Genomic DNA, 225,916 nt, shown 5'->3' on the forward strand with positions numbered 1-225,916 from the left:
AAGTAAAATCGGTGTGTACAATTTAAATTGTATTTAATTTTATCAAAGTGAAATGATCGCCAGAATTAAAAAATGGGTCCTTGTAACAACAATCACAATTACCTTTTCAGAATGTATGTGTGCCGTTTGATTTCTGTCCTTACATATTTCAAAAATATCATATCAATAATGAATATATAAATGATTACATTATTCATTTATTACATTTTTAATAAATGTAGCATATTCTAAATACCGACATACTGTATATCTGTAACCCTGTATAAGGCAAAAATTACAGCATGAGCGATTTGACGTTATCATCAAGTGTATTGCATAAATGCATATTGCGGACTGAAAAAAATGTATTAATAACCTTAATAAAAAATAAATAACATGTGAAATGTTTCATCTTGACATCTCTTATTAAAATGAATGACCACCGTAAATCATCAAATGGGCCCGTATGTTAGAAATATCGTTATTTTAGTGCACCCGTGAAAAAGTGTTAGCTGATTTTTAGCAATTATTGTTACATAAAATAAACTAGAACTGTCCCAATGGGACTAATACCCCCGCAAGGCTAATTTCAAATGGGTCAAATAATTGAACAATAAAGGTTTGGAGCACATACAAATTAAAAAAAACATTCTAGAATTGTAAAAAAAAAAATTAATTAACAAAGAAAAATTAAAATCAAAATTGTCAGAATTTCACTGTAAATACAGATGTATAACAGTAATACATTTACAAATTCATGTATCTGATTTAAAGAAAAACCAACAAAATGACAATTGTCCCCTCCCTTTAAATTGCAGTAAATGGAAATACCGGTAGCCAAGCAACGCATGCTCTTCTGTTGATAAAACTTTGAGTATATCTTTCTGAAAAGAGTCTTGACAGATGCAGTTAGTTGTTTGAAATTTTCCTCACTTTCTCCTATGATTTTCTTTGATGAGCTTGTTAAATTTAATAAACTCCCAAAACATTACCATAATTACTATACTATACCATAGCGGAAAAAAGAAACTGTGAAATATTTAATATATGAAAAAACATTTAAAAATTACAATGAACAAATTTTAATTTTTGTAATACTGTTAACACATGTATACGTAACAACATCTCATAACACATTAATGTCAACGTCGAATAACGTCAATTTCAGCACACTCGAAAGTCACTGTTATTTGAAATTGAATTAACAAAATCAATAACGCGTGTGACCACCATTTGCGTTCACGCATGCTTGACAGCGACGCCTCATTGATGCCACTAAAGTGTTCAGAAATGCTTGAAGGATGTTGTTCCAGATGTTGGTTAAAGCCTGGCCTAAATCAGCCAATGTCACTGGCTGATTTGGTAAACGGCGTAAACTTCTTTCCATTTCATCCCAGACGTGCTCGAAATTGCGTGCTCGACGTGCTCGATCGGCGACAAATCGGGGGAAACAGCTGGCCAAGGCAAGACATCGACATTCTGTTGAACAAACAAGTCCCTTACTACACGTGCAACGTGTGGCCTTGCGTTGTCTTGCTGCAGAGTGATGTGATTTTGATGCCGCTGTATGAAGGGTATCACATGACGCTGAATAATTTCATCTCGATAGCGTACGCCGGTGAGATGTCCATTTACAATTTGTAGAGGGGTCCTTCCACGTGCTGATATTCCACCCCACATCATAACGCTACCTCCACCAAATTGTCGACGTTGCACAACACAAGCGTCCTGGTAACGCTCCCCAACGCGACGATACACCCCACAACGGCCGTCACTGCTATCCAAATAAAATCTGGATTTTTCAGTGAACAGAACATTGGCCCAGTCCTGTATTCTGAATCGCAGATGTAGTGTGCACCATGCTAGTCTGGCGATACGATGACGTTGAAGAAGTACTGGGCGCACCGATGGACGTCTTGGTCTGATGTTTTGCTCGTGCAGAAGATTACGCACAGTTCTTGGACTGCATGTAATTGGTCGAAGCCCTGGAATGCTACGGGCAGTCAAACTTGCTGCCTGGAAACAATTTCTCAGATGCACAATTCTATTGTGGTTGTCCTGTTGACGTGACGTCACACGAGGTCGCCCAGAGCGCGGTCGATCCTGAGTGCTGCCAGATAGCTGAAAACATCTCCATAATGACTGGATGGTGTTCCGATGAACTTCAAAGTGTCTTGCTACAGTATTTTGTGCTATTCCAGCTTGCAGCATCCCAACAGCACGATTACGTTGGTTTTCGTTGAGTCGTGGCATGCCATAGGGGTAAATTTTGTTGAAATTAAAGTGTCAGATTTCCTGAACAAAAAAAGTTTAAACAAATCCTTTACAGTTCTTATTCCAAACAGTATTGGCCCGTATAACTCGTGCGTACAAATTCTTCAGTAAACAACAGGTGCTCACTAACCATGAAAAAGTCCGTGCACCCGGACGGTTACCATCCGATATTGTCAAAAACATTACCATTATCGATTGTTTAAATTTTATAAATACAAACAATAGATATAGAGAAATTATACTAAATTTTATAATGCACATTTTCTTTTTTCCGCTAGTATATTATTTAATTAATAAAATCTGTAAGGATAACCTCCCTTACTTTTCAACATCAGTGTACAATATATACGATGAGAAAAATGAAAACTGTCATAAAATCATTAAATCTTGTCTGATCTTAAAAAAAAGTGCAGGTGCACATCTTCAGATGGTGATCAACCTATGTACAAATTTTCAGACTGCGTCTACAGACAGACGGACAGACAGATAGACGGACAGGGTGAAACCAATATACCACCCCTAAGCTTCGTTTGCGGGAGTATAACAAGGTGTAATTTTGTTACGTTTGAACACATTCTTAAATTTAATCGTTGTAAATTGTTGACATTTGATTGAAGTTTTTTGACATGCAAAAAATGACATCATAATCGCACTTGATTTCAAACGGCGAGGAGTTTCCCAAAAGTGACGGAGTTAAGGTAGTAACGGAGTTAAGGGGCTATGCGATACTCCTGGTACATGTATATGTAATAAAGATTTTTTTAAGTTGAGTATAGTTATAATACAGTAGGTTGTACAGGTTTGTTTTAAGGAAGAGCAGACTTTAAAATTTGTTAAATTAATTTGTACAGTGCATTTGTTTTTTTAATCATATCAAGTTTTCGTCAAGATGTCGTGTACAATAATTAAGATTCTTTAAACATATAGCAATTGTATATAATTTGCGTTTCTTTGATTATAAATATTATAACTGACTTATAATTCCTTATTCCTTAATAACACTCAATGATAACGGTATTCTAACGGCCACCAGTCTCGTCAATCCATTGGATAACAAGAGGGTGATATAAACATATACGTATACATATACAATGTTGGATGCACTTTGGAATCATTCATGTCAATTATTTATTAAGTTTTATTACATATTCAAAGGGATTTTGTTGTTTTATTTTCATAAAATATTGAATATTTTCGTCTATTTTGTAAGTGTATTAATTCAGGTTTGAAAGTGATCTATTGGACCGGCAACGTATTTTAGAAAAAGGTTAATTGCTACAACATTAAAAGATAACTAGGCCTATATTGTGTTTGTTTTACTATGTTCTTAAAAATTATCTTTTAGGTCATCTTGGTATTGATTAACAATGACCCGAATGCATTATGGTATGAAAACCTTCTTTAATACGTATATACGTCCCTGTTTATAATTGTGAACACAAGTACTTTAAACGGAATTAGGTAATAAAACAATTATTTAATGCCTGAACAGTCAATAGACCCGAATATTTTTCCCGAGGTGCAGCGAACAACTCATTATGATGTTGGCCTCGGGCAATGGATCATACTGAGCTGTTCCCAGGAATTCTCTCATATTCAGGAGGAATCTGTGTCTTACAAGTACATTCAGTGGGGATGTGGTTGGTTTGTCGTATTCTATTTTTGGGTCACCCGAGCTGACAGTTAAAGATAAAAAAAAATTAGCAATAACATAAAACAATTTATCATGAAATTAATTCTTAGGTAACAGTGGGTAAAGGGCTTTCACGTTAATCCATCAGCTGATTACTATCGTTCAAGGGGAGATAATGATGAAATTTATTCTCTATTAAAACAAGATAGCCAGCAATATCAATTTAACAAAAGCTCTCTTGTAATTATAATGTCCATCAGAAACGTCACAGATGACCTTGGAGGAACCTAATATTCCTACTCATCGGTTTTTGACCAAGTATAGAACTAAATTGTCCTAATGGGACTAATACCCCCCACAAGGCTAATTTCAAATGGTTCAAATATTAATATGAATTTAATTAATCAAAGGTTTATGACACATTTAAAAAATATATTCTAAATTTGTTAATTATCTCAAGAGAAGAGTGGACCGAAAACGCTTGGCTAGCGAAGGTGGGGGTTTCCGACAATGTCATTAGGGGTGCCTTTTTTGACAGCAGCCCGCCTGCCACTTTCACCATTTCAATAACAGGATTTTTCCTTTGGAAAAGACGTTAAAAATTTGCAGGTGCACATCTTCTGATAGCGTTCAACATGCGTACAAATTTTCTTACTATTCTATGCAGAAGCAAGAAATTCTCTAGAGGGACAAAAGTGTGTCTTTTGACAGAGGGACAGGGTGATTCCAATACACTGTATACCTCCCTAACTTGGTTTGTGGGGGGTATAAAAACCCGGACAGACTGATGGACAGAGGACAGATTACAGGGCAATGGACATAAATAATGCAGAACTAAAACAAGACAGAGAATTTTAACATATTTAATATTAATATATGTATACATCTTTGCCAACGATGCAAATTACCGTAAGTGAATTTGCTTAAAAATCTGATTTCAATTAAAACATGTAATTACTATAACAGCACTAAAACATATATTTATAAAAAGCCATTCAAACAATAGTTCATCTGTTATTTTTAAATCAGAAAAAAATTTCATTAAAATGCAATTCTTTCTTCATAAAGCAGGTATCATGCACTCTTTAAAAATCTTCTTTTTTCTCCTTTCATTATTTCCTCTTGGCCAGACTGAAAGAAACAAAATAGTGTGGCTACAGTAACTGCCATTAGATAAGCAAATAAAGTAACATCCTCATTAGTATGTTTTGATAATTTGTCTGCACCCCTGACATCATGTCATGGAGAGGAGAACATAAAATGTTGCTTTTTACATTCATTTTGGTAGAAGGTTTATATGGGCTTTCCCTATTGCCTAATCCCATTGAGATCATCAATAACATAGATGTGTCTGATCAACAATTTTTGATGTTAGTATAGCATTGAATGATTTATTTTTGACGTCTTCATGTCAATAACTGCCGTCAGGTAATTGAATAAAGCGTGTTAGCCCATTATGATAATTTGTCTGCTCAACTGACGGCAGTTATTGACACGACGACGTCAAAAATAAATCATTTAATGCTTATATATACATTCCCTTACTGAAGAAATCCATTGTTTACTCAAATAAATCGATATAAAGTGCAGATCACGGAGGGAGTGAATTAGTAACAGCAAGAACAGCTGTTTTGTAAAACCGGTTTAAACTGGTTTTTACATAGACTGTTGAGATGAGATCCACGAGCATGAAAATATAATCCATGAAAAACAACTCTTCAAATGTTGCTTTTAACAATAAAGTCAACTTTTTTGTTGAATAATTATAAAACATGGTGTTTTGACATTTCATTTATTATTATTATTACTCTCCGCGTATTGAACACCAATGAAACATTGTATTAAATTTTTATATGATGATATATATATTTTTTTTTTTTTTTCCTACCACTTTTTGTATTATTACTATTTTTTTTTTCTCTTACTTACTTATGCTTACTAACACATGTAATACTATGTTGTATTATAATTTATATATAATTTATTAGACCCTTGACATCACAATTTAATGTAAATATGTTATTGTACCTCATGTACCATTGTATGATAATGGTTTGAGAGAATAAATTGAATTGAATTGAAATTGACAACTTTCATAAAAAAAATTTTTTAACCAATAACATAGAAATCACTGTTTGAGAACTACTTATGTAAATTACTCGTAAATTCATAAGCAGTGAATAGGTGTTGCATTTAGAGGCTTTTAAACATCACAGAATTTAATGGAAAAACACATTAGAATGTAAATATTTCTTTTTAAAAATCCCTTCTTCTCAATTATTCACCTAGGGCTGCATGATCAATGTTTCAACAAAGGACTATGTGCGGTATTATGCATTTTTCGCCCCCAAAATTAAAGTTTAACAAGAGGCCCAGGGGCCACATCGCTCACCTGAGCAACAATTGCCTTAATTCTGATCAAATTAGCATTACAGTATCAAAATATCTTGACAACTGAGTACAGTAGATTTTGCTAAAAAAAAATTGAAAATCTGCCAATTTTTATCCACCTCTTATTTTTAAGTAAAGCCCCTTTTGTTGTTGTACCTGTAAGAAGATTTTTCTCTATTCCTATAAACCCCCCCCCCCCTCCGCATTTCGTGGCCCCACTATTCTCTAGGGAATCATGGTTTCATCAAACTAAAATCTACCTTTAATCTCATAACCTGTGCTTTCACACCAAATACTGAGTTTTGGACCGAAAACTTTCCCAGAATATTTTTAAGGATTGTAAAACTTGATCCCCCAATTGTGGCCCCACCCTACCCCGGGGACCATGATTTGAACAAACTTGAATCAACACTTCCTGATGATGCCTCCACTCAAAGTTGAGCTTTCCTGGCCTAATAGTTTTTGAGAAGAAAATTTTGAAAGATTTTCTCTATATATTCCTATGTAAAACTTGATCCCCCAATTGTGGCCCCACCCTACCCCCAGGAACCATGATTTGAACAAACTTGAATCTACCTTACCTGATGATGCCTCCACTCAAAGTTGAGCTTTCCTGGCCTAATAGTTTTTGACAAGAAAATTTTTAAAGATTTTCTCTATATATTCCTATGTAAAACTTGATCCCCCAATTGTGGCCCCACCCTACCCCCGGGAACCATGATTTGAACAAACTTGAATCAACACTTCCTGAGGATGCTTCCATTTTAATTTGAGCTTTTCTGGCCTAATAGTTTTTAAAAGAAATTTTTAAAAGATTTTCTCTATATATTCCTATGTAAAACTTGACCCCCCAATTGTGGCCCCACCCTACCCCGGGGGACCATGATTTGAACAAACTTGAATCAACACTTCCTGAGGATGCTTCCATTTTAATTTGAGCTTTTCTGGCCAAACAGTTTTTGAGAAGAAGATTTTTAAAGATTTTCTCTATATATTCCTATGAAAAACTTGATCCCCCAATTGTGGCCCCACCCTACCCCGGGGACCATGATTTGAACAAACTTGAATCTACACTACCTGATGATGCCTCCACTCAAAGTTGAGCTTTCCTGGCCTAATAGTTTTTGAGAAGAAAATTTTGAAAGATTTTCTCTATATATTCCTATGTAAAACTTGATCCCCCAATTGTGGCCCCACCCTACCCCGGTGGACCATGATTTGAACAAACTTGAATCAACACTTCCTGAGGATGCTTCCATTTTAATTTGAGCTTTTCTGGCCAAACAGTTTTTGAGAAGAAGATTTTTAAAGATTTTCTCTATATATTCCTATGAAAAACTTGATCCCCCAATTGTGGCCCCACCCTACCCCGGGGACCATGATTTGAACAAACTTGAATCAACACTACCTGATGATGCCTCCACTCAAAGTTGAGCTTTCCTGGCCTAATAGATTTTGAGAAGAAAATTTTGAAAGATTTTCTCTATATATTCCTATGTAAAACTTGATCCCCCAATTGTGGCCCCACCCTACCCCCGGGGACCATGATTTGAACAAATTTGAATCAACACTACTTGATGATGCCTCCACTCAAGGTTGAGCTTTTCTGGCCTAATAGTTTTTGAGAAGAAAATTTTTAAAGATTTTCTCTATATATTCCTATGTGAAACTTGATCCCCCAATTGTGGCCCCACCCTACCCACGGGGACCATGATTTGAACAAACTTGAATCTACACTACATGAGGATGCTTCCACTCAAATTTGAGCTTTTCTGGCCTAATAGTTTTTGAGAAGCAGATTTTTAAAGATTTCCTCTATATATTCATATGTAAAACTTGATCCCCCAATTGTGGCCCCACCCTACCCCGGGGGACCATGATTTGAACAAACTTGAATCTACACTACCTGATGATGCCTCCACTCAAAGTTGAGCTTTCCTGGCCTAATAGTTTTTGAGAAGAAAATTTTTAAAGATTTTCTCTATATATTCCTATGTAAAACTTGATCCCCCAATTGTGGCCCCACCCTACCCCCGGGAACCATGATTTGAACAAACTTGAATCAACACTTCCTGAGGATGCTTCCATTTTAATTTGAGCTTTTCTGGCCTAATAGTTTTTAAAAGAAATGTTTTAAAAGATTTACTCTATATATTCCTATGTAAAACCCGATCCCCCAATTGTGGCCCCACCCTACCCCCGGGGACCATGATTCGAACAAACTTGAATCAACACTTCCGGAGGATGCTTCCATTTTAATTCGAGCTTTTCTGGCCAAATAGTTTTTGAGAAGAAGATTTTTAAAGATTTTCTCTATATATTCCTATGTAAAACTTGATCCCCCAATTGTGGCCCCACCCTACCCCCGGGGACCATGATTTGAAGAAACTTGAATCTACACTACATGAGGATGCTCCCATTTGAATTTGAATCTTTCTGGCCTGATAGTTTTTGAGAAGAAGATTTTTAAAGATTTTCTCTATATATTCCTATGTAAAACTTGATCCCCCAATTGTGGCCCCACCCTACCCCCGGGGACCATGATTTGAACAAACTTGAATCTACCCTACCTGATAATGCCTCCACACAAGTTTAAGCTTTACCGGCCTAATAGTTTTTGAGAAGAAGATTTTTGAAAAATACCAACAAATTTTCATTAATTCTCAATTATCTCCCCTTTAAAAAGGGCGTGGCCCTTCATTTGAACAAACTTGAATCCCCTTCACCTAGTGGTGCTTTGTGCCAAATTTGGTTGAAATCTGCCCAGTGGTTCTTGAGAAGAAGATGAAAATGTGAAAAGTTTACGACGACGACAAAGACAACGACGACAGACAACGGACAAATTGTGATCAGAAAAGCTCACTTGAGCCTTTGGCTCAGGTGAGCTAATAAAAAGCTTTCAAAAATAAGGTGGTGGCAGATAGTTGAAATCATATTGAAAATAAGTATGTAAAAGGTTATCACCATAGTGACGTCATGATGTAGAAACGACGTCATGAAGATTGTCTTGTTTTGAAAAATTGATGATTTGTAGCAAAGTATGGGTGTTTTTTGACTGGGAAACATTGAGCGAAGGCTTGCTCAAGTACCTTTTTTTAATATAATGTGTAGGGATGGGACGATCCATCGATGCACCGGTGCATCACGGTATTTATTTTGACGATATTTGGATCGATACATTTACCATTAATACAACGATACCTAAGCCAACTTTTTTTTTATTTTCCAAAAATATCCGAGCTTCATATATTGGCTATTTTTAGTCTGCGCGCCTAATTTGAAAGTACAAAGAGGGAAGAAAACCTCGTAAAGTTGTCAAAACTGTTAGGAAGCTAACTTTTGGATTACCTGTTTATGAAAAAGTAGTGTATATGAGACTAAAGTAATTTGTAAATTGTGCAACGCTCATTTTAAATATATCAAAATAACTTTGGACATGCGGTAATACATCGACAGATTGAATAAATTTTTAACCCTTATTCATGTTTTCATTTAGTTGCTGCAATATATCGTGATATGTATCATATCGCATCTCATGTATCGTGATGTGTACCGAATCGGCTATGTACAGAATCATCCCAGCCCTAATAATGTGTAAAATTTTATGAAGAAAATCGTACTTGAGCAGACCTACGCTCTGTACTTCCAAATGCAAAATTTAAAGAAAAAATGAGAATATTTTCATTTGTTTGCAAAATTGCAGGAATTTGGTTACTATTAAAGGTGACGTCATAGATAAACAGCAAATGAGCATTGGTGACTAAAATCAAGATTAAAGTGATAGGCATCCTCTATACAATGATTTATGAAGATTTGATATTTATGTGATACTATTTGAAAATTGATTTAATTTGGGGGCAGATATTTGACCATACCAAATACAGTCCTTTGAATCAACATAATATCAGGATTTCTGAAATTTACAAAATATGTGATCCGAAAAGCAGACTTGAGCTTTCAGCCCAGCTAATATGAGGAATGCAAATATTCTATTCTGTATCGATAATTTAACCACAATTATCATTTACTCATCTTAATATAATTAAAACCATAAGATAGTCATATTTGCCAAAATTCACCTCTGGAGATAATCCTTAACACTGTCAAATCCATGAAAACGTGCCATATGGATCATGATCCCGGTGCAGGATTTCCCCTGCTTTTTACGACAGAAACTGCAATTACATATTCCTCTGCATGGTGGACAATGCCAGTTCTACAAAACAAAAGAGGGATTATATGAATGAAGTATACAATGGAACATGTACATCATGTTCGGTAGGATATAGTGCTGTTGAATTCAAAGAGAATATACCACCTTCCTTGTTGTAAGCTGTTAGTTCCATACGTAAAAAAGAGAGGCAAATTTACTTTACATATATTTCCAGGAATTTCATCATTTTTCCCAAACTCACGGATTATACATGTACTTAATACATCAAATTTTATATTTCAGGTTTTTCTATTATCAAATACATGCCTCATCCTTCAGAGCTTCTTTAGCCTCTTCTCCATATCTGTTCCTTAAGCATGGTCCACAAAACTGCAAAATTTTTATAGATAAATAAAAGTAGTATAATACAGTTTGATTTTATTGAAATGACCTTAATGATGAAGATCATGACTAAAGCTTATTCCCACTATCTTCATACACACAGGTGCCATTGAAAGTGTAGAAATGATAATGAAATCATACCTGTTAACCTTTCGAAGCTGCTATGTGGGAGAATCTCCCCCTTACCAACTTGGCTAAGGGGGAGATTTTGCGTAAACGACGTTTTTTCACCTGAAATACTGTTAGATACCTTATTTCACCATTGTAATTAATGCATTTGCAATCATTTTAAATTTTATTATTTCTATGAACACCAGTGTGCAATTACAACTTGTGTTGTGTTCAGAAAACTATTAATTTGTTTGCATAGTACAATACAAGAAGTGCACTTTTTATATTAAGTCTTCTTATTGTTGAGTATTGAACCATCACTGCATGCTGACATCTAGGGTAAACACAGAAAATTTATTTTGCGTATTTTGAATATGCAGTGAAACCCAGTTAAGAAAATACCAGTAAATAATATTCATTAAAATTATTTTTTGCCTTATATATAGGAAAGATTTTTAATTTACAAAACAACATGTATTTCTCCAGTATCATTTTAAAAATGATCTCTGTTGTAATGTCTATAGCATCCCTGTAATTCATAGTTCCGGTACTATAAACTTTAAAAACTGTTGTGAATCGCTTTTACACTTTTTCCTCGAGCTTCACTTTTATCGGTAGCTTGTATAAACACTCAGTGTTCCAAACTCATTTTGATTTTTTACCAACGTGCTGTCCAGACAGAATTAGTCACGACTCACTGCACGTGGCTTGCAGGGTGCTTTACCTGTGCACCTGTTAAGTGACACCTCTGGCTGTGTATTGTTTTCTTTGGTGTTACAGAGTAAAATCAAGATGTTTTAAGCTTTCACTTATTTGTATGCATAACTAAATATGTAACTGATTTAAGTCAAAACCAGAAGTAATCGTAAAAAGTAAACTGGACTATAACATGTCATACTATGATCACGGTAGACAGTACTTGGGTGGATTTTGATATATTCAAGCTACACAGCAGCTTTTTTAACTCAAAATCAGAGAAAAACCCGCAGTGGTTGTTGAAATTTGCATGTAAAGATTCAGAATTGGGAGGGGGGGGGGGGGGGGTATGGGGAAGACAAATACGATTGCGGGAGAAAATTGTCTCCCGCGCGGGAGATAGGTTGGATGCGAAGATCTTAGATTTTTAAGCTGTTTTGCGGGAGTCTCCCGCGCAATGTGGGAGGGTTAACAGGTATGTGAAATAACAGTTAAGGATCTACGCAAGGCATACTGTATCTAACTGTACTCTTTAGACATGATATTCATTCAAGTTAAATATTAAAGAAAATAAACACCAATCTCTGTAAATATGGATCTGACATTCTACCATGCACCATAATTCTGACACTTTATTCTCATCGTGATAAAACATGCGACTACAGTCATATCTTGTTGCACGACTACCCCCAAACAAGGAACTGGCATCACAGCCCAACACATTGTAATGTACATGTATCACTATGAATAACCTTGAATAATTCCAGAGAGTTTTCACTGCAAATGGTCAATTATGGCCCTCTTAATGTATTCACAAATTGTAAGAACTTGGCACTTACCTGCCCTCTGACACCAAAACAGGCACCAGACCGACAAATGGTCTTCATGTCATTCGTTTTCTGCCTGCATTGGTGACAAGATGTTCCCTGTAAACATTCATTAGCATTATAATTAAAACAAAGATATTATGTGACAATATATCCATTGTTAATATGCAGCAGCAATACTTTTACTTTGGTTCCAGTTTAAAGACTTACATAAATGCTATCATAACGTTTGTCGCTCACACTGTCGGCTACTAGAGCCAAATCATCATCTGTTATCTCATCAGCAGACCTTGTGTCAATTTGAAAGGATTTTGTGTGATTCGAAATCCTTGGCTTCACCTAAAATTTCAAGAAGTGGAACAACGGTGTGACAGTGTCATATATTATAATGTATACTATCAATATAACATTAAAACTATATTCATTTGGGAAGAGGTTGTATATCTCAATTTCAGAACTTTCCGAAATGTTCTTTGATCAAAATCAGGGCCAAACCAGATAATTCATGAACATAGTTTATTTTGTACAATTTGAAGACAGCAGGAACAGATGTATTTTAGCAGTCTTGATGCTATATGTAATTAAGTTCTTCATGCCAATCATGCGCTATGACATCTCTTACAAATTCTTCCTCATCATATGGTTCATCTCTCTCGTCTTCACTATCTCTCTCAGTTTCCAATGAAGAAGACTTTTTGAAAAATCCGAAGCGAACTTGCAGTCTCTGGAAAAATATTTATACTTGATATTACTACTAATATGTATTACTTGGAAAAACTATACTGGTAGTATATAGCTTCATGATTTCTTTCAATAAGCAATAATAAATTACTATAAAAGTGAAAAAATTCAAGTTTGTATCACAATTGTAGAATGTCATTTTAACACATTATGATTTATTGGTCTGAAGACTGTGCTGGATAAAAAAAAAGTGCTGCAAATTTTGAAGTCAGGTGGGAAAACAAACTTATAGTCATACTGGGGCCTTACATTGGTGGGTGATGAATCCAAGTCCATCACAGGGTCGCTGTATCTACGCGGATTCCTCGGGTCAGTTTTATCTCCCACGCGGGCTCTCCTCGAGGGATTCCTTCTGATTGGTCCAAGCGTTTCTGATTTCCTATGTTTGTATTTAGGCATCTGCAACAATCAGATATGTTCACGAAATACACTGGTATGTGTTTCAGTAAATTCCTTATTTTACGCGAGTACTTAATTCTGTGATTCCCGATATAAAATCGCAATCACTGGTATTTTGTTATAATTTCCTATAGTATAAAACTGTCTGAAAAGTATAAAAAGCGACATTTTAAAATATGCTAGGATTGCTCCTCGCATTTTACGTGGAAATTAATTCCTCATGTTTAATCAGAAATTTACGGTATCTAAATTAGTTTACAATAGAGCAAAAATACTTTTTGAGAGAGTAGTTAAAATCAACCGACTTTTCATCACAAGAAATATGCATGATATTTGAGATGTTACTTCGAATCGCTGCTGTTTTTTATAGGAACCACTACAAGTCATCACATACACTTCTCTATTAACATATATCGAAGCTTCAATTTGTTGTTCAAACATGTCAATGATTTACTGCTACTTCCCATTAAAAGTTGGATTAAAGTTTAAAAGCTGTCAAAAGTTTTCTTTTAAATACACTAAATAATTTGCTCAACAATTAAATGCAAACTTAACTGGCCTGCAAGAAAATGAAGTTTCAAAACAAAATTACTGCTTATAAACATAGTATAGTTTGCATTTTACAAGTCTTTTAATGTATAAGGCATTAATTATCTAATATACTAAAACTCATATCCAAGAATACATGAATACTTTTTTTTCAATGTTTTCAACAAGTCCTTTCATATTTTTTCTCCCATTTGTTGTTGAAGATTTTACATACAAACCTTGGTTCTTGGAATAATTTTCTTCAGTTCTGGATGCCACTTCACGTCTGCCATCAATTTCTCAAGCTTAATATATAATAAAAATACTTATAACCATACTGACTACTGGTATACTTTAATGTTTTCAAATTGAGTCAAAAAGTCTTCATGATAATACATATAAATCTTTTATGTATTTACAAATGCTTTCTCAATTTAAAGTAAAAAGAAAACTTACAATGACTTGATTATCTTCCAAATTTTTTGCTCGAACATCCATGATTGTTAAATATGGTCAAAAAACCTGATCTGAATTCTGAAATCAAAACTGAATTATGACAAATGAATTAAAATTGGATATCCTATACCTGTACACAATTTTTGGAGTTTTTTTTTTTGTGTCTGGGCTTGGGAGATTCTAAAAATTTGGATGAAGACTTTGTTTTACATATTTTAGTAAATGGAATCAACCAGTTATAAGAGCTATTGGTAAGACAACAATTGAATCTCACACCTGTATATATATGTCAGAGATTTCCTGTGTTTATCTTAAGATAATGAAGATTTGGCCTGAAGAAAATTTCTTCTTTAAATCCTGTTATCAATTAGTTTTCCACCCTTGTCAATTTCTGTTTCCTGTTTACTTTTAATCCTTGTTATCTAAGTTGAAAGAGTCTCCACACAAATGACAAATATTCTCTGCAGTCATTTTTAAGTGTTATAAGTAACTATATATGAAGTAAACGCATAGTGACTCTACAAGCCTTAATTCTATTTTAACCTTTTTACCACAAACACTTATAAAATTTTACAAATGAACACTCACTCATTTAAATACAATGTCTATATTATATATACACTGGACAAAATTGCTAAAGCACCATTTGAAATAAAAATAATATTTACATCCTAGAATTTTTTAAAGATATATTTAATGTTTAAATAAATCACCTAAATTATAAGTAAGACATTTAAATGTCCAAACGGATAAATGGATGCAATGTTAACCGAAGCGTGACTCTTCTTTAAAAATGCTCAAATTGTGCTCACACTTCTTTTGGAAAGATAAATCTTTACTTTCTGTTTTGTGATCTTATTATTGATGCATGCATAACTAAAACCTCACAAAAAACCTGACGGGGTATGGCGTGTTTGATCGCAGATGAGCGTGGCAGGACAGTTGGTATGGTCTCTGCAGAATGCTCCTTTAGTGAGGTTAGAAAATATGTTAATAATTGTACGATTACCGATGATATTTGCTAAAACATGACACAGCATGCTTATCAAATAAAAAAAATGTCGTTTAAGGTAGCCAAAGTGTTTAAAAGGCACCACATGTCAATTGCAAGGTTGTACCGGAAATTTGCGCAAACCGGAAGTGTGAGGGACCGAGCAAGAATTCCAAAGCGTCGCGTAAATACTAGGCGAAAAGACAGACAGATCCCATTTATACGAGCAAATGGAGCCCATACCTGATAATTGATATGTGAATCACATAATGGGGGGTACCAATGTTTCATAAACAGTACTCAAAGCAACTGGTCAATAAGATAACAACTGTTACAAATGATGTTTCATTTTCTGTATTATTATAAACTGTTTAAATAACATACTAATCAATCTTTGTTGCGTTCAGATCTAAAACAATCAAAGAAGTAGTAGGTGGTGCGTTAGCAATTTTGCCTAGTGTACATATATATACTTAATCTTATGATGCAAAAACGTTTTAAAAATTTTGATTTCGAGTTGCTCTTAATCGTTTGATAAATCTAAATCCCGGAGGCATTATACTATATATACTACAAGTAAATTCAGAACATACATTTGTAGCTTATATAGAAACAAGGGTCTGCCTCGGGTGTTACCTTCGTTACCCCTGTTTCCGTGTTTTACAGAAGACATGGGTTTTTATACAGAATTTGAAGCATGGTTGAAGTTTAAATTAGGAACGGTAATTTTTATATTAGTCTGGTTTCGTTTGAAACTGGGTTACAGAATTGCTGCATTGGGAAACTGTAGTGTATTCTTGCCATATATATGAATCTCACATTCAAGAAACATATAATTGACTCATTTTATTTAATCAACATTTGTCAAATCTTAACTTCTATAAATACCCTAAATAAGTTCCCAGTAAATATATTCACTCTTAACGAAATAATTCAATGTTATTTTATTGCAAGCACATATTTTGACACCTATACATTGTATATCCCAATGGCTTAACCCGCTTTGATCCACCAAATATGTCCACCACCTTACTCTCATATATGCTATTTCGGACTAAATATAGGGAATCATGATCTTAACAATTTAGGTTTTTAATACTCTAGAGGGATAATCTTGTATCCTATAATTCGGAACTGCTAAAACGACCCGTGTGTAATGCTGCGATCCAACGGTCGCATCGTAAGCATAGTGCACGTGTTTATCCAGTAGTTCATATTTGCATATGGAAAGTCAGACAGAGCTTTGCAGCTGTTGTTTGGAACTTAATTTAACGCACTGAAATGCACACAGTATGTGTGGTGATGCGACAAACACTTACGCTGTCTCTTTATTCAAAGAAATGTGCAAGGCTGAGATTGTTGTCCAATTTTCCCGCCACCAACAGAGGGCGCTCGAAACTTTTTTTTCTACATTTGTCTCGGTGCTATTAAAAAGAAAACTGCATGAATATAACTTTATAACTAATTAAGTTATTTTATGTACTTTTGTTACACTTGTAACAAAGTGTATGTTGGGGGAGGGGGGGGGGGGTCTTTACGGAGACAGCCGAGCCATTCGAGAGCAATCGTAAGTACTCGGCCATTTCCGTCACCGCAAATTTCTTTTTATCGGTTACGAATGGTTCGAGAGACATCCGAGTAGTTCCGAGTGGGTGGTTTGTTTGACTGGTTCTCCTTAGGGCACAGTTTCTAAACAAATCGGGTTCGACATTGAGAATGTCCATTCAAAACAAACGCAATGATCCGTAAACTGACCAGCAGGGAAATGTCTTCAATATCGTCTGCATTGAGGTGTGTATTGGATAAAGTAGAAGCTGCCACTGAAAAGAGGAAGAAGGTGAGATATTACTTGGTTTTCGTGTTTTTACTATTTTTACTTGCTTTGAGAATGCAGCTCAGTTATCTGGTTATGAATGAGTTTGTGTATAACAAGGCACGTTACACTCCTTGCTTGTTTCATGTGTCGCCACACGTGCATTTGAATATGCATGAGCAATGCAACACAACTAGAGGCGTGAAATTGTGTAAATTGTGTTGTATAATGGTATTTCACGTTTGACCTTTATAAAAATTTTAAAAAATCATATAATTGATTTATCAATCACAATTATGTCCTAAACAACAAATCCGCTCTTGTTTGAAACCGCCTTAAACCACTATAAACTGCTTTACAATATTTTAATGGTCAACTAATTGAAAAAAAATTAATAATTCATCAAGTCATGTGATAAACTTGTGCTCCATTTTTTTTTCTCTGCTATCTTGATTCATTATAATAAAGATTCCTGATGACCTGCAAAGAAACAGGAGATGATAATAGTGAAATCAAAACTGTAAATATATTTGGATACATGCATTAATGTTAGATGTGTTTCATATTCGTAGCAATGATCATGCATGTTGAGGTATACTGGTAGTTTATAAAAGTATTCAAACTGTGTAGTTCATTATACATATAATTATGGCCCATAGATAACACCTTGAATGTTATCCTGTTGGCAAATGTCCATTGTTATAAATTAAACTCTTCACATACATGTATTTATTTCTAGTTTATTTTTATTTCTATACTCTGTCCCAATTTAAGTTACTACATGCGTCCACCACATTTGCTTGATATTTTGAAAATCTTGAATAACTTTGTGCCCAAACTATGTTCATCCACTAAGTGTATAATTTTGTTTTTATGAAACTGTACCTATACCTGTGGAAAAGCTAGCTAGAATTACAACAACTTTCAGGGACATTTCTGGTATTTTTAAGTGATTTTTTATAATTATAAGCTTATATTTCTGCCAAACAGACAAAATTATCTGACCTAGATTGCAGCTGGTGTATTGCCAATTAACTGTCACTTTCTGATGCTGTCTTAAATTACTCTTAGGCATTTGTAAAAACAAATGTTTTTGTTAATCACTCTGTATACATAAGGAAATGGATGCATAAGCATATGATAATCTGAAGGTTTTTTGAAATCATCATGTGATTGTCTGAATTTGAATGTTTTGGTTTTCTGCTGTATGTACTTTTTATAGCTCCACAAGACAAGTAGGATAAAAATAGCTAACCCTGACTGACTTTCTAGAAAGTAAGTCTGTCTACTGTGTTACGGGGTGACTGGAACAGCTGGGGCAGATTGCATTAGTGTAAGGGTTCTAGCGAATGATAACATTTATGAAACAACAGCAACAGTATAATTAATATTTTTTTAAAAGGCTGAAATGGACAATTAATTATGAATAACATAGTTCAATAGTGTAATTAACAGTTAAGAAAAAAAACACTAAAAATTTGCAAAAGAAAATGCCTATTTTGCTTTATTTGGATGAATGCCAAGTAAAGTTGATTAAAAATCAATTGTAGTTGTATATTTGTAATGCAAAAATAGAGCTTTATCAATTAATTTATAAAGTTTAAGTTAAAATGAAAGATTAAATGGAAGAAAACATGAAATGTAAAAAGTTTTTTTTTTAAATATATAGTAATTTAAAAAGACACAATTTGACATTGTATCCAATTTTAGTATTCAGAAGTCTTTGAAGACTACAATATTGTTCTTTTCGATATTTTATTTGTCACTGCACAACTGCATTTTCTGATATGTTTATGAAGTTTAGCTTTTCTTGATTGATGTTAGACAGGTGATGAGTTGAGCAGTTTGCCCACCAGGCTTGTTGCAGTATCAAAGACAAAGCCCCCTAGCAGTATTGTGGAGGCCTACAGAAATGGACAGAGGCACTTCGGGGAAAACTATGTAATGACCATTTTGAAATAGATGTAGAATATCAGTATGATATAGCAATGTTTTAAATTTTCATACTATAAATATTTTTTCTTATTTATTTCTAGATATTGATGATTAATAAAGTACATTTTAAGTAAATATTAAAGTGGTCATTTAAAAAATGTGTATAAAACATTTGGTTTGATTTTGAAAAAAATTACATTTTATGACTGTGGTACATTTCAGCAGCATATATACATAAATATAAACACCATTTTTTTTTTTTGGGGGGGGGGGGGGGGGGAGGGATTTTTTCATGGAGTCAATCAATACATGTATTAGCAAATACATGTATCCATTTCGGTATATAGGATAACATAAATGTATTAAAAGGACTATTGTAAATGAAATAGTCCATAAAACTGTATATTTCACAAAATCCACAAAAATTAATTCTTGAATATTATCAATTTTAGATGTCAGTGAAATAAGCTCATTGTTCTTTTAAATTTGAATAATCAGATTATTGTGCTTGTATGTGAACAGGTCAACGAAATTGCCAAGAAGGCCATTGACCCTGAGGTAAGTGCTCTGTTCTACTTTTCCATTAACGTAAGGGAATTGACAGCTAGGTAAATGACCTTGTTCGTCTGTGCCATTAATGGAACATGGTAAAAATCTGAGTTGAAACTATTTTTCTACTCTTGATGTTAACAATGCTTCACTAGAGTATTTAGTCATATGCCTAGCTTGGCAACCAATTTAAAAATTGTGACCTGGTTCCTTAAAGATGGTATTAGTGCAAGGGACAATATGCAACACCTTGAGATATTGATGTTCAGTACACCATATTCAGAATAGAACCATTTTAAGAAGAGCTTGGACTTTCGGTAGTTGTGTCAAACAGCAATGTGGTGTAGGCCTCTCTATTTCATCGCTGGCCACTCAGCCATGGCTATTTGAAATCAACAAGATTTGTCTGGCTTTTGAGCTAAGACTACGCAATCGGTGCATATTTCGCTTGAAACAGCTTCATTTTTAACATGTTTTGACGTAACCGAAAGTCCAAGGTCTTGTTAAAATGGTTCTTTATAAGAGGTTTTAAATTTTTCAGTTATTCAGTATTTGACTATAGAGGTTTATTGGCCGAGCTTACTTTGCTAAACTGTTAATTAAGATTATAGGTAATTTCATTGTTTATTCTTAAAGAAAATATTTCCCTTCGTGTAGATGTCCCATACCTTTAGCTTTAAATTTATTGAAATGTGAATGTATCTCGTAGCTAGCTTATACTTTTATTGAAATGTGTACCGGTACATGTATCAAAATAATTTTGTGTAATGTTTTTAAGTTTTATATGATATTATACAATAATTTTTTGCATGAATTTTATATCTCTATACTGAGGAAATAAAGTATGAATGAATTGATGATTTGAAATACATGTATAATTTTTGTATGAAAACATGATTTATTTAAGTACATGTATTTTTATTCACCAAAAAGTATCTGACACATTTGACAATGTGTGACAGTTAAGAAAAAGTTAAAAGTTGAATCACTAACATGGAAACATTTATTATCTTTCAGATTCTATCAGAGTGCAAAGACATTCACTGGCATTTTATTGGACATCTACAAAAAAACAAAACTGGCTCCTTAGTCTGTAAGTACATGAGCACTGGGTACACTTGGTCACGGAAAAACAGAATGTATCATTTTTTGTAATGGATGCAAGCACAAAGCCAGACACATTGCAATGACCTGGGCCCTCCTTATACTTTTATAGCTGCATGTTGACTGAACAACATAAAAAAAAATACATTAAAAGATAAAGTTGTATCAGTATGGTGTGACTAAATACCGATATGTTGTGTACATGTACATATGAGAAAGAATTTGTTGATTTTAAACATATTTTTATTAAGCACAAGTTTCATAACTAATAGACTGCCCTCTCCCAAAGAATGTGTTGTTATCATTTGATTAGAAAGATTTGTAGAAGTATAAAAGAGGGTTTTAAGAAAAATGATGAGAGAAGTGCCATTCTCAACCAAGGATATGCCCTTGTCCACAGCCTTTGTCCAGTATGCATTACTCATTTATCCAAATAAACCGTTAAATACAAAGCCAAGCAATCTGTATTTTAATGCTAGCAGACTATCTGTTTGTGATGGGCGATTAGGAGCCAGAATCCCCAACTGTAATGTCAATGTTTTGTAATTGTGTTGTTAAAGGATGAGAAGAACAAAATTGACATTTAAAAAAAAGGGAGAGAAAAACAATGTTCTTGTTGGTAAATAATAGTGGTAATTATAATATCAGTTTTTAAAAGCTGCATGTTAATTGTAAAATCAAATGCTGATTTAAATGAATTTTTTTTTGTTATAGGAATCGCATTAGAAGAACTTGATTGAATGTTGTGGTCTATTTATATTTTCTCCTACTTGTACCAAGGTAATACTTGCATTTAGAGAACACTCAATTGATTGTTTCAACATTTGTAGCCTGTCCCAATCTTTACATGGTGGAGACGGTGGATTCAAACAAAATTGCAGAAACATTGAACAAACAATGGGAGACAAGAAAAAAAGCAGGAAAGCTGAAAGTGATGATCCAGATCAATACAAGCATGGAAGAAAGTAGGTCCAGAAACTTCCATTAATTATTCAGAATATTACTTTTATTTTCTATTAGAAGATTTCTTATTTGTTACAAATAATCTTGAATTATAATTATGAATTTACCTTGAATGACTGAATTGCAAATTTATTGTCATTGATATAAAATCCACCCTCGACTGCAATTTATTTATTGGTTAAAAGATTCAAATAAAATTAAAGGTTAAAGTTTTTGGAGCAGGTGCTCTTTAATAGACAACTCTTAGTTATTAGATTGGTTTAATATTTACCAAACTTGAATAGATTATGCATCTTTTGATACTGATGCACTCCACAGGCTTGGTTGCTGAATCTAAGCCATAGGTTTTGGATAGAGGAGGAGGTTTTTGAAGCAGGGCACATGTTAATGGAAGTAATAATACTTATTCAAACTTGCAGAAGTAATCGTACTTATTCAAACTTGCATCAATGATTTAACTATGTAAATGAATCACAGGCCGCTGCAGATATGGAGTGATCTTGATTATCTAGTTGTTTAGGCAGGTTTAAGATTTTAGAACGCCTCAAACTGTGTTAGGCTCTTTGAGCTGGTTATGAAATGAAGAAAATTCTGTTCATACCTAGTCACAGTTAAACAGTTAATAAAGCTATGGATGTGCAAATAAAGGTAGCTTCAGATACTGAACTTGATCTTGATTATCTTAATGCTGGAGCTACATGTAATGTAAATGCAGGTTTGAATGTTGGAAAAAATGCTGTCCTGACCATTTTTTTTTTATTAGGTAGACTTGCAAATAAATCCTATATGTTTTTGATGCAGAAAAAAATTTAATTTCAATTTTTGATCTGATGTTTTTAGACAAATCGGGATGTAAGGAGGAAGATATGGTGAATTTGGTCAAAAACATCCTGGAAAACTGTCCTAATCTGGAATTTATTGGTCTGATGACTATTGGGTCCTTCGATCACGACCTCTCTAAGGGACCTAACCCAGATTTCTTGGTAATCTTATTCAATTTATTGGTATGATGCTGCATATTGTTGCCATTTCAAATCTGCAAAAATTCCTCCCGAGAATGATATCATATAGAAATGTACTGTCCATTTTCTGAATAATTTTTTTAAAAACCTTAACATTTTATTTTTATGTGTACAGAAACTGCTAAAATGCAGAGAAAGACTGTGTGAAGAATTGAAGCTAGACAAGAAAAATGTAGAAATCAGCATGGGGATGTCAGCAGATTTTGAACATGCAGTAAGTTCTCAAACCAGGCAAATAGCTCAAGTTATGCAACCTTTCCCCACTGTATCAAGTTTAATTTGTCAGTGTTGGATTCTCTTAGGTTAACTCATTATCCAACCATGTAAAGGGTCCCTGATATGCTGTGGAAGAGGGGGGGGGTCAGAGACCATGGACTTAGTAAAATAAGTTTGGTTTTATTACTACAGTGAAGTTCTCATCAAAATCATGTGGTAATAGGGTTACCTTGTGCAGTGTTAGTTTAACCTAATCATGCACGATGTTTGTGACAGCTGATTTCACCCCTGCTTTTAATTTCATTCATGTTTTTAGTGAGATACATGTATAAATTCACCATTTTGAATTGGCCCCACTTTATTTATTTTCAGGCAGCTAGGACAAAACAAGATAGGGATGTATATTATTCTGTAGATGCCAACAAATTATTAATAATAAGAATAATATTGATAACATATTACACAATAGTAATCGACAAATGTATATACTCTACTATCATTTCTTATTTCAAGTTCTTATCGCTTCTTTTTGCAGATTGAACTGGGATCTACCAATGTTCGCGTTGGGTCCACAATATTTGGAGCAAGGGAGCCTAAAGCCCCAAACAAATCTGATGGAAATCCAACCCCATCTGGTGAGGTCAAGGACAGTTCAGGGTCAGGGAACAAAATGACAGACTCCAAGACTGATATACTACAGGAGAATGCTACCGGTGTGATAGAACTAAATAAAGGACTAAGTCATATGTCCATGGCCACTTAAATAAAACCCAGTCACAATCCAGGTGCTTCACAATTCAGCAATGTACACGAGACTGGCGGAAGTGAATGGGATGCATGTAATCTCTTAATCAGTATCATGTTGATACTTGTGTTTTGTGTTGTAAGAAGAAGTGTTTGTGCAATTGAGATTGAGAGAAGGACAAATATTGATAATCCATTCTCTGTTCTTCCTTAGTGTGTGTTTACTCATTATTTAATTATATTTTGAGCATCTCGATGAGAAGAATACTAAACGGGCATGGTCACGATTTTGGTAGAAAAATATTTTTCCAATTTTTTAAAATACAGTACTTCAGTCAGACATTTTTAATAGACAACCAAAATTTGAGTGTCATTCGTTGAGTTATAAGCAAGTTACAGCGCTAACAATTCTTTGCTATGTAAAAAAAAGAAGCTTTTGTTTACATTTTGAATGTTGAAGTGAAAATTCCAGTTTAACGTTAGGAACTGTTTATTTATGCTTAAAAGGAATAAGAAAATAGACAAATTAGCTTAAAATAGATTTCTTACTGGTATATTGAACCTATGTAAACAAAAACAGGACACAGCTTTGTTTACATGACAAAGAATTATGAGCTCTGTATCTTGCTTATAACTCTACGACTGACTCTTGAATTTCGTTTGATCATTAGAAATGCATTCCTTAATCATTGTAAATAACAAAAAACAGAAATATAGAATTTGACCAAAATCGTGACCATGCCCCTTTAAGATATATGTATGATTTCTGGTAGCTATTTCACTTCACCATATTTGATATGGTATAAAGTTTACAAACTGGGAATATCTGTCTGTGAATCTAGATACATGATATACATTTAGTTGTTGTACAACTTACACTAGAATTTTGTGATTGTTTCTAGATTTTATCTGAGTATCTTGGTTAGTGTACTTCATTTAAAAAACTCATGGAACAAAACATATCTTGTCAAAACTTGCTTGATATTTATGCATACCAGTAGAAACAAATAAACACTTTTTCTTGGATGAAAAAATTATCAGGTATTATCACATAGTACATGCATGGCTTTATGCATGTACACAAACCAACAAAAATTATAAAGGAAATGAAAAAGAACTCGAAAGGAAACCTACTGGCAATTTAAAACTGGCAGTAATTTTCAATCAAAATAAACAATGATACAAGATAGTGACTTAATAGAGATGAAAAACTTTAGTTTTAAGTATTAGTACATGTATTTACAGTTGTCTGTAATGAGTCTTGCATTTAACTGATTGTTATTATTTACTGATGAATTTTAATAAAAAGTAACTGTGACTCTAATGCCTAATTTATTGAAACTACATGTACATATTTTTGCAACACACTTTGAAGGCTGATAATCTTTTGTAGTCACCTCCCTTTACTCAAGGATGGTAAATTGCTTTCATTTATTTAGTGTTAACAAATCATCGTAGTATGAACTAATTGAAAATTGAATCTCAGAAGTTGTGATTTATACATATTTCTTCAAAGTGCAAATTAAATGTCTCAATTCTAAGAAAAAAAAGGGGGGAGGGAGGAATCTCCCTTCACAACGCGCTGTAAAGTTTTATAATTTAAAGGACAGGTGACACAAAATCATTTTCTTCTAAAAACATTTTCTTTGATACATATAAATCAGTTTATAACAATTTTTCCATTTGACAAGCATCAGATAAGAACACACAGCTCAATTAAGTGTGCTGAAAATCCCATCTGCAGCAGATATCCGAGTTTTGCCGATCTTTAATGAGATAAGAAACCCCTGTGCGTTATTCGTCAAAGATGACATAGTCAGCTATCGGCTACATAGTAAATAGAGCAATGGACGAGGATTTATTAACACGTACAGGATAGTGTATTTGTGTTGCAAATGATGATTTTGAAATGAAGCAGTATCAGATTAAAGTGAATTTATTAAAAGCATATTTTTTTCGAAAAGTTTAGTGTATGAACCCTCTCCTGAAAAAAGTAAAAAGATTATAGAATGTACAAGATTACAGGTTGTATTATTGGTTAATGGAGTTTTTGAGAAATTTTGTGTACATAAGATAGTGGTAATAGGAGTTGAAAAAGTAATTAGATTAGAATAAATCTGAAGATTCTGTGATTGATAATCATTTATTGCAGATTATCATCCTGTCAGCCAGACAGGCAACCACTTGTTCAGATTGTCAGTATTCAGTAAAGTTTGAAATATATTGATTGAATATGCATATTAATCCAATCTTGCAGATCCAAAACATTGATTTGAATAAGTTGATATTAATCTAAATATTTTTTTTCTTTAAAAAAAACTCAACTGGGAGCACGATGAGTTAGATTTTTATTTTATCACATACAAATCCTTTTTTGTGTACTATTTGTTACAGTTGGTGTTGCTGTAAAAAAATAATTCATTGTCCATCTGAATCTAATGTCAGTATATAAGAAGTAATCAGTGTGCATAACAGCTCGTTTTTGGGCTTTTTTTTTTTTAGGTTTGATCAATAGAGAATAAATTATACACAACTCAGAAGTACTACCAAAAAATGATCTTCATAAACTATTAAAAGAAAGATCAAATTACATTTGGATAATATTCAAGGAGTCTGAGATTAATACGTTTTTAAAACCTGAATACTATGTTAAAAAACTACTGTTTCAGTATTTACTGATTATGAAAATTGGTATATATATATAGTTCTTTTATTTAAATTTCAATAAACAAACATGATCAAATACCATTCTAAAAAATGAAATTAAAAGATGTTCCGGTTATTAGTATTAATATTAAGGTAGACCCCTGATTTTGTGGAACTAAAGAAATTAACAAGCAAATTTGCTTACAGGTACCAGAATTTCTGGTAATACTTCTTAAATCAAAAAATCCTTTATGAAGTCCAATTTACTTAATTAGGGTTTATTTAGGGTTTAAGATGCAGCGAAATTCCTGGTTACGAAAAGTCTCTATACATTATCACTTACTATGTGTTGACAAAACAAAATTCTTTCTTCAGAAACAATGATTCCAATGTTTTGATGATTTTTATCTTTTACAAATCCAACATCTGACATATTTTTTCAAGCATGAAGTATATAGATCAATGAAAAGTTAACAGTACAGGTCACAATTTTCACTCCTATTCATAATTGCTGAGGAAACAGAAATGGGGTTTCTAAGCTTAGAATATTTCTGTTTATGTACTGGGTTCTCAAACTTTTAATAGCAATGAGCAAAAGTTAATGACTTCAGATTTTAGATAAGAGCAATTCAGAAATCCCTATGGCTGAAAGATACAGCGAATGGGCAGTGTATCGGCTATTACGTCGCACCGAAGGTTTCCGATCTCAGAGGCTTCAGATATGCATATTGAGGTCACGCGTCTTATCAGCTCAGTAATTCAGCAATAGCTGTGAAACAGATGGGAGTAGTAAGGAAAATTTTGCAGAAATTGTATCCCACTCACAATTCAACTTGTTGGTCAATGTTTTTGTGATTGTGTCACCTGTCCTTTAACGCTCTTCGAAAACTTTTTTCAAAGTGCTGTCCTTTCTGACATATATTATTTTCCAAATAATATCTGCAATATGACCTAAGTCTTATTAAGGTCTTCCGTTTCCAACGGAAGACCTTTCTATTATTGTGCTGGTTAAGATTATTAGGGTCTTCCGTTTCCAACGGAAGACCCTCTTGTTATTCTATTGTTTCTTTTTATTAGGGTCTTCCGTCTTCAGCGGAAGACCCTACTATTATTCTATTGTTTCTTTTTCAATTTTCGTATTATTATTATCATTCTTTTTTTCCTTACACATTTTGTGCAGGCGATTTCTCGGAAATGGCTGATTTGATTTCCTTCAAATTTTCACTGATTATGCCTCGCCATCTGAAGTTTGTACCCCCGTGATATTTTTTCAAAATTCACTTCCGGTCGGAAGTTATCGTCAATAAACGATTTTAAAAAGTCAATTTTGTCTGTCAGGTTTCTCAAAAACGAGTAAAGATATAGGGCTGAAATTTTCAGAGATGATAGATCTAGCGTTTTCCTAGTGCACCTCGGTCATGAGAATGTCCACCGTCACTTCCGGTCGTCACCGGAAGGAATTTTGAAAAAATGAATTTTTCGACTTTTTTATTTTCTAATATTTATCTTTGAAATTTTTACACCTTATAGTGACCCTCTTACTGATTCAGAATATGTATTTTGTTTGAAAATCGATCAAGGCATTCTCGAGAAATTAAGCGTCAAAGTCCTGAAGCGATAGTCCGAGTAGCTCAGTCGATATAGTCGTGGACATGGCCCAGGCGACCCGGGTTCAAGCCCCGAGTGCCGCAAATTTTTTTTCTCTATTTTTCGCTTATATCTACGATTTTATCTTTGAATTGATAAGTTTAATCTAATCTATTCAAAAATCGAACGGAAGACCCACTCGTTGCTCGCAACGAGATCGAATCTAGTTATTATTAGGGTCTTCCGTCTTCAGCGGAAGAGCCTTCTATTATTCTTCGGTTTCTTTTTCACTTTTCTTATTAGGGTCTTCCGTTTCCAACGGAAGACCCTCTTGTTATTCTACGGTTTCTTTTTCTTTATTCTTATTATTCTTTTTTTTCTTTTTCTGACTTTTTTGGAGCGTCATTTCTCAAAAACTACCCAACTGATTTGCACGAAATTTGCAGGAGTGATAGAACAATGTCGTCGCTACATATTATTAAATTTTCAAATGATGACGTCACTTCCGGTTTCAGATATAGACGATTTTGTAAATTTTTAAGGGTCATTTTGTCCACGCATCTTCTCCTAAACTAATCAAGATAGAAGCTTGAACTTTTCAGGGATAGTAGACGAGTGTCTGTAGATGTACCCCCATGCTTCCAATTATGAAAATTGCTCATGGCCTTGAAGCTCGCCTGAACCTGAAAATTAGCACCAAATTTTTTCACGAAATTTTTACACATTTTCTGTAATACCTTTCGATGTGTACATATTTTGTTAAAACATGTAATGCAAAAGTTGTTTCAATTTACAAGGGCTTTCATTTGATATGAGGAAAAAGGGGCTGACCCCTCAAATTAGGGGCCAAGAGGGCTCTAAAGTCTTCTTACAATAACTCTCTACTGAACAATAATTTGTTATTAGTTATAGAAGCAAAATTGTTCATTGTACAGCTGTTAATCTATACAGTACAATATTCAAGCCATATGTTACGTAATTAGGGGCTTCAAGGGGCCAGAAGTTCAAAACTTTGATAATTAATATCTGAAAAAGGAGAAATATTTTTAGACGCAATGTAGAACAAAAGTTGCTCAAAATAATATTCTGTACAATATGCAACCTTAAATGTTTTTGTTTATGACCCCATTAAGGAGTTAAAGGGTCGGCCCCTAAAACACATTTGTACAGATATCTCAAGAACCGTTAACATTATGTGAACACTTGTAAAACAAAATATGTTTATATTTTCGAGACCTTTCATTTGATATCAAGAAAAAGGGGCTGGCCCCTCATATTAGGGACCAAGAGGGCTCTAATGTCTTCTTACAATAACTCTTTACTGAACAATAATTTGTTATCAATTATAGAAGCAAAAATGTTCATTGTGCAGCTGTTTCTCTAAACAGTACCATACTTAAGTCATATATTACGTAATTAGGGGTTTCAAGGGGCCAGAATTCAAAACTTTGATCATTAATATCTGAAAAAGGATAAATATTTTGTAAAGCAATGTAGAACAAAAATTGTTCAAAATAATGTTCTGCACAATATGATACCAAAAATTTTGTTGTTAGTGGCCCCGGTAAGGGGTTAAAGGGTCGGCCCCTAAAACACAGTTGTTTAGATATCTCAAGAACGGTTTACAATTCGTGAACACTTGTAGAACAAAATTTGTTTATATTAACGAGTACTTTTATTTGATATCAAGAAAAAGGGGCTGAACCCTCAAATTAGGGGTCAGGAGGGCTACTTAGTCTATTTATAATAACTCTTTTCTGACCAATAATTTGATATTAATCATGAAGCAGCAAAGAAGCTTTTATTCAGCTTAATTTAAAACTGAAATCCGTTTTAAAATCGGACGATGTACTACAGAGAAATTGGGGTTTAAAAATTAAGTTTTCCGGAAATTTTGATTCCGCGTCCTTAGTTTAAATAAATAGCGTAATGTTCAAAGTAAAATTAACTCATACCAAAAATAATTGCTTAGTCGTACTTGATCACATTCGGATTTTTTTTGTTAAGTCGTTCTTGAAATTGGAAAGGTTTTTGTTAAGTCGTACTTAAAATCATTCGTATTTTGTTAAGTCGTACCAGGAATAATTCGATTTTTTTCATCTTTTTATTTTAGTTACTCTTGTAATTGGTTAAAGAGCTCTGCTTCGTACAGGAACTTCCAGCTTTACTTCCGACATTTACGGAAGACCCACTCGTTGCTTTGCAACGAGCTTTGCTCTAGTTCTTATTATTATTCTTTTTTTTTCTTACCGATTTTGTGCAGACGATTTCTCAGAGATGGTTTGATAGATTTCATTCAAATTTTCAAGATTAACGTGTTTTTATCTGAAGTTTATCGTTTTTTATTTATTTCTGAAAATACACTTCCGGTCGGAAGTTATCGTCCGTTTACGATTTTAAAAAGTCAATTTTGTCGGCGACGTTTCTCAAAAATGAGAAAAGATATAGGTCTGAAATTTTCAGAGAAGATAGATCTACCGTTTTTCTGGTGCAACACACTCACCAAAATGTCCGCCGTCACTTTTTGTCGTTTTTGGAAAAAAAATTCAAAAATTGATTTTTTCGACTTTTTTATTTTTTAATATTTTTCTTTGAAATTTTAACACCTGATAGTGAATCTTTTACTGATTAAGAATATGTAATTAGTTTTAAAATCGATCAAGGCATTCTCGAGAAATTAAGCGTCAAAGTCCTGAAGCGAGAGTCCGAGTAGCTCAGTCGATATAGTCGTGGACATGGCCCAGGCGACCCGGGTTCAAGCCTCGAGTGCCGCAAAAATTTTTTCTCTTTTTTTCGCTTAGATCTACGATTTTATCTTTGAATTGATAGGTTTAATCTAATCTATTCAAAAATCAGACGGAAGACCCACTCGTTGCTCGCAACGAGATCGAATCTAGTTATTATTCTTTTTCTTTTCTTCTGACTCCTTTTTTGCTTCATAACTCAAAAGGTTTTTAACCGATTTTGATGAAATTTTCAGAGATTTTTGCAAGTTGGCGTCCCTCAAAAATGTAAAAGTTCTAAAGAGAACGTCACTTCCGTTTTGACGTGACGTCATTTTTAAAAATTTTAAAAAGTCATTTTGTCCCGGACTTTTCTCAAAAATGCTTTAAGATAGAGGCTTGAAATTTTCAATGGTTATGATTTGGTCGATTTACCTCTGTAATAAGGCTCGAAATGAAAATCTGTCACTTCCGGTCGAAACCGGAAGTGAAACAAATTTTTCGAAAAAATGAATTTTCTGATCAAATCAAAAAAGAATATTTGTTTTGTAGAGCTTATTAAGCTGAATCTAACACTGAAAGCCGTTTTAAAATCGGACGATGCATTACAGAGATATCGGGGTTTAAAAATTGATTTTTCCGGAAATTTTGATTCCGCGTCCTTGGTTTAAAAAATAGCATAATGTTTATCGTAAAGTTAACTCGTACCAAAAATAATTGTTAAGTCGTACTTAAACACATTCGGATTTTTTTTGTTAAGTCGTTCTTAAAATCAAAAAGGTTTTTGTTAATTCGAACTTAAAATCATTCGGATTTTGTTAAGTCGTACCAGAAAATAATTCGATTTTTTTCATCTTTTTCTTTTTATTACTCTTGTTATTGGTTTAAGAGCTCTGCTTCTTACAGGAACTTCCAGCTTTACTTCTGACATTAACGGAAGACCCACTCGTTGCTTTGCAACGAGCTTTGCTCTAGTTATTATTATACTTTTTCTTTTTTTTCTGACTCCTTCTCGGCTTAATAACTCAAAAAGTTTCCAACCGATTTTTATGAAACTTTCAGAGATAATGTGAAACTAATATCCCTTAAAGATGTTAAAGTTTTCTCGACCACGTCACTTCCGTTTTGACGTAACGTCATTTTTAAAAATTTCAAAAAGTCATTTTGTCCGCGGCGTTTCTCATTCTTATTTTTAGGGTCTTCCGTTTCCAACGGAAGACCCTCTTGTTATTCTTCGGTTTCTTTTTCTTTATTATTCTTTTTTTTCTTTTTCTGACTTTTTTGGAGCGCTATTTCTCAAAAACTATCCAACCGATTCGCACAAAATTTTCAGGACGGATAAAACATGATCAGCGCTACATTTTATAAAATTTTTAAATGATGACGTCACTTCCGGTTTTAGATATTGACGATTTTGTAAATTTTTAAAGGTCATTTTGTCCACGCATCTCCTCCGAAATAAATCAAGATAGAAGCTTGAAATTTTCAGGGATTGTAGATGAATGTATGTAGATGTACCCCCATGCTTCCAATGATGAAAATTGCTAAAGGCCTCGAAGCTCGCCGGAACCTGAAAATTGGCACCAAATTTTTTCACGACATTTTTGCACATTTTCTGTGATATCTTTTGATGTATAAATATTTTGTTAAAATATGTAATGCAAAAGTTGTTTAAAATTACACGGGCTTTTGTTTAATATCAAGAAAAAGGGGCTGGCCCCTCAAATTAGGGGCCAAGAGGGCTCTAAAGTCTTCTTACAATAACTCTTTACTGAATAATAATTTGTTATTAATTATGAAGCAAAAATGTTTATTGTTATGCTGTTTATCTATACAGTACCATACTTAAGTCATATGTTACGTAATTAAGGGTTTCAAGGGGCCAGAAATTCAAAACTTCGATCAATAATATCTGAAAAAGGAAAAATATTTTGAAAAGCATTGTAGAACAAAAGTTGCTTAAAATGGTGTTCTCTACAATATGCCACCTTAAATTTCTATGTTCATGACCCCATTTAGGAGATAAAGGGCCGGCCCCTAAAACACATTTGTAAAGATATCCTAAGAACGGTTAACATTTCGTGAACACTTGCTGAACAAAATATGTTTATATTTGCAAGACCTTTCATCTGATATCAAGAAAAAGGGGCTGGCCCCTCCAATTAGGGGTCAAGAGGGGTCTTAAATCTTCTTACAAGAACTCTTTACTGAACAATAATTTGTTATTAATTATAGAAGCAAAAATGTTCATTGTACAGCTGATTATCTATACAGTATCATACCTAAGTCAAATATTACGTAATTAAGGGTTTCAAGGGGCCAGAATTCAAAACTTTGATCATTAATATCTGAAAAAGGAGAAATATTTTGAAAAGCAATGTATAACAAAAGTTGTTCAAATAAATGTTCTTAAGAATATGATACCAAACATTTTGTTGTTAGTGGCCCCGGTAAGGGGTTAAAGGGTTGGCCCCTAAAACACAGTTGTTTAAATATCTAGAGAACGATTTACAATTCGTGGACACTTGTAGAACAAAATATGTATATATTAGCGGGACCTTTTATTTGATATCAAGAAAAAGGGGCTGACCCCTCAAATTAGGGGCCAGAAGGGCTACTAAGTGTTTTAATAATAACTCTTTTCTGACCAAAAATTTGATATTAATCATCAAGCAACAAAGGAGCTTTTATTAAGCTTAATTTAAAACTGAAATCCGTTTTAAATTTGGACGATGCATTACAGAGATATCGGGGTTTAAAAATCGATTTTTCCGGAAATTTTGATTCCGCGTCCTTGGCTTAAAAAATAGCGTAATGTTCAAAGGAAAATTAACTCGTACCAAAAATATTTGTTAAGTCGTACATGAACACATTCTGTTTTTTTTGGTTAAGTCGTTCTTGAAATCGGAAAGGTTTTTGTTAATTCGTACTTTATATCATTCGGATTTTGTTAAGTCGTACCAGGAATAATTCGATTTTTTCATCTTTTTATTTTAATTACTCTTGTTATTGGTTTAAGAGCTCTGCTTCTTACAGGAACTTCCAGCTTTACTTCCGACATTAAAGGAAGACCCACTTGTTGCTTTGCAACGAGCTTTGCTCTAGTTCTTATTATTCTTTTTTTTCTTTTTCTGACTTTTTTGGAGCGTCATTTCTCAAAAACTACCAAACCGATTTGCACGAAATTTGCAGGAGTGATAGAACAATGTCGTCGCTACATATAATAAAATTTTCAAATGATGACGTCACTTCCGGTTTCAGATATAGACGATTTTGTAAATTTTTAAGGGTCATTTTGTCCACGCATCTTCTCCGAAACTAATCAAGATAGAAGCTTGAACTTTTCAGGGATTGTAGATGAGTGTCTGTAGATGAACCCCCATGCTTCCAATTATGAAAATTGCTCATGGCCTTGAAGCTCGCCTGAACCTGAAAATTAGCACCAAATTTTTTCACGAAATTTTTGCACATTTTCTGTAATACCTTTCGATGTGTACATATTTTGTTAAAACATGTAATGCAAAAGTTGTTTCAATTTACAAGGGCTTTCATTTGATATGAAGAAAAAGGGGCTGATTCCTCAAATTAGGGGCCAAGAGGGCTCTAAAGTCTTCTTACAATAACTCTTTACTGAACAATAATTTGTTATTAGTTATAGAAGCAAAAATGTTCATTGTACAGCTGTTAATCTATACAGTTCAATATTTAAGCCATATGTTACGTAATTAGGGGCTTCAAGGGGCCAGAAGTTCAAAACTTTGATCATTAATATCTGAAAAAGGAGAAATATTTTAAACGCAATGTAGAACAAAAGTTGCTCAAAATAATATTCTGTACAATATGCAACCTTAAATGTTTTTGTTTATGACCCCATTAAGGAGTTAAAGGGTCGGCCCCTAAAACACATTTGTACAGATATCTCAAGAACCGTTAACATTATGTGAACACTTGTAAAACAAAATATGTTTATATTTTCGAGACCTTTCATTTGATATCAAGAAAAAGGGGCTGGCCCCTCACATTAGGGACCAAGAGGGCTCTAATGTCTTCTTACAATAACTCTTTACTGAACAATAATTTGTTATCAATTATAGAAGCAAAAATGTTCATTGTGCAGCTGTTTCTCTAAACAGTACCATACTTAAGTCATATATTACGTAATTAGGGGTTTCAAGGGGCCAGAATTCAAAACTTTGATCATTAATATCTGAAAAAGGATAGATATTTTGTAAAGCAATGTAGAACAAAAATTGTTCAAAATAATGTTCTGCACAATATGATACCAAACATTTTGTTGTTAGTGGCCCCGGTAAGGGGTTAAAGGGTCGGCCCCTAAAACACAGTTGTTTAGATATCTCAAGAACGGTTTACAATTCGTGAACACTTGTAGAACAAAATTTGTTTATATTAACGAGTACTTTTATTTGATATCAAGAAAAAGGGGCTGAACCCTCAAATTAGGGGTCAGGAGGGCTACTAAGTCTTTTTATAATAACTCTTTTCTGACCAATAATTTGATATTAATCATGAAGCAACAAAGAAGCTTTTATTAAGCTTAATTTAAAACTGAAATCCGTTTTAAAATCGGACGATGTACTACAGAGAAATTGGGGTTCAAAAATTGAGTTTTCCGGAAATTTAGATTCCGCGTCCTTGGTTTAAATAAATAGCGTAATGTTCAAAGTAAAATTAACTCATACCAAAAATAATTGCTAAGTCGTACTTGATCACATTCGGATTTTTTTTGTTAAGTCGTTCTTGAAATTGGAAAGGTTTTTGTTAAGTCATACTTAAAATCATTCGTATTTTATTAAGTCGTACCAGGAATAATTCGAATTTTTTCATCTTTTTATTTTAGTTACTCTTGTAATTGGTTAAAGAGCTCTGCTTCGTACAGGAACTTCCAGCTTTACTTCCGGCATTTACGGTATTTGCTTTGCAACGAGCTTTGCTTTAGTTATTATTATTTTTTTTCTTTTTCTTTTTTTTCTGACTCCTTTTCGGCTTCATAACTCAAAAAGTTTTCAGCGTATTTAAAGGAAACTTTCAGGGATTATGTGCAATAAAAATGCCTCAAAGATGTTAAAGTTTCCATAACAACATCACTTCCGTTTTGACGTTACGTCATTTTTAAACTTTAAAAAAAGTCATTTTGTCCGCGATATTTCTCAAAAAACTTTTTAAGATAGAGTCTTGAAATTTTCTGTGGTTATGAATTTGGCAATTTACATGTGCAATAAGGCTGGAAATAAAAATCCGTCACTTCCGGTCGAAACCGGAAGTGAAACAAATTTTTCGAAAAAATGAATTTTCTGATCAAATCAAAAATGAATATGTGATTTATAGAGCCTATCAAGCTGAATCTAACACTGAAATCCGTTTTAAAATCGGACAATGCATTAAAGAGATATTGGGGTTTAAAAATTGATTTTTCCGGAAATTTTGTTTCCGCGTCCTTGGTTTAAAAAATAGCGTAATGTTCAAAGTAAAGTTAACTCGTACCAAAAATAATTGTTAAGTCGTACTTGAACACATTCGGATTTTTTTTGTTAAGTCGTTCTTGAAATCAGGAAGGTATTTTTTAAGTCGTACTTAAAATCATTCGGATTTTGTTAAGTCGTACCAGGAATAATTCGATTTTTTCATCTTTTTATTTTAGTTACTCTTGTTATTGGTTCAAGAGCACTGCTTCTTACAGGAACTCCCAGCTTTACTTCCGACATTAACGGAAGACCCACTCGTTGCTTTGCAACGAGCTTTGCTCTAGTTAGGGTCTTCCGTTTCCAACGGAAGACCCTCTTGTTATTCTACGGTTTCTTTTTCTTTATTATTCTTTTTTTTCTTTTTCTGACTTTTTTGGAGCGCTTTTTCTCAAAAACTATCCAACCGATTCGTACAAAATTTTCAGGACGGATAAAGCAAGATCGGCGCTACATATTATAAAATTTTCAAATGATGACGTCACTTCCGGTTTCAGATATTGACGATTTCGTAAATTTTTAAGGGTCATTTTGTCCACGCATCTCCTCCGAAACTAATCAAGATAAAAGCTTGAAATTTTCAGGGATTGTAGACGAATGTATGTAGATGTACCCCCATGCTTCCAATGATGAAAATTGCTAAAGGCCTCAAAGCTCGCCTGAACCTGAAAATTGGCACCAAATTTTTTCACGAAATTTTTGCACATTTTCTATGATATCTTTTTGATGTATAAATGTTTTGTTAAAACATATAATGCAAAAGTTGTTTCAAATTACACGGGCTTTCGTTTAATATCAAGAAAAAGGGGCTGGCCCCTCAAATTAGGGGTCAAGAGGGCTGTAAAGTCTTCTTACAATAACTCTTTACTGAATAATAATTTGTAATTAATTATAGAAGCAAAAATGTTCATTGTTGGGCTGTTTATTAATACAGTACCATACTTAAGTCATATGTTACGTAATTAGGGGTTTCAAGGGGCCAGAAATTCAAAACTTTGATCATTAATATCTGAAAAAGGAGAAATATTTTTAAAAGCAGTATAGAACAAAAGTTGCTCAAAATAATGTTTTGTACAGTATGCTACCTTAAATGTTTTTGTTGATGACACCATTTAGGAGTTAAAGGGTCGGCCCCTAAAACATATTTGTACATATCTCTCAAGAACCGTTGACATTTCTTGAACACTTGTAGAACAAAATATGTTTGTATTTGCAAGACCTTTCATTTGATATCAAGAAAAAGGGGCTGGCCCCTTAAATTAGGGGCCAAGAGGGCTCTAATGTCTTTTTACAATAACTCTTTACTGAACAATAATTTGTTATTAAATATAGAAGCAAAAATGTTGTTTGTACATCTGTTCATCTATACAGTACCATACCTAAGTCATAAATTATGTAATTAGGGGGTTCAAGGGGCCATAATTCAATATTTTGATCGTTAATATCTGAAAAAGGATAAATATTTTGAAAAGCAATGTAGAACAAAAATGATTAAAAATAATGTTTTTAACAATATGATACCAAACATTTTGTTGTTAATGGCCCCGGTAAGGGGTTAAAGGGTCGGCCCCTAAAATACAGTTGTTTAGATATCTCGAAAACGGTTGACAATTCATGAACACTTTTAGAACAAAATATGTTTATATTAGCGAGACCTTTTATTTGAAATCAAGAAAAAGGGGCTGACCCTTCAAATTAAGGGCCTGAAGGGCTACTAAGTCTTTTTATAATAACTTTTTTCTGATCAATAATTTGATATAAATCATAAAGCAACAAAGGAGCTTTTATTAAGCTTAATTTGAACTGAAATCCGTTTTAAAATCGGACGATGCCTTACAGAGATATTGGGATTTAAAAATTGAGTTTTCCGGAAATTTTGATTCCACGTTCTTGGTTAAAGAAATAGTGTTGTGTTCAAAGATAAATTAACTCGTACCTAAAATAATTCGGAAATTGATAATTCGTACTTAAACACAATCGATTTTTTTTTGTTCAGTCGTTCTTGAAATCGGAAAGGTTTTTGTTTAGTCGTACTTAAAATAATTTGTATTTTGTTAAGTCGTACCAGGACTAATTCGATTTTTTTCATCTTTTTATTTTAGTTTTTCTTGCTATTGGTATAAGAGCTCTGCTTCTTACAAGAACTTACAGCTTTACTTCCAACATTAACGGAAGACCCACTCGTTGCTTTGCAACGAGCTTTGCTCTAGTTATTCTTATTAGGGTCTTCCGTTTCCAACGGAAGACCATCTTGTTATTCTACGGTTTCTTTTTCTTTATTAGGGTTTTCCGTTTTCAACGGAAAACCCTTCTGTTATTCTACGGTTTCTTTTTCTTTATTATTATACTTTTTTTTCTTTTTCTGACTTTTTTGGAGCGTTATTTCTCAAAAACTATTCAACCGATTTACACCAAATTTTTTGGAGGTATAAAGCATCAATGTCGCTACTGATTATTAAAATTTCAAATGATTACGTCACTTCCGGTTTCAGATATGGACGATTTGGTAAATTTTTAAGGGTCATTTTGTCCACGCATCTCCTCTGAAACTAATCATGATAAAAGCTTGAAATTTGCAGGGATTGTAGATGAATGTCTGTTGATTTCCCTCCATGCTTCCAATTGCGAAAAATGCGCAAGGCCTAGAAGCTCGCCTGAACCTGAAAATTAGCACCAAATTTTTTCACAAAATTTTCGCACATTTTCCGTAATATCTTTTGACGTAAAAATATTTTGTTAAAACATGTAATGCAAAAGTTGTTTCAATTTGCACGGGCTTTTATTTGATATCAAGAAAAAGGGGCTGGCCCCTCAAATTAGGGACCAAGAGGGCTCTAAAGTCTATTTGCAATAACGTTTTAGTGAACAATAATTTGTTATCAATTATAGAAGCAAAAATGTTCATTGTACAGCTGTTTATCTATACAATACCATACTTAAGTCATATATTACGTAATTAGGGGTTTCAAGGGGCCAGAAGTTCAAAACTTTGATCATTTATATCTGAAAAAAGGAGAAATATTTTGAAAAGCAATGTAGAACAAAAGTTGTTCAAAATAATGTTTTGTACAATATGCTACCTTAAATGTTTTTGTTTATGACCCCATTTAGGAGTTAAAGGGTCGGCCCCTAAAACACATTTGTACAGATATCTCAAGAACGGTAAACATTTTGTGAACACTTGTTCAACAAAATATGTTTATATTTACAAGACCTTTCATTTGATGTCAAGAAAAAGGGGCTGGCCCCTCAAATTAGGGGTCAAGAGGGCTCTAATGTCTTCTTACAATAACTCTTTACTGAACAATATTTTGTTTTAAATTATAGAAGCAAAAATGTTCATTGTACAGCTGTTCATCTATACATTACCATACCTAGGTCATATATTACGTAATTAGGGGTTTCAAGGGGCCAGAACTCAAAACTCTGATCATTAATATCTGAAAAAGGAGAAATATTTTTAAAAGCAATGTAGAACAAAAGTTCTTCAAAATAATGTTCTTAACAATATGATACCAAAAATGTTGTTTTTAGTGGCCCCGGTAAGGGGTTAAAGGGTCGGCCCCTAAAACGCATTTGTACAGATATCACGAGAACGGTTTACAATTCATGAACACTTGTATAACAAAATATGTTTATATTAGCAAGACCTTTTATTTGATATCAAGAAAAAGGGGCTGACCCCTCAAATTAGGGACCAGAAGGGCTACTAAGTCTTTTCATAATAACTCTTTTCTGACCAATAATTTGATATTAATCATAAAGCAGCAACAAAGCTTTTATTAAGCTTAAATTAAAACCGAAACCCGTTTTAAAATCGAACGATGCATTACAGAGATATCGGGGTTTAAAAATTGATTTTTCCGGAAATTTTGATTCCGCGTCCTTGGTTTAAAAAATAGCGTAATGTTTAAAGTAAAATTAACTCGTACCAAAAATGATTGTTAAGTCGTACTTTAACCGATTCGATTTTTTTTGTTTAGTCGTTCTTGAAATCGGAAAGGTGTTTGTTAAGTCGTACTTAAAATCATTCGTATTTTGTGAAGTCGTACCAGGAATAATTCGATTTTTTTCATCTTTTATATTTTAGTTACTCTTGTTATTGGTTTAAGAGCTCTGCTTCTTTCAGGAACTTCCAGGTTTACTTCCGACATTAACGGAAGACCCACTCGTTGCTTTGCAACGAGCTTTGCTCTAGTTATTCTTTTTTTTCTTTTTCTGACTTTTTTGGAGCGCTATTTCTCAAAAACTATCCAAATGATTCGCACAAAATTTTCAGGATGGATAAAGCATGATCGGCGCTACATTTTATAAAATTTTTAAATGATGACGTCACTTCCGGTTTCAGATATTGACGATTTTGTAAATTTTTTAGGGTCATTTTGTCCACGCATCTTCTCCGAAACTAATCAAGATAGAAGCTTGAAATTTTCAGGGATTGTAGATGAATGTATGTAGATGTACCCCCATGCTTCCAATGATGAAAATTGCTAAAGGCCTCCAAGCTCGCCTGAACCTGAAAATTGGCACCAAATTTTTTCACGAAATTTTTGCACATTTTCTGTGATATCTTTTGATGTATAAATATTTTGTTATAAGATGTAATGCAAAAGTTGTTTCAAATTACACGGGCTTTCGTTTGGTATCAAGAAATAGGGACTGGCCCCTCAAATTAGGGGCCAAGAGGGCTGTAAAGTCTTCTTACAATAACTCTTTACTGAATAATAATTTGTTATTAATTATAGAAGCAAAAATGTTCATTGTTCGGCTGTTTATCTATACAGTACCATACCTAAGTCATATGTTACGTAATAAGGGGTTCCAAGGGGCCAGAATTTCAAAATTTCGATCATTAATATCTGAAAAAGGAGAAATATTTTGAAAAGCATTGTAGAACAAAAGTTGCTTAAAATAATGTTCTGAACAATATGCTTCCTTAAATTTTTTTGTTCATGACCCCATTTAGGAGATAAAGGGCCGGCCCCTAAAACACATTTGTAAAGATATCCTAAGAAGGGTTAACATTTCGTGAACACTTGTTGAACAAAATATGTTTATATTTGCAAGACCTTTCATTTGATATCAAGAAAAAGGGGCTGGCCCCTCCAATTAGGGGTCAAGAGGGGTCTTAAATCTTCTTACAAGAACTGTTTACTGAACAATAATTTGTTATTAATTATAGAAGAAAAAATTTTCATTGTACAATTGTTTATCTATACAGTATCATAACTTAGTCATATATTACGTAATTAGGGGTTTCAAGGGGCCAGAAGTTCAAAACTTTGATCATTTTGAAATATCTGAAAAAGCAGAAATATTTTTTAAAAGCAATGTAGAACAAAATAATGTTCTGAACAATATGATACCATAAATGTTGTTATTAGTGGCCCCGGTAAAGAGTTAAAGGGTCGGCCCCTAAAATACAGTTGTTTAGATATCTCGATAACGGTTAACCATTCATTAACATTTGTAGAACAAAATATGTTTATATTAGCGAGACCTTTTATTTGATATTAAAAAAAAAGGGCTGACCCCTCAAATTTGGAACCAGAAGGGCTATTAAGTCTTTTTATAATAACTCTTTTCTGACCAACAATTTGATAAAAATCATAAAGCAACAAAGGAGCTTTTATTAAGATTAATTTAAAAACTGAAATCCGTTTTAAAATCGGACGATGCATTACAAAAATATTGGGATTTAAAAATTGAGTTTTCCGGAAATTTTGTTTCCACGTTCTTGGTTAAGAAAATAGTGTTATTTTAAAAGTTAAATTAACTCATACCTAAAATAATTCGGAAATTGTTAATTCGTACTTGAAGACATTCGGGACTTTTTTTATTAAGTCGTTCTAGAAATTGTAGAGGTTTTTGTTAATTCGTTCTTGAAATCATTCAGACATTGTAAAGTCGTACTAAGAATTATTCGATTTTTTTTTTTTGATTTTTTTTTAAATTTTCTTTGTAGTTGGTTTTAGAACTCTGCTTCTTACAGGAGCTTCTATCTTTACTCTCGACACCACCGGAAGACCCACTCGTTGCTTTGCAACGAGCTTTGCTCTAGTTATTCTTTTTTTTCTTTTTCTGACTATTTTGGAGCGCTATTTCTCAAAAACTGCCCAACCGATTTGCACGAAATTTTCAGGACTGATAGAACAAGGTCGTCGCTACATATTATTAAATTTTCAAATGATGACGTCACTTCCGGTTTCAGATATAGACGATTTTGTAAATTTTTAAGGGTCATTTTGTCCACGCATCTCCTTCGAAACTAATCAAGGTAGAAGCTTAAAATTTTCAGGGATTGTAGATGCATGTCTGTAGATGTACCCCCATGCTTCCAATGATGAAAATTGCTCAAGGCCTTGAAGCTCGCCTGAACCTGAAAATTAGCACCAAATTTTTTGACGAAATTTTTGCACATTTTCTGTAATACCTTTCGATGTGTACATATTTTGTTATAACATGTAATGCAAAAGTTGTTCCAATTTACAAGGGCTTTCATTTGATATCAAGAAAAAGGGGCTGGCCCCTCAAATTAGGGGCCAAGAGGGCTCTGAATACTTCTTACAACAACTCTTAACTGAACAATAATTTGTTAATAGTTAAAGAAGCAAAAATGTTTATTGTACAGCTGTTTATATATTCAGTACCATATTTAAGCCATATGTTACGTAATTAGGGGCTTCAAGGGGCCAGAAGTTCAAAACTTTGATCATTAATATCTGAAAAAGGATAAATATTTTGAAAAGCAATGTAGAACAAAAGTTGCTCAAAATAATGTTCTGTACAATATGCCACCTTAAATTTTTTTGTTTATGACCCCATTTAGGAGTTAAAGGGTAGGCCCCTTAAACACATTTGTACAAATATCCCAAGAACCTTTAACATTTCGTGAACACTTGTAAAACAAAATATGTTTATATTTTCGAGACCTTTCATTTGATATTAAGAAAAAGGGACTGGTCCCTCAAATTAGGGGCCAAGAGGGCTCAAATGTCTTCTTACAATAACTCTTTACTGAACAATAATTTGTTATTAATTATAGAAACAAGATGTTCATTGTGCAGCTGTTTATCCATACAGTACCATACTTAAGTCATATATTACGTAACTGGGGGTTTCAAGGGGCCAGAATTCAAAACTTTGATCATTTTTATCTGAAAAAGGAGAAATATTTTGAAAAGCAATGTAGAACAAAAATTGTTCAAAATAATATTTTTAACAATATGATACCAAAAATGTTGTTGTTAGTGGCCTCGGTAAGGGGTTAAAGGGTCGGCCCCTAAAACACAACTGCTCAGATATCTCGACAACATTTAACAATTCATGAATACATGTTGAACAAAATAAGTTTATATTTGCGAGACCTTTTATTTGATATAAAGAAAAAAGGGCTGGCCCCTCAAGTTAGGGGCTATAAGGGCTACTATGTATTTTTATAATAACTCTTTCCTTAGCGATAATTTGATATAATTCATAAAGCAGAAACAAAGAACTTTTTAAGCTTAATCTAACGCTGAAATTTGTTTTAAAATCGGACCATGCACTACAGAGAAATTGGGGTTCAAAATTGATTTATCCGGAAAATTTGATTCCGCGTCCTTGGTTTAGAAAATAGCGTAAAGTTAAAAGTTAAATTAGCTCGTACCAAATATAATTGTTAAGTCGTACTTGAACACATTCGGATTTTTTTTGTTAAGTCGTTCTTGAAATCGAAAAGGTTTTTGTTAATTCGTACTCAAAATCATTCGGATTTTGTAAAGTCGTACCAAGAATTATTCGATTTTTGTTCTGTTCGTTTTAGTTGTTCTTGTTATTGGTTTAAGAACTCTGCTTCTTACAGGAACATATAGCTTTACTTTCGATATTAACGGAAGACCCACTCGTTGCTTTGCAACGAGCTTTGCTCTAGTTCTTTTTTTTTTTTTTTTTTTTTCTTCCTAGACGCGAACTTTGAGGCTTCATATCGTGCTCATTTGTGAACGGTTTTTGCTCAAATTTTCAGGGCTAATGGACTTTACAAAACACTATCTTCCTCAATTCATAAAAGTTAGAATTCCCTTTCCGGTAACGAGTTATTCCCCTTTTAAAATTTTTTAGGGCCTTTGGTTTCCAGACAAAGGCTCCGAGACTATGATAGCAGGGAATGGGAATCCAACGAATTTGAATAGCAGAGACATTGTAGTGGTGCACATTAGTTTTTGTTTTTAGATTACGTTTTTTATTTAGGAAAAGGTAGGGGGTCAAAAAACAGGATTCCAAAAAGTGCAAAAATTTAGACATATTTTCCTTTATATCTTTTTAACGAAAAATATTTTGTTAAGACATGTTGAATAAAAGTTGTGCAGAATATCAAGGGCTTTCATTTAACACCAATAAAAAAGGGCTGGCCCCTTAAATTAAGGGCCAATAGCCCCTAAAAGTTTTTGCTTAATAACTCAAAAACGGTTAGGATTTTGATATGGCTGTCGCTGGAAAAGTTGTTTGTTGGGATCTCATAAAGGTCGTAACAATGTTATTTTATAAGTGATTTGTGTAGTATGAGTGTAAAAAGCTTTACATGTTGACATGTACCTGTTGTCATTTGACAAGTTAACGAAAGTCTTTGTGCGTACAACTGGCATAAAGTTGCCGCAGAAAGTATGCTGGTTTATACAGGAGGCATTAATTCATAAGAATTTTTTTGTTGTTGGAGTATAAGCTTTTCCTTTAGGAGTTAAAGTCATTGTTGTTAAGTTCTTATAGTGCACAATCATTAAAAACGGCAATTGGAAAACAAAACATTCTTTTTCTTTTCTAGTAAACCACAAAATATGGAATTAAAAAACTCTATGCATTATATTTTAGTTATTAACTCCATGCATTTAAAATCTACTTTGAATCAGAGCTGCATGTGTGTGTACCATTATGTAAGCTCTCCCTTGCCCTCGGCCGAGAAAATCGGTTACCATGCTCGCGGCTGGACTACCTAGCGGTCAGCGGTTATCTAATACACGAGAATTGCGTCTCTCATATATGAGTTTATTTACCCGCGAACTCAAGAATTGTTTTAGTTTTGATTACACAAAATCTTTTGTGGATTAAACGATTGGATGTCAAGTAAGAAATAGTTCATTTAATTAATAAAAGCAATGTCATTCTCTAAAGCAATAATAGACATAGATCAATTGTGGGGTTTAAGTTTAAAATATATAACTTCTATTTGATAGAGTAAGGTCATTATACTGCAAACTTTTCAAATCTTCCTTGGTTCTGAGCTGTGCGTTTCTGTGCGTTGTACCTTTACGTAATCTATTCTTCGCCCACGGCCGAGGAGATCAGCCACGGCTGCATTACTTAGCGGTAAGCGGTTATTTAATACACAAGATTCGCACACCGCGACTTACACTTACATGCATATGAACGTGTTTGAGTTAATATAGCCGTATATACAAGAACTGTTTTAATTTTATGTTATAAAAGTTTGTCCTACTTGTATATATATTTAATTAAATATTTGAGTGTAAATGAATATTATCGAACGATATTACTCCAAATTGGAAAAATCGTTAGACAACTAATGGTTGGTTTATTTAGGTAAAGTACTTTAAAAACTGTACAATTAATGCTTTAAATCAACAACCCCCCCTCAAATATTAAACCTTTAAATGACGATCATCCCTCGCACATGACTGAGGAGATCCGGCGCGAGTGGATAAGTGATCCGCGGTCGGTTCGTGTTTTTGTACATGTTCCTTATGACGCGTTTATGTTTCATATTTTGCACGGACACAACTATATTTTATTATGTTTTCAACTATTATATTAGTTTAAGATGAAAAGATAAATTTATTTTACTTGTACAGTTGATTAAGCATTGATTTATACGATAGCGTACAAGATAGTTTAAAAATGAAATCAAATTATAATCAAAGTTCCATGTTTGCGGTAGGTGCTAGCACGATAAAGGAATGCCCTGAATTGAGGCATTCGATGATTATTTAAAAAAATATTCACATGAGTTTAAACAACTTTAGATTAGGTTGTATCGGTCACATATTAATCACTTCTGTAGTTTCATTGTGGAAACGAACTCATTGCTGCCCCCCCCCCCCCCCCCCCCAGCTCCACCCGCCCCGCTGACAGGTGCTCGCGTTGAATTTTTTTTTTTTTTGAATTGGAGAAAAGATAGCAAGATCTGTCGAAAATCATTTTTGGTGGTTCCTTCTTATGTGTAACATTTTGTTTCACTTTCCCACCCCTTTGTTTATTCGGCCAGTCTGTGTTAATTTAATTGCCGCATGCGACCGAGAATCTTGTGTCGCTTCAGCGCACACAGCTCAGAACATTTATAGCCCCAGGTCATCAATTGTTATGTAATTGAGTAACAGTTGGAAGGGTGATTTTACTACATAAAATAATAAAATCATAATATAATCTATTTGAATTGAGTATCATGCGTATAGATTCCCATAATAATTAATTTTTTTATTTCCTTTCTATGTTTACATTTAATTTTCTTCAAATAATTAATAAATTTTCTATCATTTAAATTGTGTGCTTCATCAAATACTGATTCCGATTACCTTGAAGTCATTAATTTTCCATTGGCTTTTGACAAAAGAGAGACGCCTGACCATCCAATGAAAACAAATACACAGAGTTTGATTGACAGGTTCAGCCAGGTGCAGGTCTCACCCGATGTCCGAGGTTATGTGTGCTGCTTGTACACAGCCGAATGGTCTCAGTAAGAGTTATCAGTAAGAGTTATCGATGTAAATAAATAATAAAAATACATGCCTATCAAAACATGATCGTGCAAGTTAAAGTTGATTTAGGTTTGTTCCAATAGAAATCATGTTTCACTAACTGTATTTAATATTTTTTATGTATAGCGAATTTTAATATTGTTTCAGTACTGAAACATCGCATGAAAACGTTAAATATACATGTACTCTGTAACTAGTCGTATTTTAATAAATATACCTTTCTTTTGTTTGTTAAAAATTCGTTCAATTTTGTTAAAGTAATGTAAAACACGGGCGCCATTTTGAAACAATTAACTTGTCAGGGAGTTCCGAATGAAATCTGATGAACGTTTCACACGGTTCTCGCACGCTTTGCCCGAAACGCTAAACGGTTTACACGAAACTCTGAAAGGTTTACACGAAACGTTTCTCGCACGTAGGTCGCACGCTTTTTGGTGTAGTAGTACGTTTTAGGGTCTGTAAATTTTGTCAGCACGCAATTCTAAACTTGCACATAGTCTTCAAAAATTTAGAAATATTTTAATATAGAAGTTATCTTTGTGAAAAGTTTACGTGTTTTGTAGGCACGTTTAGTTTAAAAAAGAAATACAATTCCTGACATGAATCACAAGTACATACTGTTTATAACAATGCTTGCTACCCTTTGAAAATTTAACTAGCCATTAAACATCTCATTTTTTAAAGAATGTTTGAAACGATTACATAAACTCTGCTCGACAAATAGTTTTCCTAAAATATTTTCTTCCTTTCTTTTTTCAAAACACGTTTTATATACAGGCTTTCAATCACAACACGTTTTTATAACAAAAGCAGAACAGAAAATATAGTCATTATAATCGTTTGACACCATATAACATATATTTTCAACTCGCAGCAACAACGGAAGACCTACTCGGGGCTTTGCCACGAGCTCTGCTCTAGTTGCAGGTATTATTTGAAAAATAATATGTCAGAGAGGACAATACAATTATTTCTTTATTTTGTTCCAAATTTAACGTGCTTTGAAAAAAAAAATCATTAGATTTGTTCAATCTAAAATCATGTTTAGGCTACTAAATACAAAATACAATCAAAACTTCAACTCTGTACGTGTAAAATATACTACTTATCAAAAGATGAAAAAAATAATAAAATTCGCTTGTGATGCAGATCTACAGATGACACAGTTTTACAATAAAAGAAATAGAATAAATGTAAATTGGGCCATTTTTAAATTTCTTGTGTTATCTTTTCATCTACTTACAATTGTAGCGAATACATTAAAGCAATTTGACATTATAATGGCGTTTCTGGACCATACAGTATACCTGTCGATCTCAAACCAGAGCTTGGACGATGAATACTTCGTTTTTAAAGAGCATTGTATTTACACTGTAGATATTTTTTCTGGCTCTATAAACATTGAGATTTTGAAGAACAAAAAAGATCAAATATAACTTGCATTACAAATTATTTTGTATGATTTGTACATTGCTAGCATTTTATAATGGTAAAAATTAAAGATTCTGCTATGTATCACTTTGATAAGTTGGAAATAAATAGAACGCTCGTCACTCGCTACGCTTCCACACATCAATACTATAATGTCATTTTAGTAATTCCATATAATCACAAAGAAAATAAGACAGAAGTTTGGAATTTATCATTTTGATTATAGTTATTTGTCATTATCAAATTATGTTATTTACCGATATATTTGCAAGAAATATACATAATTTTTATCAGAACGCTGCTTAACAAATAACAGACAAGAAATTATACGTAACCTGTTTAATGTTTATGAACTCTCATTCTCATTTTTAGTAATTGATAGAAGCTGTGTGTCTTATCTTTAAACATTGTGTAGTTACAATATATTTGCCCCGAAATTGTAAATAATAAATTAACCTAGAACGTAGATCTGAAAAGCAGACGACACAATGACTCAGGAGAGAAAAATGATGTGCAGTTCTTGTTTGCTGATTTAGTATTTTTTTTCCCTATGGCGAGTTTATTTAGCAAAATGGTGTTTTTTGTACCGTATTATATCTGAAATCAGCTTACTTGGACGGTCACATTTCTTGTGTGCATTTGTCTATTGATTAATTAACGTTGCAGTCTCTGATCTGTAATTTTTTACGCGGTAAATTTATAGTTTCTTTTATGCATCAATATTTGATAAAAAGTTCAGGAGGGGTGTCCGTCATTCGTTGTCACACATTCACAAATAAAAATGACAGCATTTAAGTCATTTCAGATTATCATAAAGAAGTCAAGCATTTCGAAATTATCATTTTTTATTAACTGTCTTATTCATGATATACTTTTTTATTAGCAAGTTGCTTAATAAATAACATCCATGAATATTGTTTCACTAATCTAAATAATGCAGTATGATTTATGGAAACAGTTAAAATCTCGAACACAGTAAATATTCTGCATATTTGGTTCATGGCCACAAATGTCGTGACCAATAATTTACCAGCCAGAGCCAAACTACGTCTTACAACCTAGACGTCACTCAGAAGTTCTTGGAGACATTGAAAAATTCATTTATCTGAAAGAGGAAAGCAAATAATTCAGAATTAGAATACCTAGGTAGATAATGCGTATATGATGCCTGATACAAACGTATCCAAACAGTGCATTTTTCCCAACCATTTCCTTGTATATATTTGCTCTTATATTATATATATTACATATTTTTCAAAATTGATGACATATATCTTTTGTTCTCTTAATTTTCTTCTCTCGATGCCTTCAATGCTATAAAAACTGACCTAATGTGAGCATCTAGACTTAACTAGGCATCGTTACAAAATCACTATTTCTGCTGCAAAACTCGAAAAAAAAATTGAAATTACTGTAATGAAAGCATTCAGACGTGAGAGTAAAAGATACGTCGATCTGCGGATTTGTTTTAACCGAATTTGAATATTTTGAAATCCCCAACCCCAACCCAAAAAAAAAATGATATTGCTTAAAGTGTAGTGCTGCAGAAAACATTGGGTTTAATTAATAAGGAAACACACAATTTTACATAAAAATAAAGACGACCCTAAACTTTTGATTTAACACTTCCAGATCATTTGCAATAAAGTCTTTTGATCGACTATTAAAGAACGGTGCGTCCTGACTTATATCGTTACGGTAAACACAGTTCTCTCTTACAGCAGTGGCTACATGTAACAAGTGATTGCATAATTTGAAAAATCAACTCGTCGTGCGACCAGAATTCATTTAGATACCAAGTTATCTATATGTTTAATTGGTATCTAAGGATTGTTATGACTTTTTACATGCTATAAATATTGAGAAAGCTGTTACCTTAATAGGTCTTTTTACTCCATGATGATTTAGAGGTTTCTTCTCGGCGTCCTCAACATGTTGTAGTGCTTTAAATGCCTAAATAAAAAAAATTCTTTCTTCACAAGCGACAAAGTGATTCAAGCATCCTATGTTGTATACAGTTAACCAGATTTGGGAAGATACCTTGCAGTCTAAATGTTTCTTCAACCCCCGCCCAAGACAAGAGTCATCTTCAAAAAGAAAGATTACTTAAAACTTACAGGTCAAACAAAAAACATTGTTCACCCACCTTGCGGGACACTTTGATTGGACATTTGTACACTATCCACTGGACGCTTTCATAACAAGGGGGCGTGGTCAGAGATCCTGGGTAGGTGTAGAACCTTTGATCGAGCGGAAGGACATCTACCGGGGATATCCCACAATGTACGTCATACGTTTCTTCTGGGTGTCCACCACCTCGTGTGCACTCACTTTGAATAGTTTTATCAGAGGGCTTCTCACCACACTGCAAATCTACAATGTTCCATCAACAACGATTTGTTTTATGTTGTTTAACGTCATCTTCAGGATGTTTTAATCATGTGTTCATTAGTAACGGAGAAAAAACGATTATGCTAGCACCTACGAGGCAATGTGGGTTACTGGGCTGATTTTAAGGTTTATCACACACCTGAATGTTACAGAGAAAAATCTCGTTTTAAAAAAATGCATGCTTCAACAGACACTGCATGGAAAATTTGGGAGGAAAAGCCTTTTGACCAGACGACAACTAGCTTGAAAAAACATCTTTTTATCCAAATGATATCTATCTCTCCTATCGGAGAACCATGATAACTTAGTACCTTCATTTAAAACTTGAAATTATGCTCTGTGTCATGGACGAGACTTAATGAACATTGAACATACTCATACTGCACAGCGCAGCCACTGCCGAAATAAACTTTTGGTGATTTAGGAGGGATAAATTCCATATAATGACGAGATCCATACTGTCTCAAATTACTTTTCAACGAGAGATTGCACATGTTTGATGCAACTTAATTATACAATAGATGGAGATTTTGGTGATTTTAGAATCAACAGTTAACGGAACACCAGCACACAACAGTGTTTCACTAACTTTCAGGGTCTTTTGTTTCCTTTGGTTCTTCTTCATTGTGGTGGTATTCTTTTATCTTTTCGTAGTATTTTTCCATTATATGGCTGAGTGTTCTAGCAAATCGGACTTTGCATTTTCTATTCTATGAAAATTACCAAAACAATATATAAAATCAAAGTAATTTCACAATATTCGACCCATGTTTAATAAATGACGAGACATGGAGAGATTAAACAAACCATGTGTCATTATATATATTGCATTTATATATGGGTAGATTAAAAACTTTTCTGGAGTAAAATGCAATTAATCGTATTGTATGACTGCAAAGGTGTTACTATTATGTCAGGAAACATATATTTCTTACCCCTTTATAGCACTTCTTGCTGAAATAATCCTCGCCATCTCCATTGTGTTTATAGGCCCCATAGTTCCTGTGACAACAGACTCTAGTATACGTATATTTGTGTCCCCACGCAGACTAAATAAAGAAACAAATTAATGAATCAATAACACTAATCATCGTAGATATCGAAATATTTATCTGAAGACGTAATTCTCTCCCCTACCTCCCATTCCGATCTTTCTTTGTCGTCGCCTTTTTCATATCCATCATCCTCCTCTTCATCATCGTCATTATCATTATTATCATCATCATCATCATCATCATGCCCCCTTTTTGCCTGGAATGTTAAATTCTACACATAAACCTTAAATATTAGATGAACAAACAAAAAATATGAATTTTCTGAAAAAAGAAAGTTTTGTTTTTTCTTTCAGATGGATGGTTTATACAATTGATTAATGACATTATTTTATATTTGATACAAAGTGTAATTCCTATGAACCTTTATCATGACTCCGATGACAACTAGACCATCGTCTTTTGGTTTGGCCTGCGAAATGTCCCCATATTTACTGTTGTAGAACACCATATGAGCCTACAAAAAACGTAAACAGGCACCGAGTTATTTTATTCCAATGTATTCTCTCAGTAGATAAGTACATGAATTTAAGAAATTAAAGGGGGGAGCTCTATCGATCCTCTTTTGGGAATGAACTAGAACCAGCCATTGCAATGCACAATTTAAAAAAAAATAAAACTATTCTAATGTATGTATTCAAATATCTGTATAAACATGTATATATTTACCTCCATAGGATAGAACTTTCCATCTATAGAGTGTTCCGAACCAACATCCTTCTCCTTGCCGAGATGAATGTGTAGATCTGCGAGGATGTAATCTTCATTCGGATTTCTTCCACTTACACTCTTTAGCTTCAGAGTAATGTTTCTCTTGGTTTCGTTAAGTTTAACGCTAAAGTGGGGCGCGTGTCCTATAAAGAGTGGTTTTGATGCTTAAAATTGCTCCATTGTGGTAATGTTTACATAAACCTTTTTCAGATTGTTTAGATGGATATAAGATATAGATGATAATGCAGTCTTAAATCTGAGAAAAGAATCGTTTAAATCAGTTCTGGGCAATTAAAATGCCCTTTGTTAGTATTTTAACAGTATTTAGTATATGTACAATGTATGCATAATAGTTTCTCTTTGTATTTGATTGGGATGACACGACAACTTGTGCATATTATTTCTTCCGCATGGCGTAATGGCATATTCAGGCATCTAGTGTGTACATTTTTAGTGCATATTTTATTTACATTTTCATTACATGTATAACTTTGTACATAAGCTTCCAACGATCAGTTCTTAGTAGATATCTTCTCTTTTTTTATTGAAAATATTTAGAAACAGATATGTTGGGAGGAACAGGCCTCTCTTGGCATACTCTTACCATTGTTGTATGTAAAAGCAGGTACCCGTTTATCCTTGTTATATAGCTGAAAGCTTGCTTTGGTCCTTCTGGCCTCTGACGTGTCGAGGTTAATCGGTGATTGGCGCCTGGTGGATCCACATGTTGTCCAACATTTGTGTAGATAACACCATTCTTGTGGTCCTAAAATACATGTATGGAGTTCATTTTTTCCCTTTTCAACGTGTCTTGGTGGTCAATGCTTTGTCGATAGGGAGAGGGCTAAAATAGGTTGTGCCTGCTGCCCAATCCCATTCAACATATTATAATGAATAAAATATTGTTGAAATAAATAATGCTTTTTCCATAAAATCATCTATAAACTAACTTTTATAACTATTAAAAATTGACATCACGTGCATTATATTTAATTTGACTTGATTCCAAACTTTTATTCGAAATCAAAAGCCTTCATGTTTGGAGGTAGAAGAATACTATAGAATAGCTATGACCCCTGTATCAAATTCAAGTTTTCTATGAATATATGCAGACAAAAGACTTTTTGGCTTCATAGATTACAGTGAAAAATATTGCGTTAGTGTATTCAATTTTGCATTTTATTTCATTTGATTTGTAATATGATATTATTCCTATCAATCCATCATATGAAAGGAAATTAAACAAACTATTATTCCGAAAAAGGATATTAGCATCTCATACTCAAATTAGTTTACATGGGAGATTTGTTAAATAATACGTATAATTCTTTTGCATTTATAGAACCAACATTTAAAGTTAGTAATTCGACTTTTTCGGACATATCTTTAGTTCCCTATTTCTACATATCCAGAACAATTAAAGAACAATTATCGCCAAACTTTAATTTTAATATCAATTTATGTTTAATTTAAACAAAGCAATTGTGCTATAGGTTCAAAACAATAACCATGTGGAATGAATGAAACACCCTGCACTTTTTAATTTTTTTCTAAATTCGTTTAAAAAAAAGAATGTTTTGAATTGTAGAAAGATATTCAGTAAAGAATAATTTATGAATCAATGTTGATTGTTTAATATTTCGTTGCATTTGATATTTTCAATCTTATTCTTAGTTTTTTTTTTATTTTCATGAAAAATACCCACTTTAAAATACTAGTGCTACAGGAATACCGTACTACCGTGTTGAACAAAAGACTTACTTCTACAAGTCTCCTCGTCATAACTGAAGTGGGCATTTTTGAGATCTTCGTAATAACAAACGTCTCCATGATGTGGCATTCTGTATAGATAGCCAGCGCTTTCCACTGTTCCAATGCAGAGGGAACCTAGAAACACCAACCAGTATAAAGCTGCCATTTTCATCCAATGAGGAGGTTCCCAAATCCTTGCCGTTTATATAACACTATTTAACTTGTGATTATGCAAGACACGTGTTTTCCCTACATTTTCGGCAAAAATCTTTACATAAGTTTCCTTTTTAATTTTGACATGCAACGCACTAAGCTCCCTAAAGACACAGATCAGGATATAAAACAATCACTCATACAGTTCAAATCACTTTATAAAGAATAATATAAATAGTTAAGTCACAAGACACATCCTCTGTACATTAGTTTAGTAATGAATTATGAATAAGAGCCAGATCTTGCGCACTCTAGTTAAGAGAAGGGGGCTAAGAGCAACAAAGGATAAAATTATTCTACATCCGTCGATGATTATTTCACATTCAAACGTGTAATTAGCATTTACATTGGTAGTCATTGAAATGATTCCATTTTCAATTTTTAAAAAAGTTTGTGGTATAATTAAAAAAAAAAACAACTTTAGATTCATGCAAAATTAAAGAAAACTTAAAAAGAAATTAAAATGATTTTTTTTTCTTTGCAACTATTGAGGTTTCTAGCATTGTTTGCGTCCTTTGTCATGTTTCAGCGCTTGCATTCATGATAGAGGATTCTGGAGGAAGCGCACTCGTGTCAATTCTCAGCTTTTTGTATGTTTATTAACATGTTTCACCTTTTCCTACCTTTTGTGAATATTCTGCAAAATACAACGGCATCATGTTTTTATTTATCAAATTTCTTTTAATCATTTAAGCACTTACCTTTTGTCAAATTATGATAAATTTATTTTCTTTTTTTGTAATAAAATGTAAGAAAATTGTGAAAAAAGTTTTAAAAACATAATTATAAGATTTGTCATTTAAAAAAGTTAATCAGAAAAAGAAAACACATAAATTATCTTTTTAAACACACACATATATATATATATATATATATATATATATATATATATATATATATATATATATATATATATATATATATAATTGAATTCGTTCTGTAGCTGCTTACCTGATTTCCCTATTTTTGTCTCAGTCATGGTTGATTGAATGAGTAATTTATCAATTATTTTACGCCAAAGTAAGGAAATACTCTTTATATATATATATATATATATATATATATATATATATATATATATATATATATATATATATATATATATATATTGGACACACATGGCAGATGAAACAAATTAATCTTTTTCATGTTTATTATTTCCCAAAAAAGATTGTGAAACTCGTGTTAACCAAACCATGCACGTGGCTATATATTATAATCCACGCGTAGTGCGAGAGTTATAACCTATTTAATTAAATTTGAATTTCCCGTAAAAGTGAAAAGCATTTTGCAATGTAAATTTTAGGTGTATAATTGATCATTTTATCTTATCGTAACTTTTCATTAATTTTATGCCGTTGTAAGTTTTACGTTGAATGAATTTATTCTTAATCTTATATTATCTTCAAAAATTATCAGGACAAAGACCACAAAAACCACCAATTAACGAATGTGTACGTGTACATTAACTGAACTGATTAAAAGGACAGTTTTGTACTTCCTGAAACTTGTATTTCATTTTGTTTTGGTTGGACACACATGGCAGATGAAACAAATTAATCTTTTTCATGTTTATTATTTCCCAAAAAAGATTGTGAAACTCGTGTTAACCAAACCATGCACGTGGCTATATATTATAATCCACGCGTAGTGCGAGAGTTATAACCTATTTAATTAAATTTGAATTTCCCGTAAAAGTGAAAAGCATTTTGCAATGTAAATTTTAGGTGTATAATTGATCATTTTATCTTATCGTAACTTTTCATTAATTTTATGCCGTTGTAAGTTTTACGTTGCTTTAAAACGACAATTTTCATACATTCTTAACTTTATACTTTTTTCCCAATGCAAGTTTAAAGTGACTTTCCAGAAAAAAAAAATAAATCAGAATGACGGAACAGAATTGAAAAAAGCTCAACCTTAGCCTTTCACTTATTAAATTTGTGATATCGTTAATATGACTCAGAATAATGATTAATGTTAATATTTAACATATCAATGTTAAAGCTTTTATGTAATATATCTTTACAGAAACATTCTGTTTTAATGAACTTGTTAAATACTTGTAGCTCTCTAATTAAAACCATGTTTGTTCAATACTTATATTTCGATGAAAAATAAACCCATTAATTTTTTTTTTAATTTTTGATATGTTTTCCGTTAATTTTTTTATTCTGTTTTACGAGTGTTAAGAGTAAAACGCTTTCTTTTTCAAAAACAAACTTGCAAATCTTCGTTATTTAAAAAAAAAAAATGTTTTCTGTCGATTTCTTCTGCTCCCTTTTACAAGTGTTATGTCTTTCACAGCAATCCAATGATTTTCAATATGAAAGATAAACTCAACCGTATTCTAAAGAGCCCTTTTGTTACTTTAAAGAAAGATTTATTTTGCAATACTCATCATTTTAACCAGTGTAAGGAATTACAATTGCTCTTCAAAAGGTTTTGAATTATTTGATATTTCCTGTACAACTTTTCTTCTTTTAACATAGAATTAAGAAGCTTTTTTTTTTTACCCATTTTTCATTTTTTTAATTGATAGTATGTTTTTTTTTTTGTTCTTTCTGACTATGAATTACAAATCAAAACCAATCATACTTATTCACTTCCATTAAGATAAACAAGGTATTGGTTGTAATATTTTTTCAATAATATTTACATTCTACTGTGTTTTTCCATTAAATTCCGTGATGTTTAAATGCCTCTAAATGCAACTCCTATTCACTGCGTATGAATTTACTAGTAATTTACATAAGTAGTTCTCAAACAGTGATTTCTATGTTATCGGTTAAAAAATGTATTTCATGAATGTTGTCAAAACACCATGTTTATAATTATTCAACAAAAAATTGATTTTGTTGTTAAAAGCAACATTTCAAGAGTTATTTATCATGGATTATATTTTCATGCTCGTCGATCTCATCTCAACAGTCTATGTGAAAACCAGTTTTACAAAACAGCTGTTCTTGCTGTTACTTATTCACTCCCTCCATGATCTGCACTTTATATAGATTTATTTAAGTAAACAATTGATTTCTTCAGTAAGGGAATGTAAATATAAGCATTGAATGATTTATTTTTGACGTCGTCGTGTCAATAACTGCCGTCAGGTGAGCAGACAAATTATCATAACGCGCTAACGCGCGTTATTCAATTTGTCTGCTCACCTGACGGCAGTTATTGACACGACGACGTCAAAATTGAATCATTCAATGCTATATTATCGTTTGACCTTGTTTCTGTTGAAGTCAAATCATATTTTGAGTATTGTCTCAAGTTTTTTATTTAAAAGAAAATACGTTACAAAAACTTCTGTGAAAATCGAACCGTCCTCCTTTTAGATTGCAACCAAGTAACATAACTATCAGAAAGTGTGGATTCAGCTTATAAACATTGCATACCTCAGTTATTGATGAATAATACCCTGAATCACGACAGGAATCATGTCTTTTTTGTATAATTGACAAAGAAAAATTGTAATTTTGAACTGTAATTAGAAATGCTAGGGAAATGCTTTTGTTTGTTATATACGTCATTCTTAAAATAATGATGCTTTTTATGTCTGTGTCTCTAAAACTTCAATGATATATCTGTACATTTCACCTATTTAACTGATCTATATCTGAAACGTTATTATTCTGTTGTCAAAATTGATATTTAAGGGAACTTGATTATTGCTTGATTATTAATGAACAAATATAGTGCTAGTTTGTGAAAATCTTGTGACTATTTCCTTCTTTTTTTTTAGAAACAACGGAGAAGGGTTACATAAAAACAAAATTAATCAAGCGGTTGACAATGTTAGGTCAATTCCCCCTTTTCATTTACATATGGGAAGAGTTATTTAAAAGCACACGCTTTATCTTATGAATTACACAGAATATTTACATACTCAAAAGGTCTGGGGTTTTATTTATATTAAGTTTTCAAAAAATGGTACCGGTACATGTGTATTATTAATCAATTTGTTTAAAGGTAGGTGAAATTAATATGGTTGCTAAGACATTCCGTGTGTTGCTTGTCTAATTCACGTTATCACTACCATCTTCATAGTAATGTGACAGAAAGTATTGCTATTTTCGTTATATTAAGAAATATATTTACTGGAACAAACCATCATGATCTATAAATGATTACACTTTTAAAACTTTACAAAAAAGTATAGGATTTCAAGCGTATATCACGATTAAATAGTTAATCGCAGCCTATTTCCGCCCATTTTATTGTTTTATATGTTCATCTTATAAATCAAATTTTAGAAGTCCAGCTTAAACAGTTAATCAACATTATGGAGGACAAATATCATTTATTCTATTTAAAAAAAACGGTTAAATGGTTTTTAAGTTGCTTTCATAAAATATTTGTTTGAATGTTGGATCTTATAATTTAATTTTGTTTCATATTTTTAAAAAAAATTCTCAACATATATTTTGTGCTAAAACTGATGCATGAGTGAGAATTTTGGTAAACGGTGTATAGTGTTTTCCAAAAAATAAAATTAAAGCCAGGCCATGTCTGTAAAAGTCGAAGGAGGTTTACCAACATTGTTTCTTTGAAGGAATTTTAAAGTAGGAATCAAGAGGCCATTGTCTCATTCAGGAACAAAAAATTTAAAGACAAACTGATTTACATGATCTGTACGCAATTCTACTTCATAATTAAACAAGGTGATATATGTTGTTTGACACATTCTCTGTATCAATATTTACATTTTCCAGTGTATTTGTCCGTGATAACACTACAAATCGATTTTGTAATGTATCATCCAATACATTCCATCAATAATCATTTCAATATTTAATCATACAATCGCTGAAAATTATGTTAATATAAGTAATAGGGTATCATTCTTTTAATATTATGAGGTGATCATTACGGTTGGGGCGTGATCAAATCTATCATAAACCCTTCGGGCGTTATTGGATTTGATCACATTAGACCGTAATTGATCACCTCATAATACTTAAAGAAGGATTCCTTATTCCTTACATAAACAAATTGCTTAATAAAGATAACAAGAACATTTTTTTTTTTTTGCTTTTTGTAATAATGTATTGTACGAAAAGTAGCCACAATTCAGATCTCAGTAATATCAATTATAATAATTGTATAAATATTCAGCATGAACTTTTTCTTCGAGTGTACCGAAGACGCTGTAGCAGGTTATATTCTAAAATTCGGTACATCCATCCAACTTCACTCAGAAGTTCTTCGAAACAGAAACCTTATATCTATTGAACTGTAAAAGAAAATGAATCAAAACATTTGAATACCATTGTATTTGACAATAATGTGCATAATACAAAACAAAACAAGAAATGTTCTGCAATCATTTTACTAAGAATTTGAACTCTGCCTCTCTTTTTGGATTATTTTAAATATTTATGTCATTGCAATATTATATATATTACAGCCGAACACACAAAGGTTATGTTAGGTACAAATTTTACTTCCTATGGTCTCATAACTTATGGTGGAACTTGATTTAAGCTCCCATAAACTTTGCTTTTCTTTTATCTGTAGAATATATTACAATATCCAATTCAACTTTGAATCATTCTTAATCAATATCAGTAAGATTAGTGAACGTGAACCCTGACTAATCTTACTCCTTACTGTAATTCGCAAACTTTACAAAATCAACACTTTCTGAAGAATAGAAAAGTTAACAAGTGGTTATTTCTTTTTTTCATTTATTGTTTAAAGGTAACTATGATTTTATTATGTTTTAATTTTTCATGTTTTATGTATCACTGAGCTATTTATATATTATATGGCTGGTGTCAATATCATAAGATTTAATTGAGTAAGTTGTTACCTGTAGTGGTCTTCTAACTCCGTGTTCTTTAAGTGGATTATTCTCAGTGTCTTCAACACGCTGCAATGCTTTGAACGCCTAAAAATGAAGATGAAACTCAATGTGATAACCTCGGACCAAAGGACACTGTAAATAGTAGTCAAACTGTCAAACTAAAATACATTTGTTCACCCACCTTGCGGGACACTTTGATTGGACATTTGTACACTATCCACTGGACGCTTTCATAACAAGGGGGCGTGGTCAGAGATCCTGGGTAGGTGTAGAACCTTTGATCAAAAGGAAGGACATCCGCCGGGGATATACCACATACTCTGATCGTGTTATTGTGTTTTACAGGATTTTTTTCACAGACGTTTGTGATGAAGTTATCAGAAGGTTTTTTCCCGCAGTTATCGCCTACAATTTTATTCATGTTGTTTAACGCATATGTTAGCATATTTTCACTGTTTTATGAAAAAAAAATATGATAGTGATAAGTGATAATTTTGTCCTGTTAATAGACTAGTTGTTCAAAGTTTAAGGCATAAATCACATGTAGTAGAACCTACACATCGATACCGAGCCTAGAGGATTTCAGCTTCATCACCTATTCCTACACCCGATTATATCGGTGTTGTTTTAGAAATGAGTAACAATTTTGAAAGAAATTATCTCTCAAATTAATTATTGATAATCATTCATCCTCGTAGAAACGATACATTTTGAGATTACTAGTATTTGGGGGTAAAAAGTCACAAAAGTATTTTTTTGCATTTCTTTGAACTTTAATAAATATTGCATGTTTAGATACTATCAAAACTTGATTGCAAAATCTTTAAAGAACAATTTTCATTGCATTTGAAATTTGTTGATTTGTTTGCTAATTTCCGTATCTTTTCAAATGCATGAGAGCTGTTTTTTAAATGTGGCATTTGGAGAGAAGGGGGTCTTAATTATATTTTTTTTCGAGTGAAGGAGGGAAGACTGGATATAGATAATGTAGTATATTGTTCTTACAACGAGGTCCGTGATACCCATTTGGTGTGTTATCCTGCTTGTGGTATTCTTTGATCTCCTCATAGTATTTTTCCATTAAACAGCTCAGTGTTCTAGCGAACCTTACTTTGCATTTTCCTTTCTGAAACAAATTAAAAAAGGTATGCATCAACAATGACTTTTGATGTTTATTATCTCGCAAAGAAGCATACATGTGTTAAATCTATAAAGTTAGTTGATTTAATCTTAACGAGTAATTTTACCATCATTCTTACTTCCACACATAATCAATTGTATTCTTCGAATACTTTATTTTCTCAATTGAAAGCACTATATATTTTATTTGCCGTTATGCGATCAACTTTCTCTCGCCGTTATTATTTCAACGAAACTGAATCACAAAGTCGAGGAATCATCACAAAATCAAAAGAGATCTGGCGTTCTTTATTACTAGAAAGTTCATTAGAACGCCTAGCTTTTTACTTCTTATTTTTTTGGCAAACCAAAAAAATTAATAAATGTGAATAGTATGATTGCAAAAAAAAAATCGTTTGTTCTCATGTACAGAAGTAATTTCCACTTACTCCCTCGTAGCACTTTTTGCTGAAAGATTCCTCGTCATGCTCTCTGTATTCATAGTTCCAATAGTTGCTACGACAACAGGATTTTGCCTAGAGTTAAATAACAAATGAACCATAGATTTATTCATCACTGATACAAACTATCGTATAACTGAAAAAATACCGAGGTGCAATTGTTTACCCTTATCTCCCTTTTTGATCTTTCGTTGTCTTCACCTTCTTCATATTCTTCATGCTCGTCATCTTTTTCGTCCTCATCATCATACTCATTTTCATTTCCTTTTTTTGCATCATCATCATCATCATCATCATCATCATCATCATCATCATCATCACCATGTTTCTTATTTACCTTGAATGAAAAATTAAAAAAAAAAAAAAAGAATAATCTCTTAGCTTAGATATGTTTTAAGAAATTTACAAAAGACCCAACTTTGATTTTATGGAGCTGTACAATTTAACTGTTTTAAATAAAACAATGCACAATCCAAATAATTTTTTTGTGAAAAAATTTAAAACATAAGATAAGCTTGACTTCGTATTGATTTCATTTATTTCACACCTTATTTTTCAAATCTTCTACTAGGAATTTATAGATTTCCTTGTAAAAGTCTTCACACTTAAATTTGCCCATTTTTTACCCCAACATGTCCTGGCTTTAAAAAAAGAGGTACATGGGCTTTTACCGTCACCGTCGAAATATTATACATTCATATGAAGGGTCCATAGAATTACAATAAGCTCTTGTGCACTGACTTAAAGTTTAATTATGAAGTTAGTCTCATCCTCTTCATCCTTGTAAAAAGATGTTCCATTCTTCAATCTTTTTTCTTGCAATTTTACAAGAGTCGCGACAAATTTGAAACCTATAAATGCTTTTTAAAGTAAATAATCAATACCGAGCAGCAGCCTTTTCATTGGTAATAAGACCAGAACCCTGACCAATTGCAAGGGAATATGGATTCCAGAATATTGAAGGGACTTTTTCTTATTTATTCTATAGACGCTTTTAGTCTGTCTGTTTAATCTTAGAGGAGAACATTTTTAAACAGTGTTTACTGTATGTTCAATATGTCACGTCCCATACACACGAGTCAAGAATTTCACAATTTCGGTAGATTTGATAGCCAAACATATCCATTTTTTTTATCAAATGTCCAAAATGGCCCCACCCTAATATTAATATATTAATATCAAATATTAAACGCCATACTCAATTTCATGAATTTCTTAAATTTGAAATAGTTTTCTTTGCACATTTACATATTTTGTCTGCTGATTGTCAATGTGTTGAATTTTACACACTTATTACGAATAGTTAAAGGTATTTTGAGGTAGGGATTCTTTATTCGGTAATTGTGTTCCCTGTCTCCCCTACATGAAATTATTTTTAAACTTCCACTACAAAACAATCTTTTATTACTAGTAGTATATCAATTATAACAAATCCTACTTTTAACATTGGCGATGTTATGAAGTAACTTGTCAATTTTTTCATGCTCGCATTCATATAGCTTTTCTAAAATGTATGCTAATACATTTTTCAAAAGATACAAATAAAGATAGTCTAAAAAATATAAATGGAGCACACATTGTGACGTATCTTCCTTCTGATACTTAGAAATTCATGCATACATGTATTTTGTAAGAATTATTAATTACATTACAATTTTACTCTTCTTTTTTCCTCTATGATATTTGTTTAGTATGTTTTGTTTCTGTTTACAATATGGAGTTATTGCTAATCTATATACCTGTATCATCACTCCTATGACAGCCAAACCATCGTCCTTTGATTTGGCCTTCGAAATGTCCTCATATTTACTGTTGTAGAACACCATATGAGCCTATAAAAACGCAAACACTTCCGTGTTATTAAAGTATTTTTTTTTCAGATTCTTTCTCCAGCTTTTGGGGAGGTACATTATTATTCTTGGCGCCCGAAATAAATTGGAAATACTTAATTGTGAACGTTAAACTAAAATAATTGATAAACTTTTCTCGTCTTACAAAGTTGTTCATGAAAAGGAAACAAACGAAATAATGCTTGCTCATTGACATTTAAAACGAAAGCATGCTCATTGTAACCTCCATAGGATAGAATTTCCCATCAATTGAGTGTTCCGATCCTTTATTTTCCTTTTTGCCAAGATGTATGTGTATATCGTGGAAAATATACGTGTCTTTAGACCATCTTTTATTTATAATTATGTTCTTTAGCTTTAGAGTTATGTCTTTGTTGTCCTCGGCAACATCAAAATGGGGTGCGTGTCCTTCGAAGAAACAAAGTAAAAACAGATGGTGTTTTTAGTTTTCTACGGAATAGTGCAAAACATTGTCATATTTTTCAGTCAATTTTTTTTATTGCACATTTTGAATTATGTTACTTAACTCTATTTCTTAATATGAATAAGGGGGCATTCATGTTTATAACTAATGTCACAGGGTGACAATAACTTTTTTTTAGAATAATAATTATCTATGTTAATAAGCCTAGGTGAAATATTAATCCAAAAGCGTCATGAGCGATTCTTCATCTACAACTTAAAGCACTTGGCGCTTGGTGATGAAAATGGCATACACTTACCGGTGTTGTGTATAGTAGCGGGTACCCGTTTATCAATATTATATAATTTTAAGTTTGCATTGGTCCTTCTGGCCTCTGACGTGTCGAGGTTAATAGGTGACTGGCGTCTGGTGGATCCACATGTTGCCCAACACTTGTGTAAGCAGCACCATTTATCTGGTCCTGAAATGTTATTTAGTGTATAGATGTACGTTTCTTTATAAATTATATTATGATATCCATTAAATATATGGAACTTTATTGTGCAAGAAAATATCAGCGGACCTTTACCCTGGTTTTATATTAATGGAGGATGTTTCTAAACATATACTTGTAACATTGGTTAAAATGATGATAATGTTCTCTTATACGTAAAAATAATTTAATTAAAATGATTTCTTTTTTTATCCGCATGCATATATCAGTTTCAGTTTCCATTAATTGTTATCATATTTGATAATCTTGGTTGGTGATTGATTTTTCTTGGTTATTAGAGATAAAATGCTATTATATCATTTGTTTCATATTGGTTTCCTATAAATGAATCGTCTGTGCTTTTTTCTTATTTCCAACCCTAGAGGTCAAAATATAGATTCCAAACTATATAATACATAAATATTTAAGCCTTGCATTTTTATTTTATTTCGTTAAACAAATCGCATACAAACTATTAATGAGGGTAAATTATAAGATATGCCATTTACAGTAAAGTTCATTACTTCATATAAAGTTGTTTGCAGGTGATAAATTTTACATCAATTTAGTCATAGTGAATTGTGCATACCCCTCTCCCCTGGCATGCCAATAACTTAATGTACATTTTATCGGTATACTTGATAGTAAATTACAGTATTTTAATTTTTAAAAACTGAATGGTCAAAAGCTTTGCTAGTGTAAAACGATTTTTTTTTCATTCTTGAACAATAAAAAAGGAAAAATAAAGAAATAAAATACATTAGAAACATTAACTGCTATATACCTTATTTTTTTTTTATTTTTTTTTATTCTAAATAAATATTTGCTTTTAAATCCTACCATTACTATTATCAGCTCATAAAAAGTCTTACTTCTACAAGTTTCCTCGTCATAGCTGAAGTGGGCATTTTTGATATCTTCGTAATAACAAGAGCCTCCATGATGGGGCATCCTGCCTAGATAGCCAGCGCCTTCCACTGTCCCAATGCAGAGGGAACCTAGAAACACCAACCAGTATAAAGCTGCCATTGTCACCCAATGAGGAGGTTCCCAAATCCTCGCTGTTTATATAGCACAACGCCATCATCTCATTATGTAACAAATTTTTTATTAATTTCATTACCTACATTTTCTGCAGGAAAATATTTACATAAGTTTCCTTTTTAATTTTGACATACAATACACGAATTTCCCCTCAGAAACACATCAGGATGTGAAGCAATTAAGTATGCAGTTCTAATTAATTTTTAAAGCAGTAATATTTAAAGCCAGCAAATGATCTATCATTATTGTCATCTATTTTTCTTTTCTCTTAAATATTTTGCCCAGATTACTGGTCTATAATATATATTCTAAACATCTAAAGAAAATAAAGCAAGACAGTTACCAGGGCCCTGACTTAACTCATTCTTTAATACATTTTGTCATCAATACATCTTACAGGGTGTTAATGAATCTAACTTTATTATGTAATAGTTATGTTTTTTATGTAGGGGGTCAGATGCTAAATTATATTTTGCCAAATATTTTGAAAATGTAGTAGCAGTGTTTTCTAGCCCCGTCTGACCCCCTCAATATTTACAGGGGATTTTTTCATAAAATTTATCTTTTTTTAAAAAAAGGCATTTTTTTTCAACTTCAGCTATGTTGTGTTTCTTTTTGTTATTTCATTAAAAAAAGCCTAGTACAGTCGTCTTGTCTCTTTATAACAAAGAAACATAAAATTAAATTATTATATAAATGTATACTGTATGATCCCAAGGAATATCACAGAATATTTCTTTTAAGTATTTTAAATATAAGAACTAGATTATTACATAAAGAGCAAGAAATACAGTAAGTTAATTAAACAATTAACACGATGTGAGATCTAATTTCACAACAAGAATTAAAATACCTTTTATAATTTATCATACTTTATTAAACACAGGTCAAAATTTTAAAAGTCTTTGCTGTTAAAATTGGAAGGCACCATCTAACCATTACAGTCATTTTCCCCCTTTTATGTCAGCCCACCTTGAAGACGAGTCTCGTAGTACGGAAGCGTATCGGGGCCTATCAATTATAAACTGTCTTTCTTTCTTTTTTTTAATTCTAAACATACCAGTTATCGACTTTACTAAATATAAAGTTTAAAATGTTGATTTAAGAATTAATCAAATTATATTTGGACTAGGCACAACAAAATAAATGCTTTATAATCATGTCGATATCAATATGTTTTCATTTCTGGGAACATATTGCGAAAATTGTTATCAAATGAACGTGGGAGTTAGATTGGTATATGTACGTCGCTTCACGCAGAATCTAGTTTAAGACGGCACAGGTATATTAAATTGTTAAATTTGATATAAATTAAAAACAAGGAAAGAACACTTATTAGTTCATATTAATTGCAATTCATATTAGTATATATTAGATATTGTAATAAAAGGGCTGCTACATGATCTAAATTTGAGCAGTTCATTGTGATCTTCTATGTTCAGGTCATTCTTTATTAAACCTGTGACCGACGGTAATGCATTTAAACTACATGAACCACTCTACCTAACCCGCAAGAAAAGATTTATTTACCAAAGTGTAAAAACAAAAATATGGAGCAATTATATTTGTTTGATCTCGTTATTATGATTTGATGCGAGTCTTATCACCACGCGAAAAAAGAAAAGGCACTCATTAAGTCATGACAATGAGAAAATGCAACGCTCATGCATTTAGTTCATCCATAATAGCACTTGATATCAAAAATTACATTACATTGTAGATGATAGGCTGGATAATCAATTAATAAAACTATTTCAAGATCGTGTAATATCAATTTGAAGATTGATGGGTGAAACTAATCGGCAATCCTCGGCTGATTCCGCTACGCTCCATACAAACGGTTAATGTCGATTGAGACATCCGAGTAGTTCTGAGTGGGATGAAACAGGCCGCATCGATGGAAGACCATTGTAACAACGTGATAATTAAATTGTGATCATTATTTTGGGGTAGGACTGCTCATCTATACTGTCCAAAAATACGATTACAATCGTATATATTTGGATGTTTGACAATAAAAGAAATATCTGATTTTTAAAGTTTATATTCCTTTATAGCGGAGCCAATATTCGTAGATTGCTGATTTGTTCATTGGTTAACCCATACAACATTTCATGCAATAACTTTTATGATACATATAATGATACTATAACTCATAATTTGTTATGGTTTAAATTCATGGATGATATGATCAACGAAATTCATGAACATTTAGTATACACGAATTCCAATGATTCACAAATGTCATTCTACATGTGTTTCCTACAGCTAGGTTCAGAGTGAGGTGATGCACCATCAGAACTCCCGTCCTGCGAAAATCATTCGATATGTTCTATGTCAAAAAATATTTCTCGATATGACTAAAACTCATTCAACGTAATTAATTTTAACTCCATATTTTGTTTAATTGATATAGTTGATAGAAAGAAAACCAATCAATTACAAAAAGTGATTTAAATTATGTAAACTCGTCTCTATACAATGTAAAATATTTGCATAAATAAAACCACTTATAGTTTATTTCTTGATAAGATGATAAAGTATGATAATGTATAAATTATAACACAACAAGTGTAGGCCCTGAAATGCTTCCTTACGTCTCATCCAAGTAGTTGAACAGTGGAAGAAAAATAGTATATCTTACAATATAATAAAGTACATCACATCTTTTCGAGAGTATTTCAAAAACATTTGCATTTATATAACTTAGGAATCTGAAATGAAAATGCATAGTTTTATACAAATATCTGCAAGTTTATCTGTTTTGTGAAAAAATTATATCAAAAATTTATAAACTTATTTACTGGATTAACCATTAAACTTTTCTTTCAACATATGTATTCGTTTCCTTTTTTTTATATTTTCTGTAGGTAAAACTACTTTTAAAAATTATACACTTTTTGGTTTGATAATCTTCAGTGTCGATTCCTGGTAATCGTTTTGCGTATAAAAATCCCCTTCTTATTCAAACATGTAAGTCTTGTTCGATATCAAGTAATTTATGCTAAAAATTTCTTTTAGAGAAAAGAACTACAAAATAAAAAAATCCAAAATGAGATGTGATTGATTCTCTCCTATTTTCTACAAACACTCAAAATTACCGTGATGTATCGTTAATCTTATGCATTCAAATTAGTCACATCTTTAATGCCGTTACGTTACTTGATTACAGAAACATCCTGTTTGCATGCATAATTTTAATTTAGTTCCAAATTTTAATGATGTTACTTTATTCAAGACATGTAAGAGCATCGACCCTGAAAATCCATATTCATTTTTTCAAATCACTGTTAATTGCTCCAGCAGGTACTATCTTATACAGTTTTTAATCAAAACAAATGTCAAAATATATTCTCATTATCACGTCATTTTTTCTTAGTTTCATCATATTATCATAAACAACAGGTGATAGTGTATCATATGGACTCAGTGTCTGAAAAAAGGTAAACACCAATACTATGTTAAAAGTTAATGGCTAGAAAGGTGCTTTATTTTTAACAACAAAGACTGGAACAAAATATATGAACTTCCATTTAAAGGTCAAAACTCCAATGGCTACAATTTCAAATTTTACATAGAATAATACCAACAAATGATTTTTTTCACAAGATAAAGGATAAAGAATCCCCAGTCTGCTCCTTTTGTAAAAGAGTCAATGAGACTATTGAACACTTATTTGTAGATTGCTATTGTGTAAAAGAACTTCAGGAATTATGCAAGGAGTGGTTGTTAAGGAAATTTGAAATGCAAGTAACTTTTGACAAAAAATTAATTTTATTTGGAAAATATAAAGAGAGAAATTTGTATAAAGTACATAATCGTTTAATTCTAATAATAAAACTATACATATTTGTAAGTAGATATAAAGAAGTTACAAAACTGAATTTTACTGCACTTGAAAATATAATGAAAAAAAGAATATATGTAGAGAAATAAATATTGCTTAAAAACTGTAGATTCTCAGAGTTTGAAAGGCACTGGCAAAGAATATGTGACTTATTATTATGACATACTACCTTTATTTATCAGATTCAGTAGGTAATATAAAGTAACCCCCACCCCCCCCCCACCACCACCCACACACACACACACACACAAACACTTTTCTTTCAAGAATTTCTGTCTTTCATTTTATTTTCACTAACTTCCTTTTTCAAAAAGTATACAGGAACATTTGTAAACGAGTTATATGCAGAATATATAGTATATTCAACTTAGGCCTTGGTCTTATTCTTTAAGAGACAATCTATAACATTGTGAGATGTGTGTACTTGTATCCTATCTTTTCTACTGTCTTTGTCAATATTTTTTTTTCAAAAAAAAAAATACTAAGTTGAAGGCGAAAATAAATATTCAATTCACAGTCATCCCCTTACCCCTTTAAATAACCAACCTCTCTCTCTCTCTCTCTCTCTCTCTCTCTCTCTCTCTCTCTCTCCATTAATTGAGTTGCATTTTTTCCATTATAGTTTGATATGTACATAAACCTCTGACTTATCTGGGGAGTTGTTGGAACAGGTCTGTGTCAAAAGTTTCATCTATCTGTTGAAAATAAAGATTTTTTTACTTCCAGATCTATACATCATTTTCATGTTAAGAGATATCAAAATTCAATTGAGAATAATGCATGACGAAATCTGTATCAAATCCCAGATTGACCCGAGATTCCAAAATCAGGGATGATATTAGTCGAGGGTTGATATGGGATATGATACAATTTTTGACATATATTGTTGTTTTTATTATATATTTGGAATTTAGTAAGCTAGTTTTCATTTTCATGTGGAGAAAACCCTACAAGTATCAATTCCAATATCAACCCGCGACCAATATCAGCCCTCTACCCTTCGGCCCTCGGGCTGATACTGGAGCCTCTCGGCCCTCGGGCTGATACTGGAGCCTCAGATCTTGCTATGTATTATCATGTTATCTATGGCAAATATATTGATAAATACTGATAAATAATTTTTAAAAAATAGAAGTTAAAGATTTTTTTTTAAAAGTTGAAAAGTTACAAAAATTATTTATAGAATTAATTTGTAGTTCTACCAATATAAACATGATTGACATGATTTTATATCGGTTATTGAAGCTGACTTTACATTGATTTAATGAGTGGGTAGTTTTTAAGTAAATCTCATGAAGAATCATATTCATGAGTTTTTATGTACATCTGGGCAAATTTTATGAAACACATTACAAGAAAACCGTCAGAAAATCCGGATTTTTCTTTTTTAAAAGTTTACAAAAAGTCATATCTTTCTATTCAAAAGTAGACGGAGAGAATACTATTAAAATGCGATCGTTGATATGCATAATTAAATATGTTAGAATAATTATATGTTTCTATTATTCTCTACAGGCGAGAAAGAGACGCACGGTAAATCGGATAGATAAATAAATATGTGGGGCTTTTTTCTGCTAACTTTCCCTGCCTTGTTTGGCAACATGAGAAATAACGACATGTATTGCATTTTCGAATAAATTACAGTATTTCTACTGCCAAAATATATATTGTTTAACCGGATTCTTCAATAAAAGTTTTAAAGCCAGTAGCGTTCATATTCTAAAATGCAAAAAACATATAAACATCCGCGAAAACGGACATTCAAATACATGATTCTTTTAAATAATGTTACTAAATATGATACCGATTGCTTATGTTGATTTATTTCTTGCTTCTAAAAAAATAATCCGGAATGAGGATTTTAAGGTTTAATGTTCTTGCATGTCTTTTATACATAATCTTCATACATGTACCAAAACACGATTCAAAATTTTCTCCGCCTCTTTCAAGCATTTTAAACATTGGACATTGGACAATTCAAGGTTATATTGAAAAATGCCGGCTACTGTTTTAGGTAGACTACGTAGATCAGTTCAAGCCTCTTAACACAGCCTGGCTTATAGATCTATATCTGATGTTTATGTTACTAAAGTATTTTTGCTAGTAAGACTTTGTTACACACTGCAAAGAAAAAAATGCTCTTTGATGTCTTAGTAAACAATTGTAGTTTAGTTTTTAGCAAAAAGGAGTATTCAAATTAATTTAATTACTGAAACAATATGGACAGAAGAGGAAAAACTATGGCGTGCCTTTGTTTCTGTAAATACTGGTATGTGTTTTTACAGTAAGATTTATACAAAGGTAAGTCCTAATAAGTTGTGGACTATTACTAAGGAAGATCCTTCTGAAAGGTTGTATATAATTTTTAGTACAAGTTTCATGTATGAAAAAATTTAAAAAAAAACATGCCCGTTTTGTAACAAATCTGTAAAATACTATAATTTGCACACTATTTATGTTGTTCAACATTTGTTTAAGATAAAGACAACATGCTTGAAAACATTTGAAATTTATTAGATGTATATGAAAATGTTCTATTTGATAATCAGGATCCTGGGTTGCAATTTCTATCACTTATGGAATGTATCAATGAAGCAAACTTTAAACAATATCGTTTACAAAATGAAATAAATGTTAAATATTATTTTTATAAATCTAACTATAACTGTTGCATATACACTGTACAAAAAGGGTACCTTGATTTTGACTGTCGTAATATATAACTGGCTATTTTGTTATATAGCTGTCCATTCTTAATGTAAATTTATAAATATGTTCTGTTCTATGTTTGTTATCAACTGTATATAAGTTTGTAATTTGATTTTATAATACTCTCCATTAATTTGGAGGGAAAAACTAACATCTTATCTTATAGACATTTGCGAAAAAGGACATTCAAAGACATAATTATCTTTAATAATAACAGAATACGATAAGGATTGTGTAAGTTATATAGAATTGTACCAAAAAATCATTATTTGCACAAGTTAAAATTAACTGATTCTCCCTTATGTAGCTTTTGTAAGACAAACATTGAAACAATGTAAAAGAACTTTGGTGTGATATTCAAAATTGTTTTAAGATTAATTTAATATTTTCATAGTTTTTGATAAGAAATCAGTTTGATTTGGTAAATTTCTAAAATCAAAAATTTCTCGCACTGATCATGAAAGTACAAAATTACATTTCTCGACCTCAGAGGTTATTCTGCAACATTCATGAGAACTCTTACTTTATTTCTTTAATAATCATGTTTAATTTCCATAGTAATACACTATGATTAATCTGTTGAAACAAAGTAATTGTTGTGCCTGGTTAACAAACCTGCCAAACCAAAAGCAAGAAAGGTCAACAATCAGTTTACTAAACTGACTGAAAGAACTAGATCAATTTATATTTATATTTATTTAAAAGGAAAAACTGTCTTCGACCTCATCTCTAAGGACATATGACATTTGGAAAACCCAAACCGAATTCCCTGGGATTAAATTAACACACAATGTGCTGTAAGTGATTTATAATCAACCTTGGTTTGCTATACACGATGTTAATTACACGCCCTATGCATGACAAATTGAAGTAATAGGTGATTGTATAGCTTATCCATTTCTTTTCTCTATAAGTTAATTGTTCATGTTCATGTTCATATTTTGTATTATACTGTCACAGGATTAATTATTTTGATTAATTATTTTAATTAATTAGTAATCATATTTGCGTTCATTTATTTCAACAGACCAATAACCAGATCGTAAATCTAATTTTGTGAAATACTTACCGCCAATCAAAGTGTCAATCGTTTCTTCAACCCTTGGTAAAGTGTAAGCATCTTTGATAGTTTTGTTGTTAAGTCTTAAAGACCAATCAGATTTCTTAACTAGCACTACATTTGAACAGTAAGAACTCTGTCATTTTCTCATAGCACCAGCTTCCAACATTTCTTTTAGGTGTTGCCTTACCTCTTCATACATTCCTGGTGGAATTCTTATGTAAGGCTCTTTAACAGGAATATTGTCTGTAAGCTTGATTTCATGCTTTAATAAGTCTGTTTTTCCTATATCAGTAAAGGACGTTGAAAAGATATGTTTCGACCTATTCAGTAACTCTGATGTTCTTACCAATTCATCCTCTGTCAGATTCTGCAAAACTTCTGCAAAACTCGATGCCACAGGTCACCGCTGGCTTGCTGCTTTGAGCAATTACAATTTCAAGATATATTACAGATCTGGAAAATCAAATCAAGACGCAGATGGATTGTCCAGGCGTCCATACAATCTACATATATTTTCAGAGGCTGTCAAAGCAGTATGTCAAGCAGCTCAGATTGACCGGGAAATTCCGCCACTTGCTGAGAGTTTGGTCATTACAGATACTGGACAATTAGGTGAAAAGTTACCTGATCTAGAATCACAAGAGTTGTCCACAGTCAACTGGCTACAAGAGTAAGATGCTGATCCAGTTATTGGTAGGCTCAGGATTTTACTTGAATCAGATTACAAGATAGATTTTGATAGTTTTCAGCAAGAAAATTTAGCGATTCAAAAGTTCTGGAGAGAAAAGAAAAATTTAGAATTCAGGAAAGGTATACTTGTCAGAAATACAGTGATGATGGAATCGAGGTACAACAAATAGTCCTACCAGAGAGTATGAAAGCTTTAGTTTTAAAAGGATTACATGCTGATGAAGATCATCAAGGTCGTTAGAAAATCAGTAGGCTTGTGAAACAAAGATTCTACTGGGTAGTTATGGATGCAGATATCAAGGACAAAGTAGGGCAATGTGGTCGTTGTATAAGGAGTAAGACCAGAGAACAGTCTAAATCAGAACTTGTCAACATTGTAACATCCAGACCAATGGAGTTGATTTGTATTGACTTCCTATCACTTGAAAAGTCCAACGGTAACATTGAAGACATACTATTAATTACAGATCATTTTACTAAGTATGCAATAGCTATCCCTACTAGGAACCAGAAAGCATTAACAACAGCGAGAGCATTGTACGAAAAGTATTTGCTACTATGGTTTTCCCGAGAGAATTCACTCAGATCAGGGACGGAATTTTGAGAGTCGACTGATCAAAGAGCTATGTAACATCGCTGGGGTAAGTAAGAGTAGGACGACACCCTACCACCCCATGGGAAATGGCGTAGTGGAGCGATTCAACCAAACACTAATAAAGATGTTGGGAACTTTGGAGTATCACCAAAAAGAGGACTGGAAGTCCTATGTGCCACCTCTTGTTCAAGCATATAATGCTACCAAGCAAGATACCACAGGGTATTCCCCTCATTATCTTATGTTTGGTTGGCACCCTTAGCTTGCCATTGATGCTTATTTTGGAATAGATACAGTTAAGTTTTAGAGTGAGAAATTCAAAATTAGAAATTACTGACAGAGTTTTGATAATACTTTTGCACAAAACCGGTAAAAGCAAAACTATCAGACAAATGGGAAAGAGATCCATATGTTATTGAGGACATACCCAATCCAGACATTCCGTTATACAAGGTACAGAAAGAGTTCAGAAAGGGTGCAGTAAGAACATTGCATAGAAATTTACTTTTACCTTTTATGTCAATTTCAGATGCGGCAGATACAGAATTTCCCAAAGAGTCAGACAAACAACATCAGAGGAGAGACAGACATCAAAAGGTATTAGCAGAATCAGAGTCAACATCATCTGATTCAAGTGAGGATGATGATGATTCAGAGTTTACCTATATGGTAAAGAAAAGGTCAGGTAAGGAAAATTTACCCTAGGGTACGCCTAATACTTCACGTATTTACCATGGGAATGATTCCAGTGAATCTTTCGGTGCAACGGGCAATAATAATTTCGATATATCAGGCGCAGATAATATCGACGTTGGTCGTGGAAACTCGGTAACAACACAGTACGATTCTTCGACTGTAGAATCAGATCATGGATTTCCTATCTATTCTGTTGATTTATCCAGATCTGGTTTGTCACATAATTTTAATTTGTCTTTACCAAATATAGATGATAATGTGTTGCCAGATACTAATGTTTTCATTCCACGGAGGTCTATTAGAGAGAGAAATAAACCTGACAGATACGGAGAATGGGTTATGGGGTCCCAGCCAGTTGAAGTTTGGTATGTCTGCCATAGGGAGAATGTCATAGAAAATGTATAGTTTTATGTTTATTATTTTCAGTTGCTATATTGTTTTCAAAATTGGTGTCCATATTAATCTGAAGCAAAATGTCAGGAGACATTTTTTCTTCAGACAGGAAAGAATGTCACAGGATTAATTATTTTAATTAATTAGTAATCATATTTGCGTTCATTTATTTCAACATTTCATGTTTACATTTCCCATTGTTCATTTGTTTACATTCACACCGCTTTATTCATTCTACATCATTCATAGTATGATAGTAGTACGAGAGGTCACGTGGTTACGTTTGGCGGGTGGATCAGTGAATGAATGGGTGTGTTAGACTGGTTTTCGGGTTTGAGTGAGTGAGTGCGCATGTCCGTTTGCACATTTCGAAAATAAGATATGATTAAAAATAACTTAAAGGAGGGGGGGGGGGTCTTCTCGTTAACAGACCTACTTCTTAAATTAAGAAATTCATAAAAGTTTGACACGGTCATACCGATCATATAACTAAATGATTCTATCAGTTTAATCAGATCAAGGTCACTACCTTTATCCTCAATTTAAAGGATGATAAAAATAAATGTAGTTATCTGCATTTATGTAGACATCTGTTTAAGATATGAAGTTTCTATTCTTCAGTGAAATGATAGAATATCAGAATGTCTATCAGCTTATACTACCAAATGGGAATAAATATTAAAACTAAAATGTATATTGCTTAGCCTGCATTTCCTTAATTTTTTTAAAATTTTGAAGATTACATGTATGTTAAATATTTTTTTAAGCTTCCAAAATTCAAATATTTCTGATGATGACATATTATGAGGACCTTATATTAAACGCTAATACAGTAAAACACGGTTATAGCTAACACGCTTATAATGAATTGACGATAACAGCGAAGTGAATTTCATTCCCCAAGTCTCTATTTCATCTTGTAAACTTGACGGATATAACGAATTACGCTCATAACGAAGTTGAATTGGCTGTCCCTGGGACTTCGTTATAAGCGTGTTTTACTGTATATTGAGCATTTGATTAGAGATTTTAAATGTATTGATTGAACAAGCGCTTAAAAAAGCCCAAAAAAAATTTGATTGGCAAATCAAATAAAAAAATATTCTGAAACCCAAGTATCTTATCATTAGTTCACATTAGTTGTCAAAAAATCAACATTAATGTTATTGTTTTAAATATGCTAAATAGACTCGAGAATCTACAACAATTCTGAATTGCAAAAACGTGATATTTTCATATGCCAATATTCCGCCAAAATAAAGTCCGTGTTAGATTCTCAACTTTGACTACCATTTCTATGCCAAGTTGTTTGATAGTCAAAAAGAAAAAAAAATTATGATAATTTAATTTCCTTTCATCTTGTTTTTATGAGCATTAGATTACTTCTGACAATGCCAAAACCAGAAACGACTCCTTCCTTTATAATAACTAAAATTTACTGAAAATTTCTATGAGTATAAACATGAATGTGGGTTTACAAAATAAACAATGCCATGATTTACTTAAGTTAAACCCATCTAGGATCTGCTGTCTAAAAATATATAAACTTCTATTTGTGGATTCTTTTCTTTATTAAAGCAAACAGGGTTATTATATTTAAAAATAATTGGGTTTCTTGGGAGAAATATGGAAATGCATCCGTTGATATGTATATTTATTGGTTGTATATTCAAAATGATTATCATATAAGCGAGAAATATACACGCGTTGAAATACGATAATTAATCATTTTTTTTAACGTAACATCCTTGTTTTATGTAAAATGAAAACACTCGGTGACAAGTTTTGCAAAATGTAAATAAATTGGTATATTTATACCGGTAAAAGTATGAACGGATTTAATATAAAACATTATTTCAACACAGTTTAAAAAACATTTTTATGGCATGCTATGTTTTAAAAATTGGAACGCCATTGAAGACGTCGGCGAAAAAGGACAATTAAAACTACATTTTTACTCTAAATAAAATATGATAAATATAGTGATTGTCCAATAATGTCATTTTTAAATACAGTTTTACAAATAAGCAAAATTAATATCGTTAAATGTATACGTATCTCTGCTAATGCACCATATTTCTCTAGTAATTAGGGGACAAAAAATTGTAAAAAAGAGATATGATCTGGTTCCAATACAAACATTTTAATAATTAAAGGTTGGTTTATAAATTGATCAAATATGAATACTAATATTTCATGAAGGATATTCAGATCTTCCATCGCTTTATCTGATTTATAACGTTAGATTCTACACTAAAAATTCTGGTTTAAATGGAGTACATGTACAAGTTATACTTCATAGATATATATGAAATAAGCATGCACTGCATCCAAAAAAAACATAACCCTCGCCAGTGAAAGGGGTGCTCAGACACAGATCCTTACATGCAAAAAATGTTCATTTAAAAAATGGACCAAGTGTGGAGAGCCAAAATTTGAAAATATGTAGAAAATAGTGGCCTAAAAGAAGATAAAAGAAGCTGTTTGTTTAGGCTATAAAAACCGAGTCCCAAGTCACGTTTGTAGGAAAATTATTCAACGTATTGTTATATTTATTTATTCATTTATTTTAGCAACGTGTTAAAAATTAAAGAAATATTAAGACATACTACAGGGTAAAAGCTAATTAAGAAAATTTGAATATTATATCTTTATTATGCAAATTGTGTCGTGCATACTGTTAAAGAATAGTTTTCAAGGATTACTAAATAAATTTAATCTCAATGATAAATGTATGCATTAACACTAAATGTTAAGATGTTACAAAATACAATGTTAGTCTTCTAATACCTTTTTAATTGATTTTAGAAGGAGCATAATGAAAAACCGATACATCTTACTTTTGAGCATATAAATGAATGGGTTGAAAATGTTAAAACGGAAATAGCGGGGGGGGAGGTATGTCCAATTCACGATGTTTTATCAATATTGCCGACATCGCAATGTTGGCCGATACCGAGTACACAATGTGTTAATATATCATATTAGTATAATTATTAAATTTGCATTTGCAGCGTACCATATACATCATGTGTACAATTTCGATATCGCAATGTTGACAAACATCGAGTCGACATTGTGTCCACATCGTGTGTCTTGTTTCTTGTTTACATCGTCGACATCGCAATGTTGATCGATATCGGGTCGACATCGTGTCTACATCGTACCTCTTATATCCTGTTTACATCGTCGACATCGTCGATATCGCAATGTTGATCAACATCGAGTCGATATCGTGTATACATCGTGTGCCTTCTTTTCTGTTTACACCGTCGACATTGCGGTGTAAATCAACATCGTGTAGACTTCGTGTCTTCATCGTACCTACCTCCAATAACCTGTTTACACCGTCGATATCGTCGACATCGCAATGTTGATCGACATCGTGTAAGCATTGTGTCTACATCGTACCTCTTATATCCTGTTTACATCGTCGACATTGTCGATATCGCAATGTTGACCAACATCGAGTCGAGTTCGTGTCTACATCGTGTTCCTTCTTTCCTGTTTACATTGTCGACATCGTGTGCCTTCTTTCCTGTTTACATCGTCGACATCGCAATGTTGATCGACATCGAGTCAACATTGTGTCTACATCGTACCTCTTATATCCTGCTTACATCGTCGACATTGTCAATATCGCAATGATGGTGATATTCTATATGTATTACATTGTATATTTCTACTTGCGATGTAGACAGTTTAAATTCGATATTGGTTCAACATCGTCGATATTGCGATGTCGACAATGTCGACGATGTTAACAGCAAAGAAATATCGGCGATGTTGACGATGTAAACTCGATATCGGTTCAACATCGTCAACGTGAGAGAGAGAGAGAGAGAGAAATCGGTTTAATAAAAGTCTTGCGAACAAGAATGTTATGAATGTTATGTCAGTCCTTGTGGTATTAGATAATGATGATAGACCAAACAAATCACAAACTCGACAGCAATCTTCCTTAATAAATGGTCATCTGAAAAATGTGAAAAATAGATTCACTTAATAAAATAAAACATGTTGAGTTACTGCAAAAATCTTTTGTGCAAGAATGGACTTAATTCTATCTTATATGTAAATGCAGACATAGAATATGTAGTCTTCTTGCGCCTTCAATTAACTTTTTCTATAAGAAACAATGAAATCTTATGGTTCCAAATATATCTACTGTGGCATTTGGTTGTTGAAGATAAAACAGAGCTATTCAAAGATTACAGAGCTCACGGATACGAGGGATCACTCTTATCATATAAAATTATATAAACAATATATTGTTTAACAAGATTGTTTTACCAATGTTTTATAGCTATTAGCGTCTAACGATTCTAAAATGGAAGAGCTTTTACACGTTGGCAAAAAACCTCAAATGCAATATTCTCTTTAATGTTAACCGAATATAATAAAGATTGCTTAAGTTAATTAATTCCTTGCTCCAAAAACAAACCCGGAATGCGGATTTTCAGGACTGATGTTCTTGCATGTCTTGAATACAGTATTTTGCTTACATGTCTCTTCGGGAAGCGTGTTACTGCCAATTAAAGTTTTACCTATAACGTATGTACGTGATAATATGTCGAAAGTTGTACGTATGGGATAATAAGTCATCATAGCGACATAAATTAAATCTTACAAACGACATACGAGGGTCAATCAAAAAATACGAAGACAATGTGGCTGTCTATCATATATTTTTCATGAAAGTCATACTTAACAGATTAATCTGTGCACCAACACTTATGTTATTGATATGCGAAGTTTTAGTCCATTTGATGAAACGGTATTTTTGTTACCCCTTTTTAAAAACAACATGTTTTGTCACCACGGCGCACGGTAACGTTCAAAACATGACGTCAAGATAAAGCGCGCACAATTTATAGATATACCCCATCTTTATAACGCGCTTAGTCTCTTGTGCCTTTCTCCTTACAATTTAAAATGGCACTGAACCACTTAACATCTTATTTGCACACATTTATTCAAGAATCATAAGTTAGTTCTTCAAATTTTTCATTTTCTAACCGTGTATCTCTTAGTGTACAGTAGGGATAACCCTGAACGTCTCTTGACGTTACTTATTTTTTTACCAAATATTTACAGATATTTTACTCTCTTTCGGACTGTTTTATATTCAATATACAATTACCACCACCCCCAAAAAATTTATTACAGTTAAACACAAACTTGCAAATAATTGTTGCCTTATCTTTTGCACCATTGAGCATTTTCAAAGCTTGGATCGGCTTTTTTGTGAGTTAAATCTATTTTCTTTGTATTTCTTGTTGCGCCGTGACGTCCGGCGACGTAGATGTTTTTAGTCAATTCTAAAGAGGACTATCTGTCTTTAGTTACTAAAATCTGTTTGACAAAACAATATATCGTGTCATTATTTGGTACATAGAATACCATGACTATACTTAATTTGAGGTTTTAATGTTATTTGGTTTTAAGCCCAATTTATAGAGATATTACTTTTAACATTATATGGTTTATTGTTGACATAACACAAATCTTGACCGTGCGCCGTGACCTTATTTTTGCAGGATTAGATTCTAAATAATTCTTAGAAATAAAGGAATTTATTAATTTTTTTTCTTGCAAATTGTTTGAAACTATTGCTAAATTATGTCTGCAAAATTTAGTAATGATATGACGTTAAGTAACATAGCTATGACAAAAGTCTTCGTATTTTTTGATTGACCCTCGTAAACAGCATCGTAAGTAAGAGATAATGAATCCCCAATGTGGCCCCACATTACCCCTAAAGATTTTGATTTGAACAAATTTGAATCCACACTATCTGAAGTTGCATTTACTAAAGTTAACAGCTTTTTAAGGGAAATATTTTTTTCAGAAAAAGATTAAAAGATATTTTCTATATATTCCTATGTAAAAATGTGCCGCCCCCCCCCCCCCCTTGTGACCCCATCCTACCCCCCGGGAATCATGATTTGAATAAACTTGAAATCTCACTAACTGGCGATGCTTCCAAACAAGATTAAGCTTTCCTGCCCAAATGGTTCTTGAGAAGAAGATTTTTAAAGATTTACACTGTACTCTAATTATTCCTATGTAAAAAGTCGACCCCCATTGTGGCCCCATCGAACCCCCCTGGGTCATGAATTTGAATCTGCACTACCTGGGGATGCTTTTACACAAGTTTCAGCTTTTCTGGCCTAGTGGTTCGTGAGAAGAAGATTTTTGAAAATTTCTAGAAAATTTTCAATAATTCCTAATTATCTCCCTTTGTAAAAGGGCGTAGTCCTTAATTTTTACAACTTTGAATCCCCTAAGCCTAAGGATGGTTTGTCTTAAGTTTGGTTGAAATTGGCCAAGTGGTTCTTGAGAAGATGTTGAAAATGTTAAAAGTTTACAGACAGATGGACAGACAGACAGACGGACGACAGAAAAATGTGATCAGAATAGCTCACTTTAGCTATCAGCTCAGGTGAGCTAAAAACGGAAGAAGCCTTAGTCAGTCCAGTGTATAAATAATGGTCTTACAAGAATTAAAAAGTCACTCAGCATGTGTCATAATGCAACATTGTACTTGCTAACAAGGTCATTGTATCGACCATAGAACTGGCGTAAAGATGGTGTTAATCGAGGTTCTTGATATTCTTGCTCCAACAACTTGTTTATAAGTAGCATGTCTCGTTTAATAAATTGTTCGTATGTCGAGCATGCTTTTGCATAACGTATAAGCTGAGAGACATAAACCCCTTAAGCAGGTGATGATGGTATATTGCTAAATAAATAAGGGAAGATGACGATGGAAAAATTAAAACCATCACGTCTATCATATAATTTTGTTGTTAGGTTACTATTAACGTCTTTTTCGAGTAAAATATCCAATTATGAAACAGATGTTTCGGAATCTGTGGTGTCTTTTATTTTAAGCTCACTGGAATATATTGGGTTAACATAAAAGTAAAAAAAGTAACAGTTGTTAATGGATGAAGCATCAGCAATATATCTAAATGTGGAGTGGAAGGCCACAGCAAGAGGTTTATTCTTTTCATGCACAAGCTTTTGAATGAATTCTGCTTCATAAGAATATGAAAATAATTCAACCAATAGAGGAGCACAGTTTGTGCCCATGGGAATTCCGACTGGTTGTTGGAAGACCTGCATGGTCGCCATAAACTACATATATGTTGCCTATCAAAAATTCAAGTTTTTATGTCAACTTCAGAGTACTAGTACTTGTAAGTGCAATCAGAATGGTTTGAACAAAATAATTTTTTTAATTTTCAATGACAAGGTAAGAAAATTTACGAGTTTTATTTTGATTAAAGAAACAACTGTCGATGATATCAAAAAGCCTAGATTTTAATTTTTCATGGCTAATGGTTGTATTAAGCGTTGAAAAATCGTACGTTTTGATGCTATTGATTTTGGTAAGATTTTGTGACCTCAAAGATTTTAATAATTCTTTGGCGTTTTTAAGTATCCACATCTGATTCACATTGCTTCTGGAGTATATTGTTGTACAGTACTCTTGAAGTTTCTCCTTCACTACTGTAAGAATTTTAGTTAGGAGTAAAGAAAGAGGTTAGGTAGAACATTTGTCCTTTACAAAAATTAGATTGTACAAATTTTGATTATCAATAATCTAAATTTTTGTAAAGGACACATTTACTGAAAGGTATTCAAAACCGATTTATGATTTTGAAGTATTTCCTGCTTGGAAAGGCTGCGATGAGTGTAGTATGATTAACGTATGTAGAATTGAAACCAGATAATATGCCGTACTTACGATAGTAAGTCGTAATAACGAGATACTAAGTCTTTATGACGAGATAATGTCGTACAAAGAAATAAGCTGTAGTACCGAGGTAAATTATATAATAAGTTGTACATAAGGAACAAAAAGTGTTCTATGGTTTTTAAAACACTATTTAACTTAATGTTATACACATGTTTACTAAACAGGTATGGACGAAACATTATCATCTCGTTATAACGACTTAGTGTTTCGTTTTAACGACGTCAAACGAATGTCATGTTATCTTATTTAAACAAATTAAACAATTGTGAATATATATCAAACTCATATCTAAACATGGTTGACTAATTACCTATTACATAGTTAATTGGTCAACAATCTAGCAAATTGAATATTTTTTTTACTTTTTTGGATATGGAATCAGCTAATGGACAGTAAAATAAACCCGCGTCAATAATGAGGCGGGGTGGGGGAGGGTCAACAAATTTTGTCATCAGTAAAGAAAAGTTTACTTAAAAATTCAACTCAAGAATGGCCAAATATTCTATTTTTCCACGAAAAAAAGGAAGAGAGTGTTAATCCTTTGCATACTGATAAAATTTTGATACATCTTCAAATTATCAATATCATTAAGCCTACAAATTGTGGGGACAATCACCAATGCTCTATTTTTAATAAAGCTTGGTGTCCCTCAGCTTAAATCATGAAAATATGTCTGAGAAATTAAAAAAAAAGAATAGAATTATGAAGTATATAATTTTATCACCATGCCTCTATTAGCTTTACCAGTAGCGTTTTTTCTCACTGGAATCAAAAACCATTGTCAATTCTGACTATTTCTCCTAAATTATAGCAGTCAAGAAGAGATAGTCTTAAAGGTACAATAATACGATTCGATATCATTTTTTTTTCAAAATTTTATTTTTCATTTTATTGCTAGATAAACGATAGACTTGGTTATTTCTAATGCTTCAATAAATTTAGAATTATATCAGAATTCAAATTACAAATGAGATAAAGAGCTCATAATTCATTTTGTAAATGACACTTACATTATGTTTTTGTTAACAAATTATGTAATGTAAAAAGAAATTACCATAACTTGAACATTACACGGCTCTTGACAAACGAGATGAATTATTTCATTTTGTTCTTAAACAAACAAAAACAAGGGTCGAGAGTTGGCTACAAGAAAAAGTAGAATTCTAAAATTTTGTATCTCGCTTGCAATTCGACGCTTGACATTCATGATTTGGTGAAGAGTTAAAAGTGCCCAAGTTAATCGTATCGACATTAAGAATGGAAAAATAAAACTGTGTTGATTTTTCCCTTTAAATTAAATTATCGCACATTTTAGAGATCTTTTTATCTGAGTATTTGATTGTTTGTGTACAATATATTTTATAGCATATATTTTGTTCAAAGTGCCAAATTAAAAAAAAAAACGATTTCTGGTTTTTCTAACTAACTCTTACTAATATATCAGAAAGAAATGTTTTAAACGTTGGCAATAAAATATACATACATTGTGCTGTGATTAAAAAAGGAAATAGTTAATTATATTTAAATATAAAAAAAATAGAAGAATATGTCAACATGAAGGGATATTGTTTAGGAAAGCCAATGTATAGGAGTTTCTTCTCAGCAACAGAATTTGTCTGTAATTATTAAAATTCAATACTTATCTTAATACTTACCTATTGATAAGAAATTAAACCTTGGTTTTCAAATTTAAAATTTAAAATTTTACGGTAATAAATTTCTTTGATGAAATGTGAAACATGACCTATTCTACACTTCATTATTGATTGGTCCATTAACGTCGTCAGTATAGAAAATTACAGGGTAGTAAAAAAAATCTGCAGCTGAAATTTAAAGATTTGTATTAAAATGATGCATTATTTTTCTGTTTTCGTTTTTCATTTAATATAAAGTATGGTTTATCAAATCAATCCATAGATACTTAAACAAATACTTATCACTTCTTTGCATCTCAAAGTATCTTTTCACTTCTCTGCCTTTATAATGGTTAGCTCTATCTCATTCCAGATATATAAGTATAAACGCAAAATGATATTTTCATGACAATCTGCCTTTTCGTGTACATAAATGTTATTCTTTATAAAGTATTTCATAATTAGTAAAAATGATTTACTGTATAGAAATAGAATAAAATTCCTAAATAAAATATCCCTCTCCCATTTACTTCAAACCTTTCAAAAATTAACCAAATTAGTTCTTGGTCACTTGTCAGTGAGTTTTACCTTTAATATTTTCGTAATGTATTTATAGGAACATCCTGTTTAAATGCATAAATTAAAATGGATTCTAATTATAACAATTTTAGTGCATCTTATATAATAAAAAGCAATAAACTTGAAAAAAAATTCCGAATTTATGAAAAGTCTCTGTCTATATCTAACGCTATTACATAGAGTTTTTTACGAAACAAAAAATAAAAATTTGAAATTATTATCAGCGCAATCAGTTATCAATATATTCACTATCAGCTGATCGGTATTTGATCTCTTTGATCACTACTCTTGACTTGGTTACTTACACAATTGAAATAGGGAGGGAAAGAGGGATCTGTGTTAACAGCTTCATGTAAATGTTAAAAAAAAAACTCTCACGAAAAGGATTCATATTTCCAGTTCTCTGTGCTTTTCTTATTGAAAATTAAGTGCATATTATAATTATTAAAGTCAGAGTGTGTATATATATATATATATATATATATATATATATATATATATATATAAAGGAACTTGCATTTTTATAAAGCTGACCTCTCAATGATTCAATAAAGAGCAGGGGATAAAAATATATAATCATTTTTTCAAACCCATCTAGGATCTGCTATTTGAAAATATATAAACGATGCTTTTTATTGAAGCGGACAGGATATATAAATGTATTTTAAAATAAATCGAATTTAATTCTTTTTTTTTTAGTTTACAAAATGTTATTTTTTCCAAAAGTAGGCGGAGTAAATATGGAAACGCATCGGTTGATATGTAGATTTATATGTTGTATAATCAAACTGATTCTATAATTATCTTATGCGCGAGATATAGACACGCATGGAAATAAAATAATCAGTGGGTTTCCCGTTTACCTGACATGCTTTAATTATTTTCCTGTCAACTTAAAAACACAAATTAAGTGATAAATTTTGCTAAATTTGAATAAATTGTACCGGGAAAAAAAGATATGAGGATTTTAAAATTTGTAACAGGATTAGCTCAGAGCAGTTTTTAAACTTATTTTTATGGTGTGCAAGGACTCTAAATGGGAAAGCTTGACAACTAAGGCTAATAAGGACAATCAACACTACATTCTTTTCTACTTCAATGAAAAATTATGTAAGGATTGTCCAATTATGTAATCTTTAAATGCATTTTTAAAAACTACGTAAAATGAATATTGCCTTATATATGCATCTTGTTAATGCGTTTCTTCTCTCGTTTTTACAAGGAAATAATTTGTAATAGTTCTAATGCAAACATATTAATAAAGGTTAGGTTTAAAAACTTGATCAAAAATGAATGCTAGTATTTCACAAAGAATTATCAAATCTTTCATCGCTTAATCTAACTTTTAATTCTAAACCAAAAATCGTTTTTAAATGGAGAAAACAATACTTCATAGAAGTATTAGAAGTATATGAATTAGTTTTGCTTCAACATTCATAAATCAGAATAAATTATGTATATCAAACATGATAATCTGTTTTACCTAGAAATCAACGTTTACAAAATTACATACCTGTAATCTTCGATTCCCAACAGAACAGGTACATGGAATAATATTGATAAAAATTTAAAAATTAAGAAAATGTACAATGTGTGATTGTAATAGCATTGTGGATGATTTTCATTATATTTAAGAATGTACACATTTTGCACACGATAGAAAAATGTTTTTGTCCAAGGGATACTATGAAACCCAAAATATAATAAATTTGAACAAGCTGATGAATATTTTATGATTTAGAAAATCTAAAAACATTGTTTAAATTTATTAGAAAAATTTGGAAATCTGGTCTGCACTTCCTAAAAACAAATTTATACAGCCTAGTGTGTTGTATTACTCAACTATTTTTTATCTTTATTACTACCACTGTACTTGTGATACTTGACTGTTTTTGTGTTCATTTGTATGTACTAATGATGAACCTCATATACCAGTGAACTGAGGGTCTTGATTGAATAAAGAATTAAATTGAATTTCAAAGACTGGTAGGTCTGGTCCGTGAACCTGCCAAACTTAACGAAAACGATAAATAATCAAAGTACAAACGTAAATAAAAGTTAAATATTCAAAATTTCATAGAGATTGTTTTCGTGAGCGATAATTAAGCAAATCAAAATGCTTAATTGGTGATTCGTGGTAACGAGATTGCAGACAGAAAAAATACCTGACCCACATTAGCGGATTGTGTCATTTTTTCTGTTAGAAATGGATCGTGTATATTTCAGTAACAAGCAGTGCAAGGTATATGCTTATACGTCAGTTTTTGTCTTTAATCTTTTAATGATGAATCCATTAAGTTATAGCAAAAAGTCGTTGACCTCTTACGTAAGAAAATGTGACGTTTGGAAATCCCAAAATCTTAGGATGAAATTATTATGCGATAGTGATGTTTGTAATTTATCACCCATATTTTGTCCGACACAAAGATCTTACAAGTGCTCGTATGGACAACATAAATAATAATAAATTATATGCTCATTCATTCTAGCAACTTGTACAAAGATAAAAAAAATATTTAGACCTATTACAGGGTAAAAGCTAATTAAGAAAATTTGAATATTATTTATATATTATGCATATTGTGTTATGCATGCTGTTAAAGGTTTGTTTTTAAGTTTTACGAAATAAATGCAATTTCCATAATAAATGTATGCATTAACCCTGAATGTTATTTTTATGTTACAAAATGCAAAGATAAGTCTTCATATACCTTTTCATAGATTATAGGCGGAGCATTATCCGAAACTGAATATTTTCATATTACTTTTTAAGCATATAAGTGTTTTAGTTAAAACATTTAAACGGGAGTACCAATCAAATTGTTTTAAACACAGATGGCGAAACTATGTAAGCAAAACACTTCATGATGTATAATTTTACGAGTCTTTTTTCTAATTAATGAGAGAGAGAGAGAGAGAGAGATCATGTTTGATGAAAACAAGAATGTGGTATTCATAAGTGCTGTGCATAATACCTAGGAGTGACAAAGAGAGAAAAAGTCGCTGAATTTTCGAGCTTTATGGACCGGCATAACTCACTGCTAAATATTTTTTTTTTTATGGATATCAAACATTTTTGCCTAATCGTAGAGTTTTCTCAAGTCAAATATTTTTAATGGAAAATTTGAAGATTTGAGCATTATTAATGAATGGGTTTTTTTTTTACTTTGTTGTCAACTTTTTTTATTCATTATTAAAAATTTAAAGTTAGATATTTTCTTGATATAATAGTTATTGTTGTCTAAAAGTCTGATGCCAGTATATATTTTCGATATTTGTCTTGTAAATCAAACAAACATCGATCAACCCATAGTCTGGTACTGATAAACTGTTGAACACAAGAACAGCACTGAAGAAGGGTTACTTACGCGATGGTGTTACATGTCTTGTTAGATAAAACCATGTATAGTTATAAGGATGGAAACATCGCATCCATAGATTCTGAGACAACTACACAAATGATTCATGTATGTTTATATAAATAGTGCCTGTTTGGGAGGGTAACAGTTGAAATTGACACGCCGAGGAGACCATTGTCAACCGACGCAAAGCGGGGGTTGACAATGGTTTTCGAGGGGTGTCAATTACAACTGTTATTCTCCCAAACAGGCACTATTTATTTTATCATACTGAATGTCTTAATATTAGAGAATTTTTTTACTGCTTTTATATAGAAATGTCGTGAATTCTACGCCGAACCGTACGCGCATAATTTACGCGCATGTAACAATTCGTTGTGTTACCCGTTGCTAAGTGTGTTGCAAAAGCTGAGGGTAATAGAACGGATTGTCAACTGTGTCTAAACCAATCAGATTTCAGTATTTAACATGAAAGTATAATAATATAAAATACTAGATTTTTTTGATTAAATGGTTTACGCAACAGACGTGCAATTATATTACAGTCTTATATCTAGTATGTAGGATAATGTGCGGTAAGATTGTTTTAAATGGCAACTGCTCAAAAAAACGTATGGCTCAGATTCATCCATCCATGCAAGTTTGGTGAAGATAAAACAAGTAAATCCTAGATACAAGACCTGCTACAAAACTTTAGTAAAACCCAGTTCCGGACTCTGATGCCTAAGCCAACGCCGGGGGTTAAACATGGGCTCCCGCCGATTTCAGTATACTAAAAAGTTTTATTGATCAATTTTGGACAAGGTCTTGTTTAGAATGACAAAGCTGATAACAACAAAATATAAAATATTATCTGTTCATCATTTACATTTATTTTTATCAACATTCTATAACAACATCATCAAAACAAAATTAGGAATAAATATCAAAATATGATATTTACGCTATTTATTACAATCCCTTCGTTATGAAGATACTCCTTATAAATGTGTACTTCATAATGTATGAAGAAAGGGTTTTAAAACATCATTAAGCATATACAAATGCATGGTAGTTAAGTTGACAAACAAAACTTGATATTCTAGCTGTCTGAATGAACATGCACTTTTCCAATCATTAAAAAACCTTCTCTCCATTCCTATAGTCCATACAGATAGGCTCACATAAAAGTTCATCCGCTTCATCAATGTAAAAGATAAATGTAATTTATTGAACACAATCACTACCGTATGACCAGCCCTGAAGTTAATATCAGTGCGAGTCCACATATTCCTGAGCCTTTTGTTTCACAGCTGCCACACTTGACTCATCTCCATGTTTCTCCTCAAAGTCTAAAAACTTCTTGAAAAAGAACTTAATTTTCTTCATGGCCATCTGAAGATTGATGACTCGTTCAAAGAGCAACCTATGGGGGATTGATATGAACAAATTATAGATTCATTGAGACCAACGTAAATGAAAATTATTCTAACTTGTTGAAAATCAATATTTGCTAGACAAAATTCACACTATATTTAATACTTTCACAGAATTTCTCCTTAAACTTCAAACTTTTTTTACTTGAATTTAAAACTGGATTGTAATAATATTGATTTTGTATTTTGATATTACCCCTGTTATGTCACATTGGTCATGCTATGTTTTACGTGAACCCAGTTTTTGTAAAACAGTACTTCGGAGTGTTTCAGTAAAGACACACATATTTGAGGAACTTGGTGTTCTTATTATATGTCCCTATATATTGCAAAATATGACGCTGTATACAGTACTGTATTACAATTTAAGTATATGAGATATCATATTCACACTGGATATACACGTTTAGATTTTCCTTGCACCCTGTATGTCTACTGTACCATCATTAAATACATGAGCTATAATCAATACACTGGGGCTCCCGTTTTGATTTACCTTGCCCCCTCTGTCTACAGTAACATCATTAAGTACTTGAGCTATTATGTACATACTGAGGCTGCCCGTTTTGATTTACCTTGCCCCCTCTGTCTACAGTACCATCATTGAGTACTTGAGCTATTATGTATATACTGAGGCTGCCCGTTTTGATTTACCTTGCCCCCTCTGTCTACAGTACCATCATTGAGTACTTGAGCTATTATGTATATACTGAGGCTGCCCGTTTTGATTTACCTTGCCCCCTCTGTCTACAGTACCATCATTGAGTACTTGAGCTATTATGTATATACTGGGGCTCCCGTTTTGATTTACCTTGCCCCCTCTGTCTACAGTACCATCATTAAGTACTTGAGCTATTATGTACATACTGAGGCTGCCCGTTTTGATTTACCTTGCCCCCTCTGTCTACAGTACCATCATTGAGTACTTGAGCTATTATGTATATACTGAGGCTGCCCGTTTTGATTTACCTTGCCCCCTCTGTCTACAGTACCATCATTGAGTACTTGAGCTATTATGTATATACTGAGGCTGCCCGTTTTGATTTACCTTGCCCCCTCTGTCTACAGTACCATCATTGAGTACTTGAGCTATTATGTATATACTGAGGCTGCCCGTTTTGATTTACCTTGCCCCCTCTGTCTACAGTACCATCATTAAGTACTTGAGCTATTATGTATATACTGAGGCTGCCCGTTTTGATTTACCTTGCCCCCTCTGTCTACAGTACCATCATTGAGTACTTGAGCTATTATGTATATACTGAGGCTGCCCGTTTTGATTTACCTTGCCCCCTCTGTCTACAGTACCATCATTGAGTACTTGAGCTATTATGTACATACTGAGGCTGCCCGTTTTGATTTACCTTGCCCCCTCTGTCTACAGTACCATCATTGAGTACTTGAGCTATTATGTAGATACTGAGGCTGCCCGTTTTGATTTACCTTGCCCCCTCTGTCTACAGTAACATCATTGAGTACTTGAGCTATTATGTACATACTGAGGCTGCCCGTTTTGATTTACCTTGCCCCCTCTGTCTACAGTACCATCATTGAGTACTTGAGCTATTATGTATATACTGAGGCTGCCCGTTTTGATTTACCTTGCCCCCTCTGTCTACAGTACCATCATTGAGTACTTGAGCTATTATGTATATACTGAGGCTGCCCGTTTTGATTTACCTTGCCCCCTCTGTCTACAGTACCATCATTGAGTACTTGAGCTATTATGTACATACTGAGGCTGCCCGTTTTGATTTACCTTGCCCCCTCTGTCTACAGTACCATCATTGAGTACTTGAGCTATTATGTACATACTGAGGCTGCCCGTTTTGATTTACCTTGCCCCTTCTGTCTACAGTACCATCATTGAGTACTTGAGCTATTATGTACATACTGAGGCTGCCCGTTTTGATTTACCTTGCCCCCTCTGTCTACAGTACCATCATTGAGTACTTGAGCTATTATGTATATACTGAGGCTGCCCGTTTTGATTTACCTTGCCCCCTCTGTCTACAGTACCATCATTGAGTACTTGAGCTATTATGTATATACTGAGGCTGCCCGTTTTGATTTACCTTGCCCCCTCTGTCTACAGTACCATCATTGAGTACTTGAGCTATTATGTATATACTGAGGCTGCCCGTTTTGATTTACCTTGCCCCCTCTGTCTACAGTACCATCATTGAGTACTTGAGCTATTATGTATATACTGAGGCTGCCCGTTTTGATTTACCTTGCCCCCTCCAGGTCGCCGGACTTGACCACCATGTCAATGTACACTGACCACAGGTCTGTTCTCCGAGGGTAGTTTACCAGGATGTTCTCAAACATGGTCTTCCCTCTCTCTGCTTCACCATACTTAAATTCCATCTGAGCAAACTTGGATATTGTGTCCACATCTAATCATTAAAGATAGGATTGTAATAAATTCAACCAAGTCCAAAAACATATGTCTGTTTTTCAAAAATTTATGCCATCATAAACAAGCCATCACAATTTCCATATAAATTGCACTGCATTAGTTTTGCATCTCCTAATTTTCAACAGAAGATTTTTATGTAACTGTTCTATCAATCTTAATCATGTTAATCAAAAAGTACATTTGATTCTTTAAGATTTAGTGTACTTACAGTTTCAGTGAACAATTTAATGATGCTTCAGCAAAATTCCCTTAAAATAAATTCTACTCACGATCTCTTTTTTCCAGCGAGTTTAAACTCCTCTGTAGCAGTTTCCTCGCTGATTCAACTCTTCCATTCCTAAAGAAGAAATCCCCAAATCCAAGCCACACTGATTTATTAGCACTGTGTTTCTTCACCATTTTGTTGTACAGCTGTTCTGCCTCCTGCAAAGATATACATGCATTCCGTAAGTTTTTGAATCTTAAATGCTTGTTTTAGAGCAAATTCAGGAAGAAATGTCAAGTAAGTTGTTGGTAGGCATATTCTCTTTGTATGTTGAGGGGCTATTACTAGGTACAATTAAATTCATTTAAATCCAATAATCACAAACAACTAACCTCCAGTTTTCCCGACTTGACATAGATGTTGACGAGTTGCTGGTACACACTGAGTGGCTCGTTCTGTTGGACGGCCCTCTCTAAGACTTTCTGAAGCTGGGCTGGCGTCCCATACATGTTCTCCAGATTCAGGTAGGCCACCCATACATTCAACCTCTCTTGTTCCTCTCTGAAGTTGGAAAATAAGAATTTAACCATACTGTAGCAATATATTCTAATATTAACAAGCACTACATTTTGTATAATACAATTTTGTATAATAGTGTATAACTGTAAAATAAACATTTTATAATGAAATGAATACATGCTGTGATTTTAGCTTTATAAATATGAACATGTACATATTGGCCATTTTCTTCATATTTAATTATACAGTTTCCAAAGCATATATCGTCTACCTAGTAACCTTCAAATGTTCCTTAAATCAGAAGTACATGTATTTGTGAGAAAAAAAATTTTTGTTTGATAACAATTTATCAATAAAATCAACCCCCCCCCCCACCAAAAAAATGCATACAGCTTCTTGTTTTTAATAACACCAACATACTTTTTAATATATCAAAAATATTATCCCTATCAAATTTCTGTACAAAATTATATATAAACAAAAATATATTGTAGCTGTAAATCTCATGACTCTCTCGTCATCAAACAGTTTTGTCATTACCTGAATGAAATGGTCTTGAGTGCCCTCTCTGCCACGGCCTGAGCTTTTTCGATCTCGGAGGACTCCAGATGGTGAGCCATGTACCTGATCCAGACGAGGGAGCTGTCTGGAGACTGGAGCACCATCCGGTCAAAGTCCTCCGTCTTCTCTGGACGCACCGACCCCTCTAACTGTCTCTTCTCAAACTGCAGTGATTGGAAAATAAACGGTGTCAAAAATTTGTAAAGGATCAATGAGCTTTATGCATGATTGAGAAAACATTAATTTTGTAAATTTAAAAATGTTAATATATTCTTAAAAGTTATTAATCAAAAATATGAACAAGTGAACTAAATATGCAATATATGTATATGGTATAAATCTACTTCCATTATTCCTTCTTTTAATTTCTAAAAAGTCTGTATTCACTGACCTCAAATAGCATGATTTCTTCTTTTGTCATATCTTTCTTGCTTTTCTTTGTTTTCTTCTGAAAGTGAAAATATTTTTTATACACTGCAAACCGAAGAGTTTTAATTCCTTGGGTAATTTTGTAAAACAAGATCTGCCCTTTGATGTCAAATAGGAAAAACTACAAGCTACAGTATGACATAATTTGTAGAATTTTGTTTGGCTCATTGTATCTTCATCAGCTCACTAACCTGAGTTTCCTCTGAATCTGATTCATCTGAACTGTTCTCCATATTTTCTGTTGGGGGTAGGGTCAGGTCTGCATCCCAAGAGAAGGCGTAGTCAATCTTCAGACGGGGTAACTATAGTAGTCATAAAAAATATCAGATTTACTTTTTTTTTAACTTCTTGCCTTGTCTGCAAATGTGATTTATACCTTAAAATTCCTATCTTATTCTAAGGGTAAGTTGATATTAATGGAAGAGCCACAATAACAGCCACAAGTGTGAACTTTGATTTTCGCATGTGACATTGCAGTTTACAGCATTCAACGTTTGTGGGTTCATAATAAAATTCGTCATTTTAACCTTTGAGTACCTTGTGTGTATTACAGTGATATAAATGCCGTAACTTTCAACACACTTTACAAGCAAGATATATGTGGAATGTAAATACATGCACTTAACGTAGCTCGCGGGTTTGCTGACGTCACAATAGGAATCGACATAAAGAGTTGACCGTCATAGTAAACTCATATTTATTTTTTAAAATGACAAATGAGATCCTTGGAAGTATAAAAGAAAATATTTTAAAAAGCTTATATGCGGTTTACGACTGTTTATACAAAGATTTATAATATCAAGTGCTGACAATTTAAAGATGTTACATACATTGTCACATTTTGTTCTATAAAGATAAAGAATGAGTGTGCATTAGAACTCTTCCATTTAAAGTCATGTTTTAAAATAGAATGTATACATTAACTTCCATTTTTTTTTTTTTTTTTACAAACTTCCGTAATCTGTACTACCGATTAAATTCTTTAAATTTCTTTTGGCTTGAGATAACTGTTTTATTCAATTACTTACTTATAATGTCAGTAGTTGCCTGGCATTTTATTTTTGCATTGATTGACTCAGAGTTTCATAAAAATAAAAATAGCAATTTTCTGTATCTTTACAGCCTTACATTAATTGCATTTGATAACATTCACAATAATGTCTAATAAGCATTTACATGTTCTAAAATGTGTTAAACAGCTAGTCTTGTCAATAAATGCATTTCAATTTTGGTGTTCTAAGAAGTAAGGAAATGATGACTTCAGGCTAACGTCGTAATGAAAACATAAGGTTTTGAGAAATCTTTTAAATCTTTAAAGTTTTTTTGCCAAAAATTGGTCGAGAACACATACTGATATTTTTTTATGAATTGATTCATAATTATCTCCTCTGTTTTTGTGTTGAGTATGTTTAATTTCGTCTGAATCATTTAAAAGTTTGGAGCATAGTTTTGTAATGCGTTTCTCGGTTAAAATGTGCATTTTACTATATATTCCATTGAAATGGCGTTGCTTGATTTTATTAATGACACTGTATTTGAAACACGATAACATTATTACCGCGCAGACGATAAATAAATTTTAGAAATAAAACTATAAAACCAATGGATCACGTGGAAAAATTTTCAAGGTAGTTTTCCCAAAGCAGGTAAACCCGCGAGCTACCTAAAAATGAGCATGTACTGTTTTATATAAAATACCTTACAGTTATTTCCTTAGAATGGAACATTTGATAAAGTGCTCATGGATCTTCAAACATCAACTTGTGAATGTTAATACCTTTTGACAGCAAATTAGTTGTTTAATTTACATACCTCATCTGTACTGTTGTGACTGCCAGATGTTGGTTCATTCGATAATTCATTTGACTGTTTCTTATCACTGTTATTCTTATCAGCAACTTTTTTCCTCTTTTTTTTGGTTGACTCCTGAGTTTCCTCAGTTTTCTGTTTGTCTTTAGATTTTACACCTGGTTTTGGCTTCAGTTCTTCCTCACTAGTAACAGATTCCACACTGTGCTGCCTTTTTATAGCTTTTCTTCCTGATTCCTCCTCTTTGTATGAAAGAAATTTCAGATGAACCTTATCTCCCTCCAAGCTACAAAATGCAATTAAAAATTCATAAAAATCGATTAAACAATAACAAAACTTTTTTTGTATGTTAAGCAAACTCTGTTCAAATAAATGTATGTCTTCAGAAATTATGCTACCAGCTGGTAATCATAAAATTGTACCGTATTTCTAAATCACTATAAAGTTCCTACCCAATGACCTTAGTGGATATCACAATTTTAGCATTGAATAATAGCCTCTTTGTTCTCCTATCAATGTGAGAGAAGTCAGCCCCATCTATTGTCCCAAACACGTCTCTGCCAATCCTAAAACAACAAAACACATGTGTACATGTAATATAAGTATGGAAAGTATTACAATGCAAACAGGAGAGCTTTCAATGACTTATGTGGAATGAAAGTGAATTTATACCAGAAGCTTCTGGTCAGCTAGCACGGTATACATCTGATACATTCTTACCTGACCAAGAGGTCTGAGCTTGTCTTCTTGACAATGTAGCCCCTCAGCTCCTGGCCAACTTTCAGTGACTTCACCCCGAGGACTTCTGGGTCCTTCACATCTGATTTGTCATTAAACACCCTGAAATCAATCATATTTTACACATATAAAAAGTAAATCATGAGTAATGCTGCCTCACAGGTCACCATTTTTTTTTTCAGGAATACATGTACATGTATAAATACTGTATACAGGGAAATATTCGTCCCCGTTATATTTTCGCCCCTTTCGACCTCGTTGTCAGCGGGCAAATTTAAGACTGGGCGAATTCTAATGTCTCAAATCAAATCACAGTAAATACAAACGTGTCTGGGCGAATTCAAGATGGGGCGAAACTGTTTGAAAATGTTGAAGGGCGAAAAATACATGGGGCAAAACCAAACCGATATACAGTATACATGTATATTTAAAAAAAATATAAAAATGTATTTCTAGAACATCAATTCATAATTCATGTAGTAATAACCATATGAAAGTGTAAATACAAGTGCACAAGTCATTTATTACAAGAATAAAAGTAAAGTGTTCTTGGAAGGGTCCTTTTGTCACAGAACAAGGCATTGCCTCAAGAACATTAAAGAAAATATGCGATAGATTTTACCTGCATGTAAAACTTTGTCAAATAACAGAGTATTCGATAATAGGATCATTCTTACCTTGATCTTCTGAGTGACAACTGATAGGTTTGTTTGGGCCCTAGATCTATCACGTAACATTTCAGATGCTGGCCCTGATGAAATTTAGACAGCGGATCATTCTGATACTCGTCGTAGAGATCTGTCAAACACACCACACCCTTGGCTCCACCCACTAAATTCACTAAAATCCCAGATCGCTTTTTCAATTTCTGTAAACGACCTTCAACCACATTGCCTGGATCAAGGTTAAATTTTCCTGAATAAAAAAAAGTGGTTACAATTAAATTAACTTATCAGCACTGGTGAAAATGTACAACTGAAAAAAAAAACAATCGAACATTGTGAAATCAATCTTTTTGGCATGTGACACTCATCTGATTTTTATTCTCTTCAAAATTAATACATTCTATGACTCGCTGGTCATTTGGGTCGATGATAGGCGAGAATTCCAGGAAACTTTATGCATAAAAATTCAGTATCATGCAATAAAGGAAAGGTTTGTTCACTTAAGCACAGGTACATGTACTAGTAGTCATTATAAGCCTGATAATTCTTACAACACAAATTTCTATATGATGATGGTTATGATTCGAAATTGAAATCATGAATAGGATTTTACAAATTTAAAATCCTGTTGACCCTTTGACTCAAAAATTAATTTTATAATACTTATAAACTGTACATTTTTTCTGAGAACCTACAAATTTATGGTAAAAAATTATGATAAAAACGGTACCCTAGGCTAAATGATAACAGAGAAAAGGAGAGATTACTGTTTGTCAAATATGCCTGAAACATAAAAATAAAACATTGCCAACAATCAAACTACAGCTTTAAAATATATGCATGATGTAACTAAACTTTTTGTTTTCTTGAGACCAAACCAATACGTACGAAAAATCTTGAAATGATAAGAACTTACCATCTTCTATGTCTAAACCCTCCACTGACTGATGCTTTGTCCGACTCATTGGATAGTTTGGTACGCCAACAATGTGACCATTCACAACTCTGATAAAAATCATTAAAAAAATCATTAAGAATCATTAAAAGTCAATTAACCTTTGTATGTTGTCAATCTGATTAAAATCAGCAGTTCTAATACGCTACTGCTCTCGAACCAGTAGCATATCAGAACAGCTGATTTTAATGTGAATGTCTCCTATACACTAATACTGTCAACATTATATTTTAAAAATCTGAAAAATTAAAAAAAAAATGTAATAAACCTCTACTTGTAAGAAACTGAGGTTATGAAATTTTAAATAAATGAATCATTGATAAAATCATCAGTGTTTAGATATCCAGTAAGTTTTACCCACTTTTTAACAAAGATCATGACATCTTGTCCTGTTGAAAATGTAGGGCTGAGGACATCGTTCAAGTGCTAGGAAGAGAAAGTTAATAAGATATAACAAAACAATTTATTATAATATTGTATTTTTTCCTATTAAAGCATATAATTTGGTGATTGTTGTCATGTGAAAATATAAATTTTGTTATAAACAATTTCCAAGATTACTTTTCTTGGAACAAATCCTGGAGCATAATGCTTCATTTCTTACACATGTAACATTAACTCTCTATTAAATGTTTCTTTACTAGCAAGTTTCAACTAATTCTGAAGCAAGGTAACACTTTCAGTACATGTTGTTGACTGGCTTACATTCAGTTTACAGTTCAAGATCTCATTCATCCTTTACCTTTCTTGTAGGGACATGGGCTAGCTGCCCCTCAAGTTGGTCCTGTAGAATCACCACGGTAACTTCATCACACACCATTAAAGCTTTTCCTTCAACTTTCTGGTTGACTTTACCCTGGAAACAGACAAATAAATAAAATAATCATTTTTTTTTTATCCATACAGATTTCACTTCTTGTTATCATTAAACATGAACCGTGGTATGTAAACATGTAAATATGTAATGAAAAGGTGCATGCAATTCAAATATATTGACCTTAGCTTTAGATTTCCCTTTGATGGCTTTCACTATATCTTGCTTGGCCACAACACTGATACAGTTGTCCTTGACATTGAAATTCAGAACTGCGACCTCCAACGAGTTGTTATTGTCTGTTTCATCCTCCTCTACAAAATAACTCAATTTGAAACTGATGTACAGGACATATATCTGTAAACTGTTAGCAGTTCATTCTTCCTTCAGCATGTTAAGAGCAGTAATGTGTTATCTTAGTTCAAGGTCTATAAGACTTTGTGTATACTATATCTGTCAGATTGATTCAATATCCCAACATTATAAACTGTATAACAAGAGCATCATTAAGCAAAATATCCTTGATATACAGGTAATATCTTTTTATGTGTTGTAATTTAAATGCACACAACTTTTATCAGAGAGGTCTTTTCTTGAACTTGTCAATTCATCGAGTAAATTTAACTCATTATTTGTGGTACAGATTAAATTAAAAAGTTAGCAGTGCTATATCCCTCCACAACAGTTATATAAGTCACAAATGGGGGATTATCAAAAGTACACATTATTTCACTTGACAGTTTTTACCATCAGAAATATTACTTTTCTTACCATCCATGAGATCAAGAGGACAAGAAACTGAGATTCCAGAGTCGGCCAATTTGTAGATCATTTTGTCATCACTTCTACCAACAAGGCTTGCTTTGTACACTCCACCAATTTTGATGCCTGGTGGAAACCTGGATTTCTGGTCTTCTACAAGAAGTACCAAAAGTAATGGAAAAAAACCTTTATTTCAGTAAATGTTTCATGTTTTAAAGATGATGACATCTTCAGTATTTTTTAAAATGATTTAGGAACAATTTGATCAATAAATATATGTAAACCTAGATTTATTCTATGTACTTTATTTAAGCATATTTTCTAAAATAAAAGTCATGCTCTCTTAAAAGAATCACAATCATCTGAGAGCAAGAATTGTCTGTCACTTAATAGCAAGTCCCAAGTGATGTCAAGTGAACATCTATTCACTTAATAAAAAACACCACCCCCTCATCATTGAGCATACCTATCTTGTCTAGAGCCATTAAATAGTCCTCCACCAGGTCGACCTCCATGTTGCCTTGGTAACACTCCTGCATCCTGAGTGACACCAGACATTTGTTGTCGTCGCGGTTAGACTGGAGAATTCTGGCGATCACCGCCTGACCTATGTGGTACTGCTCCTTGGCTTTCTGCCATTGTCTGTCTGACACAAACTGTAACAGCAATTCAGCATCATACAGTGTTTGTATATCCATAATTTTCCTTAAGAAGCAAATTTCATATTTTATCAGAGGATTGACGTATCCATTTGAAAATGGGAAAATTCAATGCGTGTCGCACAAAGAAGCAGGGCTGCATTTTACAAAAGAACTTACGACTTACGATCAAATTAATTAATGTTTATTAATCACAAACTAATCAATGTTTTATTGTAATATATCTGAAATATAATTATGAAAATCAAAATAGTTGTAAATAAACGGTTTGATATAAATTTTGTTCATTAAAGAACGTTCCATGAGACTGAAAATATTTACGACTTTGTCATAAGTTCTTTTGTAAAACTCAGTCCAGATGTGCAAAATGTTTGTTTCCGTAGTTTCTGTGTACAGTAAAATCTTTTTAGTACAAACATGGATATGGTGATATCACAGATAAAACAAAGTAAACCCTTGAGTCCCTAGGACTACACACAACGTTCTCCAAATCTCACCCTGTTTGGGGCCAGTCCAACCAGTCCTGAAGGAAGCTCTACAAAGATGCCAAACCGGGAATGGATGGACTTTACAGTACCAGGAATCAACATGCCATCCTTTACAAAAAAACAGAAACAAAATAAACCATTAAGCAAAAGTGGCATTGAACAATAACAACATTAACAAACAACTATATACATTTGTATACCGGTACATTTTGATAATGTATAAAAGGCAACTTTTGCCCAGAGTTTTTAACAAATTGGTACCGAAAAACTTATTGATTTTTTCCAATTTCTCTTTCGTCTACAGTCTGTCTTTAAACTGAACATTGTTATATGGATACAATTATCAATGATAAGTGATGTAAGTCCACAAGTACTTAGAGTTTAACCTTAACTGTACCAGAAATAAAAATAACTGTACCTTCAAATCTGTGACATTCGTAACAACAGCATTCTCTCTGCAGTAATCCACTATGGACTTTCGTTTACTTAATATCTTTAATTTTAGTTAAAGGAATTATCATCATACACCAGTACAACAATGTTGAATTGTCACCGAAAGCCTTCTAAAAAGTACATTCTTTTAGTACAAAATATAGTGCTGAAAATTGATTACCATTAAACTGATTCAATACATGTATATTTGTAATTGAACCACCATTCACTTCAACATTCACACAATTTGAAGGATACCAATACATTGGATCTACTAAAATAAACACAGTTTTTAAGAACACCGCCAACACCTGTAACTTCCAACATGAGGTCACAAGTTGCTAGGGAATCAGACAAGTGAATTCTGGGTAGAAAAGCCGACACTCCTGATGGTTTTAAGACTACATCCAATCCTGTCTTTCTTTTCTCTGTCACTTTACAATCTACACTCTGTTGAAATAATGGGAATATGTACAGACACTGGCTACAAATAACCGCAAAAATCTACTGTTTATCAAATATAAAATACTTGTTTATTTGACATTATGATTTGTAAATAAATGCAAAACAAAAATAACAGTAAAAATTTAATATTTATATAAACTGACCTTTCCAATCTGAAAGTCCTCTGGCACATTTGCTAATTTAGATCCATGCTGCTTCCACTCATCTGACTGTGAAAATAAGAGAATAATTTCATATGTACTACATGTAGTAAACAAAGTAGGATTAAACAAAATTGATACAACTGACTAAACAGGAATTATTTAATAGATGACATATGATACCTTGAAGGACAGAGTTACGGTTCCTTTGTCCAGGTTCCAGCTTAGTATTCTACACTTGACCACCTGACCAGTGTAAAACACCTTCTCTGGGTGGGCGATCTCCTCCGTGCTCAGCTCTTTCTTTGGTACAAATCCCTACACATGAAAAAATGGGACATTTTCTCTAATGAATTAGTACCTTCATACAAGGGTACTTTTATACAATTTGGTTCTTCCTTTCATTGTTAATTACAGAGTTTCAATGACTTATATGATCAACCTACTTCATCCACATTTAAAACTATTATGTTCAGCCAATACATATGTAACACTGCATATAACAGTCATAAGTAAATTATAAAATATGTACACTGTGCATGTACCTAAAATTGGATTGACTCTGACCTTGACATTGGCGTAGAAGCCGACCAGGACACCTTTACTGTAGGTCTTGATGACGTAGCCCTCAGTCTGTAGCCCCGCCTCCAGCTGTGATAGGTCAGTCAGTAGGGGGAGCTGGGTGTTGACCAGTGACCGCTTGGCCGTCAAAACTAGACTTTTCTTGCTCAAATCATTCTTCAGTACCTATCAATAGGAAGTCAAAGACATGCTTTATTTGAATCGTATATTTGCATGTGTCTGTTGCAATAGCTATCAAAAGAAAACAAAAGTTAAATGTGGTATCAATGGACAAATTTTATACATTTTTCTTTTAAGATGTTTTACTAACTTTATTTTGAGTGAAATCTTATATAAAGACATAGTATAATTATACTCACCCTACATTTGACCTTTTTACCAGGTATGAATCGTTTTTCTGGCATCTTCAATGGTATGTCTGCCAGATGCATTTTGGGAATGATTCCCGATATATGACCAGATTTTACAATGACTCCTTTATCTTTCAATTCCACAACTTCACACTGCAATTGTTAATTTACAAATATTTGTTCGAAACTATGGAGAAGGAATATACATGTTCATCAATCATTTTGTACAGTATTTGAAAGCTTATTGAACACAACTAATCATTACCTCAAATAAATCTCCTGGGTGAAGACTTTTTAAACTGACAAAAGACTTGGAGAACAAACTCCTGAAATTATAAACAAACAAAAAAAGCCAATTAGACTTCAAGTAGACTTCAAATACTTACAAACATTACACAATCAAATTAAATTCAAGCAACAGCCAACTTAAAGGTTGCTTTTCAAACAAGAGGCCCATGGGCCACATCGCTCACCTGAACAGCAGTTCCTTGTAACATTACATTTCGTAGCATATGCTTTTTCTATTTTAAACATTGAACCCCTTTCTGGGGACCCAGTTATGGTCTGAGGTTTATGGTTGGCTTGAACAACATAAATAGTAACATAGGAATGAAAATGTGAAGCACTGCGGTGGGACCGCACGTACACAACCTGAAAAACTGAACATAGCAGAGTTCCACTTCAAGAGGAATAACTCTCAGACTGTACAGAACACAAGAAAGATAACTCTTGGTTCCACTACATTAGAGTCTACACAATTTGAGGATCCTTGCATAGTAATCTCACAAACTGTAGCATTATAGTTCTCGAGAAAAACTTTTTAAAAACATTTTCAATATATCTTTCTATGTTAAACTTTGAACCCCTCTTGGGGCCACAGTATTAGTCCAGTGCTAAAGTTTTAATTATTTGGAATCTACATTATTTAAGGATGCTTGCCTAGTTATCTCACAAGCTGAAGCATTATAGTTCCCTAGAAAAAGATTTTTCAACATTTTCCCTCTATATTTCTATGCTAAACTTTGAACACCTCTTGGGGCCCCAGTATTAGATTGAGATCACGGCTTTTATAATTTCGAATCTACACTATTTGAGGGTGCTGACGTAGTTATCTGACAAATTGATGCATTGTAGTTCTCGAAAAGAAGATTTTTAAACATTTTCCATATATACCGGTACTTCTACATTTAACTTTAAACCCATCTTGGGTCTCTAGTATTAGTCCAGGGGTCACTATTTTAAAACTGTCGAACCTTCATTATCCAAGGTTGTATGCATGATAGTAATCTCACAAATTGAAGCATTGTAGTTCTCGAGAAGAAGATTTTTTAACATGTTACCTTTATATTTCTTTAATAAATTTTGACCCCATCTTGGGGCCCCAGTATTGGCCTTGGGGTCACGATTTTACCAATTAGGAATCTACATAAGCGAAGGATGCATGCATAGAAATTCCACAAACTAAAACATTGTAGTTCTTGAGAAGAAAATTTTTAAACTTTTCCTTTATGTTTTTTAAAATGTTTAAATTTTGAACCCCTCTTGGTGCCCATCAATTGTCCGGGAGTTACAATTTTTTGAATCTACATTATTTAAGGATGTACATGTATGCATAGTAATATCCCAAACAGTTGCACTATAGTTCTTGAGAAGAAGATTTTAAAACATTTTCCTACATATGTTAAAATCTAAACCCCTACTGGGGCCCCACTTTTTGTTCGGGGGTCACGATTTTTACAATCTTCACTATGTATACAACCTTTTGTGTATGTATTGGCATTTTTGGTGAAGTGGTTCTTGAGAAGAAAATTTTTAATCATTTTTCATATGTAGTTCTATGTTAAACTTTGAACCCCGCTTGGGGCCCCAGTCTTGGTCCAAGGGTCACGATTTCTACAATTTAGAATCTTCATTATACATACAAGCTTTTGTGTAAATATTGGCATTTCTGGTGCAGTGGTTCTTGAGAAGAAGATTTTTTAAACATTTTCCTATGTATTTCTATGTTAAACTTTGAACCCCGCCTGGGGCCCCAGTTTTGGTCCGAGGGTCACGATTTTTACAATTTAGAATCTTCACTATGTATACAAGCTTTTGTGTAAATATTGGCATTTCTGGTGCAGTGGTTCTTGAGAAGAAGATTTTTAAAGACATGCACCCTAAACTTACTGTTTCGCAATTATCTCCCTTTTGAAAAGGGCTGTGCCCTTTATTTTAACAATTTATAACCCCCTTTCCATAAGGATGCTTTGTACCAAATTTGGTTAAATTTGGCCCAGTGGTTTTTGAGAAGAAGTTGAAAATGTGAAAAGTTTACAGACGGACGGACAGACGGACGGACGGACGGACGACGGACAACGGGTGATCAGAAAAGCTCACTTGAACCTTCGGTTCAGGTGAGCTAAAAATGCTAAGTAGCTCCTTTCTTCCTTAAGTTTATTAATTACAAGTACATTTGGAAGTTACTAAAAAGACAGAATAACACGCAATATACAAATAACTTGTTTTTAACCTCAAGGAAAGACGAACTAATTGATTAGCACTTCATTACAGTTGAGTGATGTATAATACACACAAATCAAAGTACCAGTAAACATTTCAAAATATCTCACTTTTTCATTCCAACATGAACTACGTTGTCCATTAAATCTACTCCCAAAACACGACACCTATCAAAGTAAAAATAAATTCAATCATTATTACATTGTGTTGAACTTTATTACAGATAATATGTAATGAACAAACTATTTGTCCTGCAATCAATGCTACCTGTGAATGGAGTCCCGTTTGAATTGAGCTTTCAAGTCTGTCACTTTTTCATCTGACAAGCTCTTGAGCTAAAGAAACAAGAATTTTTTTTTTAGAACATTTCAATAAATGTATGTCTTCTTTCCTCTCAATCATGCAAAACTCTCTCTCTCTCTCTCTCTCTCTCTCTCTCTCTCTCTCTCTCTCTCTCTCTCTCTCTCTCTCATGTGAATGTGTTTTATGTGCAGACGACTTTATGTAAGTATTTACAATTTACTATCTTGTTCCCTTGAGGGTCCGAATTGAATTGAATTGTACACATATGAACAATCCTGAAATACTATTGATATATAAATGTTCCATTAATCATGTGATTTTGCTTGTTTGAATCCATTCTCACAAAGAAATTTTAATAACTTATATTTCAAAATTCATTTTAACACTTCTCAAATTCAGACAAGTAATCCTTACACTGGCAAGGGCAGTAACTCCATCCTGTATTTTGAGGTAAGCTCCTCTTTTGTGATCAGTGTACAGGACCCGGGCTTCCTCAATTATGTCCCCTTTGTCATACTGTGTCAGAGACGTCTTGCCCGGTGCACCACTGTAATCCACAATGTGGGGTAATGTCGTCAGAACCACAGACTTTGTTGTGGGCTGGATGTACAGGATTCGGGCCATCATCTAAACAAACATCGAAGTTTGTTATTGAACAACCTTCACCTGATTCACAGTGATTCATGTAATTAAAAGTACATAATAGGACTAACATTTTTCATCTATCATCAGAAGACATTTTGCAACATGACTAAGCTATATCAGTGCTAAACTATATTCAGTGTTTTTATGATTCAATCAAATTATTTAAGGTGTTTTATACATTTACACATATAAAATTTGCTCAGTTAAATAACTGTCATCACTGTACTTGAGAATTTCAAGAGAACACACACTTTATCGGGCAAATAATAAAGAAGCAGACTTTGTGGAGACAAGGAGAATCAGAGACTTTATATCTAGCGGTGTGGTAATACCTGGTTTCCTTTATGTGGAGTCTTTATATTGAGATGGGTGACAGGGACGCTTCCCTTGAAGGAGAGGAACTTCACAACAACTCCCCCATTTTCACAAACCTGCAAAAAATTGAAATAGATGTTTACGGTACTGCACTGGACCTTGATTTCAGATGTGCAAATATGGGTACAATCACTTTATTTTTTCTATGAAACAAGGCCTTGATTATATTTGCAATGAACTTTTTAGATCAATTCAAAAAAAGAAGCCAGTATTGATTATGCTGTTAAAGTCTCAATTTCTTTTAAGAATTTCATTCAATTTCAAGTCTAAATTTAAAAGCATCTAAACAGAAATCCATTTTACCTTCATAACTCTGGTAGCCACTTTCATGCCAGGAGCCAAACAATTAAACTTCACTTCCATTGCATCTTTAATCTTAAAAGGATAAAATAAAATGTATAAACACGTATGTAGATAATCACATTTGTACAACTTCAAGTACATGTGTAAATTGAAAAACATCATACATTCAGATTAAATTCTTTTTTTGGTACTTGGTAAGCATAATGACTTTCCTAACTTTCTTTTCTCTTTGCAGTTTTCTAATTAAGAATACAATGGATTATATCATGTTCATATGTGCTACAGATATACAGTACATGTCAATGTGTAAACATATTTTTTCACTGTTGCAAAGAATATATGATCTTTGTTAATCCTTTTTTATGTTTATGTAATATGAATACCTGAGCAGTGGTGACCTCTGATGGATCAATGGTCACGTTGATGGTGCGAGTCTCCCCCACCGCCCGCTCCATTCGGGCCTCCCCAACTTTTAGGGCACACGTCACAGGTTGTCCTACTCTCAGTGGAAAACCTGGGCAAAGATATGGCACTCTTTTTTCAATATCGGAACATTCTTTCAAGGGAGATAACTCTTTATTTACCACAAGATTTTTTCATGATACAAAGTTTTGACGTTCATTCTATAATTTACATTTAAAAAAGATTTTGTATACATTTTTGTATATCAAATGAATAAAATACAAAAAAACTTTCCACTGCCAAATCTTTGTGAGCTGGAAATTTTGAAATTGGTCATTGAAAATACAAGTAGGTAGTTTGGCAAAAAAAAAAAGAATCTATTATAGTACAAAGATCTGAATAATCCAATAATTGTCCGTCTCTGATAGACATCTAATTTCAATTACATTATATGACAATACTAACAATAGATTCTTGCATTAACAATAAAGAACTATATATGATATAAGTTGAATTTGGCCCCCATAATTCACCATTTTTTAAAGTGTTTCGGAAACAATTAAATGTTACATTATTTTTTTAGAAAAGTTGATATAAAATATATTTTTCACCTATTTATTTGATTTATTTGCACCTAGTTGCAGTATATGACGTCAGAAGTGATGCTTTTTCTATAATTCAATCTAAATCAGTCAAAAATTGACATTTTTCTTATCTTTTAACGAATGGGAAATATAGAGCGCATGCTTGAACAAGGAAAATTTTTTTGTCAGTTATTAGTCTTGGCTAGTTACATCTCTAATAAATATTTTGTTTGTTCAAGCATGCGCTCTATGTTTTCTGAAAGAAAAACTGCTTGAAAACAAGCTGTTTTATGCTAAAAATGCAAAAATGGTGGGAAAAGGTTGTCTTTATGATATCATATTTCTAAATTGTGGGCACTTGAATCAAAATGAACATAATGTAAAAACGTCACATATATATCTGTAAAAAGAAAACAAAGAATTACAGTAATATAATGAGGTTCATTTTGGGGGACCATTTGAGGCCCATATCATATATAGTCCTTTAGAGGCCAAGTTTAAAAACAGTGTATACAAAAGAGCGAAGGAACAAACTCTGTGGCTTCGATTGATAAGACACATACTATGGATTTGGTCAAGAGTTTGTTTTTGTAAGTGCAAGTAGTATATACCTTCATTGTGAAGCTGTACATATTTCTCCGCATCCAAACTCTTCATGAAGGCTTTAACTCCCTTGATGCCTAGATCTACTACATAACCCCTATCCTCAACACTGGAAATACTTCCAAATACCGCCTACAAATTTAAAATTTAGATAAAACTTCAAAAAATATTACATGTATATGCGTTTACCATGGTGTTGGTTGCATTAATCAAATCAATGTTTTAACGAAACTGAAGAATGCAAATAATCAGTATTTGTACTCCAAAACAAATATGACCAGTATTAGGTGCAAGTTGAGTAGAATCCATACCATTCCATTGTGAAGGCCTTCTGGGGTCAGATCTTTGTTGATGTCCTGTGGGTTCAGGCTCAGTTTGACCTTCACCCCTGACTGCTTGGAGTTTTGAACTGAGAGGATCTTACATGTAACAATCATGCCAATCTTAAACAAGGTGGGCAAGTCTGCTACCTCCTGCAATACAATTTATTGGCCATCTCAATACAGCTAACACAATGTGTTAGAGTTTATGCTATTGAGCTGGTGGCATAAATACTTTACTAGATACTAAAATTAATGACATTCTCTACACAGGTAACAGAATGTATGATTGTTTATCATATTGAACTGGTCATCAGAATACTTTACTAGTTACTCCAATATTTAACATCAAGGTTCAAAGCATCTAGGAAAAGAGTGAAATCATTATTGCTTGTTTCGCCACCTTCTTTCAAGTTGTTGTAGCTTAGAACAAGTTTGACTGACCGTGTCTTCAGACATTAGGTCTTCCTCTGACATCTGACTCAGACGCTGTAGCTGTTCTGTGTAGGCGGGGCTGATCTGGGTCAGGGCCACGGTGCCTGTCAGGTTGTTAGGTAAACTAATGCTCAGGCTGTATTCATGGACCTCTTTTACACATCCCAAAATGAGCATTCCTGGTGCTAGGATCTGTTAATATTTACATAACATGATATCATCACAAACAATCATAATCGTATCTTATTTGAATACAATTATGTTAAGAATAATGACTGGTGTGTTCACAATCATTACTATGCAAATATGATCAAAAATGTTGAACCAACAATTCAGGATATGAACAAAACATCTGAGATCGGATTAATAGCAAGGGAAAATCAATAATCATCAAAGATTCTGGCTTGATATGATAATTATATTTCAATCAGTCTGTTAGACACAGTGAGAACAATTATCAAAGAGGTATACCTGTCTAGTGAGCAGGTGAGCTTCTGGTAAGCTGTCAACCAGACTGGGCATTTTGGGTTTCTGTAGAAATTTAGCTTTCTTGGCCTCCTCCCTCTTCTTTCTCTTTGACTGTAAGGACTTATGTTCCTCCTCCACTTCCTACAAAAAAACAAACTTATGCACTACTTTATATAAATTAAAACCTGTGTTCAAAATTATGGACATCCGAAATGGAATATTGTGTTAAATTGTGAATTGTTTTAAATGTATATATGTACATGCTTCATATATTTTAGAATATTTTACCTTAAAAAGTTGTGCATTTGGATTTGCCACTTCTTGTAAAGATGATTGGTCCTTGATTTCCTGTGTTTTGACACTCCCACCTCTGGGAAAACTCTCATCTTTGAAAACTTTCTTCTTCTTCACAACTGGCTGATCTGTGGGGACACTGCCCGAGGATTTTGGCTGACCTCTTTTGACAGAGGTATTTTTCATTTTCTGAGGCATTTCTTAAATAAATAATGTATTCACTTAGTTTCCAGTACATTAAAACATAATTACTATTGATTGGGGCATGATTATTAATCATTCATACATTGCAACAGTTGACCAGTTTAAGTTATATGTAAGTAACATGCACAGACTTAAATCTTCCCCAGTGATTGGGAAGGCCAAAAATGTCAATGGGACGATGGCCCCACAGTTATTAATTTTAATGGGCCTTTTCATGAAAAAATTAGGACCTTAATACATTCGTTTTTAAACAACAAATTTCATTGGTCGTGTTTGGTAAAACAGAAATAAACAACCATTGTTTTATTGGTTGTTTATTTCTGTTTTACCAAACACGACCAATGAAATTTGATGTTTAAAAACGAATGTATTAAGGTCCTAAAAGACGATTAGGTAAGTCGTACTGAGTAAATTTCCAGCGGACATCGCTAAAACTTTTACTCTCATTTATGCGTGGTCATAAACAAGATCATTCCAGAATTTCCTCCGAAAGAGAAGTTGAAGTCGCCCGGTATTCTGAGTTCTCAATAAAATGATGAATATCTAATTGAAAAGATGTTTTTACAGCCTCAATTAATCCCTGTTGTGATTATTAAAACTCGCGAATGTCTTATCATGCTTATCGTTAGGGGTTATAAACACGGGTAATGCAACCACACTGTGCATTGAAAATTACAACCGATGTTTATTAATTTAAGTGTTGATACTACAATTAGTTGAAACTTGTAATTAGTTAAGCCTGCAAGTGGGTTTGTTCCCGTTTTGCACACATTTGAAAATTAGGTGTCGAAAAAATGTGTGCGAAACGGGAATTTGACCAAGTGAGATAATTGCTTAATTGCTAAAGTCTATATCACAGTTCCTCAAGTTAAGGACAATTGACAATGAAATAAATAAAACATATCTACTCTCAATTGATATTTACATTTATTTTATGTTACAATATAACTTGCATAAAAGCACATTTACATAATAATTGACATCCATGTTCTTGAATTTAATTTTAAACATCGATTTGGTAATAAACAATTTCATTAATTTCTTTAAATAAAACAGATTATCGCAAAAATGTAGTGCTTTTGTTTAACTTCCTGCCTTTGGGAAGTGCATGTACACGCTACAAGTTTGAAGAGAAAATATCATATATTAATATTTATTTATTGCTTTTGCTTCCATAAATGGAGGAATTGTGTCTATTGAAAACGCTGCTAAATATTTTTCATTAATGCTGTAGCTTGAATAATCGAAGAAAATAGACAAACTGTATGATGATATAATGATGAATAGGCATTTTTTTATGCATGGGCCTTTCTGCTTCAAAAACTGAAAATATTTTTTCTCAAAACCTATCAATTGTAGACCTAATTTATACATTTTCAACCTCTTTCAGTTTGACGTATATCGAATCAATATTTAAATTATTATTTTTGTCGGAATTAATTGAGCTCCTGATTTGAAAAACCAGAAAAGTGACCCGCAATATACTAAAGAGGTGATGTCGATCATAAGATTTACTGTCAAGGCTGCTACTTCATAGATAGAACTATTTTGTGATAAATGTCTGTTTCTTTTCTTAATCTTTCTGTTGATACCAAACAACCAGTTATAAACACGCGTTTTACATATTTTGCAGCTAAAATGTAAGTTGGAAAAAGAGACGGAGTACCCGATATGACTGTCTGTGTAGTTTTTCCCTTTATCATATAATTATCCACTGAATCAGCTTTTTCCCTTTATCATATAATTCCACTGAATCAGCTTTCAATTGGCTTAGGACCAGTAATTTTTACTCAATTCATTGACTTTTATATTTAAAGTAAATGGGCAAAAAAATTGAAAGTCAAATCATCTAATCCATATTTTTCTTATCAGTGAGCGGTAATTTAAGACTAAAAATATTAATATGATCTTTATTTTATCAAATGAAAAAAATGGTGATAGTTATTAGACTAAAACTCAACAAAATATCTATATTCTTCTTGTTTCATGGCGCTGATGAATGAATGATAAAACACAAGTAAAAATCCAGGTAAAATCTTTGACTGAAAACAGACTATAATTGCTATCACAACACAAATCACACTTATTGTTCTTTACCCAATTATCAAATGTGTGCAAAACGGGAATTAAGTACGATTAACCACTAACACTTGCAGGTGTTAGTGGTTAATCGTACTTAATTAGTGAAACCATAGCATCAAACTTTTGGAGAACTTGTTAATCAAGCTTTAAATAGTGTCGATAACCACACGACTTAATATACTTACTGGTAACTGTCTGAGAAAATATTTTTAAGTCATGATGTTTTTAACTAACATGTGGTGCACATGTGTAATTTGAATAGCGAGCCCGATGAAAAACATAACTAAATAACTTTCAACGAAGTGATAATATATCTCATAAATTAGGTACATATATGTTTCGTTTTATCTTTGTAATAGCATTTTATTATAATTTAATTAAATCTGGCATCAACAACGCGACCAGAAAAAATGAACAAGTGTTAAAGATCGGGATCGGAATGCAATTGAACATTATCTCCCTTGACCTTTGTGAACAACTTTCATTTTCAAGACACAAACAATATTAATCACTATGGAATATTTTCCAAAAAATTCTAATCAAAGTGATGTAATGGTAAGTCATTCCACAAGCTCGATTCATTGCTGAGATGAATATGCAAATTTTAAGAATTCGCATATGTATGAAAGAAAATGAAGTAGTGTTCAAGTCGTGATGGTGCTGATACATAAGTGAACAGATTTGTGTCTGGAAAAGAATTACAAATTATAATTATTTTTCTTTCATTCTCATTATTTATGTTAATATTGTTCATGTGTGTCATTAATAACCATGCAATAATTAAAACCTTTAGGTGCAATATGTTTATACCCCTTCACATACTATATATTTGTATAGAATGTTTTTGGAAATAAGGTTATTCAGTCCAAAACTAGCGCAAACTTTTGTGCGCCGTAAATTGTAGATTTTTACCTTGGGAGGCACTGTAGCTCCCAGGTCATCCGTCCGAATATTTTCAGACTGGGAGCTACAGACCCGCAGCTACCCTTCACAATAACCTGTAATACTGCTCTATTATAGGAAAAATTGAAATATTTTGAAGAAATATGACAGAAAAGCAATTCAGTTATTTCATTAAATTTCTACTAGTCAAAACTTTGATGAACTAAATTGATTTTCCCTTCAAAATAGTAGTACGAACAGTTATTAGATTAATTTAAGTGTTCAATATTTTCACTCTTATTTTATATGTAGGTTTAGTATTGACCTGTATGGGCCTACCAGCATACAAGTTTACCACTTTCTGAAGATTTGTGAAAGATGTCAAGTATTCGTGTAACAGGACTTGGGACGACTACTCTGGAAGGTGATCTGAAGGTGTACTTCAGTAAACCAGAACATGGCGGGGGTCCCATCGACAGAATCTACCTCCCACTGATGAACAATGATGCAGTTATTGTCTTTCAGGAAAGCCATGGTAACATGTTTTGTCAATGTTGATTTACATGGAGTTACATTACATATTCAATAAAAGAGTTCTTGTACAACTGAAAATCAAAATAAACTACTGGTGTCTTAAATTTAAACTGAGTATTGGGTTGAATATTAAGCTGACTTAAAACATGAATATTTAGTCTATTGCCTTAATAGTAAACGCAATTATTTGAACACTTTTTATTCTTTCTTATCCTATGATACATAAAAAGATGTCCTGATTTACAATGCTTCATTGTAATTTCATCCCAGTCAGACTTCTTTATACAAAATAATTTCTTTAACTTTTTATTTGGTATTCTCTGATGGCAATGTTGTGATATTTAAGGGCAACATGTATTAAATTAAGGAATAAGGAATCATTTTTTTGATTATTATGAGGTGATAATTTATGTCGAGGCATGATCAAATCCAATAAAGCCAGAAGGGTTTTATGATAGATTTGATCATGTCCTGACCAAAATTATCACCTCATAATATTCAAAGAATGATTCCATATTTCTTATATTTATATAATTTTCAACAACTGTAGGATTAAATATTTGAATATAGATAAGCAAACTCCACTTGTGCCCCAATTATTCATAATTTGAATTTATTAGACTGTATAGTACAGAATGGATCATAGTGTTAACATATTACTTGTAAACCTGAAAGCATACCCAGGTACTGTAAACATATTATATTTTGCGTGTATGATATTTGGCGGAAATTAGCTTTTGAACAATTTGGTGTGGATTTGAATTAGCGTTTTCCTGAATGTGACTATTGTTATACTTTTATGCATGGCATTTAGCGATGTACTTGATTTAGCGAAAGTATCGTTCCGCCAAAAGCGCTAAATAGAATACACAGCCAAATGTAGTACGTTTACAGTAATTTACTAGGACTTTAACCATTTTTGATGTGTGTTGGTTATATTTTAAAGATGCATGATTGTATCTGAGATTTCAAAATTCTCATAATTCATTTCAGTTGCAGCACAGGTTATGTCCCTTGAGGAGCATAGAGTAGGAGGCAGAGATGTGGATGTGTACATTCTTCCTCCAACAGTCAGTTACTGTTTCTTTCTTATTTCATTTATTTAGACATTCACAACTTTTAAAAGCTTTGTGGGAAATTCTCAACTTTTACTCCTAATGTGTTGTGTCTCTTCAGGTTTTCTCAACCGTCCAGGCTAGAGTGGACCCTACTGTATCACTCCTGATTGAGTCTGTCACTCATTGCAAGGACAAGCTGCAGTACATCATTGGGCTGAATGTAACCTTTGATTCCTCGGGGTGCTGTGTCCTGGAAGGAAACATGTTTCAGATTGAGATGGCCTGGGAGGTCATAGGTCGATTACTACAAGAACAAGAAAGAATTCATTCACGCGCATCTAATAAATCACTGACGAGTCTTCCCCAGACCAAACAAAGAAGTCATACTGAAAAATCAGGGTCGTCTAAATGTTTACCCATAGCTAGTGGAATACAGGAGATTGATGCTCCTTTTTGGAGTAAGACGGGACACTTATCTGACAATGAAGAGGAGGATAGTCCAACATTTTTGCGAGAAAAGGAAAGGGACAAGCACAAAAAAGCCAGTGTTAGAATTACAGACAGGGATGATAGAGACAGGAGAAATCTCCCGATGGAAATAAGTCATGATACTCGTGTGAAATCAACCAGTAATGCCCGTCCCATTACAAGTCCTGGTGCCGAGTGGACAAAGGAATTGAGCTCATATCCAGAGGATCAGGTTGATAGACTGTTCTCAGAAACTTCTGATGAATTAGATAGTCTCAGTCAAAGACAAATTGACAGAATTTTTACAGAATCAGGAAAAAGTCAGAAAGCTACTAAATCTCATTATGAGACAGAGTACTCGGCTATGACAACGAAGCCATCAACTTCCCATTTTGAAGACCCCAATAGAAATGATGAAACAAGACATCTATTAGGTCAAGATCGCCCCTCTGACTTTCTAAGTCTGCACAGTATGAATGGTCGGGAATCCATTCATGCATTTTCCCCCCATGTAGAGGGCAGCTCAGATGAAGATTCATTTGGAAGGGGTACCAGAAGGTACAAATTTTCTACAAAGAATCACCTTGATTCTGTTCAAATGATAGATAGGATGTTTATTTTTACTTTATAGTGATTGAAGAAAAATTGGCAAAAAACTTAAACCATGCTTAGTTAACAAACTTCTCATTTCCTTTTATTCTGCAGATTTGATGATGCCAATAATACTTTTGAAGATTTCTCCAGTCTTCGTCATGCAAGCACATCAAAAGGAGGAACATCAAAATCATCAAAATCATCAAAATCAAGTATTGGACCAGGCAACTCTTCAAAGCAGAGAGACATTGACAGTGCTAAACCAAGCACAACCAATGCCTCAGTGAAGAGGGATGATTCTACCTCTATTGTAGAGAAGCTGTTATCTACCCAGTATAGCTCCCTGGAGCCCCAACTTGATGCTCTGAGACACAGTCAAAGGGCCGCCCTACAGTCTGATCATTCCCAAACAAACAGCTTCACGTTCTATGCTGGTTCTCTAAAGGTCACTGTCCGCCGAGGAAACATCACTGAGATGGAAACCGTGGCGATAGTGAATGCAGCCAATGGCAGTCTGGCCCATGGTGCGGGAGTGGCAGGGGCCATTGCAAGGGCAGCCAGTCCTTCAATGGAAAAGGAGTGTGATGCATACATTAAAAAGCATGGCTTGATGTCCACTGGAGAGATTATGCACACACGTGCTGGAGGCCAGTTGTCCAGTAAAGTGACCCATATCTTGCATGCCGTTGGTCCCATCTGGTTAGACAACCTGCCGGACAGATGTATGTATGAGCTGATCCTTACATATGTCAACCTCTTCAAGTATGCCAACAAACTCTGGATACCATCCATTGCTCTGCCATGTATCAGCTCAGGTATTTAGCTTTATATTTGTTTTGGGAAAGAAAAAGAGAAAGAGGGGAAGTAGGGGGATTTCAGAAGCTTACTACACTCCAACATAATGAAATCATCAGATATAAACTGGATATATGGGGGGGGGGGGTCAGAAATTGTTTAATTTTAATTAATTAATTATAAATCTCACTATGTATTCAGTGTGTAGAGAATTCATCCTCAGTGACATTTTGTTTCCACAAAATCACAGACAATTAGCTGTTACAAATTTTGATTGATTCCACAATTTATTAATTGCTGTTTAAAAACTTCATGAAAAAGTAAGCTGATAGATATCCACTGGTTTGTGTTAACTTTCTGTTGTGTGTCATACATACCGGTATATTTTTTTTCATAGGAGTGTTTGGATCCCCACTGGATGTCTCCATCAAGTGTTTCCTGGATGGTGTTCTCATTTTCCACAGTGAACTTGGAGACCATCTCTCTTATCTGAAGGAGATCATCCTTGTGAACATGGATGAGGATGGAGTTTCTACATCCATCGCTATTCTCCATTCTCTCCTGGATGGGGGACAGGACCTTGCTACTGCTGAAGCCATCGACAGATTTTCTCGACTTCAAGAAAAAAGAAGAGCCACTACGAACAAGATTAAATTGATTGCTGGGAGATCATTGATAAAAGATGATATCTCGACAGATACTGGACGTAAAACTGATCTTGTACATAATGAGTCATCTCGAGCTCGTCGGAGATCGAGTTCCATGTCAAGGTTGAAGCCTAAAGCAGAACCCAGTGATAAAAAAGTCAAGGAAGATAACTCTAGTAGAGGTAGGTCATCCAGTATAAAGGTTAATGGAACTAGCTCCACTCTCGAGAAGAAATCTCCTCGTCCTCATAGCTCCAGTAGACCTTCAAGTCAAGCTACTTATACCAAACAATCAGACGACCCAAAATCACCAAGACAACCTCCCGCCCTAAAACCTGCCTTGGTAACGACCTCTCCACCGAGTGCTGGGGCAAAACCTAAAACCAAGCCAGTTCATAGTGTCACCAGTAAAAACACTCCCATGAAAGCTGGTTCTGGCGCAGCTACCATGGATGCTTTCACCATGGAGAGAGACTTCTCTCAGATGCGAATGAACCAGACAACCAATGGGGCGTTTAAACATTACAGCAGGGAACATTATGAGGATGATTTCCATAGCCTGCCCATCAATCTGGACAGTCAGAGAGAGGAGAAGACCACCTTCTGTAAGATCTGTCATGGTAAAATCAAAAAGGCAAAAACTTTAAACAAGTGTAACCATACATTCTGTACAGAGTGCATTGAAAAACAATTCAGGAAATTTGGTCCCAAATGCCCTCAGTGTGGGACTATGTACTCCAGCTCTGTTTTGAGTAAGACGACCACAGAAGAAGCTGACTTCTCCCCTCGTAGTCTACTAACGAGCACAGTGGTACACTCCTCAGAACCTCGGGGAACTATGTCCCACATGACACGAAGAAATATAACTGTCCCTGGATACGAGTACTGCGAGGGGGCCATTGAAATTCAATATGATATTCCTAGTGGGAAGATATTGGTAAGAAACTAGAACTTTTGCATTTTATTATAAGAAGAATACAGTCATGCACTAAAATAAAGAGAGCTGGATGGTCCATTTTTAGACATCTTTGCTAACCAAGGGTGATGATCCATGGTGTTTTTCTATTCACATGAATAGAGAAACACCGTGGATCGTCACCCTTGGCTAGCGAAGATAATTTTCAGACTACCAGTATATTATTCTACTTTAGAAGTAGGGCTTTGTGTAAAGATAAAGGAAAATATCCAAATTTTAAAGCTGAAATATTAGGAATTTTCCTGTATTAAATGATAGTTTGAAGTTAAAAAAAATTTAGACCCTGTAGATTTGCCCATATAGAAATTATCCATCTCAGTTTTTCGTTTATTTTTCCAGTGATTGATTACTGGTATCCTTCTTTTTTTTCTACAGAGAAGTAAAGACCGGGGTAGTAGTCGTAGTGCATACAGTGGTGTACAATGCAAGGCTTATCTACCAAATTCTTCGGAGGGTCGAGAAGTGCTACGCCTCCTGAAGCGGGCATTTGAGGAGAACCTTGTGTTTAGAGTCAGCAGTCGAGGAACTATAGAATGGTGCATATCCCATAAGACAACACTGCAAGGCTCCAGGTATAAATTGAATTGATGTTTTTTATCTTTTCCCATGAAATCAATATAGTTTGCGCTGGTTGGATTCTAGCACTCTACCATATGTTTGATTCTTTGTTAAATGTAGACGAGGAAAAACAAACCAATGGTAAACTTGTTGAAATATTACAATAAAACATGGTTACAGCGAATATCAGAGATGATTCGAGCAATTCTTGTAAATGTATTTTGTTGTATCCAATCATTTTTAAATAATTTGTTTGATATTGAGGGAAAAAATTGGACCTTGCTAAATTCATTACATGTATAAGCATGTTTGCTGTAACTGTGTTTTGCTGTATTTTAAGCTTAATGTGGCTCACTATACAGTTTATAAATTAATCAAATTTATCAATAGAAACAATTTCATAAAACATTTAAATCCCTTCTTGTGATGTAGAGTCATATAAAAAGTACATGTATAATCCATGACCTTGTGTGTTACCTTAAAATGTGTGACATTATTTGAGATGAGCTCAATAGAGATTTTTTAAGGATCAGCTTGTGCTTTATGTTAGTAAGCTAAGGCTCTGATATTCTGACAACATTAGGGGGTCCTGAGTTTACTTGTGGCTATGATTCAAATATCTGGATCCGTGATGTTTTGAGTAATGGTACACATTTTTTGGCCAAATTACACTTTGTTGAAGCATTCACTGAATTTGGATTTGAATTGACTCTTTTATGATGCATTATGATCTATGTTAAAGTAATTGCATGTAATGGTAAATCTAATTTTGTTGTTGATTGTAGTGGTTACCCAGACTCTGCCTATCTCAGAAGAGTGAAAGATGAGTTACACAGAAGAGGAGTCAGCTAGGCAGGAGTTATCTTCTCTTGCACAGTGGAGATATTTTTAACAGTAGTTGAGATTTTGACATATTTGATTTTTGTTCTAGTATTACTAGTACTAGTTAGTATATGTACAAGTTTTTCATTTGCCGCAATTTTATGAAAAGAATTTCAAAAATAAAAAATTTTGTCTGATAATTTTTTTTTGTTTCTATATATTTTCTCGGTCAAGGATCCTGAAGATCTTTATAAAAAGGGGAAAATATTAACTTTTTTTTTTTTGAAAAGTTATTTTGTATTTCTGGAATATTCTCTGAATTTTAGTGAAATTCCTATGTACATGTACGTACATGTACTCTGTTTCAATTAGGAGAAACTAAAAAGGCATACATGTACCTCTGTTATATCTACCAAAATTTTAATAAGCTCCAGAAGAAGAAAGTGTTATGTTGATGTCAGCCAGACTATGGTGGTCTCTTGCAATAGGCAAAGACTCACATTAGCAGGCTTACTTACCCATTTCTTCATCATTTTTACATTTACTTCATGTACACATTTTACATTTAGTTATAGGTATTATCTGTTTTTTTGCTTTGTACATTAATTTTTTGAGTTACATGGAGGACTAGAAAAAAGTTATACACATGTCAGTCTCTTATTTGATTGATTTTGTTGCATTATGGAACTAAAGTTGGGAATTATTTTTTAAAGGCTTGTAGATGATTCTTAGTTTAACTGTCAGAAGTGATCTGATTTTGCCTGATCATAAACAGCTTTGTAAAGATTTGATATAAATAATCAAGACTATGCATATTACCAGTTTTTTAATTGTTATAATAACATGCATGATTTGTTTAATGCACTATATTTTTCTACATTTTACATACCCATGTTGTATTTGGTTATAGCAGTTTAGATTTTCTTGGTAGATGATTTATACTCAATCTTTGTGATTTTAATTTAATTACCAGTTAATTATACCACAGAGAAAGAGTTACATAGGGTATAACTTTTTAAACCTGTCCATCCATCAGTTAGTCAGTTAATCAGGTTTTGGTCACTGCAGCTTTTATCAAACTGCTGCACAGAATTTCATTATTAAGGATATATTGTAATTGTTTAGTTGTGCATATACCACAGGCAGTGGTTGAGCAGAAGTATGTGAGTTTTTGGATAGGAATACTTTGCCATGTTTTAGTTTTTTTTTAAATCGCATTGTTTATCAGTGAATTCATTGTAGAAAAAAAAGATCAGCATATTTTGAACATTTGCTACTTTTATTTAGTGCTTTTGTTTACCTCAATCAGATAATTTTTAAAACATGCACTATTATTTGTAATTTAAGGGCATCCATTTTTTTTTTTTATAATTTTGATGTTAACAGATATATTTTTTCCTTTGTTAAGGTTGTTTTTGTTTTACATGATGATTTTTGAATTAATCATATCAGCTATGCAACTGAATCTCAGTGCCTTATAAACTATGTTAGATCTGGAGTGTAATTATCCTCACAAGTTGAATTGCATGTATAGGCAAAGGGAGGTTTTACCAAATCTAAAATCATACTTTGCTTGTTTCAACTGTAAAACATTGACAGATCAGGTGGAAATTTTTATGTGCTTGAAAAATATTTTATTTGAAGGGATGACTTTGTAAATACGATGTTTATTTTTGCGTCTGTGTCATTTTTTACAGTAATTTTAAAGAATCTTGGTAAGAAAACTGTAAACCAGCTTTAATCCATGGTAACTTTATGAAGAGATTCTCAAATGATGAAAATTTTATAGTTTGTTGGTGTTAATTTTTTAAAACAGACTATGTATGTAAAATCTTGTTCAAGCACAAGAAACAATATAGACTCAGGCTAATGGCCAGAAAATGGCAGAAATATATTTATTTTTTTTTTTACACTGGTTTATGGGAAACTAGCAAAGCTTTCTCACACCATAATAAAAGTTGTATTACAGTATTTGATTTAAGGTTAGAGGTGAACAATCAAGATATTTTGGGAATTTATTTTGATATATTATAAATCATGACTACAGAGTTTGGTGATGTTCATGGGGCATCACTTATATTCTGTTCATTCTGTATCACGATATCTCTTACCTTACATTTTTTTTTACAGAAAATTCTATTCAATGTTAAGCCTAGTAAGTTGTTTGTTTTATATACACTGTATTGATTGTTAAATCTACTGCACTCTGACAGCAGAAGTAGTACATGTGATTTATACAATGAGATTATTATAGTGCTCTATTAAACATGTTTAAACCATTAACAATGCTGTTGGTTTTTATGATATTCTTGGCTGGATATAAAGTTAGAAATATTGATTTTATAATTTATTTTCTGATGTCAGATCTTTATATCTTCTTTATCTTTCTTCATCCACTGTGCATGTTTCACTGAGTATTGAGTATGCTAATTACTGGTGAAGATTGAGCATTTAATCTTGCACAGTATTCAGTATTCACACACATAGAATATTGAGGTGTAATTTGTGCCTTGTAACAACTAGTTTAAAATATGACAAAATGATTTGCACAAGAGAAATGAAACATGATTTTAAATTACATGTAGCTCTCATTTTTATTTTATTGTAAATTCAAAAAAAATACTAGTATTTATCAGACAATTTTTATATGGTTATGCAGAATTTTTCTTGTATTCCGTTTGTAATAACCATGTCATTTCTACTCTTTTGGTACTCACATTACCCCAGTTTAAGACTTATACATAATAAAACAGGTTGATGATCTTGAAGATAAATTCATGAAAGTTTAACTTTGAAAAATCTACAATGGCAAAACCCAATTAGATCTACTAAACCAGCCTTCCTAGCTCTTGCCTTTTCCTATTTTCACCAACCTTGGAGCTGGAGGGGATATTTTTCCCGTGTAAATATACTTGGAAAATAAAGTGCAATCAGACTTTACAGAAACTGATATTTCGGATATATTTACAGCCATAGAACAAGTATAAACGTATTAACAAGTAAGAGAAATGTTTAAGATATATAAAGCTCGTGTATAAATGTTCGATGGTCCAGCACGAAAACATTTTTCTTCATATGTTAGTATTGCATTCGAATTAATACATAGTAAACAGGTAACTTATTTTCTGATGAAAAGATTTAAATGTCAAGTTCTTGCACTGTCGTTTTTTAAAATTGTGGGTATGTTTTTCGAAATATTTTGTTCTGAATACTCAGCGTCATTTGATTATCCTTATTGTGCTTTTGAATGAGCCTATTGTTATTATTGGGGGGGGGGGTTACAATGTAGCAGGATCCTTCGTACAGTGAATGAAGATGTGCATGCAGCGATTATAGAATTTTTTCTTCAAATTTACAGAAGCAATTCTTGTTTTAAATAATAATTGTACAATAGCTTAAGAAAATACCCCTCCTTTTTTTAACCGATTGTCTGTACGTCGGGGGTCGAGAAGAATAAATTCAATATCTGCACAAATTCTTTTTTTGGAATCAAATATAAAATGTTAGTAAGCCTGAAACCTCTCTCACGTAACACTGCGTGAATCAAAGGTATGAGGTTTAGAGAAAATTGTTTTTCAAATGTTTATTCTGGGCAAGACAATGTTGACATTGCGTGCATTTTCTTTAATATGAATCGGCATTGACTACTCAGAGAAGGGACATATGTCTGCTTTTAATACAAAAAACGGAGGTGTAATATTTTTTTTATTATCAGTCCAACCAAGGCGTGTAAAATTCGCAATTTACGGGTACCTCTGTTGTAAAACGGATCCTATGAGTATTTTTTAATTTGTTGTTTGCGGAACTTCCACGCACGTATCATAAATCGTTAAAAATCCATCAGTTCTTTTAAAATTAAAACTTTAAATTTAAAAAAAGCTCATTATGAATTGTTGATCTGGTAGTAATCCCCTAGAGCGTAAAGCAATATTAAGTTTTTGGCGTAACGGTATGGTGGAAATATGCAAAGGCTATACCTGTATCTATATCAATACTGTCCTAGTGTCAATTTAAAGGCGAGAAAACAATTGGTGTTGTATGTAAATGAGTGAGCAGACCTTTAACAACAGAGACGGGATTTCAATCAAACTTCATTTGGCACCTAATTAGTACAAGTCCTTTCTAGTTTTTCTGGCAGAGATTAACAGCACTGATTTTCAGTGAGTGTGCTCCAAGACAAGGGAAATTCCCTGACAACGAAGGAAGGTAAGATTTTTCGGTGCCGGTAATTTTAAGTACAACTGTAAATTTGACTGTCCAGAAGCAAAGAAATGTTAGTACTTAATTGACCATTTGTTTATGTAGCGTAAATATACAATGGAAGACAGCTTTACTTATGTCAAAGTCAATTGTTTGCAAAATGGATGCGTGAAACATGATTTAAGAGTTCGACACATATATCTTATTTAATTTCAATTATACGAGGGATATTGCAGCGTATATTGTAAACGTTTATACAAGGTTTAAAGTGCTGCCAGTTTATCTGTACCTGGGGGTATAGGTAAGAAAAAAGGTTCGTGCGGGCTATTTGATAGGGCGACTCCAATTGTGTATACCACATAGAAGGGGGCTGTTAAAAGATTTATGGAAATCGTGAGATTAGCCTTTAATCCGAGAAAGTTTGTCTGTAGTCAATCTTAATGTACTTAGCAACAAAAATAGCCAACTGTGATGTGTGTGCCGTGTACCAATCAAATGGACCTAGCCTTTAAAACAACAGGTAGTCGATTTTAGACAAAACTTCTAGTAAAAACTCTTGTTATTACGATTTATGAATATAGAATGCTTCATTATTTTTTTTATTCTCAAACGTTAATTAACTATCAAATGTTATGGAAAATATAATTATGTTCGCTGCATGGTCTGTTAGACTGTAGCTGTCTTTCGAAAATGATATGAAATAGACCGTTATGCTACCAGTAATTGATCTATTAAACCAACGTTTCTGACTTCAAAGAAAAAAGATTAGATTTTATTAGATTGAGATCAAGAGTTAAATTTCATAAGTTGGCTCATGTATTGATAGAAGAAACCAATATTTTTATTTCAACTGTAAACCTATATTCTAGATGCGACTGTTGCCATTTCTGTGTTGTAATGGAAAGTACGAAACAACGAAACATTAACTACCTTTCATATCCTAACACTTTTTTTGCTACTTATTGATAATGGTCCTTATATATAATCAGATGAAATGTTGAAAACTTCATATGCTCTTTCAATAAAACCCATTAACAATTATAGATATATTCAAAATATCTACAAAAATATTTATAAAGTATACAGCAGTGTTATGTTGTTAAAAGAATGAATGAATTTAATTCCATTGTTTGAAAAATATTCAACTCGAAAGAATTTTGAAATACGCCATTCATCTTTAACACCCCATTCTTTATGTTAAATATTTTTAAACATCATAGAGAACAATGTGCTTTATGAACCACTGCTTTACATTGAACATCACCAATACTCCCTCTTCCTTTAGTTTAATATTTTTAAACTTCGTTCTATTATGTGCTTTATGAACCATTGCTTTAAATTGAATTGCAGGGATGTCTTAGAATGAGGTGAGGGCAGTCATCATGCCGGGGGACATCGCATCGCCTGATCTACGGTTCGCTCGCCCCAAGACGAGCCCCAGCGTCCAGCCCCAGAAAAATGGGGCCAGACCCGGAACAGGTGCGAGTGAGGATTACCACGTGGAACTCCTGGAGTACGAGTGGCCGGACCTTCCGCCCATCCCACAAATGAAAGATGCCATCACGCGAGAACGAGTCAGCAAAGGCATTAGTTACATTCTACCGATCGACAAGTCACAGATCTCCATTAATAACCACTATCGCACGGACTTGAGGGCAATGTTCCAGGAACCGTACGCAAGCGATAAACTCAAGTTCGACGAGAACAAGTTGAAGTTAAGTGCGAAAATCCACTTTGATACCAATACGGGTGACACAAAATGGACAAACACGTTGTTGAAATCTGTGCCACTGGAAATTAATTCCGAGTCGGAGAAGATCCGGAGGTTGTACGCCAGATCCGCTCCAGCCGGAGGATCCAGACGATCAGATTTCGATCTGGATCAGATGAAAACAAGGTCAAATCTCTTTCTTCCGATGAAAACGCGTGCACATCCCGAAGCCATGAAACTTCGGAAAGAAGTTGAGAAGATCATACAAAGTGTACAAGAGGACGGGGAGGATTATGACGATGATAGATTCAAACAGTCTGGTGAGGAAGCGAGCACGACCAAGGTGACGCACGCGCGTCCGTCCCTGGCCCCCCACATGACGCGGGACAGCGTGGTCAGCAGTGACAGTACGTTCGGAAGGCCTCGCCTCAAGCTGACGGCGGACAAGTTCAGTAGTTACGAACAGCTCCAAAAGACGAAACCGCCAAAACCAATGATTCCAGACATTCTTAAATCGCGCTTCCTCAGTACCGAGAAGAACCAGAGCATATGGGAATGGCTCCACCACGGGGAGGAAATGACAGAGTTCGAATTCTTCCTATCGGTCTGTGGATAATAAGAGTCGTATGGACCTTTTGGGAGTGGCTCATAACCTTGAAAGAAAAAAATGGGGAAAAGTTTTGAGAGATATATGCTGTATATGTGTGTTACCATATGATATACCGGTTTTTATTGATGTATCATGTTATAGGGCATCTATATTATTCGTATATATCAGAAGCAGGTATCAAATATCATGTAAACTATCCCCTTAATCCCTCCCGTCACGTGTATCCAAGCATATAGAGTGTGTACGATTGCGCCGTTTTTTGTACATTAAGAATGACTAGTCCAACATTTTCTCATATAGTGCCAAAATGTTCATTTGTGGTTGTGAAAATCAAAACATGTATGTGTATAGAAATATTTATGATATTTTAATAAATGATATCCACATAAACTATTAGAACTATAGATTATCATTATTTGACTTACTCATTTCTTCAGCTTGAAATTAATAAATTCAACGCAAAGTAAGTTAAGATTACAAAGTCTTTCCATCTCCCCCTTCTGCATACTTTAACTTTACAGAAATCACAATGTATTTTTATATTTGATTAAAAAAAATGTTATTATATTAGTTTGATCCAATTAAGAAATACTAAAACCAAGATAATGTCTCGAATACCCTCCAGTTTTCACCAGCGCTGAAGGCCTTTGTTAGGATGTAAAATATCAATGATAAATTTAATTTCATATTTTTTAAGAATCCCCTCCCCGTTTAAAACCCAGTCATCAAATCAATGGAATAAAATTTAATAATATGTTTGGTTCCTAAAACTATTCTCACAACGCAAATACACTATAACGTACTGGATATTTATTTTTCTCGAGGAATTCAAAATTAGAATTCACAGAGATGACAGCTGCGATATAAAGCGACCCTTTGATAGCGTCTTTTAAACTTAACACAAAAGTTGCCTTTTTTGAAGACCTCAAAGATGAACCTTCGGTGTCCCCCGAAATCTGGACCCTGAATCGGTCTATTGTTTCCTGGGTAGAGCACGACAGGTCTTTGCACACAAATCGTCTCCACAGCCCGCTGTTTGTTTAGACCGAGTATTTACTGGGAAATGTGTATCGGTGTAAATTACATAAGTGTCGATAGGACTGAAAGGTGTATGAATAATAGGGGTCGGAGGTCAACCTGATACGAGTTCTTTTGAGTCATGGTGAGCAGTGAGAAATTGACATGCATACAAAATGATTTAATTAAGAGTACTCTACACAGGAGATTACAACCATTTAAAACACCTCAAGGTTTCGGTATTATGTTTGCTCAGCCAGACCGCATCAGCTTCACTTGAGATAAAGATCTACCCAAAATCCTCGACATTGTGAATTTTTACCTTTTTAATTGTGACAGCAACGAACGTGATTTCGTGTCGTTTCTAGAACTGTTGAGAGTATATGTTGGGTCGGTACTTTCCCTACTTTAGATATCAATAATACAAGTACATGTAACAGCTTCATGATACATTAGTTAAGTCTTGGCTCATTATACACCACTCACATTTATCAACGGAAGATTTAAGGAATAAGGAATCATTTTTCGAGTATTATGGGGTGATAATTTCGGTCGGGGCGTGATCAAATCCAATAAAGCCCGGAGGGCTTGATGATAGATTTGATCACACCCCGACCGAAATTATCATCTCATAATATTCAAAGAATGATTCCTTATTACTTATATTTATATAATTTTAAGCCATCGTACGATTTAATATTTAAATATACTTACATTTTCCAGTGTCTTTGCCTGTGATAACACTACATATCGATTTTGTACTATATAACCCATAATACAAATGACGCCAAATTGAGGCGCCAGCGGGGTTTGCTTATTTATATCTAAAAATTTAATCGTACAATGGCATAAAATTATATAAATATAAGTAATAAGGAATCATTCTTTGAATATTATGAGGTGATAATTTCGGGCGGGGCGTGATCAAATCTATCATAAAGCCATTCGTGCTTTATTGGATTTGATCACGCCCCGACCGAAATTATCACCTCATAATACTCAAAGAATGATTCCTTATATCTTATATAAATAAGCAAACCCCTACTGGCGCCTCAGTTTGGCGTCATTTGTAGTTATGGGTTATATAGTACAAAATCGATACATAGTGTTATCACAGGCAAAGACACTGGAAAATGTAAATATATATATATAATGCCTAAATAGATAAATAGCCAAAAGTCAGATTTCAGGTTTCTCTTATCTTTAGCTGATAAAAAGTTTTTTGGTCTGGTCAAAATGGATATAAAATTGAACAAACGTTTCAATGACATAGACAACGTTATGATTCTGATTACTATCAGGTCATAGAAACGATGTAGTAAACAAGACTGCAAAACACTACCGGTACATATACCACAAAATGCATTTCCAGCCAAAAATACTAAAACTTCTCCTGGTCTTGAGGTTATCGAACATTGCAGAGAAGCAGACATTAACACCAACCAACGCTTAAGAAAATTGCCTTTTTTTAATACCCCCCCCCCTTCCAAAAAAAAAATCAAAAAAAAAAAAAATCGTATAAATATTTGCTGAGCAGAAAATGGTCGAAATTAATTTTCAGTAAAAATTTTAAGTGTGTTTTTTTTTTTATTATTAAGAAATATTTTTCTTATCTGAGCATAGGGCTAAAAATTTATCAACCAAACAGATTTTACCAATGTGATCGGAATCCCCTTTCACAAGCGGCAGATCCCGGAGGGGGAGGGGGGCGTTGACAGTGCAAACCTATTGTTCTGTATGAAGATGGACAGGATATAAAAACCTCGCTATTTATTGTCCAAAACAAGGGCTAGCTTTTAGTCAAATTTTCTATATGGCACAGTCAAAAAAACTTTCTACTTTACTCCTTATAATCAACCCTAAAAATTTGAAGTATCGTGGTTTTGTTTACAGATTAAACGGTTTTCAAACATTCCAATGATAATAAAAAGAATGTAAACATACATGTACATGAAAAAAAAATTGGAACCAAAATTGAACAGACTAATAAAACACTGAAGGTTATATACTGGATACATACACTAAGTCAAGAATAACTTATAAACTCTTCAAAGTTTTTATTTCCTCATATTCAAGCATTGGAAATAAATCAACAGAGGTCCATAACTAAGATTAGTATTATGTTCACTCATGATATTGCACATTGTTGTCAATACAATAAATACAGAAAACCGCCCCACCCCTAGCACTCAAACAAAACACGCAGTAACAGTATACAAGTACATGCAAAAAATCCAGGATGTCTTATCTTAACAAATAATCAAACTTGGGCGTTGGAGTCATGAATACTGTAAAACGAGAAAATATGGCGCACTACAAATTTTAGCGCCTTTAGCGCAACTGCCTCTGAGCGCTAAAATTAATAGTGCGCCAACGATTTTCCATATGTATCAAATTTGTTCATGTTGCAAAATAATAACGTCAGTCCATTTTTAAGGCAATATAGAAGTGTTCATTTAAATATCAGATGCTGTCGGTTCTGTTTGTTTAAACAATTACACAGATAAATGGTATGGGTTATCGGGTATAAGTGCCTAAATTCAGTTTTGATTGCTTTTTAATATCTCTCATTAGCACCTTGAAAATTGGGCTTCTCTCCATGCCACTTCCATTTAGCGCCTCGAGGTGATTAAGCGTGGCGATCGTTAACGCTGACAATACATGATTGATCATAATTTCTTTGATCTCTGATTAGTGGATATAAAAATAACAAGACGATACCTATTTTGTGTTTTTTTAATGTAAAACTACTGTGAAAAAGATTCTCTCATGGTGATCGAAGCTCATGGTAAATGTAGCATTCGATTTCACTTTTAGTTTCGGGACTACTTTAGAGTTATCCAAGTCGACGCGTTAAATTCAAAGTCCGATAACTCAGATTTGTTTACCAACAAAAATCACACATCATCGCCAATAAATGAAGTTTTCGTATCTATCTACTGACGATTTACACAAAAGTAAGTATACTGTTCTCAACGACAGTTTACCGTGCATGCAAGATAGAAATCAAAATCGTTGTGTTCACGTGCTTGAGTGAACACAGAACTAAATTTTGGGCGTGATCGTTTATCAAACAACATTTTTTGTATTCTTTTTTTAAAGAAAAGATGCATGCGCTAAAATATAATTGCGCTAATGTACTGGCACTAGCGTTTGCGCTAAAATACGTATGCGCCAAATTTTCTCGTTTTACAGTATACCTACTGATAACAAAGGAATACAAATAGTTGTTGAGGCGAAAACATTCTTGCACACACTTGTGACATCCAACAAATCTAACATAAACCAAAAATTTAAAATAAAATCTAAATAGAAAAGCACCAATGTGGAATTGTGTTCTTTATGATATAATAATGGGAGATAACTGGGTTTACTGCATCGTGTCAACATTAGGAGGGACAATCATATGCAATATCAAAGACACTCATAAGTATTGTGTCTCTAACACTCACATGGTAAAGTATGACAGCAAAATGATCAACAAAACAATGCTTATCTACTAATATGAAAATCAGATCCCTAATTCTATGATTGTGTGAGTAGAGATGCAATTTACAACCAACTTTTCCTGTGGCACATGTGCATGGATTCTAAGCAACAGTAAAAAATAATCATGCAAGAAGCAGAATCATTATAGAATGTCATCTAGATTTTGTGTGTGGAACTTTAACTGTACATAAAGGCTGTCATAATCTCTAGTTGATACAATACAACAACTTGCTATAGAATTTGTCAAATTTATACCCCCCCCCCCATACACCTTCAGTTGAAATAATAAAATCTCTTTAATGACATTGATTTACTAAGTTTTTTTTACCATATATTAACTAACCGGTAATGCACAAGTATTTAATCTCAGTTTAAAAATGTATATGCCCTACGAATCCACTCTGGCACAAAGAATATTTAATAATTTACATAAAAGCCATTTCATGTTCATTACAATTTATTACCTGTGTCTACTTTGCATCTCATTATAGAAAGAGAAGATTCCAATGGTTAAAACACACAAACAAAAAATAGCACTTTAAAACATTAAACAGCATGGCAAAAAAAATAAATATCTAAATTTCACTAATGTTAACAGTACATGTACTGTACCTGCATCCATGAAATATTTTGTTTTCTTATGTGTGATATTTTCGAAAAAGGAAGAAAGTAACAGCAAGCAAACATAAAAAATGTCATCAATGGTGTATAAAATTGATTGGGATCACAGATAAATTGTTTCCATGTGTGCATGTGTGACACTGATTGAGATGTGTGATGTTCTAGGATCATAGAACTCTGATGGTGGTGTAGGGTATCATCCCAACTCTGAGGTGTCGCTGTGTATCTAAAAGTCAGATGTCCTATCTGGCCCATCAGATTGACGCTGTTCCGTTCACTAATCCCCGGAGCTGTTTCAATACAGTGTCAATGAGTTTTTTCTTGTCTCTTTCACCTTTTTTCAAAGCAGCAAATAGGTTCTTCTTTTTATTGTCTGTATTGTTTAATCTGAAATACAAATGGCACATTTCAGCCATGTACACAATGCAGAACCAAATCTAAAATAGGAGTTTCAGCTAAAACTCTTTCAATTTCAAGGACTATAACTTCAACAAGTGAAAAGCTGTCAATGTGACAGCAAACCGGGTTTTCTTTTATGTAAACTGTATCCATAATCCATGTCAACCCTTATCCAGTGAAATGGAGTACCCTACATGTTTATGCTACATTTTGCCAAAAAAATTGATCTGCAAAAGAACAACTTCCTATCTTGAGAACTGTAGGAGGAGTTATCCGTACAATGAGGGTACCCTATATGCAACATTTTGCCAAAAAATGACTAAGTTCAAAAGCTGGTATTTTTTCGATAAATTATCGGAAATCAAAATCCTAGCAATATGCACACCTCTGATATATGTACAATTGATCTGCAAAAGAACAACTTCCTATCTTGAAAACTGTAGGAGGAGTTATCCGTACAATGAGGGTACCCTTTTGGCAGCCGCCCGCCCGCTCGCCATTTTCACCATTTTAATAACCGGATTTTTCCGTTGGAAAACCCGGTTAAAAAAACAAGTAAAGTATTGTTTTTCAGATGATCCTTATCCAAATAATTCATAGATATTGATTTAATCATGTATCTTTTTCTCAATACACACATTCAAATGGAGCACAAGTGATATCTTAATGTTTCTCTTTGTTGAATTCACCAATATCAAAAAACATGTATTTACTTTTCTAACAGGCTTATGGCATCACTAGGTTTGACTCTGATATACTTGGACGTTGGCTGACCATAGTCTGCTAAATATATTGACCAATCCCAGTTGAGGAAAAGGTCCAAGAGCTGAAAGGCACAAGTGGTATACAGTAATATCACAAGCAATTACATGTATACATACATGTACATGTAGAATCAAAATTTGTGGCTACAAAAAAACTTCCGATATCAAACAAAAATAAAGCAAATTTATTGGCTACTAGTCAGTCCTAAGCAGAACTTCTGAATACTTTTAATGTTTCTCCTTGTCAACAATACCTTCTACAAATTGAGTGCAGGTTTTATGTGATGCACTGTTGAACTTTTGACATACCTGTTTGGTATACTAGATACATAAGGTAATAATATAGGAGATTTTTTAATAATATAGGAGTTCTTTTTCTATTTCCCAAAAATATAATATACACCATTTGACAACTGACACCTTTGAAAAGAGATCTGCAAACTGTAGTTTATAAAAACACCATTAAATGATTCAGTTTCTAATAAAATGTGTACCTGTCTTATATCAGCAAAAGCCATCAGAAGAGTGCCATCCCTTATACCAGGAACAGGAGCCGTGGCAGCAAATTCTGAAAGAAAAACATTACATTTCTTAGAAGGATTCTCTTTCTTTATTATACTTATATCTTTTTATAAACAAAGGGTCCTATGCTGAGTGACATCAACAAATATTAAAGTGATATCTATGTTGTGATTTTCCGGGATTGCTACACATTTTAGTTTACTGGGTTTGTACAAATGAATTTGGACACTGTTATAACTTTTCTTCTTCCTATAAACATTGTGCAAAAAAATTATTCAGAAAAGTCATTTGTGTTGGTAAATGTGATGAAATTTTTCAAGCAGAGTCAACTTGTACTTTTTTCTATAAGCTTCATACCCAATATGGAAAGAAATCAATGTGCTGATTAAATATTTTCATATCAAGTTCGTACCCTCAAGGACAAGATAATAGGAGGATTAAAACACACATTTTTCTTAAAAGTGGCCCTCCTTTAAAATTCGGTCTGCAAATCTATTGAATGTACATGTATACAAGTACTCATTTTTCCCCCCAACACTTACGTTCACACTGGATCAGGTCAAGGTTGAACTGTTGCAGCGCCCCCATGGAAACCTGTCTGACATTATTATCCATCAGGAAGTTCATCAGGGAAGTTGCCACATGTTTACACGCAGACATGCAGGAAGTTTTAGCAACCTTCTCCTGTAATACAATCAGACTTACTTTGGAACTTTATATAAAGTACATGTACAAGTTTCACAAATTGTTATCAACTCTATTTATATTATCTTTATGTATAGCTTTTAGATTCTTGACCAATATGAAACAGAAAAATGAAAATTTGAAAGCCAGAGGTCATAAATATGCTATTAACACAAGTATTAGGAAAACAAGTTCAAAATGTCTATGAAGAGCAATTTTCTCTTACCGGTACTTAAAAATTTTTTGCATTACATTTTATAAATAATTCTGCGAAATTTACCTTTAAAATTATTTGTAACTCTTGCTCTTCTTAAACATCAACATTGCAGAAAGCATCATGACTTATTATAAGGTGATACATGTACACGTACACTCATTAACATTATTAAACAACAACAATATTTTAATGCACTCGGAATTCTGTGGAATCATTAGAATTTGTGGTTGCTCAATTAAATATGGACTGCAATAGTCATAACCAAAACAGCAACTGCTGTCCTTTTGAAACATTAAGGTAATTCTTTACCCCCCAAATCTTCTAGCTTTAATCAAAATGCTCTAATAAACTAGGAACACAAATAAACATTTACCAAAGGGTTAAAACTTATATCCTGAAATATAATACCAAAGGTTTCAATGGAATGATGAAGGAAAAATCCCAACCTCATAAGAGCATAGGGTCTTATTTTTTAAATTTTTGTACAAGAGGGCTTATCTTTTTTATAAGTTGTTTTTTTAGGACTTTTCCAATTTCTCCAATTTTCGTGAAATAAATAAATAAATATAGAAACATTTTTGCACTTTAGGTAAGTCAGCCTTGAAAAACAATAAAATAAGGTGGCCAGAGGAAAGAAATGTTCAAAGACCATTGTTCATGAAGACCATTATATCAAGTAAAATTCCTGATTGTGATTCACTAAAAATGGTAATGGTAATTAAAGGTCAAGAAGGACATATCACTTACAGGGAGATTAGTGAAAGACATGAAGGTACTCTGGAGAAATGCCACAAGATCTGTGATGTATCCACTGGCGTGTCCCTTAGACTCTGGCAAAGACCAGTCATAGTTAGCTACAACAAAAAAGTTATAACATTGTAACCAAACTGACAACAAACGGCTCCATTATTTACAACTCACATGTAATTTATGTATTTAAGAAATAAACAGCAAGTTAAAAAGTTCACCGGGATATGAACTTAGTTGACACCGTGATCAAATCCTGTAAAGCCCTTGAAGGGCTTCTCAGAAGATTTGATCACTTTCATTATTTCTACAATTTTGTTATCATTTTTATATTGCAAAAAAATTAAAATAAAAAATAAAATAAAATAATGCAGATATCATGTTGCCATAAAAAAAAAGCAACAACCGGAATTTCACAATGAGAAGAATTTCACTCCTAAAATTTACAAAAATTACATGAAAATCATTAATGTGGAAATTTTCGATTCTGAGTTATGACTATAATATGTGTGAGAGAAAAAAAAGTTTTTTAAATAAATAGATATTTCTTCTCCCATTCCATTTACAAACAATTTACAATTAAGTTAGGGTGTATGATATTAGCGGAAAACGGTCTCACCTAGCTCTATAAACTCACTAATCTTCGTATTAAGCTTGCTGTAAATATGTTCCTCTGCATCACTCCTGGAATCCTGCACAAAAGTATCATAAAATCATCACCTTTTTAATTATAACAAATCTCATAGAAATAAATGTTAATTGAATCACATAAAGAATACAAGGACAACAGGGAAATGGATTTAATTTCATTGTCACAGTTTAAAATTAAGCGATGATTACTGCGGGTCCAACCTTAAACATGGACGTCCCATGAAGTCTGGCCATATGTACGCTATCACTCTGAGCTCTAAAAAAAACAAACAAACAAACATTTAAGCCATAAAGTTTATAATTTTGTTACCAATAGTTTAAGTTACAACTAAAGCTGTAGAAATAAACGGGATAAAAAATAAATTGTAGATAGGTAAGACCACTTACCCAGTGATGCTAGATATATATTCTTCAAGGTAACTACAGGACTTCTCCAGGTAATTCATATTTATAGCTATCTGTATCAACTAAAAACAAAACAAGAAAATGCCAATCAATTCATCAATTCCACTTTTTCATTCTTCATTCAGATTACACTAATTCACTAATTCTTAATTCATTTTACAAAAATCTCTCTTGCACTGTATGATAACATATGATACTTATATATATATATATACAAGTACATGTACCAGTATATTCTATGGTATGATATGTACCATGTACATGGCTATTCAAAATATTATTTATTGTAAATATACAGGTATAGAAGTTATTGCATGTACCTGTAACAAAGTCAAATCTCTTCTCTTGATTAGTGAAGACAAACAACTACCCAGTGTCCTGGTCAGTAACAGATTTGTTGATTTACGGATCATATCATCTATCTCTGTGTGGCTGAAACAATAATAATGCATGTACTAAGTCTTGTTGACAGAAATTTTACAATACAGTACTTCTACAAAATATATATAAGAAGGCAAACCTTAAGTGTAGATCAGCAGAAAATTTGAGGCAAGCATTGATATAGGCTTTGACCTGTGTGTAGATATTTGGCACAAAAAGGGAAAATGGAAATCTCTTAGGGAATGTTTCCTGTAAATTATAAAAAAGATACCAACATTACATTAAGAGGGCTTAATCAAAATAGAAGAAATATTTACTGCTACATATACATGTATATACTAAAAGAATTCAGAAAATTACTTGAACTTCATTTTTTTTTAGGTATATTATAACTATATCTTTTGAGGTAAAGAGGAAGGGATCCACTTTTGTACGGTGATAAATAAAACGCTAAATATCATCATGCATAGTATACAGTGAACAAACTCTGAAGCACAACATGCTTTTTTTCCAGGAGTGGAAAAGTATTCAAATGGTTTCAAAAAAAAAAAGAAAAAAAGATTTGCACGTCAGCATTAAGCAGCCTGGTTGGAACTTCCAAAACATATATTACTTAAAAAATGGTGTGTCATGCTCTAAAAATTGATAGTTGTCTTCCTTGTCTATAAAGTTTTTGGCAGAAGTTAATTTAAAAAAAACAGGTGGATAAAAGTGAACAAATATATGAATAAGAAAAACATTCATATGAAAAAAGGAACACAAACAAAAAAGACAACAAAAAACCTACATGTACTGAAAAAAAGGAAAACAAAAAGTACTTTAAATTTATATGAATAACTATACATGTAAATTTAAAGAATGTACTCTGTAGTATGCAAAAGTAAAATGTAATGAATACAATAAAAGAAATTAATACATATCAAAGTAAAACATTAATAAAAAATTTAAGATTTTGTCGTCAACTTGGAACTTTGAAAGCAAAAATATTTAAATTACCCTATTAATCTGTACTATTTCCAAATACATTCTGTGAAATATTGCTTAATAAAATATTTTTTTAAATATTTCCAGACCTACAAAATAATAATCCACTTAGCAAGAATTCTAAATTTTCCTACAAGACTTGTTTTCCAGCAAAATGGTAAACCACTGCACATGTGCAGTCTATTTTTTAATTAAAAATAATAAAACTTCTGTTTGTGTTGGAAGTCCTACCAGACTGTCTATGATCAAGAAATAATACATGGAATGTAACAAGATTGTTCATGATCAAGAAATAATTCAAGGAAGGAAAATTGAAGAAGGTACTTGGATCTTTTTTTTCAATTCAGGTTTTCTTGTAAATTTATTACAGGTAACCATTCCTTCATTGGAATTTGATAACAAGAACTTTGACAGAACTTGCATGGGATCTGACATTGACTTTGATGGGATATATTGACGACTTTGATGGGATTCAAAGATCATGCGTTTGTATTGTGCTTAATGTTCTCACACCTTTGACCGATAGTAATCCTTTTCCTAAAAGAAATTGATTAATAAACACACATCTACTTGTGGTTCCTTAAATTTCCTAGCATTTTGATATTTGATTTTCACTTTGAGGGCTCAAATCCCAATATTTATTATTTTAATACCAAAAATGATAACCAAATTGATGACCTCATTTCTGGGCAAACTTGCCTGCTCAAGCTCCTCATCTTGGAATGGAAACTGGGTCACAATGGCGGTGTACTCCTCCACGGACTCGACGTAAATGGGTGTGTAGTTATCCTCATTGAAGATCTCATTGAAGATGTCCACCCACTGTCTGGTCAGTATGTCACTGTACTGATCCCTAAAATCATCCAGTCATCAAAATCAGTACATATCTTGTCTAGATACTGTCGAATCATTATTTGTGGGGAAACTATGTTTGTGGCCTTTGTGTGTAACCCTTGCCAACGAATTTACATCCACACAATCATATATTTTTTAATATTTATTAAAATTATCCTGATTACACTACCAACAAAATTATGTTCCCAAGAACTAGGAAAATTTTGAAGATTGACCCCCATCAATTAAAATGATTCCACAGTATATCATGCTCATACAATTGTCTGAGGTGTTCTTCATACAGAATAAATATTTGGCTAAAATCTATTATTCCAACTTATATTTTATTTTTTACTATATATGAAAATAAATCTGTATGACTTAGTTATTTTTTTCTTTCTAAAATTTTTTTGAATTTAGGAAATTGAAAAGATATATGTTTCTTGATAAAAACATTTATCGACTTCCTCTTTTTGACAATTAAAAGTACTAGCAACATTTAAGTTGCCTATTAAACTACATGTGTGTATTTGAATACTACCTACCTCATTTCTAACAATAACTCAAGCAGATGTCCCACACTGAATCCATAACCCTGTCAATAAAAGTGGTACAGGGTAAAAGAGAAACTATTTTTTGTTTTGAGAGGAATGAATGTGAGAAGATAAAATACACCCCTCCCTTCAAAGAGAGTTCCACTTACCCTCAGTGTGTGACAGAACAACACTATCAGCTTCTTAATATCCAGCATCATCTCTGACTCCTTACACAATGCCTTTCAGTATAAAGTAAACAATTCTTTAAACAAAACATTTCATACTGTACATGTTCATGTTAAATACATTTTTTTTTAAAAAAATCAGAAATAGTGATATTATTGATTTCGAAAGAAAGCACTCGTCTAAAAAATCAAGTCACAAAATAAATAATCAAATAACCAAATTAAATGGATTAAATGTTTGTCTTAAAAAAGACAGCTAAAAATCAGCAAATCCTTACAGCACTTGTTCTGAGAGAGGCCGCCAGTTTGGAAACAGACATTTCCCACAGTTCATCCATGTAGGCTCGATTGACTAGTCCCTGAGTAGTACTCAGAATGTGATCCTCCACCACAAAAAAACTACAGAGACAACAAAAGTCGATTGTAATCAACTAATACAGTTAAATAAAATCAACTGGATGTACATGCTCATATTGAGAATATAGAGTGACAGCTTGAACACGTCAGGTTTCACTGAAAATTTTTACCCAACAATATCATGGAAATATCTTTTGAAGTTCTCAATGGATTCATGCTGAAAATGAGAATATAAAATTTTGATAAAGCAAATAAAGAGAATCTGATGCAATTTCTTAAAACAAGATGCATTAATATGACAGGTCACATTTTAAGCTCTTTAACAAAAGAAATGTTTGCTTCATGTTTAACAAAACAAACGTTTGTTTTCCTGTACATACCATATTGGATGGCGGTTGAAGAGAGAGGCGGGCTTGTTTCCGTCTTTGTTTTCGGTAGTATGTTTCAAACTTTTCTCTATCTCCCTGTTAACCAAAAGAAAATGAATAAAAATCTATATTGTAACAAAAACCTCTCTGATGCAACTTAAAACATAGACACACTTAAATTTAAGTTAAGCATATTTCACACTTTTTGTCCACAATACTTACCAATACAGTGTAGATATGAAGACATCTGTAGACAGGAGAAAAGTCTATCAGATCTTGTGCACTCAGTTCCTTTAAACAGACGAAGTTCATTTTTCAATCAAAAAAATATAAATTAAGATTGTTTTCACTTTTTATCAGAATTTTTTTTCACAACTAAACAACAAGCTAAAATAAACTAAGTTTTTGGCATTTTAACATACCCCCATATCATCTGCAGCACTGTCTGCAATAACTGACTTTTCCTTTCCCTCCTTTTCTATTTCCCCAGTGAAAGGATTGGGGGGTTTTGGAGCCCTCTTGGTTTTCAGCTTTTTATTTGACTGAGCAACAGCTGGGTCCATATTGTTTTGTTCTGCTGCCTAAAAATTAATAAAAAAATGTTATTACATGTATGAAACAAATAGAAAGCATTTTGAATCCTGCCAACTTGGCCTGCACATACATGTAGTACCAATCTGAGTCTTTCAAGCAATGAGCAATTTAAATCTTCTTTTAACTTTATTCCAATAAGAAAACATATCAATGGAAATTTATCACATAATCATGTATATTGCCCATTAAATAGCAAGAACCTGTAAACCTTAGTTCATCCAAAACCTACATGCTTCATGGCAATTTCTCCAATTCTTGCAGAGAAATTGCGAATGCTTTCCAAGAAGTCTTTCAGGTCGGACATGCTGGCATCTTTTATTCGTTCTCGTAGTTTTGGAATGGCTTCCTTCATAGTTTGGGAGAACCAGTGTGTCTCCACCCGGGGGAGATATGTGTGCTCTAACTGCTCTAGTGTTTTAAGTGCTGGATAATATCTGAAACGATTCACCAAATATTACGGCATGTAAGTGGACAATTTATAAAAAGCGAGATTTATCTTTTTTAGAGCAGTTATAAGAATTTGAAGATTTGTTGATGATTTTATTTTTTTTTAGATAAAATTTAGACACAAGACACACTTACCTTTTTGATGACATCTGTTCTTGGAGTTTTCCATACATTTCTAATACTGCAAGACCAATGAAGAAATTTGCTTAGCTGTCATCTCCAATAAATGTTTTGTTTAAATGTATTTTAATCCACTTTGAAACTTTGCTTTATGCTTATAATCATATAGAAAATTTTCAGTAACAAAAACAGAAACCAACCTGGTAAACACAGTGTTAGATTCTCTACAGCTGATGCAATGTTTCTTTGGACTCGCCTGCATTTGACAAGTTCTTCCCCCTTAGTTAATAATGGCTCACAGGAATCTTGAAGATGACTATTGACATCAGAAATTTCATCCTACAAAGTGTAAATATTGAACAATACACTCATAATGTATGTACATGTATAAAGTATAAAGACAGTGCGATTATTGGATGAGGTGGTTCAGGGCAAAATGATAAATCAGAATTATTTTCTAGGTTGATGCACCCCTGGTTAGAGCCCCTAATCTTTAAGTGCAATTGGGTCAATTTTAAATTGTTAAATGACGCTAACAATCAGTGCCCTAACTAACTACTGGCAATGTGTAACTTCTGATAGTTGGGGACTTCTATAAATGATTTAAGAGCATAAAATTTCATGTTTATTACATCTAATATATCATAATTTTTTTTTTTTTACTTTGTATTTTTGTAATGTTGTACCTCAATGCAACAAATGACATATCACGTCCCCTCCCCCTCTTCATATTCAAGGAAAGGGGCTGCAAAGTAATGCATGTAATGGGGTTAACGGAACTTCAAGAAAACTTCATGAAATGCCACACCTTAAGCTGGGCAGCATCACAGCTGACTTTCAGGAGTTCGCGGATGGAGTCGATGAACCCCTGGTAGTGGTAGTTACACATCCGCTCAATTTCCTTGTCATGGTTCTTGATGTGATCAGATAAACTTTCCTTGAATTTCTCCAGCTCATCCCCCTCATAGACAGCCCTGAAAGGGTCAAAGTAAAATTTAAACTAGAAAGGGTCAAAGTAAAATTTAAACTAGAAAGGGTCATGGTAAAATTTAAACTGAAGAAGTTAAAAATGTGAAAAAATGTGAAAAGCTAATAGACATACAGAAAGACAGATCAGAAAAATTCACTTGAACCTCTGATTCAGGTGAGCAAAAAATGCAAGATATAATAAAGAGAGGTTTTTTTTTAAGTGTCCTTAAGATTTTTAGATTAAAAAAGGAATTGACCACTTTAACACATAAGTGTATTACTAAACAAGAGTTTATTTCCCAGTATTTATTAATCAAACACTGATCTGCAACAGATTGTTGTGCATAAAATAACTCAAGAAACTAGGACTTATAATCTATTGCAGATTTAAAAATATTAAAATGTAAATCTCAGTTCCTTTTTCAATGAATCTTAAAGTACATTAGGGTATATTAACCAAACTAAGGAGGAGAAATACAAAACATGCACCGGCAACTTAATTTTCTACCAGTATAATTATCCAATATTTTATCTTTCATTATCTTCCATTTAATGACCTCCATGAATATCCTTAACTGTATTCATGAGATTTACATAATTATATGAGATAAAGTGACTGCTGTGATAACCCTGCTTTTAATTTGTTTCTGCAAGCAGAGGGTCAAAGTAAAATGTCTCCTTTGTCATAGATATGTCATAATAAATAAGATGCCACTACTTTATGCATTTTCAAAGGATAGGGCATTGGCTAGTGGTAGTTTAAGATGACTTCAAACTCATTTTTATGAATGCAAATGCACAATAATCTATCCATTTAAAATGGTAATGTAGTTACAGAGATGCCACTGGATTTTCACTCATTACCAAATATCAGACTACAATTATGTAAACTGTAGAGTGCTCCCTAATTTGCATCCACGCTGTGTGACACAGTTGATAAATTGCTGATTTAAATGACTGATCCATTGATGGAAACAAGCATTGGAAGTGACCCCCTGACCTTCAATTCTACCAAATTATAGTACATATACATGTATCACTTACTGATGTGAATAATTGGATAACAACAAGTTCTTTACCTTTATCTATTTACTGGAAGCAACACATGATGAAAAATTGACAAACTCTTGCAGGAATTTATCACCTGGCCATTTAATTTGACATTTATTTAATCATTATTATTTAATGGGAATTAACACTTATTTTTGAAACATATGAACAAAGAAACTGGTTTCACGTTTTATGTTCTGCCAGTTGAGCATTTGCTTGACCTTTCACCACGTTTTCTGGTTAATAACAATATTTATTTACTGCATGTCTGTAGCTCAGTATCTGTGAAATATTCGGATGGACAACCTGGGAACTGCAGTTCAGTATGCATAAAAAAATTGCAATTTATAGTTTTAGACTGATTGACCTTATTTGCACAAATAACATAGAAATAATTATTAATCATTAAATTCTTCAGACAATTTACTACATGTACTGATGCCTGCCTCAGACTTCTCTTAAACACACTATCCAACCTTGGCAAATGAAGTCTGTTAAATTCAAGTGCATGCATGCAGATTCAAGTCACCATTTATGTCCAGTACAATCACTAGATTTGCTACATAGCCATGCCACATGCATACAAGGTGGTCTGTAGTTACTCAAACAATAGAATTGCATGATTTTCTTAAAACTGCTCAAAAGCAGTGATGTTTTAACTATCTTTGCTCTGGGTTGCTTTTGTAGAAGTACACAGTACAAATATAGGCTGTCAGTTTCTTACAACTTTTTATCCATTTTACATAAAAACGAAATAGTATAAAAATGCCTAATTAAGCCTTCTTCAGATGGGTAAATAAAGCTATGAAGGTAATCAAGCTATGTAATGGAATTTAGTGATTGTACTGGACCTACCGACCTTAATGTTTTCGGAAATAAGATTAGTCAGTCCAAACACATGCCAAAACCACCACAAGTTTTTACGAGCCATAAATTGCAACTTTTTACCATGTAAGAAACTGCAGCTCACAGGTCATCCATTCGAATGTCATATTTGCTGCAGGTTTGTTGCATATTATATGCAGTAAACCTGCTGCTAAATATTCATAAGGGGTGTGTGGACATGGACATGCTTCATGAACTCCTACAATAATTTTTCTTAATTAACCTGCTCGCCCCATCCAATGCACCGAAAAAATAACATCCCATACATGGATAAAACTATACAATACACAGGAGACACAGAAACTTCCAATGGCTTTTCAGGAAATATTATGACAGGTGCCTCGGGTATTTGGTTTCTGGTATTTTTGCATTCGAACGCTTCTCACCTGAGTGACGTGCCAAGTGGACCATCAGATGTTTCGATTTCCGTAATCAGGTGATCATGGTGAGCATTGATTGATTCTTGTCGCAAAGATTCTGCGTCTTGGACAGTGTCTGTCAAATTTTTCCAATCGGGGGGTTTCTTGGGTGTCACTTCCGTCGCCATCTTTTATTTTTCCCGTACCTGCGCATGCGTACACAATTTGTCTCCGAATAAGTTGCACTTAAACTTATTCGCGTTATCAAAACTCCACAGATTTCATACACAATAAATAAAATAAAAGGGATAATCAATACACCAAGACTTATACTTTTTAAGACATTACGTCACAAAACGGCGATTTGTTTTGTTAAATTGAATGTTTTGTTCCATTTGGTTGATACAAACAGCTCAGTGGTCTAAAGTATTGGGCTTGGGTTTTTGTTCATATTTACCGAATTTATTTTTTAAAAATTGTTATTTTTATCCAAATTGCATAATTTAAGCCTATCTGACTTATATACTTCTTGAGCATCATGTTATCTATCATACTCATATAATATCCTACTTGACAGTTTTTAGAAAGTTTAAACTATTTTAAGTGTAGTGAGCCACCTTCTTTTATTTCCTTATCTGAATCATAAATATAGTTTGTTAAAAGTATTTATTTTGCTTGCAAGATAATATATGACGGAAAAACTTTCTTATCTTGTTATAAAAGCTCTTTATTAAGAAAAAAAAAATAATTACAATTTCTACATGAATTAAAGGGACTTGGACACGATTTTAGATCAAAATTTCATTTTTTGATTTTTTAAATATAAAGGTTTACTTGCACATTTTGAATGATTGATAATAGTTTAAGTTATAAGAGAGATACAGAGGAAAGATTTCATTGTTATGTAAACATAGCTCGAGTCTTATATTTGTTTACAAATAATGTTAAGTATGGAATCAGTACCATTTCTTTGGCAAAATAATTAACTCATAAGAAACAAGGCAAATTAACTCGTTCAATGTGTTTATAAAATATATCATCAATTGAAAAAAACCCTGAGCAACATTTGATTGAAACTTAAAACAATAAAACACAAATGTTAACAATAACAAGGCTCGAGCTTTGTTTACAAAACAAAGAATTCTAAACACTGTATCTTGCTTATAACTCAATATGATCTGACTTTCAAATTTTGAGAAAGCACTAAAAATACCAATATTGACCATTCTAAAAATAAAAAATGGAAAAATAAAATTTGAAATTTTGAGCTCAAACCGTGTCCAAGTCCCTTTAAGATTTTTTTTAAGGTGGAATAGCACATCGTCACAAAATGGCTGACCGCTGATCGAAACGACATTTCGTTTTATTAAAAGGATTTAATGGACTTAAACATGTAACTTTCTTCATAGCCGAGTGGATAACGTGTCGGACTTGTGATCCGCACATCCCGAGTTCGTATCCCACAGGGGTTTTTGTCAGTTGTTACTTACTGGAACAATTATTTTAGATATTCATTTTTTATCCCCAAACTGCAAATTTTTCGCTTACTTGACATATGTACAGTTTATTTATCATTATATCTTCCATTATCAAAAAATTTTCTGCTAATTTGAGTGACTTTTTCCATGCAGGTGTGTTATTCCACCTTAATGCGGTAATCTAAATACATTAAACAATTATATAGCGCAAAAATCTTTATTTTTGGTATCAATTTTGAAAGTCTTTAGTATTATCTCAAGTTTTATGTATCAATATGTGCTTAAACTTACAATAGAAATACGTACTTATATAACACCCCTTTCTACGCAGAATTATTATAACTTTTTGGTACCGATCGAGTACATGTGGATTTTGGGAATTATCTTCACACGTAAAGCTCTTAATTCTTTATCGCTCATATAATACAGTTTGTAATCATTCATTATTGTATAACTACACAGGGTTTTGTCGTCTCTGATAAATAGAAAGAGCAAACAAAAATACATTATATATAACGCGATCGGTCAATCCTTTTCGGTTTTCCCTCTAAAATAACAGCTAACTACACGAATACATACATATGTAACACTGTCTAATTGAAAAAAAAAATGATTTTAATATGATATTTTCAACAATTTGTTCGTTTCTCGCTATTTCTGGCGTTCTCTCTGCTCTAATATTTTTCATAAACCGCGAGAACTTCGAAAGAAGATGGGTGGATGTGCAAAATGCCTATTTTAGGACGGATAAGATAATGAAAAATAAAATCAACATATCTCATAATTCTTTTTAAAAATTGTTCAAGACAATGTATATTTAACACAACATCGATTTTTAACCCTTAAATATGTTCAATACCTGGAATATACTGATTAAAACTGGTGAATGCGTATTGAAACCTCCAAATAGATTCATTTTTAGAAGTTCAATGTCCTTTCTTTTATAGGGTGGGTCTGTGCTCCATTCATTCGGTTCATGTGAGCTAAAAAAAAAAAAGGCTTTTTGGTTGAGGATTCGATACCACCAAAACTTGAGGCAATATTTTATTTTTGTCATATCATGTTTTAAATATTCAAACTAAATATAGTTAGAAATTGTGTTTTTTAAAACTTATATATAAAAAATAATAAAAAAAGATTTAAGTGATGGGCATTGACGCTATCTTAGTAACTATTCTTAAATTTATATCTAGGATGTGAATATTTCTTCCAAATGAAGAAAAAGTGTTATTCATCTTCAGGAATGCCACAAGAACACAAAGGCGAATTAACAATATATGACAAAGTCCCCCCTCCCTCGTTTTGATACCTATGTATTAATGTGGTGTGGGACACCTGTTGATATTAATGTGGATTAAAGTACATTAAAATTATAATACTTTCACCAGTTTAGAATTTTTAAATTTTACACTTTTTAACCAAAAAATAGCTTTAAAAAGTTTTGGAGAGGTAAAAAATGTAAAACCCCCAGCGGGATTACAGATTCGTAGTAATCCCTCTATATAACCCACTGCGCTACGCTGTTAGGTGACAATACTGAGAAAGAAACTATATACTTAACTGCTTTCAACAAACAGTGTAACGGATAGACAAGAGGCCCATGGGCCACATCGCTCACCTGAGGAACAATAGGTATGATAAAATGAGCTTAATGGAGTCATAATACAAACTATCTGGACTATGTACAATAATACATGTAGATCCTGTATAAATAAAATCCATTTTCCCATGGATATTCTTATGTTTATAATCATTAGTCCCTTTTCTAACAGGACGATTTTATAGTCATATCATATGTTGAGTATTGCAGTTCTCCAAAAGATCCTTAACAATAGTTTATATATGGGATATAAATGTACATCAAACTCTGAACCTTCTCGGGAGGCCAAAGAATTGTCCTGGGGCCAAAGTCTTAACAATTATAAAGAATCATCTGGCTGATTAGTTTCTGAGAAGATTTTTAAAGATTTACCCTATATATTCCTTTGTTAAACTTTGACCCCCCCATTGTGGCCCCACCCTACCCCTGGGGATCATGCTTTTCACAACTTTGAATCTACACTACCTGAGGATGCTTTCACACAAGTTTCAGCTTTCCTGGCTTCTGAGAAGAAGATTTTTAAAGATTTACTCTGTGTATTCCTATGTAAAACATCGACCTCCCATTGTGGCCCCATTCTACCCCAAGGGGTTATTATTTTCACAACTTTGAATCTACACTACCTGAGGATGCTTCCGAACAAGTTTCAGCATTGCCAGCTGATTAGTTTCTGAGAAGAATATTTTTAAAGATTTACTCTATATATTCCTATGTTAAACTTTGATCCCCCATTGTGGTCCCACCCTACCCCCGGGCGTCATGATTTTCACAACTTTGAATTTACACTACCTGAAGATGCATCCACACAAGTGTCAGCTTTCCTGGCTGATTAGTTTCTGAGAAGAAGATTTTTAAAGATTTACTCTATATATTCCTATGTTAAACTTCGATCCCCCATTGTGGCCCCATCCTACCCCTGGGGGTCATGATTTTCACAACTATGAATTTAAATTACCTGAGGATGCTTTCACACAAGTTTCAGCTTTCCTGGCCGATTAGTTTCTGAGAAGAAGATTTTTGAAGATTTACTCTATATATTCCTATGTAAAACTTCGATCAACCATTGTGACCCCACAGTACCCCAGGGGTCATGATTTTCACAACTTTGAATCGACACCACCTGAGGATCCTTCCACACAAGTGTCAGCTTTCCTGGCCGATTAGTTTCTGAGAAGAAGATTTTTTAAGATTTACTTTATATATTCATATGTTAAACTTCGACCCCCCATTGTGGCCCCACCCTACCCCCGGGGGTCATAATTTTCACAACTTTGAATCTACACTACCTGAGAATGCTTCCATACAAGTGTCAGCTTTCCTTGCCGATTAGTTTCTGAGAAGAAGATTTTTAAAGATTTACTCTATTTATTCCTATGTAAAACTTCGATCCTTCATTGTGGCCCCACCCTACCTCCGGGGGTCATGATTTCCACAAATGTGTATCTACATTACCTGATGATGCTTTCACACAAGGTTCAGCTTTCCTGGCTGATTAGTTTCTGAGAAGAAGATTTTTAAAGATTTACTCAATATATTCCTATGTTAAACTTCGACCCCCCATTGTGGCCCCACCCTCAGGTGAGCTAAAAAGGTTAAGTTTACAATACAGTAAGTTGTTAAAGTTGGTTTCTGGAAGAACAGACTTTGAAAATTTTCTTAATAAATATTGACATTTTTTTTCCTTTTATAAACTTAAGTTTTTAAAATCTGTGTACAAACATAGAATTGTGAGCAAATCTATGTATCTTGCTTATAATTCGAAGCTTAACACTCAAATATGGTTAGTAAATAGAAATTGTAAATAATTAAACACAAGAAACATGCACTATACATGTATAACAAATAAAGAACACAATTTATTTTTTCAAAATGAATCATATATATACATGTATATACCTACATATTTCCGTCAGCGATATCAAACTCTATTTAAACTGAATAAACTCGAGAAAATGCCGAGCATCTCAACAAAACCTATTGCATTAATCTACCATTACGCAAAAGATAATGCAGAATTACCGATAGAATGAATTGTATTTCAGTACCCCTACATCAGATTTTGCTTAATTTGCGCAGGAAAACAGTTAACTGTTTGATTTACCGAAGTCTCTGTTTGATTTGATATGTAAAAATCACGAAATACAGACGATAGTTTCCAGGTTACAAAGCATAAATAATGAAAACGAAACGAAAATTAGAACAAGCTAACACCAACGTCATGTGTGAAAACTGTCAACGCATTGAAATATTTAGCCTCAATTTACTTCACAAAATCGGCATCAATATAGCATTGAATGATTTATTTTTGACGTCGTCGTGTCAATAACTGCCGCCAGGTGAGCAGACAAATTATCATAACGCGCTAACGCGCGTTATTCAATTTGTCTGCTCACCTGACGGCAGTTATTGACACGACGACGTCAAAAATAAATCATTCAATGCTTATATTTACATTCCCTTACTGAAGAAATCAATGTTTACTTAAATAAATCGATATAAAGTGCAGATCACGGAGGGAGTGAATAAGTAACAGCAAGAACAGCTGTTTTGTAAAACCGGTTTAAACTGGTTTTCACATAGACTGTTGAGATGTGATCGACGAGCATAAAAATATAATCCATGATAAATAACTCTTAAACTGTTGCTTTTAACAATAAAGTCAACTTTTTGTTGAATAATTATAAAACATGGTGTTTTGACAACATTCATGAAATACATTTTTTAACCGATAACATAGAAATCACTGTTTGAGAACTACTTATGTAAATTAATCGTAAATTCATACGCAGTGAATAGGTGTTGCATTTAGAGGCATTTAAACATCACGGAATTTAATGGAAAAACACAGTAGAATGTAAATATTACATTTTGCATGTTTAAAAATTTCCCTTCATACGCGAACTGTTGCACAAAACAAGCAAATTCATCATAGTCAGATCGACCCTTTTTCGTATAATGTCATGGCTGCTTTAAACAAAGAACCTCGTTTTAGAAGTATGGAATCATTTTACCGGATGCCGAACCCGAAGCTATTAAACTGATTGAAACACGCCTTTCCTTTATTATTATTTTCGTAATAACTCAGATTAGAAACAGAATTACCTCTTAATTTTTGCAATTTATATTTTCCTTCCCATAAGGATAATTTATGCTGAACTACGTTGAATTTGCCTCGGTAGTTCTTGAGAAGAAGATTTTTAAAAATGCACCCCCCTTTTTCTACAGTTTCAAGGTTTTCTCCGGTTTGAATACAGATCGGACTTTTATTTCTGCAATTTATATTCGCCCTCCCATAAGGATGCTTTGTGCCAAATTTGGTTGAAATTGGATAAGCGGTTTTAGAGAAGAAGTTCAAAATGTAAAAAGTTTACAGACGGACAGACGGACGGACAGACGGACGACGTACAAAATGTGATCAGAATAGCTCACTTGAGCTTTCAGCTCAGGTGAGCTAAAAACCCATGGGTTCCGACGATGGGAAGTGTCTAATACCACCTAAGTAGGTAAAATGCTAAAATATTCAGAAAAAATTTACATCCCCAATTCATATAAAAGCTTACGACCCCTGTTAAAAAATCTACCAAACAGAGAGCTTCATTGTTGAAACTTCAGAGGCCAACATTTACAATTAATATGGTTCAATTTTGAATCATGAACTCCATGGACAAAAATGACAGTAAATCAAATAAAGAGGATAAAACAACCCGCCCCAGATGAGTTAAAGAATGATAATAAAACAGTTGTACATTTAAAGTTTTATACAAATAACAACAACAATAGCAATAAACTACATGTAATAAGAAGAAAAAGTGAACAAAAGCATTCTGATGGAATGTATATTATAGAAACAAAATACTGGTACGGTACATGACATGAATATGTTCATCAATACAAGACACACACACTGTACTTGGAAGATGTCAGAGAAAAAGTGTATACATCTAAAAAAGCAGCCATTACCTATTTTAAAAAACCACAAAACACAATTTAACAAATAATACTCTTATTCTTAAAAGGTACACAAGGCCCACAATGCTCAGATAAGCAACAATGGCCAACTGAGTAAACAAACTGAACCCTTGGTTTATAGCAAAGATGAGCCTCCATAATACAAAGGACCTAATGTTTGGAGCCATTGGTCATCCCTACCCTTTGTAGACCTCTTTGACCCCCAAAGTCACAGAAAGGACAAATTTAAGACTTCAGAACATTAGAATGCTTCTACAATAATTTGACCTAGTGAACTTTGAACTTAAAAATATATTTCATTGGTGAGGTAATGTTAAAATTCACCACACTACCATTCAAGAGTGTCAAGCATATTATCATTGCAAATTCCATTTTCACGTGCACTTTTCATCTGTCATTAAATTACTGTAACATAGAAGCAAACATAATTTTTCTATTTTAGAAGTCATGATGCACAACATAGTTCATATTTCATAGTTTATAAATAAAGTCCAGCCTTCCAGTTAGCGGGGTTCATTGCTTTATTTCATCATAAAAGTCAATGTGTGCTCCTGACTCAAATTTGGATGTCAAAACTTCACATAATTTGTCAATGGAAGTCTGCGGAGAGAGCAGCCCTCCTGAATTCAATGCATCTGAAAAAAAATAATAAACATACGAGGGTCAATCAAAAAATACGAAGACAATGTGGCTGTCTATCATATATTTTTCATGAAAGTTATATCTAACAGATTAATCTGTGCACCAACACTTATGTTATTGATATACGAAGTTTTAGTCCATTTGATGAAACGGTATTTTTGTTACCCCTTTTTAAAAACAACATGTTTTGTCACCACGGCGCACGGTAACGTTCAAAACATGACGTCAATATTAAACACGCACAGTTTATAGATAAACCCCATCTTTATATCACGCTAAGTCTCTTGTGTCTTTAACCTTACAATTTAAAATGACACTGAACCACTTAACATCTTATTTGCACACATTTGTTCGAGAATCATAAGTTAGTTCTTCAAAGTTTTCATTTTCTAACCGTCTGTCTCTTGGTTTACTGTAACGATAACCCTGAACGTCGGTTGACGTTACTTATTTTTTTACCAAATATTTACAGATATTCTACTCTCTTTCGGACTGTTTTATATTCAAAATACAATTACCACCACTCCCACAAAATATTTTACAGTTAAACACAAACTTGCAAATAATTGTTGACTTATTTTTTGCACCACTGAGCATTTTCACAGCTTGTGTCGGCTTTTTCCTGGGTTAAATCCATTTTGTTTGTACCTCTTGTTGCGCCGTGACGTCCGGCGACGTCGATGTTTTAAGTCAATTCTAAAGAGGACTATCTGTCTTTAGTTACTAATATCTGTTCGACAAAACAATATATCCCGTCTTTATTTGGAGCATATAATACCAAGACGAAACTTAATTTGAGGTTTCAATATTATTTGCTTTTAAGCCCAATTTATAGAGATATTACTTTCAACATTATATGGTTTATTGTTGACATAACACACATTTTGACCGTGCGCCGTGACCTCATTTTTGCAGGATTAGATTCTAAATAATTCTTAGAAATAAAGGAATTGAATAACTTTTTTTTTGCACATTGTTTGAAACTGTTGTTAAATTATGTCTACCAAATTTAGTAATGATATGACGTTAAGTAACATAGCTATGACAAAAGTCTTCGTATTTTTTGATTGACCCTCGTAGGTAAAAAAAAAACTAAAAATGAAGTGTCAATGATATAATTTTTTCATTTTTTGTTTAATAATAAAGACAATTGCAAAGCAATTTTCTTTACAAACTTGTATTACATATTCATGTACCATCTTACACCACCTATAGTAAGAACAATTAAATTGATAAGAACATTTACTTTGATAAACATTTGTTCAGCAGCATACATATTCTTAAGTGCATATAATACAAAAGCATTTTTACTACAAAAACATACCAATAAACATTTGTTTAGTTTCAGGATCTGCTGACTGTTCTCGACAATCTTTCTGCATGTCTGTTGCACAAGGGCCTGGTGCATAATTCAGGACCAGTATATCCGGGTCTTCCAGAGCCAAAGTCCGGAAAAACATGTCCCTAGCAGCTTTGCCTGTTTAAGGTTAAATTCTTTTAATTATGCAATCAAAATAAAGAAATAACAGTTGAACCTCATGAGTCATGAGAGAGAGAGAGAGAGAGAGAGAGAGAGAGAGAGAGAGAGAGAGAGAGAGAGAGAGAGAGAGAGAGAGAGAGAGAGAGAGAGAGAGAGAGAGAGAGAGAGAGAGAGAGAAGTAATGTTATCTCAAACTATATTAAGTATAAATATTAATAAAATTGTATAACCTGAACAGTAGAGACTCCATGATTTAAAAGGCTGTATTCCTGCTAGAGATGAAATGTTGATGATGACTTTACTTCCAACATCTTTGAAAGCTTTCAGGAATGCTGAATTTAGCAGTATAGTGCCAACAACATTGATGTCAAAGTTTTCTCTAACTTTCTTGGGGTCAGTCATTTCCTTGCAGTATTTTGTGATGTCACCTAGTGTACCAGCACAATGAACCATTACAACTTGTTCCAAATCAGCTAGAGAAATATTGTTGCTTTGTACAATTCCATCAAATAAACACTCAAAGTTTTCCTGTTGCATAATGCCTTGATCGAATACCTTTGTTATGCACAGCTGATCAGGACATTCAGATTGGAGGCTGGTCTTCACATTTTCAAGAGCTTTTCCATCACGAGAAAGAAGGATAAAGACAGAGCCAGTTAGAAATTTCTTAGCAAATGTTATGGAAATACATTCACCAAGACCTCTGCTGGCTCCACACACAACAACACATGATTTCTTTTGGAAAAGGTTCTCTGATTTCACTGAAGAAGACATTTCTTTAAGACCTCTGAAAATAATATTTTGATTAATATTACAAATGTTTAACACATGTAGACGATTGTACATTATATATGTATCGATACAATGATTAACTTTTATTTATCTAAAGATGAACCCCATCTTCCCAAGTCAAGAGTTTCTGATCCGCTCTGCTCTATGTTTATGTAGAGTGGAGCAGATCAGAAACTTTTGACTTGGGAAGGTGGATGAACCCTTATAAGATCTCATTAAAATGAGTATGTAGTCATTTTTAAATCAAAAGTCCAGGTATTTTCAGTAATACACTGAAAGGGTGTTAATTTCTATATTAACTCCTTCGATTAAACATGTACAATGCTCAACATAGCAAAGATACTAAAGAATGTTCAAGGTTACTGTTTCCGACTGTAATAGGAAAGGAGGAATGAGTATATAAATACAACGAAAACATATGGCTGGACCGGGAATCGAACCCGGGACCCCTGCAACTCTAGTCAGGAGCTCTACCACTGAGCTACCCAGGCCGATATCCATGGTCCATATAGCCCCAACTACTACATTCCTCCTTCCTTAAATAGTCTTCAACCCCGAAGACCCAACACAAGTTCACCTTGTCAGGACTTATATATTATACCGACACATTTAACAAATTTTAACAAGAATACACATTTCTGTCATAGAAGTACATCTGAAATCAATAAAACAGGGAAAAATCAAAGATTTCTTCATTGACACTTCATCCATTTTTACCTGGAGATATTAACATGAACAAAATCATTTATTTTTTTACAGAGATTAATATAAATGGAAATGTTTACATCTCTTCTCCATTCAAAAATACCCAGGACACCTCAAACAATTTTTCAATATTATCATCTGGGTACGGTAATTCTCATGTTTGTTGGCAATGCAAAATCTCCAGACTTTCTATTTTTGGTTGTGTATTGAAACCTAACATGATAGAGGGGCGTTTTAAAACATAACATCTGAGCATTTTTTATTTCATTCTAGTAGATGAATGTACAGTGGTTTGGGCACAGACATAATTATGATTATTTAAATTTTAAGCAGTGTTGGAAGCAGAAACTTGGGACAGAGTATAGTAGCTGTGACATAAATACTTCATGTGTAACAGGTTTGTGGATAACCCTAAAATTTTGACTTTTAAAGAGGATGATGAACAAATTAACAATCAGATATACTGTACAACTTTAGACATGGTTTCACTGACCATAATAAGCTGTTATTTGTCAAGAAAAATTCCTAACATTTTATACTCTGTCCCCTGATATCCTTGGTTCACATTTTGCTTAATTACTAATTATATATAAATACCTCAGGGTTCAAACAATGTTCATTCAAAAGTATGAACAATTTCTAAAAATTTTCTTTGGAAACGCCCCCTTTACCTTAATAATATCAGATTTTAATACACAGCTAAAAGAAGTCGATGGGGATTTTTTACCGGTACTTCAAAATTACCTGGATGATAAGATAATGTTGAAAAATTGTGCAAGCTAGGTATTCCGAGTGACTTCCGAATGGAGAAAAGATATCAAGTCATTCCCCAACATTAATCTCACTAAGAAATCTGTTTTCTATCCTGTGAATATTTTTTCTAGGGAAAAATGGTATATACTCTGTGAATTAAATTATCTTCGAAGTTTTCCCTTTTATTGATTTTAATTGCACTTCTTTCACAGGTATGTGAATTTTTATTAAAAATCATCCAAAAGTGCTGCATAAATATCGTAGGACAGACTATAGAATTACATGAATTTTTCCTATTTCTATGGTTAGTGGTCACAGATACGTAGATAATTGTTTAAAATTTTATTTTTATTAATTTTCTAAAAATAAAATTAACTTTTGTCCTCAAGGTTAATTTATTGCTTTTCTCAAGAACTACAGTCTACTCTCTCTTATTTCTTGTTCGTATACAGCAATACATGTACCTTTAAAGTTTTGCCCTAACTGCAAAGGGGGTGCGCCGACTTCAATTTTTTTTTCCAATACTTTTTACAGGCTTCCCAAAAAATTGGGGTATCAGGAGAAAACGTACCCGGGAGAAAACGTACCCAGGAGAAAACGTACCCAATCTCTAGGGTACGTTTTCTCCAGGAGAAAACGTACCCGGGTACGTTTTCTCCAAGAGAAAACGTACCCTATGAAAATCATAATTATACTAATTCATAGTTTTTAATATTTTTAAATAATTTTCCAATTCTACTTTTATGCATATTTCAATGCATAGATGTATAGAAATATATTCATTATATGAATAATATCTTTATAATAATTGTAGCAACTTTTATTTTAGTACCAATGCATGACCTGTCATAAAGTGTTATCAGTCTACTTCTTCTAATTATCCATTTAGCGGTAGCCTTACTGATTTGAGTGTTTTTATGCGAGATCCCGATTTTAATTTTAGTGATAATCAATTTAATACCTGAGCAGTTATTATTATGTAATATTATGTATTGTCTCCCCGCGCATGAGGTAAAAATATATTCACTCTCCACACATTATACATGTCAGTGGCGTCGGAAGCAAATTGGCTGTTCAATGTTACATCTCGAAGTACTTTCCATATATATATGAATCAAACAAATATTTAAAAGACTTGGACTTGGTTTTATTAAAGCAATCTTGTTTTATAGATAATTAAAAAAAATGTTTTAAAAAACTCGATATCGACTTCTTCAGATACTCATCATTTAGTTCTCCAAATGAGATTGCAATATAAACTAATTATTTAACGGTTCCGTTTATGGTGGATTGATTGTCGACTAATTAAAATGCTCAGGGCATGTTTGTGTATGTGTATGTTACAAATTATTGCATGCATTTAAGAACAACATGCAAGTTTTTGCAACAGCAACAAATGATACAAATGTTCATTGTATATTTTATTTTGTATCTGTGAAAACCATTATTTATTATTTTCATAGGGTACGTTTTCTCCTGGAGAAAACGTACCCTATAAATTGGGTACGTTTTCTCCTGGGTACGTTTTCTCCTGGGTACGTTTTCTCCAGCATTCAAAATTGGAAAGGGGGGCATGAATGAAAATTGAAATGGCACTGTTCCAGACAAAAAAATCATGCCACTTGTGTTTAGCAAGATTTTCTTGAATATTCGGGTTGACAGGAAAAAGCTACAAACAGCACAACTCTGAAATCTTCTTATCGTAAAAATCAAATGATTATCATTTTCAACCTACCGCCTGATGACAAATCGAAAGTGAAAGTTTTGTTAGCTTGTACGAATGCTATTCGATATATTCTGATAGCAACACGATAATTTAAACTTATTAAAATGGTTAAATCTTAAATTGATTTTATTTACTTAACTTACGTTAAATCATCAGTTTTTTCTCTCATAGGAGTAACAAGAATTTTCACCCAATTATTCACATGCCCTTTAACATCGTAATGTATAACGTTAACATTCTGTACATAAACATGCATGTTTATTTTTTTTATGAGGCATTGTTTTAATATTTTGAGGTATTTTCTGACAACAGAAAATGATTTTTGATATCAATTCAAATTTGACATCAAAAATGATTCTTTTTAAATCAGAAGTACCAAAACATTGATTTTTGCAACAAAAATTCGAGATAATATATTTGAAATCATAAAATGATTTTTTTGATATCAGAAAATCAAAATGATTATTTGATAAAGAGGATTTTATCACGTTTATCTCAATATAATTTTATTCTGGTTGTAAAGCGCCATCCGATTGGATAGAAAAATCTAGTTTTAAAATTTTTTATAACCTTGTTTGCACGTCACAATTAATGCACTAACGTCAAAAACGTACTAATCCGCCTGACGTAACTCTTGAATTTTGAACAGATAAATATAACTTTTAAAAGTAAAATGCACTAAATTTGTACGGCAAACAACAGAAAATTAAATTATAAGGTATGAACTCAATACCTACCCAAGTTATACTCGTATGATCTGGTTTGGAGCAATTTACGCTTTTTTATAATCCACTTCGCCAAGGCTCGGGGATAGAAAACACACAACTCGTTGGATAAAAATCATAAACCATCACAAATCATGAGATTCTATATATATTTGTTGATATCAGAAATTTAAAGTCCGATTTGCATTCCAAAATTTAATATTTCTTTGAAGACTTGATGCAAGAATTGAAATGTGTTTTTTGCTAATTCTGGTCTATTATATTGAAAGTGCTAACTGAATGCTTGTATAATGGTTTTATTACAATATGCAACACCATCATTTTTTTTTTTGAATCGTTTAAACATTCAAAGCAAATTGCAAAGAATGCAGTGCTTATCATTGTGTATGTAGAAGACCCTGACAAAATAAAACCATGCAGGCTTAAAATTGGGCATACTTTGTTTTTTTCATGCACATAAAAGTTGCAAACACAATCCTCTACGAGGCTACAATAGTTGCATCACAAGGAGCATTCATAAGTTGATAATAATTTGATATACGTCTTAATGTCTGATATAAAAAAAATCGATTTTCTGATATCAGAAAATACAAATGATTTTCTGATATCAAGAATTTGATTTTTTATATCTAAAATTAACTTTACTTTATGATATCAAAAAATCTATTTCTGATATCAGAAAATCGTTTTTTGACATCAAGAATTCGAATTTCTGATATAAAAATTGGATTTCCAGATTTCAGAAAATACATTTCTTGGTATCAAGAACTACTTTTTCATATTTAATTTTTTTTTTATATTAGTTATTCGAATTGTGGATATCAAATATATATATTTTTTTTGATATCAGAAAATACTTCAAAAATATCATAATGGCGCCTCACACTTTTTTTTTGCATACTCTGAAAAATATGTAGAAACATTCCCTCGAATTACCAATTATTGGCATTTTCCCCCCATAAAAATCAAACAACTACGTATATAACCATTCCATGTTTTATTCAGCATATTTACAGCTTTGTCATAGTTCTCAATTCTGTCTACTGGTGACCCAAAGCGATTCAACACCAAAACTTCTGAAAGAAAGAAAAAATATAAAACACAAATAGTTCTAATATGTAAATCGACTATATTACCTTGATGCACAAATATTTGTCTTCGCCTTTTTCCTAAAGTTCTGCACATCCCGCACCTACAAGAAACAAATGATCTGCGATTCAGAAATACAAGCTCAGCTATAGATGTATAATGTATTTATATGCCCATTGTTCATGTCAGGTAGACAGGTACTAAAAACATCTTTACTTTGAGATGGTTTTAATATATTTGTGTATCTTTCATTAACTTACATACAGAATCAACCATATAACCCACAGTCCAATACATTTTATCATTGACCAATTCAATATTTAATTGTAAAACCTCTGTAAATTATACATTAAATACAAGTAATGAAGAATCATTCTTTAAAGATCATAAGGTGATCAGATATTGTCAGGTGTGATCAAATCTATCATAAATTCCTTCAGACTTCATTGGATGTTAACTCCACCGTCCATATTTGATCACCTCATAATACTCAAAGTACGATTCCTTTTCCCTTTTATAACTTCAAATCATGGTGCTTTTTATTACATTTTTCAATATTTGGTGTAATATTCAATGAAGACACATGTATTTGTACTAATAATCTAAAATGGAAACTCACTGTGTTCTGTCCATTGTTGAACTGGCATTGAACATCATTGTTGTTATCTCACCATACGGTCAAGCTGTAATAAATATGTGAAATAGAGTACCAATCTAATAGTGACATAATCATTCATCAAAAGTTTTAATATGTTAAAACAAAACCTTATAATTTGAAAATTATTTTGAGATCTTTAAGACAAAAAGCTTTAAAAGAGAGAAAATTATTATTTTTAAAAATTATCCAATAGACGAGTTACTAAATATAATTCATCTCCTTCGTTTTGTTTGGTTTCCACCAATTCCTTGCCAGGTGGGCTACAAAGAACTATTTCAGTTTATTATAGATCCATCTCGCTTTTGAGGAAACTTCCTGAGGTTTGGATTATTTAGTTGGCGCAGCAGCTGTTGAGTTTCTGTTGTTGATGGTTTCTAAGAAACAAATTTCTGCGCATATATTGTAATGATTGGTTTTACTTACAATTTTTGTTGGACAGATTTTTTCATCTTTGTTCTCTTTTTGAGGTAATTGGATGTTTCACTCAGTATAATTCATTTCTCGGTTACTTTGATTATCCGTCGAACAGTTTTGGTTATTTTCGCTGTTCGTCGCTGTATGCTGTTGAGCTTAATCATATCCATGAGATATTCATAATTTTATTTTTTTAACGCCATTGCTTAAAAGTTTAAGATTTCAGATACCCAGTAGTAGATTCATTTAAAAAATAAATGGAAATTGCAGTGTACACATATATTTTTCACAAACGTGAAAAAAGATGAATTAAATTTTGTTTTTGAAATTTATTTAAATCTTCTAATTAAAAAAAAAGTTTTCACAAAATATTAATTTTCAAAATACTTTATCTTCCGTGATAGTTGTTGTCCATGCAATCACTTTACAAAGCAATTGAAACATAATGCTCTGTGAACCCATGGTGCCCTGTGAACCAATTGGAAAACTTATCTACATGACTATGTTTTGCTAGGAGTTTCCTCGTTTACTGTAGTAATTGCTTATGGAGAAATCTGTTAATTTCTTGTAAATTGCAAATTTTCTGAGATTATCTTGAGACCAGCTGAACATGACAAGACTGAAGCTTTTGTCTGTTCTGTATGTCATCAATGGAGATAAAAGGTCAGATAAACATAGCAAGAGTTCCAACTTTGATTCATCCATCGAAGAGCTTCCATCGCAGATCAGGATGCAGTAATTCAGAATGATTTCCAAGATTGATGTTTAAAATCAAACTGTATGGTCTGATTTTCTATTTTAAATTTCTTATTGCAAATGAAAACAATTCTAGGTATTTCGTTTATTATTTCTTGTATTATATCTCTATAAACATGACCAGCTTGATAACTGATTTCTTTCATTTACACAAATTATATAATGGTAGGTTAATGTACATGTTTTAAAAGGATTTTACTTTACAAAAAATGCATATTCTCGAGAACAAAAATTTTCAAAAAACATTTAAAACAAAAAAAACAATAATTAAAATTTTTCTATATCTCGAAAAAAAACAACATTTTCTTCCAAAGAAAATGTAATTGAATACAAAATGCTTATCGCCGCATAGATCCGCGGGAGGACATGCCACTAGGTCTGGCTCGCTTCATGGGGGGTCCTCCTCCTCTGGAATCCATGTTTGAAGGGCGTCTCTGCCCAGTGGAATAACCTCCTCTGTCCCTGTCATCCCTGGGAGGGGGTCCGCGAGAGGGTACCCCTCTAGGGGGTGGTCCTCGGGAAGGCGGGCCTCGGTTGGAGGGCGGACCGCCACGAGACTGGCCTCTGTTTGACGATTCGTACATATCGTGTGAAGGACGTCCACTGTCTCTCTGAGAGCCTATATTCCAAACAATTTTTGAGGAAAATATTTCATGAAGCATAAATATTGCACACATGGGTTTTATGCAAATATACTGAAAGCAAATAATGCATTCTGTACTTTCTTGTTAGCTTCTTTAGAAAGTGGACTGTTCAAGTAGTAAGCATATGACAAATGATAAATAATTTATGTTTTAACTTGTATGATAGAGTGGCAACAACTTGGTATCCAAAATATCTAAAAGGATCTGTAGGTATTGGTAGTTAGCATTTTGGTAAAAATGTATGGGATTTCTGTAAAAAATTCTTTTCATTTTTTTTCCTTCAATCTCCATGCTGTTGTAATCCATGTATATTTCAAAGCTGGAAAAAGTTGAATCTCTCAGGACATCCATTTGTATGATTCAAGACATGCTTTCACAAAATGTTCTACACTTAGCTCACAGAATTCTTTCAAATATTTGGACTCTGAACTTATCTTTCCTTAAGCATTTTGCTTCAAGGTACAGTTTAAAGATTGTTCAAACAGAACATTGTTTTATTTAAATGTTTATAATTAATAAACAATTATACTTTCAATTAATCATTTTCTTTTTACTAAAATTTCACAATCTAATGCCAATAAACTCCTATAAACCTGATTATATTCTACAAGGGGGAAAATTGTTAAAGGGTACCTGCAGCCCAGCCGATGTGAAACATATGTTAAAGAGTTTATTTACCAAAATTTAATGCAAAAAACCGCATCGAAATCGGTGCAAAAATAACGGAGTTACGCCTCTTCAAAGTGGCTATTTTTACCTGCTTTGGGAAATCTAATCAAGAGAAAACAGAATTAGGCGATAACGAGGCTTCAGCGGAAGTGAAGTCACGAGGTCAACACGAGGGAAATTTCCTTACAAAGCTATACAAATTAAATTCGATTTTTCAGCCAAAATGATTGATATAGGTCTGATGTTTTGACGTATCTTGTTATTTTAAGTATTGTAGATCTAGAAATTTGTATCCGTTATTATTTTATTACAATCAGATTTCTTTTTAAAGGATTTGAAAATTTGTTATTCTCGTCGCCTTTTTACCGATGAATACCATATCTTAAAACGCTTACATTGGCAAATTTATGTTCATTATTCATTTTTTGATTACATAATATCCTTTCACACATGAGTGATCCGAGATAATGACACAGGTAAACAGGTAAACTAACGAAGCCACTGCTCCAGACACACGTGTATCTGGGGTATGTATACACAAGGTACACGAGTCTGGTGAACAAAGAGAGGGTTTCACACCTCTAGACTGGTAAATTGATTTGTGTATAATTAACTACTCAATTGTTAAAGGATAAAACAGAAAAATAAATTAGACTGTGTAAAATCAAGCATTCGTCAGCTAAAACATGTCCGTCAATCAGTGATTAAAGAATCATGCATGATACTATTAAATAGTAAAACTAATGTTCGAAGTAAATGCATTTATTGTTACTTATCTAATCACTAAAATAATGACCAAATTTACAATTCAGCAATTCAGACCTTTTTTATGTGAATAAGTAATTATTTCAGATACATAATTTCTTATTCAATAAAGTGCAACTTTCTTTCGAGCGCTATGGTCAGCAATTAAACGCTTTATAACTCCGTATAGCTTAAATTGTAATACTGACAAGGAATCATAATGAAATCTAAATAAACTGGAACATTTTGACAAAGGATGTAAATAAATGTAAAATTAAATTCCATTATCGTATTTTTAAAAGAATACGAGACAGACTTAATCATGCAGCCATCTTGGACTTTCGCCTTGATCCGTTTATAATCCCGTGTTTGTTTGTTAAAGAATGCATATTTTGATTGTTATTGGTCCGATGTCAATATTATTGAATAATCGGGCGACATCATTTGTAATTTTATGCCTTATACGAGAAATAGATTGTAAATTTGGTCATTATCCGATGTCAATATTATTGAATAATCGGGCGACATCATTTGTAATTTTATGCCTTATACGAGAAATAGACCCCGAATTACCTTTAACGAAATATCATTATGTATTATCAATATTATTAATCAGTTAATAATGTCACTGAGAAATCAATCGAAAGAATGACAATATTAACAAAATATGTTTCTTATAACAATGATGCTTTGATTAATTGTCATTTTGCTACATATGGTGTGCATTTATATGTAAAATGTGTTACACATTTGACGAAATTCATGAAGCAAACAATTGTCCAAATTCGGCATTTTTGTTCGATAAAATACTGGTTAAACTCAAACGACAGTATAATTAGTCATCCAGGGTTGATAAGGAAATAAAACAACAGAAAAAAATGTTCATATATCGATAAAACAATGCAAGAAAACGAACAGTTTTCATACAATATTTCTGTTTCTCATACAGCGGCGTTGACCCCGTGACGTCACAGTTCATCTCGCGCCAAATCGGCTTGATTCAAAACTCGTTCAGGTGTGAAATCGGGTTTTCCCCAAATATCTCGAAAACTACTTATGCGATCGCTGTAAAATTTTCAGGATGATGTTTTTACACATAGATCTTCATTATATCAAAAATTGACCGGCACTGCAGGTACCCTTTAAAGTGTATCAGTATCACCCATTTATACATATTCCCAAAAAAGGGCAAATTTTAATTTATCAAAATGATCAAATCTTAATTGATTTTAGATAACGGAAACTAAATAATTTGAACTGATTTTGATTATTTGGTTCTTTAACATGTATATACATGTATGTACTTGAATTTACTTCAGATTCACAGATTCCAACTCTAGAATCATTTGCAGTCTTCAGCAGAGATGATCTGATTTCCAATATTCCATTCATTTGTATTTGGTACTTTTAGACTAGTTCCATGCATTTGGTACAGAAGACTTTTGTATCGGTTGTAGCTCAAGCTGTGCTGAATGATATTGCATCTAAGAGCCATTTGATCGGCTTGGGGGATTTATGCTTGACATTGCTGGGATGTTCATAATAAAGGCTTTGAACCAATGCTTACTATTGCATTTCATTTGAAATTCCATTAATTCCAGTGAAGTCTCAAGGCATTCTACAATCCCATTTCTGTCGTGACAACATCGAATATTTTGAGGACTAATGCAATCTCCTGATATATCTGGAACAGCTTGGATTTCAAAAAGTAACTTCAATTGTTTTAATAAGAAATTGCAGGTTCTTCCAGGGTTTTCAGAGATTCCTTTTAAATTGCATTCCTCTAGGCAAAGTTTCAAGCATTTTCCCCAAATTATTTCCATTTCTAAATGACAAGAAGGTATTTCCAGTTGGTTGGTTTATTTTGTACACTTCACTTAAATCTACACTACTCTGAATTTCATTCAAGATTTGATAAAAATTTGGAAAGAGACCCCCCCCCCCCCTTATTATATCATATATTAAAAATAAAATCACAAAATTACATGGATTTTTGAGCTAAAATATATGGATGTCCAAATAAAAAAAAAATATTCCCAAGATATTTAAAGATAAAGTTAAAACAAATTGGTATGCATTAGCCAAAACATTTATTGAACATAAAAATTTAAAAATGTAATTATCTTGTTTTGATATTTTTCTTAAAAAAAAAATAAAAAAAAATAAAGATAACAGCACTGCTGAAACGTCATACTATTGTTCCCAATATCCGGTCATCTCCTGCTGAATTAATTGACAAAGCTTCTTCCACTTCCGCATTTTTCTGGATTTAGATGTACATGTTTCCATGTATTTGGTAAGGTTGTTAGACATTATTGGATTCCTGTATGTGCAGAGGTTTGTAGCACTGATGGGAATTTAACTAAGGAAGCATTTGACAAATCCACGTTTTTGATGACAAATTTTCAATGTTCTAAATGATGACTCTGTTCTCCATTTCTATCCAAATTTCTAGCTGCACCTCCAAGATTTTATTCTATTTCTCTCCTATTCCAGGCACTTATCTTCCTTTTATTGTGAACATACAAGAACCCACATACCATACACAACATTTAGAGAGAATATGTAGGTGTCAAGCACTTACCCATGCTGCTGAAACCTCGGCTTGGTGGACCACGGCTGAGGGGTCCTCCTCTCCCAGAATCTATCAACAAACAATTCAGAATACACCAAACCGCTCAAAAACCATGTACCACAGTGCAACAGAATTACATACAAATAATTAAACATACAACATTTCAATTTTTTATCATGACAAAATTTATAATGTACATCCAACATTGAGTCAAACCTTTTTTTCAATCCATGTTCAAACATTTATATTCAGAAGTTTTATGTATTTGCTTATGTATTTGTTTATGAATTAATAATTTATAAATATAAAAGTGACAGATGGAAAAGACACAATTATGAGGTCAGGTCAATCCATTTGGTTCTTATGAAGATACATAGCTTATTTAATCCTTGCTTCTCAATTAAGAGATTCACATGCTGTCATATGTTACAGTTTAACCCGGTTAGATGGACAGTAGAGGCCCTCTCTAGCTCACCTCTGTATGAATCGTCCAATGGCTGGCCTCTGTCAAAGTCCCCACCCCCTCTGGACAGCCCTCCTCTTGAAGATCCTCCACGACTGCTGAATTCTCTGTTAAACAAAACAAGTTCATGAACATGATGGAATACAGAAACTGTGAATCAAAAGCTCATGAACAAAACCTGTACAGTAAAACTCGTTTAGTACGAACACGGATATAGCGAATTATCGGATATAGCGAAGTTTTTTAGAGTCCCCGGTAAAATTCTTAACAAATCTTTACAAAATTTTACGTTTATAACGAATTCGGATATAACCAATTTACGGATATAGCTAACTGATTTTGAATCCCATAGAGGTGAATAATAACGAAATATAACACCTTTATAACGAATTTTTTTACAGTTTAAAAAAGTTTGCACTTCCAGTTAACAAAATAGTTTGAATATATTTTCGCATGCTTTTTTCAATTTACAATCCCACTAGTAAAGTTATCAAAGTAATGAATTTCTATTTTAAGCCTAAACTAGCAAAAATTATAGTCTGGTGAAAGAAAACATGTATATAGTGAATTCGCTATAAATATTATTACGGATTCGTTATACGGATATAACGAATTACGGATATAACGAAGTAATTCCATTGGTCCCTAAAACTTCGCTATAACCGAGTTTTACTGTACAAATATAACCCAAAAAGTTAATCTTGGTAAGATCATAGCTTAAAGTATTCCCTGTGAGACTCTTTTGCTTGAATAGAAAGGATTGCTTGTTTCATAAGTGTACCATTTAATTAATCTATTTTAGTACCTTGATGTCATGTAATCTCTAGATGATGGAAGATCTCTGTCTCTTCCTCCAACATAGACCTCTCTACTGCCCATACCCTGGTCACGTGACCCCGCATACATGGAGGAACCACCTCTAGACATGCTCCCTCCAAAGTCTCGAGTGTTTTGTGGAGACCCGTAATCTCTGTGGCAATGCATTAAAAAATTAACACTTATTCATAATTCCAAACAAAGTTTTTAGTTCGAACTGACAATTTTGTTATTATACTAAAAGTCTAAATCAGTTTAAGTATCAACTCTACTCATAGAAAACCATTACACTTTTCAATAATTGAAGATAAATGATTTATCTACCTTGTTGACATCCTATCTCTTGATGTGGGTCCTCTTTCAATGATCATGTCTCTGGAGGAATGAAAATCCCTGGGAGGAGGGGAGAAATCTCGTGGTGGAGGGTCATAGCGGGAGGATTGGAAGTCTCTGGCTGACCCCCTGCTCATCCTGTCCGGAGCACTTCCTCTACCGAAGTCTCTAGAACTGGGGGAGTAGTCTCTTCCACGAGACATGGGTGGATCCCGAGATCTGGGTGGTGCACCACGATCCATTCCACCGTAACGATCCCCTCCAAAATCTGTTGAAATTTCAATATTACGAATATGAGTTTCATTTATCGTTGCAGATTCTTTCATCAGTCTTGGTAAGTTAAATGATCATCACAAAGGCGAATTGCCAAATATTTAATGAAGGTAAGCAGCCTTATATTGTAAACATTTAGGCTATGAGCCTCTTTTGACAAAGAATTCAGCAAATCTAAAAGACAATTTTTCCTCGGTTGTAGGCAATTTGCCTCTCTTTCATACTTATAATGAATATAATTCAGTAAAGCTCATAAACTTTTATTCTGTTTTAGGCAATTTGCCTCTCTTTCTACAACTATTTAATAAAATAGGCATTTTGCCTCTTTATTCTAATTTCAATAGCAATTTGCACATTACCTTGGTCACATGGGCCAGGATTTGGTGCATTTAAAGACATCCCATCATTGTCACCCATATTTAAATCTCTAGGTGGGGAAACAGTAGCAGGATGGGGATAATAATTCGGATTATCAACATTTAAATCCAATTGCTCAATGTCTTTATCACAGGCTTCTTGACTTTCAGACCAATTTTTGTCTTTTAAAGTTTTACTACTAATAACTTTTGCTAAAACATTTTTCTGTGATTCAATGAGACTTTGGTTAATTGTACTTGATTTGGGTTCTTTTGGTAAAGTAATGTTCATGGAATTATCTTCTAATTTATTTTTATCTTCCTTATCATTTTTGGCATTGTCTCCTTGGTTTGGATCCACTGAGGATGTCCCTTGAGATAGATTCTTCCAGAAATCCTCTATTGCCTGTTGCCATGGGTTTTCCTTATCATTGGATCTAGAAATGCCATCATCAATTTCTTCCTCTTGGTTTTCATTTTCTTCCTCGTGGTTTTCAATAACTTCTGTTGCAATTTTGGTAATCTTAACTTCAGTTGTAATTTTGGTACTTGTGACTTCAGTTGTAACTTTGGTACTTGCAGCATCAGTATCTTTCTTGGCTTGTGCTTCAATCCCTAAGGTATTTTGATTGATTTTTATTTGGATTTTGTTCTTGTTCTTTGCCACACCTTTAAAATACTGTACTGGTGGTTTGATAAGCTTGCTCAATTTTGCACTAGATGCTTGTTGTTTTGGTTTTTGTGGTATTTGTGTTGAGGTCTGTTTTATAGCTGTTTTGAGGGGGACCTCTGTTGACTCTTGGTGTCCATAAGACTGAGTTCCATAAGCTATTTGACTGAGACGATTCAGAATTTGTTTTGGATGTTCAGATGACTGTACATCAGCTTTAGATTGGCTTTCAGTTTTTTGACTTTGGAGGCTATTTGGATATGTCTGACCTGCAGTCTGTTGAGCTGAAGATTGTGTAGGTAGATTCGAATAGTGCTGATAAGGAGACGACATTGTTTGACTTGCAAATGGCTGCATTTGATTTACAGAGGACTGAGTAAAACTTGCTGAAGGCTGAATCTGGCTTGCATTGGTTGAAGCAAAACTTGCCCCGTGGCATTTTCCAAAACTTGAAGCCTGTGCTGATTGATTCCAATAATCTGACATGGCTTGAGCCCATGGGTTTGGAGTTGTTTCACTGGAACTTTGATTGAATGCTTTAGAGTTATCAGTGTTGGTTGTTGTGGAGGCATAACTAGCCGTAGCATAACCTTGATAAATTCCAGAGGTTACCGCCTGGTTCTGCTTATTAACATTGGTTGACCAGCCCGGTGGAGGTATTTGTAAGTTAAATTTAGCATTGCCTTGAGAATAGCCTTGTGTTTGTGGATACCCTACAGGTTGCACAAAGTTGCTATTTGGAACCTTAGAGAATGAAGCACTAGGTAATTGAGGATTTGGGGCTTTATCTCCTCCACCATATCCCTGACTAAAACCTTCATCTTGATCTTCTGACCAGTTTGATTGTGTAACATGTGTCTTTTGAAAGGATTCATAGACAGTTTTGCTCTGTTTAGATAAAAGATTAACAAACTTTGACTTTTGCTGAAATACTTCAGGGTCTCTTGTTACAGAGACAGTTTCTGACGCATCATTTAACTTCATCGATGCTGCCCCTGATAAATTCCCCGGGTATATAACAGGAGGTGTATATTTTTTCCCACCATGGTGTGTTTCTGGTCTCGGTGCCGCTTTTCTTTTCTCTATTTCTTCAGGTGTCAATCCTTTCTTCAGCATTCTCATATTAAATTCAGCTTCCCTTTTCTCACCTGTTGGATCCTCATACTGAATTTTTGCTTTTCTTACTTTCATTCTAACATGATTACGAAACTTTCTATATTCTGCTACCAAAGATGGACATTTATTTGCCCATTCTTGCATTTCGTCTTTTTGCCTGACAAGAACTAATAATTCAGGAGTGATCCAAGGCTTTTCTTCATCTAACATTTGCCTATGCTCAAACTCATCGATCAGATCTGGAAAGAAATCCTTTTACATGAGCCTAAAAGCTCTCACTTGAAAAATAAATACAAACTCATTCACTATCAAGAATTACAAAAGTCAGGGGTCAGGATTCTTAACACACTGTCTGTTGGTAAGTCAGCACACTGGAAATTAATTTTCTAACCCTTAGAAAATTATCTATTCAACCTACCCCTTCCTTTCCAAAGTTGTATCACCCCTCACCCATATATAAATAGTTGTGTTTAAAACTTTTTATCCAAAAGTAGTTAGTAGAACATGTGAGCATAAACATTTATGACCTGATATACCACATTCTTTTTTAATAGTATGATATTGTACCCAGGGCTCAAAGTAGACTTTTGAATAAAGTCGCTAAATGGCAACCTACTTTGAAATTAACTCACCATTTTCAAATTCAGGTTACCAGTAGTAAAACTTTGTGTAGCATTAAGATATCTGCATATTTTCTCTCATTTACTATACTGTAGAAAATAATAAAAGAAATGTATTGTTGAAAAGGTTTTTATTTATTGCACTTTTCACGTCTGGCAAAGTAAAATTAATTTCCATCAAATCAAAAATGACACATCATCAAAAATGACACATCATACTCATTATCATAATATTTTCTGGCACTAGAAGTTTTCTTAAATTACATTGATTTTTGGGAGACAAGTTTACTAATCTCCAAAATTGATTGTTTTGAGTGGATACATAAAAGGAATATCTGGTACGAAGTTCTTTCACATTGCCATAACAAAGTAAGTTTACCTTCACGTTGTGTTAGAGTGTCTTGTTATGTTAAAGTGTCACAAACATTACTAAGGCGAGAGAAATTTAATTTTTAGTTTTACAGATCCGCCGACCCAATTTTTTCGATTTTGTAAAAAAAAAAAAAAAAAAAAAAAAAAATGAAAAAAAATTTGTATCTTCGGAAATTTTTCCGGAATTTTGAAGTTTGACAGATCTTGGTTTTAAAATTACTTTATTTTATTTGAAATCTGCAAAACGTTTGACAAAGGGAGCTTTTAAGTTCAAGTGTAAGCGTCTCTATAACATGGAGTATTTAAGATGGAGGTCAGCCATGCATGGTTTGGCTTAAAAGTTTTTATGAAAAGCAAAGAAAATGTTATCCTGAACAAGTTTAGTAAGGTTAATACCAATGATCTTGAAACAAACACAAAGTACACAGTGGATAGTGGACAAATTAAACTTAATAAGTTCAAGCAAATAATGTGTAATTTTGATTAATAAAAGTTTGCCCACTGGTTTTTTTTGTTCCCTCCTCCGACCCAAATTGTTTACAACAAAATCCGTAAAACTAAAAATTAAATTTCTCTCGCCTAAACAAATTTGTCTCATGCAGTTTTGCATTGGAGGACTTCTCTTCTTGGTATATATTAATATTGGATTGAAACATGCCATCTTGTTTAAAGGGACTTGGACACGATTTGACTTAAAATTTTCAAATTATATTTTTCCATTTTCAATGTTTATACTGATAAATATAAAACTTTATAATGCTATGCCAAAATTTGAAAGTCAAATATCAAGTTATAATTAAGCAATAATAATTCTTTGTTTTGTAAACAAAGCTCGAATATTGTCATTTTTTACATGTGTTGTATTGGTGTGTTTCAATCAAATGTATCTTTCTTTTGTTGATAATAGTATTTATGAATATATTGAATTAGTTTAAATTGATTTTTACATGTCATTTTGCCTAAGAAATGGTAATTCTCTACATTACATTTTTCGTAAACAACTCTAAGACTTGAGCTTTGTTTACATAACAATCAATTCTTACCTCTGTATCTCACTTGTAACTTGATTTTATTATTCAATATTTTGGTAAATCATTTAAAATGCACCAGTAAACCATTTTATACATAAAACATAAAAATAAAATTTTTGATCTCAAATGCTGTCCAAGTCCCCTTAAATAGTCAGCCATTTTGTTATTTTGTAAGATTTATGAACCAAATGTAAAATATATTTTGTCACCAAATGGCGACTGGCTTTTAATTTAAGTTGCAAAACCTGTATTTAAGTTGCATATGCGACCTATTTAGTTGCAACTTCGAGCCCTGGTACCTGTTGCCTTATGTTCAGAAATGCATGAAGAGGATTATGGTATGTATGAACAGGGTTGGAAATTCACTAAAAATAGCAGCCAGCCACAGGGCTGGCTACTTTTAAAAGTTACCAGCCCTGCCGAAAATCTGCCAGCCCTGATAAAAACGTTCACTTTTATGAATGAACTACACACACAGCGTAATATGTAAATCGTCACCTTTTACACAGTATTTGAAACTACATCTAAGCATAACCCAAAGAATGCTTATTATTAAGGTTTACATGCGTACAAAATAAAACTATTCATCTACTTGTTTATAGTTACAAACTTTTTTTTGGTAGGCAGCTAACAATGTCATTATCATGAACTTTCACAACAATTTCGACAATAAATAGATCCAAAACATTGAAAGGTAATAAAAAACAACAGTTTTTGTTTAAGGGATTTTCCGCCGATGACCGGGGCTGTATTTTTTTATGTGATGAAAAACAACATGTAAAATGCCCGAGTTTCCCACTTTTGTAAAAATACGAGGTCACTTGATTTTTTATGCCCACTGTTTCGACAGGGGATGGAAATGCTCGTACTTTAATTTAAAACATGTGTAGTTTTGTTGTAAACAAACTTTCATGCCTTTGTCAGTTTGTGGATGGCTCTGTGTTTGTTATTAAATTGTTTTTGTTTTAAAAGTTGTAACGAGGGGTTTCCAAAGAAGTTTGTTTAAAATCAATCACCCACATCTAAATTTGCGTAATTTTGCTAAGAATAAATAGTAAAATTAATAGTGGTCACCCCGACATGGTTTACAATACAGCTTCCCATGTGTTTCGCCACTTGTCAGCCATTCAAATTCTACTTTCCATCCCGGAACTATTGGTCGGCGTGTTTTGTTTTTGTCGTAGACTGGTTTTTTTTTTCTCGTATATACACATCCTGCGTCAATCAAGTAACGCTTTTTGGGAGTGACAACCTCAGAAACTTGCGCATCATCTAACAAGTTGCTTCACTTTGTAATATTGCCGAACAAAATTGTATTGCGAACGCTGGTTGGCTATAACAATCATTCAGACCAATGCGCGAATAGATTACAATTTCTAGATTTTACCTAATTCTCAACGATACCTAACAACCTGACGGCGTCTGTACTTTTTGTGAATAAGGTAATTAACTGTCGGTTTAAAAATAGAAACTGGATATTAAAAATAGCCCGACCGTCGGGCTGTCTTTTAAAGTTTTGCCCCCGCCCGCCTTAAAAACAGGCCGCCTCGGGCGGTCGGGCGGGCTATTATTTCCAACCCTGGTATGAAAGTGATGATATTGTACTTACTGAATGATCAAAAAGTCATGAATGTTCTACCATCAGACAACTTTAATTGTTGTAGATGTATGAAAAAAGTCATCATAAAGGAGTCACATACTACTTAGAATTTAGTATTTATCTGCATCAGAGTCAAAGGAGTCGGAAATCATCCCAAAAAAAAAAAAGAAGAAAAAAAAAGAAAGGAAATTTTTTCACTGTCAAATGGCCACCTGGTTTAGTTTCATATATGTATCATTAGACATGAAGCCTACCAAAAGTTTCTTAAGACTAGCAGACGTAATGCACATTTCATAAGACAATTTTTTCTCTCCTGGTTTTAGCAACAGGGAATGGATTGGTACAGAGTCAATTCAACTCCATTTTTACACAAGACAAAGGCAGTCTAACACTGATGAAAAAAGGATAACTATGGAATCATTAGAATTCATGGTGGCTCAATTTTTGTGGTATTCATGGGTAGCCCTCCCCCAAGAATTTACATCCTCGATGAAAATAAATCAAGGAAGAGTTATCTTTCTTACTGAAACTGAAAACTGATGCATTCACAAAGTTACATCCCCACTATCAAGCAAAAACCCACACCCACAAATTTAAATAATTCTACAGTATACTATATGACCCCGTCAATCCAAGCAAGAGTTACCTCATAGAGCATTTATTTACACAAGTGCAACCTATAAATCAATAATTTAGTCTACTGTACAAGTCGGCAGTCTGTCATTTGTCAGCATCTGTGAGCTAAAAAGTGGAACAAGTGTGAGAGATACTTTGAATAGATAACATACCGCGCCTTTGTGGACCATCAAAACCATCTCTCCCTCCTCTGTCTGACCTGCTAAAATCCCTGTCTGGTCTTCCCCTATCTGGTCTCTGTCGTATTGGTGATCTACTGTAAAATAAGGTAAAATTCAAAACCTTTCATTGCCTATCTTCATCAAGTTCTGATTCTTAAATAGTTTATATCATATATTCAGAAAATTTTATGGGCATAATTTTTTTCTCAAGTTAATTGATTTAAGAATTACACTGTTTAAAACAAATTTACTTGAACATTCAAATGTATATATTTTGGTGTTGGATCTAGAGTGTATATTGGTATATGTGACAAAATTTAGCTCAAAACTAATATTTCTGCTTCTGCAGTATAAGCGATACTGGAATATTGCTTTCATTTTTTAATATTTATTTTCTCTTGTATCATACAACAACACTTTCATTCTTAAAGTGGAATATTTCCTATTTGATGAAAGACTAAAATTCCAACCTTCTGTCCATGTGTCCATCACCCATTCTCCCTCTGGGTCCTCCTCGACTTCCCCCTCCTCCTCTCCCACCCCCTCTACTTCCACGAGGTGCCCCTCTAAATCCACCTCCCCTAGGTGGGGGCCTTAGGTTCTGTGTTTCATGTCGGGGTTTAACAGCTTGTTCAACATAAATCTGTCTGCCATGTATTTCCTGTGGAGATTTTAAAAATTGTAATGATTACTAATCAGAGGCAAGGATAAACTGCATTTAAATGTTTCAGAAAATGATTAGAGAACAGCTGCTGATATTTAACTTAGCAGAATTTTTTACACTATTGAAAAATATGCTTATTCTCAGCAGCACTGGCTGGGAAATACGCTGCTGGGAATAACAAATGGTAATATTCATACCAGCATTTCCCATCATGGAAGTTTTAAATTGAGACAAAGGAGATCAACTTCCAGATAGCTGGAAATGTTATTTGTCTAGTCCATATGTATACTAACCTTTTTATCCATTTCTTTAATGGCATCTTCGGCATCATATGGGTTTTCAAATGTTATAAATGCATATCCTCGTGTTTGTTGTGTATTTTTATCTCGCTTTACTATGACTGTAAAAAAAATATGAAACATGATTTAACCTATGATTAAATATAAGTACACTTCTCTAGCTAGAGATTTAGCTTAGCTGGAAAATCTGCCTGATCTCTGTCACTTTTTAGTTTTTTTAATAAGAGGGATAATGCGACCTGCAGCATGCGAGACATGCACACATTACAATTTAAAATGTTTCAAGTTAAGATGAAGCAGAAATTTAAAATATAAATTAATAAGGACTCTCTTGAGATTCAGTGAATGTGTACGTCCAAATATATAGCCAAACCAATAAAAAATTCCCTTGAGAAGAGCAGGTAAGTTTTGTTTTCACCTGAATTAAAAATTAACCGAAATATTGTATTTACCTTCTGTGAGTCTTCCATAATGACTGAAATACTTTTCTAGTACAGCTTCGTCAATGTCGCTTGCCAGTCCCCCAACAAACACTTTACCAGGTCGATCTGCCTCGGCTGCAGGCATCTGTGTCCAAATAAAACAATCAACACTTACGTTTTCAACTGTTCGGGGTTTCTCATGTGCATGCTTTAAAAGAATCTCGTAAAAATAATGATAAAGTCACTACATACAAGAAATCAATTGGATTTACTTAAAATATGTTTTAATGGTAAACGTGAAACGAAAGTTGGAAATCCTTAAAAAAAAATATTCGCTTCCACCCAACCAGTTGCTTTGTAATGTAAAATTACAAATTAAAAATAAACATATCCTTTATATTCATTATGCAAATTGCACATATTCAATGATATTTCATTTTCTGACAAATTTACAAGTTTCAAGAAACCTTACCTTTTTCGTTAAAAAATATGGCGTCTACAAAAATTAGTGCGCATGCGTTTGATTAATTATCATTTCGTACAAGTACCTATTCGTGTTTCAGTAAATCAGCATAATGAGAACAAAAATACTACAACGTTTATCACCTATTTCTTTTTAATACGAGGTTTATGTCGTTAAGCCTATAGGCGGCATATTATAAAACAAGAGACCAATATGGGCCTGAACCCGAATATCATATAGGTTGCACGCCATTATTAAATTATAATTACTATACATATTCTTACCAAAATTGCGCAACTTTAGACACGGGTAGCGAGTTTAAAACAAACTTCTGGGAATTATTTTGCCTCAGCCAGGGTTTGACGTGAACCTTCGTAAAAATAGTGTTGTAAGACCTATATAGCCATGGCATACACAAACTTCAAGTGTCAAGGAGTCTCATATATTATTCATTTGTAATTAAGTTTCATTCTGGAGTGTAGAAAATTATAATAATGTAAAGACGACCACCTCTCTGTTTGAAATTTTTCAAAATGGACTATATGAAACCTATAAGAAGAATGTGGGGGGGGGGGGGGGATAAACCGATGCATAAAACCACTTTTAAAAGTCCATTTGAAAAACCCACGATTTAGTTTTTCCAAATAAATTTCACAATTAAGGTAGAAGACTTCATGGAAATGTATTTAGTTTTTAACAAATATGTAAAGGAATAGAGATTAAGATTTTCAAGGATTTAATACATTTTTACTATATGGAGCCTGAATCCCTAATCCGCCAGACCAGGGGCCATCAATTTCACAACTTTTATAGAGGGCTTCATGGATATCATAACGTACATGCATTCAGTTTTTTCCTCACATGTGTGGGAGTAGAGAAGAAGATTTTTTGGACATTTTTGTTTGGGTTTTTGTTTGTTTTTGTTTTGTTTTGTTTTGTTTTGTTTTGTTTTTTGTTTTTTTTTAGCATATCTGACCCACATGTAGCGTCCCGGGTGGTAGAGCCATGAATTTCAAAATTTCGATTTCTCTTCGCAGCACTGTTAAGGCTTGCTATGATTTAAACGTTCATAAAACGATGCATCTATTATTACAAAATATTTATGTAAAGTTATTTTATTATGATATAAATGTGATATTAAATGAAACAGTATCCCCTCTTACTCGTACGATTATTCGTATAATAAAACGCATGATCGGACGAGTTCCGTTCGTCCTATCGCATTGGCGCACGTTCAATCGTCCAATCATCCGGTCTTTCGTGCGATCCTATCGCATTATCTTACAACACTCGCTTTCAATGTACAACAGTCGCAATTCTAAAGACGCAAGATATATTGCAAGATTCAAAATGAATGCAATTACATCGCACAAAGGTCGCTCTGAATCGTACGGAAGCCCGTTGGTGCCATGTAGGAAAATTATTTTATCTGGCGGCCGCCAGATAATTATATGGCGGCCGCCACTTATTATCTGGCGGCCGCCACATAATTTTCTGGCGGCCGCCATATGATTTTCTGGCGGCCGCCATATAATTTTCTGGCGGCCGCCAGATAATTATTTGGCGGCCGCCACATAATTTTCTGGCGGCCGCCAGATAATTATTTGGCGGCCGCCAGATAATTATCTGGCTTCCTGATGCGCGCGCATTTTTTAATGGGAGCTTTTTAGGGAGTTGTGGATACACTGTAATTTATTAGTTTTATTAATTATTTATGAAACTTGACATTAAATATCAATTGCAGAGCTTGGGATTTTGAAAGACTGGTTGAGTTGAATGTATAGAAGACTTTGTTGTTACAATCTAGAATGAATTCTATATTACTTTGTGCCTTGTATTATACATGTATGTTGTAAAACATGGTATTTTAGAACACCCGTTCAGGAAATCTTAACATTAAAAAACCTTAACTTGAGAGGAATTTTATGTAAACATGTATAAGTAAGGGAACGCACTGCCTTCTATATGTTTTAATTTTGGTATAAGAATTTACCAACGCAGATTAAAGTCAGCTTTATTGACCACGACAGCTAGTACAGGCAATATTATCACGAGAGCAGATCCATCTATGACTTTATAAGGATAAACTAGGATAATTGTGTACTAGCATCCGTGGCTATAAAAATGAAACTATTTAATTGACTGTGGTGTTAAACTCTTATTCCAAATCACATGAAAGGCAGTACAATAAAAAGACCGTGATCGGCCACAGTCTCTCTGGGTAAATCAAAGTACTGAGAGTACTGAAAGGCGGGGTCTTGAAAGTTTGAATTTGTAATTGTTCACGTTTTCCTCCATTATGTTCCAAAAATTATGAGTTTGAATTAGTTGTTTCAATCTATATGTAGTATGTTAAAGTTCGGCTTTTTGAATTGCCTGATACTTTGTAATAATTGTGCTAAATCCCGACCGGGACTGTTCTTCATAATTGTAGAAAATTGACACAACGGTATAGTATTATGTAAAATAAGACCCCAAGAAAAATTTAAAAAAAAAAACTACAAATAACCGGGAAAATCAAAACAACTATATTTAGGTATATAATTTAAATCGTTATATTTAATTATTTTGTGATCAAAGGTGAAAATCTATAAGTCGGACGGTATCTGTTACACAAGGTTTATGGAAACTCCGAAAACTCTCAAACTGTTGAATTACCGAACAAAGTTAACATTTGTATACCGATAACAAACACAGGCATCTAACGTTAGAAATATTTCTTTTTTACAATAAATTTATTCCAAGTACTGTAACAATAAAAAAATTTATCGCAGTAGCCATTTTGATTTTTTAGACCTTCTTACCTGTCATGATTTTTTTTTTTGCAACGATTCATATAAAATTAATAGGTAAAAAATAAATTCGTTCGCCACTTACTACTTTTTGTGTAAACTCGTGCATCATTTACACGAATCACGATACAACCGTTTCTGAAATTTCATTAAAAATCATACTCCAAATTCAGTCATCTGCTTTTCAAATCGATAAAACAAGAAAATGGAGACCAAAAGTGAATGAATCACGTCATATTTTGAGGTAGACCTTTCCTGATTGGCTGTTATATATGATAACTGTAGATTGTTAATTTTAGCTATTATTTCAGATTTATTTAATTTTAAAATTTTTGAAAATATGCAAAGTTAACGCTTTTAACAGTAAAATTAACAGATGTAGGACATTGTCATTTCAGGGATCTTTGTCCTTTAAATACACCCTCGTTTATTAAACGCACAATTTAATGCGTGTCTTGGAAAAATGAATTTAATTTCGAAAGCGATTTAATTTCAAATTTTTTGAGGAGCTACAATAAAGGATTTGTAAATTAGATTTTAAAACTATGATAAAAACTTACTTTTTATCTTTTTAAAATTGAAATAAATCCTATTCATTTACATGTACTACCACACAATAAATTAAAAATTTAAAACATAACAACCATGCGTTATCTCTGAATTCATAGGTCTAATATTGGTGCGAGATATTTATCAATGGGAGAAAGATCAGCTGAGTTTCTGATGAGAGGCATTAAGATATTGATGAAGAATTCTTTTAAATCATGAATATGACTGGTTTTCTCCGTTATAAAGTATTGAAAATGTCTCATAACATTAAAACAAATTACATGATTGTATATTCCAACTAAGCCGGACAACATGAAGATTAACATTTAACTTGGTTCTTCAATCGATAAGATTGTATATATCAATTAATCTATTGGTCACCCAAAATGTATAATCTATTATAGATTTTGCTTACAATGTATTGTTCAAAATCTAAATTCAGTTTAATTAACTAAAGAGTCAATGAACGAGAAGGAAAATTCAGACTTGTTTTTATTTTCTATGTACAAATTGTTTTTCAGAGATGAACAACAGTCATAACGCGTGTTAACTGGATACCAATGAAACACCTATTTAATATGTAGGACATCTGTGTATTTTAACCTCGGCTCGCGCATGAAGTTCGGTTATGGTGGCATATTTCTGCCCCTTGTGTGCAAGTTATTTTTCTATCAAATATGTCGACATGCAAGATAAATATGTTGACATACAAGATAGTTATGTCAACAGGCAACATAACTATGTTGACATGCAAGAAATTGCAATCTTCAGATATGAATTATACAAAATCTCAAAAAATCGCCCACCTGTGACATCCAAGATACTAGATGCTATCTTTCTATGTCGACATGTTTAACTTATTTATGTTAACATGCAAGATAAATATGCTGAAATGCAACTAATTTATGTCAACATGCAACTTATTTATGTCGATATGCAAGTTATTTATGTCAACATGCGAGATAAATATGTCAACATGCAACTGAGTTATGTTTACATGCGAGATAAAAATGTTGACATGCAACTTATAAGTTGCATGTCAACATAATCAAGTTGCATGTTGACATAAATATGTTGCATGTCAACATATTTATCTTGCATGTTAACATAACTAAATTGCAAGTCGCATGTCGACATAAAGAAGTTGCATATTAACATAAATAAGTTGCATGTTGACATCAATAGGTAGCGTATCTAGCATCTTGGACGTCACATGTTGGCGATATTTGAGATTTTTTATAACTCTTATTTGATTGCAGTTTTCTTGCATGTCAACATAGTTATGTTGCATGTTGACATAGCTATCTTGCATGTCAACATATTTATCTTGCATGTCAACATAATTAAGAGAAAAATAACTTGCACACAGGGGGCAGAGATATGCCACCATATACTTGGAATAATCTAATTGTAAAAAAGAAATATTTCTAACGTTACATGCCTGTGTTTGTTATCGGTATACAAATGTTTACTTTGTTCGGTAATTCAACAGTTTGAGAGTTTGACAAAGTATCAGGCAATTGCAAAAAGCCGAACTTTAGCATACTACATGTAGATTGAAACAACTAATTCAAACTCATAGTTTTTGGAACATAATGGAGGAAAAACGTGAACAATTACAAACTCAAACTTTCAAGACCCCGCCTTTCAGTACTCTCAGTACTTTGATTTACCCAGAGAGATTGTGGCCGATCACGGTCTTTTTATTGCACTGATTTACATGTGATTTAGAATAAGAGTTACAACACAGTCTGTTAAATAGTTTCATTTTTATGGCCACGGATGCTAGTACACAATTATCCTAGTTTATCCTTATAAAGTCATAAATGGATCTGCTCTCGTGATAATATTGCCTGTACTAGCTGTCGTGGTCAATAAAGCTGACTTTAATCTGCGTTGGTAAATTCTTATACCAAAATTAAAACATATAGAAGGCAGTGCGTTCCTTTACTTATACATGTTTACATAAAATTCCTCTCAAGTTAATGTTTTTAATGTTAAGATTTCCTGAACGGGTGTCTAGTTCAGTTTTAAAAGTTCAGAATCAACTCTAAAATACCATGTTTTACAACATACGTGTATAAAAAAGGCACAAAGTAATATAAAATCCATTCTAGATTGTAACAACAAAGTCTTCTATACATTCAACTCAACCAGTCTTTCAAACTCCTAAGCTCTGCAATTGATATTTAATGTCAAGTTTCAGAAATAATTAATAAAACTAATAAATTACAGTGTATCCACAACTCCCTAAAAAGCTCCCATTAAAACATGTGCGCGCATCAGGAAGCCAGGTTTTATCTGGCGGCCGCCAAATGATTATGTGGTGGCCGCCAGAAAATTATGTGGCGGCCGCCAGAAAATTATATGGCGGCCGCCAGAAAATTATGTGGCGGCCGCCAGATAATAAGTGGCGGCCGCCAAATAATTATCTGGCGGCCGCCAGATAAAATATTTTTCCTCCGTGGCACCAACGGGCTTCCGTAGAATCGTGTGAGTTTCGTACGAGTACTTTTTCATATGCGATTATTTTGCCAACAGTTTACGAACCTTATCTAACTTTTATGGTCGCACGAATATTTTGTCGCTTCTGCTCGTGCGCCAATTGTGAAAGGGGCTTAAAAGACGACATTAGATTTCCTGAAACTTTTCTAATCTGCATCACGTTAAATAAAGGTGCCAGAGCGATAGCGAAATGAACACCTGAAATATATCAACTATTGATAGCACGTAATAGAAAATCTTTGTGTCAACATCATTTCATATTTACTTTTGATATAACAATGAATCCGGATATCAGCTACAAAGAAACCAAGTTAATTGTTGTTTGTATAAGGTAAATTTATAAAAATTTTATTAATTGCAGGAATCGGCATTTCCGATTGAATAACCTGGACAGATAATTGAAAAATGATTGTAAATATGGATATCAGTGTTTGGATATTGTATTCTTTGCAATCTTATGCTACAGAAAATGAATACATGTAGACACCTATATACAACGAGAGAGAGAGAGAGAGAGAGAGAGAGAGAGAGAGAGAGAGAGAGAGAGAGAGAGAGAGAGAGAGATTCGTCTTTTCCATTTCTTCTTTGTGTTGTATCTTCTTCTTTGAAGAAAATTGATCAAATTGCGTTAATTTTATTTTCAATGATTGTTAACCAAGCGTTTTATTTTCCGCTGATGCTGATAGATACAGCAAATTATCTTCACCTTTTTCTTTCTAGATTAAAAAAATCTACTTGAGTTACTATATTGGACCAGCATGACGTTAAGAAAATCAAGCTTCCGTAATGTAAACACTTCAAAACACGTTATGTTCCCCTGAATTGAAAAATCGACTGCAATTCTGACAGATAATTGCTTTGTTTTCACACAACCACCCAGTGTGACGTTCATTTTTTCCTTGTTATCAGCTGCACAGGGCTTGATATGGTTGGGGTCAAATACGACCTCTGCAGAATAACGACCGCCTCTCGCACGATATGGTTTGAAATCAGCCAATTGACGCCCAATTGCAACATCGCAATACAACGCCAGTCTCTAGCAAGACTTTTGTTGCGTGATTTATGTGTTTCCGTTTTGGACAGCAATTTAATTGATTCTCCCCTTTCTTTGCTTAGATTCGCTTTAAGTCTTGTCGAAGGCTCTATATTCTTCTTCTTTTTTTCCTATAGGTTTTGTCCTTTTTTGGATGTAGCTAAATCTGTCGACATGTTCACTCATCTGAATAATGATATGTTAAGAAATATTAAATATTAACATTAATGCACTAATTCGCGATATTGATTTTTACTGTATAGAATTTAAATCCTAATATACATTAATTTTGATTAACACATTCAAATAGACTTTGTTGAAGCATCAGTTTGGTCAGGAAAACCATTTGAATTAAAATAATGATGTTCATAGCTGCAAGTACAATTATCTGTAGGGATGACATGAATTTTATGTCAAATAAAAATTAGAATAAAATTTTAGTCCAAATATTTTTCTTTATTGGCTGTTTGATCGTTATACGTCACTGGAAGGAAAGTGCTCGTCTTTTGGTACGTTGTACCACCCGCACCTATTATTCCAAATTTGATTTCAATCTTTTTTATAACCCCAAATCAGCAAAATGGATTTTAATTCTTAAAATGGAGCAAAGTACAAGTTTATATAAGTTATTTTGAACCAAGCGATGCTTTCAAGCATTATATAAGAAAATTAAACTTGACAACACATTAGCCAATTTAATACTTAATACTTAACCCTTTGAAATTGATGATTTAACATCTCTACGAATGTTCCGGTTTACTTTCGGTTTTTCATTGTTTCATGTCGTTAACCATTTCTAGTGCTTTACATACTAAAGCTGAGCTTGATTCTACTGTATAGACTCGACATTTTATGATGCCAAGTGTTATTGCTTTTCTTCAATGCAACATAAAAGACAAGAAAATTCACTCAGTATTACATTAATTATAGAGCTGAATATCTCTGCTCGGGCCTAGACCTGCGGAACCCACTCTCCTAACCGTGTGCGACCAGTGAGCTCACCCCACGGCCACCTAGGCAAACCAAAATTTTAATTTAACACACAAAAATTAATTTAATTTGACGACAGAAACTCTCTTTTTTATTGTAGCACTTTTGATACAGTGCACGCAATATATTGGGGACACGCTATGGGGGGACTGGGCTGTAAAAAATATATGTTTGTCTGCATGTCAACTTCAAAAGTATATAAACATTTAAAAAACTATCAGACCCTCATATATCATATCGAATGTTTACGACCTCTTATCCATATCCCAAATTTGATAATTCAGTTTTCTACGATGGTACAAGAAGGAAAGCTTGGACAAAACGGAATAGCAATAAAACAGCACAATAGCGATAACTTGAACTAGAAAAGAGAAAATAGAAGTGATAGAGTTTGCCATCGATTGGGCTCCATCATAGCACGCAGAGTGTATATAGGTTCGCATAAGGGCGCCATAGATTGCTTGCTGATTGCTTGCTCCATATCAACCTGGTTTCTTCAATACCGTAACGCGCCTCTCATACAACTGCAAAATTGGATTTTAATGAGATAGTTTCTGCTATTGAACGTTGTACGATTGAACTGGGGGCGCAGGCAGCCGTGCATGGTTTAATCCGACCATAAAGCTCCATGGGCCACACTAAGATTTAAATACTGTTTACGACATTGGTTTGCCTTTTTACCGAATCTTCATTGAAATATTGAACCTTTAATTCCCTCTAAGCGTCAGAGGGGAGAGTCACGTTTTCTTGTGGAGAACTGGTTCTTTTGGTTTAGTTCATCGCCGTCTCTGGGCAAGTGAGGATTGCTTAACCAAACGGAGTCTGGTTTTATTACAAAACATATTTTTATGACCCTTGAAGTCAAAAGATTTTTACATTCTCCGCAAGTGTCATTATTGAATTGAATACATTAAAGTGCTTTAAAAGGATGTTAAGATGACTTGATTTGTGACAGTTACAAAATAGAAAAAAAAAGTTTACAAAAAACCTGAAACTCTGGTTACAGAGCATCAATGAGAGCGTGAAAGAATACAGACAAACTTAAGAGGAAAAACTGTCTTATAAGCCGTTATATTAAAAGAATTGTGACATATCCCACATTGTCATCATGCATACCATGTACGAGAAAGTGGTATCGGTGGTAGCCAAGCCGGTGGAGGAACGGACAGACATTGAGTGTATGGACTTGGTGGCCTGGTTCAGGAACAAATCCTCACTCTTCCAGTCCCTCAAAGCAGGCAAGGATAAATGTTATATTTCTCTAACTGTAGTTGTCTTTCTGCGAATGGTTTCCTCCTGTACTTTTTTTTTTCATTTATACCCGCATTTTAGCGTTTCTGTGCGGAGATTCAAAAATTTTCTATGTAATTATCTTTCATTTAGAAAAGTATAGTAGTAATTATCATGTGATTAACATATTGAAAAGATCAAACTTGCGCATTTCGGAAAGGAATTGACATATAATTTTTAATATTCCTTTTTTGATTGTGGAGATAGCAAATTCTTTCCCCAAGTTTTGTATTACCTTACTAAAATATTGTAGGAGTTCAGAACTAACTCGGTTAAAATCCAGCACCAAAACGGTAACTTTAGACTTTTCATACTAAGATTCACACGAGAACAAGAAAAGAAAGGAGGGAATGAAAATTGAAAAGAATGACAAACAATTATCTTGTCAAAACTTCTTATTACTTTTGACAAAGCCCACATAGTTGAACACGAGGTTTGTGTACAGTTTAAATGACGCAATCAATCAAGACGTTTCAATTGTTCCTAATTTTTAGTTGAAGTAATGGCTGTTATTGTTAAAGAGCAAGATAAGATCTATCTGACAGGTACCTATACTACATAGGGACCCTATGTGTGCTCATCTAATTTGTTGATTAGGAAGAAAACACCCAGGGCCGTTTCTTTTAAGATTATGCCTTCATTTACCTTACACCCTCTTTCATCCGGGTAACAGATCACTCACTGTTTCTATTTGCAAGCACTTCAAAATTGCATCGATATGATGTAGTAATTTCACTAATAATTTCGATCAAAATCCTGTTTGATTAAATCAAGATAATTATTGCTGCCCAGCAGGTTCTATTCGAAGGCAAAGGGCAGCCAAATGATATCGAATTAAATAAATGTTCGGATTTATTTTTTCAAATTAAAAATTTGTAAATTTTGATATGAACATCTGCGCCTTATGAATATAGTGAAGAACTTATATTCTTTGATTTCATGCACAAACATACAGAAATAACTTGTTCAGTGTTGAGAGCACAATATTGCATTGATGGTATTGACATTGGAGGGGCATCTGGTGCTTTCATTTACTTCTTTTATACAGCCTTGTTTGTCCAATTCCTCGCGGCGACCCTTCATGGATGTGCATTTCTACATCGGCATATTTGATCTTTCGTTGACAAATAATTATAGTTCATATCAATACATTTTGATAACAATTATCCCAAGTTATACAATGATCGTATATTCAAACATTTTATCACGACAAATTGAAGGAGAGTTAAATCTTTCTATTTGTCAAAACTTGTGAGTGATGGGTTTCTTTGCTTCCTTTCTTCATGATTTTTTTAATTTTTAGTTTTTACCACATACTCAAAGACTACTCATCAGCCGTACTTAAAAGGCATTGATAAATTTGAGTCATTAGACTCGAGCAGGATAGATTGTTCGTTTTAATCAACTTCTAGAGTAGCTCAAATTACTCTTCTAGAGAGCGATAAATACGCCTTTTAAAATCTTTTGAAATGTGATGTCAAGGGCATTATTTGACTTTATCAGATATATAGGGCTATTTTGTATAATTTTGAGATATTAGTTTACATACTTTTTGAAAACCTTTTTAGAAACTATTTTGTTTATCTCTATAGGGAGGATATTTTTTTCAATAAATATTTTAAAAATCACCCCAAAGACAAATATTACTTTTACGAAAAATATTTGACTCCAATTATGTATATTTGGTGGAACAGGTTATGATATATTACTTGATTTTCGCAAACTGTGTTTTTGTTGATGACCCTTTGTGGCAATCCTAATGACGATGCATGGGAAAAAAATCTCCAAGGTGAACTGGCGTTTGATAAAAACTGCCTTAGAGAAATGTAATAGATCTCCTCAGCTAACTCAATCCGTTGGTTGTGAAATTAATCAAATCACCTTAAACAGCAATACCTTTAAAAACTAAAAAAGATTTGAAAATGTCAATCAAAGGCTGCTACATGTAATAAATAAAAACATTTTCACAAATAAAATTTGTGGTTTTTTTTTCTGAATTCAAATTGGAAATCGACCTAGATTAATAAAAAATAAATAACAAAAACCTCAGAATGATTTATGCATATTTAATAAACAATAAAGCACCCCAGATGTTATCTTACAAGTACTTGTGATTTATAATGATTTTCCTGTTGAGAGATTCAATAAGTTCCGGACATATTTCTTTAATACCTTTAAATCTCTTCCTAAACGATCATAAAGCCCATGTTTATAGTACAGATGATTTGTTTTCTTTCTATGTATTAAGCAATTTTTCTCCCCACCAACGCATTTCTAATTGTGTCTGATTGAATATGATATTTTAATTGAAAGAATAATATTTCTATTTTCCGGCGAAAGCTAAAATGAAATAGATTACCATAAATTATTGGTTCTTTTTACGTAGAACTTAATTGCTGCTAATTATGGTATTTATTTCGATGAAAAAAACCCAACGAAACACTTGATGGAAATTGTTAGCAAGGAAAGATCGAGCGTCCAAAGTTGATTAAAAGTGACAAGTTTGTAACACGACCAACTCAACTCCGATCAAGTTTAAGGTCAAGATCTAGTAAATGAAAGATACCTACATGTTTACGAAATTCAGGATAAAAGTTCTTTCAATGATGCTTCATAACAAAAGCATTGTTTGAAAGGGTGTACGGGGGCTTAGAATTTTGGTAAATACATTGAAATATCATGTTTTTAACTGTCAATTTCTATATTTATTTATATAAAGAAAACAAAGAAACACATCTTGAGTTTTGTCCAATTTTTTATATAATGCAATATATCTAGAATGTCTACAGTCTCTCCAAAAACGGCACTGAACAAACTCTTGACCTCCTCTTTAAAATGATGCCAAATTGACTCTAAGTATCGGGATTACTTTTCCCACGATTTAACAGGAAAAAGATTTAACAAATCAATTATGACTTTGTAATAGTTCCATAACTAATAACACCAAAAAGACAATTTTGAAATCATTTACTAGATCTTGACCTTAAGTAAGGCTGAATTTTCATGAATGGTCTTTTACGCACAAACCCTTTTATGTTGTTGTTGATGAATGAAGAACTACACACGTATATCGGGAGTATTTCATGACGCCTATAATGAATCACAGCTTTATATCACTATTTGTTTGCAGAATATTCTTTGACATGAAAGATACTTTGATAGGAGCGCTTTATCAAATAAAACACTGTTGCTTTGATATTTTTTGTGTTTGATTTTCTCAAGAAACCATGATTTTGAGTCTTTTAAAAGATCATAATGCAGTTTTGGTACGGAAATCAGGTAAAAGACATAAACGAATGCTGAAGGTATTCTTTTGAATTTAAAGAGGACATTGACACAATTGCAAACTACAGAAAATTGCCTTTTGTGTCATATGGTCATTCTATTGCTTGTATTCGATACATGCACATATTTCACATGCTGCGATCTTTTAAAGAGTTTAAGAGTTTAATGACTGAATGAATCAAAAATTTGAAACATAAAGCATTAATTTATAAACCAGTATTTTATTCGTTTTAGAAAAAGCAACCTTGTTTTTTTTTTCTAAAGAAAGAACACAAGTTTTTTGTTTTAAATTCCCATTGTTTTATTCTGGGATTGTCAAACACTATGCCATAAAGAAAATATAAATGTATAATGATTTCTTAAAAACTCCAAATAACAAATTCCAATTCCACTAGGAAGTATACTATTTTAACCTACAAAACAAGCTAAAGACCACATTGTTATTAAAAAAGCTTCGAATATCAACATAATTATATAAAAATTATTTCACATATATAATCTATACGCTTGCATTTTTTCTTCAAGATAAGTAGATATAAGATGCAGTTGGTTGCCTCCTTCCTTTTTCATTCAGTTGTAGCATTTGACTCCAGATTAACTCTTACCTTTGCATTCCGAACAGAACATATTGACACAAACCACGGCAAATACACACGATCCTCTCTTTTTTGGGAAAGCGATGCGAAATCCGGACCGTGGCTTGAACCGATGATCATAACGAGACTTACTTCTTTTCTTTTTTTTTTTTTAAATATTCCTTAAAACAAAGAGCAAATATGTTTTTGTCAGTTATAAGTCTTGATTTACCTTTCAATACAAACATATTAAATACATGTACTTGTTTAAAACACATAGACAGTGCTCTAGTGCAACCTGTGCCAGTTGGACCTTATGTTTTGTCCGTCAGTTGCCAGGTAAAAAATGAATTATACTTGTGCATTATATGTATAACATTCAGCGGCCATAGCATTTATTGCCTAGTCCTTCGCCTAATTGTCCTTCTGTTAGTTGACACAACATCTTGATTATTTATGATAAATGCAAACAGCTTCTTTACTTAAATTCCCAAATTCTGTGCCTTTATGTTTTGAAACATAATAATTCCAAACTGACAAATCGCTGCTAATGAAAATATGGATACCGGTATTTAAATAAATTAAGTAATCTTAATTTTGTAAAAACCCAGTCATATGTTAAGTTATAGATTGGATCATTTGTTTGTTGAAACATTAGTTCTACACTTAAAAAGAAAATAATCCAATAGTTGTAATTAAATTTCGGAGAGAACATGCAGTTTGATTGTTGCCAAAATACTAAAATAGTCATTATAAAAACAATAAAAACAGCGATCAAATTGAGCACAATATTTAAAAATTTATAAAGTACATGAAATAATAAGGTATGAATTGATCGCGTTAAAATGGTCTGTAATCTATTATTATCTTTGTCGTAGAGTCTGAATTATAGTTAGCTTTGTTAATGAAGCTTAAGGACTTATCTTCTAATCCCTCAGGCTGTACCTGCCTACTTTTTGAGCGTTTCATACCTTTAATTATAATGGCTGGCCGAACGATTAAGCGCGCCACTTTGAATTATTGTAATCGTAAACCTAATTCCTTCTTGTTTTCTTCCCAACTGAACATTACATATACAAAACATGCCCTTCCTTTTTATGCACTGTAGACTAACGTTTAATGATACAAACTAACCAAGATTTTGTTATGTTTATAATGTTGGGCCTACCAGCAAACCGATTTGGTAATCATTGTTGACAAACTTGAGTTCAATAATGGGTGGTGTTTTCAACTTTATATGACCTATCATATTAAACTTCATTGTATTTTACGTATTATTTGTCTTTCGGTTATCTACCGACTTATTTATAAATAGCAAACGATATTATTTATACATACTTAGCCATTGTCTTCATGCTACCAAGCTTTACTCGAAATCGCAAATGAAGCCAAGAAACAAGAGAACTTTAAATAAAGAATGGAACTGATATTTCAGTATTTTGGAAACAGATTAAGGTTAAATATGTTTGTCTTTTAATGTATTCGTTTTTTTTTCATTAAAGAAATAATCAAAGATGTGATACGACATTGTATATTTGAGAGACCTAAAAAGGACGAAGTTATCATAAAACAGGGGGATAATGGAGACAGGTAGATATATCCTTTGCGCCAATGGTAAACAAAAAGATAAACAAACCTAGAGACACAGCTTTACATGAAATATTTAGATAAGTTTCATTGTTTAAGATTAAAAATTCTTTTTAGAAGTCCATATATCACAAGCTATTCACAAATTTTCTCTTCTTCACCAAGAGAACATTTAAAAAATTCGAAAACATTCCCCATGCCAATTAATACCGTTTAGATATTGACAGGTTTTTTATTGTCTTAATTTAGATTATACATCATTTTACGCGGGAAAATGTCCATCTACGTCCTCCAAGACAAAGAAAATGAGCAGGAAGTCAAACAGCTGATAGAGAAAGCAGTGGCAAAGGGCAAGCTAGACAGAGCAGCATTGGGCCAGCATGTATGGACGTCGGGTAATGCATTTATCATGTTCGAATTATTTTGTTTTGTCTGTCACATGCATTCTAGACTCCTTATCAACACATGGGCTTTAAATTTTATAAATTGTTTGAGTTCAAGGTCATCTAACAACAAGGGACCCTCAAACATAAAAAATACCACAGACTTAAGACTGTAAATTAAAATTTGCTAAAAACATGACCTCACCCTTGAACATAAATAGATTCACCTTTTTCAATTTATCTATATGTGTATAAATTTGTTAATGTAAGAAGATCAATGACTTATTTACATCAGAAGCTAGAAAGGGGAGAATTTTTTTTTTATTAAATTCATACAAATAAATTCCTAGATAACATCACAGAAATCGTTTTCAGACAAGACGTTAAACGACAAAAGTTCAATCCGTCCGTCTAAGCATTCATACATCAAGCTATCCATCAATGATATACGTTAGTTGGTATTATAAAAGTAACGAAGCATGTAGCATATAGTATATTTCTTCCTTACTCATATGAAAATCCCTTTCAGTCGAGGGTAACACGGTTGGGGAGATTGCCCTTATCAAAGAGGACTGTGTAAGGACCGCCAGTGTTGTGGTGGATGAGGACACGGATCTCATGGTGGTTGACAGGACGCTTTACAACCGATCCGTCCGCGATGTCCTCGAAAAAGAGTTCCACGACAAAACTCAGTTTGTGGAAACCAATCCATTATTTTCTTTCTGGTCTCCAAAAATGAAAAAGTCTCTGGCAATATCTCTAAAAAGAGAAATTCACTATTATGGAAGCCCCATTGTGCGACAAGGCCAAGCAGTTGAGAACCTTTACATTATCACAGAGTGAGTACTTTTAAATAGAAGAAGAAATAGATAAAACGATTTATGTTTATATAAAAGTTAGGTGACGTAGTTTACGGCGAAAATAAATTTGGACGAAATACAAAATGCTCTCGTAATATTGGTTTGTTTGAATTTTAACTCTAGAGGAGAAGTAGAGATTTTGATCGACCAAGGAGGATACAAAGAACAGTTTCCGGAGATGTGGACGGAAATGAAGCGATTACTTCCGGAACTTCTCCCACCGTACGTAATGTTATCAAACATACCTAGAGAGTTTGTTCTCATGTGTTTTATTAAAATGTTTTATTAAAATTCTGGACAGTTTTTAACGGTTTTTGATAACTTTCAAAATCATTCATATTTAAAAAAAATATATTAATAAAGTCAACCTTAATAAATAACTAGCTTCTTTGAATATCAAAATGGAATGGAAAAGTTTTGTAGGGAAAAGACCATCAAGCAATAATGCATTTTCGAGAATTTACAGAAATCTTGACTCCTTTGTACCAGTATATTTGTAAATTTAGGTCAGGTCCATAAATTTGATTATTTTCTGTAATACAATGTAGCAACGTTTGTTTCAATCGTTATATGCCTTTTATTGATTCATACTATCCCTTAATTACACCACAATGTGAAATATCTCAATTGTTCGATGAACAAACGGAAATGGACTTTTACTGAATTAGTTTGCATTGATTCACATTAAGTGCTCTCCTTAAAGTCATCAATTTCTCCGTTTAAGGGTGTGTATTTCAGTGTTTTATTGAGTCTTTGTTTTTTTGATTTATGTTCTTTAGGAAGCGAAGGGTGTCAATAGGAAGACAGAGGTACAAACTAGTGTGACGTTTAGCTCTTAAAAATTAGCGCTCACATACACTGTACATGTTACTTAATTTATTGTGTTCTACGTCACTGTTTCTGAGCGTAACATCACTCTCATTCAAGACCACTATTACTTGGTGATTTAGTTAACATCAGATTATTATATAAGTGAAGTATACGCTGTATTTCTATTACCTTTATGGATATCCGGGGCTATTCTACCTATCATTTGTACTGATTATGGTTATATGCTCTAACTACTTTACGTGACAAAGATGAATTTCATGAAACGGAAGGTCGTAACCCATTTTTGCTAGTAACCATGAAAACCCCCAAGGCAAAACAGATTAGATTTCATCAAATTGGCGATCCAGTTGCTTTTTACTGACACACAATTACGTGAAACTGGTCAGGAATCGATAACTTTTTTTTAACTTCAAGATCACAAATGATACCTAAGTTTTTCGGAAATCAACACAAAATGTTGCAATTCCATTGCGCAGATACCTTCCATCAATACCCCAAAAGCAATAATAACATTTAACAAAATCACCGCCAAGCAATTTCCGTTAGAACAGCAAATAAAATGAAAATAAAATGAAGAATATCAATGTGTTAAAACAAGCAGTTTTTATTAGACTTTTAGCTATTTTCTACTATTACAGACCTGTCTATTGAAAATTCATCTTTTTCAACAATACTTGTGATGTCTTGTTTTTATTTTTATTACTAAAACACTAAGCATGTCATTTGTGTGAATGCTAAAAATGTTAAGTAATTGTGTACTAAAAAAAGTAATTGGTTTTTGTAACTTAAAAAAAAAGAGAATACCTTAATACATAAAATAGCACAGCTTTTAATTACACAACCTGGTTTAGAGAAAAAAATGATTTTATAATCTTATCTCAGAGAGGTCCCCGTGAATATCACTCCATCAGAATCATTACGTCAGAAGAAAATGTCTCACAAAAACTTCCAAATGTGTCTTCTTGGAGGAAACGAAATCATTGGTAAGCTGTATTGCAGCCGATTTTTAATTGATGTATATTTTCTTCGCAAATGGTGTATCTCTATTGATTGATATATATATATATATATATATATATATATATATATATATATATATATATATATATATATATATATATATGCACATTTCGATGACAGGTGCAACTGAAACATTATTGGGATTGAAGACATATATGGAGAATGCAAATGTTACTCGAAAAACAGAACTCTTATCGTTAAGTAAAGGAAACTACCAGCGATTATTCATGAAAAAATCTGCAAGTCGTAGTATAGAACGACTGAAAAAAGTCATGGTGTCGCGGTTATATCTGTATATACACAGGACACAGATGTCCCTTCACAACGCGTCCTTACTCAAGTACCTCACACTGAAACTTAGAGACCCCGAGTCACTGAAGCAGCTGAAATCAAAACATACGAGGAAACCGAAAGGGAAACAAGAAAAGTACAAAGAGTATTTCTACGGAGCGTTCAACTCCAGGAGTTATGACAAGGACGAGGAAAACATCAGGAGTTTCCTTAAAACGATGGGAGTGTACTATATTACCGATAATTCTCTGCCGGAACTTGAAACGAGTTCCCGCGTTTTGGCGGACTTGAATGACCATTTGTCAGATTGGCTGAAACGTACCCAAAAAAGCGAAAAGCCAGAATTCAGGGAAGTTTTATCACCCGACGGACAAAAGTTTAAAAGATACCGACTTGAGGTGAGAGATTAATATATTTATTTAAATAATAAAGTAATGCATTAATATTGTTGCAAAAGATGTAATTTAAGTACTGCGTATAGTATTTATCAAGTTAAATGCAAAGTTGACATCATTTGCTTATGAATGTTATTTAATCAATTTTTTAATCAATCTTTCTTTTTTAAACATAAGATTAAAAAAAAAAATGAATTTGGAAACAAAAGCCCAAGAAAACGCTTTTCATTGTTGCACAATCAGCAGAAATGTGGTTTGGAAAATGAATCGATAGGCAGAGTTTTTTTTGGCTTTGAACAAAACCATTCAATGATATTCGTAGAAAGTAGGTAATTATAAGAAAAATATCATGATCATTTATCTACCCTGAAAAAATACGATCAGTGAATGTTTAGATCCTTTTTATGATTTTTAAATAAAGAATACAAAAGACCTTTATCAGAGAACCATTTAATCCGATGTTTTAAAGTGCTTTGATTTTTGCAGAATGAATGAATTTCAATTTTGAAATTGTCGAAACAAAATTTTCATTTCTATTTTTAAAAATCTCTTTCACCTGTAAAACTTTGATTAAAAGGTGAGATATTTACCATATACAAAGGGAGACTATGACTAGAAACCAGGCTACCTCTTAAACAAAATTGTTAATGTATTCAGTGCTTAGATATCGTGGTCCACTATGTCTAAATTATGCAATTGTTGCAAGTTGGAAAGAAAAGTTCATATTCACAGTGCTGTATGAATCAATAGATGAAGTCATAATAATATAACATATATTCAATTGGGGAAAAAATCTGTTTTACTTTCAAAATTAAAAAAAAAATAATACTCAGATTGTTGTTCAAATTGATCAAAATCAGAACCCAAGTAGATCAAAGACATATGTTACAAAATTACAGAGTTGAACAATAGTCATGCACAAAAGGGCAATTTTTCTGACGTATTCCTGATGTACATGCACTTAAATTAATGAATTTTGAATAATTGTTTTAATTTTTTTAATAAGGCAATGACTCAACCCCCTAGACTGGATACGTTTGTGAGAACGAAAACCATTGCTTAAGACTCTGACTGTCATCTACATCTAGGATTCCAAAGAAAGTACTACGTCATAGCCAAATGTACATAAACACTGAATAAACGTTTAAATGTCATTTACTTGTATTACCTGCTGAAATATAGTAACAAAGTCTGTTTAAGTAATCAAAAGATATTAAACAGTAAAAAACACACGAATTTTCTTTTAACATACAAAGTATCCGAACAGGGTTAAATTAAAAGAAAACTAAAAAATATTCAATCATATAAGCTAAATTAGAATGCGATTTATGAAAACAAAAAGCACAATTTCGAAGATATCTGCATAATAATCGTGTGCAAGTGAAACACTTTAAAAATATTGATAAGTTTTCATATATTGACCAGACGTATCGACAGATTGTTTTTTTTTGTTATTGTAACAACAGTAATTATATTTTCAAATTAATGACTTATTTTAGAGAATTCTAATGAAAAGATGTGAAATGTGCTTGGTATACTAAATCATATTTTTGTAAATGATACTGGAGGGAAATTTAATTCCTAGATTACGCTCAAAGTTTAGTAACTATGAACCCTGTGCCAAGGAATGCATATTCATGTGGTGAAATGTGTCTTTAGATGTAGCTCCGAAAGACCTTGTAACTCTGAATCCTAATACTAACGGGTTTTAATTGTATACAAGCTGGTTATTCACCTTATAAGACACTTTAATAGAATTCTTTAATATGAGATTAAGTCAAATGTTGCATCGGTACGGATCTGATAATCTATCGGTAGACAGGCAGTCGTTACAAACAAAGCAAGATTTATATAATTTGTCAGCAAGGTGCGTGGTTACCTCCGCAGGTCTGAAATGACCTAAGGCTATTTACGTATCATTATCAAGGCTATAATACGTATCATTATACAAACAGGTATTTATTTAATCTTTGTATAAGAAATAATACCAAACAGACGTCAAACAGACAACAAAACGTCATTCATATTTTAACACATCGTGTATTAATTTATTAAATATTGTCTTTATTATATGAGGAATATAGAACAAATTTTATTAAATCCGCATTTTTTGTCCTAAATGTTGTATGTTGGTCTATGTTAAATTGCCGTCTACAGTCTCGTTTTATTAGAAAACAATCGTGTATTTTGTAGCTTCATAATTATATAATTATGTGTTGTCAAAGAGTGCCTGCTCTATCCGTTGTTTCTTGCTCCTCGTACATACTCCCTACACCCTGCAGTAAAGGAGCAGAACTCGGAGAAACATTGTTTCCATCAGTCTGAGACCTTAGTAATAGTTCCTCCGGCTCATCTACAATGAATTCACCAACGCTGTTTATTCCTTTATGATTTTCTTCCGAACTCACTACGATTGACACGTTTGCGAAATTTCGAATCTTTCCTTGTTTTAAATCAATTTCAGAGAATTCCTTCTCCTTGTAGACCTAAATATAGATTAAAATGAATAGTAACAAATAAGGCCTAAAGATTAAAAGCAGAAGAATTTTATAAGCAAACATTTTTCAAAACTTGCCATCATTCTGTCGTAATTATACCCGAATCGAAGTGGTTTTCTGAACCACTCTGGAAGAAAGAACAAGAATTCATCTGACAATGAGATCAGATATCGGGGGTCCGACTCCTCGGGCTTCGTGCGACCTATGATGAAGTAAAAGTGTGGTGAAATATTCTCGTAGGGAAATTAAACTTTTACAATAAACGTGGAAATGTTTGCATGCACCAAACTTTTAAGAATTTTTGACGCCTTGGGTTTTTCATTAATTATTATGGTGCCGTCATTTGCGCAAAAAAACTTAAAAAAGATCCATTATACACAATGAAGGGCACATTTCATGATATAAATAACACACACACACACACACACACACACACACACACACACACACATATGCTCTGTTAAATTTTCCTCATAACAATATCCATGCTTAAGAAGTTTTCGATGAAGTATTGAACTTAACATACAAATTGTTTTACTTTTTCCAATTTACCTTTACCAAAATCCCCCCTCTTATGGGATAATTTTTTTCACTATATAACAAATAAACCCAGACATACCAGTGATGAAACTAGCAATAGTTCCTGTGATGACACTGTTTAAGAACCCTATAACACCAAGAAGAGTGTATGATATGGAGTACAGCTGGTCAAGACCCTGTCTGTCATAATAAACAATGAACATTGTTATTATATTTATGGTGGTAAAATTAGGGTAATTCTAAGTAAAAGAGAGTTGTTTAGTGTGGTTTTATTACAAAATTGCCAATAAATGGTGTAAAAGTGTCAAGTCGCTGTTTACAAAAATTTATTAGAGGTTGAAAAAAAACCCCACTTTGTTTCTTTATATCAATCATCAAAGTGAGCTCCGAAAAGCATTTTATAACTTCTTGGTAATACCATGTAGGAAATTAAACTAATGAATAAATTAATCAAAGTGTACGTACGGTTCCATGTGTTTAACAAAAACAGAAGGATATGTTGTAACATTAGCTGAAAACATGGAAGTTGTCATCCATTCACTAGAGTTGACCACAGAGGACTGAAAACACATGTCTGTCGGGGCAGGCGGAAGGGGTGCGGTCTTTTTTATTCCTTTAGATACGGTCATTCCAGCAGCTATCCAACCAACTATTGCCATTCCACTAACACAACTAAAGATGGCGCCCTGAATTGATTTGAAAGAAACAGAGCTATTTATATCTATTTAACTCTATTTTGTAAAAATATCTCGATTGTTATATTTTCTTTTTATCATCACTGGTACCTTAGCGTTAACCCAGGGACAAAAACATCCCAGGAAATAAAGACCTAATAAAGGACCTCCGATTGCATAATTTATTGTCCCAGTTATCTGAAATATAAATAGAAAATTATTTCTTAATTTATCGAATTTAGACATTTGTTTTGCGATCTAATTTCCATAAGTACTACCTGAATAAGAGTGCCTCCAAATGTGGACACAAGAAAGGCAACCGCTACTGCAATACACCCAAAGACCACAACTGAAAATAACAAAGTTCATAAAAATGTTCACCTATTTAAAGTATTTTTTTACTTTAAGGATTTGATACAACGTATTTCATCAAAAATGTCTATAAAATTATTACATATGGTAGTAAGGCGATTTCTAATGATAAAAAAAGATTAAGCAGGTATTTTTAAAGGTTAAAATAATAATTATCAAACCTTTGGTTTGTATATGCATAGGATTACTCAAAAGTTTGTGAAGTAAAAAAAATGACATAATTTTTTTTAAAGAAACCTACCATCTTATTTCTGCTCTTAGCATATATACCTGTACCATGTTTTCAGCATGTTTGTTACAAGAACGTATTAAAGACCTACCTGTAAGCTTAGCAATCAGGGTGGCCCTGAATTCTGACATGGGTTTAGTGTGTGGTCTTACAAAGTCCTGCCACATTTGAGCCGAAATACTGCTCAATCCAGAGGAGAGCGTGCTGCAAATTGTAATTATTGTATTTTTGTTACCGATTAACCAAGTTTGTTGTGAACTATTTTACCGTTTAGCTAAAAAAATGTATAACACCTCACTGATCAAAATCCCCTTCCCGCCTAACACAACTCAAAACAAGAAACCCATTGGCCACATCGCTCATCTGAGCAACACTAGCCATAATGATGCTCACACTTTAGTTAATCTATGTATTATAAAATTTAAATTTACAAGAATAATCTAATTTTTTCCTATTTAAAAATTGCCCCTTCCTACATATTTACCCCATCCTACTGTCTGGGATCATAATTGAATCTACTCTACCTGAGAATACTTTCATACAAGTTACAGCTTTTTTGACCGACCTGAGAAGAGATCTTGAGAAGAAGATTATTTGAGATTTTTTCTATATCTTCCAATGTAAAAATTTCATCCCAAATTGTGGCTCCACCCTATCCTCGGGGATCATGATTTGAACAGACTTGAATCCACCCTACCTATGAGGATGCTTCAATGCAGGTTACAGCCTTTCTTACCAACTGGCTAATTGATTTCTGAGAAGAAGATTTTTAATGATTTTTCTCTATGTTTCTATGTAAAAATTCGACATCCAATTGTGTTCCCATCTTACTCCCGATGATCATGATTTGTACAAACTTGAATTTATCTTAGCTGAAAATGACTCCACCCAAATTGTAGCTTTTCTGGCCTAATGGGTTTTGAGATGATGTTTGGAAGATACCAACAAGTTTTCAGTAATTCTTAATCATATCTCCTTGAAAGAGGACTAGCCCCTTCATTCTTACACCTTTGAATTTCTTTTATCTACCGATGTTTTGTGCTTCGTTAGGTTCAAATCGGTCTAGTGGTGTTGGAGAAGAAGTCAAAATATAAAAAGTTTACAGACAGACGAACAGACAGATGGATGTCAGACAAAACGTGATCAGAAAAGCTCACTTGAGCTTTCAGCTCAGGTGAGCTAAAATTTAACTGTGGTTACCCAAGATCAATAATCACAGTCACAATGTCTGTGTTAGTCAGCTTAGTCTGCATGCCACTCTTTCTGTCTGTCCGTCCGTCTCTTTAGTCTGAAAATTTGGACAGTTTTTGTTTTAACTATAGAATTAATCAAGTTTCAATATTAGCAATCATATCCAAGTATTAATACAAGTTCAAGGATACACATGTGAAAACAATATTGTTTTTTGTTTGTCCGTTATATCAAATAAATTACAAAATAATGGATATCGCTAAATATGTTTCATCGGATTCGCATTAGTTCTTGAACTAAATGACAAGGCAATAGATTGACTATATCAAACTTATGAATTTCATACAACAGCCTTTCTCCTTCCTCAACATCTCATATAATTACTTAAAAGCAGAACAGGAAATATCCTTCTCTTAATATCAAATTTTCGCCTAGTTCGAGGATACTCGCTTTAAAACAAAGGTAATGAAATAAATTATGTTTATATTACACGTACCTTAGAGAAGCACTGAAAAGTGAAGCAATAAAAAGCCCAGGCATACCAGGGATGTCCTCAAACATGCTCATTATCATGGCCGGAATAATCTGCAATGAAACCAACGTTGGGTTATACATTATAGTCCTGCCTTCATTCGTCAGCTTCCAACAGAATTGATAAAATCAGTATAGATGGTAAGATGAAGAAACAAATCTATCATACATGTTTCATGTTACTTTACTGACTACAGTTACTAAGTATTGAGTAAATATTGAACTAAAAGTGTAATAACAATTAAATAAAAAGAAGATACGCCTGAAAAAATACTATTTTAAACAATTCCAATGTCAAACCTGGTTAGAGTTTCTGATTCCTTTGGATTCCAATGGGTCACAACGAATGGTATGGTAGTAAGAGTAAGCAATTATCCCTTCAACAACCCCCATGAAAATGGTTATAACAAAACCTGGTGCGCTCAGGTACATTACTCTGGTAATAATGTTTTAAATGTAAACAAAAACAGTTATCAAGCGATTTATAATGTATTTGAATATTGCTTCTAATAAAAGTACTATGTACAAATCTCAATATAATTTGAAATGTTACTTTTTAGCGGCCGAAACGGTTGGTGTTGAGGAAATTCTTTGAACAGATGATTGGTTAAAACTAAAAAGTAGCCCCCTTATCAAGCTGCTTCCAAAGAGATTCCAGAAGGTGTGACGAGTTCTGGGGTCAAATTCAAAACTTAAAAACAGAAAATAAATAAGTATAGAGGATAATATTAGCCAATTTTCATACATTATAAATTGATATAAGTAGAAGTGCATTTTAATACAAACATGTTCTACCGTTTGCATTGATTAGTAAATTTTTGTTATGGAACAGTAGCTAGTGTTCAGTCAGAAAAAAAGTTTCGGAGTTTAAAATATAGTTTGTTTAGTTTAATGTTAACCACACTTTTGGACACAGTTTTAAAGAATGAAATTTAAATGAAAAGAAAAACATTCAACTACGATTTCCTAAGTGAGTGCTACGTCAATAAATATCTATACTACTATATTAAAATAGCAGACTCGAATATTTAGCTTTAATACCGAGAAATCGGAATACTACTGTCTTTTGTTTTATATATTTTTAACATCATTGGTACTTGGAGATTTCCAATTTGTTTTTATTTTTTCTCAATCAGGCTTCGCTAATTAATAATCAAAGAGAATTCCTTTAAAAAATCCGGAAATCGTCTGAATTTTTCGGATTTTACAATCTTGCGCATGCGCATTTCATTCAAGCGGAATCACGGGATGCTCTTTAGTTTATGTTTCCACAATATCACATTTTCATGGATAAACAAAAATAAAGATACATGTAATACAAATACGTGTAAATTTTCATTCAAAATTTGCTATATATATTCTGTTCATACAAAAGAAATTACGGGAGATAACTTATTGTGCGTTTAATATGAAAAATTCCAAGATTTCTGGATGTCAACATGGTGTGCAAATTTTATGTATCTATTTCGTAAACATTGGTAAATGCCCGACATAATATGCAATGCCAACCCGTGCACGCATGGGTCAAAGTCTAGCATTCTATTTAAAAATCTGATATAGTGTTTTTGTTTGCCATGTAAAAGGTACCAAAAAGTCACTACAATTATCGCCTAGCATTGGAGGAGTCAATAAACATATTATGCTTACTTAAACCAATTAAGTCGTCCATTTTTGTTTGCAATGTTCCAGGTTTTGCTGATGCCACCAACATAAATTGTACCCTGATAAAACAAGGAATTAATAATAAAGTTTCCAATGAGGTTTTTATGAACGTTTTACCAATTTGCTGTATTTAAAAAAAAAACAACTTTATAGCTATACACATCTTTAATGTATGTGCAATCAATAGGAACAATGACCTTTATGATCACCGCAAAAATCCCAGTAAACATGACGGCAAACTGAAAAACATCTGTCCAGATAACAGCTTTGAGTCCTCCCTGAAAAAAGCAAGTGAACGTAAGCATAGATTTAGCATCAATTGAACAGTGAGAGCATGATCCTTAATAAACGTTAAGTACACCAACCAAAAAATTCAGCTCATCTCAATATGTTTACTTAATGTAGGACAAGTCATAAAAGAATTGTTCTCGATAATGTTTTTTTTTCTGCAAGTACTACAGTATGGCAGCAATTTAAAGTTTTTCATTTTTGTATTGAAACAGAATACAAGTCAAGATCAAGGTATTTTTTAAGTCGATTTTTTTCTTTAATTGTGGATGTTCAGGTAGGTCCACAGATCTACAGATCCTAACCCACCTTCCCCTCCTTTCTTAGCCTCAATTAATTCCATGCATTACATATATGATTTCAAAGTGTGGTAATCAACGGCAGATTTAATTACTTATGTACAAGACTTTCTTTTTGCCGAAAAATCTTATCCGTGGAACAAAAGACAATATATCTTACTATCGATGTATATATGACAGAGGCAACTGCAACTATAAGTATGGAATACGGCATCGGAAAACCTGTCACTGAGAAGAAAAAGAAGTTAATGACAAAATAAAATAATGATAATGCTTCGTTAGTAAAGAAATTTGTGTGATTGTGTGTTGAAACATTACCTGCTTCCAAAGCTAAGGCTGGTCCAAATAAAACTATTCCCATATACATGACCTAAACATAAATGCGACAATATTGCTCATGATAATTCATCAAAACATTTTTAATATAATCTTTATTTCAATTTATTTTAGAAATTGAGAACACTTAAATGTCGTTGCATAATGAATAAAGCATTTTAATGAATAAGATTTTGATATACAGAAAAGTAAAATCTAAAAAAGAAAATGATAAGAAAAACCACTCACGTAGTCTAACATCCCTATAGATGTAGCTAGCAGTCGAAGAGCATGGGATTTAAAGCGAAGCTCTAAATACTTGAAGAAAAAATGGTAAGAACAAGTACTGTAAGGTTTAAACTTTAAAAACAAATTTACACAATCCCAATCTTTTAAACTCCTGCCAGTACGGTCATTATAACAATATTTAAAAAATCTTAAAAAATAATTCTTATTTACTTAGTACATGTTTTACAAATTCACCTCATTTGCACTAGTTATCCTCAAAGGATGCAGCAATGGTACCATGAAATGTACTGAGAACATATTTGCACAGAAAAACCCTATATCCGCCCAAAACCATTGAATCCCGTTTTGATAGATTTCTGCTGGTGTTCCTAACATCATTATGCTGGACTCGAAAGATACTACAAGTGATATAGCCACAGGTAAGAAAGACATTTTTCGATTCCCAACGAGGAATTCTGAAGTGGTTTTCTGGCGTCCCCCGGAGAGAGCATAGTAGATTCCAATGGCAAGGGAGACAATTATGGTTAGGACGAAGACAATGTAGTCAGCTACTCCGAAATTCTGTACCTTCACTAGAAACAGGTTGTAAGGATAAACAATAAAATTTAAATTCTAAAACGCAATGAAAACTAATACATGTACATTTTGAATATCATTTTGATAACTACAGATTTTTGTTCGCGTATTAACTGATTTGGGGCAGTATATACATAAGAGTAAACTATTCTATTTAAATAGGTTTAATTTAATTAAGGTTTTCTACATAGAAATTTAAAGATAAGATGTATTTATCTATAAACTTTTAAAGTTGGGTAATTTTTTTTAATTTTTATATTGAGTTCTTCTTCTAAAGGAGATCAAAACAGTACAGAAAGCGTCACAACCTTTAGCCATCTTAAATGTATAACGTGTTGGAACAAGCGGAAGTAATTTGACAACAATAAAGCACTTTTCCTGTTCATTTTGTAATTAAATATAAACTTACTTGTGGCTGTTCCATCAGTCAGTAATCCACTTAGGCATACAAAAAAGAAACCCGTGTGTTTTTAAAGCGTAAATGATTTGAGAGCATGATGATTTGCTAAATGAGAAAGATGACTTAGCATTTATAACACTGTTGAATAAATTGAAATGATAATGTCAAGTCGGAATAAGCGAGTTCATCAATTTTACGCCTGCCACAATATAATGTTCTTTTGTACTTCATCATGTGAACCGTTTCAAGTTTCGCTCATCGATTATAATTTTTAACATAAAATCTTTCCATAACTGTATCATCAATCGCATATAAGAACTAGATTGCCGTGGCCATTTTTACATTGTATTAATTTCCTATGAACAAAAAGTCCTGTTTAAAGATATTGCAAAATACAGTATCAATACTAAATGATGAAGTATGGTGAAAAATATAAAAATTATCAATATTTTTGGTCAGTCTGAATTCATTGACCTTCAACCATCCTTTGCCTAACAGTGTGTTACTCGAGCTTTACTATTGTCACATTGCAATGCATGTGCATTTCGATATTTTCTAATGACTATTAAGTTTAATACCCCCCCCCCCCCCCAAAAAAAAAATAATAAAAACTAGTTGTAACGTGACATGTCCATCCACAAAATAAAAACAAAGACCCATTGCCAATCCAAAATATAATGTGAATCAACAAGTGTGTCTTTCATAAATTTTTATAATCAACAATCATGTACCGACTAAAATGAATGCTGACATTTATTTGCTTAAGGAGGTAAATTCGCGTCTGGGCATCTGGATTTTTTTAACCAATTGCTCAAAGCAGTATACCCCTTCAGGCATAAAGCATAATCATAAACATGTAATACAAATGGTCAATAATTCTTGTTAACAAGTAATATGCACATTTTCGAGTAAATGTAAATTAGTGGACATTTGTCTTAACTATAAAAACAATTTCAAAGTGTATTTTAAACTGTTGTATGTATTTGTTGGTAGAGTTGCACACATATTCCAGTTCATTAAGGCATACGAACTGCTATTTTCATGTAGGAATTTTTGTGTAGACTTTAACATTGACTTTACTTTAACTTCGTTAATTACCAACATAATAAAAAATTTATTAATTATATACTTTTGTGGAACAAATATATGGAGTTGCTTTGACTGAAACAAGTTTATAAAAGTAAAATGCATTCTCTAATGATTCATTGGGGATATAAAGATTGCAGAAGATACACACAACTCGCATTAGCTGCAATGACCGCTACCTTCATAACCCGCATGAATCAGCAAAGAAAGCATTCTTTTGGTTTATGATCATATCTGTCTTTTAACAAATTGATTGTTAAAATAAGTAAAATTAACTCAATCATTGTCAATATGCATCTAAATGTTAGCTTAAAGTTACAGCCAAATCGTCCTCAAAATGAATTTTAGTCGGACGTCAACATGATTATTTCGTGCGGTCAGTGATTTTTCGAGCAATCAATAAACGGAGCACGTGGATTTCAGTTTCTAAAGTTCCATAACTAACAATCAATATTTGTTAAGATTCATACTTGGTGGATGTAAATATTGTAATCGTAAAGTGGTTATTACTTTTATTAAGGTAAAAGTAATAGGTAGGTAGCGGTTTATGTAACGTCTCGGCACCAATGTACTCAAATACCGGTTTATGTATCGTACCGTCACCTATGTAATCGTACAGCGGTTACTGTCACGTCACGGCACCAATGTAATCGTATAGCGGTTTATGTAACGTTACGGCACCAATGTAATCGTTTAGCGGTTTATGAACGTCACAGATTTCGTATAGTGGTTATTGTAGCGTCAATGCACCAATATACTCGTATAGCGGTTATTGTAACGTCACGGCAATTGTAAACATTTTGACATCAATGTACTCTAATAATGTTTTTTTCTCTCTAAAAATCAGCTTCCTTCGTCTAAGTTCAAGTCTCGGTAACAATGAAACTTCTCTAGAAATTTATAACTGTTTAATGTTCAACCAATATTCACATTTGATCAACTATTGAAAAGAGTTACAATGAATTTATCGCAAGTTCTTGGTAAATTAAAACACTTTTGATCGGTTTATATATTTAGTATAGTGCATTGAAATAGAGTACAAAAACGGTATATCAAAAATATACAGTAATATTTCCTTAATTACCATCCTTAACAAGTTTATAACGTAAATGAATGCCTTAATGTGAATCAACGTCCAAGTTACCCAAAGCCAAGGGTAACCTATCGAGCCCGGCCTAAAAGTCTATCATGTTTAATTTAATACAATAGAATCGGAAGAGAGAATCTAATAATGAACGGGACAATGAACGAAATAGTGAACGAGACAAGAGACTGGGGCGGGGGCCCAACTATCTTCCCGGGAAAGTGAGCTGAGTCAAACCTTAGAGAATGGTGCACGTCATCTGTCATACTAATCCTTAATTTACATACACAGAGCTCTTAATTGGGTGTGTTTCTCTTAACCAATCAGAACGATTAATTGTAATTATAACTCAAACTAGCGTTTTTCCAAAAATTATGAATAACACCGAAACTTTTCAAATGTAAAGTTAACAATTGCAACCAGTTGTGCATATTTGTCGTTTTATTTTGCTTACGCTAAGACGTGGCTATGCTATTAATATATAATCATATCACAATATATACCTGTGTACAATTATTTCTTCATCTATTATTGTAAAGAAATCTTGATTATGAAAACATTTAGACTTTTCTTTTCATTTATCATCAAAAAAATTGAATTGCACACAGAATTATCAGAACTAGAACATTTTCTTAAACAGCATTCTCATAAAATTTCCAATAAACAGTTAATTTTGTTTTGATAATATAAAATCAATTTTCATTATTGATAAATGGAAGTTTGGTTTCTATATAGATATTGAAATCAACTCAATGAGCGCCAAAAAATATTCACAGATTGTACTGGCTAAAAAAGAACACACTGGATAAACCGTTAAGTCAGATTTTTATTTTCGGGTTTTTCTCGATTTTGTGATACATAATGACAGCCAAAAACAATAAATAATTCATTATGCCTTGTGTAAGCTATACCAAATTTGCTATCAACCTAAATTATTATGCTTTACATAGTATATAATATTTAAATATCAAACTACCCAATCGTACAGAATATGCATGTTTGTGCCAATGATATGAAATTTCAATTTCATCCATGAAAAGCAGAACTCTTAACTTCAATTTTTGCTAATATTCTTTTAAAATAAAATATATCATATACGTTCGTGTATTGCATTGGTCTGTAGCGATTCATCCTCATCATTTTGAGCGATCGGTTCCCTTTCCTGATGGTCTATCCCAGATTCTAAGAGAGGGGTTTTGCTAGTTGGTTGCCCGCTCTCTTCAACAGACTCATCTGGAGCATCAATGATAATTTCACCAACCCCATTTACCTTCTCCAAAGCATGCTTATCGGACTGAACTGTGATGGTAATGTTTGCAAAATTGTTTATCTTTCCTTGTTTCAGATCTTTTTCGTCGTATCCCTTTTCTTCATAGACCTGGAAAGTCAATATAAATGAAATATTTTGGTATTCATGATCTTAAAACATTTAAAAAAAAGATTCAAGTCATGTCCGCGCACCTTCATTCGGTCGTAGTTGTACCCGCATCTTATTGGCTTCCTGAACCACTCTGGCAGGAAGGGAAACAACTCATCCGTGAGCGAAATCAAGTACCGTGGATCAGAGTCTTCTGGCTTCGTACGCCCTATGATAAGGTATTAGAGAGTGGGTATTTTGTTTAAAAATATAATCCTCCTACATCGAACGTGGATATGTTCCAAAAATCGAATGAAGTCAATTAAACAAGCTATGTCGTAAAAAAAAATTAACCTTTAGAGCTATTTTTTAATTTGAATCAAAATATACTTGGTCATTAGGTATTTTAGTACCAAAAATATACAAATATTTTGACCTTCAACAATTTCGTTAATCTTGATACAGAGCTTCACATTTCAAAGAGAATATTTTAGCCTATAAATGGTCACAACTATTCAGTCGCACGTTATGATCAATATTTACACTTGTCTTTACATAACTAGAAATGTGCAAAATGATAATAAAAGGTTAATGACCTGTTATGAAGCTAACAATGGTACCACTGACGATGCTGTTGACCAGACCAATGACGCCAAGAAGCAGGTATGAAATCGAGTACAACTGATCAAGACCTTCTCTGAAATATTTAAACCAGAAGTATCACTGGATTAATGCGCTTACCTACAAAACCAATGTTTTACGTAAAGACTTCTGATGTGTATTTTACCTATTATCAAATATTATCTTGTTGCATCTCATAAAACATTTTTCTTTCATCGATTGGTTATCAAAAAAAAAACCGTTGAAACATTTGAAAAAAAATATGGAATTCAGAAACAGATAAGAATTATAATTCGAGATTTATCCATGTGCAATGAATACGCTGTATACTCTTTTACTTACGAATGACTATTTCGTTTGAATACATAAAAACGAGATAAAAGAAATCTTTATTAAAAAAACATACGGTTCCACTGGCTCAGCAAAAACAGAAGGATCTGATGTAACATTAGCTGAAAACATCGAGGTTGTTGTCATCCAGTCGCTAGAGTTTATCATGGAGGACTGAAAACACATGTCTGTCGGGGCAGGCGGAAGGGGCGGGGTCCTTTTGACTCCCTTGGACACTGACATTCCAGTAGCTATCCACCCAACGATTGCTACTCCACTGACGACGCTAAAAATGGCTCCCTTAAACAGACCAGATAATTATCTTAGTCATACTTCGTTTTTATAATAATAACTTTTTTATCATTAACATTTCTACGGATTTTGATTACTTTTGAATTGACCCATGGACAAAAACATCCAAGAAGATAGAGTCCTGATAGCGGGCTTCCTATCGTGGATAACACAGTTCCGGTGATCTAGAAAAAATAACATACATGACTTCTTAAAGTAAACTTTCGTAAGTGTTCCTCTGTTGGAAGATAAACGTTAATTCAATTAAATCGATGTGTATTTGAGTTGAACACTTAATGATGTAAAAAAAATATATTATCATATCATATTATTCACCTGAACTAGTGTTCCACCAATTGTTGAAACCATAAAAGCAACTGCAATTGTTAAGCATCCTAGGCACACAACTAGAAAATAAGAAAAATGGTTAACAAGACAAAATTGTAATTTAAATCTAATGTATCAAACAGCATAAAGAACAACATATATAATGATATAAACAAAAGAAAGTAACGTTTAATACATTTGTAAAATTCGCGTTAATTAAAATTTCATGTGAAAGTAAATAGATTAAATGTGTTTCCATTTACCAGATGTTTTTGCTATGACTGTTGCCTTAAACTCTGACATTGGTTTAGTGTGTGGCCTTACGAAGTCTTGCCACACAAGTGCCGACATACTGCTCAACCCAGATGACAATGTACTAAAATGAATGCAAAACTGGAGGATCAAAACGCAAACTATATATTTTGGCTTAAATGTGACCATTTATCTACATATTGTTAAATCATTATCGCTTTGATATTTCTGATCTCAAACAAATTAAACAAACCTTTTAGAAAGACTTTTAATTGAAAAAAAGTTATCAAATGTACTAACATTTACATTTTTTATTCTAATCATAGTTTTTATGGTAACTTTCAGAAGAACAGTGCATTTTTAAAGAATATAAAACATTTAAGCATTGAAGTTGTTTTTTTTTCATTTATGTCCATGCTTACCTGAGAGAAGCACTGAACAATGAGGCGATGAAGAGACCAGGCATACCAGGAGTATTTCCAAACATACTCATGACCATAGCCGGGACGATCTGCAATTCAAAGAATCAGCACAAAATATGTTTCATTATTTCAATTTTTTTAAGTGCAGAAAATACAATCAAATAGCATAAAAAAATATAAGCTGCTCAAAAAGCAAAATTTACCATTGTAGAAGCTTTTAATAATTTTAATTGAGAGTTTGTAATTTTGGTGGCGGTTTAACCTTGAATTAATTAAAAAGTTTCCAACATTGGTTTAGACCAAACACAATATGCTATAGAATGCGAAACTATAAAAGAAAATGGAATATTGATTTTTAGATCACCCCACCTGATTAGAATTCCGGATTGTTTTGGATGCAAGAGGGTCACAACGGATTACATGGTAGTAAGAATATGCAATGACTCCTTCGATTACAGCTAAGAATATGGTCACAAGAAACCCTGGGGTTGTAAAATACAGAACTCTGAAATTATATGCAATGAAATTAAGTAAAATGAAACGTAATTCTTATCTACCAAATAGTTTAATTGATACCTAAGCTTTTAAACAAATGAAATATGATATGGACAAAGATTCTTTGAGTCTAAGGGAAGTCTTTCTTAAGTCTACCAAAGCAGGGTAGCACGCCGGGCAGTTACAGTATTAATGATAGATTCTGAACAACTTTAAATGCATTCTTTTCTAAACAAAGTTGAGGCAAAACATAATTGCAAATGTGTTTCATGTTTAGTTGAACACAAATATTTGCACTTCAAGTATTTTAAAACATACTTAAAGAATCAAATATTAATAATTTTACTCTACTTCTTTGCATCATTCAATGTTGGGGTTGAGGAGATTCTTTGTACAGAGGATTGATTGAAAACCAGAAATATTCCTCGGACCAAGCTTCCAAAGAACAGGCTCCAAAATGTGTGGCGGGTCCTGGGGTCTAAATCAAAGCTATATCGAAAAACAATTTATTTGCAGTAGGAAAAAGAGCATGAAAAGATATTTTCTGTATTTGATATATCGTTCTATAATAAATAAACATTGATGTTCTTACTTGAACCAGTTTAGTCGTCCATTTTCGTTAGCAATTTTCCATGTATTTGCTACACCACCAATTTCTATTGTTCCCTTTAATAGCAAAAAAAAAAAAAACCCATTATATATCGTTTGTTGATATTTTTACGAAAAAACTCTTAAGTGTCTAATCATGAAAAGAGGTCGTAAAAACGCCAAGTAACTTTTTTTTACAAAAAATTAGATCATTTTAAAAGCTCTAGATCATTTAAAAATTGAATAATGCTATACAAAACCTCTTTTGCAACTAAATCACACTCGTGATCATTGTAAAAAAAAAAAACCATGCGAAGTACACATTAAAATTCGTAAACAGAATTGATGCATGCTTTATAGAATAAAAAAATCATTTTCATTTTGTAAATTGTCTTGGAAGGTTCAAAGAATAACACTTACTTTTATGATAAAAGCAAAAATTCCGGAAAACATTACGACAAACTGAAACACATCGGTCCAGATGACGGCTTTGATTCCTCCCTGAGAAGGAGCAAAGTTTTAATTGAAAGATACAAAACATTTTCACATCTTCAAACTATACAGGTTATTATGTATGTAGGTATTTATTTCAAATACACATCAAGTTTGAATATAGAAAAAAAGATATAAACACGATACTGGAAATTGTTCTCAAAATTTATCTTGAGTTCCGTAAAAGTCATAAGGGCATGGTCACGATTTTCGTTAAATTCTATTTTTCTGTTTTTGTTATTTACAATGCTTTAGGAGTGCATTTCTAATAATAAAATGAAATTTGAGAGACAATCGTAGAGTTATAAGCAAGATACAGAGCTAGTCATTTTTGACACGTAAACAAGGCTCGTGCCGTTTTTCGATTACATAGGTTCAATCTGTGATAAAAGCAAAAATTATACATGTATATTAGATTTTTCTAACTCAATAAAATTCCTTGAATACAATGAATTTTTAAATGGTTCAATTAAGGCTGTTAATTCAAAAGTGTTCTTACAATGGAAGTGTAGATGACAGCAGCAAATGCGACAATCAAAATGGAGTAATAAATTGGGAAGTTTGTCACTGAAAAAAGATTAGATATGTCGACATTAGAAAGTCACATTGTAAGGAAACAAAATAATGTTATAATTGCTCCCAGAAACCGACATTCAAATACCTGCTTCTAGAGCCAGAGCCGGACCATACAGTACAATTCCCATGTATAATACCTGAAGCAAGAAAGGTTATACTGTGTAAGATTAATTAGTCTGTAATGCAATAAAACACGTGCCCATGGTAACGTCAGATATGTCAAATGTTTGAATTTCAAAAAGTTGAAAAATAAAGAAAAACGTATAGCTGCGCAATGATTGACTTATGTGCATTTCAAATTTGACATTTACTCACGTAATTAAGCATTCCTAGAGAAGTCCCTAACAGCCGGACAGCGTGAGACTTGAATCGTAGTTCTAGGTACTGGGAATAAAAGAATTAGGAAATTGTATCGTATTATTGTGTAATAAAAATAAGAATAAGTAGGAAATAAAAACAGCATACCATATTCACTGCATGCATGAATTTCTTACTAAAGGTTTATTTCAAATGGCAATTACATCCCATTTTTGTAACTTTGCAACATCATTGATGTTTTACAAAGAGTATTCTTAAAAGGTGCTCATAAATGACTACTTACCTCGTTTGCACTTGTCAACTTCAAAGGATGTAGAAGAGGAACCATGACCTTAACCGCTAACAGGTTAGCAATGAAAAAACCAACGTTTGACCAAATCCACTGGATCCCGTACCGGTAGATTTCAGCTGGAGTTCCTAACATCATGATGCTCGACTCAAAAGACACCAATAAGGAAATGGCCACCGGTAAAACGGCCATTTTTCGGTTACCGACGAGGTATTCCGAGGTGGTTTTCTGGCGTCCTCCGGAGAGAGCATAGTAGATTCCAATGCCGAGGGAGACCGTAATCGTGAGAACAAAGACGACGTAATCAACGGCTCCAAAGTCGTGGACCTGCACTAAACACAAATACAACGATATATCTAACCATTCAATTACGGTTTATTTGTATTCCTCCGATAGGCTGGAACACATCTTATCGATATTACTAATTATCAATTGTAGTCGATTGATAATTTTAAAATGTATAATTAATTTTTAAATCATCGAATTTTCAATACATTTGTAAATTAAAATTTAAACTTTTATATAAATATCATTTCATTAGATTTGTAATTATTTTTTAGATTTACTTGGTTACAGTTTGCAATACAGCGTCTAAAGCACCAGTAGAAACACCGCTTGGTAAAGATTTATGAATAAAAATAAACTTTTTGATTCTCAAATTTTTAATAGTGCTTGATTTGGCTTATAATTGATCGGTAATAACGTTAACAATTTATGCAATGATTTTGGTTAAGGTTCTAATGGAATGAAATTTTAAACAAAAGTTCAATTTAATTAACAGTTGTTGAGAAACTGAAAGATTGGGGTTTTGTGATGAATGATTTTTATGAATACTTACTTGTTTCCTTATGGTTCTCCTTCGGTCTGTAAGTTAGACAAGATGTGCATTAATATCTAGTACATGAATCCCGTTTTCCGTATAGCCATGGTCAGAAAATAGGACAAACTGACCCGTAATCTTTATCTGAATTAAATTTCTATTTAAAAGTAGGCATTCATTTTATCTCATCTGAATAACTTACCATTTCTGGTACTGACTGAGCATAACATGTGTGTAATTAAAATTCACCGACGAGTCTCGGATAAAGATTGCGTATTAATTTAAGGACAACTGAAGTCACTTATTAACCAAGATTTTCGTAAACACGTAGTTTTGTTCGTTTGTTCCTACTGTAGTAATATAATGCGCTTTTAACGGATGCCGTGAAAGTGACTTTCTTCACATTTTTAAGGAAAAATACATGATACATGTCTGTAAAAAAAAGAATGTACTAAATTGTAGACCTAGACCGAATTTTCTTACATAGTTAGAGATATTTAAATATTATTTATACTAGACTTCGTTATAATTGTTCACAAAATAATGATTTATTTAGTTGTTGAATTATAAATAGCCCACTCTGTTCGTGTGGTAACTTCGAAGTTACCCTTTCATTTTGTAAATCTAAACACTATCAATACTCATGTTTTACTTTGGGGTGAAAATGTAATAAGTGACAATGAAAACAAACGTTGATTTTCATTAGTTTATAGAATTATTTTAAAATACTGTAGGATTTAACTGATCTTAAAACTACTTGTACACCACTGTTAGCATGTCAACTGCATGTATATAATTTTACTTTATGGAAGAATTTCAATTGCGTTGACATTACAAGTAGCTATATTTAAACATGTCATTACACGCTTCCTAATCCTAAATATTTTTTTCCTAATTGATTTAACGTGTTTCATTTTTCCTGAGCATTGACCTCATTCTAATGAGGTCGGTCAGATTTGTTTTCAGTTGCTAGGCAGCTAATAATGTAAGTGAAGGGAAGGTGGTCAACAGGCGCTGACAAAATTTAAGCAACGCAAGCAATAAGTTTTATACGTAATTGTTCAATTTATTTCAATGAAATGTTACCTTTATGCTTTTTATCTGTCCTTTTTTATACTGCAATGTAACGTTTGGACTGTAGCATCCAGATATTTAATTACATGTACGATAAAAAATAGTCCAAAAAAGCTCATACGCTTCTTAACTCTGATTCTTAATGGTTTATGTTTTAAAATGAAATAGTAAATTTCGCACTGTTAATCTCATACTAGTACACATCTACGAAAGCCGAATAGGGCCACATAAAAAAATATTTTTATCTCGTAATTACGAGAAAAGATCTCGTTATTACGAGTTAATTATCTCGTTATTACGAGAAAAGATCTCGTAATTACGAGAAAAGATCTTGTATTTACGAGAAAAGATCTCGTTATTACGAGATAATTTTCTCGTTATTACGAGTTAGTTATCTCGTTATTACGAGATAATTTTCTCGTTATTACGAGTTAATTTTCTCGTTATTACGAGAAAAGATCTCGTTATTACGAGAAAAGATCTATATAAAATGGTGCGTTTATGAAAAAGAATTTGACTGGATCACACTTTAAGTCTATCTTTTTCATTCCAGAAACGTTGATTCAATTTTGATCAATAGTTAAAAATAACAACGATCATTATTTATTAATTTCTACATATCAAAATCATTGGATTTGACATTTTATCTGGTATTAATAAAAGGAAAGAACTTTATGTAATTTTTCTATTCAACTTATATATATTATAATCCCACTCCGAAGTAAATACCAGGTAGTCCTATAGTCGTAAAAACACAGTTTTATTAGTTACAAATCACTTTAATGAGTATATAGTTTCAGTCATGGATATGGATACACAGGATTTACCCGAATTTGTGTTTTATATGTTCATACACAACCTACATGTATATTGAAAGTAATTGATTTTATATAAACATTTTGGAGTCTGAAAAAAAATAACACGTATCCTTCTTAATTATTGACATATAGTTCAATGATTTTTTTAATCAATTTGCTTTGCTAATTCTTCTGAAATTTCTTTAAAACTGCTTGGTCCGATTTTATATCAAATTATGCGTTTTAAACGATGATCACATGTGCTAAGTAAGTGTATATTAATAGACATTGCAGTAGTTCATACACTTTATATAATGAAACGCGCCATTTCAAAAATAGATTTTTTCTCGTAATTACGAGATTATTAACTCGTAATAACGAGATCTTTTCTCGTAATAATGAGATCTTTTCTCGTAGTTACGAGATAATTAACTCATAATTACGAGATCTTTTCTCGTAATTACGAGATCTTTTCTCGTAATTACGAGATAATTAACTCGTATTAACTCGTAATAACGAGATCTTTTCTCGTAATTACGAGATCTTTTCTCGTAATACTCGTTATTACGAGTAAAAAATATTTTTTTAAGTGGCCCTATTCGTCTTTCGTACACATCGGATCACAATATTCTAAACAAAAGCTAATTGGAATAAAATTTGTTTTGGAATTAAAGAAACGTTTATTTTGCTGAACTCTATGACTGTCAAGTAAGAATGTGAGTTAAATATTTTATTTAGAACATTTTATTGTTTAATGATAAGATCAAGTTGAGACAAATCTATTTATACAAGTCTTTTTACCAAAAAGTTTTTTTCATTTCATATAATTATGAAATGGTGGAAATTAGGTAAATTTTATTAGTTATAAACAATTAGCAAAGAAATATAGAATAAAAGAGAATAATGATTGGTATTCTTTATGTTCTATGAGGTAATTAAGAAATGGATCGTGTAGTTAGTTTGATTATATTAGTAAGAGATATATTTTTTTAAAAGTGGAGGAAAGACGAAATGTTATGTTTTTTAATTGTCATATAATATTATTCACACACGTAATATATATATATATATATATATATATATATATATATATATATATATATATATATATATATATATATATATATATATATATTCTTTTCTGTAAACATTATGGGCGTATTTGATTTAAACACGAGTCAACACACTCGGGACGGATTCCTATATAAAACACCTCAAACAAAACTCGCGTGTTGTTGAACTAGGTCCAAAATTCACTCACCAAGCTGACATGAATTCATAAAAGCATTTGGTCGCCATATTAGTTTTCATCGCTCATTTACTGCCACTTGGGTATATATACCGGTTGGGAAAGTTACGGTCGATTGCTTTCCTATCGAGGCATTCAGGTTGCACGGACTTCTATTTGCATGAACTACATATTGTTGTAAAATGATTTTTAATAAATATAAAGGAAACAACAATAAAAAAAATTCTTGAAAGAATTTCCAAGGTATCCTTATTATTTTGCACAGATAGTGCATTCTGCCTTACTTCGTATGCACATCGAACACATCTGTCGTTTATACAGAGTGCATAACGTCTGCATCTTTTTTGAAAACCCCGGCGGCTCTCGATTAAAACAGTAGGTAAACGATACTAAATCTAAGACAGTATCAACGTAACATAGTTTCTATCGGTTTCTACAAAAACGCTTCGTTTCGAAAAGCCATGGGAACACTTACATTGCTCGATCCCTTTGTTCACGATAACGTGTTCGGGTGTATGAAATACCTGATTGCAGTGAAGCATGAAAAGTACTTTCGGCCTTATACGGAACTGTGTAGCGATGAGCAGGGGATCGTAACATAAAGCATGCTAAGATTTTGACTTAAGTAGGGTCATAAGTAGGACTTAGGCGGAATCTTAGGACCTACATAAGTCCTGCTTAAGTATGTCTTATACTGTAACATAAAGCAAACTTAGCAATGTCTTAGCTAAGTCATGTTTATGTTAAAAAGTATATACGTATTTTTCATTTCTTTTGTCGAATTTGAATGTATTGGTAATAAAATCATATTTTTATAGATACACGTGCATGACATCTTTGATATTAGATGGGGGTAGATGTAAATGTACATACACAACATTCAAGGTGACATGAGTATATATACGTTTGTACCTAAAATTTTAAACATAACTTAAAGCAATGGATCTCGGGCAATATATTCAGGTTATTGTTGTTGCTTCTGTTTTGACGAATATTCACTATTTTAGTCGTTCTCGAAAACTGCCTGTGGGGTAATTTCGCGAGGCCGTAAGAACTCATTTAATTATATAGTGGATTACTTTCTATCTTTTGTTCTACATCTTACCTCACCAATAAGGCAATTCATATATTTTGAGTAAAATTTCTTCATTAAGTCGATTTATTGAAATGAGGCAATCGTCGTCATTAAAATCGCTGAGGGTTTTTCTGTCTTCTAATATCCTTTTTTTTAATTTCTCAAGGTTCGCGAGTTTATATATATCTTCTTGTAAACAGACCATTACGTGTTTACAACCTATTTAGCAGTCCACTTGCACACTACTGGAAAATGTTACAGTTCATTACGACCACTGTTAATTTTTATATCAATCAAATCCAAAATTTTATATCGATGAGTAATATGATTTTTATTCTGTGTAAATATCATAATGTGATTAATACTCTGTACATAAGCATATGTTGAATTGAAATAATTAACAATAAGTCTTCTAAATGTGTGAAAACAATACTTAAGACATACTTAAGTCACCTCTACCGGCCGCCTAAGTTTTGGGTAAATTGTCCTAGCTAAGCACTCTTCTAGTTACGGACTTAAGTCTAAGAATGTACATAAGTCCTACTTAAGTACTGTCTTAGACATAAGTACCCTTTATGTTACGAGCCCCAGAACAATAAGAATCGACAACTCATATGGCAGTAGTCAGAGATATAAGGGAAAAATGCGTATTTATGAATTCATGTCAGCTTTAGCAAGAGTTTAAAAGAACAAATATGGCAGCGGGAGAAAAAAGGAAGGTGAGGATCAGTTATTGTGTGATATTTAGAAATGAAAAATTAATTTGATAGGTAATAAGGAAATCTGTCTAAATCTAGTATTAGATCATTAAGTAAATATAGTTGTATTCGCTTTTTATCAATTAACTGACTCTATTGACAATTCAGTGGCGTTATTTTCAATGTATAAAATTGAACGTTATGTGTCATTGATAGTTATTGGCGAGAAATTACGTTAGTGTATCCAGATGAGGAGATAACAGTTATGCTACCGGTGTTGTATAGCAGTTTTTCCCCCATAGTAGGTTTCCCCCGGAAAACCTACTATATTGTAGCCTCTCCCCCCGAGGGGAAAACCACTATATAGTAGCTTTTCCCCCATAGTAGGGTTTCTCCCTCACGTTTTTGGTTCAGATTTTATAAAAAATATTTATGGAAATCCAGTAAGGATTAAAATCAATGTTTCTACACTCCCAGGTTGCATACATGTATATATGCATTCATCTGTACAGGTTAAGTTTTGTTTTGCCGATTTACTATTTTTATTGACAATGCTGAAAATTGAACATGTGTGTAATGGAATTTCACATAGAACTTAATTTAGGAAATTTTTTGAAAAAAAGTATTTGGTTTTACAAGTTATACACTTATATGCATAATTCTGTGTTCTGAAATTGTATTAAGCGAGAATGTTTTAAGAATTTTTTTTATAAATCAATATGAATATGCGTAACTTTAAAACGAAATGGTAAACATTATCTTTACACATGCTTTTAATTCATAATTAAAATACCCCTTACCCATGATTTAGAACCCCATCAATCAAAGTAAAACTAAAACATTTCAGTTTCTCGTCATATCACTGCACCCTGTCTCCCGTTTGATATTTAAAAGAAGAAATATATAATTGTTTTTAAGATTGTCAATTCTAACGGTATTAATTTAAAATTGATAGCCTTTTGGACGAAGGGAGTAATACATTTTCACTTTTTATTCCCTTCCTCTACAAAATTAAGTCAAGATAGGTCAGTTAGTTCCCTGGCAGAAGCTTATCGTTGATGGTAATACATTGGAAAATTAAAGTTCCGAAACCGGCGTATTTTCACTCACGTATGTGTTCTCACGTGTTCATAACGTCGAAGTCAAAACTGTAGATAAGCATCGATTAGATGAAAAAGATTCGAGGTATTCCGAAATCTGTGTAAAAGGTGTTCCAAAAAGTGAAATAAACGATGATGACACATGCATGTTATGAAGGCGCATGCCTTAGTCTATATTTGGGGTTGAAATGTATTATTAAATGCCATAATTATCCTTTTTATGAGAAATTAATATCATATCAGTTATTGCAAATTATTGTCACAAATGGTCCGCCATATACATGGCCGGAAAGTAAAAATGGGGGAAAATTTACTATATAGTAGGTTTTCTGTGGGGGTAATCTGGCTATAAAAAAGGGGAAAGCCCACTATATAGGCAGCTTTCCGTTGGGGAAAAACTGCTATATAGCCATTTTTCCGGGAGGAAGAACTGCCATATAGCCATTTTTCCGGGGGGGAAAGATGGCTAGGGGGAAAAGGCACTATATAACACCGGCTCAAATCATAACTATGCTACAGGAAGGTGGTTTGTAAGCCATAATTATAAACACAATTCTGTGATACTTAATTTAGAGAGTTATCAAATTGAAAATGAATACTTTTTTGAAAAGTTAAAACGAACTTATTTCTAATTATATAAAACAATTTCAGTTAACATTAACCAGCGTTAATATTGTAAATAAATTGGCTATTGTGCTGGAAATTATGTGTGTTCAAAATAAGCTATTTTTAAAAATTTATAGTCAAATGATGTAATGATAAAGGAGAACTATACCATAGAGCTGTCTAAAAACAGGTGGAGCTTCTTCTTGTTTGGTTCCCAATTCAATACAGGAATTTAAGTTGTCTGGAGTAAATTGCTTATTGACCTTTTCAGATATGAAATTGATGGCTGTCATAAAGAAAAACAGTAAAGAAACAGAAGTTCCTTTACTAGTTTAGTTTTGTTTATCTATTTATCATAAATGGATTATAGGCCAATGCATTTAACATGAGTTTTGTAATAATGAAAGAAATTGAATCTTGTTTCAAAATCAAAAGTGTAATTCAATAGCAAAGAGTGAATAGCAAAGTGATACACTGGGTAGATACATATATTACTATTGTCGAGGGTATTTTCAAGAAGAATTTCACATTTGTTACTTAATCTGTGAGCAAAACAACACATGTATTACAAGACGTCAATAACTTTAGGCATGAAAAAAATTCTTAAAGATATACAAACAAGCATTTTATTTTAGAACAGATTTTTATCAATTCATCAATAAAATATATAGAATATTTAATGCTCCACACATTTCCGCTGAACTATTTTGTTACTTTTACTTTTACATGGACAATGTAGTAGGATAAAAATATAAAAAGATTTTCTAATTTTTCTTAAGATATTATTAGGTGAACATTGAGGCAATTTAGAACAGAATGATTTCAAAGTCATATCATATAATGTGAATTGTAGTTCTAACTAAGGCCTTAAACACATATCTATAAAACTACATCAAACTTTTAGTCCCTGGTGGGACCTAAAAGTGTCCAGGTTCTAAGCAATTTAGAATCAGTAATATGTCAAGATGCTTACATTTTAGTAAAACTAAGTAACATTTTAAGTTAAAAAGAATTGTTTACTTTTTCTTTGTAAAAATCGCCCTTCCCATATTGTGGCCCCACTCTTCCTTAAGGAATCATGATTTGAACAAACTTGATTCTACCCTATCTAAGATTGCTTCCACACAAGTTACAGCTTTTCTGGCCAATTGGTTTTTTGAGAAGAAAAGATTTTTTTAAAGATTTCTTCTCCATTGTGGCCCAATAATACAACCTGGGAATCATGATTTAAAGAAACTTGAATCTACACTACTTGAGAATGCATCCACACAAGTTACAGTTACAAGTAGAAGCAGGTCCTTAATTTTCACAACGTTTATATCCACATTGCTCAAGGGTGCTTTGTGTCAAGTTTGATTGAATATGGCCAATGCAGGCACGTAGCATCAGGGGGGGCCAGGGGGGCCTGGCCCCCCCACTTTTTCTTGCAGCAACCGATTTTTTTTAAATTTACATATAAAAAATTGAATTATCATAGAGTTGGCCCCCCACTTTTTTGGAAGTATGTAAAAAATTGATATGAAAAGGATTGAAATTGAAGTTATATACTTGAAGTTATAAATTACGCTAGCCCCCCCCACGGATTAGGAATTTGAAGATTTTGGAAAACTTTAAATTCCCCCCCCCTTTTTTTTTTTTGCTTGTCAAGATTTTTTTGGATGTGTCTGGCCCCCCCCCCCCCCCCCCCCCACTTTCAAAAACGATGCTACGTGCCTGGCCAAGTAGAGTAGATGTTAAAAATTTTGAAAAAAAATATGAAAAGTTCACGGACAGATGGACCAGTCAAAATGTGACCAGAAAAAAATTGTCACCACTTTTTATATCTATATTCTACTGCATTGTCTATGTGAAAGTAAAAGAAACAAAAAAAGTTCAGCTGAAAACCAAAATCAGTAACATCTAAACGTACGATTTTTCAACGCTTCATACAACCATTCACCATGACGAATTAATATCTAGGCTTTTTTGATATCATCGACAGTTGTTTCTTCAATAAAAATGGAACTCGTAAATTGTCTTACCTTGTCACTGGAAATCTAAGAAATTATTTCATAAAAACCCATTATGATTGCACACACAAGTTGACAAAAAAAGATACTTGAATTTCAGATAGACAACATCTATGTAGTTTTTGGAGACCAGGATTTCCAACAGTCGGAATTCCCATGGGCAAAAATTGTGTTCGTCTATTGGATGGCTTATGTTTATATTCTTATGAAGCAGAACTCATTCAAAAGCTTGTGCAAAAAATGGAATAAAGTTCTTGCTGTGGCCTTTAACTCCAAATTTAGATATATTGATGATGTTTTATCATAACAACTGTTACTTTCTCCTTTATGCTATCTCAATATGTCCCAGTGAGCTTGAAATAAAAGATGCCACAGATTCTGAAACATCTGTTTCATATTTGGATATCCCCCCCCCCCAAAAAAAAGTTAATGGTAACTGAACAACAAAACTATATGATTAACTAAACGTTATGTTTGAATTTAACTTCCCTTACTTATGTAGCAATATACCATAATCACCTGCCTATGGGGTTTATTTCTCTTAGCTTATTCGTTATGCAAGAGCGTGCTCTACATACGAACAATTTCATAAACAATGCATGCTACTTGCAAACACGTAATTGGAACAAGAACATTAAGAACCTCGATTAAAATCATCTTTACGCAAGGACTATGGTCTATACAAAGGTCCTGTCAGCAAGTACAATATTTCACTAGGGCACAGGCTAACTGACATTTTTCATACTTTTTAGACCATTATTTATACACTGGACTGACTACGGGTTTTCTGTTTTTCATGACCTTGGCAATGAGCAAACGGCGGGTGTGACCGGTTGGCAGGGAATGATTACTCCTCCTAGGCATTTGATTCCACCTCTATCTTTTAGAGGTACGTGTTGCTCTGCTTTAAATTCGTATTTCGCTCTATGGATTTTTGAGATGGTTGATAGTTAGCTATTAGCATTTTTCATTTCTAAATATTCTTGATTTACATATTCAGTTAGCTTTTGTTTAAGAGTAGATGACAAGTGTTTCATATTGGCCATTAGCATTAAAAAGATCCTTTACATACAATATCCCGCTTTGATTCTAACTTTTATGAAAAATTCTTTTATTTTCAAATTGATAAAAATTACTGTTCCATAGTGGCTGTTAAGCAAAATTTATATCAGATAGCTTGTAATTTTAATGTTTTTCTTTTACAATCGTTGAAACTACAAACTACTTCTAAAAAAGAATCTTGAGTTTAGAAATGATTTTGAAATTAGAGCTATTAATTAGACTCCGATGCGTTTAATACATAATTAATATCTAGATTTAAAACTTTTGAATAACTATCAACTTTTTTGTTAATTATGCATGATTTGTCAATCAAGATACCATGCAGCTTTAAAGGCAATAAAGAGACAGTACGGCGCGTCTTATCAATAAACCGATATGAAAAAGTTTTCCGATCGGGTTCGGTATTTTTGTACTACTCATGAATGTATAAACTTTCAGAAAATTACAAACTCTCCATGAAATAAATCTAATTATTTAATTAAAATTAATAATAACGTATAACCTATCACATATTTACATCGCAACGTGTTACGGGGCTCAGCCTTCTTTACTATTACGCATGCGTATTTACTGTAAAGAAAACAGATGCAGGGCTCGCGGAGATTCTCCTGGACATGTTTGTTGATAAAAATATGTCTTTTCTACTTCTTAGAGGTAATAATTGTTCAAAGTTTCTAAAATAAACACAATTTTGTAAGCATGTATTTTTGGTGTTTATCGTGTCGCTACAACCTAAATTCATTTTTGTAAATGAGGCCCCTTGAGGGGTTATTTGACATATTTATGTCTGTTCATTTTAAAATGAGCCGAAATAGGTAAACCATTTATAAATTAGCTAGTGGGGATGCGTTCCGTTTAGAGAGTCCCTTTTACCTCGTATAACCGTATGATCGTAGTCGGACAAAGATCTTGTAGTTTTCAGTACGTGTCAATTACTGTCAATCAAAGTCCACGTGGTACAAATAAACGATATAAGATTATTCCGGTTTGTACGACCCTTAAATTTCCGGAAGTTCATAATTACGTTAATCAAGTATGTGAAAGGGATTCTTATGTTTTTCAACTATTACAATCAACGTTATTTCTTATTTCCTAACAATACAATAGGTAAATCTGAAGTTATTCACACATATGTTTTTAGCTGTACTGTCTCTTTAAACTTCGATTCAATATTAACAACTCCTATAACGTCATCTTCTTGTCTTCCAATGGAGGATTTTTCACAGATCAGTAATGATCACATTGTCGCAAGAAACCATTCTTATATTCGAACCTCTTATAGTTCGTATCAAAAATAGAAATTTTACCCAGAGATGACACAAAATTATTACATAACCATCCGACACACATCCGGGGGACATAATGATTGTAAACAATAGTATTTAAGATAAAGGAAAAAAGAAATCACACGTCACATAAAAATATCATTAAGGAACAACAATTTTCACTTTTAATTCTGTGATACAAAATGATTTCCAAAAAGCAAATTCCTAATTCATTATTTAAAGGGACTTGGAGACGATTTGATTTTTATTTTTTAAGTATAAAATGGTTTACTGGTGGATTTTAAATTATTGACCAAAAAATTCAATGTTAAAGTCAAGTTACAAGTGAGATACAGAGGTAAGAATTGATTGTTATGTAAACAAAGCTCGAGCCTTATTAGCTGTTTACAAAAAATGAAATGTAGAGAAATACCATCTCTTGGACAAAATGACATGTAAAAAACAATTCAAACTAACTCAATATCTTCATAAATACTATTATCAACAAAAGAAAATACATTTGATTGAAACTTACGCCAATACAACACGTATGTAACAAATGACAATATTCAAGTTTTGTTTACAAAACAAAGAATAATGACCTCCGTATCTTGCCTATAACTTGATATTTGACTTTCAAATTTTGACATGATTTTATAAACTTCTATATTTATCAATAAAAACATTGAAAATGGAAAAATAAAATTAGAAAATTTCAAGTCAAATCGTGTCCAAGTCCCTTTAAAGTAAAAGCTATAAAACTCAGTTCTCACGAAATGCACACTATATAATATTCATATATCAAACCAAGCGTTTTTGTTCCTTTGGTACGTATTTACAATTTCAATATTTCATACTAAAATACACAATACTAATTTTTAATTGTTAACAATTTCTCTTTCAAAATGTGAAAAACTCAATCATTCTCGTAACGCATTCGTGTCTAGGGGATATTCTTTTTCATTTTGATTATTTGGTTTGTTTTCTTGATGATTTTTCCCATGTAACAAGACCTTCTCTGTAATTAACAAATTAAAAGTATTTAATGATTTAAATTTTTTATGAAACAATTATTATAACAAACAAGTTCAAATGTGTACTTTACGCATGGTATAAATATTTGCATATTGAACCTCCTGAAAACCTGAAAATCCTTTTGAATA

General features: G+C 32.9%; 11 protein-coding genes and 1 pseudogene across 20 annotated transcripts; 4 read left to right on the top strand and 8 right to left on the bottom strand.

Annotated features, from left to right (window-relative positions):
* Window positions 1–4,734: 4,734 nt before the first annotated feature.
* On the bottom strand, window positions 4,735–17,005 carry LOC128179970 (cell division cycle-associated protein 7-like). 2 transcript variants are annotated; one of them, XM_052847693.1, is made up of 10 exons: window positions 16,901–17,005; window positions 14,591–14,668; window positions 14,374–14,439; window positions 13,457–13,606; window positions 13,089–13,190; window positions 12,677–12,805; window positions 12,479–12,565; window positions 10,758–10,820; window positions 10,357–10,493; window positions 4,735–5,017 (listed from the first exon to the last, which is right to left on the bottom strand). In XM_052847693.1, exons 2-10 carry the CDS (start codon window positions 14,630–14,632, stop codon window positions 4,999–5,001), a joined length of 795 nt encoding a protein of 264 aa, XP_052703653.1. In that variant the 5' UTR covers window positions 14,633–14,668; window positions 16,901–17,005; the 3' UTR covers window positions 4,735–4,998. The 2 variants fall into 2 exon arrangements, with proteins under 2 accessions (XP_052703653.1, XP_052703654.1); XM_052847694.1 differs by having other exon boundaries at window positions 14,591–14,680; window positions 16,901–16,961.
* Window positions 17,006–17,234: 229 nt separating this feature from the next.
* LOC128181454 (pyridoxal phosphate homeostasis protein-like) lies at window positions 17,235–25,246 on the top strand. The gene is made up of 8 exons (XM_052849855.1): window positions 17,235–17,418; window positions 19,219–19,335; window positions 19,852–19,887; window positions 20,896–20,971; window positions 21,813–21,947; window positions 22,786–22,928; window positions 23,083–23,181; window positions 23,719–25,246. Exons 1-8 carry the CDS (start codon window positions 17,320–17,322, stop codon window positions 23,944–23,946), a joined length of 933 nt encoding a protein of 310 aa, XP_052705815.1. The 5' UTR covers window positions 17,235–17,319; the 3' UTR covers window positions 23,947–25,246.
* Window positions 25,247–49,135: 23,889 nt separating this feature from the next.
* Window positions 49,136–54,620, bottom strand: LOC128179397 (nacrein-like protein). Of its 2 annotated transcripts, none has more exons than XR_008243079.1 (10): window positions 54,458–54,606; window positions 53,301–53,462; window positions 52,655–52,839; window positions 52,350–52,442; window positions 52,071–52,184; window positions 51,869–51,982; window positions 51,523–51,643; window positions 50,583–50,915; window positions 50,418–50,495; window positions 49,136–49,647 (listed from the first exon to the last, which is right to left on the bottom strand). XR_008243079.1 is itself a non-coding variant. In XM_052846807.1 (10 exons), the coding sequence occupies exons 1-10, from the start codon at window positions 54,618–54,620 to the stop codon at window positions 49,612–49,614; spliced, it is 1,293 nt and encodes a 430-aa protein (XP_052702767.1). In that variant the 3' UTR covers window positions 49,345–49,611. The 2 variants fall into 2 exon arrangements, 1 of the variants encoding a protein (XP_052702767.1); XM_052846807.1 differs by having other exon boundaries at window positions 49,345–49,647; window positions 50,689–50,915; window positions 54,458–54,620.
* Window positions 54,621–59,700: 5,080 nt separating this feature from the next.
* LOC128179398 (nacrein-like protein) lies at window positions 59,701–65,856 on the bottom strand. Its single transcript, XM_052846808.1, has 10 exons — window positions 65,672–65,856; window positions 64,626–64,787; window positions 64,127–64,311; window positions 63,793–63,885; window positions 62,220–62,390; window positions 62,042–62,128; window positions 61,479–61,599; window positions 60,655–60,878; window positions 60,480–60,557; window positions 59,701–59,900 (listed from the first exon to the last, which is right to left on the bottom strand). The coding sequence occupies exons 1-10, from the start codon at window positions 65,826–65,828 to the stop codon at window positions 59,862–59,864; spliced, it is 1,317 nt and encodes a 438-aa protein (XP_052702768.1). The 5' UTR covers window positions 65,829–65,856; the 3' UTR covers window positions 59,701–59,861.
* Window positions 65,857–90,031: 24,175 nt separating this feature from the next.
* Window positions 90,032–113,366, bottom strand: LOC128181166 (protein RRP5 homolog). Its single transcript, XM_052849460.1, has 37 exons — window positions 113,292–113,366; window positions 110,815–111,020; window positions 110,530–110,667; window positions 110,068–110,250; window positions 109,615–109,776; window positions 109,312–109,435; window positions 108,098–108,228; window positions 107,715–107,786; window positions 107,369–107,467; window positions 106,806–107,018; window positions 106,356–106,423; window positions 106,199–106,255; window positions 103,852–103,912; window positions 103,596–103,739; window positions 103,222–103,401; window positions 102,838–102,972; window positions 102,658–102,723; window positions 102,308–102,499; window positions 102,036–102,110; window positions 101,627–101,725; window positions 100,937–101,126; window positions 100,480–100,623; window positions 99,892–100,022; window positions 99,637–99,750; window positions 99,256–99,320; window positions 98,856–98,944; window positions 97,952–98,189; window positions 97,257–97,376; window positions 96,989–97,102; window positions 96,540–96,822; window positions 94,919–95,029; window positions 94,690–94,746; window positions 94,278–94,462; window positions 93,611–93,779; window positions 93,283–93,436; window positions 92,825–92,990; window positions 90,032–90,581 (listed from the first exon to the last, which is right to left on the bottom strand). The coding sequence occupies exons 2-37, from the start codon at window positions 111,016–111,018 to the stop codon at window positions 90,428–90,430; spliced, it is 4,887 nt and encodes a 1,628-aa protein (XP_052705420.1). The 5' UTR covers window positions 111,019–111,020; window positions 113,292–113,366; the 3' UTR covers window positions 90,032–90,427.
* Window positions 113,367–113,549: 183 nt separating this feature from the next.
* On the top strand, window positions 113,550–122,990 carry LOC128181381 (uncharacterized). Its single transcript, XM_052849771.1, has 8 exons — window positions 113,550–113,661; window positions 114,301–114,523; window positions 115,516–115,592; window positions 115,699–116,606; window positions 116,754–117,457; window positions 117,835–119,021; window positions 119,436–119,632; window positions 120,404–122,990. The coding sequence occupies exons 2-8, from the start codon at window positions 114,367–114,369 to the stop codon at window positions 120,468–120,470; spliced, it is 3,297 nt and encodes a 1,098-aa protein (XP_052705731.1). The 5' UTR covers window positions 113,550–113,661; window positions 114,301–114,366; the 3' UTR covers window positions 120,471–122,990.
* Window positions 122,991–124,396: 1,406 nt separating this feature from the next.
* On the top strand, window positions 124,397–127,365 carry LOC128180560 (uncharacterized). Of its 2 annotated transcripts, none has more exons than XM_052848677.1 (2): window positions 124,397–124,646; window positions 125,991–127,365. In XM_052848677.1, exon 2 carries the CDS (start codon window positions 126,023–126,025, stop codon window positions 126,965–126,967), a length of 945 nt encoding a protein of 314 aa, XP_052704637.1. In that variant the 5' UTR covers window positions 124,397–124,646; window positions 125,991–126,022; the 3' UTR covers window positions 126,968–127,365. The 2 variants fall into 2 exon arrangements, with proteins under 2 accessions (XP_052704637.1, XP_052704638.1); XM_052848678.1 differs by lacking the exon at window positions 124,397–124,646 and adding an exon at window positions 124,958–125,160.
* A 3,814-nt stretch (window positions 127,366–131,179) lies between these two features.
* On the bottom strand, window positions 131,180–144,764 carry LOC128181283 (exocyst complex component 6B-like). Of its 3 annotated transcripts, XM_052849635.1 has the most exons (24): window positions 144,574–144,764; window positions 142,092–142,257; window positions 141,484–141,622; window positions 141,299–141,344; window positions 140,946–141,150; window positions 140,545–140,703; window positions 140,345–140,413; window positions 140,135–140,218; window positions 139,925–139,971; window positions 139,676–139,796; window positions 139,380–139,451; window positions 139,222–139,271; window positions 138,542–138,695; window positions 138,356–138,379; window positions 136,998–137,107; window positions 136,798–136,909; window positions 136,460–136,539; window positions 136,274–136,328; window positions 136,041–136,113; window positions 135,422–135,528; window positions 134,316–134,457; window positions 133,746–133,819; window positions 133,201–133,313; window positions 131,180–132,475 (listed from the first exon to the last, which is right to left on the bottom strand). In XM_052849635.1, exons 1-24 carry the CDS (start codon window positions 144,732–144,734, stop codon window positions 132,343–132,345), a joined length of 2,496 nt encoding a protein of 831 aa, XP_052705595.1. In that variant the 5' UTR covers window positions 144,735–144,764; the 3' UTR covers window positions 131,180–132,342. The 3 variants fall into 3 exon arrangements, with proteins under 3 accessions (XP_052705595.1, XP_052705596.1, XP_052705597.1); XM_052849636.1 differs by lacking the exon at window positions 138,356–138,379; XM_052849637.1 differs by lacking the exons at window positions 131,180–132,475; window positions 138,356–138,379 and having other exon boundaries at window positions 133,197–133,313.
* A 6,591-nt stretch (window positions 144,765–151,355) lies between these two features.
* Window positions 151,356–157,726, bottom strand: LOC128179838 (sepiapterin reductase-like). 2 transcript variants are annotated; one of them, XM_052847492.1, is made up of 4 exons: window positions 157,701–157,726; window positions 153,946–154,502; window positions 153,560–153,712; window positions 151,356–152,228 (listed from the first exon to the last, which is right to left on the bottom strand). In XM_052847492.1, exons 2-4 carry the CDS (start codon window positions 154,487–154,489, stop codon window positions 152,107–152,109), a joined length of 819 nt encoding a protein of 272 aa, XP_052703452.1. In that variant the 5' UTR covers window positions 154,490–154,502; window positions 157,701–157,726; the 3' UTR covers window positions 151,356–152,106. The 2 variants fall into 2 exon arrangements, with proteins under 2 accessions (XP_052703452.1, XP_052703451.1); XM_052847491.1 differs by lacking the exon at window positions 157,701–157,726 and adding an exon at window positions 156,430–156,645.
* A 1,672-nt stretch (window positions 157,727–159,398) lies between these two features.
* LOC128179837 (RNA-binding motif protein, X chromosome-like) lies at window positions 159,399–176,348 on the bottom strand. 3 transcript variants are annotated; one of them, XR_008243146.1, is made up of 12 exons: window positions 176,270–176,348; window positions 175,828–175,942; window positions 175,370–175,476; window positions 174,883–175,073; window positions 174,404–174,507; window positions 168,210–170,231; window positions 167,569–167,845; window positions 167,234–167,398; window positions 166,441–166,535; window positions 165,975–166,034; window positions 160,125–160,188; window positions 159,399–159,608 (listed from the first exon to the last, which is right to left on the bottom strand). XR_008243146.1 is itself a non-coding variant. In XM_052847489.1 (11 exons), the coding sequence occupies exons 2-11, from the start codon at window positions 175,940–175,942 to the stop codon at window positions 161,672–161,674; spliced, it is 3,417 nt and encodes a 1,138-aa protein (XP_052703449.1). In that variant the 5' UTR covers window positions 176,270–176,348; the 3' UTR covers window positions 161,607–161,671. The 3 variants fall into 3 exon arrangements, 2 of the variants coding, with proteins under 2 accessions (XP_052703449.1, XP_052703450.1); XM_052847489.1 differs by lacking the exons at window positions 159,399–159,608; window positions 160,125–160,188 and adding an exon at window positions 161,607–161,952; XM_052847490.1 differs by lacking the exons at window positions 159,399–159,608; window positions 160,125–160,188; window positions 168,210–170,231 and adding an exon at window positions 161,607–161,952 and having other exon boundaries at window positions 176,270–176,344.
* An 8,364-nt stretch (window positions 176,349–184,712) lies between these two features.
* LOC128180888 (uncharacterized) lies at window positions 184,713–195,876 on the top strand. 2 transcript variants are annotated; one of them, XM_052849070.1, is made up of 9 exons: window positions 184,720–185,367; window positions 190,782–190,869; window positions 191,116–191,261; window positions 191,779–192,088; window positions 192,233–192,331; window positions 192,889–192,918; window positions 193,823–193,923; window positions 194,081–194,649; window positions 195,653–195,876. In XM_052849070.1, exons 1-9 carry the CDS (start codon window positions 185,238–185,240, stop codon window positions 195,707–195,709), a joined length of 1,530 nt encoding a protein of 509 aa, XP_052705030.1. In that variant the 5' UTR covers window positions 184,720–185,237; the 3' UTR covers window positions 195,710–195,876. The 2 variants fall into 2 exon arrangements, with proteins under 2 accessions (XP_052705031.1, XP_052705030.1); XM_052849071.1 differs by lacking the exon at window positions 192,889–192,918 and having other exon boundaries at window positions 184,713–185,367.
* An 810-nt stretch (window positions 195,877–196,686) lies between these two features.
* LOC128180889 (uncharacterized) lies at window positions 196,687–214,213 on the bottom strand (annotated as a pseudogene).
* Window positions 214,214–225,916: the final 11,703 nt, after the last annotated feature.

Source organism: Crassostrea angulata, chromosome 4, assembly GCF_025612915.1.
Source record: "Crassostrea angulata isolate pt1a10 chromosome 4, ASM2561291v2, whole genome shotgun sequence".
NCBI classification, from domain to species: domain Eukaryota; kingdom Metazoa; phylum Mollusca; class Bivalvia; order Ostreida; family Ostreidae; genus Magallana; species Magallana angulata.

Bases quoted from the DNA above. Each gene is read 5' to 3' on its own strand.
- LOC128179970 (XM_052847693.1), bottom strand. From the start codon at position 14,632: ATGGATGTTCGAGCAAAAAATTTGGAAGATAATCAAGTCATT. The intron at 13,607-14,373 runs GTTTGTATGTAA...TGATTGTTGCAG, and splicing joins AAATTATTCCAAGAACCAAG to ATGCCTAAATACAAACATAG. The intron at 12,806-13,088 runs GTAAGAGATGTC...TTGAAATTTTAG, and splicing joins CATATGATGAGGAAGAATTT to GTGAAGCCAAGGATTTCGAA.
- LOC128181454 (XM_052849855.1), top strand. From the start codon at position 17,320: ATGATCCGTAAACTGACCAGCAGGGAAATGTCTTCAATATCGTCTGCA. The intron at 19,888-20,895 runs GTAAGTGCTCTG...ATTATCTTTCAG, and splicing joins AGAAGGCCATTGACCCTGAG to ATTCTATCAGAGTGCAAAGA. The intron at 20,972-21,812 runs GTAAGTACATGA...CAACATTTGTAG, and splicing joins CAAAACTGGCTCCTTAGTCT to CCTGTCCCAATCTTTACATG.
- LOC128179397 (XM_052846807.1), bottom strand. From the start codon at position 54,620: ATGAAAATGGCAGCTTTATACTGGTTGGTGTTTCTAGGTTCCCTCTGC. The intron at 52,185-52,349 runs GTTCATAGGAAT...TTAACATTCCAG, and splicing joins TCATCGGAGTCATGATAAAG to GCAAAAAGGGGGCATGATGA. The intron at 50,916-51,522 runs GTTAGTGAAACA...GGAACATTGTAG, and splicing joins GGAAACAAAAGACCCTGAAA to ATTTGCAGTGTGGTGAGAAG.
- LOC128179398 (XM_052846808.1), bottom strand. From the start codon at position 65,828: ATGGCAGCTTTATACTGGTTGGTGTTTCTAGGTTCCCTCTGCATTGGG. The intron at 62,129-62,219 runs GTAAACAATTGC...ATTTAACTCTAG, and splicing joins GATCAAAAAGGGAGATAAGG to GCAAAATCCTGTTGTCGTAG. The intron at 60,558-60,654 runs GTGGGTGAACAA...CTTCATTTTTAG, and splicing joins CAATCAAAGTGTCCCGCAAG to GCGTTCAAAGCATTGCAGCG.
- LOC128181166 (XM_052849460.1), bottom strand. From the start codon at position 111,018: ATGCCTCAGAAAATGAAAAATACCTCTGTCAAAAGAGGTCAGCCAAAA. The intron at 106,424-106,805 runs GTAAGGATTACT...TTGTTTCTTTAG, and splicing joins GAGTTACTGCCCTTGCCAGT to CTCAAGAGCTTGTCAGATGA. The intron at 95,030-96,539 runs GTATGTAAATTA...TGACTACTATAG, and splicing joins GTCACAACAGTACAGATGAG to TTACCCCGTCTGAAGATTGA.
- LOC128181381 (XM_052849771.1), top strand. From the start codon at position 114,367: ATGTCAAGTATTCGTGTAACAGGACTTGGGACGACTACTCTGGAAGGT. The intron at 114,524-115,515 runs GTAACATGTTTT...AATTCATTTCAG, and splicing joins TGTCTTTCAGGAAAGCCATG to TTGCAGCACAGGTTATGTCC. The intron at 119,633-120,403 runs GTATAAATTGAA...TGTTGATTGTAG, and splicing joins ACAACACTGCAAGGCTCCAG to TGGTTACCCAGACTCTGCCT.
- LOC128180560 (XM_052848677.1), top strand. From the start codon at position 126,023: ATGCCGGGGGACATCGCATCGCCTGATCTACGGTTCGCTCGCCCCAAG.
- LOC128181283 (XM_052849635.1), bottom strand. From the start codon at position 144,734: ATGGCGACGGAAGTGACACCCAAGAAACCCCCCGATTGGAAAAATTTG. The intron at 139,452-139,675 runs GTAAGGATTTGC...TTATACTGAAAG, and splicing joins CCTCTCTCAGAACAAGTGCT to GCATTGTGTAAGGAGTCAGA. The intron at 135,529-136,040 runs GTGAGACCGTTT...TTTTTGTTGTAG, and splicing joins TAGTGAGTTTATAGAGCTAG to CTAACTATGACTGGTCTTTG.
- LOC128179838 (XM_052847492.1), bottom strand. From the start codon at position 154,489: ATGTCTTCTTCAGTGAAATCAGAGAACCTTTTCCAAAAGAAATCATGT. The intron at 153,713-153,945 runs GTTATACAATTT...AACCTTAAACAG, and splicing joins ATGGAGTCTCTACTGTTCAG to GCAAAGCTGCTAGGGACATG. The intron at 152,229-153,559 runs GTATGTTTTTGT...ATTTTTTTTCAG, and splicing joins AACTAAACAAATGTTTATTG to ATGCATTGAATTCAGGAGGG.
- LOC128179837 (XM_052847489.1), bottom strand. From the start codon at position 175,942: ATGCCTGCAGCCGAGGCAGATCGACCTGGTAAAGTGTTTGTTGGGGGA. The intron at 174,508-174,882 runs GTTGGAATTTTA...CTTATTTTACAG, and splicing joins GATGGACACATGGACAGAAG to TAGATCACCAATACGACAGA. The intron at 161,953-165,974 runs GTAAGTGCTTGA...TTTGGAATATAG, and splicing joins CCGAGGTTTCAGCAGCATGG to GCTCTCAGAGAGACAGTGGA.
- LOC128180888 (XM_052849070.1), top strand. From the start codon at position 185,238: ATGCATACCATGTACGAGAAAGTGGTATCGGTGGTAGCCAAGCCGGTG. The intron at 191,262-191,778 runs GTAATGCATTTA...AATCCCTTTCAG, and splicing joins CCAGCATGTATGGACGTCGG to TCGAGGGTAACACGGTTGGG. The intron at 192,332-192,888 runs GTACGTAATGTT...TATGTTCTTTAG, and splicing joins CTTCCGGAACTTCTCCCACC to GAAGCGAAGGGTGTCAATAG.